The following is a 288,358-nucleotide window of genomic DNA, read 5'->3' on the forward strand; positions in this document are numbered from 1 at the left end:
CAAAGGCCTGCCAGTACCTTCTTTGCGATCTAAACAATTAAGGATCTGTGTGCTGAATTGGAGTTGGTAGATGTTTGGAGACACCTTCATCCTACTGGCAGGGACTTCATGTTCTATTTGAACCCACATAATGCCATACCAGGATTGATCTTTTTCTAATCCCCACAGCACATCTGGGCTCGGTAGCATCATGTACAGTTGGCAATATCACTATTTCCGATCATTTCCCAGTGTATTTGATGGCTAAGAGTATGGATACGGTGGCAGGCTCGAGGCACTGGCAACTGGACCCCTTCATCCTCAAGGATAACAAGTTTATTGAATTCTTTTCAACTGAATTCAAGACTCTTTTTAGATATTAACTCAGACTCGGCCAGTCGCCCATCTATCCTTTGGAAACAGATAAAGCCTATGCTAGGGGGTTGGTTATTTCCTATTCAGCCAGTGAGAAGCAATGGATGAATGTGCAGCAATGCTTGCTCGAGGCATGTCTGAAAGTAGCTGAAAAGGCATAGGTTGACAGGCCCTCACTGGATTAAGAGGATCATGGTGCTCCATTTTATACTGCTCTCCAAGCTCACATTTGTAAGCCAAGAGCTTACATTTGCAAGTCAAAGGCTGTTTGAGCCTAGGGCAAAGTACCTAGCATATCTTGCTAGGAAAAAGAGTGCCACCTATTATCTTGATCAGGGAGGACACTGGAAATTTTAACCTACGATTCTAAAAGGATTAATGCAGCATTCCAGAAATTTTACACTGAATTATACCAATCTGAAAGCTGTGAGAGTGGATGGGTTAGGATGGAGTCTTTTTTTTAAGAATTTAGACTTTCCGGGAGTGACCCCTGAAAAAGAGTCTCTCCTCAATGCTCCGTTGTCAGAGCAAGAGGTGCAGGAGGCTGTGAGGCAGCTCCAGAATGGAAAGATGCTGGGCCCTGTCGGGCTCCCCAATGAGTTCTATCAGGAATTTGTAAATATATTGTCAGGGCTGATGCTTAGTATGTTTAATGACTCACATAGTTGTGGCCTCCTCCCACCATCTCTGAGAGAGGCGAACATCTCTCTCATTCTTAAAAAGGGAAGGCCTCGGAGGACTGTGCTTCCTATAGACCCATTTCATGCCTGAATGTAGACTTCAAAATCCTATCTAAGACTCTGGCATTAAAGCTAGAAACTGTACTGCCTTCCATCATTAAGGAGGACCAGATGGGACCAAATCGACGGATAATGTCAGAGATTACTTAACATAATCCAAGTATGTCAACAGTGATCTCCTTCGATGCAGAAAAGACAATTTGACAGGGTCGAGTGGCCACATCTTTTTTCATACTCTGAAGTGATTTAGCCTGGGAGAGACCTTCATCAGGTGGGTGGAGGTTTTGTATTGTGACCCTCTTGCTGTGGTCTTCCCCAATGGTGTAGGATCAAGCAATTTTAATATTTGCAGGTGAGTTGACAGGGAAGTCCCTTGTCATTGCTTTTCACATTGGTGATCAAACTACTGGCGGAGGCAATGCATGGGGATCCCAATATAACCGGTTCAGTCACATCAATTCACATTGTATGCGGATGACGTTCTTGTCTTCTCATCAAACCCAACAGTCTCAGTGCCACACCTGATATAATGCATCAATCTAGTTGGTGGCTTCTTGGGTTATAAGATCAATTTTGTGAAGTCAGAGGCAGTGCCCATGGGTAGTCTCCCAAGAGTGCCTGATAATGAGGGTGGATTTCGATTCCCCTTGAGATGGTTGCAGGAGGGCCTTCTCTACTTAGGTATATTTATTAGTCCCATTTTTGATTGGCTATTTAAAGCCAATTTTGCCTATTTATTCGACAAAATTGAGCAGGACCTTCAGAGATGGGAGGTGCTTCCGATCTCTTGGTTAGGTAGCTAGCCTTCATTAAAATGAACATTCTGCCCTGTCTGTTGTACCTTTGCGAATGCTTCCTCTGCCTTTTAATAAGCAAACATTTAGAGGATTGAGCAACCGGTTTAGTTCTTTTTCCCGCTATCGCAAGCGGCCCCTAAATAAATTGACTAAATTGCAGTTACCTTACAGACTGGGAGGAGTGGGCCTCCCAGGTATCAAAACCTATCAGTTAAGCTCGTTGCTGTCTTACATGAATGATAGGGACCAGGGTGACATTTCACCGACTTTGTTGGATATCGAAGCATCTCAGTCAAGATGCACCTTTATTAGCTTGCTGTTCTTCGACATAATGAGAACAGTTAAGGAATATTGCCATAACCTAAAAGTCATCAACACTGTCAAGGCGTGGAGGGCAATGTGAGAGGGTGAGGGCAGTATTGCCAAAACATCATTTTTGATATCCATAGTGGTTTGCCGGGCTTTCAGCCAGAGATGGTGGACTCTGGGTTTAAACTATGGGCAGCTGGGGACATATCTTGCCTAGTTGATTTATTCGAAGGGGACATATTGATATCCTTTGACAAGTTGGTTCGGAAATATGAATTGCCCAGTAGGGATCTCTTTCGTTTCTTTCAAATTAGAAATTTCATACAAAAAGAGATCATACTTCTAACTGATTCTTAAAGGTCCAATATATAGAGAAGAGAGTGTTGAGGGCTGAGGGTACATTATCTGTTAGCAACGCTTATCATCTACTGGGCGAGGGTCCCTCGTACGTGACCAAACGGCTCTGTAAGGTATGGGAGAGGGAGCTGGACGTTGAGATCTCTTCTGAAATATGGGAGAATATCTGGGAAAATACAAGAAGGATTTTGACTTGCAACAAGACCCATGCCTTGCAACTGAAGATTCTCCACAGGGTCCATCTGGCCCCAGACCGTCTTGCTAAATTTAAAGTAGGACCATCTCCAATGTGTCCTAAATGTAACGTGAGAGTGGGCACGCTTACTCATTGTCTTTGGTCCTGCCACATCTGCGGGCATACTGGAATGGTAGGTGAAATAGAGAAGGCCCAAGGGATGGAGGTGGACATGGACCCGGTATCTCTTTTTTTTGGCTTTGTTAATTCACTCTCATTAGATGCACACAAAAAAAAACTTTTCAGGATCCTCACTTTCTGTGCCGGAAAGAACATTCTATTAGGGTGGGTGTTGGAAAATCCCCCGGGGCTGGTGGGCTGGCATAAGCTAGTCATGGAGCACGTCCCTTTGGACTTTCCTATGAGTGTGGTGCACCATAAAACTGGGAATTTCTGTAAGATGTGGTGGCCCTTTTTGGACTACCTGGGTACAGATCTGTCTGCCATTCTAATAAAAGCCTTTATATAGCCATGACAATCCTATGTAATGAATCTGGTATCCAGAGGGAAGGAGCTACGAACGTATGAAAATGTATAAACTTATGCACTCAATGATCAAGGGCTATTGCTTTATTTTGCTGAGCTGTGTTATGGTTATCATTATTATTATTGTTAAGACATATATATATTTATGTAATTAGTGGGTTTGTTTTTTAACATTAGTTTGAATTGTTTGGTTTTGCATTTATTGTAATATTCAAAAGAAAAAAAAATCCTTTTTTTAAAGAATATATTTTTAAAAAAACATTGGCCAGGAAAGATTGGGATTCTGTATAAGTTTCACAATGCACCAAGCCGCTCTCCATTTCACCTCCTCCTGCCCTGGGAATTGACCTTGGGGACAGCAGGATTGGATCAGGATTGCCTACTGATAGGTCAATCCTCATGCTGCAGAGAACCAATCAAAGCTAAGAGGGAGTTCAACCCTCTAAACTCACACAGGTACAAATCTGCAAGGAAAAAGCCCAGAGCTGTAAAGGCAAACCACGCAGTCCTATGTGAGGAGTTGACGGCCACAGCTTGAGCAGTGAGATCCGAGAAGGGATTCTTCTTGGAGAGGAGACACGTTGTGAGTGCCTGTTTGGTACGGAATCATGGGAACACTGCTGGAAACAAAGAACAGAAAACTGCGACTGGAGCAGTAAAAAATCAAACTGTAAGATTTTTTCAACATGGGGTTGTATTGTGATTGACTGATTGGTAGGGTACCACAAGGAGACTGCCCAGGAAAAGAAATTAACTCAGTAAGTCTTTCAAAGGTTAAGCTCTCTCATCACTAAATTGTCTTTGAGCTGCTCAGAGGGGTTGAGCATATTCAGAGGCCAAAACCGTTAGCCTGAGATTCAAATGCTCCTGGCCTACCACATTTCTCTTTTTCTATTTTTAACCTAATACCTCGGTGGGCAAGGGTTTTGGTTTAATTGTTTGGGCAGTTAGATTAGATTAGATTACTTACAGTGTGGGAACAGGCCCTTCAGCCCAACAAGTCCACACTGACCCGCCAAAGCACAACCCACCCAGACCCATTCCTCTACACTTACCCCGTCACCTAACACTATGGGCAATTTAGCATGGCCAATACACCGAACCTGCACATTTTTGGATTGTGGGAGGAAACCGGAGCACCCGGAGGAAACCCACGCAGACACGGGGAGAACATGCAAACTCCACACAGTCAGTCGCCTGCGGTGGGAATTGAACCCGGGTTTCTGGCGCCGTGAGGCAGCAGTTCTAACCACTGTGCCACCGTGCTGCCCTAGTTAGTTAGTGATTTTAAGAATTTGCATCATTGCTATTTCTAAAATTTTGTAAAGTACTTGTCATTAACAATAAAAAGTTATTCTAAAGTCTGGTTGAAGATTTGTAGCTTGGGTGTCCGTTGTTGTGGTTCTGTTCGCCGAGCTGGAAGTTTTTGCTGCAAACGTTTCGTTCCCTGGCTAGGGAACATCATCAGTGCTATTGGAGCCTCCTGTGAAGCGCTGCTTTGATGTTTCTTCCGGTATTTATAGTGGTTTGTTCTTGCCGCTTCCGGGTGTCAGTTTCAGCTGTAGTAGTTTGTATGTGGGGTCCAGGTCGATGTGTCTGTTGATGGATGTTCTTGCCGCTTCCGGGTGTCAGTTTCAGCTGTAGTGGTTTGTATATGGGGTCCAGGTCCATGTGTCTGTTAATGGAGTTTGTGGATGAATGCCATGCCTCTAGGAATTCCCTGGCTGTTCTCTGTCTGGCTTGTCCTATGATGGTAGTGTTTTCCCAGTCAAATTCATGTTCCTGGTTGTCTGAGTGTATGGCTACTAGGGATAGCTGGTCGTGTCGTTTTGTGGCTAGCTGATGTTCATGGATGCGGATTGTTAGCTGTCTTCCTGTTTGTCCTATATAGTGTTTTGTGCAGTCCTTGCATGGTATTTTGTAAACTACGTTAGTTTGGCTCGTGCTGGCTATTGGGTCCTTTGTTCTAGTGAGTTGTTGTCTGAGTGTGGAAGTTGGCTTGTGTGCTGTTATGAGTCCTAAGGGTCGCAGTAGTCTGGCTGTCAGTTCTGAGACGCTCTTGACGTATGATAGTGTGGCTAGTCCTTTTGGTTGTGGCATGTCCTCGTTCCGTGGTCTATCTCTTAGGCATCTGGTGATAAAGTTGCGTGGGTATCCGTTTTTGGCGAATACCTTGTATAGGTGTTCCTCTTCCTCTTTTCGCAGTTCTGGTGTACTGCAGTGTGTTGTGGCTCTTTTGAATAGTGTCCTGATGCAGCTTCGTTTGTGTGTGTTGGTGTGGTTACTTTCATAGTTTAGGACTTGGTCTGTGTGTGTTGGTTTCCTGTGTACCCTTGTGGTGAATTCTTCGTTGGGTGTTCTCTCTACTAACACGTCTAGGAATGGGAGTTGGCTATCCTTTTCCTCTTCTCTCGTGAATCGTATTCCTGTGAGTGTGGCGTTGATGATTCAGTGTGTTTTTTCTATTTCTGTGTTTTTGATGATTACAAAGGTGTCATCAACGTATCTGATCCAGAGTTTGGGTTGGATTTGTGGTAGGGCTGTATGTTCTAACCTTTGCATAACTGCCTCTGCTATGAGTCCCGAGATTGGTGATCCCATGGGTGTTCCGTTGATTTGTTCATATATCTGATTGTTGAATGTAAAGTGTGTGGTGAGGCACAGGTCTAGTAGTTTAAGTATGCCGTCCTTGTTGATAGGTTCGGCCTCCTGTGTTCTGTTATGTATGTCCAGTAGGTTGGCTATTGTTTCTGTGGCTAGGGTTTTGTCAATTGATGTGAACAGTGCCGTCACATCGAATGATACCATGGTTTCTTCTTTGTCTATGTGTGTATTCCTGATGATGTCCAAGAATTTCTGTGTTGATTGTATGGAGTGTTTGGATCCGCTGACTAGGTGTTTCAGTTTTTGTTGTAGTTCTTTGGCCAGTTTGTATGCTGGTGTCCCTGGTAGTGATACTATGGGTCTGAGTGGGATGTCTGGTTTGTGTACTTTGGATAGTCTGTAGAATCTGGGGGTGTTGTTGCTTTCAGGTTTCATTTTTTGCTGGTCCGCTTTGGTTATCTGTCCGTTTTTTTGTAGATTCCTTAGTGTGTTGATTATTCTATTGGTGAGTTGTGGTGTGGGGTCGGAATCCTTCATTTGGTAGGTGTTGGTGTCTGCGAGTAGTTGTTGTGCTTTATTGATGTAGTCTGATTTATCCCTAGTAGCCATACACTCAGACAACTAGGAACATGAATTTGACTGGGAAAACACTACCATCATAGGACAAGCCAGACAGAGAACAGCCAGGGAATTCCTAGAGGCATGGCATTCATCCACAAACTCCATTAACAGACACATGGACCTGGACCCCATATACAAACCACTACAGCTGAAACTGACACCCGGAAGCGGCAAGAACATCCATCAACAGACACATCGACCTGGACCCCACATACAAACTACTACAGCTGAAACTGACACCCGGAAGCGGCAAGAACAAACCACTATAAATACCGGAAGAAACATCAAAGCAGCGCTTCACAGGAGGCTCCAATAGCACTGATGATGTTCCCTAGCCAGGGAACGAAACGTTTGCAGCAAAAACTTCCAGCTCGGCGAACAGAACCACAACAAAAAGTTATTCTATTTTACCTAAAACAAATGGTGTCAGAAGTTGTGTAACACAATTAACTTGGGGGAGTAAATTGAAGGATGGGTCAATTGGGCAGAGTTACTGTGATAACTTGGCAAAACTTTCATCATGTTACAGACCTGCAGTTCTCCACTTTGTGCTTGTCTGTGTGATTAATTCAGTGTCTGTGTCAAAACTGAGAAGAGGTGAACAGAATTGACTGAAGAACAGAAAATGCAGGCAGAGCAATGGATCTATAGATTGGCTACACTTTGCTCAGATAGGGCTTGGAGGCTCATATCTGCCTTTCTAAGTGTTGGCAACTGAATTCACAAGTTCATAAGATATAGGAGTAGAATTAAGCCATTTGGCCCATTGAGTCTGCTCTGCCATTCGATCATGGCTGATATGCTCTTCACTCCCATTTTCCTGCCTTCTATCTATATCCCTTCAACCCATTACTAATTAAAAATATGTCTAACCACTCCTTAAGGTTAGTCACTGTCTCAGCATTCACCATACTTTAGGGTAGCAAATTCTAAAGATTCAAAACTGTTTGGGAGAAGTAGTTTCCCCTCAACTCTGTTTCAAATTTTCTACCCCTTATGCTAAGACTCTCTTCCATCTCTCGCCCTAGAATGCCCCACAAGAGGATGCATCCATTCCACATCTATTTAATCCATACCATTAATCATCTTGATTACATCAAGATTACCTCCCCTCAATCTTCTAAATTCCAGAGAGTAGAGGCCTAAACTGTTCAATCTCTCTTCATATAATAAATCCCTCATTTCTGGAATGAATCTAGTGAACCTTCTCTGAACATCTTCCAATGCCACTGCATCTTTCCTCAAATAAGAGGACCAAAACTGTGCACAATATTCCAATTGCGGCCTCACCAACGCCTTGAATAATTATAACAATACTTCCTTATTTTTATATTCTATTCCTTTAGCTATAAAAGCCAACATTCCATTCACTTTTTTCATTATCTGTTGTACCTGCATACTAGTTTTCTGTGACTCATGAATGAAGACACCCAGATCCCTTTGCGCAGGCGCATCCCGAAGTCTCTCCCCATTTAGATAATAGGTCAATATCCTAATTTTTGACCAAAATGTGTGACCTCACATCAATCCATATTAAACACAGTTTGACACATTTTGGCCCACTCTCCTAAATTATCTGTATCCATTTGTAAGGTTCTTATTTCCTCATTGCAATTTACGGTCCTGCTTATGATTCACAAATTTGGCTATGGAGCCTTCTATCCCCGTATCATGTCATGAATGTAGATTGTAAATAGCTGGTGTTCAAGGACTGAATCTTATGGCACCAACTAGTTACATCTTGCCATCCAGAAGAAGACCCATTAATCCCGACTCTGTCTTCTCTCCATCTTGGATAGAAGGCTGTCGGAGATAATTAAGTAACAACTTTACCTGGAGACAGGATGTCCCCATTGCCATGGAAAAAATGATAAGAGAAACTATTTTTGGGATCATGTTACAGGCTGACCTATAAAGTCAGGAATATTACGGTAAGAGATGGTTTCAGATTTGGCTTTGGATAAGTTGCAGATCACTGAATGTCAGAGGAACCGAGAGATAAATATTAGCTAGGCTTTAAACAGATAAAATTCAGACTTTATCATTCATCATGTTGAATGTAAGTGGGAGCTCAAACTTTGATTGGAGATGGAATTTCAGAAAGGAAAGATGCTGAAAGATGTACCTACTTTGGAGCTACAAGAAGACATTGATAGTAACCCTGAGAATGAAAGGCAGTTACCCTAAGAGTGGACTAGGTCAAAGCAGCCTGGGTCTGACAGAGTTGCAGGCTATTAGAAACACAGGGGATTTTCTTATTTTTTTAAAGCAAAGTGGCAAAGACATCTGAGCTTAAGCTGATAAGTCCACTGTTGTGAAATCTTAAAGGAATTTGAGTGTCATTTAGTTAAAGCTAATGGAAGATCCATATGAAATACTGTAACAGGGAACATGGGTGGAACCTTGAGGAGAAATTAAAGTGAAATCTAGACAGCTGTGCCATACTTAATTTGATGAGCAGAAATAGTCTTAATTTAACCATTAAGAGCTCTTAATTTATGAGGGAAACTGTGGGTAGAATTAGGAAGTATAAAGGGAACTGAATTTATACTCTAAGCCTTCACAAACTGCTGAGCTAAGTTTTTTTTAAGAATAGTAAAGTAAAATGATTGTTTCTGGTTAAAAACATGGAATCTTGTGGTGTGATTCTTCCTGTTAATTGCTGAAGGTTCAAATCTATCTTTAAAAATAAACAGTCTCTAAACAAAAGCTCTCAGTAAGAGCTCAATAAGCTTAATTGGAAACAAGTCAGATCGTAAAGCAGAAATATCACGGAAAATAGCAATTATTGCGAGATCAGTCTTCCTCATGTCCGCCTTGTTCTCTCCTCTCATCATTTACAGCCATGATCTATACATGGCAACCTTCAAGGCTGGCTGGAGAACAGATAGTTGTTTACAAATTTGTTTTGTTTTGAGGTTGTGTGATTTAATACCTAATGTGTAAAGTGCAATTTGCAGTCCCACTCTGACTAGCATTTATATAGATGTTGAAGATTTGTAATAATACTAACATAACTGTAACAACCCATTATTTTTAAAATAAATATTAAAAGGGTTTGAACTGCATCACAATCCTGAGCAGGAAAACAGGTAAGCAAAATGTCTAAATATTTACTACAATAAGTAATGCTGGCCACAACTCTCACATTAGGATTTCAAATCAAATAATTCCAATCTTGATTCCTCAAATATTAAATTAATTTGAATATTCAGTTCCTGTCCAGCCAAAACTGCTAATTCCTTCATCAGATTCAATCTCTCTTGTTAATATTTACTGTGCCATTGACTGCAAAGCCCATCAATAATTGCTTTCTGCTAATCTATCCTTTTCATAGCAATTGATTTGGCTGCATTTTCCCCTTGATTTCTTCAGTTATTCCAATCAGTATAAACATCTGGCCAGTCATCGCAAGAAGTATAAATCTAGTAGTTCATTTTGTGTAATTCACAGCAAATGGAAATTGTATTTATATATAGGACATGTATCATTACACAAGTTACATTGTACTCAATGAAAAATTAGTTTTAAATTCATTTTTGGCATGTCTGCTAGGGGAAAGTGATAACGACGTTTCGGGCATAAGCCCTTCTTCAGGATTCCTGAAGAATCAGGAAACGTCAATTCTCCTGCTCCTTGGATGCTGCTTGACCTGCTGCGCTTTTCCAGCAACACATTTTTCATGTCTGCTAGGGTCAAAATTTATTTTTCATCCCTTATTGTCCTTAAGAAGATGGTGGTAAGTGTAATATCTAGGTCAGGAAGGATAAAATAACCTTGTACTTTTTTACACCACTCCCCCCCACCCGTCCCCCCCTCCACCCACCCGACCCCCTTGTCTGAAGGAACAGGTTTATTCAACTGAGTATGTGCTGTTCAAAAGGACTAATCATGACGGGTATTCTTCGGTTTTTAACTAAGTAAATAATCAAGTTTATTGTGCTGAAGCCAACCCCAACAAAAGCATTTGACGATTAACAGTTCTGAAAAGGAATGCACACATTCAAAACCAACAGACAAAATACAGATTAAACAATGCAGATAACTTTATCCAAATACTACATTGAAAGAAATAAAAGTGCCAATTCACAGTATATGGCTGCTATCTGCCCAGTCTGTTTTTCACAGGATTTTGGCTCTCTACTGAGATGACATTTCAAAACAAAACAAAAAACTGTGGATGCAAAAACAGAAATTGCTTGTCAAGAGATATTGCATTCAATACATTAAGTTTTCTCTCCTGCTGAGTTTCTCCAGAAATTTATTTTTTTCTTTGACATTTCAAAATGAAGCTGATATATTGCCTTTTCCTTTTGGGACATTGATGCAGAAAAACAGCAGCTTTTTAGTTTGGAGAGAGAGAGTGTGGAAGATTTACCACAATCTTCTTGTCACATTCTTTGCCATCTCAAGTCCCAGTAAGATGCTTAAAATACAGTTTGTCACATGACTTCTTTGTATATGCCATCAGAGGGTTAAAATTCATTATATATTCCAAAAGATAGCTTTAGTTCATTCACATCTCAAGATGTGAATCTAACCATTAAAATATCAAACTAGTATTTGATGCAGTACATTTTCATACTGTGAGTCACCTTCCAGAACCGCTGTTGTGCATATGGTGTAAGTACACCCACAGTGCTCTGAGGAAAGGAGTTTGAGGATTTTGACTCAGTGACAGTTATGGCCAGAATGACAAATACATTGGAAGTCAGGATGATGTGTAACTTGCCAGAGAAATTTGAGTATGATATCGCTCTAATGTTGCTGTTGTCTTTGTGTTTCTAGGTAGCAGATGTCATAAGTCTGGATAAATGTTGTCAAAAGTGGCTTGGTGGCTTTCTGTTATGCATTTATGGCTATAGCATCAGTGGTGAAGGGAGTATATATTGAACTTATTAGAGTGGGTGTCAATCTAGCAGGCTGGATGGTGTCACCATACTGGCATATTAATGTGCTGTTTTGCACAGACACACAGGTAGGCTCCTTGATATTCTCATCATTTGGAATCTGTGCAGCATTTGGGTCGGGGGATGTACATATCTTAGAATCATGCAGTACAGAAGAGGCCTTTCAGTCCATCAAGTCTGTACCTCCAAAACTACACTAAATTTGCAATATGTCCACTTTTCAGCGTCTGTCCCATTGCCTTGAATTTAATGATATTTCAAGTAACCATCCAGAAACATTGTAAATGTTGTAGGGGTTGCTCTCTATACTACCCTCCCAGAAATTGTACTCCATACTCCCACACACCTCTGGTGAAAACATTTTTCTCAATTTGACTCTGAACTCTCCTGCATTTCACCCTAAAAGTGTGCCCCCTTGTTACTGGCCCTTCAAATAAAGGGGACATTTACTTTCTAACTATTTTGTCAATGTCCCTCATGATATTATAAAAATCCATTGGGTCCCCTCCTCAGCCCTTCCTGATCCAAAGAAAACAACCCAAACTTATCCAGCCCATCTTCATAGCTAAAGTGCTCCACACCAAGAAACATACTTGTAAATCTTCTTTGTAATTCCTTCAGTGCAATCACATTGTTTCTTCAGTGCAGTGAATACAACTTCACACAGTACTCCAGTTGAACCAAAGCTCAGCACAACTCCAACACGATATCCCTGTTCTTACAATCCATGCCATAACTGATAAAAATCATGTCTCTTGCCTTCTACGCTACTTTATTAGCTTGTCCTGCCACCTTCAGAGGTTTGTGGACAAGCACTTCAAAATTTATTTGTTCCCCTGAGTGTCTTGCCATTCATTGAGTACTCCCTTGTCTTGTTCCTTCTTCCAAAGTGCATCATCTCACTTTTATCAGTATTAAATTCCATCTGCCACTGATCTGCCCACTGGCCAAACCATTTATATCCTCTTGTAACCTAACACCTCCCTCCTCATTGTCAACCACACAGCTGATCTTTGTGTCATCCATAAATTTACTTAACAACTCTCCCACATTCTCATCTACATAATTTTTTAACATTGCAAACAATATTGGATCCAGCTCTGATCAGTGGGGTGCATATGTAGTTCCAGCTCTGATCCCCATGGTACATCACTGCACATTGGGCTCCACACAGTCGCACACACAGCCTTCTACCACTTCCCTTTGTCTCCTGTCACTCAGTCAATTTTGGATTTAGCTTGCCAAGTTACCTGTATCCCATGTATTTTTACCTTCTTTATCAGTGTCCCATGTAAGAACTTGTCAAAGGTCCTGCTGAAATCCATATAAACTACATCAGTTGCACTACCCTTATCTACACACTTGGTCGTATCCTCAAAAATTTCAAACAAATTTGTTAGATAGGACCTCTCTCTGACAAAGCCATGCTGACTATCCTTAATGAAAATTTGCTTCTCTAAATGGAGATTAATTCTCTCCTTCAATACTTTCTCCAATAGTTTCCCAATCACTGACATGAGACTCAGTAGTTTATCTCTAATAGTCTTCTTGCAAAATGGAACTACATTTGCTGTCCTCCAGTCATACAGTCATTGAGATGTACAGCATAGAAACAAACCCTTCTGTCCAACTTGTCCCTGCCGACCAAATATCCTAACGCCTCTGGCACCCTCCTTGTTGTCAGGCTACATGGCACAATGAGACAACAACTTCAGACCTATAGCATGTGCCAACTGCCTGTGTTACCTAATAGCAATGCTGTGAACTGGGTGGAGGCTAGTTCTGAGTTCAGTCAATGCAAGGTGGAAGAGTCTTCATACTATAACATAGAGGCACTGTGCGTACACAGTCTAGGGGATTTGGCACAGTCAGTCATACACTTGGGATGCTCATGGTCAGGTCATCTGTTTGAATACAGTTGGGGAAGATGGAAAAGGTCAGTCCTGTGGGCTAGCACCAGTGGTCAGGGAATTGTGGTATCATCAGTTAGTGTGCTGTTAAGATAATGGTCAGGGGTGTGGTCAGTCTCATTTAGATGTTGCTCGTTAAAGTCAATCAGAGATCGAGGGTAAGCACAGATTTGGGGCAGTCTATTGATCATTAAGGGAGGTGCAAGAGGAGGCCTAAATGGGAAGTTGGTGAAACACTGTCCGAAGAGGTTGAGGAGGAAGGGTTGTTGGTGGCAAAGGCATTGCATTTCTGGTGATAGGACAAGGATGATAATGATTAAAAATTCAAGGTATATTTGAAATAGGACTACAGGGCATGGTAGACTTTGGGAGGGGGTGTTGTCAGTGATCACTACTGTGGCCTCAACAAGAGGAGCAAGAGAAGTGAGATGGACATCATTAAGACATAATGTCAGGGCGATGAGAGAGGGAGGACAGTTATGTAAAGTAGGTGGGTTTCTTCAAATAGAGGGAAATGGGCTAATAGGTTACAGCAAGGTAAAAGAGGACATGGATGTCCTGGGGAGGTACCTGGTCATCAGGCACAGCCTTGTGCAGAGGGTACCAAGCTCAAGTTGCATCTTCTGCTATCACATGCCCATTCTTTGGCTATAAATACTGTCCAAAAAGGGCTAAGCCAATGCCTAAAGTGGGTGGTGTGGGTGTCAGTTTGATGGGTGAAAGCATGGGGTCCACATTAACTTGCAAATCTAATGTTATCATCTCAGTGGTGCAGAAGTTAGCAGCAATGACTTAACAGGAAACAAATACTCTCTGAAATTTAGAAGACTGAGGGGAGATCAAATTGAGGTATTTAATTGATAAAAGATGTGGATAAAATAGATGTGGAGCAGATACTTCCTCTTGTGAGGCATTCTAGAATGAGAGGTTATAGACTTAGGATAAGGGGCAGCAAATTTAAAACAGGAGAAACTACTTCTCCTGAAAGGTTGTGAATCTGGAATTTGCTACCCCACATTGCTGAGGATGCTGAGATAGTGACTAAATTTAAGGAGGAGTTGGAGTTTTAATTAGTAATAGGTTGAAGGTACATGGGGAGAAGGCAGGAAAATGGGGATGAGGAGCATATCAGCCATGATTGAATAGCAGAGCAGACTTGATGGACCATTTGCCTAATTCTGCTCCTATATCTTATGTATTATGGACTTAGGAAAATGCTGGACACATCTGCCCAAAGCTTGTGGAACTTCCAAGGGTGCTGAGGGACAAGGGTAACATAATTTCATTATATCTTATGTAGGTAAATGATGGACTGTGTTAAATTCAGTGCAAAGTGTCATGGTTAATGTGAGCCTAGGACCATGAAAAGGTCGGGGGATGGTGGTTAGAATATAGCAGGAACTCCCTTTTTGATGCAATATGTTGGTTACTCAGCTAGCATGGCACTTTCATCAAGTTGCACCATGTGCAGTGTCAGGAGCAAAGGTGGAGCAGATGATAGGACTGCTGAAGATGTGGATCTGCAGCTTATACTGGTCTGGGGGTAGGAAAGACATCCAGTATTGTCCAACAGATTATGTAATGCCATCTTGAATAATGTAATTGGAGCAGGCAATCGGCAATGTGATCAATGCTGAAGATGTGAAAGGAGAGTGGTAATCTGAGGATGATGATGAGGATGTTGAGCTAAGAGAACTCATTGCAAAAAAGCCTCCAAAAAACTAAGCACAACTTGAAGTTAGCCAGCAACAGATTCAGCCTCTAAGACTCAAAATTGAATTCAACACCTTTCGAGCCTTATACCTAGCTCACAGTCCTGAATTGCTATGTGTTGCTTTTAGCATAGTCACCCATTCACACAGACTCCTAGGCTATTTTCACACTATCTGGATTGTATTCAGTGCAACTCACCCATTTGTCCCCTACTCTCAGCACTTATTTTCACCTACTCAGCTTTTCTTCTGTTCTGAGTCAAAATGTGTGGTGGTGGAAAAGCACAGCTCTTCAGACAGCATCAGAGGAGGAGATTCAACGTTTTGAGCATAATCTCTTCATCAGGAATTTTGTGTTGGGGGGACAAGGGAGCTGAGAGATAAATGGGAAGGGGGTGGGGCAGGGGAGAAAGTAGCTCGGCATGCAATAGGTCGATGAAGGTGGAGGGTGATAGTGATAGTTGGAGTGGAGGGTGGAGCACTTAGGTGGGAAGGAAGATGGGCAGGTAGGACAGTTCAAGAGAGCAGTGCTGACTTGGAGTGTTGGTTCTGGGATAAGGTGGGGGGAGGGAGGGGAGATGAAGAAACTGGTGAAGTCGACACTGTTCCTGTGTGGTTCAAGGGTCCCAAGGCGGAAGATGAGGCATTCTTCTTCCAGGTGTCTGTGACTAGAATTTGGCAAAGGAGGAGACCCAGGACTTGCATGTCTTGGTGGAGTGGAAGGGGGAGTTGAAGTGTTTGGCCACAGTGCGTGTGTCCCAGAGATGTTCTCTGAAATGTTCTGCAAGCTGGCATCCTGTCTCCCCAATGTAGAGAGACCACATTGAGAGTAATAGACCCAGTAGATGAGGTGTTTGGAGGTGCAGGAAAATCTCTGTCGGATGTGGGAGGTTTCATTGGGGCCTTGGATGGAGGTGAAGGGGGAGGTGTGAGTGTAGGTTTTACACCTCTTGTGGCAGCAAAGGAAGGTACTGGGAGTGGAGGGTGGGTTTGTGGGGGTGGGAGTATGGACCTAATGAGGGAGTCACAGAGAGAATGGTCTCTGAGGAATGATGATGGGATGTGGAGGGAAATATATTCATAGTGATGGAGTCTGACTAGAGGTGGTGGAAATGGCAGAAGATGATACATTATATCTGGAGATTTGTGGGTGGAAGGTGAAGACCAGGGGGGTTCTATCCTTGTTGTTATTAGAGGGGTGGGGTTCAAGGGCAAAGGTGTGGAAAGTGGAGGAGATCCACTGGAGAGCATTGTTGATCATGTGGGCGGGGAAATTATGGTCCTTGAAGTAGGACGCCATCTGGAATGTTCTTGAGTGGAATTGGTCCTCCTGGGAACAGATGCAGAGGGGCTAAACAATTGGGATTAAGGGATAACGTTTTTACAGGAGGAGGGAGTGGGAGGAGGTGTAGTCCAGGTAGCTGTGGTAGTCGGTGGGTTTGAAGTAGATGTCAATGTTTAGTCGATCAACGGAAATGGAGATGGAGAGGTCCAGGAAGGGGAGGGAGGTTGTCCAAGATGGTCCAGGTGAACTTGAGGTCAGAATGGAAGGTGTTTGTGAAGTTGATGAATTGTACAACCTCCACGTGGTGGTGCTGATACAGTCATTGATGTTGCGGAGGAAAAGGGAGGGAATGGTGCCGATCAAGCTGCGGAAGATGGACTGTTCCATGTATCCGATGAAGAGTCGGGCATAGCTGAGGCCCATGCAGGTGCCCTTTGACTACCCCTTTTCTTCTGCTCTGACCTGCTATTCATAATCTCCTTGTTTATGTCCACATTCTACATCTTTCTTTCTCTGTCTCTCTGGGCTTTATCTCCACCTATTTGCTTTCCTATCCCCTTCCCACCTTCCTCAAGCATCAACTTTGACTTCAGCATAATGACCACATTTTCCAAGTTGATGTCAGTTCGGATGAATAATTACCATACTTGAAATATGAATTCTGCTTTCTTTTGACAAATGCTCCCAGGTCTGCTGAGTTTTGCAAGGAATTTTTGTTTTTGCTTCAGATCTCTGGCATCCACAGTTCTTTGTTTTAGTTTTATGTAAGATTCAGCCGAGTGAGTCTTTACATGTAGGCACACAACACCCAACAGTCATATCCCTTCAAAGCATCTGCCGTGACGGATCATCATCACACCCCTCCTCAAATGACTCGCATAATGTCTATCTTATTTCTAGAACCCATTCTTCAAAAAATAAGTGAGCCATTTAAATGGATATTGTTTTTACCATTGTGCATTCATACAGTAACGTTAGAGAGAAATAGGGAATTCTGGCTGGGAACTTGTGACAAAGTTCTGTTTGGTAAGAAAATAAAGCTAAATAGCAGTGAAACAAAAATTTGCTGCTACCGTCAATTACTTAAAACCTTAATAGGTGGTTGGATGAGATCTGGAAGATTGGAGGAACCCGTTTGGGAGAGGTCACAGCATAGAAACCGATAAGCGAATAGATTTATCGCCTTGCTGTAAATCTACAATAGTGAGGAGAGTGGGTTCTTTCTTGATTATATGTTTTGTTGAGATATGTCTCTTGATTAAACTTAAAAATATAAGCCATTGGTATTAAGTTAGCCCAGAACAGTGTTTTGTAAATGAATAAGACGGTGTGATTTTCTGGGTCCACAAATCAGAAGAAGCAAAAATGTCCCTTAGTAGAGTGATATGTTCTTCTTGTCGGATGTGGGAGTTCAGGGAGAGTTTACGTGTTACTGAAGCTTATATCTACAATAAATTGGTTATGAATCCTAACATATCGAACAGATTGGTTGGAGTGACAGCTAGAGGCAATGAGTAATTTACAAGAGCAAGGGGGGGTGATGGATGGCAGTTATTCGAAGGGAGAAAAGTCACAGTTACAGTCACATGGATGGGTTAACTCCTAGAAAGATAGGAAGGGGAGGCAGGTAGTGCAGGAGTCTTCTGGTGATATACCCATTTCAAACAAGTATGCTGTTGTGGAAAATGAAGGGAGTGGTGGATTCTCAAGGAAATGTAGTATGAACAGCCAAGTTTCTGGAATCAAGACTGGCTCTAATGCAATGAGGGAGTATGTTGGGTTCCAAGAGATTGATTGTTTTAGGGTACTCTCTAATCTGAGGCACAGACAGACTTTCTGTGGCCAGCAGTGAAAAATCAGAATGGTGTGTTGCCTCCCTGGTGCCAGGATCAAGGATGCCTGAGAGAGGGTGCAGAATGTTCTCAAGGGGGAGAGGGTCCAGCAGGATGTCATTGTATACATTGGAACCAATGATGCAGGAAGGGAAAAGGTTGAGATTATGAAGGGAGAATATAGAAAGTTAGGCAGGAACTTAAAAAAAGGAGGACCTCTAGAGTATAATATCTGGATTACTCCCAGTGCTATGAGCTAGTGAGGATAGGAATAGGAGGATAGAGCAGATGAATGGCTGGGGTGCTGGTATATGGGAGAAGAATTCACATATTTGGATCATTGGAATCTCTTCTGGGGTAGAAGTACAAGAAGGATGGATTTCACCTGAATTGGAAGGGGACTAATATACTGGCAAGAATATTTGCTAGAGCTGTTTGGGAGGATTTAAACTAGTAAGGTGGGAGTGTGGGACCCAGGGAGATAGTGAGGAAAGAGATCAATCTGAGACTGGTACAGTTGAGAAAAGAAGCGAGTCAAACAGTCAGGGGCAGGCAGGGACAAAGCAGAGAACAAGATAGGACTGATGAATTAATCTGCATTTATTTCAATGCAAAGGGCCTAACAGGGAAGGCAGATGAACTCAGGGCATGGTTAGGAACACGGCACTAGGATATCATAGCAATTACAGAAATGTGGCTCAGGGATGGACAGGACTGGAAGTTTAGTGTTCCAGGATACAAATGTTACAGGAAGGATAGAAAGGCAGGCAAGAGAGGAGGGGGAGTGGCGTTTTTGATAAGGGATAGCATTACAGCTGTGCTGAGGGAGGATATTCCCAGAAATGCACCCAGAGAAGGTATTTGGGTGGAACTGAGAAATAAGAAAGGTATGATCACCTTATTGGGATTGTATTATAGACCCCCTAATAGTCAGAGGGAAATTGAGAAACAAATTTGTAAGGAGATCTCAGTTATCTGCAAGAATAATAAGGTAGTTATGGTAGGGGATTTTAACTTTCCGAACATCGACTGGCACTGCCATAGTGTTGAAAGTTTAGATGGAAAGGAATTTGTTAAGTGTGTACAAGACAATTTCTGATTCAGTATGTGAATATACCTACTAGAGAAAGTGCAAAACTTGACTTACTCTTGGAAAATAAGGCAGGGCAGGTGACTGAGGTGTCAGTGGGGGAGCACTTTGGGGCCAGCGACCATAATTCTATTAGTTTTAAAATAGTGATGGAAAAGGATAGACCGGATCTAAAAGTTGAAATTCGAAATTGAGGAAGGCTAATTTTTACTGTATTCGGCAAGAACTTTCAAAAGCTGATTGGGGGCAGATATTCGCAGGTAAAGGGACAACTGGAAAAAGAAAGCCTTCTGAAAAAGAGATAATGTGAGTCCAGAGACAGTATATTCCTATTGGGGTGAAAGGAAAGACTGATAGGTGTAGGAAGTGCTGGATGACTAGAGAAATTGAGAGTTTGGTTAAGAAAAAGAAGGAAGCATATGTCAGGTATAGACAGGATAGATCGAGTGAATTCTTAGAAGAGTATACAGTAAAAACAGTAGAAGGGCAAAAACGACTCATGAGATACCTTTGGCAGATAGGGTTAAGGAGAATTCAAAGGGTTTTTACAATTACATAAAGGACAAAAGGTAACTAGGGAAGAACAGGGCCACTCAAAGATTAGCAAAGCTGCCTTTCTGTGGAGCCGCAGGAGATCGGGGAGATACTAAAGGAGTATTTTGCATCAGTGTTTACTGTGGAGAAAAACATAGAAGATATAGACTGTACTGAAATAGATGTCGGGAAATAGATCTTTAAAAATGTTCATATTACAGAGGAGGAAGTGCTGGATGTTTTGAATTGCATAAGAGTGGATAAATCCCCAGGACCTCATCAGGTATATCTTAGAACTCTGTAGGGAGCTAGGGAAGTGATTGCTGGGCCCTTGCTGAGATATTTGTATCATTGATGGTCACAGGTGAGGTGCTGGAAGACTGGAGGTTGGCTAACATGCTACTATTTAAGAAAGGTGGTAAGGACAAGTCAGGGAACTACAGACCAGTGAGCCTGATGTCGGTGGTGGGCAAGTTGTTGGAGGGAATCCTGAGGGACAGGATTTACATTTATTTGGAAAGGCAAGGACTGATTAAGGATAGTCAACATGGCTTTGTGCGAAGGAAATCATGTCTCACAAACTTGATTGAGTTTTTTGAAGAAGTAACAAAGTGGATTGATGAGGGCAGAGCGGTAGAACTGATCTATATGGACTTCAGTAAGGCATTTGACAAGGCTTCCCATGGGAGACCCGTTAGTGAGGTCAGATCTCATGCAATACAAAGAGAACTCACCATTTGGAGACAGAAGTGGCGCGAAATAGAAGACAGATGGTGTTGGTGGAGGGTTGTTTTTCAGACTGGAGGCCTGTGAACAGTAGAGTGCCACAAGGATCGGTGACGGTCCCCTACTTTTCATCAGTTATATAAATGATTTGGATGTGAGCATAAGAGATACAGTTAATAAGTTTGCAAATGACACCAAAATTGGAGGTGTAGTGGGCAGCGAAGGTGACCTCAGATGACAATGGGATCTTAATCAGATGGGTCAATGGGCTGAAGAGTGGCAGATGGAGCTTAAGTTAGATAAATGAGAGGTGCTGCATTTTGGGAAAGCACATTTCAGCAGGACTTATATACTTAGTGGTACACTCCTGGGGAGTGTTGCTGAACAAAGAGACCTTGGAGTGCAGGTTCATAAATTCTTGAAACTAGAGTCGCAGATAGATAGGATAGTGAAGAAGGCATTTGGTACGGTTTCCTTTATTGTTAGAGTATTGAGTATAGAAGTTGAGAGGTCATATTGCGGATGTACAGGACATCAGCTATTTGGAAAATTGTATGCAATTCTGGTGTCCTTCCTATCAGAAGGATGTTGTGAAACTTGAAAGGGTTCAGAAAAGATTTACAAGGAGGTTACCAGGATTGGAGGATTTGAGCTATAGGAAGAGTTTGAATAGGCTGGGACTGTTTTCCCTGGAGCATCAGAGGCTGAGGGGTGACTTATATAGAGGTTTGCAAAATCATGAGAGGCATGGATAGGACAAATAGATAAAGTTTTTTTTTGGGGTGAGGGAGTCCAGAACTGGAGGGCATGGGTTTAGGGTGAGAGAAGAAAGACATAAAAGAGACCTAAATGACAACTTTTTCAAGCAGTGTGTGGTGCATGTATGGAATGAGCTGCCAGAGGAAGTGGTGGAGGCTGGTACAATTTGCAACATTTCAAAGGCATCTGGATGGGTATATGAATAGGAAGGGTTTGGAGGGATATTAAATTGGGATATCTGGTCAGTATGGATGAGGTGATCTGAAGGGTCTGTTTACTCTATGACTCTATGCCAACAGAAGACCACTGATTTTTAACTTTCCTTCCTATCATCCAACATCATAGCACCCCAACTTCCCAGGCCTTTCAACGTGTCCCAGGTGGGACTTTTGAAAGTTGTTGACCTAGCTTCTGGGAAGTCAGAAATTGAGTTCCTTGACACGGATTTCCCAGAATCAGACTCGCTGTTGTAGTATTTATATGACTGGTCCAATTGTGTTTCTATGTTAACCTCCCAGTGGACTGATGGCTGAGAATTTGATGCTACTATTGCAACTCATCATCAAGGAGGAGTTGTTAGACTTATTTTTGAAGATATTACCTGACACTTGTGTGACATTAATTTTATGTAAACCTTATAAGCGCAAGACCGTACATTGGTCAAATATTCGTGCATGGCCTGAGGAATTATATGTGTGACTGAATGCAATCAACAACGAACATTCTGATTTCTGACCTTATGATGGATGCAAGGTCACTGATGAAGCAACTCATGTCCCTGAGAGATTGCTATAGTTCAGGGGTAAATGATTGCCCACATTGGAATAAAAATCATGGAAAGAAGTCAAGTGTATTTTTTGATGACCAAAGGTTTGACAATAAGATGGTTTGGGTGGTACGAGGTGTTCTGAGGTTAGGTCACAGGTAGGTTTAACTGGAACATTCGTTTTATTTTTGTATATGTCTGAGGCACAAAACAAACTATTTACAGTAATTCCGTTGATATTTAATAATTAGGTCTTTGTTTAAATTCCTCATTTATACATTAATTAGTTTGCACTTACTCACTTCAGCTAGCCTTTCACTTAATGTTTTTATGTACTCCAAAGGAACTGTAGCCACAATTATTTTTTAATGAAAATCTGTTCTCTCATGCATATAGCTTTCTGCTTTGGTTAAGTTTCTGTTTCTCTCTGTAACCACACACAGGTTAGTCTCATTGTACAGCAAGAACAGATACCAGATACATAATCAAACACTGACCAGTTTTATACTACAAATATGTCTGTAGTTTCATAGGTAAGTGTTTCAATGTTTATCTACAGTTTTTGAAGGCAAATAAGATGCTTATGATGTGAGCAGAGGAATAAAATATGAATCAGAACAGGTTCTGTATCTACCATTAAAGATCCTGCTCAGGCTACTTTGGAATGCTGTGAGTAGTTGTGATCATGTCAGCATTTATAGAATATTACCAGCCCAGAGGAGAGTGACAGTGATAAAAAAGGGAAGTGAACATGTTCTACTGTGAAGGAAGTGACTTTAAAAGTTGGTCTCATTGGATTTCTCCCTGTTTTAAAGGTAAATGCCAAAGCTGAGCCAAATAAGTAAGTCATTGAGTTAAATGAAGGCCAACACAACTTTTAAATTCTCAGCCATTTCTATTTCTTTACCAAAAATGCAAGGGTGTTTTAAGGGCTATAACTATCACAGCACAATAGTCTGTTATGTTATTCAGGTGGATATCCTCAATAGGTATGGGTTACTACCGGATTAAACTACAGTACCTCGGGCATATACCTGAGGCCGTTACCTGTCAAGTTTACCAGTGGTCCCTATTGACTGTATGGTCCTGATAGCTACAAACTCGGCTGGGTTTATCGCAGGTCTCTAGGTCCCTTCAGTTTATCCTTTCACCTAGGAGTGAGAGGGATTCACTTTAAGTCAATCCTAATGCCTTCTCAGCTAAGTTCTAGACTTAACATACCAACACAATGGTAAACATATCTTATCAAATAAAGGTTCGGCGAATACGAAGTGTGTGGTGTAAAATATAATAGAAATTTATCAATATAATAAGTTGAATACTCACAATCAGATGTTTTCAGTTAATCACAATCGTTACAGCCTTTTTGAATGTTCTTAAAAGATACCTAGGATAAAAGCAGAGCTTAATACCTGAGTGTCCCAAATGGGATCTTCATAGACTAGCGTGTATCAGCTAGTTGGTTCAGATTGTATCTTCTTCAGGCTAGAATGCAGTGCCTCAACCGAGAATCTTTTAGGCAGGCGTATTTCAGCAAGCTCTTAGCCGTCCGTATGTTTCATCCGATCGGTCCGTATTTTGCACAAATGTGTCTTTTCTGCAAGCCTGGTGGTTCAGAGGATGGTTGGGTGACTCATTGTCTGTGTTTCAAGACAAGAGTAAGTTCTGTCTGTTTTAGCTCTGCTTTTATATCCCTTACAGTCTAAGTTAAGCAATTACATCATTTGTTTAAAGAACTGGAATCTCAAACTGTGCCTCGGTCAGCATTGTTTAAAGGTCGCGTTAAACACTTAATTAGCTGAGAAAACAATAAGTAGCTGATAAGTAGCTGGTAGAGAGCAGTTGCCACATAGTCATAGTTATACTTAATTGTTGCTAGGCTAAAATACAATAAAGAGTTAATAGTATCATTGTTGCTACAATCTAATATAATCAGGTAAAATTCCACAGAAGAATTGAGTCTTTTCATGAAGAAGTAGACAGATCCCATGACACTTAACGAGTTAATAGCATCATTGCTGTTAAGCTTAATCTTATACAATATAATATAATCAGGTAAAATTCCACAGAGGAATCGAGTCTTTTCATAAAGAAGTAGACAGATCCCATGACATTTAACGAGTTAATAGCATCATTGCTGTTAAGCTTAATCTTATACAATATAATATAATCAGGTAAAATTCCACAGAGGAATCGAGTCTTTTCATAAAGAAGTAATGGATCCCGTGACATCCCCCTCTTGAAAAGCGAGATTTCCCCATGTGTCTTTAAAAAGTTCAAATGATAGCTGAACAGAGTTCTACAATGATTGTTGTACCAATAGCAGCATGTATCAGGAGTTTTTCGTTTTTCTGCGCTCCATTATTATTATCTTCACTTTATTCATCAGCGGTGTAGTTTGTTGCAGTTGACGCTCTTATTATGAGAGCTATTGTGAGTAAAGCGGAAAAGGCAACATTAAATCAACGCATACATTTCATTTAATTATGCGAAATTATTCTGAGTCAGACTTCCCATGGCGGGTTTCATGATCAGATTCAGTTGTTGGGGTTCCGACGAATTTCATCAGTGGATTTCGTTTCCAATCATGTTGGTGGTCAAAGAGCCGGACCTCTGGTTTCCATGTTGGTTTTGGTTCGGGGCCTTGACAGCCATCGTGTTTCCAACTGTACCATGAAGTTTGTTGGACCATCCGTTTTGGTCTTTCATTCAGAATCCTCATTTTGTACTCATGGTAGTCTTTGGGATCCTGTTTGCGGTCTCTTTCGCATGCCATGTAGGGGGATATTTTGTGTTTTCTCCGGAGTTCCCTCAGGAGGCAGTCATTGTATCCAGGTGGGTTCTTATATTCTCTTTCCGTCCATTTCCAATCATGGGTCGGTGATGTATAAGTTACCACCGTTTCTATGGCTTTAGGTGACCATGTCCATTTTGACCATTCGGTTATCATATCGATTTGTGGATGAGGTAACGGTCTGTTGGCTTCTCTGGTTACGTAATTAAACTCGTCTTGTTTTATGTTGGATCGGAGCATGTTTAGGTCAGTTAGGTTTTCTTCATTCCGCTTTTGTAGTTTTGCAACATAGTTCAGACAGTCCACAAAGGTATATTTTCCTTTGGAGAGTATCATTAAGTGTTCAGCCAGGTTATGGCCTCTTCTACGGTCATACTGTACCATATATTCTTTTGAAAGGGGTGTTTGTCGAATGCGTTCCCCTTTGATCAAATCTGGGTCTGGCAACATCTTTGTTGGTTTGCATACAGAAAGTAATATGTTCATATTCAATTCTTCGAATAGCATTGAGCAAAATGTGCATATTAGTCTCTGTGCCTTTTTACGTCCATTACAATTTAAACATTGTCCAATGTTGTGTTCTTTTAGAACTGTTCTTGGCTCAGTCCACCATCCGTATTCCGTGTGGTGTTGGTTTCCTTCTTTCTAGTTACCCATTCTTTAATTTTTGGATATTGATAAAGGAATATTGAGGTTGTTTTTTTTTCGCATAGATGCAGAGGGTTTGTTGAGTTCCAGTAATGTAAGTTTTTGGTTCCATTTTGGTACGCAGGTTTTCTGTGGTTTTGGTTTCTTCCAAGGTGGTAGCTGCTTGGACTTATTTTGTTTTTCTGATTTAGCGTCACCCAAAGACGGGTCGCGTCTGTGTTTCAAAGGTTTGGTTTGGTTTTTGGTTTGGACAAACGAAGGTTTATCCTGGTTTGAGGTCTGTGTTAAGACCGAATGACAGACAATTAATGTCTTTAGAATCAAGTGAATGGTAGCACAAGAAATGGCCCATTCTGGTTCGTAATTAAAAGATATGATTATGGTTGAGGAGATCAGTGTTAAAAACGATCCCCATTCTCCCTTAGTAATTTCAAATTTTCTTCGTTTAAATTCAAAGCCAATCATAATTGTGAGAATTAGTCCTATACCTAGGGTCAAATGGACCCATTTATATTCTACCAAGCCCCAAAGGAGCTGGAGTCCTTTCAGAATGTTTCCTCCTATAATGGGTAGGTGGTGGCAGTAGGCGTCCCATAGACTTACGGGCATGACTACAGGGCTAAATTGTTCTTTCATGTGGGAGAAAATATCACATTGGTTCGAGAAATTCCCGTTCCTTCACAATAGTTCAGAGACCCAAGTAAGTCTTGGTTTTGTTTTCCCAGGAAGTCTAGGACTTCTTGGTATTTGGTTGTGGTTTCATCCATGCTTGCCGGTCGAGGAAGCAGAATGTGGTTTATTTTCGTTCTGGAATCAATCCCTTGATTAATGGCTTGAGAAATGGCCAAATTACGACCACAAACACCCAGAGTAGGATAAGTCTCACTAAGAGCGGTGTATGTTGTTCTAGGCCAAGCCATGATAGAATCCAATAAATCCAATCATAGATTTGCACCCAAATGTTTGCAGTAGTTTGTAATGCTGACATAGTCCCTGCATTAATATGCAAGTTATCATACCAATTTTTTCTTGATTCTTCTACACATATTTTTATCTCTTCCTGTAGAGTTTTTTGGTCAGCCTTCCTTTCTTTTGATATTAGGTTCTGGAGGGTCTTTAGCTTCTCGTCATCCGTTGACCCGAGAAGGTTATCTCCATCCATTGCTTTTCTGAATAGATGGTTAGCATTCTTTCGAAATGTTCTAGGTCAGGTTTGGGTTTTTCTATTTTTAGATTAATTTTTTTCTGCCGGGTTCTTATAAGTTTCTCTGTTTTGTCTCATAATTTTGCCATTACATCTGACATGTCCTGTCGTAACATTAAATTCTCCTGACTGGTTTGTTAGCCAGGTACTTCCAGATGGGAAGTACTCTATCTGGCAATCTTTTTTTTTAACATATTGAACCGTGTTATTATCACAGGGTTTTAATAGGATTAAATTAGAGCATTCGATCAGTTGAGGCTGATTGTTAATTTGAATACATTTTTCCTTTTTCAGCCACCCATTTTTTTTTTAGGCTTTGCCAAATTGGTTGTTTTATTTTAATTTCGTAATTTTCGTTTGTGAGGATGGATTTGATCTCTACTAGTGAGATCTTTAGTTGTTGATCTTTGTTTTCCACGTGGGATCTGTATACCCTTGAGGTTAAATCAGCTATTGTCCTGTTTTCTGTTCTTACGGTGTTATGCAACCATCGTCTAGTTATTACATTTAATCGATTTCTAAGATCATTAAAGGCAATTTGCCAGGCTTGGTCTTTTTTGATTGTTATCACCTCTATTATTAGGTTTTTTGAGTTTTCCCATTGTATTTTCTGATTTTTGAAAAAATCCTTAATATATGCTTCTGCCTGTTGTTGTCTATTATTATTATTATTATTATTATCATTATCGTTGCTGTTACTGCTTTTTTTTGATTTGTGGTTATCACCAGCCATCTATCAGGAGAAGATTGTTCCCAAAAGGTGGCATTCTGCTTTGTTTTGTAGCAGTACATCCTGCCCCAATGGTAGCAGTACAGAGTTGTATTTTCTACTTTTATTTCAGTTCCCTATCTTTGTGGGTCTTTTAGGAAGTATTTTAATTTTTCCCAGTCTTGATATACTGATTTCCATTTAGATGTTTGATTTCCATCTGGGTTTTCTGCCTCAGTGTTATACTTTTTGGTATTATTTTCATAGTAATTATCCTAAGGAACTTCATAAGTGTATCCACATTTAAATCTACCGTGTTCTATATATACTACTTTTCCTGAGTTGGGAATTTTGCAGGACCATGGTCCATGGGTTTCATTTCTTTTTGCTCTATTATCATTTGGGCAGTTTTGGAGGAGAGCGGTATTGTATCCTGATGGGCTATAACATTGTGTGGCTTTATCGGTGCATCCAATTATATGGGTGTTATTTTTATAATAATAGGATAGGAGCAGTTATAGTGGTTTTTTGATCCTGGATCTGATAGTCTGAACGGTTATACGTTTTGTATAAACAGTAGAGCCATCTATCTCTCTCTGAGGTTTCTTCATTTGTTGTAACATTTTGTATACTATAAGATAGTAATTCGTCTATCCAATTTTGTATAAGATTATCTATTCTTTGATCTTGTTCTTGGTTTTCATTCACAAGCTCCTGTTTTAAGACTATTATGTCTAAGGTGTATGTGTGTCCTATAATTTCTTCTCCTATTATTTCTGCTGAGGGTCTTGGATCTGTCCAAGTTTCATATTTTTGAGCTTGCGCAACATTTATCGTAATTAGTCCTAACATTACTAGGGCCATGTTGGATAGGGTTAATCCTCCTATTATTAGAGGCATTCCTGCTGAATTTGTCGAGTTACTGTTGCTGTCGGGGTTATTACCTGTGTTACATTCCAGGCTGCGCTTTATTCCTGCCTGAAGTATCCATCCTATAGTTAGAAAGGCTAATACTATAAATAGTAGGGTGTGTTGAACTATATTACACTTAGAGCAGCGTTCTGCCGTGAGTTTCTTTAGTTTAATCGTCTTAGTCTCTTCTTTCTTGGTTTTTTTTTAAGTTTAGGAGGGTTTTTTACTTTTGGTATCCTTTTGCCTTTCCCTAATTGTCCTAACTCCATATTGTTCTGTTTTTGTTTTTTTTTTCTTTAAATATTTGTTTCCAATTTTTTTTCATTTCTGCTGTTTACATCTCTCTTGGAGGTTAAAAAATCCCTCCATTTGTTCCCTGTGTTTCTCTTCTTCTCCTAAATATACAGCCATTCAATCTGCCATGTTCTTAGTCTTTGTTAACTGGTCTTATATTATCTACAGATAAAGTCCTTTCTTTACCTTCCTTCCCGACTGTCACTGTCCTATTTCCTACTTGGATTATCTGTTGAGGCAAATGATAGCGGGCTTTAAAGGCTCTTCCTGATTTATTTTGTTTTTTCTCTTGTACCCAATCTCCTACTTTAGGTTGCCAAAATTTTCTGTCTTCTTGAATTTTCTGTTCCCTTTGTTGTCTTAATTCTTCTTTTTTAGTTTTTAGGAGATCTATCCATTCTTTTTTAAGTTTAGTTTGGGTTTCTATTTCAGGCTTATTTTCTGTATTCATTTGTACTCCATATCTCAAATAGTGCGGAGTTATATGGTTCTCTGCTCCTAAGAGATCTATGGGTGTGTTATTGATGGCCAGCTGCACCTCCTTCAACCATTGACTCCAACTACCACCGCGAGTGCACAATAATTTTGCCAAGGCTAGTTTGACATCTTGGTTTCTCCGTTCTACCTTTCCTGCCGATTCAGGATGGTAAGGTGTGCTAAACTCCAGCTGTATCCCATGAGCGGTACACCACATGTTAAAGTCCTGGTTTTTAAAGCCAGGTCCTTGGTCTGTATGAATTACTCTGGGAGGCCCGTTAGCGACCAGAATCAACTCACTAGCTTCTATAGCATCTTGTGTCCTACAACTCTTTGTTGGGATCAGGGTGGTGAATCCGGTACATTCATCAATACATACTAGGCAATATTTATTCGGTCTTTTAAATGGCTTTTTCCCGTGAGAGGTCGGCAATGGGCCGATAAAATCCATTATCCATTTATCCCCGGGCTCCATATTTTGTGACTGAATAATTTTCGGTTCTTTTTTAGTTCCTCCCTTGATATTATATTTTAGGCAAGTTTTGCATTCATTACAATATCTTTTAACTTCTGCATTCATCCCAGGCCACCAGTATTTCTGCTTTAGGTGTGACTGAGTGGTTTTTATTCCTGGATGCACGGCCCCTAAGCCTTCGTGGGCCGTCTTGATAAGTTCTCTTCTCCCTTTTCTAGGGGGTATTATCTTAGCCTGTTCTGTGGTTTGATCTTTAAATTTGGTTTTGACTACCCCATCAGATTCTTCCCAGTAGTCCTGATTTTTAGGGTATCCTTTTACTTCCTTGCCCTGAAGTAAGTCTTCCAATTCTTTGTCCTGATTCTCTTTTTGCATTTGCCTAGTTATTACTCTTATTTTATATTCTTTTCCCAAACTTGCGGCTTTGGCTGCTCGGTCAGCTAGATCATTTCCTTTTTTGTGTTCACCTTCTTTCTGGTGTCCTCTGACATGTATTACTTTTACATTTGGGAGGTTTTCTTTTAATCTAGCTATTTCTTCCCATATTTGTCTATATTGTATGGGGTGATTCCTACAATCATGGAATCCTTTTTCACTCCATTTATCTAGTTCCTCATTATAGCCTCTACTGGCATAAAAGCTATCTGTACAAACGAGAATTTGGAGTTCTGCAGGAAATTGGCTTGCTTCTTTTAAGGCTAATTCTAACGCCTTTACTTCTGTTTTCTGGGCTGAACCTCCCAGTGGTCCTTTTATTTCTAAGACCTTTTCTTCTTGGAACTCATTGTTTAGTTTTGTACCAATTACTATTCCTATTCCTGTTAATTTTTCTTCTTTACCTTGTTTATCCAGGCCTCTTTGGGCACTACCATCTGTATAGATGTACATATCTGGATTGAATTCAGTTTTTTCTTCAGTAGCAGCTAGTTTATATTTCGGTGTCCACCAAGTATCTGTTTTTCCTGTAAGGGGCTGTATTTCTATAGTGGGGTCAGCTAGTAGGATATCCCATTTTTCATACCTGGCCGAGTGGACCCTTTGGCTCCTTTCTATTTTTTGTTGTTTGGATTGTAATTCTGCCAATTCCGTGAGGATAATTATCTTTCCTTCCCCTTGGATTTTTCTGATGGGTTCCACTGCTCTAGTTATGGCTACCCATGTTTTTTCTATTTTTGGGTATTTCCTCTCTGTTTCTGTAAAGTTTAAAGAGATATATTGGAAGGGTTTGTTCTGTCCTTGACTGGTTACTCTTACGGTGGCACTTTCTTGCCCTATAATTACTTCTAGTGTAATGTCTTTCCCTGGTTCATGCTTTCCCATGTTTTCTGCTTTATTTAATTGGTTGATTAGTTCATTTAGGTTATTTTGATCTTCTTCAGTCCATGAGAATACTTTCTCGGTTAGTTTTTTGTACAGGGGTTTAGATATTTCTGCATATCCTGGGACAAAGTCTCTGGCATAGTTACATAGGCCTAATATTGCTTGTAATTCTTTAATTTTGGTAGGAGGTTGAATATCAGCTATTTTTTCACTGTATTCTTCAGTTAGTCCTTTTCCTTCATTGGTTAGTTCCACTCCTAAGTATTTTACATTTTCTCTGGCGATCTGGGATTTTGCTAGTCCAATTATATATCCCTTATGGTACAGGTGTTCCATTATTCTATGTAGGCAGGCAAAATGTTCTTCTAGGTCACCATGAGTGATATAAATATCATCTACATAGCATTCTATTTGTCCTGGCGGAGCTAAGTTTTGTACTGTTTTTCTGACTTCTGCAGAAAATATTACTGGGCTGTTTAGGTATCCCTGAGGGAGTCTGGTCCAAACTAATTGTCTCCCTAGGGTGTCTGTTATGGCTGTATATGGCCACTCTTCTTTTGGGATTGGATGACTCCAAAATCCATTTGATAAGTCTAGGGTAGTTTTATATTTCTCCCTTCTTAAGGTATTCAATGTAGTCTGAGCTCCTTTAAAGTATGACGAGAAGGGCACTGATCCTGAATTCAAGTCTCGGTAGTCACAGACAAGTCTGTACTTTCCTGGCTTATCAGGCTTTGGTATTCCAATTATGGGTGTATTGTATGGGGATCCTTTTTCTATTAGGACTCCCTGTTCCTCAAGTCTTTCTATGACTTTTTGGATTTCCCTAGCTATCTCTGGTTTGTTGATGCCATACTTCTTTTTGATTTTGAAGTGTCCCATTCCTGTGGGAGTGGGATCAATGTTTAGATTACCGCAATGGTATGAGTCTTTTTGCCAGATTTCCCAGTGAGTTTGCACTAGGTGTTTTATTTTTGCTCTGATTTTGGGGTTGCTTTCTTTATCTAAAATTTCTTTTAAGTCTTCTGTTCTTTTGTCTTCTGTTTGTTCTAGTAGTTTGTGTCCTTTAATGTCTTCCCATCCTAATATTACTGGTTCTCCCTGGTCTTTTAGACCTTCTATAATTAGAGCTTTAGTCTCTATTTGTTTTCCATTTTTTAGGATTAATTTGATTTTTCCTACATCTGCCCATTTTACAGGTGCTCCTATGCCCTGATAAGGTTCTGTTCCTACTTTTGGTATGTTTAGTTTTTCTGCCAAACTTTTGTCCATTAATGACATTTCTGCCCCTGTGTCTAGCATTATTGTGAGCCATTGCTGTCTGTGGGGTTTATACCCCTCTATTTTTCCTTGTTCTTGAGGGTAACATGGTTCTGCTGCTGTCTGTCTGGGTTTTCTCACCATCCCTGTCTGGTGGATTCTTTGCCCTTCTGTATTCCTTTCGTCCCCTTGTGTTTGCACTCTGGCTGATCCAGAGGTTATTGCTTGTCCCTGACTGTTTCTGGGTCTCAGGTTGTATCGTTCTTGTTGAACTTGTCCATTTGGAGGCCTAGGTCTAAAATTTTGTTGGGGTGGCCTATATTCCCGAGGTTGTTGTGGTTGCTGGGCTGGCTGTAGTGGAGGTTGGTATCCCCCTCTAGCTCTTGGGTCTTGATAATTCGGAATGGGGTTTCTCCCTAAATAGTTTGGGCTTACTCCTGGAATTGGTCTAGGAGGTAGCTGCTGTCGGGGAGGTCCCTGGTTTCTGGGTTGGACTTTTTCCACTACCTGAACCAATGGTTCATATTGGGGTCGGTATGTCCATGGTTTTCTTTGGTTTTGTTGGCGTCCTTGCGCCTTGGATTTCTGGGTTTCTGATTTAGGTTTTTCTGATTTTCTTTCCTTGGCTTCTGGTTGAGGTCCGTGGGGATTTTGTTTTCCTATTCTATCTAGGGATAGATTGAGGACTTCTCCTAAGTTGATTAATTCTTGTCTGAATACTTGCCATGGGTTTTGTCCCTGTCCTAGTGCTCTGTTTGTGGCTTCCCTGAGCCTGTTTGCATGGCCTTCATTCTGGAATTGTCTGAATAATTGCGACCTGACTTGGACATAGTTTATTTCTAGATCTTCAGCGGATTGTGCTACCTGGAGCATTGTTCTCCCTGATTCCAGGAGTGTTTTGAATATCTTGTTGGCTGCTTCTGCTCTTTGGGTTCCATATACCCGGTTGTGGGCTTCATGGAGTATGGTAACTAGATTTATGGTGGTGTGCGGTTCCTGATCTAAAGCAGGACAATCCAGGGCTTTAAATAAATCTGAATTTTCTTGGGGGGTTAGTCCTTCCAAGAAGGCTTTTAGTTTTTCGAAATGTTGAATTATATATTTTATTGCTGCTCTGTCATCTGAGGGAAAGTCTAGGAAGCAGATTTTAAAATTCTTCAGTGAGGGATCACCGTACACACGGCGGGCTGCTACCGGTTGTGGTGCTTGTCCGGCTTGTCCGGGCCTGGGATTATTGATTAGCCATCGGGCTTTTTCTACAGCATGTTGCGCCACTAGGACTTGTGCTGCTACTCTATTTAGTTGGGGTATTTGGAGCACTCTGTCTGCTGCCACTATAATTTGCTGAGCTATATCTTCTGCCCAGGCATGTTCTGACATGCCTGGTACTAGCGGTACTTCTCTTCCCCTTAGGTCTGTTTCTCTTCTAATTACTGTTACCGTATGTTGAGCTGGTAGAACGCCAGCGGTATGCTGGTGGGCTGGTTCTAGGGGGTTTCCAGTTCCATCTGCTGGTATGCATCCATCATAGTGATGGTGAGTTCCATCTACATATTCTATTCTGAACCTGTATCGGAGTCTTGCTGCTATAGGTTCTCCATTGAGTCTGTTTAGTCCTTCTAGGACTGACTCATCTGCCCTCAGTCTTACCTCCTGACCTCTTAGGTTAGGTGGGGAGACTATATTGTCGTTTCCTGCTGCGACTATTTCTGCCCAATCATTTCTAAAATAACAGGCAGGTATATTGGCCATTTTCTTTTTCTTTTTGAGGGGCTTTTATTTTTTTTTTGTACTATTCGCTATATCCCTACAGAAGGAGTTTATTTGGTGACAAAGATAATATTTACGCCGTGAGGTTCAAGATAGTGCAATCTCTCGAGCCCCACGTTGGGCGCCAATTGTTATGTTATTCAGGTGGATATCCTCAATAGGTATGGGTTACTACCGGATTAAACTACAGTACCTCGGGCATATACCTGAGGCCGTTACCTGTCAAGTTTACCAGTGGTCCCTATTGACTGTATGGTCCTGATAGCTACAAACTCGGCTGGGTTTATCGCAGGTCTCTAGGTCCCTTCAGTTTATCCTTTCACCTAGGAGTGAGAGGGATTCACTTTAAGTCAATCCTAATGCCTTCTCAGCTAAGTTCTAGACTTAACATACCAACACAATGGTAAACATATCTTATCAAATAAAGGTTCGGCGAATACGAAGTGTGTGGTGTAAAATATAATAGAAATTTATCAATATAATAAGTTGAATACTCACAATCAGATGTTTTCAGTTAATCACAATCGTTACAGCCTTTTTGAATGTTCTTAAAAGATACCTAGGATAAAAGCAGAGCTTAATACCTGAGTGTCCCAAATGGGATCTTCATAGACTAGCGTGTATCAGCTAGTTGGTTCAGATTGTATCTTCTTCAGGCTAGAATGCAGTGCCTCAACCGAGAATCTTTTAGGCAGGCGTATTTCAGCAAGCTCTTAGCCGTCCGTATGTTTCATCTGATCGGTCCGTATTTTGCACAAATGTGTCTTTTCTGCAAGCCTGGTGGTTCAGAGGATGGTTGGGTGACTCATTGTCTGTGTTTCAAGACAAGAGTGAGTTCTGTCTGTTTTAGCTCTGCTTTTATATCCCTTACAGTCTAAGTTAAGCAATTACATCATTTGTTTAAAGAACTGGAATCTCAAACTGTGCCTCGGTCAGCATTGTTTAAAGGTCGCGTTAAACACTTAATTAGCTGAGAAAACAATAAGTAGCTGATAAGTAGCTGGTAGAGAGCAGTTGCCACATAGTCATAGTTATACTTAATTGTTGCTAGGCTAAAATACAATAAAGAGTTAATAGTATCATTGTTGCTACAATCTAATATAATCAGGTAAAATTCCACAGAAGAATTGAGTCTTTTCATGAAGAAGTAGACAGATCCCATGACACTTAACGAGTTAATAGCATCATTGCTGTTAAGCTTAATCTTATACAATATAATATAATCAGGTAAAATTCCACAGAGGAATCGAGTCTTTTCATAAAGAAGTAGACAGATCCCATGACATTTAACGAGTTAATAGCATCATTGCTGTTAAGCTTAATCTTATACAATATAATATAATCAGGTAAAATTCCACAGAGGAATCGAGTCTTTTCATAAAGAAGTAATGGATCCCGTGACAAGTCTATACAGTAGACTGTCAGGTCAGTAACACACAACGTAATATATTAAAATTTAATGATTTATTGCATATTCCTGGAAGGCCAAATGCACACATTCTGCAAGAAGTTGCATTCTACTGGGCTTAGGGGAAGGTAGTTTGCACCCATCATTATCACTGTCTGTTACGTTTTTCTCTCTGAACTTTTCCTAACACTTTACAGATGCAATATTCTGTTGGTCTTACACAGGACTTTGCCAGACAGCAACTGAATCTATATCTACAGCCATTTTAGACGATAGCACTTATTTTCAAAAGCACATTGTGAAGCTAAAAGTTAACAATATCCACTGTACTTGGGTTCTGATCCGTTGTCATGACAATGAACAGTGTGAAGCTGATGCTGTCTCTGTATGCTGATTGAATGCTAAAATTAGAGTGCAACCTAGGACCTATGGCCTAGCATCTGTCATTTCTTGGTTTAATATGTGCTGCTTGATTAGTAATTACTGCAAAAGTAAAGCAGGTACTATTTATCACAAGGACAGTTAGGGTTTTACATTATCTTTATTGCTCCTGCTTCTGAATAAACTTCATCATTTCTTATTTGGGAATATCCTTTGGTTTTCTTCTGTTTGTGTTCAGTTTTTTGTCTTACTTTTTAAATCCCTTTGTCACTCATTCACTCTCTCTCTCACACACACACACACACACACACACACACACACACACACACACACACACACACACTAGCATCTGTTAAATAATGAATTGTTCATAATAAAATAGGAGCAGTGGAGAAAAAACAGGATCTAATTCATTCTTCTTGCCTTTTGAGAACAATGACTGAGCAAATAAACTGTATGCGTAGACAACCTATATGGATCAAATAGGTTAGGGAGGACTAGAATCACAATTTAAAGTCACAAAAGGTCAGGATTAGGTTAGATGTTAGAAGATGGTTCTTTCCTCAGATAACAGTCTGGTGGCTAGCACTGCTGCTTTACAGCACCAGAGACCTGGGTTCAATTCCCACCTCAGGCAGCTGTCTGTGTGGAGTTTGCACATTCACCCTGTGTCTGCGTGGGTGCTCTGGTTTCCTCCCACAGACACAAAAATGTGCAGGTTAGGTGAATTGGTCATGCTAAATTGCCTATAGTGTTAGGTGAAGGGTTAAATGTAGGGGAATGGGTCTGGGTTGGATGCTCTTCTGATGGTCAGTGTAGACTTGTTGAGCCAAAGGGCCTGTTTCCACACTAAGTAATCTAAACTGTCTGCTGCCTGGGTTGATGATGGTTGGGAACTTTCAACTGAGAGTTGCACTTGGTTCTGGCTGGGATGGAGGTCACTGCTCAGACAAGGTAAGTGTTACATGACGACAGCAGTCAAAGCAACATCCTGAACTGATTTGATTAAATTGTCTTTGGGAGGAACCTCCCAGATACTCACTTTGTCTCCAAAGTTAGCCTTTTTTAAAAGAATTTTTCTGCCTTTATCAGCTCGTGATTTTCCATTCCAGATGGAGAGTGTATTATAATTGTGTGAGACATGTCAAATGGACTGGAATGTCTTTTTGAGATCATCATTTTTTTTTGTGTGCTGGAAATTCCTTAATACCACACCTTAAGTGACTATTCATATTTGAGTTTAAAAAGGTATTATTCACAAAGTGTTTGACCATTGACGACATTAGGTCTGAGCTAGACCCTCAAAATACACTATTCGTATAGGAATGAAAGCCGGGGCAGGATTGCAAACCTGTGGGGCCAAGATCAAAGACCATTTGGAGCTATAACGTCTTGACTGGAGGCCATTTTTGTGAAGGTGTGTTGGTGGTTGGGGGTTTGAGGAGATGAGTGCCAAGGTTACCCACCTTTGTAATAATGGGTAGTAGGAGTCAAAAAAGGGTGGCTCTGGAAAAGTACAGCAGGTCAGCAGCATCCAAGGAGCAGGAAAGTAGACATTTCAGGCTTAATCCTTCATCAGGACTGGAGATGGAGAATGGGGCTGAGAAATAAATAGGGGGTCAGAGGTGGGACGAGGGGAAAGGTAGTTGGGATGGCAGATAACTGGAGGAGGAACACTTCTTCTTTTGCCTCAGTAGCCTACAACCATGCAGTCTCAACATTGAATTCACCTGTTTCCAAATCTTCCCTCCCCCCACCACATCCCAGATCGAACCCTCCGACTTGGCTCCACCCTATTGACCTGACCTATCTGTCCATCTTCCTTCCTACCTATCTGCTCCACACTTCCTACTGACCTATCACTGTCACCTCCTATCTTTAACAACCGATCGCCACCTCACTTACATTTCCCCTAGCCCCACAACCACATTTATTTCTCAGCCCTCTCCCACTTCTCCAGTGCTATGGAAGGGTTAAGCCTGAACCATCAATGCTCTTGCTCCTCAGGTGCTGCCTAAACTGCTGTCCTCTTTCCAGCACCACACTTTCTCAACTCTTGCCCAGTAGTGGCACTATGGTATACAGTTAGACAGGGAATTTGGTTAGGTGACCTCCGTGACTCTCAAACACATGAGTGGAAAGATGCTGTGAAACTTGAAAGGGTTCAGAAAAGATTTACAAGGACGTTGCCAGGGTTGGAGGATCTGAGCTAGAGAGAGAGGCTGAACAGGCCAGGGCTGTTTTCCCTGGAGGCTGAGGGGTGACCTCATAGAGGTTTATAAAATTATGAGGGGCATGGATAGGGTAAATAGACAAGGTATTTTCCCTGGGATGGGGGAATCCAGAACTAGAAGGGATATGTTTGGGATGAGAGGGAAAAGATATAAAAGAAACTTAAGGGGTAACCTTTTCACGCAGAGGGTCATACATGTATGGAATGAGCTGCCAGAGGAAGTGGTGGAGGCTGGTACAATTGCAACATTTAAGAGGCATCTAGATGGGTATGTGAGTGGGAAGGGTTTGGAGGGATATGGGCTGGGTGCTGGCAGGTGGGACTAGATTGGGGTGGGACATATGATCGACATGGACAGGTTGGTCTGAAGGATCTGTTTCCATGCTGTACATCTCTATGACTCTATGACTAATAGGTTTCATGCACAAAATGGTCAAGAAAGCTTCCTGATGATTATTCCCTTCTGCATCACCTTCATCCTAGCTGATGAATCAATATTCCTCCATGTTGAACATCACATCGAGAAATCACCAAAGATGCCCAGGGCATGAATGTATTCTGAATAGGAGACTTTAATGTCCATCATCAAGGGTGGTTTGGCAATACCACCACTGACTAAGCTGTCTGAATCATGGAAAACCTGATAAAATGGGTCTGAAACAAGTAGTGAGAGTGAACTCCAGCATTACACAGTAATGATGCCCAACCTGCTCCTTCCTTCTCCCTCTGCAGAAGCCATGGTAATGGATACTACCAATAATCTTCCTCCTGGAGGCTTTCATGCCCTCCAATGTTGTTCGATGTACTCACCCTATAAATGTTGATATTCTCCTGTCACTCTCTTTGTTCCCAGATCTGAAAATGCCTCTGCTTACCCTCAATTTCCCCACTGCAGTTCCCCTTTTGACAGTGATTGCTTTGGCTCCTTTAACCCCACCCCCCCCCACAACAAACCTCAACACTTGACAGACAGACCCAGGTTTGTGATTACCCCAGATCTTTGACTAACTTGATGAGTAGTCCCTAGATACTACTGACCAGACTCTCAAATACTATCTTTGCAGTTGCCCAACTGACAATAGACAACTCCCCTGACTGCTGGTGCCGGCCATATAGGATTGAGTAATACTCACTCCCCAGAGAGCAATCGGACAGATCCTGTCATGGTAATTGTCCAAAGATGGTAACTGACTGTGACCAAGCTCCTGGTCTGTGCCTGTGACTGACAGACCAAGGGCCAGTCTAACAGCTTCCCCAAATTGAGTGAACAGAGAACTAGCCCCCTCCCAGTTTCCAATATGATAATTTGGTTGAATAAACATGCAATGACTTGGCTGTACAGGCAACCGATACATGTTGTACTTGTGCTGTACATCCAGATATTCCCTCACAACCTCCGGACAGATCCATACTGATGAGTTACCCGTCCATGTGTCTGTATTACTGATAGTCTTTGGCTCCAGCTAAAGCACCATTATATTAACAGGCATGGCAAGAAAAGGCAAAGCATGGGTGCTGAGAGCATGCAGGTAGCCACTAAGTGAGTGAGCATTAAGGGAGCAAATGAGTTCTGAGATGAAACCTAGTCTATTCCCTGAACTGGGTGTCTGTCCCTGTGCACCAAGTGTCCCTGCTGTCATCTCTCAGTGGTAGCTACTGGTGTGCCCTCCAATGTAAATGTTGCTTCTGAAGTGACCTGGAAGTGGAGTGAAGTGGAAAGGTTCCATAATGATTGCTGAGGATTTGGCAAATGCTAGGGATCAGCTCTTGTTACTTGTTCCTCGAGATCGCAATCATAGAATTGTTGTGGTTCAATCCAACATTTTGCAAAGAAATAGTGTTCTGGGACATTAGGAAAAAGGCAAGAGATTGGCATTAGGTAATTGAACCATGATGGCCCCCAGAATGATTCTGAGAATATTCCTGTCTTCCTCTTTAATAGATGTGCTGTCATACTGCTCCTCTACACTCAATCTCAGCTCCAGTCCAACACCATGATGTGCTGTTACACACTCCGCCACACTCAATCTCAGATCCAGTCTAACACTATGTTACACACTCAAAGACAACATTCTGGAATGGATCATATCTTTCTTGAATTGTTTGTAAGATGAATGTCTGCAGTGAGTTCTTTATGGCAGCAGTCACATGCCTATATTAGATTAGACTTACAGTGTGGAAACAGGCCCTTCGGCCCAACAAGTCCACACCGACCCGCCGAAGCGAAACCCACCCATACCCCTACATTTACCCCTTACCTAACACTACGGGCAATTTAGCATGGCCAATTCACCTGACCCGCACATCTTTGGACTGTGGGAGGAAACCGGAGCACCCGGAGGAAACCCACGCAGACACGGGGAGAACGTGCAAACTCCACACAGTCAGTCGCCTGAGTCGGGAATTGAACCCGGGTCTCTGGCGCTGTGAGGCAGCAGTGCTAACCACTGTGCCACCGTGCCGCCCAAGACAAGAGTTACATTATGTGACAAGAGTTACATTAATAAAGTATGGTATTCCTACCCCTAATGGACAAGTTCAATGTAATAATATATGATTGAATTTAAAATATTTTTTCTCTCCAAAGTTCTAGAGACTCTATACAATTCCCATTAGGGGAAATTTATGCCCCCAATATGTATGGGATTCAGTTAAATGGAATGTAAATTCATTTGAAACCTCAATCCTACGCAACCAGCCTCAACCTCAAATACTTTCACATTTCAGGCTTGAGCAACTCCACTATTTTGGGAGACTGTTGGATTAGTGAGTTTTGCCTAACTGTTCCTTGCGCAGTCCTCACAAACACCTAAAGATAGATACTCAAAATATTATGATATAATGAACAAAACATGGTTTGTAAATTCTTTGTGGCACAAATTTGGCTCTACAATTAGTTGGAGGTCCTCCATTGTCACAACATTGTGTTTACACAATCTGTCAATTTAAAATGTCAGTTGTTTTCAGGCAGCCCATTAATCAGATTGTGTGTGTGTTATCATTTCTGCTGTGGTGCAAATATCAGATTGCTTTGTGTTTTTTTTCCAAATTGCACATCATACATTAACCATAAATAGCCTTTAATTATGTTTTTAAAAGATGGAAGTGTGCACATTTGTGTATATATGTTACTGGGACTATAATGTCAGCATTTACAACTTGATGTTCAATAACCAAACATGGAGATACAATGTGTTTGATAGACTGTAAGATCACAATGTGACTTTCAGGAAAATCAGTAATAAAAGCTATATGGCGGTGACTGAGAGACTGAAAGTTGCCCTCATATTAGAGTAGAGAGTGTGGTGCTGGAAAAGCACAGCCAGTCAGGCAGCATTCAAGAAGCAGGAGAATTGACATATCGGGCATGCGACCTCCTGATGAAGGGCTTATGCCCAAAACATTGATTCTCCTGTTCCTTGGATGCTGCCTGACATGCTGTGCTTTTCCAGCACCACACTCTTGACTCTGATCTCCAGCATCTGCAGTCCTCACTTTCTCCTACTTCATATTAGACTAATCAAGCAACTGGTAATATCAGAAATTACTTGGAAACATGTCATATTTGATCCAGTTAGAATTCAATAAGAGCCAAAAAGCATATTTGAAATGTCATACACTCTTAAATATTGTAGCATTGAAATCTCAGCAGAAATGCCAATCTTTGTGACCTTTCATTTGAAATACTCAGATAAGTCAGTGCAGTGCAGCCAACTGATGACAGATCTGTCAGGTTCTGAAAATCATTGCTCAAAACTCAATTGGTGAGTAATCCAAACCGAAAGGAATTTCAACTTGACATCTCTCAAATTTGCACAAGTTAATCAAAGGAAAATATTGATATTAAAGTTATTTCTCTCCGTAATTGCAAAATTGTTTAGTATTCCAGGTGAATTTCAGGGTGGCACAGCTTTGACAATGTTTTTGTTTGCATTAACATGTAATTTAGAATATAAATAAAAAGTGAATTCTGATGGCTAACAAGTGCTTAACTTTTACAGGTTCAAGCTCTATGGTTACTGTATACTTTAAATCTTCTAAATCCAGTTCTCATGGCTTTCATTAACATGCACATGATGCAAAGTGATACTTGACCAGGTCAAGATTGAGGTGTTGTAACTGAAGGAATTGAATGATTGTAACTACCCTTTTACCTGATCATGCTGCATAACAAAAAATAATACTGAAATAGCATACAGCCCAGAACACTAACTCACTGTTAAAAGGGCTGCTTGATAAGGTAGTGCTTAATGGATCTTTTTGTGGGTTGGTATGAGACAATATGTGAAGCACTGTTTGAAGGGCTACACATTGAAAGGTCTGACAGCTGGAGCTCTCCCGGTGTCTTTGTAAGTCCTGTACTTTCTCTCTGTATGATCACTCTGTTCTTGCTGTAATTTTGAGGTTGGAATGAGGCTTAGTCCCTCATTTTGAAGCATGCAACAAGCACCGCTGAATTTGATACCTACTCAGCAATGTATTGCAAAGTTCCTCCCAAATAGTCCAGCATTACTTGACCATGTGAACAGCCTGTTTGATGACGTTTCTGGTGGCAGCTTGCTATAGGTAGCTGTGCTTGCATTCCTGAGGAGAGTCTTGTGCTGAGTCATAAAGAGTTTGTCACCCAGGTTGTTCTTCTTCCAACATAACCTCCAATTTGTTATCACTTTTCCATTCATTGCTCTTCTTCAGTAATAGAAGTGCAAAATGGAGTAATAATCATTTAAGAGCTGCAGCTTTCATGATTCCCACTCAATATTCATTAAATTGAGTCCAACAATAATTGTTGATATTAATATGCAAAAGGATTTTTAAGCATCAGATGTGATCTTAATTTAGAACAGGAATACTCTCTTGCCATCCAGGAATGAGAGTAAGGGGCATATTCAATAATCTGGAGAGCTTAAGCAATGTGAAGGTTGTTACGACATGGTGGTAAACCCTTCTGCTAATTAAACCAAACACATAGAAAAACTCACCTTGCTTCGTATTCTGTTAAGGTATGAGTGACAGAGAATTCCCAAGTTTTACTATTTTAAGAAAAATATCAATGTTATACTTTAACTCTTCAAGTGAACATTAAACAACTATTTACAACACTAAACCTCCTTTCTCTTAATTGCTTGTTATCTACCTCTCACTCTATAACAATACACCGATCCAATAAAAGCCCCTATTAAAATTACATCAACTTTATTTTCAAAACCAGACAGTGGCTGTTGTCGTCGATGTTGGTCTTCTTCTGCTGCAGATCTCCCTGAGTTGTCTTATCATTCTCCCAGAGTTGTGGGACTATGAGGTTGAAGGCGGTGGATGGGAGATCCCTGTGGTGACCTCCTGCCCAAACTCCACAAACCTGACTGCCTGCTCCTGCCCCACCGAACTCATCTCTGCATACCTTGACACGGTCCTGTCCCCTTTAGTCCAAGAACTCCCACCTATGTTTGGGACACCACCCACGCCCTCCACCTTCTCCATGATTTTCGCTTCCGCGGCCCCCAACGCCTTATCTTCACCATGGACATCCAGTCCCTATACATCTCCATCCCCCATCACGAAGGCCTCAAAGCCCTCCGCTTCTTCCTTTCCCACCAAACCAACCAGTACCCTTCCACTGACACCCTCCTTGACTGACTGAACTGGTGCTCACTCTGAACAACTTCTCTTTCCAATCTTCCCACTTCCTCCAAACCAAAGGAGTAGCCATGGGCACCCACATGGGCCCCAGCTATGCCTGCCTCTTCGTTGGATATGTGGAACTGTCCATCTTCCGCAGCTACACTGGCACCACCCCCCCACTTTTTCCTCTGCTACATCGATGGCTGTATCGGCACTACCTCGTGCTCTCACGAGGAGGTTGAACAGTTCATCCACTTTACTAACACCTTCCACCCCGACCTCAAATTTACCTGGACCATCTCAGACTCCTCCCTCCCCTTCCTAGACCTCTCCATTTCTAATTTGGACGACCGACTCAACACGGACGTTTACAATAAACCGACTGACTCCCACAGCTACCTAGATTATACCTCCTCTCACCCTGCCCCCTGTAAAAATGCCATCCCACATTCCCAATTCCTTCGCCTTCGTCACATCTGCTCCCAGGAGGACCAGTTCCAATACCGTACAACCCAGATGGCCTGCTTCTTCAAAGACTGCAGTTTCCCCTCAGACATGGTTGATGATGCTCTCCATTGCATCTCCTCCACTTCCTGCTCCTCTGCCCTTGAGCCCCGCCCCTCCAATCGCCACCAGGACAGAACCCCACTGGTCCTCACCTACCACCCCACCAACCTCCAGATACATCGTATCATCCTTCGTCATTTCCGCCACCTCCAAACAGACCCCACCACCAAGTATATATTTCCCTCTCCACCCCTATCAGCGTTCTGGAAAGACCACTCCCTCCGCGACTCCCTGGTCAGATCCACTCCCCCCACCAACCCAACCTCCACTCCCGGCACCTTCCCCTGCAACCACAAGAAATGCAAAACTTGCGCCCACACCTCCCCCCTCACTTCCCTCCAAGGCCCCAAGGGTTTCTTCCATATCCATCAGAAATTCACCTGCACCTCCACACACATCATTTACTGCATCCGCTGCACCTGATGTGGCCTCCTATACATTGGGGAGACAGGCCGCTTACTTGCGGAATGTTTCAGAGAACACTTCTGGGACACTCGCACCAACCAACCCAACCGCCCCGTGGCTGAACACTTTAACTCCCCCTCCCACTCCGCCAAGGACATGCAGGTCCTTGGCCTTCTCCATCGCCAGACCACGGCAACATGACGCCTGGAGGAAGAGCGCCTCATCCTCTGCCTCGGAAACCTCCAACCACAAGGGATGACCTTAGATTTCTCCAGTTTTCTCATTTCCCTTCCCTCCCCTCCCCTCCCCCCACCTTATCTCAGTCCCAACCCTCAGACTCAGCACCGCCTTCTTGACCTGCAATCTTCTTCCCGACCTCTCCGCCCCCACCTTCTCCTCGGCCTATCACCCTCACCTTAACCTCCTTCCACCTATCGTATTCCCAACGCCCCTCCCCAATCCTTCCACCTATCATATTCCCAACACCCCTCCCCAATCCTTTTATCTTAGCCTGCTTGGCACACCCTCCTCATTCCTGAAGGGCTTATGTCCGAAATGTCGATTCTCCTATTCCTTTGATGCTGCCTGACCTGCTGCGCTTTTCCAGTAACACATTTTTAAACACAGAAAAGCTCACTTTGCCTTGTAATCTGTTCAAATATGAATGACAGAGACCTCTCAAGTTCCACTATTTAAAGGTAAATATCAATTTTATTCTTTAACTCTACAAGTGAACATTAAACAACAACTATTTACAATGTCTCTTAATTACCTGTTATCTACCTCTCACTCTATAACAATACACTGATCCAATAAAAGCCCCTATTAAAATTACATCAACTTAATTTTCAAAGCCAAATAGCAGCTGTTATCATCGATGTTAGTCTTCTTCTGCTGAAGATCTTCCTGGGGTGTCTTTGGTCTTTTGCCTGCAAAGATGTTTTGTATCATAGAGAGTGTTTTGATTGGCAGTCTCTCCAGATGGCAAGTTGTTGCTCTTTCTCTGGCTAACTCTCAAAATCCAGCTTATTTATACCCCAAACAATGGATCATCTCATTGGTTTGATGTTGTCAAAACAATAAAATTCAAATTTTATTGGATTTTAGTATCCTGCTGCATAATTTAAAATAATTGGTTAAATTCAAATGGTGGTACAAACAACTGTTTACAGCCAAATGTTACATATTTTCAATTTTACAGTATACTCTGAGACTGCTAGTCAGTCATATGACAGTTGCCTGCTAATTCTCACTGCCAAAAAAGTAGGCATTCTCTCTTAAGGATACAGTAAATGCCTTCAACTTCATAAAAGGGCAACAACTGATCACTGGAGTTCATGTGTCTCTCAGTAACATATGTAAGAAAGGCATGTAGTTCAGCAAGAAGAATTTACAAGAAAGGGAAATAGGCTTAGGAGAAGAACATAGCATGTGTTAATCTCAAGACTTTTTTCCCATCCATGTGCTGGAAAAGAATGGACCAATATCAATACTTTCCATTTGTTGAGCATTGATACCAGATGGGAGTTGTTCCATTGTTTAAACTGCACCTTAGTAGCCAGGGTGTAAATGCTTTGGCAAAGCCATGAATCAAAAGAGTAAAATTAACAATGAAAAAACTAGACCCAGTGAATCCAGAGGGAAGAAGTAAATAAGGATAATAATCAGGCAGTTAAAAAAAAAGACAAGTATAATACAGATGCAGAGGATAAACATCAATTGACAAGGTACAAACAAGGAAGAAAATGAACTGAAGATTTTGGGCTAGTTTACACTCAATCATCATGGGAAAAGGAATAGCTTTGTTTTTGCAAGAAGAAAAATAACTGAAATAATATATACTGCAATACATGGAGTAATTATTCAGAAGACTTTGACTTTGACATACCAACTTCACGTTGGTACTAACAACATAGGCAAGACTAGGGTGGAGGACCTGTTTGGGGATTACGAAGCACTAGGCAGGAAATTGAAGCACAGGTCCTCAAGGGTCATAATCTCTGGATTACTGCCCGAGCCACGTGCCAATTGGCATAGGGACAAGAAAATTAGGCAAGTAAACACATGGCTAAGGGATTGGTGTGGGAAAGTGGGATTCCACTTCATGGGGCATTGGCATCAGTTTTGGAACAGGGGGGATCTGTACTGTTGGGACAGTCTCCACCTGAACCGATCAGGTACCAATGTTCAAGCGAAGAGGATAAATAGGGTGGTCAGTAGGACTTTAAACTTCTGAGTTGGGGGGAAGGGAAAGTGAAAGCGACAGGGAGTGTGGCGTTAAATGGAAAGATAAGCAGCAGGATAGCATGTGTCCAGGCGGATTTAAAATTGAGGCAGACTGGGAATGCAGAAAAAAGCAAGGATAACTTAGGACATCATATGACTTCCAATATCTCTAATGATAAGAAAGTTAGCATTAAGGCGCTTTACCTGAATGCTCGTAGCTTTCATAACAAAGCAGATGAACTAATGGCACAGATTATAGTGAATGATTATGATGTGGTAGGCATCACAGAGACGTGGTTACAGGGGAGTCAGGGCTGGCAGTTAAACCTCCAAGGATTTTCAATTTATCGAAAAGACAGGGAGGTGGGCAGAGGGGATGGGGTTGCCTTGTTAGTTAAGAACAAAATTAAATCTATGGCACTGAATGACATAGCGTCAGATGATGTGGAGTCTGCGTGGGTGGAATTGAGGAACCACAAAGGCAAAAAAATCATAATTGGAGTTGTGTACAGACCTCCCAACAGTGGTCAGGACCAGGGACGCAACATGTACCGGGAAATAGAGAAGGCATGTCAGAAAGGCAAAGCCACAGTGATCATGGGAGACTTCAATATGCAGGTGGACTGGGTAAATAATGTTGCCAGTGGATCCAAAGAAAGGGAATTCATGGAATGCTTACAGGATGGCTTTTTGAAACAGCTTGTCATGGAGCCCACAAGGGAGCAGGCTATTCTGGACCTAGTGCTTTGCAACGAACCAGACTTTATAAAAGATCTTAAAGTAAGGGACCCCTTAAGAAGCAGCGATCATAATATGGTAGAGTTCAGTCTGCAGTTTGAAAGAGAGAAGGCATAATCGGATGTAATGGTGTTACAGTTAAATAAAGGTAATTATGAGGGCATGAGAGAGGAACTGACAAAAATAGACTGGAAGCAGAGCCTAGCGGGGAAGACAGTAGAGCAAAAATGGCAGGAGTTTGTGGGTATAATTGAGGACACTGTACAGAGGTTCATCCCCAAGAAAAGAAAGATTATCCGGGGAGGGATTAGACAACCATGGCTGACAAGGAAGTCAAGAAATGTATTAAAGAAAAAGAGAGATCCTATAAAATGGCCAAGAGCAGTGGGAAATCAGAAGATTGAGAAGGCTACAAAAACAAACAGAGGATAACAAAGAGAGTAATAAGAAAGGAGAGGATCAAATATGAAGGTAGGCTAGCCAGTAATATTAGAAATGATAGTAAAAGTTTCTTTCAATACATAAGAAACAAACGACAGGCAAAAGTAGACATTGGGCCACTTCAAACTGATGCAGGAAGCCTAGTGATGGGAGATAGGGAAATAGCAGGAGAACTTAACAAGTATTTTGCGTCAGTTTTCACAGTGGAAGACATGAGTAATATCCCAACAATTAAAGGGAGTCAGGGGGCTGAGTTGAGTATGGTTGCCATTACAAAAGAGATATTGCTAGAAAAGCAAAAATGTCTTAAAATTGATAAATCTCCTGGCCCCGATGGGATACATCCTAGAGTTCTGAGAGAGGTGGCTGAGGAAATAGCGGAGGCATTGGTTGAGATCTTTCAAGAGTCACTGGAGTCAGGGAAAGTCCCGGATGATTGGAAGATCACTGTAGTAACCCCCTTGTTCAAGAAAGGATCTAGACAAAAGATGGAAAATTATAGGCCAATTAGCCTAACCTCGGTTGTTGGTAAAATTCTAGAATCCATCATTAAGGATGAGGTTTCTAAATTCTTAGAAGAGCAGAGTCTGATTAGAACAAGTCAACATGGATTTAGTAAGGGGAGATCATGCCTGACAAACCTGTTGGAATTCTTTGAAAAGGTGACAAGTAGGTTAGACCAGGGAAACCCAGTGGATGTGGTCTATCTAGACTTCCAAAAGGCCTTCGATAAGGTGCCACACAGGAGGCTGCTGAGCAAGGTGAGGGCCCATGGTGTTCGAGGTGAGCTACTGGGATGGATTGAGGATTGGCTGTCTGACAGAAGGCAGAGAGTTGGGATAAAAGGTTCTTTTTCAGAATGTCAGCCGGTGACGAGCAGTGTCCCGCAGGGTTCAGTGTTGGGGCCACAGCTGTTCGCATTATATATTAATGATTTGGATGAAGGGACTGGGGGCATTCTAGCGAAGTTTGCAGATGATACGAAGTTAGGTGGACAGGCAGGTAGTACTGAGGAAATGGGGAGGCTACAGAAGGATCTAGACAGTTTGGGAGAGTGGTCCAGGAAATGGCTGATGGAATTCAACGTGAGAAAATGCGAGGTCTTGCACTTTGGTAAAAAAATAAAAGCATAGACTACTTTCTAAACGGTGAGAAAATTCGTAAAGTCAAAGTACAAAGGGATCTGGGAGTGCTAGTCGAGGATTCTCTAAAGGTAAACATTGTTGTGGTTCTGCTCGCCGAGCTGGATGTTTTTGCTGCAAACGTTTCGTTCCCTGGCTAGGGAACATCATCAGTGCGGTGGGAGCCTCGTGTGAAGCGCTGCTTTGATGTTTCTTCCGGTATTTATAGTGGTTTGTTCTTGCCGCTTCCGGGTGTCAGTTTCAGCTGCAGTGATTTGTATCTGGGGTCCAGGTCGATGTGTCTGTTGATGGATGTTCTTGCCGTTTCCGGGTGTCAGTTTCAGCTGTAGTGGTTTGTATATGGTGTCCAGGTCAATGTGTCTATTGATGGAGTTTGGGGATGAATGCCATGCTTCTAGGAATTCTCTGGCTGTTCTCTGTCTGGCTTGTCCTATGATAGTGGTGTTTTCCCAGTCAAATTCATGTTGCTGGTTGTCTGAGTGTATGGCTACTAGAGATAGCTGGTCGTGTCGTTTTGTGGCTAGCTGATGTTCGTGGATGCGGATTGTTAGCTGTCTTCCTGTTTGTCCTATATAGTGTTTTGTGCAGTCCTTGTATGGTATTTTGTAAACTACGTTAGTTTGGCTCATGCTGGGTATTGGGTCCTTTGTTCTAGTGAGTTGTTGTCTGAGCGTGGATGTTGGCTTGTGTGCTGTTATGAGTCCTAAGGGTCGCAGTAGTCTGGCTGTCAGTTCTGAGACACTCCTGACGTATGGTAGAGTGGCTAGTCCTTTTGGTTGTGGCATGTCCTCGTTCCGTGGTCTATCTCTTAGGCATCTGGTGATAAAGTTGCGTGGGTATCCATTTTTGGCGAATACCTTGTATAGATGTTCCTCTTCCTCTTTTCGCAGTTCTGGTGTACTGCAGTGTGTTGTGGCCCTTTTGAATAGTGTCCTGATGCAGCTTCGTTTGTGTGTGTTGGGGTGGTTACTTTCATAGTTTAAGACTTGGTCTGTGTGTGTTAGTTTCCTGTGTATCCTGTGCCACAAAACGACACGACCAGCTATCTCTAGTAGCCATACACTCAGACAACCAGCAACATGAATTTGACTGGGAAAACACCACTATCATAGGACAAGCCAGACAGAGAACAGCCAGAGAATTCCTAGAAGCATGGCATTCATCCCCAAACTCCATCAATAGACACATTGACCTGGACACCATATACAAACCACTACAGCTGAAACTGACACCCGGAAACGGCAAGAACATCCATCAACAGACACATCGACCTGGACCCCAGATACAAATCACTGCAGCTGAAACTGACACCCGGAAGCGGCAAGAACAAACCAATATAAACACCGGAAGAAACATCAAAGCAACGCTTCACACGAGGCTCCCACCGCACTGATGATGTTCCCTAGCCAGGGAACGAAACATTTGCAGCAAAAACTTCCAGCTCGGCGAGCAGAACCACAACAACGGATACCCGAGCTACAAATCTTCAATCAGATTTTAAAGGTAAACATACAGGTTGAGTCAATGATTAAGAAAGCGAATGCAATGTTGTCACTTACCTCAAGAGGGTTGGAATATAAAAACACCGTTGTGCTACTGAGACTTTATAAAGCTCTGGTTAGGCCCCATTTGGAATACTGTATCCAGTTTTGGTCCCCACACCTCAGGAAGGACATACTGGCACTGGAACATGTCCAGCGGAAATTCACATGGATGATCCCTGGAATGGTTGGTCTAACATATGAGGAACGGCTGAGGATCCTGGGATTGTATTAATTGGAGTTTAGAAGATTAAGGGGGAACTTAATAGAGACATACAAGGTAATACATGGCTTGGAAAGGGTGGACGCTAGGAAGTTGTTTCCGTTGGGCGAGGAGACTAGGACCCGTGGACACAGCCTTAAAATTAGAGGGGGTAAATTCAGAACAGAAATGTGGAGACATTTCTTCAGCCAGAGAGTGGTTGGCCTGTGAAATTCATTGCCACAGAGTGCAGTGGAGGCCGGGACGCTAAATGTCTTCAAGGCAGAGATCGATAGATTCTTGTTGTCTCGAGGAATTAAGGGCTACATGGAGAATGCGGGTAAGTGGAGTTGAAATGACCATCAGCCGTGATTGAATGGTGGAGTGGACTCGATGGGCCGAATGGCCGTACTTCCACTCCTATGTCTTATGGTCTTATGGTCTTATGGTCTTATATAACAGCATTAAAGGAAACCTAGCATTCAAATTGGGCAAGTGGAAAGTAAACTTGTGTTAATATAATATACCCAACATGTTTAATAATAATTTTGATATTAAACATGGTGGGTGTATATTGAGTGGTGGTAGGACAAGTAAAATATATCTAAGAGATGGCAAGCTTGGCACCTTCCTGCCCACTTCCAATTCAATCCCATAATACAGTATGCAATTGTAGTAATTGTGATGAGGTCAACCAGGTGGACACATAGAATATGAATTCCCTGGCTGGGGCTGTTAATCTGATTCAATTAGGGAGCCTTGGCTGACAGAAATCACAGATTTTGATGGCGTTGATTAAATTATCTAGTGAGTTTGTCAGTATACAAAAGATGCAACTTTATCATATTTAGCAAATTAACTCAAAGTAAAATTAAGTGAAAGTTCTTTTAAAGCAGTGATTTTTATGATCTGAAATGGACACTTCCTGAAATGGTGGTGGAACTAGATTAATAAATAACTTGCAAAAGAGAAGTAGACATAAACACAAATAGAAATAAAAGTTGATGGGGCTCCCTCTCGAATACAATTATTACTCCATAAGCGTGAGGGTTTCGAATTTGAAATTCACAAATGCAGAGCCTGTTAAAAATACAGGTTAAAATAGGTTTCAAGACATGTAAGTGTGGGTTTGCCCATGGAAGTTTAATTTTGTTGCTACTTACTTTTTGTTGTGGATGTGTGAATTCACGAGTCGTGAACTCACAGATAACTATGATTTACTGCATTTGAACTGAAATACTTTCATGTGCAAATACCCTTCCTGGCTTGCTTTAGTCATGTGATCTCTGCAGTGAGGCACTCAGTTCAGGCAGCCACTTGCAGCCAATTCAAAGAGATGGTATAAATGATACTGTTTTTGGTATGAGTTTGTCACATGGCATCGGAAGGGTGCTGATATTTAGTGCTGATATTTAGTGTGAAGAACTGTGCAGATGCATAGCTACTAAAAGAGGATAACAGCAATGTTCAGAGTTGTTGAGAGCCTCTAAAAGCCACATTTAGTTCTTATAACAATAATAAGATGTGGGTAACATAGTACTGAAAAATTCAAGGGACCGTTATGACTGCTCATGGTATCCACATACATTACAATCACGGGCACTCAAGTGTCTGGATTAGATCTGAGCAATTTGGAGGTAAACTGTTTCACAATTCCCTCAGTGCACCATGTTGTGTAAGAACTTAGTAAGATGGAGATGAAGACCTTTATACTATCAGATCACATGCATATGCATATACAGTGATAATATTGTGAGCACGCCCTTTAATTGTATATTGCATATTAGCTGTGAGACAATGCAAGAACAAATATTGGGAACATCACAATCTGCTAGACGCCCTCCAAGCCACAAACCACCCTGACCTGAAACAATATCATTGTTTCTTCAACATTGTTGTGTTAAAATCCTGGAACTTAACAGTAATGTAGGTGTCCCTGCTTTCCAAGGCCCAAGTGGTTCAAAAAGGCAGATCACCACCACCTTCTCCAGGGTAATTTGGCCCAGTCAGTAATGCTTACATCTCATGAATGCATAATAAAATAAAATGCATAGCTCAATGAGGATGCTGCTAGATTTGGTTACAAGTAACGAAATAGATTTGGTAAAAATATAAATGTGGGGATTACGTGGGGTACTAAATGAGCACTTTAGAAGTAATAATCCCAATGAGGATTAAGATGACCAGAAAGTAAAGTATAATAGTACAAGATCTGCAGGGCCAGATTCAATTTAGATAAATTTAAAAGGAAGAATATTCTAGCTGGGATCTGGATGAAAGTAAAATTGATCCACATGACTAGAGAATTTTAAGAAGGGTGGCACGGTGGCACAGTGGTTAGCACTGCTGCCTCACAGCGCCAGAGATCTGGGTTCAATTCCTGACTCAGGCAACTGACTGTGTGGAGTTTGCACATTCTCCCCGTGTCTGCGTGGGTTTGCTCCGGTTTCCTCCCACAGTCCGAAGATGTGCGGGTCAGGTGAATTGGCCGTGCTAAATTGCCTGTAGTGTTAGATAAGGGGTATGGGTGGGTTGCGCTTTGGCGGGTCGGTGTGGACTTGTTGGGCCGAAGGGCCTGTTTCCACACTGTAAGTAATCTAATCTAAATTAAAAGAGTTTAGGTTTAGGCTACTAAAGGCACGACTGATCTTTTCACTTTAGGCAGGATTTATTTCTCATCTGTGTCATATTGACAGAGTATCAAAGGCATGACAGGAGACTTCAGTTTAAATACGCATGTTTGTTCAGTGGCAGTAAATTCCACTTCATTGTCATTAAATAGACTGTAAATTATTTTTATTGTCATGATTGCATCATCATGATTTATGAAAATACAATCCAGACCTAAGTATAATGAATAGTTCAATGAAGTACAAATGATTTTTGTTTTCTCTTATTGGTGAGTTATGGTAATCTTCACAGATTACTAAAAGAAAAGAGTGCTGGGTACTGTGTGTGTACACCAAGTAGGATTCTTGTTAACAAATATGACATCTGAAAGCTCCTTATAGAGTCATATAGTCATGAGATCGACAGCATGGGAAAAGATTCTTCAGTAAGTCATGTCTGTGCCAGTCAAAAATATTTATCTGTCTTTCTATTCTCAGTTATACCTCAGAAAAATCGTTTGCTTCAATTACAAAATAGTGTGAGCTTTTAATGTTGCTGATATGAGTCTGCTAAGTCATAAATATGTAATCAGATGGCATAATTAAATATATATGATTTACAACAGCAGTTGACTGGTTACAAGAAATGTTGCGTCATTATCACTGTCACATGAAATATTCCGCAATATCTGATACTTAAAAAAATCCTTGTTAAATGCAACCTTCTTAAGATATATTCTAATCTAAACAACAAAATATTTAATTATCAGTTTATAATGATCTAAAGCTCCACCATAAAAATGCAAGAATATAAGTGTCCAAAGCAAATGCTTAATCCTGCAAAAGACTGAATGAACTTCGTCAGAATGACATGTGAGGACTGTTTCAATTCATTTTTTAAAAACTTAGATGCATTTAGTTTTTGGTGTTTTATGCCAGGTCCTAAGATAACAAAGTGGATTTAGTTTGGCAGAGTTCTCTGATACTAGACAGCAATATATTCTCACTATGAGAAATTCCATTAGTCTTTAAGGTGATTTCACTACTGTAAGATTCTAATTGCAAATGACTTGCTCAGCAATTTTGACACAAATTGAGTTTTGCCTTGAAGGAGGTTGAGTTTCTGAGAAAGGGTATTGAGCTTGTCAGTTTGAATTGATTACTAAGCGTGTCTTATTATGACTCTTCAGTTTCAGGCTAGAAATAATGTAGCTTTTATTTTATAGCTATGCCATTATACTATCCCACAGGAAAAGAATGCTAAAGCCAAAACAAGATAAACAAAATCCACAAAGACATAAAGAACTTGATGCCCAACATCTCAAAAACACATCAGTTATGTTGTTAGATTCTTAAACAAGAAATACAATGTGCTTCACAGATTCACAATGGAATCCAGTCTTTTGATGTTTATTTTCACTTATGTCTTTATTTTCTTGCTTATTTGTTTCCGTACCCATCAACTCTTCCAATATACCCATTTCTCACATTTTTCCCTCTTCTCACCTTCCACCTCCTGCACTTTTTATCGCCCTTCCACTTCACTTTGTTTACCTTTTCTTTCTCTGAAATCTGTGGACTTGGCAAACTCTATATGAGGTTTCTCTATCAGTGCTGTCAGTATGTCATGTAAATTTCAGTAGGATGGCTGCATTCATCCAATAAGTTCTTGGCATAATATTGCAGCCCTTCCACAAAAAAAATGTACCTTTCGATAGGGTCACCATCTGATACATATTCTGTGCTGTCTCCATGCTATGACCATTTGGTACCACATTTTTAAAACATTGAGACTGTTTGTATAACTGAAGAAAATAAATTAAATTAAAAAAGATTGTGGGGGATAATTTTTCTATGCATTTTTTAATAACTCTGGACTAGGTTAGGTAATGTTGGAAAGATGCCATAACCTATGAATTTGTTCTGCTTGATAATTTTATTAACAAGTGTTATAAAACACTGGTACTATTCACAGGTATATGTGAGGCTAAAGAAAATTCCAGCAGTGATTCTGCACGTGGGTGGATAAGAGGACAGCAATCCATCCATAGGTCATTATCACCAAGTTTGCTTCAATTATCTATAATGCAACATCTGAAAATGGATTATATTTAGGTGATCCAAAGCTACATATCAAATCTTCCATCATCAAATAAAGAAAGAGAATTAAACTAGTCAGCCTTTGAGCCTGTTCCACTATTTAGTTAGCTCATGGCTTATCTGGTCTTCAATGCCTTTAACTGTCCTTTGATTCATATATCTTGATACCCTTACCTAACAAAACTCAGGCTCATCATTTTTGGGCAACAGAGTTCCACATTTTCTATAGCCTCTGTGTGAAAAACTTCCTTAAAAATCTTGCTCTACTAAGATCGAGTCATAGACGTTTACAGCATGGAAACAAGCCCTTCACACCAACATGCCCACGCTGCCCAGTTTTCACAATTAAATTAGTCCCATTTGCCTGTGCTTGGTCCATATCCTTCCATGCCTATCCCATCTGTGTACCTGTCTAAATGTTCCTTAAATGGCAAAATTGTATTCCTTGCCATCACTACCTCTGGCACCCAGTCCAGATATTCACCACCCTCTGAAAAAATTTCCCCTTTGGACCCTTTTGTATCTCTCCCATCTCACCTTAAACTGAGTTTTAGACTCACTTACAATTGGACAAAGGCTGTTGGCTATCTACGTTATCTATGTTTCACATGATTTTATAGACCTTTATAAGGTCACTCCTCAGTCTTCTACTCCCCAGGGGAAAATGTCCCAGCTAATCCGACCTCTCTGGATAACTGAAACTATCCATTCCAGGCAGCACCCCAGTAAATCTTTTCTGCATTATATTTACTTTAATAACTTCTATTCTATAATGGGGTGACTAGAACTGCATGCAATACTGCTAATGTGGCCTCACCAACGTCTTGTGTCATGCCCTGTTGTTCACATTCCCTAGCTAGGAAGAGTTTCTCTATATCTATGTGATCTAATCATCTTAAATACAAGAATTAGATATGACACAATCTTCTGAATTCAATAAAACATAAGCACCATCTATCAACTCCATCCTCAGAATTTATTCCTGTAAACTCTGATAGTGCTTCTGGTGAATTTGTATTATACCTTTGCCAAGGAAAATGAATCTTTCCCGTGTTTTCATGGCAAAAGCTAGACACAATACTTCAGATGAGTCTGAACAAGGTTCTGTGAAGTTTAAAGCATCACTTTCTTACTTTTAAATTCTAACTCATTAGGTAAAGGTCAACATTCCATGAGTCCTTTTGATCATTTTTGTATATACACATTTGTGTCACATGGCTTGTGTAGATGTACTAGAAATATTTTTATTCTTCTACAGTTCCCAATCACTCAACATTTTAAAAACATTCTAAAAGGTCTTTTAATGATCCAATGTGCATGGCCATACATTTGGATGCATTAAATTCCAACTGCCATAACTTTATCCACTAATTTGGTATGTCTGTCTTCTTTTGTAATTTATTGATCCCATCTATACGGATTTAATAACTAGACTGCATCATTGATGATGTCATAAGAATATAAGAATTAGGATTTAGAGTAGATTATTCAGACTCTCAATGCTGATCACCATTCTATAAGATTAAGGCTGTTCTATCAAGGCCTCAATTCCTCTTTTTTTACCATCTCAGTGTACCCATCAATGCTCTGATATTTTAGAAATCTATCTATCTCCTCTTTAAATACTTTCTATGATCTAGCCTCCACAACTCTTTGGGTAGAGAATTCCAGACATTCACTACCCTCTTCGAGAAAAAATTCTTTTGCATCTCAGTTTTAACTGAGTATTTTGTTATGTAACTACATCCCCGAGTTCCAGATTTCCCGTGAGTGGAAACATCTCAACAGTTACCCTGTCAAGTCTGCTCAGAATTTTGCATATTTTAATAAAGATCACTCTTATTCTTCTAAACTCTAATGAAAAAAGACTTAACTCCTTTAGCCATACTTGATAAGTTAATCCCTTCATTTGAATCCACATCATGAATCTCTTTAGAACAGCCTCCAATGATAGTATATCATTTTTTAATAAGGGACCAATCCTGCACACAGTACTCTGGGTGTGGCCTCACTATCATCATGTGCACTTGTATCAAGACTTCTCCATGTTTATACTCCAAATTCCTAGCAGTAAAGGCCAATGTGGGATGATGTCTGGTCACATGGAACTGGGACATGAACAAAGAATGCTCTAGTGAAGTCCTGCTCAACCATAATCTACGAAATGTAAAAAGTTAACAAATGTTCATTATTTTGCACTAGTATGGCATCAAATCATCATCTGTCTAAAGCAGCCAAAACCTGGATTGATATTTGTACATTATCTTCTGAACATATTTGACTTCCGAACATAAAGGCTGATTTTTAATGTGGAAGAGCACATGGGCTTGGATTTGGTTGGGGGGGGAGTTTAAAAATGCTGAATGTGAACAGTGCATCAGGAAACTGATGCAATTGGTTGACTTCCACATTTGGTAGCGATGCATGATGAGGCTGCATGTCTGCAATTCCTTTCAGAACAATGGTGTCACGATGATGAATCAGAATCTCAAAGTATTATGAACATTTTTAACATTTAATTACAAGATTTTTTTTTAAAAAAGACATCTGCTACAGACAAAAATGATGCAGATGTGACACCCATGGAATGTTATACTTGTAAAGTGTCAGGGAAGCTTCAAACTTCAGACATGGAGAAACATAACAGCAAAGGATGATGGGACAAATGACAATCTTCCCCTTGGGCAGCAGAAAGCACGTCTTCAGCCAATTTTGGTGTTTTGCCTTTCTAGGGATATATAATAAAGGGATTAAAACCCAACTGCATTGCTCTCTATGTGTTAATAGGAGAAAGTGTGCAAGACAATTGAGGTTTGTGTGTGCTCGCCTGGATTTTAGGACAAGGGATGTTGTGAAGCTCTCAGTCAAAGAACTATCATCTAGTCACCCCTGCACAGTAGGTGAACACTAATCCACTGAGCACAGAAATTCAAATAGTCAGCAAAAGAGCCAAAAGAAAAAAGGACAGGAAAGATTATCTCATTTTGAACTCTACAAGCCAGCCAACATAAAAAGGAAACAAGGACAAAAAGATTGCAACTAACCATGATGCCAAGGATGGCAAAATCAAATGTTCTACTATTAACAATCCACTTATCTACTTTTCATGAAGAGTCTAGAGAAACTGATCCATACATCTTTTAACTTTTATCTTTGTTTAGATTCATTCCTTATTGATCTATCTATATGTGTGTGTGTGTGTGTGTGTGTGTGTGTGTGTTTATGTTTTTTCACTTTTAGTAACTAATAAGCTCAGCTTTGTTAACTCAAGTATTGTTAAACTGATCCTTTTATACTATTCGGTCTGGGAGAAAGGCATCCATAAAGGAAGGATTTTTTAAAAAATAAGCTGGTTTAACTAAACCAGAGGGACATGGATGTGGGTGCAGGCAAGAGGATGAATATACAAGGGGACCCAGTTGATCCCTCCTCACTTAGGGAGTATTGATTTGATTTTAGTCTGGCAACATAATAACTTGGAACGTCTCCCTGCATCTGGTGGTAATACAATGGTTTTCATTTTTGTTTGCATAAATGCTCAATTATCACAGAATCCCAGTAGAGGCCATTCAGCCTGTCACGATGTCATGTTCTTCTGTCCAAGAGCAACTTAGCTAGTCCCACCTCCTTACAAATTGCTTTGCAAATTTTATCTATGCAACTAATTCTCTAATTCCAATTTGAAATTCACAATTGAATCGGACCCCACCACATTCTAAGGCATTCCTAATCATCACCACATTGTCTAAGCAATATTGTTCTTTGTCACCTTTGGTTCTTTTGCCAGTCACTTTAAATTGGGGACTTTAATTCTTGTCCCATCTATTCTGCAAAAATGATTTATTGTTGGAAATTTTTGTTGCCTTGTGTTTTGATCTGCAAATATTGCCAGTACTTGTTAACAGTACTGCTGAGCTGAATAAATTTAAAGGATATGGCATTTTAGTGTGTTATATAATAGATGAATATGAACTAGAGTACATACCATCAATGGAACTAACATTTTAAGAAGGATTTTTCCTCACAAAGTGTACTGAAGATATAGGTCTCTGTAGACCCCAAAATGCAGTGTATGTTGATAACTACCCACCCAACAGTTCTTTCATCGATAAATTTATGAGATCAGTCAGACATAACCTATTTGTCACAAATTCATACTGATACTCTTTATCTGTTTAGTAATTTAATACCTGACCAGCATATTCCACTATAAGAGTAAAACTTGTAAGTTTTCAAACAAAGAATAATTAATTCCACTAAATCCATTGAAAATTCCTGAAGTCTCTTCTCATTGTACTGAAGATAAACTAATGAAGCATTTGTACCTTAACTGAATTACTGAATAATTTCAAGACAGCCATGTTCCATATGAGATTAACTTTACTTGTATAGAATATGATGTTTTTGGCTTTCATTATACTAATTTTAAGGTTGCCACCACCCACTTTAGTGCACTTTGTACCTTATTATCTTTAAGCACTGAATCATTCTTTGTTTAGTGTCAGAAGTGCTGTTCTTTGCTGCTTGTTGAATATTAAAGAGGTGGTTATATTATGTTTCCCAAGGATTTCTTTGTTAATGCATTTAAGTTCAAAATATGATTTCCAAGAGAAATGGTTCAAAAGAATTTTTTCTTTTTTTAAAGACATAGAAATGTTTTTTTCCTTCTAGTTCTGGGGGTTTCTTTGTTACATGCATTTAAATTCAAAACATGACTTCCAAGAGAAATGTTGGAGCAAGACATAGAATTTTTTTCTTGTTCTAGTTCTGGTGAATTCAAGATGAACAGCTTCAACTTCTCCTCTCCTTTCAATAATGTTTAATAATCTGGCTATTAAATTACAGCAATTAACGAGGAGAACCCAGAAGAAATCATGATACGTGTCTCCTCATAAAAGATACAGATAAACTCTAGCATCTCCTGGCTTGTTCAGAACATTACCCATGAACACATCATTTTTCAATTGCCCCTTGAGCAAATGAAAAAGAGAATATGTGATAAAGATGGAGGGGAGTATTAGTCAATTCAGAAAGCAGTAAGACTGTTTCTAAAAGAAATCTAGTAAAGTTGGGAATGTAGTATTCACCACATAATTTAAAACTCATGGTCATGTGCCATACAAATTGCATGAAATGGGTTCATTGACTTAAAGTGGTCATTAAAAAACTTTAGTTTCACATTATGATAACAGAGATATAGAATGTTAGTTAATTGATGGCTATATTTACTTAAGCATGGAGTCATAGAGATATGCAGTTTGAAAATACACATGTTGGTCCAACATCTCCATGCTGACCAGATATCCTAAATTAATCTAGTCCCATTTGCCAGTATTTAGCCTATATCCTTCTAAAACCTTCCTAATCATGTATCCATCCAGATGTCTTTTAAATATTGCAACTGTACCAGCCTCCACCACTTCCTCTTGCAGCTCCTTCCATACACGCACCCCACCCTCTGCATGATAAAAGTGCCCTGAGGTCACTTTTAAATCTTTCCTCTCTTACCTTAAACCTATGTCCTCTGGTTTTGGATTCCCCTATGCTGGAGAAAAGATCTTGAATATTCACCTTATCTATGATTTTTTATGCTTGTGTAAGATCACTCCTCAGGAACTAATGCTCCAGGGAAATTAGTTCCAGCCTATTCAACCTCTCCCTATAGCTCCAATCCTCCAACCCTGGCAACAACATTGTAAACATTTTCTGTACCCTTTCAAGTGGAACAAAATCTTTCCAGTAGCAGGGATACCAGAATTGAATGCCATATTCCAAAAGTGGCCTTACCAATGTCCTGTACAGCCACATCATAACCTCCTAATTTCTCTACTCAATGAGATCAATAAAGGCAAGCATACCAAATGCCTTCTTCACTTTCCTGTCTATCTGCGACTCCACTTTCAAGGAACTATGAACCTGCATCACAAAGGATTTTTGTTCAGCAACACTTCCCAGGACTTTAATATTAAATATATTAGTCATGCCCTAATTGTCTTACCAAAATGCAGCACCTCACATTTACCTAAATTAAATTCCATCTGCTCCTTCTTGGCCCATTGGCCCATCTGATCAAGGTCCTATTGTACTCTGAGGTAACTCTGTCCGCTAATTTTGGAGTCACCTGCACACTTACAAATCATACCTCCTATGTTCACATCTAAATAATTAATATAAATGACAAAAAGCAGTGAGGCCAGCACCGATCCTTGTGGCACACCACTGGTCACAGGCCTGCTGTCCATAAAACAATCCTCCACTACCGCCCTCTGTCTCTCACCTTCAAGTCAAGTTTGTATCTAAATGGCTAGCTGTCCGTATGTTCCATGTGATCTAACCTTGCTGACTAGTTTACCATGAGGAACCTTGTCAAGCACCTTGCTGATGTCTATAAAAGCAACGTTCACTGCTCTGCCTTCATCAATCTTCTTTGTCACTTCTTCAAAAATTTCTATCAAGTTTGTGAAACATGAATTCCCACTCACAAAGACCATCTGACTATCCCTAATCAGTTCTTGCCGTTGTAAATTCATGTAAATCCTTTCCCTCAGTATCCCCTCCAACAATATGCCCACCGCTGACATCAGCCTATCGTTCTCCTGGTTTTTCTTTACCACCTTTCTTAAATAATGGCACCACCTTAGCCAACATCCAGTCTTTTAGCACCTCACCTGTGGCTATCGATGTTAGAAATATCTCAGCAAGGGACCTGTAATCACTTTCCTAGCTTCCCAAAAAGTTCTGGGGTATATCTGATCAGGACTCGGGGATTTTTAGTCATCTTTATGCATTTTAAGACATCCTTCTCAGTAATATGGACGCTTTTCAAGATCTCACGATTTATTGCAAAATGAGTGATGCTCTCTTGAGTTAAAGAATGTGGATTTGTCTACACTCCATGAGAATTCAGCTAGTGGAGACCAGAGCTAATGATCTGAATTCAGTTGCTATTCAGAGTGATTGCTGCTAACGGATGCACCTGGGTGGCATCTTTTCATTGCATGGTTTATAATATTCTATGAAGTCTTCAGCCATCGACTAACCATCTGATTGGTTACAGCCATGTAATGAATGTTCACATTGATATCTGTGAGGTTGTTAATCGGGTGACAAATCTTTCCAACTACTTTATGTATCAATAAGACAAATTCATGAAGCATGACAAGATACACAAGTTGACCTTAGACAAGTATCTCCAACTAAGTCTTTTCTAATAATAAAGCTAGATTGAGTGAGGAATACAATATTGGTATTTAGTTTGAGAGGAGCAGAATATAAAACCAGGGATGTACTTCTGAAACTTTATAAAGCTTTAGTCATACCGCATTTAGAGTATTGTGAGCAATTTTTGGCCTAATACCTCAGGAAGGATGCATTGACCCTACAGCAGGTCCAGAGGAGGTTCACGAGAATGATCTCAAGAATGAATGGCTTAACATATGAGGAATGTTTGAGGACTCTGGGTCTATACTTGATGGAGTTTAGAAGGACTAGGGGAGAATGTAATTGAAAGTTACAGAATACTGAATGGCCTGGACAGAGTAGATGTTGGGAAGATGTTTCCATTGGTAGAAGAAGCTAGGACCCAAGGGGATAGTCTTAGAGTAAAGGGGGCACACTTTAGAACAGAGAGAAGGATAAACTTCTTCAGCCAGAGAATGGTGAATCTGTGGAATTCATTGCCACAGAAGGCTGTGGAGACCAGGCCATTGAGTATATTTAAAACATAGATAGACAGATTCTTGATTGTCAAGGGGAGCAAGGGATATGGGGAGAAAGTGGGAGAACGCAGTTGAGAAACGTATCAGCCATGATTGAATGGCGAAGAAGACTCAATGGGCTGAATAGCCTAATTTCTGCTCCTATAGTCTTATATGGTCTTCTCTGAGTCTCAAGCAGGTGCAAATTCTTTCTTTAATTTTTCTGCAAAGCAGTATATATCATTCTTGCAGCAGGTAGGAGGAAATGATCGATAGCGTAAACATCTGTCTGTTGAATCACACACTCCCTCTGATATAATTTATGTCTTATTATATAAATTTGTGCAAAAATTTCTGTTCTAATGCATGAGATATTAATTCTAAGATTATGTATATTTTACAACTCATTGGGATTTATATCTGTCTTGATAAATATTGTAAGACTAACTGAATTGAGAAACTAATTAGCACAGTTTTTATTTATAAATTAAAACATTTATAAATATGTAAAACACAAATTGGATATAATGTTGTATATTTGAAATCTGATAAGGCAATGGAATAGTTCTTTGCCTGGTTTGATTTTTTAAACATTTGATATCACAAGATCACAATGTAACAGCATGGGATGAATGAAGGGAAGCCAATCACCTCACTTTGTCTCCTCCACCTGGAGGTACTCTAACATCTCATCATTGTGACATTCAATTGCATTGTAGTTTAACTAAAGCTTAAATAAATATATAATGACCTTTGTCATCACAAAACGAAACAAGATAGAAGAGACATTTAACATCATCAACAACATCCTCACAGGCATAAAGTTCACCAAGGAGGAAGAAACCGACAACAAACTTGCATTCCTGGATGTCACAGTTGAAAGAAAGGACAATGGAGAACTACAAACCTGCATACACAGAAAACCGACAAACACTGACCAAATACTTAATTACACCAGCAACCATCCCAACACACACAAACGAAGCTGTATCAGAACACTATTCCAACGAGCCACCGAACACTGCAGCACAGACAAACTTTGGAAAACAGAGGAGAACCACCTACACAATGTATTCAAGAAGAACGGATACTCAAAAAATACAGTCCGCACATTCCTCAAGAACAAATCACGACAAGCAAACCGAACACAGCCATAACCACCTTATCATACATCAAAGAAGTTTCAGAAATGATAGCCATACTACTAAAACCCCTCGGAATCCTAGTAGCACACAAACCCAACAACACTCTCAAACAAAAACTAAAAAACTTTAAAGACCCAGTAAAACCCATGGACAAAACCAATGTTATCTACAAAATTCCATGCAAGGACTGCTACAAATACTACGTCGGACAAACAGGAAGAAAGTTAGCCACCAGGATACACGAACACCAGCTAGCCACAAAAAGACATGACCCTCTCTCCCTTGTAGCCCCACACACAGAGGAAAAAAAATCACCATTTCAACTGGGACAACACATCTATCCTGGGACAGGCTAAGCAAAGACATGCCAGAGAATACCTAGAGGCCTGGCACTCCAACCACAACTCCATAAACAAACACATAGATCTAGATACCATCTATCAACCCCTCAGAAAGCGAATAAGAAATGACATCACCACAAACCCCAGGAACCCCATCCAGGACAAACATATAAATAGAAAGCAGGAGACAACAGCTTCGCTTCACTTGGAGGTCGCCACTGATGATGTTACCTAGCCAGGTAATGAAATGTCTGGATATCAAACCTACAGCTCAGTGAGCAGATCTACACCCTAAACCTCAACCTGAGCTACAAACCTTCACAAACCTTGCAAAAGTCAATATACGCCTCATGCTGAAAATCTGAAACAAACACAGAATGCTGAAAAAACTAAGCAGGTCTGTGGAGAGAGAAAAACAACCGACATTTTGATCCTTCTTCAGAACTTTGGAATGCTATGTGTATTATTTTACATTATCTGCATCATTTTTCATTTGATTCTCTCCCTGAATGCTCAGGACTTTGAGCTCAAATTCCATGTAGAACTTTGTTAAACATCAATTGGAATTATTAGTACACTATAGGGCTTCTCATGCCCCACATAAGTTGCCAATAAAACCATGGAGTGCGATAAAACAGGAAGTGTTCATCTGAATCTGTGTTGTATGCTGTTTCTATATTACCCTGTTGTCCTGTTTTCAATCCGTTAGAATCATAAAATCTCTACAATGTCAGTTAGTCTCTGTTTGGATGGGACTCAAATATTCTTACATAAACAAGTTTTGCATTTGCTCTCAGGATAGGATCTGCATAGTTTTGAGAGCAAGGGCAAGGATGAATTGTCCAATTTTGTTGTGAGTGCCTGGTCTTTGCTGTACTCTTTGCTGTTTGAAGGAAACAATGTGACTACTAGTGATTGTTCCTCAGAAGTTTCTTCCTTTGGCATTTTTCTCCCAATCACATTTCCTGAGGAGCCCTTAAACATAAATATTGGCCTAACTCACAGATAGTGATCAAGGTAGCTTGTGAGCACCTGTTGTACCAGTGGAATACAATGTAAATAGGTTTGACTCCATATCAATGGTAAAGAAGTGATAGAATTCCATTAAAAGCCTTTCAAGTCTGTATAAAAGGGCAAAAGAAGTGTTAAACATTATTGCCTTAAATTCAAAGATACTAATCTCTAATCCCACAGTGACTCTATCACTGGTTGAAAAAGGAATTGTAACAATGGCTAAATATTAATTGCATCTGGTCTGGTCCAAATCACAACTGTCACAAGTTTACATTTCAAATAAAAGTCCGAAGATAGTTTTGAAAATGTATTATACTTTTATTAGTTTATATATAGTTGTATAAAACAATTTGGAATTAACATTTATATTAATTCTTAGTGACAATATTTGCAAATAGTTCTTGGCTCAGATACGTATAATTCCAATTATACATGAATCTTAGGAGTACAGAAAAGCAATATTAAAAGTTGTTTTAATACTAAAATCATTTCTACACTGTTCCTGAATGAAATGGTCTTTGCTTGATTTCTCTGACAGTGTAATACTCTTCACAAGTTGACTTAGCCAGGCCAACAAATATAACATATACATTCAAACAAGGCTCTCAGATAACACACCGATTTTTCATAACCAATTGATCAAGGTACACTGCCAAACTGACATTGCTGGCAGTAAAATATTTAATATTGTCATTCTATCTCCTAATAATCTACCAGGTAACTTTATCATTAATATTTATTCAGTGAATTTCAGTAAATTTCTGGGCATTGAGTGTCAGAATCAATCACTCTTACATAACTATTAATTCCACATTAACAGTATGTTTCTACTTCAATTGAGAAAAGAATCCTTTCCTGGAGTAGTGTGGTATGTTATTCATTTCCTGCGCAGTCATCCATGCAGCCTGTCTGAGTGAATCTGCCAATTTAGTCCCAGTTATTTCCAGAATAGTTGCTGATTTGTTGCTTTGAATCCAAAATGCACCAAGAGCTCTATTGCTAATGCCCAAATCTACTTCATGTGAGGCCTTTACATCTGGTAGGCAAAAGAAGCTTTCATTCTGTTGGAATATGTTGACCCAAATTCAGAGGTGAGCAGAGTTAAAATAATTATGCCAAATTTAAGTCATTTCTAAAAAAGAAACATGTTGAACTAGACAGATAAGCAGTATGCTTTCCTTGCTAACCCAGTTTCTGACCCATTTTACAAAGATGCAATGTACTAATTTTCCATTCTCTTAAACATAGCAATTTAATTGTTTTTCCACGTGGAATATATTTCACAACAAAAATATCTTTTCAAAATATATACTTCTTCCTCTAGGATCAAGAATGCTGGCAAATATGGATTATATTTGGTGGTAAAATATTTTAAAAAGTAATTCTCAGAATGCAGGCAACACATACAAGGCTGGTATTTATTGCCCTGGAGAAGTTGATGGTAGTTGAAATTCCTTCTTTTGCTAATTTTCAGGTTCAGCAAAGTAGAATTCCCAATTTTGGGCCAATGATGGCTTGTGGTAATACTATCATCAGAAATAACTACAATTCAAAGTGATGAAACACAGCCTTTGGGGAGAACACTGGAGTGATTAACCCGTATTGCTCAGAACAATGATTCATACAAAAATACGTATGACATACAGCATGCTAAAAAAGTCACAAATTATTCTTCACTTTTGAATCCTATATCAGAGCATTTGAAGCAGTTCACTGTACCTTTGAGCAAGGTCCAGTAATTCAGTGGTGTACTGACAAATCCTCTGAAATAATATAGGGTCTTTGCATTTAATACAGATTTCAATGTTATCTATATTTTACTATGCCATGCCATAATGTCGTATACACATGCTGAATCTATACTGCTTAGGAAAATTCCACATTCAGGCTATAATTTGTTGCATATCGTGGAAGTGAGATCATCAACTTCAAATTAGATACCTTTCATAAGGCCTGTAACTCTCAAATTTTCACAATTGCAATTTTGTGCAAAGTCAGTCTCTGGGACATTTTCTGAATTATTATCATAAACAACATGGTGGTAATTAAGAAACAATATGCTCAGCTTTCCGAGTATTTCAATGGATGTTGCGTAAAATTAGTCTGCTTTAAAATAAAATTAATCTGCTGTCAGTTTGGTGGGGAGTGTGTTAGGGGGTGAGGAGAGAGGACATGGTCTTTTTGCTTATAGGTCTAGTATGTCAGCACAATCTGAGCTTCAATTTTATGCTTAACATTTCCACTGAAACTATCAAGAATGTTGACTTATTTGCATCCTTGGAACTTTGTTATACAACTGAGAATATGTTTATTTAATTCCCTTCTAATCATTTGCACACATGTTCTGTAAATGTTGATTAATAGTTGGATATGGTTCCTTAGGGACCAGTTGCACTGTAGCACCTCAGCAAAGTGGTCATTTATTTGTGTGCAATTATTATCAACAAGCTGAAAGTGTTATGCCATTTAAGCAGGATTTTGCCCCTAACCAATTCCCATGGCTATATACTTTTCAATTTGGGCTACTGAATGGGAACCATGGCTAATTTCTGTTCTTCTTGAGGCATCCTGTTTATCACTTCAGCTGGGCTCAGCCACTTGAACAGAAAATATGATCTTTCTATTCCATATAGCTTGCTGCAATAACATGGAAGCTATCAATTTGGGAGTGCTTAAGTTCTCTCTTCTTAACACCAACTGAATCATTTCACTTTTTTGCAATAACTGTTCATTTGAAAGATCATCCGCTTTGATTAGATTTCCTACAGTGTGGAAACAGACCCTTCGGCCCAACAAGTCCACGCCGACCCTCCAAAAAGTAACCTATCCAGACCCATTTCCCCTCTGACTAATGCACCCAACACTATGGGCAATTTAGCATGACCAATTCACCTGACCTGCACATCTTTGGACTGTGGGAGGAAACTGAAGCAAACCCACACATAGGGAGAATGTGCAAACTCCACACAGACAGTCACCCAAGGCTGGAATCAAACCTGGGACCCTGGTGCTGTGAGGCAACAGTACTAACCACTGAGCCACCGTACCAACCCACTGAAATGTTATTTCTTTCAACTGACGCAGCCCAACCAACTGAGCTTATTCTGTTTATGTTATAGATTTTTAACATCTGCAGTATTTCAATTTTGTACTTATGTCAAGACAGTTGGTCTATTTTAGGATTTCAACACCACATTTGCTTTCTTGTTAAAGTTTGCTGACAGAACGTTTAACTTTTATTTGAGGAATTAATATGATAGGAATAGGAAATTGTCAAACTAAAAACATATAAAAGCTTTTATCAATTTCTATTTATCAGAAAATATCCTTAAACCATTCTACTCTTTCAGCACTAAATTATAGCTGTCACTCATTTTTAAAAACACAATGAGATTGAATCATTTTTGAGTTTATATACTTTGCATGTAGAGTTGTTTAATAAGACCTAGTGAGAGTAAGTTTAATATGCTGAAATAAAACAAAAAAACTGTGGATGTTAGAGATCTGAAACAAACAAAAACAGAAATTGCTGGAGAAATTTAGCTTGTCTAGCAGCTTTTGTGGAGAGAAAACAGAGTTAACATTTCGAGTTTTATGACCTTTCTTCAAAACAAACCCATCTGAAGTTGCTGCCAGGCCTGCTAAGTTTCTCCAGCAATTTCTGCTTTTGTAAATTTAGTTTGCGTTTTATCTAAATTTTATGTGAACTGAAAAAGTGTTTGCAAAGTGACGAAAGTATGCAATCAAAATGGACAAAATAAAGGACACTAGAATATGTACTACTATGTCTTCAAATAATTGGCTATTGCCAATGCAGTCGTAAGTGTGATAAAGTACAGAAATCTATAATGTGGTACTTTCTTCAGTAACTTTGAGCTCAGTGGATGAACCATTAAACAGGTAATTAGTAAATAAGGAGTGCCTGAGCAGATTTCAGCTCCAATTTATTGTGACTATTTTGGTCATTTTTAATTTCATTAATTAAATACATTGTGTGCTTCAAAGTTTATCCTTGTCAGACTTGGAAAAGGATTTACCCAAAAGCTGTATCAAAAAGTACAAAGCAGGGGATGAATAGGTGAAGGGAGTAGTATTGTACTGTATAGGGGATTCCTAATTGAAAGTTTTTCGTGCCTTTTTCCACTTCTCTCTAATTTCTAAACTTCATTTTTTCTATCCTTCAACATTTGAACTTATTTCATTTAGTTTTATTATACTCTTTTCCCTTTGATGTTGATGTTTTGTTCTTCTCTTCACATTGCTTACAGATTGTTTTCTCTGTCTTTGTTCCTTCAACAGTTGTATATGGAATGCAGGGAGCAGAATATGATTAGCTAGCCAAATAGTAGCCAAAAAAAAAATGTCAGTTGTGACAAAAACCCATCTGGTTTACTAATGATCTTTGGGGAAGGAGGTCTGCTATCCTCATTTGACCTACCTGTAACTCCAGACTCACGGCAATGTGGTTGTCTCTGAACTGACCTCTGTTATGGCCGAGCAAGCCATTCAACCTTATTAAACTAGTAGAAAGTCTTTTTAAAAAATGAATGAAACCAAGGAACAACACAGCATCAACTTAGGCACAGCAAATGAAGGGGGCAAACTCAGCCTTGTTGGCCCTTTGAAGTTCTCCTCATCAACTTTTAGGGTTGTGTGCCAAAATTGGGAGAGTTGTCCCACAGACTAGTCAAGCAATAGCTTAACATGCTTATACTCACTAAATCAGAACTTGCAGACAATGTCACAGACACCACCTTCATTATCTCTGGGTATGTCCTTTCCATTCAGAGGCAGTGTCACCTTGGGAGAAATTATGGAAGGAGTTGGCCTGGAAATGCTCAACATTGTCTCCAGATCCCATGAAGTTTTCTGGAATCAGATCAAACATGACCAAGGAAACATCCTGCTGATTACCAACTATCTGCTCACCTTGGCAGATGAATTATTACTCCCGCATGTTGAACACTACTTGGAGGAAGTACCGAGGGTGGCAGAGACACAGAATGTACTTTGGATGGAGGATTTCAGAATCTGTCATCAAAAGTGACTCAGTAGCATTATTACTGAATAAGTTGGCCAATCCTTAAGACATTGCTGTTTGACTGGGTCTGTGACAGGTTCAGAGAGAACTAAAAACAAGAAAAAAATCTATTGACTTTGTCCTCACCAATCTTTCTGTCATGGAGTGTCCAACCATGGCATTAATAGTAGGACAGATCACTGCACTGACCTTGTGGATACAACATCCTATTTTCTCTTTGAGGATACCGTCCATCATGTTGTGTGGCCCTGTCACTTGCTAAATGGGACAGATTTTGAACAAATCTAGCTACTCAAGACTGGGCATTCATGAAAAGGTGTGACCTATCAGAATCAGCAGAATTGTATTTGACCTTAAACCTCATGGCTCGGCATATCTCCCTCACATGTACAAAAGGGAAGCTAAAGCCAGAAAACAAGTTGAAAAGAAAATCTTAAAATATCAGAATAGATAATACTAAACTTAAATTATTAAATAATAATATGACCTTGCAAGATTTTGAAAAATTAAATATCTTTGGCAATGTAAAATGTAATATTAGTTTGAGCAATACAAGGTTGAATATCTGTGTGGACAATTTATGATTTAATTTCTGAAATAGCACTCATTGTAAGATTCAATGCATTAAATATTAGTTATGGCATTGTAGGGTTTAATCACATGCTAATGCAATACATAAATATTGAGTATCAATGCAGGCAATTTAAGATTTCATATAATAATAAAGAACAATTAAATTATTGTTTTCAAGTGAGTAAAATTAAGGCATAGGGATAATGGAATTGGGAAATGACAGGAGCACAGAAAAGACTGTCAGCAACAAACAAGTCGAGATGAGGGCAGATGTGAAGTAATGCTAGGGTGGCATAAAATACTAATTACATCACACTCACGTACTGAGCACCTGCATTACAGGAAGAAACTGATGGAACGAGGTATTATGGAAAGGATCAGTGAGGATGTTGCTGGGATGAAGAATTTTAGATATGAGGAAAGATTGGATAGTTTGGGATTGTTTGCTTTGGAACAGAGGAGATTGGGAAGATTTATTTGAAGTACATAAAATTATGAGGGACTTAGACACAATGGATGGGAGGAACCTATCTCCTCTGAGCAGAGGGGTATAGATGCAAAGTAACTGAAAGAATGATTAGACGGCTATTTGAGTTATTTCCTCACCAAAAGGATATTGAGAAAAGGAATTCACTGTGTCAAAGGGTGGTATAGGGAAAATAAATCTCCATTAAAAAAGTGTAGTTTGAAGAAAGGACTACGAGAATGGCAAGAGCTGGCAAGTATGATGAGGCTGCATAGTCACTTTATGCTGATGCTGACTTGATGAGATGTAAATCTTCTATGTTTCAAATTCTAAAACTATTGATTGAATGTTCCTGACATTTTTTGTGTTGTAATTGATCAGGATGACTTTTTCTTAATTCTCTTTATAAGCACTGTATTCATAAAGAATTTAATAACTTGTTATTCACCATCACAAATACTGATGAATGTTGATTTTCAACTCCAAGCTCCCCCTGGCTGGTATATCCCGAACTGAGGATAGAGTTTTAGAATAACGGACAAACCATTTGGGACTGCGGTGAAGAGAAATTTCTTCATTTAGAAGGTAATGAAATTTCTAACCTACAGGCCGTGGCAGTTTAGCTGCTGAGAATGTTCAAGGTAGAAAGTGATCAATTTCTAGATATTAAGGCATCGATGGCTATGAGGGTATTTTGGGAAAATGATGTTGACGTAGAAGATCAGCTATGGTATAACAGAATGGTGGAGCAAGTCTGAAAGGCTGAATGGCATCGTCCTTTTCCTGCTTCCTATGTTGCAGACAAGAGCAATTCGGAGCTATTTTGTTTAGATTTTTACCTGCGGGACAACCTGAGCTCTGTGGGACAGTAGAAGTTAATGTTGTTAAACTTTGAGAGGATGCAGAAGAGATTTACAAGGATGTTGTCAGGACTGGAGGGTTCGACTTACAGGGAGAAGCTGAATAGACTGGGACTTTTATCCGCTAGAGTATCAAAGAGGTTTATAAAATCATGAGGGCCATGGGTAGAGTGAATAACCTAGGTGAGGGAGTCCAAAACCAGAGGGCATAGGTTTAAGATGAGAGGGGGAAAATTTGAATGCATTGGAGAGAGTAAAGAAACAGTTTACTAGAATGATTCTAGGTATGATAAATTTCAGCAATGAGGATAGATTGAAGAAGTTCTCCTCAGATAGAAGAAGGCTCAGGGGAGGTCTGACTGACGATTTCAAAATTGTAAGCAGGCTCGACAGAATAGAGAGGGTGAATTTATTTCTGCTTGTACAAGAAACAAGAACAAATGGGTATCGAGTTAGAGTGATGTGTAAATGAAGCAAGGATGATAAGAGAAAAATCTTTTTCATACACAAATTATGGAATGCATTGCCTGGGAATGTGGAGGAGACAGGTTTGATTTAGACTTTCAAGAGGATACTGAATGGTTATTTGGATAGTAATGGTGCACCGTGATATGGGCAAAAGATGGACAATTGGCACTAGATAATAGAGCATGTGCAGGGACGATGGGCAGAGTGGCCACCTTTTGCACCATTATAATTCTGTGATTCTGAGAAGTCCACATGTTTTCTTGCATGCTCCCCCCACCCACCAGGATTGCAAGAGGGCTCACTAAATGTGTCCCTGCCTTATTGAAGCTATTAAGTTTCTCAAGGCCCATGATTACCTGTTAAATTCTCTAAGCCTTCAAATGCCAACCTTGCTCAATACAACAATAAAATTCCTGCTTCAGCAATAGGTAGTTATGTTTCCAGGATCATTTTCAAGATTAAAATATGCTTTTGTAGCTGACATTTGTGCATGCTTTTGTGTCCTTCAGTTGAATGATTGCACTGTCTGTGATGAATATAAATAATCCCTTGATACTTTTGAAGTAGAGCAGGTGCCCTTGGTGCTATAATGAATGTTTACCCTTTACCTCCAAAACTGGCAATTTATCTAATTGTGATGTTACTTAAAAGGAGGAACACCACTTCAAAATAGGTCTAACTGTTGATGGAATAGTCTAACGGTGTGATAACCACTATTTAAACTTCTTGCCTAGATTTATACGTTTCGTTCCATTTTAATTACCTTCCATTCTCCAATCCTGAATGCAATAATCCACATTGCTGTTTAATTTCTCAGGTGGTTGCTATTCTTCATAAACTCAGTGAATACTGGCGTTGACTCTTAATATTTCTGACTCTGTTGCGACTTGGAATAGGACCACAGTGAGATCAGACCTGTGAGCTGAAAATTCAGGTTTTTGGATAATGATGCAAAAGGGAAGCTAGCAATAAGAAAAGGATATTTTACTTCACTGAGTCCAATTGTCCATAAGAACACTGAAACAGTAACTCTGTAGGTCTGCAGTGTGCAATGATCACCAACGGACTCTGAAAAGGGTCTCAGATTCGAAAGAAGAATCATACGGGATTCAAAACCATATCTCTGTTTTTCTCTCAGCAGATGCTGTGCCACCAGTTGAGTTTCTCCTATTCTAAATAACTTGAATACTTTTAGATGAAGAACAAACCTGCATTCTGTGAACTAACAGAGGTTGGTCTTTGAGTCATTTGAGTGACCTTGTGGCAAAAAGTCAGCAGCCAGTTTTGAATCTCTCTCGATTTTTATTTCCATCAAATTTAAATGCTCTCATATTTGGTAAGGTCTCTAGACCCCCAATAATCTATTTACCTCTTAACTATGCTCTGAAATGACCTAAAACACCACACAGTTCAAGGGCATTGTGAGTATTAATGTTTGAGGTTTTCCTGCATGATATTAAGGTAGAGAAAACTACTGTGAAGGCTGAATATCCTCAGTCCTTTTCAGTAAACACACCCAGCACAATTTCAGAAGAAGTGGGACAGAAAATAGATCGGGGTGTTTACCCTTCAACCTAGCTGCTCCAATTTGGAACAGAGGAATTCTGACAAAATGAACAGTGACAACTGAACTGAGAACACTTCCTCCTGTTCTCTCATGACTGGCAGCTGGTAAGCTTATTGTGGAAAGAAGCTGGTCCAAAGGAAAGGTGAAGACTTTACTTGGAGGGTTCAAACTCAAGTCCACCAAACTAGAAAAATAAAATTGTTTTAAGGTTGTTTCCTTATAGCCCTTTGTAGAAAATGAGTCACAGGTATGCTGGGCTGAGAAGACTTAACCTCTCTCCAAAATTATATTTTCCCTGGATGTGGTTGGTGCTGTCAGCACTGGTTGTCCATCTCTGATTGCCCTTGAACTGTGTGGCTTTTTAGGTCATTTCAGAGCATAGTTAAGAGGTAAACAGATTATTGTGGGTCTAGAGTTGATCAGACCAGTTGAGGATGGCAGATTTTCCTTCACTGAAGGATATTAGTGAATCTGATGGATTTTTACAAAAAGTAATAGTGGCTTTCTGGTAATGACATAATATTGGTGCAGACAGGTATTGAAAGACTTGCCATTATCTAATGGCTGACCAATACCTAACCTCAGACAATTTGCCAGTATATGCACAATCCTACCATGATCACTTCATTTATTTTAAAATATAAAAGGAGAGAAAAGGACCCAAACATATCTTCCCAGGTTTAGCAAATGGTGGTAACTGGGATCGTTTTGTGGCTGGATTCTGAATTTAAAAAGGCTTCTAAATGCTTTTACACACTGTTACTTTGATCACATTCAAGTATACCGAGAACAAGTACATTGGGAAATATTTTTCCCTAGAAGAAAAACATTGATTGCTGGATACTATTTTGAGAATAAAATATGAGGGTGATAATCACATGCAGCAGTGAAAATAAAATAACTGATAATCTTTTTAACCTGTTCCAAGCTGATCTAATAATAAATGCAACTCCACAGGACAGGAACAACATCTATGTCCATACATGTCTCTTGAACTACAGTTCATTTTTTAAAAACTATTACAAGATATGTACTTTAATTTACAAACTGAAAAGAAATTAGGGAAGAATCATCTGCCCATATTGGTGGTGAATATGGTGACAGAGGCATTTAATCAGATGGGAGGGTGGCAGTTGGGGTCTCTACCACTTTCCTACTTCCATTCTGACTGTCCAATGCCCATGGTAGGCTTTCCCTGCCCTGCTACTATATATGAGGCTTCTAAGAGGGCAAATAATGATTGCTGAAAGGATTCATTCCACTACTGCTGGCATTAACCCAACAGCAAGCAAAAGGCTCACTCACACTCAAACCAGTGGTCAACCTACCCCATCTCTCTCATTGCATGCATAAGATTTAATCTTAATATGTGACTAAAAGTAAAAGGAAAGTATTTTAGATAGATGTGATATCAGACAGGCACAAAAAAAAATTAATATTAATCCAGCTTTTTGGATCAAGAAGTATATTTAGCCCTTTGAGAATGTCCCCTGTGTACATTACTACCTAATTTCTTCAGCAAGATCAGGACACTTTTCAAAAGGCACATTGCATTTACCATGAAAATTCCTAAATAGCCTAGCCTGGATGCACCATTTGGCTACCGTTGACTGTCTATCATGTTTCTGGTATAATTTCCTCAAGAGATGCTGTAAATAGCAGTAAATAAAAGTCTCTCAGGAATTTCAGGGCCTCTAACTTTTAATTGTGGAAGACTGGAAATCTGTTGGATAGGCACTATCCAAATTCTTCATTAACAGTGTTTAATAATAAAAAACAAATATGTAAACATCATGTGTGCTGCAATCGTATGGTATTGATGAGGGTAATGAATAGGATTTAATTGAAGATAGTGTAGATAAATACCAGGCTCTGTTCTCAGCTGGAATCTCACTGTACAAGAATGCTCACTTGAGGATTAGATGCATAGATCTGCAGGTGATTCTTGGTGTTCTCAATGTTCAATGAAGAGCTTGGGGAATTTTGAATTACGTTTATAAGTTATATTTTGACAAAAATAAAGTGTGTAATGAAAGTCTGAACTGATTTCATACCATGCATGTTAAATGTTTTCCACTTCTCAGCTAATAATGTGGTATATTCAATATACCATATTTGCTTGAAATGGGGAAGAGATTACTGGTGAGCTCTGGCCTACAGTAAGAAGATGAATGGCCTTTATTTTTCCACTCAATTTCAGTGGAAAAATTTGTCATAAATGCCACCTTTGGGGAGGTTTATTCAAATGTAAAATAAAGAATTACTGTAGTGGGTACTCATCTCCTTTCTGTAAACTAGTCCACACCAGTGTATGAATATGGTACTACTTTCAGTGAGAACAATTTGTCTGAAATCACTTGTGACAAATTATTAGCTTACTGCATTTGAGCACAATTCCTCTCTCTGCTCTTCTGATGGAGTTATTAGTACATTGAGGTTAAACAGTTTAAAACTACAGCTTAAAAATCGCACAGTAAGTGTTAACAAAAAGTCCAATTTGACATTCAAAAGTTACAGTTCTCAATCTTATTTCAAAGTTCATGTCTGAAAATGTATTGCTGGAAAAGCACAGCAGGTCAGGCAGCATCCAAGGTGCAGGAGAATCGATGTTTCGGGCATGAGCCCTTCTTCAGGAATGAGGAAGGTATGCCAAGCAGGCTAAGATAAAAGGTAGGGAGGAGGGACTTGGGGAGGGGCGTGGGAAATGCGATAGGTGGAAGGAGGTTAAGGAGAGGGTGATAGGCTGGAGCAGGGGTGGGGGCGGAGAGGTCAGGAAGAAGATTGCAGGTTAGGAAGGTGGTGCTAAGTTCGAGGGTTAGGACTGAGACAAGGTGGGGGGAGGGGAAATGAGGAAACTGGAGAAATCTGAGTTCATCCCTTGTGGTTGGAGGGTTCCTAGGCGGAAAATGAGGCGCTCTTCCTCTAGCTGTTGTGTTGCTATGGTCTGGCAATGGAGGAATCCAAGGACCTGCATGTTCTTGGTGGAGTGGGAGAGGGAGTTGAAGTGTTGAGCCACGGAGTGGTTGGGTTGGTTGGTCCGGGTGTTCCAGAGGTGTTCGCCGAAACATTCCGCAAGTAGGCGGCCTGTCTCCCCAATATAGAGGAGGCCACATCGGGTGCAGCGGATGCAGTAAATGATGTGTGTGGAGGTGCAGGTGAATTTGTGGCGGATATGGAAGGATCCCTTGGGGCCTTGGAGGGAAGTAAGGGGGAGGTGTGGGCGCAAGGTTTGCATTTCTTGCCGTTGCAGGGGAAGTTGCCGGGAGTGGAGGTTGGGTTGATGGGGGGGTCTAGACCTGACGAGGGAGTGGTCTTTTCGAAACGCTGATAGGGGAGGGGAGGAAATATATCCCTGGTGGTGGGGTCCATTTGGAGGTGGCGGAAATGACACGGATGATACGATGTATATGGAGGTTGGTGGGGTGGTAGGTGAGGACCAGTGGGGTTCTGACCTGGTGGCGATTGGAGGGCGGGCTCAAGGGCGGAGGAGCGGGAAGTGGAGGAGATGCAGTGGAGGGCATCGTCGATCACGTCTGGGGGCAAATTGTGATCTTTGAAGAAGGAGGACATCTGGGTTGTATGGTATTGGAAATGGTCCTCCTGGGAGCAGATGCGGTGGAGACGAAGGAATTGGGAATATGGGATGGTGTTTTTACAGGGGACAGGATGAAAGGAGGTGTAGTCTAGGTAGTTGTGGGAGTTGGTCGGTTTACAGTAAATGTCTGTGTTGATTCGGTCACCCGAGATAGAAATGGAGAGGTCTAAAAAGGGGAGGGAGGGGAGTCTGCGACAGTCTAGGTAAATGAGGTCAGGGTGGAAGGTGTTGGTAAAGTGGATGAACTGTTCAACCTCCTCGTAGGAGCACGAGACAGCGCCGATACAGTCATCGATGTAGTGGCGGAAAAGGTGGGGGGTGGTGCCAGTGTAGCTGCGGAAGATGGACTGTTCCACATATCCAAAGAAGAGGCAGGCATTGCTGGGGCCCATGCGGGTGCCCATGGCTACCTCTTTGGTTTGGAGGAAGTGGGAGGATTGGAAAGAGAAGTTGTTCAGTGTGAGGACCAGTTCAGTCAGTCAAAGGAGGGTGTCAGTGGAAGGGTACTGGTTGGTACAGTGGGAATGGAAGATGCAGAGGTTTGGCGAACCGACTTTTACACTGCTGAAGCTAAATGCCAGCTTGCGGACACCTCCTCCTACTGTCCCCTTGACCATGACCCCACCTCCCACCACCAAACCATCATCTTCCAGACCATCCATAACCTCATCCCCTCAGGGGATCTCCCATCCACCGCCTCCAATCTCATAGTCCCGCAACCCCGCACCGCCCGTTTCTACCTCCTGCCCAAAATCTACAAACCTGACTGCCCCGGCCAACCCATTGTCTCAGCCTGCTCCTGCCCCACCGAACTCATCTCTGCATACCTCAACATGGTCCTGTCCCCCTTAGTCCAAGAACACCCCACCTACATTCGGGACACCATCCACCCCTCCACCTCCTCCATGATTTTCGTTTCCCCAGTACCCAACGCCTTATCTTCAGCATGGACATCCAGTCTCTGTATACCTCCATCCCCCATCACGAAGGACTCAAAGCCCTCCGCTCCTTCCTTTCCCACCGTACCAAACAGTACCCTTCCACTGACACCCTTCCACTGAACTGGTCCTCACACTGAACAACTTCTCTTTCCAATCCTCCCACTTCCTCCAAACCAAAGAGGTAGCCATGGGCACCCGCATGGGCCCCAGTTATGCCTGCCTCTTTGTTGGATATGTGGAACAGTCCATCTTCCGCAGCTATACTGGATTCACCCCCCTCCTTTTCCTCCGCTACAATGATGACTGTATTGGCGCTGCCTCGTGCTCCCACGAGGAGGTTGAACAGTTCATCCACTTTACCAATACCTTCCACCCTGACCTCAAATTTACCTGGACCGTCTCAGACTCCTTCCTCCCTTTCCTAGACCTTTCCATTACTATCTCAGGTGACCAACTCAACACGGACATTTACTATAAACTGACCGACTCCCACAGCTACCTAGACTACACCTCCTCCCACTCTGCCGCCTGTAAAAACACCATCCCATATTCCCAATTCCTTCGTCTCCGCCGCATCTGCTCCCAGGAGGACCAGTTCCAATACTGTACAACCCAGATGTCCTCCTTCTTCAAAGACCGCAATTTCCCCCCAGATGTGATCGACAATGCTCTCCACCGCATCTCCTCCACTTCCTGCTCCTCTGCCCTTGAGCCCCGCCCTCCAATCGCCACCAGGACAGAACCCCACTGGTCCTCACCTACCACCCCACCAACCTCCACATACATTGTATCATCCGTCGTCATTTCCGCAACCTCCAAACAGACCCCACCACCAGGGATATATTTCCCTCCCCACCCTTATCAGCATTCTGAAAAAGCCACTCCCTCCGTGACTCCCTCATCAGGTCCACACCCCCCACCAACCTAACCTCCACTCTCGGCACCTTCCCCTGCAACCGCAAGAAATGCAAAACTTGCGCCCACACCTCCCCCACTTCCCTCCAAGGTCCCAAGGGATCCTTCCATATCCGCCACAAATTCACCTGCACCTCCACACACATCATTTACTGCATCCGCTGCACCCGATGTGGCCTCCTCTATAATGGGGATACTGGCCGCCTACTTGCGGAACGTTTCAGAGAACACCTCTGGGACACCCAGACCAAGCAACCCAACCACCCCATGGCTCAACACTCCAACTCCCCCTCTCACTCCACCAAGGACATGCAGGTCCTTGGACTCTTCCATCGCCAGACCATAGCAACACAATGGCTGGAGGAAGAGCGCCTCATTTTCCGCCCAGGAACCCTCCAACCACAAGGGGTGAACTCAGATTTCTCCAATTTCCTCATTTCCCCTGCCCCCACCTTGTCTCAGTCCCAACCCTCAGACTCAGCACCACCTTCCTAACCTGCAATCTTCTTCCTGACCTCTCCCGCCCCCACCCCTACTCCGGCCTATCACCCTCACCTTTACTTCCTTCCACCCATCGCATTTCCAACACCCCTCCCCCAAGTCCCTCCTCCCTACCTTTTATCTTAGCCTGCTTGGCATACCTTCCTCATTCCTGAAGAAGGGGTCATGCCCGAAACATTGATTTTCCTGCTCCTTGGATGCTGCCTGACCTGATGTACTTTTCCAGCAACACATTTTCAGCTCTGATCTCCAGCATCTGCAGTCCTCAATTTCTTCTTCAAAGTTCATGTCTCAATTAATCCATAAAGGATGAAAAGAATTAATGGGATATTATCTCCATGAAAATAAATGTGAAGAATACATTTGAAAAATGAATTTCTCATAAGCAGATGATCCACTGCAAGCCTTTTACACATCAATGATGCATCTTGTCAATTTCAATATTTACCACTTGCTCCAAAGCAATATTGTCTGTTGGGACTGCTGAAGATAAAAGAAAAACATAAACAATGAATTTACAGAGCATCTCATGGCATGGACTATAAGCCAGGAGTTATTAAATATCTCATGTACTAGCCTTGTTCCATTATGGTACTTATTATTTCCATCTAGTCTTGGCTTAATGTTGATAAATGTCACAGATGACTCAATGCCTGCACTAGGATCTCATAGAAAATTGATCTCCATGTCATTCTGATGTAACCAATGTTGCCAGGTAAAGATAAAGTCGGCCTTCTCTCTCATTAGAGACAGATGATTGGTAGGGATTAACCTGAGAATCACCACACCTCAGGCAAAGGGAGAGGTTGAGAAAGAGTCCTTCATGGTACCATCAGCTGGTGTGGGAATTGAACCTCCACTCTGTATCACAATCTAGCCGCCCAGCCACTTATACTACCCCGACTGTCAGGTATATGCATCGCCCAGATTCAGTCCCTATCACACAGGTGGGCCTGGGATGAAAAAGCAGAGGGCAATTTCCCTGGTGAATCAAGTTACAAAACAAAATGTAACAGTTTCCTGAGACTGCTCTTTGTCACAAAATAGCAGATATATCAGGAAAATGTGAAAAAAAATAGAACCAGATGAGAAAATTATAAATAATTTATGATAGTTGAAATTTAGAACTGTAATGCCAGCTTTATATGCTATTCCAGTCACATATTTTGCATTGCTAGAAGCATGGCAGACAAAATGATTCTCAATGTCAGGCACTTCATCTCTTGCAGAGGATGTTTCTACCTTTGACTCTGCCTTTAACATGAGGAATTTCCGCTTCTACAGAGTGGCATTTAAGCAGCTCAGTGGCCTTCCCTCTTGAACCATACAGCATCAAAAGATCCCCCAAAATTGAGAAGATCCTTATTCAACTCTACTATTTCAAAGTACAACTGTATGATTATGCAAGGTGCTGTTTTAAAATGAATACTTTAACCTCAATTGCTAGGTATAAATAGGAGTATTAACTCTATTAATTAAAGGAGATCTCTTCACCTTTTGGAGTTAATCTTCCTGTCAGAAATATTATGAATCAATATAACAGTTCAAACATGAATGTAATTAAAAGTGTTTTTGACTTCAATGGAACTAATGAGAATCAAACTAATTATCCATCTATAATGTGTGTTGAATTCCAAAACAAAGGAAAAATAAACCAGTGTGTGCTGTTGCCAAAACAAGAAATGTTCTATATAATCTGATATTTAGAATCTCAACTCAAGAGTTTCTTCCAAGTTGGACAGATCCATTTGAGTATCACTGACACATTTACAAAATCTTCTTGGTCAGCTTGCTGGTGCTTCCTCACCTGTTCAATCTATTAGGTGCATGGAAATTCACTGAGTGCATATCTGGAACCATGCTATTTCATAATTGAGCTCTTTCCAGGTGTTGAGTTCCTGAGCTGACCATCATGTCGGTCTACCGCACTCTTGACAAAAAGTCTTAGATTGGTAAACCAATTAATGAGAGTGGGATCTTTATGGAGTAGGGTGCTCTGATGTTTGCAGTCTTCATATAGATCTTAGCCAATACTGCATGTCTCTGGATATCATTTGCACGGGTCACCTTTGTAAGCCCTTTATGCTGAAGAAGGAATTCCTCATGCACGGCCTTAATATCCATGCAGGTCCTTTGAGGAAAGGAAACCTTGGCTATGACATGCTTTTAAGCAGAAAGAACTGGTGTTAATGGAACTCGTGTAAAGTATGGATTCATCAGGTTTAGACAATGTTCCTTTCGTCTGTTCGTTCTTGTCCCATCTGAAGAGCCGTACCGCAGTAGTCAAACTTCAATGATGTTAATTGATGGTGTGTTATTTTGGAACTAAAAACAAGGAAAAAAATTAGAATCAAACATATGTTACAAGCTCTTGTAGACAATTCTTTGTTAACTTTGATGGAAATATTTGGGAGCAAAGCACATTCTTAAGTCTTAGATATTTAGTAGAGAATTTGGGGGAGAAAACACCAGAATAAAAGCCATTACTAAGCAATGGAAACCTGTGATATGGGACTGAACTTTGACAGGGTGAATGAAATAGAATGGAAGCCAAATGCTCCACTCTCTCCTGCATCCCAACATCCTAAATTAAGTGTAAAATGGCCAATTGGCAGCTGCCAGCCTAAACAGGGTCTTTGATTGATTTGATTTGATTTATTGTTGTTACATGTACCTGAGTACAGTGACAGTGTTTGTCTTGCGAGCAGTACAGGCAGATCTTAAGATACAAGGACATACACATCATAGGGTGCTTACACAAAGTGAAGCATACAATGTTATGGCTGCACAGGAGGTGCACAAAAGCAATATCAACATTAGATTTGAAATTAGAGAAGTTTATTCAGCAGTTTAATAATGGCAGTGAAGAAGCTGTTCTTGAACCTGTTGGCACATCTGTTCAAACTTCTGATATCTTCTGCCTAATGGAAAATGTTGGAAGACAGTGTTACCAGGGTGGGAGGGGTCTTTGCTGATGTTGGCAGCTTTTCTGTGTAGGTATAGATGGGGTATATGAATGGGAGGTTGGCTTTTCTGATGGGCTGGGCTAAGTTCCAACCTTTTGCAATTTCTTATGGTCCTGGGCAGAACAGTTGCCATGCCAAGCTGTTACATACCCAGACAGAATGCTTTCAGTGGTGCATCTATAAAGGTTGGTGAGGGTCCCTGTGTACATGTCAAATTTCCTAAGCTTCTTGAGGAAGAAGAAACAGTACTGTGCCTTCTTGACCATCGCAGCTCTATGAGAAGTCCAGGGCAGATTGTTGATTATTGTAACTCTGAGGAACTTAACACTCTTGACGCTTTCCACCTCAGTTCCATTGATGTAGATAGTGTATGTGATGGCCCCATTTTTTCCTGAAATCAATGATCAGTTCTTTTGTTTTGCCAACATTGAGAGTTTGTTATCATTGCATCACAACACCAAACACTCTACCTCTTTCCTGTATACTGACTCATCGTTATTTGATATCTGACCTCCAATGTTGGTGTGGTCAGCAAACTTATAGATGGCATCCATGTGAAATTTGGCTGTTGTGAGTATACTGGGAGTACATTTGGAGGCTAAGGATGCATCCTGGTGTTGAGCATTATTGCAAAAAGAGGTACAGTTGTCTAAATTCACTGATTTGCCGTCTGTAGGCCAGGAAGTTGATGATCCAGTTGCGGAGATGGGGTTGAGACCTAGATCTCAGAGTTTTGAGATTAGTCTGGTTTGGATTATAGTGTTGAAGGTGGAGCTATAGTTGATAAATAGAAGCCTGACATAGGTATCCTCAGTTTCCAGATGTTCCAGGAATGAGTATAGGGCTAGGGAAATGGTGTCCGCTGTGGGCCTGTTTCAAAGGATCAAGGTAGGCTGTGAGGCTAGAATGGATGTGTGCCATGATTAACCTCTCGAAGCACTTCATAATTATGGAGATCAGAGCCATCTGGCGGTAGTCATTGGGACACACTGCAAGTGTTTTCTTTGGTACTGGGGCAATAGTGGTCTTTTTGAAGCAGATGGGGACATCAGATTGTAGCAAAAAGAGATTAAAGATGTCAGCAAATACTTCTGCTGATTGGTCTCACAGGATCTGAATGCATGGCTGGGAATTCTGGCTGGGCTAGTCGCTTTCCTCGGGTTTTTTCTCAAGAAGGCCGACGTGATGTCTGTGGCGATGACTGAGGGGCTGTGGGGGCAGGAGATTCTGTGCCATTGCCATTCTGCTCGAACCCAGCATAAAGAGCCATGTCCAATCTGGCACTGAGACGGGTGGGCACACAACAGAGGAGTTGTATGAATAGCCAACAAATTAAAGTCTCCGCCCCGTCAACCTTGATTTCTTTTGGCAAGCTCAAAGCAATGAATAAATGAAGCTAGAAAACAAGCAATGATACCTTATATGCCACACAATCATGGTCTTTTCTTCTACTATTGTGCCACCTCCTCATCCCTAAAATAAAGCACTCCCAAACATTTTCCAATCCAGTGATGAGAAATGGATAGAGCAATTTTAAAAAAGCACACATAATTGAGTAGCTTGATAATTAATCATTCCAAAATGGAATGGACGGTCAATTGCAGTGCCTGCTCCCTCTTGGTTACTTCAGAGATTGGTATAATGACCCAGTGAGAGTCAATAAATGGTATTGTCACAAAGCTAGTCCCTTTTTTTTCTGAAAGCTGTTCCTTGGCTCAAGGATACTCAGAGGGGTAATAAACCAGGCCGAGCTCCAATCAGACTGGTTAGGTACAGAGAGGAAAATGATTTTGAACAAATATTTAATCAAATAAGACTTCAGGCCAAAATGGTCATGTTTTAGAAGAGACCTGTATAAAGAAAGGGGAGTGGTCAGCTCTCTAGCTGAGCTGAGCAGTTTAGTTCAGTCCTGAACTGGTGAGGTGTTCAACAGTTAGCTGTGTGGAAACTCTGTCTCTCTCTTTCCACCCTTCAACTTCAATTTGAATGGGCTAAGAAGTGGCAGATGGAGTTTAATTCAGATAAATGTGAAGTGCTGCATTTTGGGAATGCAAATCTTAGTAGGATTTATACACTTAATGATAAGGTCCTAGCGAGTGTTGCTGAACAAAGAGACCTTGGAGTGCAGGTTCATAGCTCCTTGAAAGTGGAGTCACAGGTAGATAGGATAGTGAAGAAGGCGTTTTTCTGGTCTCCTTCCTATCGGAAAGATGTTGTGAAACTTGAAAGGGTTCAGAAAAGATTTACAAGAATGTTGCCAGGGTTGGAGGATTTGAGCTATAGGGAGAGGCTGAACAGGCTGGGGCTGTTTTCCCTGGAGCATTGGAGGATGAGGGGTGACCTTATAGAGGTTTACAAAATTTTGAGGGGCATGGATAGGGTAAATAGACAAAGTCTTTTCCCTGGGGTCAGGGAGTCCAGAACTAGAGGGCAGGTTTAGGGTGAGAGGGGAAAGATATAAAAGAGACCTAAGGAGCAACTTTTTCTCACAGAGGGTGGTACGTGTATGGAACGAGCTGCCAAAGGAAGTGGTGGAGGCTGGCAAAATTGCAACATTTAAGAGGCATTTGGATGTGTATATGAATAGGAAGGGTTTGGAGGGATATGGGCCGGGTGCTGGCAGATGGGACTAGATTGGGTTGGGATGTTTGATCGGCATGGACGGGTTGGACCGAAGGGTCTGTTTCCATGCTGTACATCTCTATGACTCTATATGTTCCATTTATACTGCTTTTTAAAGGGATTTTGCCTATTGGGACTGTTGCGTACATTCAGAACAGCTTAATTAAGTCTAGCTTGGATAGACTGAGTTCTGTAGGGGCTCTTTATTCTGTGCTTTGTATTTCATTGTATAATTTTGTGAATAATTTTTTGTCTGTTTTAAACTCTAGTTCTCAACCTAGCTAACTTACTCTGGGTAATTTTCACTGTACACTTACCGAAACAAATTGTAAAGTTATGTCTGGGGCTGCCTGCTTAAGAATGTTTTGAGTGGTCTGGCCTAGTCCATAACAGGATCTTTTATATGACAGAGAATGACCAGTCTAAATTGTGATTGTAAAATTGAGCCCTGGTAACAGAAAAGGTCCCAGCTTGAGTTCCCACAGGAATTGTTTCCTTACCACTATTCTTCACAATTTAGTTCTCCTAATATCCTATGCTTGTCCCCTTAGGTCATCAGTAAATCATATATCTTGACACCTAACATTGTCTTGTAAAGCCGTCTCCCATGTTGTGTTTCATCGAAGATCTTCAGAAATCAAGTTAAACTATTCCTTTTGACTTGAAGCCTGATGGGACAAAGAGCTCTTAGCAGGAGACTAGTCCCTTCATTTTCTTCATGGCTCATTATAACATTTTCAAACTCAGCAGTGAACATTTTAATAAGGATGTGCTAAGTGAAATTGTTGCCTTTTGGACCTGCATCTCAGCAGAGGTTAAGGATGATATTGTCTATGATTTAACATGTCCTTGAACCCATGTATGTCTCGCGTCTTCCAGATTGAAGGAGATAACAGCTTACAGTCTGTCATCCACTGTCCTTTAAGCAGGTGCAACAAGTATACAGCTTTACCAGGGTAGGAGGCTGCCTATGCTGCAGTGTCACTGTCTGCATATGTGTTACTTAATGGCACTGCATTTAAATTCAGAGATGTGAAAAGACCAGAAAGTCTTCTGCTCCTTCAATGTCCAAATGACAGCACATAATTTTTATCAATATCTATAGTCCTGGCAGCAGTTGTTGATGCCTGTGATCTATACCAGCGTTTACAGGGTCTCTAGTTAACTGAGTCCTTTCAGACTGTGGCCCTATTGTTTTTAAAACAGGTTTGAAGCTTGGGGCTAAAGTAACTGGGGTCTTGAGATTTGACACAAACACATCAATCCCAGTAAGTGTCTAATAGACAGAGGATTCCCCGAGGCAGAAACTAAAACCTTAAATGAGAAGAACTCACCGAAGACCAGTTCTCATTTCAGAGTAACGTGAAAAAAGGGATAATCAGCATGGCTTTGTGCGTGGGAAATCATGTCTCACGAACTTGATTGAGTTTTTTGAAGAAGTTACAAAGAGGATTCATGAGGGCAGAGTGGTAGACGTGATCTACATGGACTTTGATAAGGTGTTCGACAAGGTTCCCCAAGGAATACAGGGAGGACTATCCATTTGCATACAGAACCCGCTTGAAGGTAGAAGACAGAGCGTGGTGGTAGAGAGTTGCTTTCAGATTGGAGGTGGAGTGCCACAAAGGTGACTCTATGTGGACTACTATGAAACATAGCAAGGTCCCATTGTATAGTGCCATCTATATATACAAGATGGCAGCAATCTGACCATTTATGTCAGCCTGCTGAACATCCACATTTTTAGGTCCAAATTTTCACTGCACCCCCAGACACGGAGGCAGTTTCAGCACATGCTACAATAGCAGCTGAGGCTTTACCATGATGCAGCTTTGGGTGGCTAAAGTCCATGAATTTGGTAACAGGTTGTCTGCTACTTTCACACTGGAAATAATGAATTCTAAGCTCTGTGCAAAGTCCATGTGCAAATCCCATGTTCCTTCACAGTGATTGAAGGCTGTCTGACTTGTTTGCCAAAATAAAAACATTTTATGTGTATTCTTTCTTTTACATTTGGTCATTGAAATTTGAATCTGAGTCCTCTGTAACAGAACCCATATGTGACTTTGTCCTCCTGCTAGCTGTCACCTTTGCTAGAATTTTCCTCTATCCTAACTGCAATCTATTTGAGCCATGTGTCTCACCACATGTCAATTCTGCCTCTAGTTATCCTCTAATGAATGTTTAGAGACAATTTATGAACTGGTTCTTGGGAGTTTGAGAGCAAGGGATGGAGTTTCTTCATAATCAGTTATTCTTCTTCATTTTACTCCTGGACCACTAACCCACCAAATAGCTGTTTTTGGATATCTGAGAAAAAAATAATGCATCCAGTTAAGATTACACTGAAGGGAGGGAAAGAAATCAAGACAGACATGACTATAGTTTTTAAGGGTTGTGGGCTGTGTATAAAAGTGAGATGAAACTATGGATGTGTAGTCTTAGTCATGATTTAGAGAGTTTGTTAGAATATGGGTGGACTAGATGTGATGAATTGAACAACCTATGGGATTAATATTTTAGTTGTAAAGACATGGCATTTGAACATACATTCATTAACCTTGGCCAATTGCATGGCATCACTGATTATCTTGCATACTCTTGTAGATGTGGTGTCATCATTGCACATGCCAGCTGTATCTCCCATTGCTTTTCAATGTTTTTCTGTGGAGTCTCCTGGTCACTTGAAGCTCAAGGACTGTCCTTGTCCTCTCCACTTCCTTCAACAAGACTTCTTTTGATGTGTCAGAGAACCTTGGCGTACACACCTGTTATACTGTGAGTCTTGTTTCTTTCTCAATTTGAAGTCACGATTGGCATAACTTTTAATACGTAACCAAAATGTACCTCCCCCTTTATAGGCTGCTTTTAAGTGGTCCTTGAACTTGTGGGTTTTATGCCCATGCTTAATTATGCAAACCACTCAGTAACCTTAGTGCTGGCTTCAAATCTTTGCACAGGTCAATCATATAGTGTGATCCCTGTGTCTTCTTCTAGGCCTTTTCCAAATTCATAATTAGTTTCTAAATGTTGTAGAGGCCTGAACCGGGATGTTAAAGTCAAAATAGTCACTAACAAATCCAATAATGAATTCAGGAGCGATGTCTTTATCCAGTGCGTGGTGAGAATGTAGAATGAACAACCACATGGAGGGAGAAACGGTTAGAACATAAACGTCATTTATAGAGAATGGGAGGAAGATTGGATGGAATCTTGTGTAAATCATGGTAGCAAGTCTTGTGATCTATTTCTGTGTTGTAACTTCAAAGCATGTGTGGCAGTGTCCTTTATTTGGTTATTTCATGTTCAAGAAGGTAACTCTACAATCTCTAGTTCTATGGAAAAGAAGGCCTGACAATTTCTCTGAGAGATGTCTGATCAACTAGATCACTTTTACATCTGGAAAGGGAACTGAAAATGGGAACTGCCATTATAATGCATTCCAATTTGATTATGACCATAATTTTTATGTTTCCTAGAAAGTTATATAAAGAGGCTGGACTTCCTAATATTGTGCAGAATCTCTTTGATGATAAGGTTGACCTTCTGGTCCGACACCAGTGGAGGAAATTGGCACTGCTGGTGGCATGAATGAGTGCTTAGAATTGGAAGTTGTTGCTATTTTGTGTTACTGCATCAGATTCCAGGAACTCCATCCCTAACAACATTCTTGGTCTTGATCACAACAGTTGAGGAAGGTAGCTCACCATGTCACGGGCAACAAGGGATGAGAAATAAATGCTGGCCCAGCCAATGAATAACCACATCACATGAATTAGCTTAACAAAAACTACACTTAAGTGAACATACACAGTGCCATCGATGGCCAGGAAACACTCACTACTTTCACTTTGCAGTTCTAATTGCCGCTCTATTCTTCCTCTTGATGCTGTGTCCTCAGTGTTCTGCTTACTCACTCATCGATTGACTCTCCTGCTTACTTGACATCTACGGAACCCTGCTCATCCACTTTCCGTTCTCCCACTTCACTTGCCATCCTCAATCCCCTGCTTTCCCATTCCCGTTCTGTACTACCACCTCCTCAGCTCCCTGCTCCCACCTCTGTTTTCCCACTAACCCCATTGGTTGGCACTTGACTCTCATAACACCTCCACATTCACTGCCTCACGTCACTCTGCTTACCCCTTTCCCACTTCCTCACAGCCTCACTCCCATTTACTGCCTCGCTCACTTGTTCCTGGATACTGTCAACACAGCATGCCAACACAGCAATGAAGGATGGACAAGTATTAAAAGTAGAACAGTGAACAAATCATGAGTCCAGGATTTGAATTTATTTCAAATATTCGCAAACACTAATTTTGTTTCTCCTATTCTTTGATGCAGACACCTCACTGTAGCACCCTCCTGGCAGTGACATCACTGGCAGTGCAATTGGGTGATGAGAGTGTGCCCTGCATTTTGGTAGCAGCACACAGAGTCTGGATGATATCATCCTTTAATGTTTTTAATTTGTTTCGCTGGGTTTTAAAAGTCCCATATGTGAGTTCATATGTGCTCGTTAAAATGGAATCGAATATATCAATAAAAATAGATGGTATTCCTTGGAACATATTTTCGCTGTTTGTTTGTAGAACTTACCTTACTGCGCAGTAATCCACCAGTTGGATGCTCTGGCGTGCTGTGCTCTGATGAGGGCTTGGCCTTCTCCTTGTTATTGCTTGAGTCATTGTCTTTAATGATATCATACTGTCTGCAGAAGAGAGCGATAACAGCTGGAATACACCAAAGGAAAACATGTTCAGTGATCTGTTAAAAAAAACACATTCTTAACAGTGCATGTCTGAAGATTAAAGGTTGGCACTATCAAAAAGTACAAGGATGGACAAATTGCACAATTTCCACCAATCACACTCACGTGTCCTTGTGGGGAAAACACCTTCGTGGATAGAATACTGCATTGTAGATAATGTCGAGAAAATACAGCTACATTGTGTAAGTACGTAACCAATGCTCCTCAACTTAAATTCATGACTCCTAATACAAAGAAAATAAATATGTTTTGGGGGCTTGTATTTAACAGTGACAGTGTTAAGTAACTCCCCAGTTCCTCTGTAACTGCACACAGCCATTAAATATAAAATTTCTAAGTATAGCAGAAAGAACATGTGAACTTACAAAAAGGAGCAGAACAGACCACTTATCCCTCAAACTGGCTTCGCCACTCATTAAGATCATGGCCAATCTAATTACTTCACATTCCAGAATTTCCCCAATAACCTTTTACCCTTTGATTATCAAGGATCTATCAGTCTCTACTTTTCAAAAATACTGATAAACCTTGCTTACAGCACCTTTTGAGGAATAGAGTTCCGAAAACATTTGACCAATGTTCCTTCTAAGCTGCACAGCAACGTGGCTGCTGCGAGGTTTTGTACATGCTGAACCAGATGCTGTTTCGGAAGTTGCTGATGGCATGGAGCTCAGAGGTCTAAACAACAGAAAAACATATGTACAGGGAACATAGCAGTCCACCCTCTGTGAGAAAATAATTTTCTTAAGCTCTATCTCAAATGAGTGACATCTTATTTTTAAACAGTAACTCCTAGTTCTAGATTCTTCCACAAGAGGAGACATCGTTTTTATATGCACCCCGTCAATAATCCTTCAAAATTTTACATGCTTCAATCAAGTTGTCTCTTATTCTTCTGAACTCTAGGGGATACAAGCCTAGTCTGTCCAATCTTTCCTCAAAAGATAACCTACTCATTCATACTGAAGCATAACCTCTCTACTTTACTATTCAATTTTCTTCGTAAGTGTTAACATTCTATTTGCTTTACTAACTACCAGCTGCAGTTATACACCAATTTCGTGTCACCCATATCCATCTGCACCTCAGAGCCCTGCAATCTTTTACCAACTAGATAATATGCTTTATAATTCTTGTCAAAATAGACAATTTTACATTTTCCAATGTTATATTCCATTTATCAAATACTTGCCCTCTCACTTGACCTATTTATATTCCTTAGTACCTCTTCATTATTTTGTGTCAAAGCACCGTTAGCAATTCATACCTTTAGTTGTTTCATCAAAGTCATTAATACATACTATGGACCAGGCCAGACCCCCTCAAAACATTTCAAGAAGGTAGCCCAGACCCTAACTTTTCTAGTTGTTTTAGGCAAGTGTAAAGTGGATATTCCCGAAGTGATGCAGCTGGCCCAATCACTCAGTTTTAAGCAAAAGAAGATTTATTTACGGACTACTGAATGAAACATGAACAGAAGAGAACAGAATTTAGAATAACTTAACCTCTCTGAAAACCCCATCATCTCTATTGCAACTTAATGATACAGTTCTAAATACTTGCAACATCCCATAAACACCCCCTTGTCAAAAAAGGTAAAATGAAACACAAGTTCTTACAGGAGAGATATCAGAGACAGAGAAAGAGAGAGAGAAAGAGAGAGAGAGAGAGAGAGAGACGATCAGCAAGGAACTGCTTCTTTGGGTCCAGCAGCTGCTCTGGGTTCTCAGCTAAAACTTGACCAGCAGCTGCAAATAAAACAGTTTACTAAAACCAAACCAAACCAAACCCTGAACTGGGAGAACTGGCCACTCCCCTTTCATTGTACAAGTATTTTAAAACAACACTTAAAGGCTTTTTTAAGCAGATTTTCCAGATTTATTGGAACCTTTGCCTTTACAACCCCTCTGAAAATAAACAAGGACAGAATAACCCTGTTAAAAGAGCAGCATCGTCATGTATAAATGTTAAAAGCTGAGGCCCCAGTCTGGTTCTGTGTGTCTGCCTGTTCGTTCACCAGTCAATATTCATTAACCCTTTCTGATCTGGTCCTGTACGTTTTAAAGCTAATGGTGTTTAATATGTGTGAAACACTTCGAAACAATATTGTAGTAAAATTGTTCTGAGAATAACTCATAATATTATGTACGTTCAAAGCAATTGTCTCATCTGACATGACTGAGATTTTTAAGAGGATCTTTCTGAGATGGGGATGTAATAAGGTCTGATACACACCAATTAGAGAAAATATGAGATCTGTCAATGAAAATTTGAAGACCTGGTCTTCTTCCCCCTTGTGGATGTAGTGTTAGTAGTTGGAAAAACTTTTCTTTGAACCATTAATGTTTTTAAATTGAATTATAGTTCTGGAAATTGGGTGTAACTGTGAGTAAGCTTCCATTATTGACATATGCTTGTGATTGAGTTGGCCTGTGTCATTTTAATGCCATGGCTAGTTGTAGATTTATTGCACTGTGTGGAAGCTTACAGGTTCCTTTTGTTTGGGCTAATTGGATTAACCTTATTGAATTTCAGAACATTGAAGACAAGAAAGCAATGAAATTTATGTGAATGGTTCTAAATAATATAAACGATTAAGGAATGAGTGAGGGTATCATGGCTACTTGTTAGAAATATAATTCTGGGATACTCTGAAAAATGAGTGGGTTTTTAATCCATATACAAAAGTTTCCATGTTTAGGAATTTTTTTTTTCTGTAATGGTTGATAGTAATGATTACTAGCACATTCTGTTTCAACTGGAATGGAGTCTTCACACCTTGTTACAAAATTTTTGATATCTTTGATAACTTCAAGAATTTGATAAGACATTTATAAAGAATTTGAATCAATGAACTAAATTAAATTCATTTGGGTTGAATGTGACCTTCTGAAAACAAAAACAATCTAGACACATTTTGATGGCTTCATTGTAAATGAGAAAATGTTCATTTTGGAGAGAAATAAATGAAAGTTTTGGAGAGAACCTGTCAGCCCCCATAAGTCCACCATTTACATTTGCAATGATTTTGAGAACTAAATGGTGTAGCATAATCTAAAAAGTTATTGTTGAGGAAAAACCATCATCTAAGGAGCACAAAAGCATGGTGGCTTTGTGTTTAGCACTGCTTCCTTTCAGCACCAGGTTTGATTCCTGCCTCAGGCAACTGTCTTTCTGGAGTTTGCACATTCTCCCTGTGTCTGTGTGGGTCCCCTCCAGGTGCTTTGGTTTCCTCCCACAATCCAAAAATGTGCAGGTTAGATGAATTGGCCAAGCTAATTTGCCTATAGTGTTAGGTGCATTAGTCAGGGGTAAATGTGGGGAAATGAGTCTGGGTGCATTACTGTTCGGAGGATTGATGTGGATTTGTTGGGCTGAAGGGCCTGTTTCCATGCTGTAGGTAATCTAATCAACATCTGGCTTTCATTTTTATTGCAGTATTAATAATCTATTTGACTGCAATGCTTCTCTAGGGCTTGTGAGTGAAATCTGTAAATATATAAATATATAAAATCATGGGGGGCATGGATAAGGTGACTAACCAAGATCTTTTTGCCAGGGTAGGTGATTTCAAACCTAGAGGGCATAGGTTTAAGGTGAGAGGGGAAAGATATAAAAGGGACTGGAGGGGTAACCTTTTCAAGCAAAGGGTGGTATATGGATGGAATACACTGCCAGAGGAAGTGATAGAAGCTTGTACAATTACAACATTTAGGAGATATCTGGATGGGTATACGAATAGGAACTGTTTAGAGGGATATGGCCCAAATGCTGGCAAATGGGACCAGATGAATTTAGGATATCTGGTTGGCATCAACATGTTGGACTGAAGGATCTGGTTGTGTGTTGTACATCTCCATGACTCAAGAAGTAAATGGGTAGCATGTGTAAGTAAGATGATTGGAAAATTGAGAAGTAAAAGAAGCCACTAGAATGATACAACAGAACATGGTCTGCGTATATGACCAAATCAAAAGGTGAGTACAGAGATCAGGAATTTAGCAGTTCAGGTGTCATCCACCTCAGAAGTCCACAAACCAAATTGCAGGAATAATAATGTAAAATGTTCTTATGAAGAGGATGTGCCTTTATGAGTTCTTAACACTTGGTGGGAAACATTGAATGGGAAACATTGACTGAATATAGAAGTAAGAGCTCTGTGTGTCAACTTGGAGAATTGGAGCAGGTATATCCTACACCAACAAACTGTAAAAGGAATAATCTAGAAGTGATGAGATTCGTATCCTACTTTCCAGAAATGCCACATGAGGTAATACCAGTCTGAATGGTCTTAGCTCCAGTTGTATGTGTTGTGTTCTGTTTCTGCCAAAAGGACAATCAGATGCAGATGTCTTAATCATTTTGTTTCAGGCAAACCAGCAATTTAATATCAGGCAGTGGAGAGCAAAGAAGCCCCTTGCTGATTACCATGTACCTCACCAACCCCAGCTGATAAATCATCACTCTTCCATGTTGAACATGACTTAGAGGAAGCATTTGAGGGTGTCAAGGCTGCGAAACGTATTCTAAGTGGGTACTTCAATGTGTTTCATCAACAGTGGCTCAGCAGCACCATTACTATCAGCTATTTGGATCTTAAAAGACTTAGCTGTTAGACCGTATCTGTGGAAAGCGGTGGGGAAATGTTTTCTTGGGTTCAGAATGTGCTGTTTTAAGAAATTAGTCTCAAAAAGTTCCATAGATCTACATCTAGATCACTTTGCCTCTCTGTTTTTTGCAAATTTTATGAAGATTTAAATTCCCTACAAATATCCTTGTACCTTCTGACAAGCTCCCATTATCTCTATTGTTATGCTCTATCCTACTGTATGGTTGCACTCCCACAAGTGAGTATTAGTCTTTATCATTTCTCATCTTGATACAAACAACTTCTACATCCTGGTTTCCTGAACTTCGGTCATCCCTCTATTTTGTGCTATTACCGTAACTAATTAAGAGAATAACCCCTCCACCTTTTTCCAAGCTTCCTGTCTTTTCTAAATGACATGTACTCTTCAATATTCAGGTTCTATATGCGATTCTGCAGCAATGTTTCTATAATGGCTAGCAGGTCATATTTATGTGTTTTTGATCCTGCTATCAATTCATATGTTTTGTTTCGGATATTATGTGCATTCAAAGCCTTTAGCTTTGTCCTGTTTATATTTTTGTAACTCTAGTTTTACCTGTTCATTTGCTTTTAGATTTATATGTTGTAAAAACTTTCTATCATGGTGTATTTATAATTTTCTATATTAATACATTTCTCCCTTGCCTGATGGCTAGGCTGTGATTTACTATGTTTTACCAAATGTGGTCCCTAGTCCCCTCTATTTAATATAAAACCCATTCTTACTTTGTTTCTTAACAAAAATGTTTAAATGGCTCAAATGGTGCTGCTCTCCACATCTCTCCTATTTTTCTATATCACAATTCGTGGTAGCCAACGTCTCTTCCATTATATTTCCTTCTTTCTTTTCTGTCTAATTGCTGCTTCTCTCTCTCACTTTCTCCTCTCTTTTTAGTGTAAGATGATGAATGACAGAGTGGAGTGCTCATGAGAGGACCAACCAACAATCACAGGGTGTATTTTCCAGCGTATCCTCTGGGAAACTATGGGTTTCAGTGATTGCCTTCTCCATCACAGCTATAGTCTGCTACCAATCACTGCTTTTGCATTCCTTTTCATCTACCTATAATCCCTCCCCTCCTAACATCAGTTTAGCTCAGTTAGTACACCATTAGCAAAGCAAATATCGTAGATCTTATGAGATTTGTAATGGTTTGCAAAGTTTGCTTTTTGAGGAATAAGTTCATTACAGCTATATTGAAGAGGATTGGAAGAGGGCCAAAAGGACAATGTGAATGAGTATGTATGTAAGTTAGTTCACTGAGCTGGAAGGTTTGTTTTCAGATGTTTCGTCACTATGACTATGTAACATCACCAGTGAGAATCTCTGGTGAAGCGCTGGTGTATATCCTGCCTCTCTATTTATGGGTCTCGGTTTCTTAAGGTGAGTGATGTCATTTCTGTTTTTTTCTCAGGGAAGGTAGATGGGGTCTAAATCGATGTGTTTATTGATGGAGATCTGGTTAGAATGCCACTCCTCAAGGAATTCTTATGCATGTCTTTGTTTCGTTTGTCCTAGGATGTGTGTGTTGTCCCAGTCAAAGTGGTATCCTTCTTTGTCTGTGTGTACAGAAATTAGAGATGGTGGGTCGTGTCTTTTGGTGGCTTGTTGGTGTTCATGTATCCTGGTGGCAAGTTTCCTGTTTGTTTGTCTGATGTAGTGTTTTTTACAGTTCTTGCATGGTATTTTGTAAATGACGTTACTTTTGCTGGTGGTATCTAATGGATCCTTTGGTTGATTAGTCGCTGTTTAAGTGTGTTGGTAGGTTTGTGGGCTACCATGATGCCAAGGGGTCTGAGTAATCTGGAAGTCATTTCTAATATGTCCTTGAAGTAAGGTAATGTGGCTATAATTTTTGGTTGCATTGTGTCTGCTTGTTTGAGTTTGTTTCTGAGGAATCAGCGGATTGTGTTTATTGGGTGCCCGTTTTTCTTGAAAACATTGTATAGGTATTTTCCTTCTGCTGTTTGTAGTTCTTGCATGCTGCTGTGTGATGTAGCCTGTTGAAATAATGTATTGATGCAGCTCTGTTTGTGGGTGTTAGGATGATTGCTTATGCAATTAGGTATTTGGTCTTTTTTTGTTGTTTTTCTGTAGACACTGGTTTGAACTGGTATGGGGATCAGGACAGAATGCTTTTGGGAGTCAGCATTTTAATGTTTTTGTTATGTATTTCATATTTATCCCAAACTAGTTTCAAAGCAAAGAATACATTGCCAGATTATATCAAGATTTACTGATTGGTGGAAATTTTCGGTCATACTTCCAATTCCAAAGTTTTTTTGAGGCAGCAGTGGTGTACATGGGGGGTTGGAATTTGGAGTGATTGGCTTATGGTATTTGATTGACCTGAGGCATGGGAGGGTTAAACACAAAGCCCAAATTATTTCAATGAATCTCTGCAGTGGTAATAGTTCACTCTGAGAAGTCAAGTTCGGAATCGAGGCAAATATTTCAGTGCTCTGAAACAGCCTTTGCCTTTGATAAAATGGAGTTGGAGTGCTGAAACTTGGCTGTACTTCATAAACATTTTCAGAGACAATGACCATTCTCTTCTCTACCAGTAGCCTTGCCTAAGCCCAGAATATCAGCATGAGGTGAACAGAATTCCACCTGATGAAGGAGCAGCGCTCTGAAAGCTAGTGCTTCCAAATAAACCTGTTGGACTCCAACCTGGGTGTTGTGTGATTTGCAACTTTGTACACCTCCATCCAACACCAGTTCTTCCAAATCGAGAATCCCAGTGGTAATCCAGGAAAATGATTCCTATTTCATCTTCCAGATGGCACCATTAGAACTTAAGAAATTGGAAAAGGAATTTGTCATTGCTCCTACATTCAATGAGACCTGATCTGCTACTTAAACACTATCTTCCTGCACAATGTCCCTTTTATGTGGAAATCTGTTCATCGCAGTCTTGAAAATATTCAATGACTGATCCTTCGTAGCCATCCAAGGCAGAGAATTCCAACTATTTACCAGCTTCTGAGTGAAGAGATTCAACACTCTGAGTGAGTCAAAGCTCACTAAAAACATAGAGTAGGGATTAAAGGGTATGGAGCACAATTCCTCAATGTCCACTTCTCTCTGCTGGAACTACCAAATTCTAACATAGAATAATTCTCTTCCTCAAAGTTTTATTAATACTTTGTCCCACTCAGAGTTATATTTACTTGCTGGATACCTTGAACAAAAACATTCCTTCATTTTATTTCAGGAGAGATGAAGGGCTTATGCCCGAAACATCAATTCTACTGTTCCTCGGTTGCTGCCTGACCTGCTGTGCTTTTCCAGCACCACTCTCAACTCTGATCTCCAGGATCTGCAGTCCTCATTGTTTCCTAGTTGAATTCATTTTGTCTTGTTTTCATTTTTAAGCAAAGTACTTATCTATCCAAGAGAGAGCTGAAGGAGAAAAGACTGTTCTGCCACATTGATGAGATGCATTGTGACATATTTTAGCAGTAGTTCAGGCATTGTATCTCTCCAACAAGTCAAAGAAGAGTTTCTTATCAGTAATACGAAGCTTATCCCTTCCACTGGAATCATATTAGTCCCAGTCAAGTACAGTAAAGTGTAATTAACCTGGTCACATTTCAGTCAGAGAAATTGGCTGGCAGTTTGTCACATCAGCATTCAGTGTTAAACACTTCCAAGTCCTTCAATGAATTTGTTTAAAGCAGAGGCACATTTAACCACATAGTTCTTTGTAAGTACACAACAGATGGTGTAGATTTCACACCTTTGTGGCATCGCACTCCATACATATGTCCCACTACGACAAAGATGCACCTCCATGGTTAGACAAACACTTTGTCCCAGTAGCGTGGGTTTATTACCAGCCTGGTCTCTGCCAGGTGCTCTACCAATGGTGAGGGTGGATTGCCTGCAGCACTGGAGATGGGCGTTCTGTATATTGAGGGTCTCTCCATGCACAAACTCTGAAGGATTAAAACTCATTTAATAAATAGCTGAGTGTGTCCACAAGAGATTTTCTATCCTCCCTGTGCCAATTCCACTGAAATATTGCTGTGGCAAAGATAGAAAATTCTGGTTTTCATTCATTATTAAAGAACATAATGTAAATTCAATTCCAGCTTGTTTAAGTTCATGGTGCTTTATTCATCTGCTTAGAAAGTTTTTGTTCATGAGCTGCTTGAGAACATAAGAGAAGATTTTAAGAATTAGTAATTCTGTCATGACAAGAGTTCATGTTCTGAGCCTAAATACCATAGATTGGTGCAACTTATGGAATATTCATCCACTGATGCCGTGCACATTTTAGAAACACAGAAATATAGAAAATAAGTGCTGGAGTAGGCCATTCAGCCCTTTATTCAATATGATAATGGCTGATCATGCAATTTCAGTATCCCATTCCCGCTTTCTCTCCATATCCCTTGACCCCTTGAGCTGCAAGGGCCAGGTCCAGCTGCCTTTTTGAATATATCTAATGACCTGGCCCCAATGACTTCCTGTGGGAGAGAATCACAGGTTCATAATTCTTGGGAAAGAAATTCTTCCTCATCTCAATCCTGAATGGTTATTCCTTATTCTTCGACTGTGACCCCTAGTTCTGGACTTGCTCAACGTCGGGAGCGAGTCTGGTGAACATTCGCTGGACTCCCTCAATAGCAGCTAGGAACCTTCCACATCCATCAGAGCTTTACCTGCACTTCCATGCTTGTCACTTACTGTATCTGTTGCTCCCAATGGGGTCTCCTCTACAGTGGGGAGGCAGGATGCCTACTTGCAGGACACTGCAGAGAACATGTCCGGGAGACCCGCACCAACCAACCCCACTGCCCCATGGCGGAACACTTCAACTCTCCCTCCACTCTGCCAAGGACATACAGGTCCTGGGCCTCCTCCATTGCCACGTCCTAACCACTGATGCCTGGAGAAAGAATGCCTCATCTTCTGCCTTGTGACCCTCCAACCGCACAGCATCAATGTTGATTTCACCAGTTTCCTCATTTCCCCTTCCCATACCTTATCCCAGATCCAACCTTCCAACTCGGCACCACCCTCATGACCTGTCCTAACTGTCCATCTTCCTTCCTACCTACCTGTTCCACTCTCCCCTCTGACCTATCACTATTACCCCCATCTCCATCCACCTATCGCATTCTCAGCTACCTTCCCTCCAGAGCCATCCCCCTCCCATTTATCTCTCCACCCCCTTGGGTCACAAGCCTCATTCCTATTGAAGGACTTTTGTTTGAAACACCAATTCTCCTGCTCCTCAGATGCTGCCTTACCTGCTTTTCCAGCACCGCATTCTCGACTCCATCAATAACAACAATGTCCTTCCTCAGACCAGGAGACCAAAACGGAACACAATATTCAAGGCGTGGCCTCATTAAGGCCCTGTATAACTGCAAGGAGAAAGTGAGGACTGCAGATGCGGGAGATTAGAGCTGAAAAATGTGGAGCAGGAGAATCAACGTTTCGGGACATTCCTGAAGAAGGGCTTATGCCCGAAATGTCGATTCTCCTGCTCCTTTGTTGCTGCCTGACCTGCTGCGCTTTTCCAGCAACACATTTTTCAGCCCTGTATAAATGCAGCAAGACATCCTTACTCTGATACGCAGATCCTCTCACTGTGATGGCCAGCAATGCCAAGCCTGCTGCACCTGCATGCCAACCTTCAGCGAGCATTCTACCATGACACCCATGCACCTCACCTTTTCCTAAAGTGCCACCATTCAGATAACAATCTGCTTTCCTCTTTTTGTGACCAAAATAATCATATATTTATCTATATTATATTGCCTACTCAGCCAGGCTGTCCATGTCACCCTGCAGCCTCTTAGCAATCTCCTCACAGCACACAGTATCACCCAGCTTAGTGTCATTTGCAAACTTGGAGATATTGCATTCAATTTCTTCACCCAAACTGTTAATGTATATTGTGAACAGCTGGATTCCCAGCATTGAACCCTCTGCTACCCCAATTTTCATTGCCTGCCACTCTAAAAAGGACCAGTTTATTTCAACTCTCTGCATCTAGCCTGCCAACCAGTTCTCTATCTATATCAATACAATACCCCCGATACAATGAACTTTAATTTTCCTTATTAATCTCTTCTGTGAAACTTTGTCAAAAGCCTTTTGAAAATCCAGATACACAACATCTATTGATTCACCCTTATCTACTCCACTGTTCACACCCTCAAAAAATTCCAGAAGATTTGTCAAGCATGATTTCCCTTCTGTGAATCCATGCTGGCTAGGACCAATTCTGTCACTGCTTATTACATTCTTAATAATTGACTCCAGCATTTTCCCTACCACTGAAGTCAGGCTAATTCCATACAGTCATAAAGATGTACAGCATGGAAACAGACCCTTCAGTCCAATCCGTTCATACCGACCAGATATCCCAACCCAATCTAGTCCCACCTGCCAGCACCTGGCCCATATCCCTCCAAACCCTTCCTATTCATATACACATCCAAATGCCTTTTAAATGTTGCAATTGTACCAGCCTCCACCACTTCCTCTGGCAGCTCATTCCATACACATACCACCCACTGTGTGAAAAAGTTGCCCCTTAGGTCTCTTTTATAACTTTCCCCTCTCACCCTAAACCTATGCCCTCTAGTTCTGGACTCCAGGGAAAAGACTTTGCCTATTTACCCTATCTATGCCCCTCATAATTTTGTAAACCTCTATAAGGTCACCCCTCAGCCTCCGACGCTCCAGGGAAAACAGCCCCAGCCTGTTCAGCTTCTCCCTATAGCTCAAATCCTCCAACCCTGGCAACATCCTTGTAAATCTTTTCTGAATCCTTTTAAGTTTCACATCATCTTTCCGATAAGAAGGAGACCAGAATTGCATGCAATATTCCAACAGTGGCCTAACCAATGCCCTGTACAGGTGCAACATGACCTCCCAACTCCTGTATTCAATACTCTGACCAATAAAGGAAAGCATACCAAATGCCTTCTTCACTATCCTACTTACTTGCGACTCCACTTTCAAGGAGCTATGAACCTGCACTCCAAGATCTCTTTGTTCAGCAACACTCCCTAGGACCTTACCATTAAGTGTATAAGTCCTGCTAAGATTTGCATTCCCAAAATGTAGCACCTTGCATTTATCTGAATTAAACTCCATCTGCCACTTCTCTGCCCATTGGCCCACCTGGTCACGATCCTGTTGTAATCTGTGGTAACCCTCTTCGCTGTCCACAACACCTCCAATTTTCCCCATTTTCTCTCTGCTTCCTTTTTAAAGTCAGAAATCATGCAGGTGAAGGAGCAGCACTCCAAAAGCTTGTGATTTCAAATAAACCTTATGGACTATAATCTGGTGAAATATGACTTCTGACTTTGTCCACCCCAGTCCAAAACAGTCCACCTCCACATCATGGCTACCATCCATCTTTGAAGAGAGAAGTTCCATTAGCTACCTTCCAGTTCATTGGAACTCTTCCAGAGTCTACAAAATGCTGGAAAATGGTCATCAATGCATCCACTATTTCTAGGGTCAATTCCCTAAGTACTTTGGGATACAGAGCATCAGCCCTGGGGACGTATCAGATTTTAATGCCATCAACTTCACCAACACCAATTCCTGACTAATAAGGATTTCCTTCAGTTCCTCCTTCAAGCTTGACCCACTGGTCCCTAGTATTTAGAATCATAGAGTCATATTTGTGCCCTCCTTAGTGAAGACAGATCCAAACTATGTGTTGAACTGGTCTGCCATCTCTTTGTTGCCTATCATGGATTCACCTGGTTCTAATTGCAAGGGACCTACATTTGTCTTCACCAGTCTTTTTCTCTTCACATACCTATAGAAGCTTTTGCAGTTAGTTTTTTTTAATGTTTTCTGCAACCTTGCTTTCAGATTCTATTTTCTCATTCCGAATTAAACCTTTTGTACTCCTCTGCTGAATTTTAAATTTCTCCCAGTCCTCAGTTTTACTTTTTTTCTGGACAATTTATATGCCTTCTCTTGGCTTTAACATTATCCCTGATTTCTCTTGTTCACCATGGTTGATTCACCTTCCCTGTTTTACTCTTACACCTGACAGAGATGTACAATTGTTGTGACCATCGATGCCAGGGTCGGGTCTACAGGATTCTTAATGGGGAGGGAAAGCAGCCAGAAGTCGCAGTATCGATGATAGAGCTAGGACAATGGATTAGGACCTGGAAAGAGAATAGAGGGAGTTAGGTTGGAAGCTACAAGGCAGGACAAGCAGAGTAGTAATATCAGGATTACTACCAGTCCCACGGGCTAGTGGGGCTAGGAACAGAGCGCGAGTACAGATGAACATGTGGCTGCAGGACTGGTGTATATCGGAGGGCTTCAGATATTTGGACCATTGGGATACCTTCTGGAGAAGGTGAGACCTGTACAAGAAGGATGGTTGCATTTGAACTGGAGGGATACCAATATTCTGGGTGGGAGGTTTGGTAGAGCTCTTCAGAAGGGTTTAAACTAGTTTGGTGGGGGTGGGAACTGGAGCTATGGATTTGGGGATAGAGAAGCTGATGAACAGGCAAACACAGTATGCAGCGAATCTATGAGGAAGGATAGACAGTTGATAGGGCAAATTTGCAGTCAGTATGGTGGGCAGAAGTGTATCTATTTTAATGCAAGAAGTATCAGGAATAAGGGTGATGAACTTAAGAGCATAGCTTACTACTTGGAACTATGATATTGTGGCCATAACAGAGATTTGGATATCACAGGGGTACAAATGGTTGTTGGATATTCCATGGTTTAGATATTTTAAAAGGAAGAGCGGGGGAGGTAAAAGAACTGGGGGAGTGGCATTGCTAATCAGGGATAGTATCACTGCTGCAGAAAGGGAGGTTGTCGAGGAAGGTTTGTCCATTGAGTCAGTACGGGTGGAAGTCAGAAACAGGAAAGGAGCAGTCACTATAAGTGGGAGTTTTCTAGAGACCCCCACCTCTCCCCCCCCAACCACCCACCCACCAATAGCAAAACAGGGACATAGAGAAGCTCATTGGGAGGCAGATTTTGGAAAGGAGCAGAAGTAACAGGGTTGTTGTCATGGGTGAATTTAACTTCCCTAATATTGGTTGAAACTTCCAGAGTTCAAATGGTTTGGATGGAGCAGTTTTTGTCAGGAATATCCACGAAGGATTCCTGACTCAATATGTAGATAGGCTGACTAAAGAGGAGTCCATATTGGATTTGATGCTTGGCAACGAGATCTCTTGGTGGGAGAGCATTTTGGTGAGAGTGATCACAATTCCCTGATCTTTACTATAGTCATGGAGAGGGATAGGAGCAGACAATATGGGAAAGTACTTAATTGGGGGAGGGGGAATTACAATGCTATTAGGCAGGAACTGGAGTGCCTAAATTGGAAACAGATGTTCTCAAGGAAATGCACCATAGAAATGTGGAGGTTGTTTAGGGAGAATGTGCTGATCGTGCTAGATAGGTTTGTCTGACTGAACCAAAGAAGGGATGGGAGGATGAAGCAACCTTGGATGACAAGGGATGTGGATCATCTTGTCAAGACAAAGAAGGAAGTAAACGTAAGGTTGAAGAGGTAAGGATTTAACAGGGCTCTAGATGGCTAAAAGGTAGCCAGAAAGGAACTGAAGAATAGACTTAGGAGAGTGAGAAGGGGGCATGAGAAAGCTTTAGCTGGTAGGATTAAGGAAAGTCTTAAGGCATTCTACACTTATGTGAGGAACAAGAGGATGGTCAAAGTGAGGGTAGGGCTTATCAGGGATAGTGGAGGGAATTTGTGCCCAGAAGGAGGTATGGGAGGTCCTTAATGAATACTTTGCTTCAGTATTCCCTACCGAGAGGGACCTTGTTGTTTGTCAGGACAACACGAAACAGGCTGACGTGCTCGAACAGGTTGATGTTAAGACGGAGGATGTGTTGAAAAGATTGAAAAACATAAGGATAGATAAAGACCCGGGTCAGACGGGATACATCCTAGGGTACTACAGGAAGTAAAGGAAGAGATTGCTGCACCTTTGGCAATGATCTTCACATCCTCACTGTCCACTGGAGTAGTGCCAGATGATTGGAGGGTGGCAAATGTTATTCCATTGTTCAAGAAAGGGAATAGGGATAATACTGGGAATTACAGATCAGTCAGTTTTATGTCTGTGATGGGTAAGTTATTGGAGAGGATTCTGAGAGACAGGATTTGTGATTACTTGGAAAACCATAGTCAGTTTGGCTTTGTGAAGGTCAGGTCCTGCCTCACAAGCTGTATTGAATTATTTGAGGATGTGGCAAAGCACATTGATCAAGGTAGAGCAGTGGAATGTGGTGTACGTGGGTTTTAGCAAGGCTTTTGTTAAGGTTCCCCATGGTAGACTCATTCATAAAGTAAGGCAGCATGGGATACAAGGAAATCTGGCTGTTGGATACAGAATTGGCTGGCCCATAGAAGACAGAAGGTAGTAGATGGAAAGTATTCAGCCTGGAACTTGGTGACCAGTGGTGTTCTGCAGAGATCTGTTCTGGGACCTCTGCTCTTTGTGATTTTTATGAATAACTTGGATGAGGAAGTGGAAGGGTGGGTTAGTAAGTTTGCTGCAAATGTGTTGCTGGTCAAAGCACAGCAGGTTAGGCAGCATCTCAGGAATAGAGAATTCGACGTTTCGAGCACAAGCCCTTCATCAGGAATAAGAGAGAGAGCCAAGCAGGCTGAGATAAAAGGTAGGGAGGAGGGACTAGGGGGAGGGGCGATGGAGGTGGGATAGGTGGAAGGAGGTCAAGGTGAGGGTGATAGGCCGGAGTGGGGTGGGGGCGGAGAGGTCAGGAAGAGGATTGCAGGTTAGGAGGGCGGTGCTGAGTTGAGGGAACCGACTGAGACAAGGTGGGGGGAGGGGAAATGAGGAAGCTGGAGAAATCTGAATTCATACCTTGTGGTTGGAGGGTTCCCAGGCGGTGTAGGTACAGGTTGTCCTGATTGGGTCCAAATTTTGTTGGTTGGAATGTAGTTCGGAGTCCGTGTGGGATCAGTCGGTTCCGTAGGCAGGTGCTGAGGAAGGAGATGTGGCTGTGGTAACGAGTCTGTTTGAGAACGTGGCTGAAGAGCTTCTGTGCAGAGGAGATGACCTGGGGGGTGCAGTGAGAGAGGGACTCACTGAAATCCTTGTAGAGGGAGGAAGAGAGCTTCTTCAAGGAAGGCATCCTTGCAAGAGGATTCGCAGTAGGTTAAAATCTTCGAGTAAAAAATGAGGTCTGCAGATGCTGGAGATCACAGCTGCAAATGTGTTGCTGGTCAAAGCACAGCAGGTTAGGCAGCATCTCAGGAATAGAGAATTCGACGTTTCGAGCACAAGCCCTTCATCAGGAATAAGAGAGAGAGCCAAGCAGGCTGAGATAAAAGGTAGGGAGGAGGGACTAGGGGAGGGGTGATGGAGGTGGGATAGGTGGAAGGAGGTCAAGGTGAGGGTGATAGGCCGGAGTGGGGTGGGGGCGGAGAGGTCAGGAAGAGGATTGCAGGTTAGGAGGGCGGTGCTGAGTTGAGGGATAGTAAGTTTGTCAATGACATGAAGGTGGGGTAGTAGTGGATAGTGTGAAGGGCTGTTGTAGGTTGCAACAGGATGCAGAGCTGGGCTAAGAAGTAGCAGATGGAGTTCAACCTGGAAATTTGTGAAGTGATTCATTTTGGAAGATCGAATTTGAATACAGAATACTGGGTTAAAGCCAAGATTCTTGGCAGTGTGGAGGAACAGAAGGATCTTGTGATCCAGGTCCATACATCCCTAAGTTCCCAGCCAAGTTGATTGGGTTGTTGAGAAGGCAAATGGTGTGTTGGCTTTCATTAGCAGGGGGGTTGAGTTTAAGAGCTGTGAGGTTATGCTACAAGTCTATAAAGTCCTGGTTAGATCATACTTGGAATATTGCGTTCAGTTGGTTGCCTCATTATAGAAAGATGTGGAAGCTTTGGAAAGGGTGCAGAAGAAATTTACCAAGATGCTGCCTGGACTGGAGGACATGTCTAATGAAGAAAGGTTAAGAAAGCTAGAGCATTTCTCATTGGAGTGAAGAAGGATGAGAAGTGACTTGATAGAGTTGTACAAGACGATGAAAGGCATAGATAGAGCAGATAGTCAGAGACTTTTTCCCCAAGGCAGAAATGGCTATCACAAGTAGGCATAATTTTAAGGTGACTGGAGGAAGGTTTAGGGGATATGTAAGATGTCAGTTTTTTTACATAGTGGTGGGTGCATGGAATGTATTGCCAGTGTGGTAGTAGAGTCAGATACATTAGGGACATTGAAGTGACTCTTGGTTAGGCATATGGATGATAGTAAAATGAAGGATATGTAAGTTAGTTTGATCTTAGAGTAGGATAAAAGGTCAGCACAACATTGAGGGCCAAGGGGCCTATACTGTGCTGTCCTGTTTTATGTTCTATGTTCTTAAATATCTGACATTGCCTACCCACTGTCATTAAGTATCGTTGGGCAGCTTATCTGAGCCAATGCATGCCTCATATCATCAAAGTTAGCTTTCTTTAAGTTCAAGATCCTAGTTTCAGATTGAATTGTCACCCTCTAGCTTAATGAAGAATTCTATCATATCATGGTCACTCTTCCCCAAAGGATCTCGCTCTGCAAGGTTGCTAATTAATCCTCTCTCATCACACAATACCCAGTCTGGGATGGCTTGCTCTCTAGTTAGTTCCTCAACATACTGGTTGAGGAAACCATCCCTCATACGTTCCAGGAAATTCTTCTCCATCGTATAGTTACCAGTTTGGTTAGTCCAATCAATATGCACGTTGAAGTCATCCCTAATAACAGCTGCATACTTATTGCATGCATCTCCAATTTTCTACAATCCCCAGACTCTCAACTATTGTTTCATGGTCTGTATACAACTACCATTAACGTCTTTGTCCCTTTAGTGTTCCTCAGCTCCACCCACACACATTCCACATCATCCAGGCCCTTACTATTGATCTCCTCCTTAATCAGCAACAGTACCCACCTCCCATTGATTTCTGTCTTTCTTTCCTGAAAATTGAATAACCCTGGATGTTGAGTTCCCTGGATTTGGTCACCCTGGAGCCAGTTCTCTGTGATCCCAATTACATCTATATCCACTATAACTGTATCTGCAGTTAATTAATCCACGTTATTATAAATGCCTGTGTTCTGGATATGTGATATTTCTGTCACAAATCCAGAGTTGCTTCATCAAACTGACCTCATAACTAAGTATAGAGATCTAATGTTTTACTGAGGAAATACTTAGGTCTTGTTTGCCAGTCAGGTGGCTTAGAAGGAATATTAATGTTCCCATGTTACCTTTTGAAGAAGAGTAAAAATTTATCAAGAATGTAATAAAAGAGAAGAACTTGTCCAAAAACATAACAACCATCATTACAAAAATAAAGATTTAACAACAACATTAATTGACTAAAAATTCAACAAGTTAATCACTGAGTGTTCTACAACTTCAACCTTCTGACAATGATCATCCAGCTGAAGAACATAATTGATTTGAGGATAGGAGGTTGAGGGGTGACCTTACTGAGTTTTATAAAATCATCAGGTGAATGTCAAGGGTCGTTTCCAGAGGGTGGGGGAGTTCAAAACTGGAATGCATCTTTTTAAGGTAAGAGGAGAAAGATTGGACTGAAGAATTTGTTTCCAATCTGTTTGACTCGGTGGGGTAACCACTATTAGCTGACCCATTATGGCTGCGCTACACAATCATGGTCATACCATCATGACCAAATTATCAATCATTATGACATTTTGCCACATGTAAACGGTTGTGATGCTTGCTTACTTAAGAATAATTGCTACTTGCCAATGCACCCAGTTGTCTTTGCCCCATTTCCTAGAATACTGCTTTAGAAACTTTATCTTGCTGCTTCCTTCACTTTTTTAAAAAAAAACAATTCAAAACCTGTACTTACACTGGCAAGCCTGGTTAATTTTCCTCAATTATCTATTTGTATACAATCTTTCCTTTGTGAAGCAGCTTGGGATATTTAATTACATCATTAAAGCCACCGTACAAATATGTATGTACATTTTAGTGGCCTCTATATTTTGACTGTTGGGTGATGCTGGATAATATTCTTCAGGAACAGTTTTTAAAGGGCAAATTTTGCACATGTGTTTTTCCAGAATGCTGCATTACTCAATGGAAAAGCAGAAAGAAAACATTCAACATGGGGTTTACTACACAACAATGCAATTCAGAATTCTATGGTGAATATGTAGCAAGATTTGTGAGGTCCAAGGGATTGAGGATTTCTGGGCTATTATTGGTTGCTTGCTAATATGCATACTATTTCACAGTTGAATCAGAACTAAAACTTAAAAATGACTTGTTGCTATAGAAACAACAAATCCATCTGAATCTCCAATGTTGGTTCACATGCTAATATCTAAAAAATAGAAGCTAGAACTACAGGTTTAATTTATTTAAAATCTGGCTTGAGGGCTGCAGTGCATACAATATCCTGACTATTAACACAATATGGATTGAAATTTCTGTTAAGTGCTGATGAGGATCCCAGCTGGGAAGACCAAGTTGTAAAATTATTCCAATCATGGCTGATTTACTTCCTCAAAGGAATACATAGCTCTGCATGATGACTGCTGATGAGATGGCACATTTCTCTTTAATTTCTTTGGTTTGTATTTTTTGTGCATGCCTCAGGCTGCGATTATCCAATGCTGTACTTACCCAGCAACTGCCTATTCCAAACTGGCATATTGAGTCTCAATTGATTGAGCCAAGTCATAAGACCAACAGTACTTTACACTGAACTTAGTCATGACGTAAAGCAACTTAAAATGTTGATTTGAAATGTTCTGCAACTGTGTTAAATCCATTATCTCCTCATTAATGCAAAACCATCTGGTCACAATGGACAGCCTTAACTAGAGTGAGTCACGGGCCAAGACCCAAAGCGAGAGCAGCTCGAGCACGTGCTGAGTTCCGGAGTAGGGAGCAGAGTGAGTTGCACGCTAAATCTCGAAGCAGGGAGCATAGCGAGTCGTTGCCAGAGCCCGGATTGAGCAAGGGTCGAGTCCCAAAGCAGGGAGCAGAGCGAGTTGTGGTAGAGCCCAGAGCGGAAGCAGAGCGAGTCATAGGCCGAGTCCCGGAGCGGGCGCAGAGTAAGTCGCAGCCTGAGCCTGGAGCGGGAGCAGCGTGAGTCGTGGTCGGAGCCCAGAGTGGGATCAGAGTGAGTCACAGCTGGAGCCTGGAGTGGGAGCAGAGTGAATCTTGGATAGGGGTCAGCACAGCCTTGTGTTCTGAAGCCTAGCAGACACAGACTAATGTTGGAAAATGTCTATAACTTGAGTACTTTAAAAACACTTCTTGTTCTCATTCTGGACTTTTAAATTTCGTATTCCCTTCCTAATCTATTTTCTTACTATTTCAGTTCTGTGACAACACTTAAAATGTCTGTACCTGGCTACCCATGTACCTATGGTGGTGCCATGAGGTGACGTTCCAAACTTTTCACTGCACTCGTTTGAGTGGAGATGACAATAAAGGCTAAACAATTTTATTTAACATCATCCCATGGTAATGCAATCTATTGGCATGTATATGGTGCCATTAAAACTGAACTCAGTTTTACAAATTGCTAAGTTAATGAATTCAGACATCAGGAGAACATCTGGATTGCCATGATACATGTAAATATCTTTTTTTTTGAGAGATATGTTCAGAGGAGTCCAGGTGAGAGCTGGAGTTGAAGGAGTCAGTTGAGAAGGTGTAAGACCAGGTCAGTATTAGGCTGCAGTCTCCGCCTTCCTTTTAAGGATCAGTGGTTTGGCTGCTGTGTGCTGGAGGAAATGAACCTATTACACAAAGATGCCTGAAATAGGTATGAGGGCACTAATTTGCATAAGTAAAAAATGAGGTCTGCAGATGCTGGAGATCACAGCTGCAAATGTGTTGCTGGTCAAAGCACAGCAGGTTAGGCAGCATCTCAGGAATAGAGAATTCGACGTTTCGAGCATAAGCCCTTCATCAGGAGGGCTTATGCTCGAAACGTCGAATACTCTATTCCTGAGATGCTGCCTAACCTGCTGTGCTTTGACCAGCAACACATTTGCAGCACTAATTTGCATAAACCATAAGCCCATCAGTAATTAATTCAGCTAAAATAAAATAGGGTCACCTGATCAGGCAGTATCTGTGCAGAAAGAAAAACGTGACTCAAAGCTGGGGTTCTCTTTTGCTAAAATTACATGTGAGACAATCTATTTTACTGAATTTGCCTTTGAGCATGTGTTTATGGGATGGCACTATATTGGAATGGCTAATTAGTAGTGGTTAATTTGTATAATATTGTGATAGTTAAGTCAATTCTTTTCTTTTAGTTCTGTCTGTATTTTAACTGGATTGTAAAAATAAAGTGAGTTTTGCTTAAAGTTGAATAGTTTAACTAATCTGAAATACCTTATATTGAACTTTAAAATAAAAAAAAAACTTAGGGTCTAGGCTATCTTCTTAATATATTTTAATGGGGTTTTGTCTGGTCCATAACAATTTTTTTTCTTGTTTCCAACAAGTCATTAGAGTGCACCAACAAACACACACCCAAATCAATGCTGCAGTGGCCATTTTTCACCTGAACATCCACATGCACAGGGCTCCCCAGTTTCAGGTTACCCTCATTCTATTATACTAGCTATGTCTAACACTTACACTTCAACCCCAGGGCATCAATGTGGACTTCAACAGCTTCCTCATTTCCCCTTCCCCACCTCATCCTAGTTTCAAATTTCCAGTTCAGCACTCTCCCCATGACTTGTCTGGATTTGTCCAACCTGCCTATCTTCTTTTCCACCTATCCACTCCACCCTCTCCTCCCTGACCTATCACCTTCATCTCCTCCCCCACTCACCCATTGTACTCTATGCTACTCTCTCCCCACCCCACCCTCCTCTAGCTTATCTCTCCATGCTTCCAGCTCACTGCCTTTATTCCTGATGAAGGGCTTTTGCCCGAAACTTCGATTTCGCTGCTCGTTGGATGCTGCCTGAACTGCTGTGTTCTTCCAGCACCACTAATCCAGAATCTGGTTTCCAGCATCTGCAGTCATTGTTTTTACCTCATGTGTTAGTTGTACCTAACATTTAAGTATATGCCAGTGCAAATTGAAGAATACTGATAATAAACTCTTGTAATCCAAAACTGAAATCAAGTTCAAGTTATTTTAGAAACTGTTAACATGGAGAGTTGAAGGCTAGCAGTTTTTTTTCTCAACATCTCCCCAAACTTTGTTTCCCATGTTCCTCTCTAAGGAGAAAGTGAGGGCTGCAGATATTGGAGATCAGAGTTGAGTGTGGTGCTGGAAAAGAACAGCAGGCATACTGATGAAGCATATTCCTGAAACATCAATTTTCCTGCTCCTTGGATGCTGCCTGGCCTGCTGTGCTTTTCCGACACCACACTCTTGACTATGTTCCTCTCTTATGCCAACTCATGCACCCATCACTAACATGACCTCTCATACCATGTGCCGCCAGCATAGCCACTCACCTAGTAGTCACTACTGGTAGTTCTCAGGAGACACGTGAAGAGAAAAAGAAACTATTTAACAGTGGTCTTTCTCTTTCTCTCATAAATACTCTGTATGGAAAGAACAATACTTTCAGTTATGATTAGATTATAAACTCACTCAAGTGCTCAACCTATTAAGGTGGTGAATTTGACCTGTGTGGCAGCAAGGAGTGCTTAGCAAAACCAACATCAACAGGAATAGGGGAAAAACTCCCTGCTGGTTGTAGTCATACCTGGCAAAAAGGTTGTTGGAAGTCAATCATCTCTGCAGAAGTTCCTCAGGCTATCATCCTAGGCCCAACCATCTACAGCTGCTTCATCAATAACCTTCCCTCCTTCATAAGATCAGAGGAGGTGATATTTGTCAATGAGTGTGCAATGTTCAACACCATTCATAACTTCTCAGACACTGAAGCAGTCCATGTTCAAATGCAGCGAGACCTGGACAATATCCAGGTTGGGCAGATATGTGGCAAGTAACATTCATAACGTACAAATGCCAGAAAATGACTAAATCCAAATAAGGAGAATCTAACCACTGCCCCTTGACTTTCACAACTGAATTGCCCCCCAACACTCCATCCCAGTATCAATATCCTGGGGTTACCATTGATCAGAAATTAAACTTGGCTAGCATATCATTGCTGTGGTAACTCACCTCCTGACTCTCCACATCCTGACCACTATCTACAAAACACAAGTTAGGAGTGTGATGCAATACTGTTGAAAGTGTCATGCTGGAAAAGCACAGCAGGTCAGGCAGCATCCAAGGAGCAGGAGAATCGATGTTTCAGGCTTAAACCCTTCAATACTCTCTACTTGACTGGATGAGCGCAGTTCCAATAACACTCAGGAATCTTGATGTCATCCAGGACAAAACAGCCCACTTTACTGGCATCACCTCCACAAAACGTACTCCGTCCATCGACCCAGAATTGCAGCCGTGTGTGCCAATTATAAGATACACTCCAGAAATTTATGAAGTGCCCTTAGCCAGCACATCCTAAACCTACTACCTTGTCTAGAAGGACAAGGGCAGCAAATACTTAACAGCACCATTACTTTCATATTTCTTTCCAAGCTGGTCACTATCAATACATATCGACATAGTTGCCTCAATGGTACTGGGGAAAACATTCTGTGGATGTATCTATGCCAAATGGATTGCAGCGATTCAAAAAGGCAGAACATCACCACCATCTTGAGGGCAATGAGAGATAGCCAATAAATGCTGGCACAGCCAGCATTACCCACTTCCCATGACTGGATATTAAAAATATTTAAAATTAAACTTTAATTCATTAACATCAAATATGACATCCTCAAGTAATGTCTTTCAGTAGGGAAGCAAAATTTGAACTCATTTCAAGCTCTCTGCTGAGATAGTAGCTTCTGAAACTTAGTCAAGCATTCATAATAAATGCTCTAATTACAGTGCTTAGGAGAAGTCAACAGAAATATTTTGAAGCTGCAGAAACAGATGGTACTGTTTCTTTAGAAAGCTACACCAGATAGTCTGTCAATCAAAATAGTCCAGCAGCTTTTCTATTCGGCTCGAAGTGACACATGCAGCCTTTTTTTTTGTTTTCTCTTTCGTACTTTCAAATAACTTGTAACTGAAATACATTCAGATCATGACACTTAAACAGACCTTGACCACTCCTCAAGAATGCTAATGCTAATGTGATTCTAATGCTTCATGTTCTGTCCTAGAACTACCAAAATGAAATTAACACCAATTTTTGAGCTTGGGTTTCCATGCAATGAAATTCTCACCCCAGTTCTTTCCCCAACAACAAGAAAATGAAATCTGTTGGAAGTGAGGGTAAGACATCTGCTTCCAGGTCCTGTCTGTCTTTTTTCATACTTCTCTGGAAACAGCTTAACAATTTGAAATGCCAGCTGCAATTTCAATTACAAATGAATGGAAATCTCTATATCCCGTGTTTGATTCTAAAATTGAAGAGTGCCAATCGTTGCTTAGAGGCATTGCGAATTTTTGTGCAAGGTAGTAATTGAGATTTCATCATGGGAAAAATGTGCCTCGTGCAATAAATTAAAAGTGATTAGGAAAAAGATGAAAATCACAGCTTGCAGTTTATGATTCACAATGAAAATAATTTAGAAAAGGTGTGAGACTTGGTAACAGATATTAAAACCATCATCATATGCTGCATATTTATGTACTAACACATGACCTGTCAGACAGCTGATCTTCAACACCTCTTCTAATAGACATTGACAGAATAAATTATGCATTCCCGGAGCAATAGCTATCTCACCTAGCTGACAAGAAAAAAGGAACCAGCTCTTTGTTCTTTACATCAGTTTGAAGGAATAGATTCTAATAAAGTCAAGAAAGGCTTCTAGCAAATTGTACCCATACATGCTCATTAAATTAACTAAATAGGCATGTTTATCAATTTGCAGCATCTTGGATCAAATGACTTTGTTATAATTGCATTGTGTGCTCCTCACTGAGAAAAAAATCCACAGATTAGAAACCAAAACAGAAATCCAAAATATACTTGAAGCACAAAAAGACTGTGCCTGATCAATTTGGCAATGTCTTGCAAAAGAATTTTGCTGAGCTAAGTCATAAATCCTCTGATTCCAGCCTTATACATTTCACAATTGTTATTCTAAGTTTAAGAGAAATACATAGGAAATTCTCAACAAAAGGCACAAACTAACCATAATCAACAACAAAAAATGTGATCAATGCTTTCTATTTGATACTCAGTAGTAATTTCAAGAAATAATTACAGAAAAAGTAGATTCACAAGTAGTAACCGCCCAAGAATCTTTAGATCTGGAAAAATCTCAAAGAACTGGAAATCTGCCATTGTATCACCTTTACATAAAAAGGGAAGGAGACAAGAAAAAATTAACTTTAGGCCAGTTAGCTTAATGTTGATTATTGGGAAAATGCTACCCTATGCATTATAAAGAATGTTATATCAGAGCATTGAAAAATGGATATGATTAAGCAGAGTCAGCATGGCTTCATGAAGGAGAAATCATGCCTTGACAAATTTACTAGAATTCTTTGAAGTGGCAAGCAGAATAGACAAAGCGGAAGTAGTGGGTGGAATATATTTGGACTTTCAGAGGCATTTGATAAGGTACCAAGTATTAGGCTAATCAAGAAGAGCCCATGTGTTGCAATTAGTGTATTAGATGAATCGAGAATTGGCTAACCAATAAAAGACTGAGAGTTGGAATAAGGGAGACAATTTTGGGATGGCACTATGTCAGTAATGCAGTGCTACAGGGATCAGTTCTGGGACCAAAATTATTTACGAAATAGATTAATGACTTGATTGAGAAAAATAAATGTACTATAGTTATATTTGCAGATGACAAAAAAAAAGATGGGAAGGCAAGTGGTGAGGGTGACCCAGAGTCTGTAGAAAGATATAGACAGATTAAAGGAGTTGGGCAGATACTTGGCTTTTGGAATATAATGTGGGAAAATTTGCATATTGACAGGAATATATAGGAGCTAAATATTATTTAAACAGAGAAAGACTGCACAAGGCTACAAGATGGGTGGCATGGTGGCACAGTGGTTAGCACTGCTGCCTCAGAGCGCCAGAGACCCGGGTTCAATTCCCACCTCAGGCAACTGACTGGAGTTTGAACATTCTCCCCGTGCTCCGCTTTCCTCCCACAGTCCAAAGATGTGCAGGTTAGGTGAACTGGTCATGCTAAATTGACCGTAGTGTTAGGTGAAGGGGTAAATGTAGGGGAATGGGTCTGGGTGGATTGCGCTTCGGCAGGTCGGTGTGGACTTGTTGGGTCGAAGGGGTAATCCACACTGTAGGTCATCTAATCTAATCTAATGGAGGAATTTGAAAATCTGGGTACATAAATCGGGTAATAGGGAAGGCAAATAGAATATTGGCCTTTATTTTAAAGGGAACATGCTATAAAAATAGGGAAGTCTTCCTCAAACTACGGAAGATGCCAGTTAGAATACACTAGGAATATTGTGAACTGTTTTGATCCCTGTGAAGATATACTGATTTTGGATATGTCCAGACAAGGTTTACTAGGTTGATCTCAGGTGTGAAGGAACTGTCTAATGAGAAGGTTAGGCCTGTACTCATTTGGGTTTAGAAGAATAAGATGCAAGCTTATTGAAACATCAAAGATATTTAAGGAACTTGATTGGTCAGATGTGGAAAGGTAGTTTCCCCTAGTGGGAGAGTTTAGCATGACATGGCATAATTTCAGAATGAGGGGTCATGCCTTTAAGACAGATAAGGAAGGACCTTGCCTCTCAGGGGCTACTGAATATGAAATTCTTTACTGCAAAGTGTTGTAGAGACTGGTCATTAAGTATATTCGGGGCTGAACTAGGCAGATTTTTAATCAGTAATGGAATCGTGGCTTATAGTGAAAAGACAGGAAAGTAGCTTTAAGGATTATCATTGAATCTCTATGGAGCAGACAGAGGCCATTCCAGAGTCATGTGTAAGGTTTAGGAAGCTAAAATCGGACAAGGTCCATGTGGCATGTAAAGAAACCAGGAAAGAACTCAAGCAGGGAATTAGGAGAGCAAGATGGGGCCATGAACTGACCTTAGCAAGCAGGGTTAAATAGATTTCCAACACATTCTATACATACATTAAAAACAGCAGGATAACTAGGGAGAAGATAAGACCTCTCAAGATAAAAGGAGGCAACTTGTGCTCAGAGGCAGAGCATGTGGGTGAGATTCTAAATGAGTACTTTGCATCAGTATTCACCCAGGAGAAGGATATGGAGGATGGTGAGATTTGTGTGGAGCATACTAATATATTAGGGCATTTTGAGATCAGGAAAGAAGTGGTGTTGGGTCCCTTGAAGACCATTATGGTGGATAAGTCCCCAAGGCCTGATGGAATCTTCCCTAGATTACTGAGAGAAGCATGTGATGAGATTGTAGAGGCCTTGACCAAGATCTTTGTATCCTCTGGAAACAGCTTAACACCGCGAAATGCCAATGGAGAGGTCCTAGAGGAGTGGTGAGTAGCTAATGCTATTCCTCTATACAAGAAGGAAATTAGTGATAATCCAAATTATAGACTGACATTATTATAGTTTTGATATAGGTTGGGAAGCTATTGGAGAGAATTTTCAGCGATATGATTTACACGCATTTGGAAAAGCATGGCCTAATAAAGAGCTGAAAAATGTGTTGCTGGAAAAGCGCAGCAGGTCAGGCAGCATCAAAGGAGCAGGAGAATAGACGTTACGGGCATAAGCCCTTCTCCTGCTCTTTTGATGCTGCCTGACCTGCTGCGCTTTTCCAGCAGCACATTTTTCAGCTCTGATCTCCAGCATCTGCAGTATCTCCTAATAAAGAGCTGTCAACATGCTTTGTTCCCAGGCAGGTCACATCTTACTAACTTGATTGAATTTTTCAAGGAGGTGACAAAGGTTATCAATGCGGGTAGAGCACTGGATGCTGTCTGCATAGATTTTTGTAAGGCTTTCAACATGGTAGGCTTATCCAGAAGATTAAGATGCTTGGCCATGTGGATTCAGAATTGGCTTGCCCATAGAAGGCAATGATAGTGGCGGAAGGTTGTTTTTCAGGCTGGGGTTCAGTGACTAGTGGTGTTCCATAGGGATCTGTACTGGGACCTCTACTATTTGTGATATATACATAAATGAATTGGAAGAAAATGTGGATACGTAGGTTAGTAAGTTTGTAGATGGTACAAAGATCAGTAGAGATGTGGATAATGCATAAGGTTGTCAAAGGATACATTGGGATACAGATCAGTTGCGGGTATGAGCAGAGAAATAGCAGATGGAGTTTAATCCACACATAAAAAGTGTGAGTTGCTGTACTTTAGGAGATCAAATGTTAAGAAAAAGTATACAGTTAATAGAATCATAGAGTCATAGAGATGTACAGCGCAGAAACAGACTCTTCAGTCCAACTTGTAAATGCTGACCAGATATCCTAACCTAATCCAGTCATATTTGCCAACAGTTAGTCCATATCCCTCTAAACACTTCCTATTCATATGTCCATCCTGACACTTTTTAAATGTTCTAGGAGAAAGTGAGGACTCCTAGATGCTGGAGATCAGAGCTGAAAATGTGTTGCTGGAAAAGCACAGCAGGTCAGGCAGCATCCAAGGAGCAGGAAAATCGACGTTTTGGGCATGAGCCCTTCTTCAGGATTCCTGAAGAAGGGCTCATGCCCGAAATGTCGATTCTCCTGTTCCTTGGATGCTGCTTGACCTGCTGTGCTTTTCCAGCAACACATTTTCAACTTTTAAAATGTTGTAATTGTACCAGCCTCCACCACATCCTCTGGCAGCTCATTCCATACACGCACTACCCTCTGCTTGAAAAAGTTGCCCCTTAGGTCCCTTTTAAATTTTTCCATTCCTGAATCTAAGCCCACTAGTTCTGGACTCCCCCACCCTAGGGAAAACACCTTGTCTATTTACCTTATCTGTACCCCTCATGATTTTATAAACCTCCGACACTACAGGGAAAACAGCTTCAGCCTATTCAGCCTCTTCCTTTAGCTCAAATTCTCCAACCCTGGCAACATTCTTAATGGTAAAACCCTTAACAGCATTGATGTACAGAGGGATCTTGGGGTTCAAGTCCATTGCTCCCTGAAAGTGGCTATGCAGGTAGATAAAATGCTAAAGAAGGCGTATGGCATGCTTACCTTTATTGGTCAAGAAATTCAGTACAAGAGTCAAGATGTCATGTTGCAGCTCTTTACGGCTTTAGTTAGGCCACATTTAGAGTATTGCATTTGATTCTGGTTAGGCCACATTTAGAGTATTGCATTCAATTATGGTTGCCACATAATAGGAAGGATGTGGCGGCTTTGGAGAGGGTGTAGACGAAGTTTACCAGGATGCTGCCTGGATTAGCTGGCATGATCTATAAGGAGAGGCTAGAAAAACTTGGGCTGTTTGCTCTGGAACAATAGAGGCTGAAGGGTGACTTGATAGAAGTCTGTAACATGAGGTGCATAGATAAGGTTGACAGTCAGAATCTTTTTCCCGGAAATGCAATGTCTAAAACTAGGGGCATGCATTTAAGGTGAGAAGAAGAACATTCCAAGGACTTGTGAAGGGCACTTTTTTTACACAGAGGGCAGTAGGAGTTTGGAATGTTTTGCTAGGGGTGGTGGTGGAGGCAGATACAATAGAGCATTTAAAAGTCTTTTAGATAAGCACATGAATATGCAAGAAATGGGGGGGGATATAGCCCAAAGACAGACAGAAGGGATTAGTTTAATTTGACATCATGTTCTGCACAACATCATGGGCTGAAGGCCCCTCTTCTGTGTTGTACTGTTCTATGTTCTGTTTTCAGCCCATCAAGTCTGAGCCAGTCTTCTAGAGAGCATCCCACCCAGAACCACCAAATCCCCATACTCCGCATTTACCATGGCCAACCCACCCAGCCTGCTCACCTCTGGGCACAATGCACAGGCAATGCACCTGACATGAACATCTTTAGACTGTGAGAGGTAACCAGAGCATCCAGAGTAAACCCATGCAGAAACAGAAACTCTACACAGTCACCTGAAGCTAGAATTGAATCCAGGTCCCCGGCACTGTGAGCAGCAGTGCTAACCACTGTGTCACCGTACTGCCCATTAGATTGGCCATGATCTCACTGAATGACAGAGCATACCAGATGAGCTGAAGTGTTTTGTTCTGCTTCTGTATTTTGTAGTATTATTAGATGAAAGCAGCGAGGTCAGTACTAAACATAATTTGTACTTCAGCAATGGATCACTTTTCTCATATCTAGCAGTAAATAGCCTTTTCCATATACTTCGAGGCCTGAATTATTGCTACGTTAACAGACAAATAATTTTCAAATATGTACAATGCCAAGTGGTGTATCTGGAATTTTCCTGTGTTGTTGGAGAAAATCATTTCTCCTACAATATTTTCTGTATTCACTGTTGATTGACCAACAAGAACATTGTTAAAATGTAGAGAATTTGACTTCTGTCTTTGACTTTGTGTGTTCAAAAGAAACAGAGACAAATCCATCACTAGTTCTTTGCCGACAATTGTATTCTCACCACAAATGATCAAGACATTACAGTTATCCTGCAGCCATTTCTGGAAACAATTGTTTAATCAGCATTGTGTAAAGATGCAGAGTGAGTTTGATCGCTAATAAGCAGGTATCAATCAATTAGACAACAGTGAGCGCCAATAATAGAAAATATTTTGTAAGATATTGATTCATCGTACATTTACATCATCAAATCAGAGCCATTTAAATTTTGGATCTTTTAACTTAAGTCACCTCTAATGGGGAGCACTTTATTAGATAATCTTATGTTCAGATTGATCTTGCAGATATGCTAAATAAGTCATGAAGTGAGAACAGATGAAATCTGCCTTTGAAGTAAGGTTTTCTGTTGAGGGCTCGAAGAATGAAAATATATGCACAGTTACTTGAAGAGATGATTACAAGACTATCAGAAAAAAAATCACGTTTAATTGTGCTATATCATTGATATCCTGTACCCTGTCACCTGGTGTGATTTGAGTTGTCATTTGAAAATTTGAGAAGCACATTTTAAATGAAATGGATTTAAATACAAAGGATAGGTCAAAAGAAAAATTCGAAAGCTTAACTTGATGGTAATGCTTATTTAGTATTAAACAAACAAATAACCACTCACTCAATAAGCCTTTTGTCTGCAAATATAGGAGAAATCACAAACATGAGTACTATCATTGAATTTAATTGCTGCCTCTTTCAGGACTTGTGTGACAACTGCCAATTTGTCATCAATGCTGATTCCACTTATCCTTTGTGTAATATTCCATATCGTCCCACTCTTGTTGGTTCCTGCATGCAACCTCTTCTATAAAGAATATGAACAGAACAAGGAGTAATCCAAGAATGATATTCCTCTCTGAACAACTAAAATAGAAATCAAACAAGAATGCATATTATGAAAAAAGATTTGCTGACCTTTTCCCTTATTAAGACTAAATGTGAGGATGAGCATATTCGGTGTTGAACATATCGCTGTTTCCATCGCTGAGAAAGCTTGTCATATTGCATAACAATCATCTTCTTAAGAGTGGACTGGTGAGCTTCTCAATCTGTCACTGGCCTTGATATTGATGTCTTGGTTCTTAGAAGCTGGTGGTCAATTAGGCTTCTGGTTCTGAAGACTGCCTGTTGATGCCTACACTCAGGGGTCCATGACTGCAAAGACAGCTTGCTTTGTTATTGCTCCCTGTGGGGTGGTCAGGCAGGTTAGAATCAAGCAGAGGAGCATGGCTTTAAGAGGCCAATCCTTTTCCTCCATCTGAACTTCTGAATGCTCCCCAGCTCAGGGGAAACGAAGACCACTCAACCAGGCTACTAATCAGCTGAACTTACGTGAATTTAATTATGATATTCATATTTTGATGCATTTTTCTTCAGCCAAAAATTAAATCATTCTGGTTATGACTTTATGAACAAAAGGGTCACCTATAATTTAAAAGTAATCCTTTGCTGTGGTACATTTGCAATAATGGCCATTCAACTCTAGAGGTACAGGCACAATGTGACATAATAAAAAACATTGCTTTACATTAGAGACGTCCTATTAAAAATTGAGCAATAAAATACGCCACTGACATACTTTATGAACAGCATAGTATGTGACCAAAGCCATAACATTCTTGTAAATTATTAAGTCTGCTTCTTTAGGATAAGATGGTTCTAGCATTATTTCTGGTTGAATATCCCAATCTGTGTATGCCATTGACCCCTGCTACAAAATTCCCTTGTATCATGTAATTTATTTGAACAACTTTAACATTCATTCTTTGCAGCAGGGGCTCACAGTTTGGAAATGTGGCCCTCTGAGATGATGTAGAGAAGCTGTTCATATCTTTTAATACTAGTTTGCAGTAAAGACTCTTGGAAACATAATCTACATATATCCACATTTCCCTTTACAGCATTGCACGGCATATTATTAAATGGGAATAGGATGAATTAAACACTTTGACCTGCTGAATTCCATTCAAATCACCACAGCCTGTGTCAAAGAATCCCCAAAACCAACAACTCTTGTCAATTACTTTGTCTCTGATTTATAAAATTATTACATAAACCTATTACCAGTATAAACACTTCAATTTTTGTACTGCACATTTATATCTAGAGATGAAATGAAACTGTAGAAATAATGCACTGTACTATTAAATAACAACAAAGGATTGTTCCATGAAATGAAATAGTGCTTACAGTACACAGGTGAGAATTCTTTGCACCATTGGGGAGGGACTTTTATAATTTACTTCACAAAATTATGGGCTGGAGATATTGTTCAATAATAATGGTGCAAAGTTCCTCTATTACTATACTAAAAACAACAGGAAACTTACTAATTTTCAATATGGTAGTGACCCTGGGAGAATAACAAAAAAAGGAATATCACGTGAATGTGTTGTGTCATAGATCCTCACATCAGTGGTCGGGAAATTACTTGAGAAGGTTCTTAGGGACAGGACTTATTCACATTTGGAAAAGAATGTACCTATTAGGAAGAGTCAGCACGGGTTTATGTGGGGGAGGTCTTGTTCCACGGACTTGATTGAGTTTTTTGAGGAAGTGACAAAGATGATTGTTAAGGTAGGGCAGTGGATATTGTCTATGTAGACTTTACTAAAACATTTGACAAGGTCCCTCATGGTAAACTAGTCCAGATGATTAAGTACAGGATCCACAGCAAGTTGGCAAATTGGATACAAAATTGGCTTGGTCATAGGAGACAGGGGATAGCTGGGGAGATGTGTTTTTCTGACTGGAGGTCTTGCACAAGAATCAGTACTGGGACATCTATTGTTTGTTATATAAAACGTACATAATAATTTGGATGAAAATGTAGGTGGGGTGATTCATACGTTTGTAGACCTGATGAAAATTCAGGTAATTCTGAGGAAGGGTCAATCAACCCGAAACACTAACTCCAGTTTCTCTCTGCGGATACGGCCTGACCTTTTGGTAATTTTAGTTTTTGTTTGTGCAAATTGGGGGAGTTGTGGACAGTGAGGATGGTTATCAAGTGATACAGAAAGCTATGGATCAGTTGGAATGTTGAACATAGGAACAGCAGATGTACTTTAATCTGGACAAGTGTAAGATGATGCACTTTGGGAAGTCAAATACAAGAGGAAAGCATTCAATTAATGATAGGACCCTTATGAGCATTGATCTACAGAAAGATCTTGGTGTGCAAGTCCACAGTTCCATGAAAGTGGCAAAAATGGTAAAGGAGGCTACGGCATGTTTGCCTTTGCATTGAGTCTAATAGTTAGCAAGTTATGTTGCAGCTGTGTAAGACATTTGTGAGGCCATATTTGGTGTATTGAGTGTAGTTGTGCATGCTAAGAAGGATGTGGAGGTTTTGGAGAAGATGCAAAAGAGATTTGCCTGAATATTAGCTAAAAGGGGAGGGTGGGCAAACCTGGATTGTTTTCACTAGAGCATCAGAGGCAGAGGGATGACCTGATAGAAGTACACAAAATAATGAGATGCATAGATAGAATGGGTGGTCAAGAGCCTTTTTCCCATGTTGGAAATTTCATAAATAAGATGGCATAGGTTTAAGGTGAGAGGGGAAATAATTAAGGTAGATTTGTGAAATAATTTTTTTACACCAAGGGTAATAGGTGCCTGGTCTGACTTGCTAGAGTAGATGGTGGAAACAGATGCATCAGCAAAGTTTAACAGACGTTTAGACAGACAAATGAACAGATAGAGAATAGTGCCATATTAGTTTAGGTTGGCAACACGGTTGGCACAGATATGATCAGCTGAAAAGTCTGTTCCTTTGCTCTATGTTCTACATTATATGTTTAGGTGACCCCTTAAAGTAAACTGTGATGTGACTCTGACCTTAGTAACCAAGTGTTAGTACCATCGTAGGACATTGGAACCTGTAATGCACAGGTCAATAGTCTTACCATCAGGTACAGTCTTTCAATAAATATTGTTGAACTAACTCAGAAATCTCATCTGATCTTGTCTGGAGACCCGAATAACGCACTGGATGTTATTCCTTCTAGGTGCCAGGCCAAGCAAGGAGTAGGATTCTGCTGAAACAGTTTCTGAAACATGCAAATAACCTAAACCTAAAAATAACACATGTTCAGTCCATCTGTTCAGCTGTGCCTCCGGTGGCCAGTTACGCCACCCACATAAAAATACCCTCCTGCATTTCCTTGGCAGCATTATTCTGACCCATTTATTGGACAAGTTAAATTATCTACATGATGGTAGATTAAACCAAATTTTTTGTAATGAAAACTTAAAAGCAATGCTGGAGACTAAAAAAGTGGTATAACTAGTTCTGCCATTGTATATGTTTTAAGGATAACATCAAATACTGTTTAGGTAGTGGTATTTATTCATGTAGCAATGTTTCAAGTAGTGTGATACAGATTTAGATAGATTTCCTGAAGGTATGTATTATCACAGGTCTCTGAAGTGTTCCTCATTGATATCAGTGAAGAGGGACACATGGACCATGCAGGTATAGCCCCTTGTGGTGTTTGTCCCAGAGAACTGATGCAGTCTGCAAGGTGCCACACAAAGTGGTCCTATGCAAACACATTTTTCCTCCTTACTTACATGATTGAATACTGTGAGCTTTGCTTTAAAGTACACATCTGTCTGCAGGTATCAGGCAGTAATAACAATAAACAGTGTCAGAAGTGGAAATATATTCCTGTGCATTCACGTTTTCCTTTTCATTTTTCTGCACAACTGAAAACATCAAACATCAATCCTCAAGTATTTGCTGTTTTCAAGTAAAGTTCTGCATTTCCTTATCTCAAACAACCATTCCCAACCACATTTTCATTGTCATGAAAACTCAACATATATATTTCACTCTGCAAGGATTCTGAAAAAGAACTCAACCACTTAATATCCCTATAATTTTTCTCTGAAAGGCTTGGAGTGATTTTTGAACCAGGCTTCTCCCTGTAATGTACATTCATATGAATTCCTATAGAATCTATTGCTTAACTTTAACTTGTTTCTAATGACAACTACAAATCAGGCTTTTGATGAGTCTCCTGCAAAGGCAGACAAGGCCTACTTAACATTTAAAAACCATGCTTTGGTGATGAAGGGGAGACAGATCTGAGGCAAGAGGTGCTATGCTGTTGGTAACTGTTTGAGATCAGCTACTCATAGCTCAGGAAGAAAATGTCTTAGCAGTGTTCCTCACAAGGAAATCTTGACCTCCTCCATCTTTGATGTCCCCATTCCCTTCATTTTCAATGGTGGCCTCAATATTTTTATTTTCTACTTAACAGCAAACAAAGCACAGAGTCTTCAGCCTCTACTGACTGCTGGAATCCATCCATCCATACAGCAGCGTGTTGCTCAAATGTGCTCCTGGCCACTAACATGGCATTCAATTTGATCAACAGCTAGGTGGACGACTGCAGCAGATTAAAAGAAAATTAGGTCCTCTCATTGTCAAGCTCTCTGGATTTTTCCAAATGAACACATTCTCTCCAGTACTGCTCCTGTTCAGCTTCAATGCAAAGATTCCTCTTTTTATGACACAAATTAAGGAATTGTATGTCTTCTCATTCATTGCTCTCATCAGTAATGATGAACTTTTAATTATGACTTTTTTTCAAACCTGTTCCTTATGTTAATATGGGTGTAGCCATTCTCTTACTGTTGACAACAGATAATCATGCATTTAATCAGAATATCAAGACATTTCTTAACTAAGCCATTAAAGAATTTGTGAAAATAACTTAGTTAGGTGAACCCAAATCTCATCACGCTTCACAATGAAGTATCATGATTTCATTCTATGCAGCCTAAACTACATGTTACGGTAGTATGCTGGTGAGCTAGAACATTGTTGGGTGCACATTCTTCAAGTTGTTAAGTTCATTATTAAAATAAGGTTTTGCCAGTTAATGGTTCTACTGAGGATTTTTACTTGTGCTACCGGCCATTATATAGAATAAAGAGAAAGTGAGGACTGCAGATGCTGGAGATCAGAACTGAAAAATGTGTTGCTGGAAAAGTGCAGCAGGTCAGGCAGCATCCAAGGAGCAGGAGAATCGACGTTTCGGGCTGAAAAAGGGCTTATGCCCGAAACGTCGGTTCTCCTGCTCCTTTGACGCTGCCTGACCTGCTGCACTTTTCCAGCAACACATTATATAGAATAAACCAGGACATCAAAGAACAGATGCATAATTAGGAATTACATTTCAAGAAGGTATAAAGTCCATGGAGTTTATCCACAGTAAAGAGAGCAGTGGAAGCAGGAAAGGATTGATTTGGCATTGTGCATTTCTAAAGGCTCTGTTGGTAAATGTAGGATCATCAGAAAAGCTATTTAAAAAGAAGGTGCTAATTGTTTTGTTATATCACTACTAATATGTCCTTATCCACAATGGGCTTCTGTAGTTACCCGTTAGCTTTTTTTAAAGTAGTGTAGGTCAGAATTATCTGACTGGAGCGACTTTGATCACTTCACAACAATTCCTCCAAGTTATTTTTGAACCAATTCAGACAGTAGTTCTGAAGTTACTGCTAAACCAAAAGATGAACAAACGTATCACTCCGAATGAAAGGGCAATGCCAACTCGAGTCGGCAATCTTTAATTTTGGCTTAAACAAATCAACAAAGGCATATTCTGCATGAATAACTAACTTAGCTAGCAGAAAAGCAAATGCCAGAAATAGGAGCCACTTACCTGCCCACATGATCAGCACAGTCACAATAATGATCATCTCTCCTGTCTGCAATGGCAAGTTCATTTCCTGGACTGTGGGGTCATCTGCAGTCAAAAATAACAAAATACTTAGGTAACAAATTCTAGTGACAATTACAGTGAGCAAGGCTAATGACTAATGGATTTCAACACAGTGAATAATTGAATCATTAGTAAGAAAGAACTTCCTTAGAAAATTCAATGCCACTTTTAAACTTTGAAGTCCCAATGATACATTGCCGGTGAGTTTTCATTCATTTGCATCAATATGCAGGTCATCCAAGTATCCTTTTAGAGCTGGAAATAATTTATACACAGTATTTCACACTTTTTAGATAACCACTTCTAAAACTGCATCTTTAACTTATGATTCAATATTAGATTATATTCTCTACAGTATGGAAACAGGCTCCTTGGCCCAACAACTCCATACTGACCCTCTGAAGAGTAATCCACCCAGACCCATTCCCCTTCCCTATATTTACGCCTAAATAATGCACCGAATACTATGGGCAATTTAGCATGGCCAATTCACCTAACCTGTACATCTTTGGATTGTGGAAGGAAACTGGAGCACCCAGAAGAAGCTCTCTTCCTCCCTCCTTCCTTGAAGAAGCTCTCTTCCTCCCTCCTTCCTTGAAGAAGCTCTCTTCCTCCCTCCTTCCTTGAAGAAGCTCTCTTCCTCCCTCCTTCCTTGAAGAAGCTCTCTTCCTCCCTCCTTCCTTGAAGAATGTGCAAACACCACACAGTCAGTCGCCCGAGGCAGGAATTAAACCCGGGTCCCTAGTGCTGTAGGGCAGCAGTACTAACCACTGAGCCACTATGCCACCCTATTAAAATCAAGTTCAAAACATTTTTTTTATTCATTCGTGGGCCAAGGATGTTGCTGGCTAGGCAGCATTTAATGTCCATCCCTAATTGCCCGGAAGGCAGTTAAGAGTCAACCACATTGATATGGGTCTGGTGTCACATGTAGGTCAGACCAGGTGAGAATAGCAGTCTTTCCATAAAGGACATTTTCCCAACAATTGGCAATGGTCTCCTAGTCATCATTAGAATCTTAATTCCAGATTTTGTTTTGAATTCAAGTTCCATTGTCTGCCATGACTGGGTCCCCAGAGTATTACCTGGATCTCTGAATTAACAATCCAGCGATAATACCACTAGGCTGTCACCTCTCCACATGTAAATGAGTCTCTCTCAACTGCATTACTTCATCAAAAAAAGCTCCAATTTGAACTAGCTTGTACAACCTAAATTGGTTGGAAACAATTGGTTGTGTCTTAAACGTTTTGTTGGCCATGTCTACAAACCCACCTTTTGTATTCTAGAAACACTGCTGCTGAGAGCGTTTGTTCCGTCCCTCATCAATAATACTTTAAGTTTATCCCTTAATGATGAAGATCTGCCATAAATCCTGCTTTTCAGTGATTAATTTATCAAAAAAAACTATGTTCAAAGTTCTAATAGTTTCATTCTAGAAATCTTACATAATTAAAACAATATTTCATCATGTCTGATTTTGTCTTAGGATCTTCAGGTATTCCATTTTTAGATTAAAGGGTATTGTTGTGTTTCTAAAGTCTCTGCTGGTAATTGTAGGATTATTAACTGAGCCATCTCAGGAAAAAAGGTGCTAGTTGTTAATTATATCCCTAATACAGCCTTATCCACAATGGTCATTTCTAGTTTTTTAGTGGCTGTAGGTCAGAATTATCCTGCAGCAGCTACTTTGATAACTTCACAGTAATTAATTCATGTTAGTTTTGTACCAAGCCATGTAGTAATTCTGCAGTTCCTGCTAAACCAAAACACTTCTCTGAATTTTCACAATGGAATCATTAAATGGCTTTTAACATTCAACAGCAACATTTAAATATTATCCTCTTGAGAATGTTCTCCTTAATATAACTTGCGTCAATTTGATTTATTCATCAATTTCTTGCATTGATTGTCAAATGGTAGCTATATTCCAACACATGCCAAAGGTCAGAGAAGATTATCAAGTAACTTAAATCTGATCTGTTCAAATTTAGTATACTATGAAAACCATTAATCTGCCTACATTCCTTGTAACTTCCTGGAAGACAAAGGAAAAAGAATAAAAGAAATTAACTTACGGATGATTCAAGGAAAAATTCCTCTCAGCAAAGATCCAGAGGGCTATTTGAATCTATCACACCTAACCATGGCTAACTAGCCAATTTACTTCCCACAGCACAAACATCCTTTCTTTTCAGGAACTTTTAAAATTCTAAAATTTTAAAAATGGCTATAGTGGATCCAGAAATATTGTTTATTTGGGTATGGGTGATGACTGTCAATAAAGTTTAGCATTTTGTAGCACTGAATTAACACTTTTATTAATAATAACCCTATTTATTATGGGGCTGAATTTCTATGGTGCTCTCCATAACTATAGCAGAAGCTTGGAAATTCACTCATATGTAAGCATGCACACTGGTATTATCGACCTTATGATTGTGACCAAAGCAAGGTTCCCAAAAATAGTTGCAGTTCCAGACAGGATACTCGAAACCATCAAGCTCTGGGTGAGCTTAGATGAAGTGGCTCCCCTTTATTTGATTTAACCCCTGATTGGTCACAACAAAGTTGATTAAAAAAGTATACCTTCTCTTGTGGATACTTTACTTCCAAATTAAATGAACTTATGCTTTTAAAAAAGCCAATTTAAGATAAAAGCTTTAAAAATGCACAGGCCAGTTGCTGTGTCATTGGTGAAGAGAGTAGGCAGAGTGTGGCACTGGAAAAAGCACAGCATGTCAGGCAGCATCTGAGGATCTGGAGAGTTGGCGCTTTGGGCAGGACTCTTCATCAGGACTGGGGAGGGGGAAGGGAGCTGAGAAATAAATGGGGGAGGGAGGTGTGGCTGAGGGAAAGGTATGTGGAATAGTGATAGGTGGACTCGATGAGGAGAGGATAGTAAATGTTATAACCATTATACTGGATAAAACTGATAGTTTTGATGATGGTAGTTTTATCTGCTTTCTTTTGGCAGTGACTGACTGGTGACATTCAGAGTGAGAGAGTTTTTATTCCCTTTCTTTACTTTTGTGGGAGTGTTTAATGGTTTTTCTCAAAGTTGTGACCTTCATGGTTACGAAGTCCACGTACTAGTCATTAAGTTACTAACACACAGAGACCAGGATTTAAGTTCACTTTTAGACCCTGCTTTCTAAATTTCATTGTAAAGAGAAAAGACATGCATGTCAGCAGGAAATGATATCCTGGTGAGAGGGATGTTGGGAAGTCAGCCTCTCATTATCTCCTCCCAGTTAATCTTAATCTATTCCTAAGTGTACAGGTTCTAGAACTCCCCTCCTAGCAGCCAGTGAATTTATATCCATGATCATCTTTTTGTTATCACTCATTTTAAAAAAAAAACAAAAACATGTTGGAATTAAAAGTTCAGTGATACTATTGTTGATTCAGGATTATGATCCATGATCATGACACTATCCTTCAATAACTTATTTAACTAGAATGGATCCTCTCTGTATTTTTCATTTCTAAACTACAATCACATTCAGTCAAAAATGCATTTCTCCAAAGTAAGTAGACCTAACGTGCAGCTGGTCTCCAAGTTATGAGTATATAGAATACATATCTATTGATCTATGTGATCCTCCAACTTTGGGCCTACCCTCAAACTTGTTTTCATTTTACCTTGAGGGGTAATTTGGGATGAGGGGTAATCTAAACTTTTCACAAACTTCCAAAGTATGAACATTATAATATCTTGGAAAATAAAAGTTTTTTTGCTGTTTTATAATATGTCCATTTGCATTTTACTCTTGTTGACTTCTGTAAACTTACATTTGATGCAGCTCATGCAAATCACTGGCAGTGAATTGATGCAGCCTATTCTTTAGTTAATCAGTTCTTAGTACATGTGCTTCCTTTTGTACCAGCAGGTCGTCTTTCTTCTCCCCTAAATTCTCTCTTGTCAATTCACACTCATTGGGCGCTTAGATAATTCAATAATTAATTCAACTTTCTGCTCTGGAATTCTGGACTCCTTAGAGCTCTTAGCTAAGAATTTTACCTTGCTGTTAATACGGGATTACTTTTAATATTATTAGTTATAAATCAACCTATGAGAAAGGAATGACATCATTTTTGACCTCTTATCCATTCAAGGCAGTTTTCTCCCAAGCTTAGGCACTGTTCCTGACGTTTTGTCTGCAATACCCTTTGTAAGAGTCGCTATTTACACAAATCCTCAACAATGACAGTCAGTCGATTACTTAATTGTGTGGGTCTCCCAGCTTTACTTGATCTTGTTCACAACCAACATCCAAAAATGTACACATCCAATTAGACTGGATTGTGATTGAAAGTTGTGATGTTTGCTGATTTTCCAAACTAAAATATAGACCATGCAGGATCATCATGCACCTCACCACCCTCACTAGTTGCAAACAGTGAAGCAAAATTTGAACCTTTCTGCCTACGTGGCCACATACTTGATGGATGAATTTAGTGTTTGACTGTAAAAGATTCATTGAAAAATTATTTCTGATGATTTCACACCATAAACATGGACCTGTGGTTACATTCAGAACAGCCTATATACAGGAAATACTCCACTTGAGAAGACCATAATAAGTGCTTATAGTTATGGGAGGTTATTTGATGGAGGTAAAATCTCTTGTCAACTTCTTTTGATTTTCAAAACTATATTTTTCCATTTCATGATAACAGAAAAAGTGAAGAGTGGTTGCACTTTACATAAATTAATTTAATCACAAACAAAAGAAACTGTATCATAAGCTAAATTTCTAGACTAGAAAAATAATATTGTGCAGAATACTCATTTGGAAAACATAGAAATCTGAGCAGTGAGAAATGGAAATAAACTTAGCAAAACTGGAACTGCATAAGGGATTGGTCAGCAATAGAAAATAGATTAATGTTTGTAGCTTGGATGCAAGATTGCACCCAAACCATTAACTGAAGGGTGAAAGTTTTGAGAGTTTTCAGTTTGGGTGTGTTCCAGATGCATTTGATAATAATCAGGAGCTGGAATACCTTAGGGGAACTGACAACATTAAGTACTCCTGTTGTACCACTGACTGAAATTAGCTAATTCATTACAGATGAGACTGTTCCTTCACTTACTGAACTTCTTAGCTCAGCTAATGCTGGTGTTGAACACTTGGGATGCAAAAGTTTGCATACAGTATTCAGAAAGACATAATGTTTAAACATCCTGAGTAATGTTCTGCAATAGAGCTGATTTGCTTTTGACCAACATCTTTGCAAAATTATTTTGTTGGTCAGTTTTCAGCATAGGATAACACACACTGGTGGACATTTCTAATTAACCATATCAATGTAGACATAGACATGGTGATGTAGATATAGACAATTTCCTGTGAGGAACTGAAGAGATTTGTTTCCTGACATTCAGTCATGGCATTCAATCTTATACTCCAGGATTACCCAGTTCTATTTTCTTCTCTGCTGTAACATTAATGATTTGATAAAATTAGTTTCAGCTGGTGGTCCCTGACTTTGATTAATTGTCCCAAACTTTTACTTAAAATTGACACTTTTTCTGGACGTGAACTGTATTTGGTTGACACTAGTAGAATTGTCCAGGAAGGAAAATAAATTACACAGACCCTGAGCTAAATAAGGCTGCAGACATCTCTAAGAAGGCTATTTGAATATGTTTCAAAATGTAACTAATTGTGATTTCTTTATGAGACAAACTTCGAGAAAAACAGGTCAATACAAATTTTGCACAATATTGCATTGAAATATGCCTGACTGTCCAATATAATTATATCCATGACACATCAAACCATTGGGTGAAATGCAGTTTAAAAAGTTCTGAAATGGGATGGAAACATTAGACAAAGCAAGGAAGATTTGCTAAAAGGAAGATTTGCATGTATAAGGCTTTTCATAACCTCAAGAGGCCTCCCAAGTACTTTAGAGACAATTATCTACTTTTGAAATGTGGTCACTTTCATAATGTAAGAAATTAGATGGTTAATTAGATCATCACAAGCTCCCACACACAAAGTAATAATAACAACAAAATTAAGAATAAATATTGCCCAGGACACCAGGGATAACTCTCCTTTGAAATAGTGTTGTGGATCTACCTAATAGTGTACATGAGGCCTTGGCTTAATGTGGCATCTAAAAGTCATCACGTCTGACAGTATAGCTCTTCCACAGTGTTACAGTGGGGTGTCATCCTAGAATTTAGTGCACTCATTATTACACAGTTCCTCAGTATGACAATGGGGTGTGATGTTTGAATTTAATGCACTAATTCTGACGTGGCACTTGAATCCACAACCTTTTAACTCTGAAGCAAGAATGCCAACTAAACGAAGCCTGATATCAACAATCCACACTAAAACATTACACTTTTGAGGAGAGAAAAAAAGACTTCCCCTGCCAGCCATCTCCTGACACATTGTCACACCAATGTGTGTTTGGAAGTTTAATTTACCTTCTCAATTTTTCAACTTTTCTTTCCCAAATCTTTGTTGCTGGCCTCCTTTGCTTTTTATCATTTATTACTAGGTTGAGTCCTGGGATTCTGGATCAGTGGTGCTGGAAGAGCACAGCAGTTCAGGCAGCATCCAACGAGCTGCTCGTTGGATGCTGCCTGAACTGCTGTGTTCTTACAGCACAACTGATCCAGAATCTGGTTTCCAGCATCTGTAGTCATTGTTTTTACCTGAGACCTGGGATGAACGTTTTGATTTACAGAATGGCTAAACAGGTTAGGCCATTGTTCATTAGAGTTTAGAAGAATAATCTAATTAAAATACACATGATTTTGAGGGAGCTTGACAAGGTTAATGTTGAAAAAAATGTTTCCACTAGTGAGGGAACCTTGAACAAAGGGACATACTTACAGAATAAGGGGACAGTAATTTAAAACTGGCATGTGAAAGAATTTCTTCTCCCAGGGGTCGTGGATGTGTGGAATTCCCTCCCCTGAGAGCTGTGGAAGCATTTAAAGAGAATTTCGATAGATTTTCAAAAATCTGGCAGAGCAGGCTTGAGAGGCTGAATAATATACTCCTGTTCCTATTTCTTCTGTTATTTTCCGATCTATGTATGTAATTTTTAATAGTACTCAGCAAAATCAGTAGACAGTTCATGGTCTGAGCCATTAGACCTTCTCTCATGATTTAAACCAATACATAAGCAGAAAGAATGAGAGTATAACATAAAATGTGTAACATCCAGTGCACCATGGTCCTTACTGTGTGTGGCTTCAAGTTATTCATCTTAGAAAATTATTCACTGTGGCAGCCTGATCTGGAAGTAGTCTGTAATCAATTCAAGGCTTACCTCATGGTGTTGCTTGTTGTTTTGAATCTGTACTTGTATTGCCAATATTTATATTCCAACTGAATAGTGTAAATCCTTATATTGTCTGTGAAGTAAATGTGTAAACAGTCTTGGCACTGTTATTATGTAGCATGCAAGAAGTGTTTAGTGGTAGCTAGTATTATGTATTGCCATGTCTTAGTCTTATGTTGTGAATGATGCAGCATATCTTTGGTTCGACCACTGTCCTTGAATTTCTTTTCCACAAATGCACTGAGCAGGAGACAGAGTTCAGGAAACAATCACAGGGCAGTCATCCTAAGGTCGTATTCATGTGTTCTTTAGTAATTAGCTAAGTTTGCATTCAGTGCAACTTGAAAGCATTATAAAATTTCATTTATAGCCAGTATGCGCATCACTCATGGGTTAACAGGGTGAAAAGGTAGAAAGCGATATCCTTGAAAAATAAGTAACTAGCTAATGAAATGCAAACTTACATTTGTGTAAAAGTAAGCCATTGATATATACTTCTCAGAAAACAGAAATACAATCACGTTGGTTGACCTTCACAAAATCCTAACATGAAAAATACTTCAGATAGCAAACCTTGCTTGTATAAGCATGTAAGAACTTATACGCACCTTATCACCCTTTCTGAATTTGAAAAGCATTTAATAGTTTACAGGCAATGAAGCATTCAACAAAATGTCTCCTGGTTCTGAGACTCTCTTCCATGTTGCTGGTCCAGTGAAAGTTTATACCTTGTAACTTATCAAGCTATCAAACATGATTATCATAGTTATACAGCAGACAATGCTTGGAATAGGAAGTAGCTGCACTCATCATTGCTGGGGCAATCTAAGATTTCTGCCACTGTGCGTTAGTTCAAATGCTGCAGGCCACAAAAAGTCCTTTACAGTACACACAGTGGGAGAGAAATGATCAGCTCCTGAAAGCATATGTGTGGAATGGATAATATTTCATTGGAAATAGAAATTCACATTTGTAAATGCATTGCTATTTTACATTGGCATTTGCCTGATTGACTGTCATTGCAATTACATCTACAATAATGAAACCACACAGGCTACCCATCCTTAGTGCCACACCATCTTAGAACCCTGTCTAAGTGAGTGCTACTCATTCTGCGATGCTCAGCATAACACAGCATCTTGTCATTGCTCAAAGTGAGAAAATCATGTTAGAAAGCCTTCAATCGTTTGGAAATGTTAACTTTAATTGAACGACCAGAAAAGCAAAGTACAAACAAAGCAAAACAAGCTGCATGATGGGAATAGACAGGAGATATTTGCCTTTCAAGCAAAAATAAATGTATATTCAATGAATGATCACTTCAAACAATTCAGATCTATTGAAAGTAGATGTAAAATCAGTTTTTGTTGCAAACGTTTTGTCCCTTGGCTAGGCGACATCATGATGTCGCCTAGCCAGGGGACGAAACGTTTGCAACAAAAACTTCCAGCTCGGCGAACAGAACCACAACAACGAGCACCCGAGCTACAAATCTTCACACAAACCTTGAAGATGTAAAATCAGTTCTTTCTGGCTTGGTGCCCACAACACCGCAGCACTCTATCATAGTGAAGGCAATGCTACTCCTGCTCAACATCCATCCACATCTTTCTCTTAAGAAAACTGCTGCTCTCCCAGGCACCATCATAGCTTCTCTTTGATTGCTCCAGCTGTACAGAGCACAGCATTGTCTCCACGGCCCTGCAAAGTCTTCCCCCAGACTGCTCCAATTACCTGAACATCATCTTCAGGATGCTGGACGACTGTTCCATGATAACTCTGCCAGAAGAATGGGCTGCATTGTATATGTGCTCAGCATTAGCCAGGGTCTTGCATAATGAAGTCATTGCTCTTGGTCGCAGAGGGCAACCCACCGCTCCCAGTAATCTTTTTTGTAAGGCGTACAGCCTATGAAACGAAGCAGGAACCTGACAGTTCTCGAGGATGTAGGCACCTTAGCAGCTGCTAGGATGTTTGGCTCAGACTTCTAAGATTGGTACCGATTATCACAGGTGAACTCTGCATTTATAAAATTGAACCCTTTTGTATTAATGAAGTTTGTGTTCTGATATGGCACTCACGATATAATATGTATATGGTCTCTAGTCATATATCTACAGAAACCACACAAACTGCCCAGGCTGAAGCATAGACCTCTTCACAGAGAAACAATATAAATTGATGTGGTTTGTATGAGTTGAACCAATAATAGCTGAAAATGTGTTGCTGGAAAGGCGCAGCGGGTCAGGCAGCATCCAAGGAGCCCTTCTTCATGCCCAAAACATTGATTCTCCTGCTCCTTGGATGCTGCCTGACCTGCTGCACCTTTCCAGCAACATATTTTCAGCTCTGATCTCCAGCATCTGCAGTCCTCACTTTCTCCTTGAACCAATAATAGCCTTGGCACATTTGTGGATTGAGGCTGAAAAGATCCACATAGGTCTTCAGTTGACTTTTTTTGGAAGCAGCCACTTGCATGAAAAATTAACTCAGTTGTTACCTTAATGGCCACCTGGATAGGATGACCTGGGTGATACACATGTCATAGAATCATACAGCATGGAAACAGACCCTTCAGTTCAACTAGTCCACACTGACCATGTTCTCAAACTAAACTATCCCCCTTACCCAATTTTGGCCCATAATCCTCCAAACCTTCAGGGGAGGCAACCGCCTATTATTGCTGGGCTGTTAATAAAGTGATCCAGGTAATGTTCTGGGTTCATATCCAGCTACAGAAGATGATGGAATTTGGATTCAATTAATATTTGAAATTAAGAGTCTAATGATGACCATGATTCCATTGGTGGTTGTCAGGAAAAAAAACATCTGATTCACTAATGTCCTTTAGGGAGGAAACCTACCATCCTTACCTAGTCAGCTTACATGTGACTCCAGACCCACCACAATGTTTGAATCTTAACTGTCCTTTGGATAATTAAGGATGGGCAATAAATGTCGGCCTAGCAAAAGATGCCCACACCGGTGAATGAATTAAAAAAGAACCTTTCCTTTTCATGTACTCATCCAAATGTCTTTTAAATTTTGTAACTGTATCTGTATCCAATACTTCCTCTGGCAGTTCATTCCACACAGGAACCACACTGTGTAAAACAGTTGCCCCTCATATCCTTTTAAAAACTTCTTCCTCTCACCTAAAAATATTCTCCCTAGTTTTGAACACCCCCACTCTAGGGAAAAGACCCTTGCTATTCACTTTATCCAAGCCCCTCAAGACTTTATAAACCTCAAAAAGGACGTCCCTCAGCCTCCTACACTCCATTGAAAATAGTCCCAGACAATCCAGCCTCTCCTAATAATTCAAACCCTCTTCTCCTGGCAACATTCTGGCAAATCTTTTCTTCTCTCCAATTTAATAATTTCCTTCCTATATCAAGGTGGCCAGAAATTCACTCCAGAAGAGACCTCACCAACATCCTGGATAACCTCAACATGATGTCCCAACTCCTATACTCAAGATCTAAGCAGTGAAGGAAAGCATGCCTCTCTCTAGTTCTGCGATGATATTCTGGGACATACTCAGTATACAGCAGCATAGCACCTTGCTCAGTTGGATGAAATGGCATCCAGTGCCCTTGCACCCTGAGGGGACCTTCAACTGCAACCTCTTCATATGGAAACTGTTTGCTGGAGGTTGCTATCGGATCTGAGGCTGCTGGTGCATTTGTTACTCATCAATTTCTTTGCATATGGAGCAGCCACAGTGATGATCACCCCTGCTGTGGCTTATTTCATTGGCCACTGTTCCAATGAATCTTTATAATGTCACAAACAAAATAGCTCTTTATTAACACAGAAATGACATTTCAGCATTACCTTCACTACAGTTGACATGCAGGACACCAAAAAGGAAGGACATGGACCTTAGATATAATGAACCTCATTTTGATGCGCACACCATAAACCATGTTGCGCAAGTAAATTTAGAGATGTAATTGTGATAAAATTAATGACATTTTGTTCCCAAGTTCCACCTCACATCACCCAAAACAGCTTTACATATAACACATGCTGTCAAATACTTCTAGATCAGAGTGGCAGAACTTAGTTCTGTGTCTTTGTGCACTTTAAAAGGCCTTGATTAAAAACAAACATATGTTTAAAGGTTAAAGCTGAAAATAAAAACACTTAAATAATGGATGATCCTCTTTGAACTTCTTAGCAGAACCAACAAAGATGGGAGGAATGGTAATTACATTCAGTAGAGATGTAGATTAGTCATGTTGATCACAAAACCAAAGGATTTGCAATGAAGATAAAAGATAATTTATTTACATGTTTGATTGGAATATCCCAAAGCATGCCACATTGTCATAGCAGTGTACCGTGGAAGTTAGAGTATTATTTTAGTTAATTTATCTGGATAAAAGCACCGTTGTGCTACTGAGATTTTATAAAGCTCTGGTTAGGCCCCATTTGGAGTACTGTGTCCAGTTTTGGTCCACACCTCAGGAAGGACATACTGACACTGGAGCGTGTCCAGCGAAGATTCACACGGATAATCCCTGGAGTGGTAGGTCTAACATACGAGGAACGGCTGAGGATCCTGGAATTGTATTCATTGAAGTTTAGAAGATTAAGGGGAGATCTAATAGAAACTTACAAGATAATACATGGCTTGGAAAGGGTGGATGCTAGGAAATTGTTTCTGTTAGGCAAGGAAATTAGGACCCATGAATACAGCCTTAGAATTAGAGGGGGTAAATTCAGAGCAGAAATGTGGAGGCATTTCTTCAGCCAGAGAGTGGGGGCCTATGGAATTCATTGCCGTGGAGTGCAGTGGAGGCTGGGCTGCTAAATGCCTTCAAGGCAGAGATTGATAAATTCTTGATGTCACAAGGAATTAAGGGCTAAGGGGAGAATGCTGGTAAGTGGAGTTGAAATGCCCATCAGCCATGACTGAATGGCGGAGTGGACTCGATGGGCCGAATGGCCTTACTTCCATTCCTATGTCTTATGGTCTGACAGTCTTATGATATTTCTCCCAGAAAGCAGTTGCAGATTTGATATTTTATACTTTGCAGCTTCCCTGGAGATGAAAACGGCAAAGACACAGAAAAGTTCCTTAGCTTGAAACTAGAAGAAGAGCGTAGTAACTCTTCTGGTGAAAAGCAGATTGTCTTATGGCAGAGAGCAGTCAGCTTAAGGAGATTGCTTGGAAAGCCTGCAAATCAGATTGTCCAATAACTTTTTAAAATAGCAATTGGACATGATTTTGGAATTCTACTCAATTCTTTAGTGATTCAACCTTTGCTTCAATGGGAGAAGGCAGCAAACCTGCACCCTGCACTCCTGGAATAGTTGATTGAAATGCAGGGCTAAGCAGCTCCCTCTAGACTATCATAATTTTTTTTGTAGTCAGACCAACTTCTCAAGAAATCTTGCTCCGAGGTCACTCAACGAAGTTGTGAACCTTAAATTCTGAACCTTTCAAAATATGACTTCAAAGGCCTTACCTATGTCTATCTGCCAACACATGTCCTTACTCACCTCCCCATCAACCTTTATATCTTCTATCCTAGTCCATCCTCTGGACAAAACCTCAATGGTTCCTCATACACTCTATGGAAGCCCATGCCGGTCCTTTCATGCGCAAAGACCTCATGTCCTTCATGCCAACTCATAGCAATTCTATGCCAATTCACTCAGCATACTCTCTGCACAGATCATGGTGTGTAAGGAAAAGCTTTACAAGAGTGCCAGTTTAACTTGCAATAACTAAAATAAACAGCTGCTAATGCAGCTTTTTAAAATACAATTAATAGGTATTACTGGAATAAATTTCAAACACTTGACATCTCTTTGTCTCGTGTCAATGAAGTTTGAGCAATGGCAAAATAAATCTCAGAAAAAATAATGTCAATCAAGCAATCTTTCGTCATCTGCATCTGCTCAACAAACCAATGGAAGTCTGAACTCTCAGCCAAGCATATCTATTAAGACAAAGTTAAAGAAGAAGTCACAGAAAACCCAGGCAGGTAATTTAACCAGCTTACCTCCGCACTCAGGAACCTGTATGGCTTTCTCCAATCTGCATCCAGATATGCCCAACTCCATATAAATGGTCCCTGCACTACTCCAAGTACTTTCTCCTTAGATGGCCACATTGAACTGGGAATTTTTCAGCACTTGCTATTCATCTCTAACTTGAAAATCCAACAATAGAGCATCAAGTTAGTTGTATTGGTTTACTTGAATTTTTAAAATATATTCAATAAAGTTTATTGTTTGTTGAGCAGATTAGATTTTGTTGTGTTTTTCTAAAGTTAATTACTGATGTTCAAATTTGTCTTCATATGTGAATGATCCCTAATGAGATTGTCCTAGATGGTGAGTGGGGGTGGTAAGAATCTGTAATGTCATAATCAAGGTGGTGGAAGGCTGAGCAACAAATAAGAGATATGAAGAAATACAAACATGAAGATCTCATAAAATAGCAACATTGGTGCAGTCACTGAATGTTTCAGCATTGCTTATTTGCATTAATATTAACAGTAACTAACATATTTTTGAGTTTAGGCACTGTCATATTTTTATTGTTTGAAAAAGATCAGTTGTAATGTTTTCCATGTAAAATTCCAACTGTTTTTAAAAGCAGTAGCTTATCTCTTAAAAGCAAAAGTCTACAATAAATTACCCTTGACCCATTTAGTGGGTGAGCTATCCACTGGATGCACAAAACAGTGACTGCTCACCATGAATAATAAAAAGAAGCCTGACCTCGCATGACTCCAAGTAACAATCTTATTCACAGACAAAGTCAATTACTGACTAAGGTCGACTGGATAAATATACTAAAAGCTAAAGTGACAAATAAACAGTGGGAAACAAAAAGAATTATTCATTTTTTTAAATAAATAAAACTGAGCAGGAAAGATCAATCCAAAATTAATGAGGGAAGTTAAAACTACTATTAGATTAAGATAAATTTATTCTGTTGCAAATAATAGTAGTAAGACTGATGATTTAAAGATTTGTAGAAACCAAAGCGGGCAAACACTGAGTTAATCGAAAAAAAAGACAGAGTAGAATAGGCAGCAATATAACAATAGATTGTTAGTGATTTACAATGTATAAAAAGGAAAGTAATGTAATTTATTATTGACACCTTACTTTGTATTATTCCCTTTTTTGGCCTTTTATGCTCTTAATTCTTAGGGGTACGAGATAAGTTCATTTTGCATTGAATTAATATTTTAAGTACCTTCCTCTGATCTTTTGACATTTTATCCCATAACAAATTTAGCAAGTTTTCGATGGAAAATTTCTGACTTGCTATATTGGAGTCAGCCTTACCCAAATCTGGTATTTTCATAACTCTTGTATTTTTCCTTCCCTACCACCGCTACAGATAATTCATCTTCTATTCATCATTTGTACTCATTGGTTTCCACTACTTGCTTATTTTACCCTATCATTAATGGCGTGATTTCACCTTTAATCCCACTTTACAATCTTTCCCAGTCCTTCCTGTAGAACCAGTAACTGATCTCTTCGCCTTTCAGTTTTGACTGTCTTACAGTCACATTTTAGCAATGATTACCATGTTATAACCTCCAAATTGAATCTGTATATGCAATTTGCTCAATGTGTTTTTTATATGCCATATGTAAAGGACACTTATTGGGGTCTAATGATTTAGTCAACCATTTCTTCTTTTCCTGTATTGATTTGATTATTTTGTATCTTTTAGTTTTCCTTTTACTAGCAGTACTAAAGCACTATTTCTGAATGTTATACCACTACCTTGCTTTCAAACTGGGCAAGGGAAGGGTGGGATGGGATGCAATGAAAAGTGACATCAAGAACATGTTCAATTCCTGCGCTGGCTAAAGTCACCACAAAGGCCCTACCTTCTCAACCTCACCCCTCACCCAACTTGTGGCGACCTTCAAGTTAAACTCATCATCAGTTAGTGAGAGAGTAATGTATGATCCACTGACACACTTAGGGAACTTTCACTTCATAACTGTTCAGTGATTCAATTCTCTTCCTCCCTGTCCAATAACTTTTCATGTGACCCTTATCCTGGCAACAACTGCAAGATAATATGTGGAGCTCTGGATTCAGTTTACAAAAAAAAGTTTTGTATTCCTGCCAACTAGTAAATTTCTTACAACTACCACACAAGCCTTCCAATTTGCCATCACCATTCCTGGTCCTAAGTTCTGAGGTCTACATTTTGGCTGAGTTTTCTCTAGTCTGTATCCCTATCACTAGATAGAAAGTGCACTATACCTGTAGGAGAGAATCAGTTTCCAAAGGCCCTTAATCTTTATCTCACCTGGATTCTTTCAACTCTGCAAAATTTAAATCACTTTAAATCCATTCTTAACCTGCAATTCACTAGATGGTATGGAACAAGAAAGGATGAAATTGATCAAACATTTTGACAGTTGCATTCCCATGAGAAGTATAAAATGGTGAGTCTCCATGTAAATGGGGAACTGCAGAATTCCAACATGAAAGGTTTAAGCTAAAGAGCTTCCTGGACAGTGTACATCATTGTAAATTACGTGTCTTGTGCTTTGCAAGAATGTTTTACTCTAAAAAGTTAGAGGAGTTGGTAGCATTGTTATGGAATGTCACTTCTAGGTTGACTTAGAAGTCTGTTACAAATAAACACTGATGTTGTATACTGGTTGACATTTTCCTCATTTCTGAGGGTCAGGCTTTGACCTTCTGAGGGTCAGGATTGGTTCCCTGCTTGATGATAAAGTACTGCAGAGATTTTCCATTGCTCCTGCAAGATGGCTGACCAGAAAACTATTCTGTCCCTACCGCCTGTAATCAGAGCGACTGAAAGAATGTAGAGATAGATGGGTAATCTGTTTAGCCACATCATAAACACAGCTTCCATAGCTAACAAGCTATGGAAGTGTGGGACTCAAACCTGGAGGTTTTGGCTCAGAGGTGAGGATGCTACCACTGCACCATATGTCATCCTTTATACATATGCATATTTATATAATAGTCAAGACTGATTTGGTAGGGCAAATTATTTCTAGAGACACAGTAACTGGCTTTCTCCTCCATTATGTTAAGTGTTGGATTAAATGTGGAAGCAACTACTGGAGACAAAGGCTGGCTGTAGTAATTAGCCAGATTTGTTAATAGATAAAATGACAGTAGACATAAGAGGGTGCTCAAAAAGAAATTAACATTATACAGATAGGTTTGTTTGCCTAAAAAGAGCCATGTACAACTAACGAGATAAAGGACCGCATTAGAAAAATATACAAAATCCAGCACAGATCTTGGTGACTGGGAGACACACAAAGCAGAGAAAATTAAACAAAACAAATCATGATATTTATTTAAAAAGTGTACTAAAAATTAGATCTCAAGGATATCTAAAGAAACACAATTTTTTGAAACAATTATATTAGAATGATTAGGAACAATATTGGCTCTTTAAAATATACATCATTATTTTGGGAATGTCTCATATTTAAATGAGAAAATGTTAAGTAATTGTTATTTGCCAGTATTTACAGTAATTTAATCCTTCATGAATATCCATCTATTCAAGTTAGGAGATGAATATTTTGAAGCTACATAGCAAAATATTATTTTGGGCCAGTACATATAGAGAGAAATTATAAATTTGACTCCACTATATTATTCCCTTTTGTAAACCGGGGAAGGCTAGCATCTAGTCTTGTTCTGACCTAGATCCAAGCTTCTGCACTGCCTCTCATTATATTTCGTTCAAGGCAACTAGAACTGAAGTTGTTATGACAACGCAAGTTGTTTCTGTGTGATTTTGAAGATGGAAAACCTAAAGTAAATGTGAAAGTGTTGCATCTATAAAGAAATGCACAAAAGTTCTACACTGTAATATTAAAACAGGCCACAGGAATTAAAAGTAACAGCGTTACAGTAATTAAAATATACTGGTAGAAATTTAACATTAAGTGAAATCACAAAAATAGGATGGCAATTGGCTATTGTTAACTACTAATTTGTTTGAAAAATGCTAAACAATTACAATGATTAGAAATATGCTATCAAATTCTATGCTCGCAATCAATGAAGAAAAATGTCAGTTCTAAACAAACAGGACAACATCACAGAAATTCTCTCTATGATTCTTTTTTTCAGCATCCCTACATTGTGGAAACAGGCCATTTTAACTCACAAATCTACACCGACCCTCCACAGAGTAACCCACCCAGACACATTCCCCTACCCTATTACTTTACATTTACCCCCAAGTATTGCACCTAACCTACACATCCCTGAATACTATCGGCAATTTCTCATGGCCAATTCACCTAACCTGCATATCTTTGGGTTGTGGGAGGAAACTGGAGCACCTAGAGGAAACACACTTTCTTCTGACAAAAAGTTATACCGGACTTGAAACATGAACTCTGTTTCTGTCTCCACAAATGTTCCAGCATTTTGTGTGTTTGTTTCAGGTTTCTAGCTTCCATAATTTATCCATGTATTGCTTTTCACAAAAAATATTGACCTATTCACACTATCTGCTCATGATTTAGATGAGGGAACAAATTATAATCTCTCAAAATTTGCAGATGACACAAAGCTGGGTGGAAGGGTGAGCTGTCAGGAGGATACGGAGATGTTGCAGTGTGATTTGGACAGTGAGTGAGTGGGCAAATGCATTGCAGATGCAGTAAAATATGGATACATGTGAAAGTATGCACTTTGTTCGCTAAATGCATAGTGCAGTTTACCAACTTAATCTTTTTATGCATTTGCTGTCGTTTAATAAAAGTTGAGGTTACAACTTGACAGAAACTGTAACATTTGATGCTCCACATTCAATCTGACAAACTACCGTGCTAGTATAGAGGATGGCTATCTTTCAGGCAGGATTAGAACACTTTAGCATTAAGGTTGGCCAGTCTCTCCCTTCATTCTTATAGTTGCAACTACAATGACACTCAAATAGCTGATGTTGAAAACTGCATATGTATTTGCAAATGTGATGTGCTCAGAATTTAGCTCTCCCCATGCCATCGATACACCCTCAGAAGATTTTATTTTCCTTCTCCTCCCACTATGTCTAGGTTCAGTCCTGGAGTCTGCAGTTGAGTTGGAGTTAGTCTGCAGGCTTTGAAGTTTGTGGGGTAGATGGGTGCAATGCCGAGACTGTTTATAGGTAAGAGGCCCAGATATGCTGAATATGTCCTGCCAGATGTAGGCTCACTTTTTTCTCTCAAAGGCTTATGGATTGAGGTGGAGGACCCAGGCATCACCAAAGCGTCCTGATAGAAGAATTCCTGAAGCTCTGACTGTGCTTGCTCCTGCAGCTGGATGCCTATTGTCACTACCCTTTCTGTTTGTGGGAGGTACCTAGAGTCTCTTGTCCCACTGTCAATTGGCGATTTGTGGTGAACACCAACAGTACAGCAATGAAGTGGACGGCTGTGAGCATTTACAGTACACTTCGAGTTAGATCTGACTCTCCATTGCAGCCAGGATCCAGAGACAGGCAGGTGCATATATGCTGGAAGCAGTATAGTAAAGATGGCGTTAGTGAACTCCTCCAAATTTTAGCTGCAAATGTGTTGCTGGTCAAAGCACAGCAGGCCAGGCAGCATCTCAGGAATAGAGAATTCGACGTTTCGAGCATAAGCCCTTCATCAGGAAACGTCGAATTCTCTATTCCTGAGATGCTGCCTGGCCTGCTGTGCTTTGACCAGCAACACATTTGCAGCTGTGATCTCCAGCATCTGCAGACCTCATTTTTTACTACTCCAAATTTTAATACAGTTTCCTGAGTGCATCCAACAATACTGCCTGCTGCTCCTGTGTGCATGTGTACTTGAAAAATGTAATTAATTGCCAACACTATGGGGCATTCTCTTGCCTTGGGTTGAGTATGTGCTGGTCTCCAACTGTCCACTGAATGCCAGCAACCAGGATGTTTCTTCCTCAGCCATTTGCAAAGGGATTGGAGGCATTGATTTGGTGATGTGCTCTCCATTCCAGTCAAACTACATTAGCCACCAAGATATCAATAGGAAATATCAGAGTTAATGGAGTGTGCAGAAGAATGGCTTGCTGAGGCATCCTGTAAGGACTTTGTCTTTTTCCTCTGAGTGAAGGAGGAGATGATGAACTAAGGGGATGGTCTTTTAGTGCATAGACCACAAAGATGCTGCTGATGCTGTCAAGATACAAGAACAGGGAACCAGTTATGAAATAGTTGAAGTCTGAGGATGTTAAGAGTATATTCACTTTGGGAAAATAGTGCTGCACTTGACCAAGAAGTTGAGTTGGTTACTGGGCCATGGCACACCACTACATGAACACTCTCTATTCTCTCCTGCTACGGTAAGGATTCAGTCCATATAGGACATGGAAAGATGAATATCAGGCAATTACTACCAATCTTGGTTCCCTCTGTCCTACAGTGGGCCATTTTGTTCTGGGGAATGAGACAAAGGGAGGGACTGACTGAGATAAAAGTGGCTGGCACAACTATCTTGTGCTGCTGAAAGTAGGAGAAAGGCAGTAAAGTGTCCTGAGTGAATAAGGAGGGAGCACAGTGGTGTGCAGTGATGTAGGGTCAGTAGTGTGGGGAGTGTGGATGAGAGTATTTGAAAGAAGGTGTTCGAGCCTTGGTGGGAAGTGGCCACAGCAGCAGAGATAGAATGAGTGTGTGGTAGTAGAGAGAAGATGATGACAATTACTTTTGTGGAGCATGGACAGCCACTCACATTCTTCCTGTATTGAGTTTGGTCTGGTTTGTATTAGAGGGTGGCCAGTGGACTTGATACAGGTACATTTGAAGCTATTGGGTGAGCTCAGGATTGGACCTGGGTCTGATTCTCTTTGCAATGTGAATACCCTACTTGCTCTCATTGTTGAGAAATGAGTCATGGCAACTGAACAATGCACCGCAGTCAGCAGAGGTTGATACACCAATTCCCTCGATAAAAGAGAAGGGAATGAATTCAGGAAAAATTCAGGGGAAGAGAGAACAATTAGTATTGAAATTGGTAAGGGAAAATGAAAATAAATCTCTTTTTGCTTGCACTCAGTAGTGAAAGACAGATATGTCAGTAGCTGTAAATGTTCAGCATTAACCTGGCGGAAAATTCAGCTCAGCAACTTATTTATTTTGACCTACAACTATAACAGGGAAGAGACTGCAGGAAATTGAATTTTTGCTGTCACACATTTTGATTTCAAAGCAGTGACAGATATAAATCTCTCTGGGATTGGCAAGCTGTGACCTTTTATTTTAATATTAGGCATCAGATCAATAAGGCACAGTCACAGAAAACTTTCCATGAGTAAATATCTTGTGAATCTGTTGCTGGCAATTGCTGGGAGACAGATTGCACTAGGGTACCAATGAGGAAGTTGTAAATTTTCATGGAGCAGTATGTGTGGCAGCAAGACTAGATTGTCAAATACCATCAATCTATGATTGAACAAACAGTAAGCACAGCAGAACATCAATGAGGCAGTTTGTACTTAACCTAACAATAGTAGCACTATGTTCAGTGTGTAAATATCAGAACCTGATTCTGACCAGGAGTCAAAGCTCTCAGGTCTGACAGGTAGGAGAATCAGCTGGGGCCAAGACATTTAAGTATCAGAATCAGGAACACCAGCCCGAGAAATTTTTTAACCAGCCCACAGATTAAACTCCCACAACAGAGATGTTGGCGCCTAATTAACATACCAAATTCATAGTACATTGACATAATTGGCTCTGCAATAAAGATTTAACAACAATTGACAGAAAGCCAGACTCTGATCAGAGACAGTTCATGCTACCCGAAAGTTCATAATGCCTTCTGCCCTCATTGCAAGCCAGGAGAAACAGTAATGTTCTCTCTGCCCTCCTAGTCTCCAGCCTTTCCAATCTCTAGCCTTCCATTAAACCTTTCCCCAGGCTCCCTGAGTATAGCCCAGAGTGGATATTTCTTTCCAGTGACAGGGGCAGTTCCCACTGAACCCCGACTGTGTTCTTCTGCCACAATCATTCTTTCTTGTCTGTTGCATGGTCTATTGATGTGGCCGGCTGCCAGATTCAAGAGGTGCAACAATCTGCTAAGGACTCTTTGTCATGCTGATTGACTAAACTTCCATCAGCCTGGATATTCCTTGTGCTTCCTGCACCCTGCCTCCCTGTGAATATCTTGGCCAAAATACATACTTTTTTTCTAAATTAGACAATTCAGAAATGGTTCTAGAAAAGGAAATTCTGGAATTTTGAATTTGCTATTTTCACATGTTTTTCTTTGCTGTTGATACATCCTTAAGAATCTTCCCTCCAAGGAAGTAGCACTATGTGAATATGTTTGAACTTTGCATAAATCTATATAATAAATGTCTTATTATTTCTGACATCCGAAATTAAGGCAAAAGGTTCCATAAGGAGATAAATGTTTTATGCAGAGAGGTGAAGCAGTATCAAACTTTGTGCTGCTCTGTCCTTGGAGACATGAGATTTTGCCCTTGCCATCCAGTGTATTTTCTCTGTAACTGCCAATGGATTAAGTTATACTGAATCTTATATTAACATTCTGCACACTGTGCCAACTGTAGCAAAATGAATCATGAGGGAAAATGTTATTCATATTTATAGTTACAAACTACACAAGGGAATACCTTGTTTTTAACTCTTCAGTCTTTTTTTTAACTTGTTCATGGGATGTTGGTGTCGCTTATTACCCAAGGTCAGTTAGAGTCAGTGTCAATCATGTCTGGGATCACATGTAGGTCATGTTCAAGGATGCAGAGTTCTTAATGAACCTTAGTAAACCAGATGGGTGTTTACTATGAATGACTGTGGTTACATGGTTGCCATTAATCTAGCTTCTCATTCCAGATTTTTATCAAATTCAAATTTCACCATCTGCTATGCTCGGATATAAACCAGGTCTCCAAATCATTCCGAAGAAGTGTCATACCAGGCTGTGTATATTGTTTCTCTCTCCATAGGTGCTGCCAGACCTGCTAAAGTTCTCCAATATTTTAGATTATCACCAGATCATCATCGCACCAGTGAGATGGCCACTACACCACCATCTGCCTACAACTGATATACCATTTGATGCTTATAGACTCAAATATAGTCAGTGTTGGATAGTTAAATAATTGATACATGGCCATCATAGAAAAGATTGTTTTTTTTTGTCTCACGAGGATTCAAACATTTACAACTTATACACCACAGATAGCCAGCTTTGTGGTGATTATTCATATATCTTTCCAACTCCACATTTTAAATTTTCTCTTGATATTGCATACATAATTAGTCAGGATAATGTACTGACAATTGGGATTCCTCCCCTACTTCTGACATTTAGACTAACAGTGGAAGACAACTATGCTGGTGGCTCGCAACAAAGCTCTTGCAACAATGCTAAGCCAGAAATGCCAAGCAGATAATCCAAACTGACCTCCATCTTAAATGCCAGACTCCACTCCATATGTTATCAAGAAAGAAAATGGTTGAGTGCACTGAACACAGTAAGGACAATGGGCATGATAACATTCAGCTGCAGTATCAATAACTTGTGCTCCAGAACTATCTGTGCCACTCACCAATCTGTTCTTTTACAGGAAAAGACTGGCATCTCCCCAGCGGTGAAATATTTTCCAGCAATAACCAAGGTAAATTCAATCCAGTTAGAACTGTCTCAAATCCTCAGCAAGGTGATGTAAGGAATCATTGACAGTGCTATCAAGCAGTTTAATTTTCACCTATATACAGTTTGGAATATGCAAGGCACACTGAGTTCCAGATGTCTTTATAGCTACGGTTTAAACACATGCAAAGATCTGACTCCCAGAGGTGAGGAAGATCCAGTCAAATGCAGTGCAACAGTCAAATGCCATGCAATGGTCAATGTCAAAAAATAAAGTCCACAGGAATCAGAAGAAAGTGGCTTTTAGAGGCTAACCATTTCAGTTCCTGAGCATGACTGCAGCAATCCCTCCTGTTAGTGCCAAAAGCCCAACGATTTCCAGTTGTTTCATCAATAACTCCTCGTTCATCATAAAGTCAGACATTAGGATGTTTGTTAACAATAACATGCTTAATTCTGTCTGAAATCTGTCAATGTAACAGACAGTGTCCAAACAACAGGATTTGGCCAACATTTATGTTTGAGCTGACCAGTGTCAAATGTCAGTCTCACCACAAAATTGTCAGATAATGCCATCTTTAAAAAGAAACAGCCTTTCTTTACATTTAGTGCATCAGTATCCTTGAATCTCCCAAAAACATTCATTTAAATGCTGTGGCAACAACCGCACTCAGAGGCTGTGAATTCTGTGGTAAGTAATTTACTTAGTGACTCTCCAACTCTACAATGCGTAGGTTTGCACTATGATAGATTGTCCGCACGCTTGGGTAGCAAAGGTCCAGCAACACTCAAAACTGTAAAACATCTACAACTAGCAACACACTTGATTGCCACCCTATCCCTAACTGAAATCTTCACTCCCTCTATTCTGTCAGACAGTAACTGCTTCAGGACAACTGCCTTTTATACATCCAGCCCCAAGCATTTTCTCCCTTTGCTGAACCCACTGTACAATTGTTTAACCACACAGAATATTGGTCCTGAAAGATGTCCAGTTTATCTCAAATATACCTTGGAAGATATCTCAAAATTTGGAACAATAGATAAAGCTAGTTGTTTCATGCTACAACTATGCAGTAGCAATACCAACAGCATGCATCCAGCAAACCGGAAGATGTTCTGGCTATCATTCATATGAGTAATCTGATATTTGAACTTCAGAACCTGCGTGATACTTGAGACAGAGGTTTTACATCCTGAATGTTGGTGGAACATATGAAACGGCATATCCTTCGAGGCCTTTGCAATAAGCAAGATGCTGACCATATTCAGGTAAAAACAAGGACTGCAGATGCTGGAAACCAGATTCTAGATAAGAGTGGTGCTGGAAAAGCACAGCAGTTCAGGCAGCATCCGAGGAGCAGGAAAATCGACATTTTGGGTAAAAGCCCTTCATCAAAAGCCCTGATGAAGGGCTTTTGCCCGAAACGTCAATTTTCCTGCTCCTCAGATGCTGCCTGAACTGCTGTGCTTTTTCAGCACCACTCTTATCTAGAGCTGACCATATTCAACCAATCCATGCTTGTGAAACTCACAAGACAGTGTTCAACACTGTTTGGTAAATAATCCTGAGTGTGTGGAGAATTATCCAATTTAGGATTGTCAGCTGGGATTTGCAATGTGCTCCTCTTATGTGTACTGAAAGCTACAAATACAGAACTTAATCTTCGCACATAGAAAAACCACTGCAACTGTTCCAATTCAACACAATGTCAAGGTGAGCCTCTTGTTAGGCACTGGTGAGTTACTGACACAAAACCAGGGCGTTTGATATCGTGGTCAGCAGTCCTCAGTCAAGTGAGTCCTAGTACTCTAAGTCAAGGGTAGCCTCTGATACCTGTCTGACAGCTTAGACTTGGTCAGTTAGCCACTTAAGGTAGTCAGAGGCAGGATCCTATCCACATAAGGGATGACTGGCTGAATGATGGACAGCACACCACCAATCATGATGCTTTGTTCTGTTGTGGACTGTTTTCTCCCTGGAATGAAAAAGGCAGGTAATTAAGGGAGATGAAAGTAGGTGATAAGGCTGTGACTTTTAGTGCAAAGTTGACCCGAGTAAGTGAGGACACGGTGGAAAGATATGCAGGGATGAGGTGAAGGGAGTTGGTTCAAAGTGAGTGAGGGAAGATGTTACAAGTAAAACATAAGGAGGTAGAACATGAACCTTGCTGGAAGATGTGTTCAGTAACAGAGCGAGGGTGAGGTATTCATGAGACAATGGTGGCAAATACGCTGCAGGAATGGAGAAGGGTACTGAACTTCTTCCTACGTTGCTTGGCATTCCTTTAGATGGCTGAGACCAGTTTAACAAAGCTAGCAACTTTGGACTAGGAAGCCATGGTCTGGTATTATGGTCTCTACTGCTGATCCTGGGAGGAAGAGGGTGATCATTGGCTGCAGCCCATCCAGGAGGATATCCCCAGGACCCTGAGCACCAAGCAGGGTGCCAATTTTCCCTTCACTTCCATGTCAATGGCAAATGTCAGGAATCATGCAAAGTAACTCAGGACTGAGAGCACTTTTTAGGTGCACAACAAGTTTTAACAGTGAAGCCAACGCCAGGGGTGCAAGCCCACTCAAGAACATTGTGCCAGTGATGAACTGTTCTGCGTACGGAGAATGGTGGAATGTGGCTAGAATCAGACACCATTGGGTCAGGGTAGGTAGTTAAAGAGGCATGTCTGATGTTCGATGAGATGTGGTGAGAATGCTCACTAGCTCTTTTGAAGAGAATCCTTCTAAAATAAGATTCAACCCGAGTTGTAGACAGAAAATTTGAAACAGGAGTAAGTCACTTAGTCCCACAACCTTGTTCTGTCTTTCAATGTGATCTGTTTTGGCTTTAGTTGACAAAAATCTATCACTGTCAGTTTTAAAATTAACTTATAAATATACATTACTGAAATGAAATCAATCATAGTTAATCATTTTCAAGTTCATTCACATATTGATTTTCATTTTTCAGTTTGTACTAAATTTTATGCAGGCTCTAAACTAACTAGATTTTCGTGAGCAATCTCAGGGTCAAGAATTTCCCTTTTATAGATGGTAGTTTAAATCTAGCAGCTCTGTTTTTTTAGATTAGATTCTCAATAGTATGGAAATAGGCCCTTCGGCCCAACAAGTCGACACCGATCCTCTGAAGAGTAACCCACCCAGACCCATTCTCCTACCCTAACACTATGGGCAATTTAGCATGGCCAATTCACCTGACCTGCGCATCTTTGGATTTTGGGAAGAAACAGGAGCACCCAGAGAAAACCCATGCAGACACAGGGAGAATGTGCAAACTTCACACAAACAGTCACCCGAGACTGGAATCGAACCTAGGTCCCTGGTGCTGCGAGGCAGCAGTGCCAACCACTGAGTCACTGTGCACCTGTTCAGTGGAGTTGTTCGGATATGTATGGTACGTACTCTTTGCAAGGGATTTACTTCTCAAAATAGTTATTTAGTCACAACTACTAACCATGTATTGGCCCAGCATAAGATCTGGGCTTCCTTCCTGATGAAGGGCTTTTGCCCAAAACATCGATTCTCCTGCTCCTCGGATGTGCTTTTCCAGCACCATACTCTTGACTCTAAACTCCATCATCTGCAGTCCTCACTTTCACCTACAAGATCTTGGGTGTTGGTTTTCTTTTCAAAGTCTTTGCATCATTATTAATGTTTTGTATAATCATTGACAATAGCATCCCACATACATGGTCCAGCGTTAGCCCTTTATTCTCCAATACCAAAGCAGGGGATGCATTTGAGTAAAGTAGCAGAGGTGTCATCTAGCAATCAACTAATCAAATTGGCTTATATTGTTATATCTCAGTCAACAACATGTTGCATGGTTCTTACAGCAAAACTAACAGCATTAGGTTGGAAGTTCATGTTGATTGATAAACTGGGATTTTATGGGGCTAAGTGTGTGCCTTGGAAGCCAGGGAGGACACAAAAAAGAAGAGTGGTAAGATGGATTTGGTGTGTTCATCGCATCCTGTATGCTGATGTTCATTTCCTAATCCTGGAAGGTAAATCAAGCCTGATGTGCCATGATCTTTATATAAGCACAAAGGAGAAAGCAAACCATCCAGGTACGGAATAAAAGCCATTTCTTCCTTTTTTCCTTTCAGGGTCAGATCTGATGCTCGAAATGTGATTAAAGCTGGTATTATTGAACAAAGCTTTGAATAAATAAACACTTTTTCAGCTCTATTACTGATACGTACAATATGCAGGATTCAATAAAAATTGTTCTTTGCAGCTGTCAACAGGCTGTAGTGATGGTGCCTTTGGTAGTCATAATGTGGATTTTCTTTTGACAGAAATAGGTTCCTCAACCATTTCCAATCTAGCATTGCCTACTACAATGAACTCCAATGTTTCAACCCATCAGTTGTGACCTATTTCGTCAGTGATCCAGACAATTTTCTTGTTAATGATCATGCTTTTTGTAGTATGACAGTCATTGGCAGCTAATGATTGTATATTTTACTCTAAAGTCTACATTTCCTGTATTCTAAGAATGCAGAAGGCACTTCAGTTCAAAATGCAGAACCACTTTACAAAAGCAGACCACATATTTATACTGGTGTTATTTGGCTGTTATACAAAGCAAAGCTATCCATTCAGATTTTTTTTTACAGTTGTATTTTCAGCACTGAGAAAGAATGTGCATTAGAACATAGAACAGTACAGCACAGTACAGACGCTTGATGTTGTGCCTGCCTTTTATCCTATTCTAAGATCAGACTAACCTTTGGACCCTTCATTTTACGAACAAGAGTTGCTTAAAAGTCCCTAACATCTCTGACTCTACGACCACTGTTTCCAGTACATTCCATGCACCCACCAGTCTGTGTGAAGAATCTACCTCTGAAATCTCCCCTAAATCTTCCTCCAATTACCTTAAAATTATGCCCCCTCATGGTAGACATTTCTGCCATGAGAAAAAGTGTCTGGCTATCCACTCTATCAACTCTATCCAATCTGTGCCTCTCAACATCTTGTACACCTCTATCAAGTCACTTCTCATTCTTCTTCACTCCAGTGAGAAAAGCCTTAGGTCTCCCATTAGACTTGCCCTCCAGTCCAGGCAGCATCCTGATAAATCTCCTCTGCACCTTGTCTAAAGCTTCCACACCTTTCCTATAATGAGGTGACCAGAACTAAATGCAATATTCCAAGTGTGGTCTAACCAGGACTCTATAGAGTTGCAGCGTAACTTCATGGCTCTTAAACTCAATCCCCCTGTTAATGAAAGCCAACACACCATACACCTTCTTAACATCTCTATCAACCTGGGTGGCAGATTTGAGGGATCTGTGGACATGGACCCCAAGATCCCTCTGTTCCTCTATACTGCCAACAATCCTGCATTTAACCGTGTATTTCTGCATTCAAATTCAACCTTTCAAAGTGAATCACTTCACACTTTCCACCCCCCACTTGTCAGCCCAGCTCTATATCCTGTCAATGTCACATTGCAACCTACAACAGCCCTCACACTATCCACAACTCCATCAACCTTTGTGTCATCAGCAAACTTACTAACCCACCTTTGCACTTCTTCATCCAAGTCATTTATAAAGGTCACGAAGAACAGAGGTCCCAGAACAGATCCCTGCGGAACACTAGCTGACATCGAGCTTCAGGCTAAATATTTTCCATCTATCACTACCTTCTGTATTCTGGGGACTCATGAAACTGCCAGGACAAGTGATACACATTTAAAATGGGAGCATGAATCAGAGAATATATAGGTCTGAAGACAATAAAACCATAAGAAATAAGAATAGGATTAGGCTGTTCAGCCCATCACACCTACTCGACCATTCAACAGAGTCATAACTGACCTGACATTCCTAAATCCCACATTCCTGCCCTTTCCCTGTAACCCTTGATTTCCCGACAAATCACAAATCTATCTACCTCTGCCTTAAATAGACACAAAGGACTCTGCCCCCATAGCATTCTGTGGGAAGGAGTTTCAAAGACTCAACCCTCAGGAGAAATTCTTCCTTGTCTCAGATTTAAATTGGTAACACTTTATTCTGAGACTATGCTCTCTGCTCCTAGACTCTCCCATGAGGGAGAAACATTCTCTCAGCATTTAGCCTGTCAAGCCTTTAATATGTTTCAATGAGATCACCTCCCATTCTGCTAAACTCTAGTGAGTGGAGTCGTAACCAGTTTAGCCTTGTTCTTAGGTCCAATCCCTCCACACCAGGGATCATCCTGATGAACATACTCTGAACTGCCTCCAAATGAAATAATATATTTCTTTAAATAAAGGGTCAAAGTTACTCACTGTACTCAGATGTGGTCTCACCAGCCCTTTGTACAGTTGCAGTAAGGCTTCCCTACTCTTATACTCCAATCGCCTTGAATTCAGGGGCAACATTCCATTAACTTTAATGATTAGCTGCTACACGTGTGCTTGCTTTCTGTGTTTAGAGCACAACAATCCTCAAGTCTCTTTGTGTTGCAGCTTTCTGCAATTTTTCCTCCATTTAAATAATACTGTTATTTTGTTCGCCCTTTCAAAAAGAAGCAAGTCACATTTTCCCACATTATACTCTATTTGCTAATATTTTGCCCTCTTACTTAACCTATCAATACTTCTCTGTGAACTGTTTGTATTCTTCTCGAAACCAGTCTTTTCATCTATTTTTGAAAATTTGGCTACAGCACATTCACTTCTGTTAGGGCTAGCTACGACAGGGCAGCACATCATGACTGATGGGTGCCCGTGGCTAATGCAGCAGAACATGGCTGACAATAGTTAGATAGCTTTTGATGTAACCTTCACAAGTAAAACAATCCCAGCTCTCTAGAATCAATGTAATAGAACTGAGCTAGAATATGGAGCTGCAGTTGTTTATGTTCAAGACATATATAAGAACATTTCACACTACATTTAATTAGTGAATCTCTCTTGAAATACTTTATCAATCTGTTGCAATACAAATTGTAGATTTTAGTTGAGATCACTCAAACAATCATAGATATATATTCTGAAGTAGTTATAGATCCGCCTATATACAGAAAAATCATTAAAGCATGAGACGAAAAGATTCAAATAAGATTATGAGAGCAAACCAGACAGTAAAAACAGCTCTTATAGGCACAGAAACTACAGACTTGGAATGTGAAGTAAATGAATATATTGTAAGACACCCAAGGATAAAGATAAGAATGTCTAGTAAATACGGTAAGAAATAAACTGTTCAGCATTTGTTAGTTAAAGAATTCTAACATCAGGTGTAACCACATAACTTTGGTGGAACAGATATAAAGTTTAGTAAAAATCAATACTCTTTTTTACTTAATGGATTGAGACTAATACAGGATTTAAAGGGTCTTTAAGTGATAGGCAAGTATCCAATTAATTGGCAGTTAACATGGTGCAGGTGGCAAATGCTTGGGAAAGAAAGTACTTGAATGCAAAGTCCATTGTGAAAAGCCCCAAGAAGGGAGATAAGAGAGTGTGGGAAACATCATGAAACCATCAAGGTCCAGGACCTATCTATCTCTAGCCATTTAGTGATATGATTGGAAATATATGTAATTAATTAATTATATAACTGGTTTACAAATGTTAAAGATAGTGTAAGGGAATACATTGAAATTGCTGACATTAAATGCTGTACCAAAAATCCAATCACGGTTGGATAACTCAGCTCTGCTGACCAATAGTAAATGGTGGAGAGGGGTGTGCTATGAGTTGCATAAAATAAGCTACTTAGAAACCTTCTGCGTGCCATTTTGTTATGAAGCTCTGAAGCTGTAACTGCTGTGTGTATTGCAGTAAAAGTTGCCTGAATGTACCACTGGGCTCAGATTCACATTGAAAACTATTGGATCTTACAACTTCCTTTGCTAACCTGGAAAATAACTCTTTGTCCCCATTTGCTGTTCCTGCCTAATGGCCAATTCTCTATCCATGTCAATACACTTTCTCCAACACTATGAGCTGTTATCTTATGACTAAAGTTGTGTGTTAAATTAGAGTATCTCTTAGCTATAATGTTTAGTTAGCATCTTATACTAGCTCGCATTCACATCTTCTGAACAAGAACTGTTTTTTTGCATTGGTCCTATGCTTATTGAGAAATAGGTTATGATCATCCATGTGTATACATAAAGTGCAGCAAATACAAATCAACCACTGGATCATTCTGGCTTGTGGAGATGAAGGGACAATTTATTAACTCACTACTGTACCTCCTCCTCATAATAGCCACGATTTCATTCTTCCTACCTATAACCTACAAACAATGTTGTGAAAAACCAAAATACTTGCAGCCCTTTCAGTGCTGTTTTCTGGCAGTTGCTGTCAAATGTGTAACAGAATCTCAATACTAACTCTCCTGATGCTCTTTCTTTGCATCCAGTACCAATTTGCAATATTACAGCAGATGTCAGTGGAGGCTCTGAACTTGTGTTTCCCATTGCCAAGGCATCACTGATTGTTACATCAATATATTGCTGCTATCATTTACCATGTTTATATAAAGATGCAATTATATGACATGCATATTTGCAGATGATCTCTTCCACTCCCACCACATCCACCTTCCACGCTGAAGCCTCCACTGAAACTTTGTCTGAAAGCCCAAAGGTTGCAGATCAGGAACCAAGCCCCACCACAGTAACCCATTCCAAATCAGTTTTGTTTTCTGTTGACCCAATAAAGATTTATTTCTGGTGCTAATTCATAGCCAATGCATTATCTGTAATTTGTTAACATAGTACAGAGGGGGAACACCATTCTTCACAAAAATACTTGCAAACTTCTGCTGGTCTAGCCGTAGCCCTCTTGTCTTTACCCCTGTCCTCTGTTTTCCTGAAAACGAGCTTGACTTTGGAGACTAAAAGATCTATAACCTCGTTGTGACACACATCTAATATCAGCAGTTCACATTTGTATTTAAATGAAGCTGGATGCTAAAGTCAGTTACATACCTTAACTGGGACATTTGATTCAAGACAAATTAACTTAGGTAACAGCACCAAATGGCGATATTTCTGTTCCAAGATTTTATGGTGTTGTAGGAAAGTGCAGTGGAGAGTTATCAGATTAGCCATGATCTCATTGAATGGCAGAGTGAATTTGGTGGGTTAAATGGCCTACTTCTGCACCTATGTCTTAGGAATACCAATTATTTAAAGAATTTTTTAAACAACAGGCATTTCTATTTTACAGTTTCAGAACCTGTAAGCCATGGACCTTTACTTTTAGTTCATTCACAAGATGTGGGCATCATTGGTCAGACTATTATTTATTGCCCATCTTTAATTGCCTAGACAACAGCAAAGAGTCAACCGCATTACTGTGAGTCTGGAGCCACATGTAGGCCAGAATAGGCAAAGACAGCAGTTTCCTTCCCTAAAGGACATAACTGAATCACTTGGGATTTTCCTGACAATTGACAATTTCATGGTCATCAATAGACTCTTAATTCCAGATTTTTATTAAATTCAAATTTCACCATCTATTGCAGGATCCGAAACCAGGGCCCCACAATATTTCCTGGGCCTGAAGGGCTCTGGCCTGAAACGTCGAATTTCCTGTTCCTTGGAATGTGCGTGACCTGCTGTGCTTTAACCAGCAACACATTTTCAGCTCTGGATTAATAGTCAGGTGTGTGGTGCTGGAAAAGCACAGCTGGTCAGGAGAATCAACATTTCGAGCATAAGCCCTTCATCAGGCTGCTCCTGATTCTCCTCCCCAGATGCTGCCTGACCGGCTGCGCTTTTCCAGCACCACACTCTCGACTCTGATCTCCAGCATCTGCAATCCTCACTTTCTCCTTTGGATTAATAGTCTAGTGATAATTCCACTGGTCCATTGTCTCCACTAATCATAGGGTTTATCTTCATTTGTTCCTCTTTGGAGGTTAACTAAAATGAGTCCAATTATTAAAAACATCGTGCTTGCATTCAGGGACATAGTGAAATTTCAGTTGAAAAATCATTGTGTGGGACTGTCAGAGAATGAATATATCATGTTCCAACACTTAATCGTGCAATGAACTAATTCACTAGTCAGTGACACTTCTGTAAGTGAAACACTGAATAAAGATACCTATTTTAGTGACAAACAAAATGTGATCACATGATTGAAATCAGCTTGGAATACTTAGCACGTCATTTTCTGTTAAGCAACCGAAGATCTATGGTTTCTCTGCAACAGGATCTGAGCTCCCTGCTATTCATGCAGGAAGTGGTGAAATAACAATAACCTCAATAGGGATGAATCAAGAGATGCATAACTGTTCAAATACATCAGAAAGTCATGCTGCTTAACTCTTCTCCTCCAACTCTGCCACTTGCCCAATGCCAATTTTAGACAAATAAATAGCAGAAAGGTTCAGCCTATACAGTCTACTTAGAGAAGAAAAATAATATTTTGTATGAAGTAATGTCTGCCACAGAACACAGTAAATGTCATATTCTAACTTTGGTAATTGAAACACACAGTCACAATCACCTTCTTTGACCTATATTCTGTGCATCAGGAGTTGCAACAGACACTCTTGTCTTATCAAAAGGGCACTTCCAATTCAATGGAGAGTTGTTGTACCAGACAGAAACTGCACACTTTGAAACCTCCATTGCTGTGTACTATTTTTACCCATGAGTGAAAAAACTGGCTTACCAAATGTACTGTTGTAAAGAGTTTAATATTTGGTTTTCATGATTTTTATCTGTTTTAGCTTATTAAAAATAACAATTCAAGACAGCAGATATGAAGCATTGTTATGCTCACTTAAAATATTTTATCTTGCCAGAAAATTTATAAATTAAGAAAATAACTCATTTAATTGTCATCCATCTCCTGCACTATTGGTCCAAGATATGAGCATTCACATTACTTAAAGGTAATGAAATGGGTTTATAATTTATTATATTGCATTTGCTATTTTCTTCTTCATAGCCAGACATATCCAGTGGCTAAGCTTCACTATGTACCTTTGAATATTGTGTGCACTTATGATTTCCATAGGCATCAAAATGTTAAGATCATAAGAATCTCCCTTTGGCCCATCCCTCTGCCATTCAGTAAGATCATGCCTAGCCTGATTGACGTCTCAAACCCAAATTCCTGTTTGCATAGCCCCACTAATCTCAACATACCTTGACTCTCTTATCAATCAACAATATACCCAACTCAAATAAAATCAACAACATAACATCCTCTTGGTATCCATACAATCAAGCCCCAAGGGATCTTTTAATGTTTCACAAAGATCAACTTTCATTTTTCGAAACTCCAATAGTTATAAACTCAGTGTGTCTAATCTTTCCTCATTGGATAATCCCTCATCCCAATATCTTGAAACTGCTATTGCAATTGTATCTTTTTTTCAAATAAGCAAACAATACTTCAGATATAGTCTCACTGAGGCCATTTTCAATTTAGTAGAATTTACCTACTTTTATATTCCTTTCACCTTGCAAAAATAGCAATATTCCATTTGCCTCTCGAATCACTTGCCTCATCTGAATACTTGCATTGTGTGCTTCATATGTTAGGACAGTGATTCTCAACCTTTTTTTGGCCACAGTCCCCCACAAGCTCTTCTCAGATTCCAGGGACCCCCTTTCAAACAAGAAAATAACACGATCAGATAGACAGAAAATCATTTATTATCGAACACCAAGAAAACTTGAACATTCTGACATACTGGACAAAATTTTAAAAAGGACTGTATGAAATTAAATATCCATCACGCCTAATGTGATTCTTGAGCTTGGTGCTTTTCTGCAAGTTTCATGATGTCAGGCTACAGATTAAGTTAGGCTTGGGTATTTCACTGGTTCAGTTACTACAGCTCCCGTAAACCCTTAGGGCTCCCCTTCTCATTGTTTTCAGTCTGTAGCCTCTTTCAAATGTGCTAAGGCCCCTAAGGGAGCCATATAATCCCCATTGAGAATGGCTGTACTAGGACACTGAAACCCAGTCACCCAGTGTTTACTGGCTGTAGCCAGCCAACTCAGAGTCTGTCCCCTAAACTGAAGAGATTCTAAATCCTTTGCTTATATTTTTTTGTTTTTTTTAAAACTCCACATTACTACCTAACTGCAGTAGTGCTTATATTTTTTCCAGCACCCATGTTGTTTGTGTTCGGGTGTGAGACACAGTGAAAGGCAACAGGTATACAAATCTTCATTCAATTTCCACCACCAGGAAGAAAGGAAACACCCGAGTGGCCTGTGACAAGCAATACCCTTTTCATCAAAGGGCAATGCTGCGTGGTCAAACAGTGAAGGGGAGGGCAGAGATTAAATCAAAATAGAGTTGGAGGGGAAAATAGAACACTCCACTCCCTGCAGTGTCCACCTCTCCCTGAACAGCTCAAAGGTGTTGGTAGACACCACGTGCTCCTTCTCCAGAGATATCCGGGTTCAAACATAGTCACGGAAGAGGGATAGGCAATCGGCCATAACAACCCCCTGCCTGGACCTGTTTATGGTGGGCAGAGGCAGATCCTCTGACCTACCCTTCCCCCTCCACACTAATTGATCACCAGAGCTTTGTGATTGGCCAAGATTAGTAACCCCAATCAAGTTAACAAGATCCACCTGGTTCCAATAACTACAAACCCCTACTACACATGTACATCAGAGTTATGTAAGCTCACTCCATTTATATAGTATACTACTTTTCTACTCCTGCCAAAACAGACAATTTCACATTTTGCTGCATCATACTTGAAGATCCAAATCTTTGCACGTTCACTAGCCTATCTACACCCTTTTGCAGTAAGTTGCCTACCTCCTCTTAACAACTTACTTTTCTGCCTATCTTGTCATTAGCAAATTTAGTTATCATACATTTAACCCTTGCATCCAAGTTGTTGATATAACTAAGTGGCTGACCCTGATCCCTGTGGCTCACCAACTTGAAGATGATGCATTTATCCCTCCTCTCTGCTTTGTGTCAGCGAAGCAATCCTGTATCTATGCTAATATGTTATTCTCACCACCACGTGGGTTTATCCATGCATCAGCCTTCAATGTTGCACCATATTAAATGCAGTTTGAGAATCCAAATTCACCCATCTACTGGTTTCCCATTATTTGTTGTTACCTCCTTGAAAAGCCTCTATCATATTTTTACTGAAAAGAAAATCTGGAGCATTTCTTACACTTATCATGACATTGGCAACAACATTTTATAATGCATGAGAAGATGGAGCTAATAGGTTGACTAGAGGACTCTGATTGGTCAAGTTGTTGTGATGTGGATTGCTAGCCCTACTCCTATCCATGTTCTCCATCGCTCCCTAGATTGGAACTGACCAAACCCCAACCTACTATTCTATTCTATTAGTTGAGAAGGCTACTACCTTTCTTATCTGCTGGAACCACATTTAATTGGGGTAATGGCAAGATAAGTCATTAAGTTATTAATCAACTACTTAAAGGCCTTAAGTTGTGTCACATAAAGAAAGATGACCATTAGGCTTTCCCAGCCAGAACTTTTTCTGAATCTAATACAATCCCTAACTTGCTTGTTTTGCCATGGATATGGTCCCCTTCTCAAAGAATTGTTGTTTCTCACTGGGATAAAACTTGCTGAAAATTATTAAATATCCGCTTGAAAGTCAGCCGCTGCATCATGCCTGTTCAATCTTTTATAGAACATAGAAAAATACAGCACAGTACAGGCCCTTCAGCCCTCGATGTTGCGCTGATCCAAGCCCACCTAACTTACACTAGCTCACTATCCTCCATATGCCTATCCAATGCCCGTTTAAATGCCCATAAAGAGGGAGAGTCCACCACTGCTACTGGCAGGGCATTCCATGAACTCACGACTCACTGAGTAAAGAATCTACTCCTAACATCTGTCCTATACCTACCACCCCTTAATTTAAAGCTATGCCCCATCGTAATATCTGACTCCATACGTGGAAAAAGGTTCTCATGGTCAACCTTATCTAAACCCCTAATCCAATTATTTCCAATTTATTTTAGCTATGCTTTTCCTCACACTCTTAGAATTATCTTCCTTTATAATTATCTTCATTCAGATTTGAAATATTCATCTGAAACCGCATCTCTCCCCTTAAAACTGAATTTAAACTTCTGTCATGTTATTATTGCTATCAACTTTACCACAAAGTTTTTTTATATATCCAGAAGTGCTCTTATACACAATTGAATACTTATTTCTTCATCTCCAAATTACCATAGTATTTTTCCATCCGTTAACCACCACCAGTAAATCTTCAATGTTTTCCAATTGATTAGTTTACACGCAAGTCCTATTACCAGTAATGCAGGCCACCAGATGTGAGAGAGAAAGGCTAAATCAAAATGGAGTTGGAAAGTGAGATAAAGTTTTCTATCACCTGCAGTATCTATCTCTCTTTCTAAAGGTGACAGTATTGATTAATCCCATCTGATTACTCATTAACTGATCTTAAATAGCTTACTCTCCCATTAGTTTAAAAAGTACTGTTTTTAGAAGTTGTTCTAAATACACTTTATAAACATATTTTCTGGGCTACCATTTCAAATCTGATTCATTCAGTCTCCATGGTCGAATTGGGCTCTACCAAAGTCACCATGATCACTATAGTACTTTCTTATATGCCTTCTATTTATTTCTTCCTGCATGTTCTATCCTACAGCATATCTGCCACTTGGGGAATTATAAATTACTCCCAAACATGTCTTTTTACTGTTTGCTTTTGCTAATCTCTACTCAAAATGATTCATTATCTTTTTCGGGAGTAGCGTGGCAGATGGGTGTGTGATGGGATAGGGAGGCAAGTCAGGTAGATAGATCAGATAAGAGAGTTTGGGGGTAGTCAGGTTGCATCAAGTTGGAGAAGAATTTAGTGGATAGGTGAGTTATGTCAGTCAGGGAATAATTGGGCACATTGGGATGTGGGGAATGGAAGTGGAGAAAATAGAAAATAAGCAAAATTGTAGAATCCAATGACAGGTGCAACAATTAAAAAAGGGCTTTTGTCTGTTACCATGGAGAATTTCATATTTTCCAATAAATGCATCCTACAATGGAGGCTGCAGGTGGTTAACACATTTCTTGTAACTAGGTTTAAAATCAGTCCGTACAGAGATGAAAATCATTCTCTGCCAATTGTAGACATCTTTTGTGAAATGAGTTTCAGTTGTATCCATGACATTTACAATGCTATTGTGCACAGCACAAAACTACCCACCATTTGTGACACAATAGGGAAAACTGGGGATTTTATTCAGAAATCTGTAAAATTGTCATCAGAACAAAATGAGAAATGTTCTCAAGTGGTGAGGGCTACAGTGATAAGTCTGATATCATTGGGCAATAATCTCAGTCTCGAGCTGGGCAGGAAAGATTTGCCTGAGACTGGACACAATTATGAAGGTGATGGGAAAACTGAATTCTCTCTCCACAGGTGTTTGCAACTTGCCTCTGTGGGGTCAGGCGATGCAGGAGATGCTTTTCCAGGTTTCACATGAGAAGAGTGACTCTCCTGCCCCGAATTCCCCAGCAATGCCCCTCAGTTTCCTGCAGTGAGTACATCCTTCCTTTCCCCCAAATCCTCTTCCTCACAGTCACCTGAATGCCATGGTGTGACTAAGGATTGCCTGTTTGTCAAGAAACCAACAAGAGGCCTATGTCATACCTATTTACTATGTTCCAGGCAGAAGGTCAATTAACATCAATGTTAATGAAGCCCCCAGTGGTTAAAATTCATCAGATTCTCAACCTACTGCATCAAGTAGAAAATTAGCAGAGATTCCTATCAGTACCTGTTAAAGTTCACTTCCATTGTTTGAATTTAATGAACATTATTGTGCAACCTGTTGAATTTTCAATCCTTATACAAAACATAAGAAGTTAAAATATGCTCTATGCCACAAATCTGACAATCATGGAAGGCTGTCTGTTGTCGATGTTGCTTAAATAAAATTTCTGAGGTACTACTTCGCGTTAATTATTACTGATATATGTGGCTTCAATATAATGACTAAAACCTCAAAAGAAAGATTTCATAATTCAGAATTTGCTGGTAACACAATAGTCCGCTGACTGTTGTCATTCTAATCGAGATTGAATGAGGTCCATGGGAGCATTTCCTCTTCTCCTAGCTCAACAGGAAAGTGTGAAATATTATTAAAAAATCATGCCTCAACAGCTCTCTTCTTGCTGATGGCTGCCTGACACTGGTTGTGAATAATTATTGGTCAAAATTGTGTTGGCATCTTCATTTTGATAAAGGATCTTGACTTTTGAATTTGAACAGAATCCTTTTACTTTAAGATGGTGAGGGCCTCCTACCAAAATTCACCTGTTAAGTTGGTATGAACTGCATGTGTGTCATGAGCAAAACAAGCATCATGCTGCTCCATTTTTAACCTGCCTCCATTACCAAGTGGCAAACAGCATTCATATCAGACCTATGTTGTATTTAAATATAATGAACGCCACTTATATAAACTTATCTGCATTACTTCTGGGCAGTTTGGTAGAGTGGAGTGTGGTATGTTGATAAGCTGCTGCCATTTCCTGAAGCCCATTTGATTCCAGTATTTTAATACTGGAAAAGACGTAGTAAGAAACAAGTGAAAATATTTTGCATATTATGTTCAAATAATCTCTTTTATATTGCAAATAATGTATGATTGGAACATTCAGAAGAAGTAATGTTATCCAGTCACAGTCTACATTGCTGTTCCTGAAGTTTATTAATTGCATTATTTTTCATATATTGTCCTTCACTGTCGTTAATTGAACATTTGTGCAAACTTACAATACTGTTATTAATTAAACCTCAACTGTATCATCCAGGCAGGTACTAGCACCTATCTGAGCACATACCTGCTAGCTGGAAAGTTCTGGATACCTTCACTGGTAGGATTTGTCTCCTGACACTCATCATATTCCTCTCAGGGTTCTGTGTAAACAGACCAATTCCAAAAAGGGAAAACCTGTTCCTTTCTTATTTAGTGCAGGCTGCTTTATTTACCTGGGTTCTAACAGTGAGGCCTATGCTTCACCTTCTGGAGGCAAGTATGTCAGAATTCACCCATTGTTCTAACTTCCAAATGCATCCAAATTGAGCCAAAGAAGTAGGAAGTCTCAACCTGGGGCTTTGCCATCTTGCTATCATTTGCTTTCTGACTGATCGTCAGAGCTTTCATCATTCACACGGTAAATATGAAACTTGCAGAATTTTAGCAGAAAAATAGCAAAGCTTCAGAGGGCCCAGTAGCTTAAAACTGATTTCAAACAGTCCTGTAAATCACTTAAATAAATCTATATTTTTCAGTAATAGTAGACCTCATTTCCACAAATATTTAGCCTCTTTATCATTATTATCAGCTAATTTTTCCATGCCAGAGATTTCCAGAATTACAGATTGGTTACAGTCCAGAAAGAAGTTGTTGAGCATCTCGTGACTGCCTTCTGAAGGGGCAATTCATCAAGAGTTTAGTTTCTCCCATCTTCTCCCTGAAGCCCTGCACATCCTTCTTTTTCAGAAAATAACCCAATTCTCTCTTTAATGATTTGATTTAAGCTCTGCACTCCACAGTCTGAGACAATACATTTTAGATGCTAACCACTCACTGCATGAAAACATGTGACCGAGGACAGCCCAACAATATGCAGGTTGGGTGGACTGGCCATGCTAAATTGCCCTATGGAGTCCAAGTTGTGCAGGCCAGGTGAGTTACCCATGATAAATGCAGGATTATGTGGATTGATTTGGGGCAGGTAACTTCTGAGGGTTTGTGCAGACTCAGTGGGCTTGAATGGCCTCTATTTGCACTGTAGAGATTCTATGATTACATTTCCACATTTCATCTTTGCATGTTTTGCCAATTATGTTAAAGTTATGCCCTGTTTCTCATTATTTTCAAAGGGAATAGTTTCCCTCATATCTACTTACATCCACACCCTCATGATTTTGAAGATGTTTATCCAATCTCCCCTCAATGTTCTCTCCAAGGAAAACTATCTTAACTTCTCCCAATCTACCAATATAACTGAAGCTTCTCATTCAGGTGAATCTTTTTTGTACTCTGTCTAATGCCTTCATATCGTTCACAAAAGGTGGCATTTCAAACAGATGCAATAAACCCATTGAGGCCACATCAGCGTTTTGACATAAACTTGCTTGCTCTTGTACTTGATACCTCTACTGCTAATGCCTTGGATACTGTTCTCTCAAGCTCACTTGACATCTTCAATAATTTCGGCACATATGCACCCAGGTCTTTCTTGCACTCTCTTTAGAATGGTACTTATTATCTTATACTGAATAATTTAATTAGTGACAATTTAAGGCCTACTCCCTACTTCGCTTATCTCTGAGGCTAGCAGGAGGGGGATGTTTAGTGAGCCAAACAGTTGAGCTTATTTGTCTCTGTAGCATCAGAGGTGGTGAGATCCACTATCACCAGCCCCCTTTCAGGATCCAGGCCACTATTCTCCCAGCTCTCCCATCTCCACCCACAGGTGCTTTTTCTTTTGTGGCATAACTGTCAAGGCATCCCCACTTCCCAGGAATTCTCCTCCCATCACTGCTGCAATAGTCCCTGGGATTTACTTGCATCCTGACTCCAGGTCTGATTGTTGGGACTATTTGTCATCTCAGCAGTCGCCACTGCACTCAGTAGCACTGCTGGGCCCACAGAATGGCCAGCCAGTCTGATTACCTGGAAGCTCTTTGGAGCAGGATCTCCTCTCTCAGAAATCTCACTTCCAATCGATAACTATGCCCAGACATTAACTGGTTTAGGGACGGTAGGCCAGTATCACTGGGAATCTATTTTCTTTGGACAAAAAATCCCAATACTTGTTAAATTCTGACCTTGATATAGCCTCCTGTGGATATACTTTTAGTTTACCCTAACAGGGTGATTTGTCCACATTCTTCTATCCATGGACAATATTCCTCATTGAAAGCATCTGCTGAACCCTTAGAATCCTCCCTTGCTGAAAGTTTACATGGCCATTAGTTGTATTGTCAAGAAAAACGTAGATCCCTTTGGAGTTGGAGAGTGGGAGATAGTTAGCCCAACTGGGGCCTCAGGTAGAACAACTGTGGGCTATCTTGCAACATGGAGCAGAACAGGTGGCAATGGCAATATCTTTGTCCTTGGAATCTGTTATGAAGCAGATGTGTTCTGCATGGTGGAAAAGGCATTTGTTCTGCCAGAGCAACTCCCCACATAAATAAAAAGACATATTTCTTTTTAAAGAATGCCTTTCACACCCTCAGGATGTCCAGTGGTCTTTATGATCAATTCAGTACTTTTGAATGATAGGTGTGATGGACTACTTATTGATCAGTTTGTCTTAAGCAGTCCCTCATGGTTAAGAATGACTTGCTTCCACACTAGAAGTAAGATCTCAGGTAACTGAGGAGCCTAATGCACAACCTATAGTCTGTACCATGGTGGGGGAGAAGAGGTTTTGGAAATAGAAGGGGATATGTGAACTGCAACATGCTCCTTTCTGAATCAATGGTTAACATCAGCTTGCTATTGGCAGTGAAACTCAAAGTGTACTGCTCCTTCCAGATGCCTTCCTATCACTTCAGACAGCCTTGAGTAAGCGACTTGCAGGTATTGATGGGGATATTGAACTTTGACAAAGAGGTTTTGAGAACTTACTTGAAATTTTTCCTCTGTCCTCCTGAGGTTCGTTGCAGTGCCAAAGGTCTGAGTAAAGCACTCATTTCAGAAGTGTTGTGTCAAGCACAGAGATGAAGTGGCTAACCCTGCAGAATTGATCCAGCATGGTAAACACTTCAATGCTGGGGTAGTTAGCCTGAGCGAGAACACTGATATTGGTATGCATAGCCTGCCCATGGATTTGCAGGATCTCACAAATGCAACACTGTTGGTATTGCACCATGAGTTTGAGATGCCTGTTGTATATTGTCCATGTCTCTATGTCACATAATAGTGCATATATCATTACTGCTTTGCAGTGGCTTGATGCCAGATTTGAGATCCCAGTGTTTGAAAATTCTCTACCTCAAGTGACCAAAGCCTGCGCAGGGCCGCTGAAAATAGTGTTGAATTTCGATGCTTAGCCTGATTGTCAGTAGGTTGCTGAAGTATGCCAGCAGTCCAATGCATTATGATAACCTGGTAGGGGTGGTGCAGTGTGGTGTGCTAGTGTCTTGGCAGGTTGATAGAGGGCAAACTAACAATGATTGTTTGGAGCAAAGTCTCATGTTCTTATTAGTCTTGGAAAGGAGCTTCACAATGCCTTGGAACTTAGTCCCTGGGTACGTGCATTTGCAAGAACTGTGTGCATACTACAGTTTAAAGACTGAAGATGACCTGCACATGCTGGAGGATGAACAGTTCCTGTTTGTTCCTGCAGATCAGTTTCGCTCCGGCCGAGAGCTTGCTGAGGGGAAAGTGAATCTTTGCAACAATGAAGGTCAAGATGAGAGTTGGTGTGATAACACAACCTTCCTTGACCTTGGTCCAAAACTGAATTGGATACTTAGTAATCGAATTGCTTAAGATCTCAGATTATGAAGCTGACAGAGTATCGTGACAAACCCGGCATCATGCTACAGAGTAGTAGTGATACACGATCTCTGATGTGACTCAGAGATATGAACATTGTACAGCAGGCACCTCAAAACCCTGGTACAATACCAGTAGCACTGCATCTGAGAGATCATGCCAATCTTTGGGCAGAATCGACACACTAATATTAGTGTTCTCCCTCAGGCCAACCTCCCCAGCAGTGAAGCATTTACCATTTTGGGTCAGTTCATAACATAGAGGAAGATGTTATATAACTTCTCAAGGTTGACAGTGTCAAAGATTCAAAGGTGAGATTTAATTATTGAATATCTCAAGAAAGTCGCCAAGGGGTTTATCTAAAGCCGTCTGGCTCCATGACATTAGGAGGTACACAAGAAAACCCTCTGGTTGACATGTCATCAATCACTGACAACATCAATCACTTATATTTTAAAATATAAAATTGCATGGTTTTTGAAAGCAGGAGTCAGCAAGTGTTCATTTATCATGTTGACAAAACTGGAAAATGCTGAAGTTTTAATCCAAAACCAAGATGTTATGGAAGCAATATCTCTCACCTTTTATAGTTGAGCATAGGATTAGTGTATGCCTAGGTTCCTTTAAATGTATGTATGGTATATAATACAAATGCTTGTGGTACCAAAATCCACATTCTAAACAGATGTTAGTGTCTCATCTTCCAGGGTAAAAAGTGAGGTCTGCAGATGCTAGAGATCAGAGCTGAAAATGTGTTGCTGGTTAAAGCACAGCAGGTCAGGCAGCATCCAAGGAACAGGAAATTCGACGTTTCGGGCCAGAGCCCTTCATCAGGAATGATGAAGGGCTCTGGCCCGAAACGTCGAATTTCCTGTTCCTTGGATGCTGCCTGACCTGCTGTGCTTTAACCAGCAACACATTTTCAGCTCTCATCTTCCAGGGCCAATGACCTAGTAGTTACGATGGACATATATTGCTGAGTTTTTATTACACAAGTAATTTGTTATTCACTTCAGATTTATTTATGTTATTTTCCAGACATTAACAATCATTCTTCAATTTGATTTCAGAAGGTTTAAATGACATGTTATAAAAGCATTTTTATATCAAAATGCAGATGCATTGTCATGATCCTCAACATTACCTGACAATCCTGAGCCAGCTCTAGAGAATAAGTGAAGTATTCAGAGTAGAAACTGGAGGAACCTATTAGACCAAGAAATTGCAATACCAGAAAAGATGTCAAATATTCTTCAAAAGCAGCAATAAATAGTTATGTAGCTGGGGAAACATCAGAACTGGGCTTGAAATTAAGCTAAGCTAAGTATTTAAAAGGGTAGAAAAAGCAAATTCATTGAGCGACTCACACTCTTAATATTCTAACCTTGTCTAGGCAAGTCTATGGAGTTCAGTTCAAAGTAAATGTCCTAATATTACCAAAGTTAGCCAGTTCAGGGGTCAATTTCTCCAAAAGATCTTCCATCTTTTTGGTGCAATATTGGTAGATGAGATGTAAAAACTTTGGAAAGTTACTGTATACATTTTTAAAACTTATTTTTCAAGGTTTCTGTGTCTCTTTCTTCATGTGCATGGTGGAAAAGTGAGAGAATTGCAGGACTGGCGACAGCTGGCGAGAGAGAAAGAGAGTGAATGTATGACTCTTCTTTAGAACAAAATATCTGTGGCCAATCAAAGAACTTGCGACCTTACTGACTTTAATTTTGTTCTGATTCTGGCCTAAAAATTGGATTGTACCAGAACTGGGTGGCAAGCTGAGCATGGCACATAATGAAGGTATCTAAGAAGGCAGATGGCAGGGCCACAGTAAGTTGTTCCACCAGCCTCAATCTTATCACCAGTGAACGGTGATTACCAATACTGTCTCACGTTTTGGTAGATCCTATTGGTTGGCAACATGTAACATCAAATATTATTTTATGCCATCATATAATGAGGAAAATGTGAAAATAATAGAGACTCCTTTTAATTAGATAAGATATTGAAATTAATAAACTTTCTCCTCATGTGTGAAAACATATAGGGTGAATAAAAAGATAATTGAAGATGCTGTATGTTTGTAACTCAACTTAAATGTTGAGAAATTAAACATACCAAATACTGTATTAAAATAGCCAAGATTCTTAAGTCCGATGTCAGCAATAATGCAGTAAAATAAAATCCATCAAAAGTAATTGATTTTCCACATCTGGATTGAACACTAATCTATTCTCTCACAATAAGGTGAGGTGGTGTGAAACAGCTTGCTCTCTTCAAGTTGTTTGATTGGCCACAGATATTTTGTTCTAAAGAAGAGTCATACGTTCACTCTTTTTCTCTCTTCCCAGATGTCGTCAGTCCTCCTCAGCTTCTCCAGTGTTTCCTGTGCTTATTTCAGATTTCCAGCGTCCACAATATTTTGCTTTTGAGTGTTTAATGGATTGCAATTTCTCTTCCAGACATGTCCACCTCGAAGAAGTTCTGCTCTTCTCTCCAACATGGTTTCTGTTTTAACCTTTCAATTTATACATCCTCATTGTTTTCTTATCTTCCTCTTATCATTTGCCAAAACTCGTGTTCATAACTACATCTCCTTCCTGAGTGACTGTCTCCAGCTCCACCACACCCCATCCAGCTGCAGTTCCACCTTTCATGAATCCATCAGACAGTACAGGGCAATCTCTATTATCCAAACGAGATGGCGGGGAGTATTTTGTTCGGATAATCGAATATTCAGATAACTGACCTGATGGCTGCGGGGAGCGGGTGTGAGACCAGGTTGGAGTTCCCCCAGTGACTGGTGGTGTCGTGCATTCCCCTTGCTAAAGGTGCATTGTGGCCCTGGAACCAGCTTCTCTCGCCCAGTAAATTCTCTTATTTGAGGGTTTATTTAATATGTAGCTATTATGTTAGAATATAGGATCTTGTTTCAAATAGTGTAAGATGGAACGGGAGATTTTTACACCCTCACGTCTCAGGCTTTGTTGTTGTCATGGTTTACCTAAGCATCGGGACCTTGAGATCTTGTTTGGATAATCTGAAATTCAGATAACCGAGGTTTGGATAACCGAGGTTGCTCTGTACATGTATCTCTAAGACATACAATGCTCCTCGGACAATTGTATTGCATCCTGACATCCACACTCAATACCATGTCCTACTGTGTGCACACTCTCGACTTCTTTCACCCATCAGTATTTCCACATGCAATCTCAAAGCTGTCTTGCTCCCCAATTCATTTCATTCTAATTGCTTTAAAAAGAAAAATAAATGTTCTCAAGATGAGTCATAGTGGACTCAAAATGTTATCTTTATTTCTCTCTTCAAATGCTGCCAGACCTGCTAAGTTTCTACATTCAAAATATTTTCTGTTTTATTAAGTTTTTTGTTGTTTTTAAATTTGCAGTTGTACCTACATCAAATAAAAAAATATAGTTACCCAATATCCATTTTATCGGTGAAGAATCAATGATATGTTTTCTTGAATGATGGAATAAACTATTTTATAATCTTCTAAAGCTGAGCAAAATAATTTACATGACATACATGCACAAAGGTTCAAAAGTTAAAACGGGATAGTGTTCAGTACAAAAGAAAGATAAAAGAAATATATTGTTTCTCGATTTTAGGATATCTTTAAGATGTACCGTTTTAATCTGAGACTACAGCTGTTTAATTGATGTCTTGTATTCTCAGCAGTAGCAAATATTTCACTTGTCCTTTAAGTTCTCAGTGCCCTGATGTTTCTGTTTAATCAGTTCTGTCACCAAACACTTTCCTTCCTGAGATTTTGAGAGAACACTTTCTCCAGCTGATTCCAGCCACAAATCATTTGCTCTGCCAGAAACAATTCATTGAAATTCAAGCTTGTTTGTGTGTTTTCAATCTACAAAAGTCCTGTTTCTTTAGATTTGCTAAGTGACATTCCATCTCTAATGTCTGAAAATTCGCATAACTGTGTAAATCAAAATTAGGAGATGAGGGTTTTGTCATATTTGACTGAGTTGACTGGTTTCTGAGTTGACTGGTTTCAGTACCTTTCAGTAAAATACTAATACTAATTGCACCAACCTTGTTTACTGCAAGTTGATTTTATGATGTGATAAATCTCTGATCAGGTGATTGCTGTGGCCAAATTAAGGCAATGTCATTCTTTTTAAAAAAAATTTAGTGAAAGAAGTCCCAGATATTAAAATCAGATGATGGAAGTTGAAAATTGATAGTCTATATTTTAACACCATGACAATTTCCATGAAACAATAGGCTACTTATAATTCAGTACTGTAAATGCCATGTCTTAATCGCTGAACCTAGCCAAGCTTTTTCATTAATTTCCATTCTTTTTGCACTGCCAACATGAATGCCAGTAAAACTGTTCCTGAATCCACCACAACCTCCTCTCCACTGCTTCACCCTCCTTTCAAAGTAAACTGCCAGGAAATGCTTCTTTTAAACAACTCACCAGAAAAAAAAAGCAAAAACTGACTGATTGTGCCTTGTTTTATTTTTAATACAAACTGTGATGTGATATCATTCCATGAAGGAGCCCTGCAATTCTTTTAAAAACCCTTCACATGATGCAAGCGTTGATGGCAGGTTCAGCATTCATCACCCATGCCAACAAATTGAGTGGCTTACTGGACAGTTCTAAAAGGTAAATTCAGAGTCAATCATTTGTTATCCACCAAGAGTTACCAATAGACTTGATTGGGTAAGGTTAGGCCATTCCCTTCCTGAAATGACATTTGTGAATCTGATGGGTTTTTACAACAAACCAATAACTTCATAGTTACATCAACAGAGACTTGTATTTTATTCAAAATTTTCATAATTACCTGAATTTAAATTCCTCTAAGCTGCTGTTGTAAGATTTGCCTTTTGTGTTCTGGTCTTTAGTTGGCTCTCTTGATTACTACACCAGCAAAGAAGATCACTTCACTGCATAAAGAGAATGGCTAAAAGAAATACGTAGTGGAGACCAAACCATGCCATTGCTCATCATGTTGTATTAGCTCTGTACTGTTGTTCACTGTAAAGGCAGATTTGCTACCATCATACTCTTTCAGGATAGGGTTCCATAGACCCTGCTTAGTCTAGTGTCGTAGGGGTAAACCAGTCTACTGGGAAGAAGCTCTTGTTTTAAAGAAGAGGCAATTTGTATGATAACAACCAAGTATAATTTACTTTGATGTGATAGCCATCATTACGGTGTCTATGAGGAAAAGCCAGCTAATGGACCTTACTGCCTTGAGATCCTTAGGTGATTCCCCATTAAGTACGTTACATCATCATACCGAAGGCATTCAATATTAATGCTTTCAGACACTTACACCCTGAGGCAACATCTCCCACCCCGGTTATTTTCTATAATGAATATTTATACATTTGTGGAAATAATATCTTCCCTCAAATCTTTGACTTCACAAATTTATAAAACATAGAAAAATACAGCGCAGTACAGGCCCTTCAGCCCTCGATGTTGCGCCGACCAAAGTCTACCTAACCTACACTAGCCCAATAACCTCCATATGCTTATCCAATGCCCGCTTAAATGACCATAAAGAGGGAGAGTTCACCGCTGCTACTGGCAGGGCATTCCATGAACTCACAACCCGCTGAGTAAAGAATCTACCCCTAACATCTGTCCTCTCCCTACCACCCCTTAATTTAAAGTTGTGTCCCCTAATAATAGCTGACTCCATTAACAGAAACAGGTTCTCAGTGTCTACCCTATCTAAACCCCTAATCATCTTGTACACCTCTATCAAATCTCCCCTAAACCTTCTTTTCTCCAATGAGAACAGCCCCAAGTGCCTCAGCCTTTCCTCATACGATCTTCCTACCATGCCAGGCAACATCCTGGTAAACCTCCTCTGCACTCGTTCCAATGCCTCCACATCCTTCCTATAGTATGGCGACCAAAACTGCACACAATACTCCAGATGAGGCCGCACCAGAGTCTTATACAACTGCAACATGACCTCAGGACTCTGGAACTCAATTCCTCTACCAATAAAGCCCAGTATACCATATGCCTTCTTCACAGCTCTATTTACCTGGGTGGCAACTTTCAGAGATCTGTGTACATGGACACCAAGATCCCTCTGCTCATCCACACTACCAAGTAGCCTACCATTAGCCCAGTAATCCATCTTCTTGTTACTCCTACCAAAGTGAATGACTTCACACTTAGCTACATCGAACTCCATTTGCCACCTTTCTGCCCAGCTCTGCAACTTATCTATATCCCGCTGTAACCTGCCACATCCTTCTTCGCTGTCCACAACTCCACCGACTTTTGTGTCATCCGCACACTTGCTCACCCAGCTTTCAAGCCCCTCCTCTAGATCATTTATAAAGATGACAAACAGCAATGGTCCCAAAACAGATCCTTGTGGAACACCGCTAGTAACTGCACTCCAAGATGAACCTATTCCATCAACTACTACCCTCTGTCTCCTTCCAGCCAGCCAATTCCTAATCCAAACCTCTAATGCACCCTCAATGCCATACCTCCGTAGTTTTTGCATTAGCCTACCATGGGGTACTTTATCGAACGCCTTGCTAAAATCCATATACACCACATCTACTGCTTTACCCTCATCCACCTCCTTAGTCACCTTCTCAAAGAACTCAATAAGGTTTGTGAGGCACGACCTGCCCTTCACAAAACCATGCTGACTATCCTTGATCACATTATTCCTATCCAGATGTTCATAAATCCTATCCCTTACAATTCTCTCTAAGACTTTGCCCACAACAGAAGTGAGACTCCCTGGCCTATAGTTACTCGGGCTATCCCTACTCCCCTTCTTGAACAAGGGGACCACATTCGCTATCCTCCAGTCTTCTGGCACTATTCCCGTAGACAATGACGACATAAAAATCAAGGCCAATGGCTCTGCTATCTCCTCCCTAGCTTCCCAGAGGATCCTAGGATAAATGCCATCAGGCCCAGGGGACTTATCTATTTTCATCCTTTCCAGTATTCCCCAGACCTCTTCCCTACATACCTCAAGGCCATCCATTCTAATCACTTGTGACTCAATATTCACATCAGCAACAGTGTCCTGTTCCTGAGTGAATACTGACGAAAAGTCTCTCCAATCTCCTCCGCCTCCACGCACAACTTCCCACTACTATCCTTGACTGGACCGATACCTACCCTAGTCATCCTTTTATTTCTGACATACCTATAGAAAGCCTTTGGGTTTTCCCTAATCCTACCAACTAAGGACTTTTCATGTCCCCTTCTCGCTGCTCTTAGCTCTCTCTTTAGATCCTTCCTGGCTACCTTATAACTCTCAATCGCCCCAACTGAACCTTCACGCCTCATCCTTACATAGGCCGCCCTCTTCCCTTTCACAAGGGATTCCAATTCCTTATTAAACCACGGCTCCCTCACAAGACCCTTTACTCCCTGCCTGACTGGTATGTACTTATCAAGGACACCCAATAGCTGTTCCTTGAACAATCTCCACATATCATTTGTGTTCTTCCCTTGAAGCCTATTTTTCCAATCCACACTTCCTAAGTCATGCCTCACCGCATCATAATTTCCCTGCCCCCAGCTATAACTCTTGCCCTGCAGTGCACACTTATCCCTCTCCATCACTAAAGTAAAAGTCACCGAGTTGTGGTCACTGTCCCCGAAGTGCTCACCTACGTCCAAGTTTAACACCTGGCCTGGTTCATTACCTAGAACCAAATCCAGTATAGCCTCACCTCTTGTTGGCCTGTCTACATATTGTGTCAGGAAACCCTCCTGCACACATTGGACAAACACCGACCCATCTAACGAACTCGAGCTATAGCTTTCCCAGTCAATATCTGGGTAGTTAAAGTCCCCCATAACAACCACCCTGCTACTTTCACTCTTCTCCTGAATCATCCTCGCAATACTTTCCTCTACTTCTCTCGGACTATTGGGAGGCCTGTAGAAAACTCCTAACAGGGTGACCTCACCTATCCTATTTCTAACCTCAGCCCAAACTACCTCACATGGCAAGTCTTCCTCCATCGTCCTTTCCACCGCTGTAATACTATCCTTGACAAGCAATGCCACACCACCCCCTCTTTTACCCCCATCTCTGACCCTGCTAAAACATTTAAACCCTGGAACCTGCAACAGCCATTCCTGCCCCTGTTCTACCCACGTCTCTGTAATGGCCACAACATCGAAGTCCCAGGTACCAACCCACGCTGCAAGTTCACCTACCTTATTTCTTATACTTCTGGCATTGAAGTATACACACTTCAAGCCACCTTTCTGTTTACAGGCACCCTCCTTCGAGATCGATGCCTTGTTCCTAACCTCCCTACACTCAAGGTCCTGTACCATAAAGCTACAGTCCAGGTTCCCATGCCCCTGCAGAGTTAGTTTAAACCCTCCCAAAGAGCACTAGCAAACCTCCCCCCAAGGATACTGGTACCCCTCAGGTTCAGGTGTAGACCATCCTGTTTATAGAGGTCCCACCTTCCCCAGAAAGAACCCCAGTTGTCCAGAAACCGGAATCCCTCCCTCCTGCACCATCCCTGTAGCCAATTTAGGCAGTCTGGAAATTTCATTATTCTACCAGAATATCTTTTGTTCATACTTAGAGGATTGCTGAGATTAAAGACTTTTGACTTTGACTTTGTTCCTGGCAGTGAAAATTCTAAAAATCCCTTTTCGGATGTTCCTTATTGGATTTGCAGCTGTCTCAGTTATACAAACATACACTTACTGCTAGTATTCAATCCCTTGATCAAACCTCTCCTCTTAATGTCATATATCTACCTGTTGTCCTTGGCCCAAATGTGTGAACCATCCAGAACTGAGACAGCTATTACAGAATGTAGTATAGCCTGCTTCACCCAATAGGACTGCTCCTTCTTATACATGTCTTGATAGTCTCTCTAGTGTAAATGTAGTCTTCAGCAACTATGATAATGATAGGCCACAATGACGTAGAATGGACTGGCAATTTAGCAATGTTATATAAAGTCAGCATTTTTCTTTAAAAGTGATTTCCACACTCAGTTTTCCCATTCAGATGTGAATTGGTGACACTGTCAACTCCAAAAACTGACTATAATTGACTGACACTCCCATTACCAAACAGAGGTTTGATAACGGACATGATCACATCAGTGATATCATATATTGCAAACATTTCATGCAAATCCTTGACTTTCATATATGTAGTGGTGGTGTGCAACTTTTTCCACCTCTATGCACCATAATAATAGTCAACAGATATAAGGTTTACCGGCAAAAATACAGAGGTCTGTTCCACTGTCTGGTGGATACAACAGCTCACGCCATTTGTGATAGCACAGATTTCACATTTGGTGTGAGATCTTCAATCTCTTTAGAAATTGTAGGCTGGCACATTGGTGGCCAACCTGTAGCTCTGGACTTCATGATCCACAATTGACTTCAGTGCATCTTGTCCTGGATGTCAACTTGAAGTGAAGCTGAATTAACTAGCCTTCCAACATATATCAGTAAGTCTTTCATGATCGTGAAATGCTGCGGGTGCTCAAATTAGATTTTCATGTTTAATCCACTTGACCATTGGTTAGCTAAACTCCAAAGTAATACCAACAAAACGTAATGCACCATCAATCTCTTTCCGCTTCTGTCACATTTGTTTGAAGGCTCAGTGGCCAATGTGTCACTATGGACCAAGTTTATGACTTAATTTCATGAACAAATATCAGGTCTAGCAAAGGCTGTTGACTGTCACTGTGGACAGTGCAAGTCCTGTCACTTGCAATGCCCCCTGCACATATACCACTTCATAGGTGAACCTCATGAGGCAGGGTTAGAATCTCTACACTCATGGAGGCATCCTTGCTCACTTTTTTCTCATCAGTGCTTTGTGTTCTGTCCTCATTAACACCTTGGATCTAAGGATGTGTTCTAAAAATTCTTCTGGATTACATACCATGTGTCTGTGTCTGATAATGTGCATGATGCAGAGTATATCAGCTTTCATCACCTGCCTGGTTCATCCTGGAAGAACACTGCTGTTAAGCCTACAGCTGAAACATCAGTGATTGTTGGTGTTTGGATTGCAATGGGTCAGCCCGTACATGTACATCAGCATGTTCTTAATGTTCTGAATAGCATCCTCTTGGTAAGAGTTTCAACATCAGTGCCACGTTTTCTTCAGCAGGTGCCTCAATGTTCTTGTTGTAGCTGCCAAATGACCCAAACACTTACCCAGTCGATTAACATCTCTACATATCTTTGGAGGTCATGAACTGATTTTGATCTATGAAATTCCTTCATGGCATTTATTTTCCTTGAGTCTGCATTCTTGATTATGAAGTATGCATACGTTCTTTGCTATGGAATACTTCCCATCTTGCAGAATTGCTTGTAGCTATCCCTCCTGTACCTTATAACTGCACTGCTATTAGCTGTGGACATATCTGTTCATGGTGGTATGCTACCTAATACTCACACCTATACTGAACTTAAAATTAATGAGATTGATACAGATACCTTCATGCCAAAAAGCTAGGTCAGAATCACCCATTTCTCCTAGGATTACTTCTTGCTATTCTTCTTTATGTGCCTGTCTACCTCATAAACTTCATGTGAGTAACTATTTGCCATCTTGCTGCTTATGACTGTCTCCTACTTTGAGAAAGTGAGGACTGAAGATGCTGGAGATCAGAGTCGAGAGTGTGGTACTGGAAAAGCACAGCAGGTCAGGCAGCATCTGAGGAGCAGAAAGATTGATGTTTCAGACATAAGCCCTTCATCAGGAATCTGTTTCCTGATGAAGGGCTTTTGCCTGAAACGTTGATTCTCCTGCTCCTCAGATGCTTCCTGACCTGCTGTGCTTTTCTAGCACCATACTCTCGACTGTGTCCTACTTTGACACATTTTCTAAAGATAATCTATTGTTTTAGAGATAATCTGTTTGATTATTAGCAGGGAATGATTTATGCCTGTGGCAATGGCAATGACAATGGCTTTTTGTATTTTGTGTCTGACCTACTCTCTGGACCAACTTCTCATGTGTGTCTTTATAGATTTTGTATCTTAAGAACTGAATGGTCTCATGTGATAAAGGTTTATCTTCTCCTCTTAAAAATGGTCTGTTGCTTCCAGACATCTATTTCCCTCATCATTTCAATGACTTTCTCTAGAAATACCTCTTTGAGCACAATAAATCTGACAAAAACTCATCAGCAATTCCAACAATAATCCTCTCTTCTATTAACTTTGATCTTAAATCACCATCGTTTTGTTTCTCTATTAATCTATAGAAATCATAAATTAAATTATTTATGTATTCCCTAGATGCTGAACATTTCTATTAAATATTGTTCTTTCAAAGAATTATTCAAAGAACCCTAATGTTAAGGTAATTGGCAAACACTTTTTCTACATCAAGAGTATCTATTGTTTCTTTTATATCAAAAGCTATAATGTTAGGTCTACTCCCCGTGCATTTGAATCATGTTTTCAGCTTATAATATAGTATACAATTTGAAAGTTGTTCTGTACTTTAAGAATGATGTTCTTTAAGACAATCAACTCAGTGCTCTATCTGGTCCATCTCTGAAATTAAATCTTTCTGGCAATATTATTTTTGCTGAGGTGATGATGCTCAATGAAAGATGCAAGTACTTCTATTTATTTCTCACTTTCTCAGCTTGTAAAATTGTGCTTTAGTTTTAAAACGTTCCTTCACCAATCAGTGTCTCATGTTAATTAACTCCCTGGATGAACACTGACTCAGCTCTGGTCCTGCAGACCACTGGCACCTTGTGTTATCTGTAATTGGCCTCATAGTGGCCAAAATTCCAACCAGGGCGAGTTCCAGCAACTCTCCTACTGTAGCACATCAGCTGGTTTGAAATGCTTTTAGCATTGACCACAGATTCGATCTTGTTGAGTCTTGCAACCAGGTTCTCTTCCAGATGCTGACTATTTTCACAAGCAACCTCTTCAAATTGTGTCTGAAGAAATATTCAGATCTCCGTCACTACCAACACAGTATAAAGCAGCTAAATGGAATCCACATTGTTTGCCCACATGTTGTATAAACAATCTATACCAATGTTTGTCTTTATGTGTTGTTTGTACAGTTGCTCACAATAAAGTAGATTTGGTTGCCCCTCTTCTTTAAGAGGAGTTCAGATGTAGACCATGCCAACAGTACAGACCACCCCTCTGCCCCAATACCAGTACTAGTGGCTCACGAACCCATGACTCCTACACTAATCTTTCAACCATATCTTCATCTGTCTAATTGTATGTAGGCACTGGCCTAGTGGTAGTAGTAGATTATTAATCCGGAGATCCAGGTAATGTTCTGGGACCTGGATTTGAATCTGCCATGGCAGCGAAAATGTGGAATTAAGAGTCTAATGAATACCATGAAACTATTGTTGATTGTCATAAAACCCAACTGGTGAACTAATGTCTTTTAGAAAAGGAACTTACAATGCCTACCTGGTCTAGCCTCACTGGGTCTGGTTAACTGTTAACTGTCTTCTGGGCAATACATTTTGGCCCAGAGATTATAATTTTTGAGGTTCTGCCTTTTACTTTAGTGTTGAGCCCCTCATACTCTCTGTGCAGAAATGTTTCTTTTTCTACCTAATGTTGTTGGCAACTACAGGGAAAACACCAACCAGCACCTCCCCAGTACAAATTCCCCAACCCTAGCAATTGCCATGCAACAGCCATTTAACTCTCACTCTTTGCTGCAAAGAATGTGTCAATCCCCTTTACTATACTATCACATACTATTACATTCCTTGTTGTTCCCTGTCCTTGAATGACTTCCAGTACCATGCAGCCATGGTCAGTTTACTCACTCACACTGCAGCCCCTACTCTTAACCAAAGAGGTGCACAGAACTGCAAACCTCATGGACAATTGCAAGGGCTGACACTGTCACACTTCTGTCTTCTGTGACCTTTTACTTGTTTCATCTCAGAGTCACAGCCTTGTGGTTCTAATCCCTGACAAAATTAGTGTCGTGACTGTATCCGGGTACAAAAAAAATCAAGGTAACATTTCCTATCCAAGGTAACATTTCCTATCACAATGTCTGCAGTTTAGCCTCCAACCCAAACTGAACTAAAGCTTCTTGAACTTTAAACACTTACTCCAGATATGTTTGTCCTGGATCATAAAGATCTATAGAAACCCCATATACTGTAGACTTGACAAATCATCTTGTTCTTCTTTGGTTAATCCAAAGAGTTATGAGAGGAAAGCGATGCAATTTTACAGCTTTTGTAGAGAAATATAAATGGCTAGAATATTTATATTGTCAGTAACAAAGTCCATTAAGATGATAAATGCGCACCAGTTCACTAGAGATGGGGAAACTCTGTATGGTGAGCTTTAATCCTTAATGAGTTTTAACTAATTAATTATATTATTCACTTACTCATATTACTTTTCATATATGATTAATTATTATATTATTTTAACACTTAAGAATATTGAAGACCGTAACCACTTCCAGACTGTCAAACAGGCAACACCTTTCTCCATAGTGGACCAAAGAGCAATTCCACTCTGCTACAGTAAGTCTAACTCTGTCTCTGTTTGCCTCATCTGCTCCTTTTTGCCAAAGTGTGATTTTTCTCTTGAAGCCAAGTATGTTGTTCATCAAACCGAGGTGATGTTGCTGGATCAGGTACATTTAGAATGGAAGAATTTTGTGATGAAGTAGCCAGTTTCAGAAGACTTAGCAGGACTGTAAAACCTCAGCCTCAACGGTACTTGCAAGAATGAGGTAAAGGCATTAAAATATCAATTTTCACACCTGTGAGACACTAGCTTATTTCAGAATGAAACAGCAATATTATCTGTGCGCTAATTTACACCATGATGCTCAGTAGCTATAGTGATTTGGCACCATCACTAAAACCAATTCACAATTCACACCTAATAATGCTTTCATTTGTGCTACAGCTGCCCAGCAGGGACTTGTGTCTTCAGCCATCAGCCAAAGCTCACCATACAGAGTTTCCCCTTCTCTAGTGAACAGCTGCATATTTATCATTTTAATGGACTTCGTTACTGACAATATAAATATTCTAGCATTTTATATTTCTACACAAAAGCTACAAAATTGAATAATTTTCCTCTCATAACTCTTTGGATTAAGAGTTTGGATTAAAGAAGAACAACTGACCACTGGAACACTTCAAACTTGTAGTTTTAGGTGACGTAGACCTAGAGAACAAGGACTTATTGGACCAGAGGTGCAGAAGCATGCTGGCCTCATGGGAAGGAGTCAGTGCAGAGAGGCTATCACAGAATAGAGTAAACCTGATTACATTCATCAGGTGACATAAATTACATAGCACACTATATTACTAATGGAATGCTGTAATTGACATGTTTGTGGTTTTCAATGTCATAGCACATGTAATATATAGCATAGTTTGTTTTGCATTGAGTCAGATATCTGGAGGATTATTACCAATTAACAATATACATTAAAATGACATCTCAGACGTATGTGCACAGTTTGGGTTACATGCTTAGAATTATTATGTCATATATAGTTGACTGACTAAGATATTAAAAAGCAGTCTGACTACCACCTGAATGTCTAGACATTATTTACAAACCTTTTCTATGAGAGTGCCACATTTCATGATGCTATCTATCTGAGATCTGTACAATGATGTGACAGAGATCAATCATTAAGTGAAAATTTGACTTGGGGTTATGGCATATATGATTGAAAATGAATGGAGAGATAGAGTTACCGTATGTCATTTTTACCTAGAGTCAAAATTGCCCTGAGTGTTGTACAAGGTGATTTCCTCTGTTCACATTTGTACTGAAGTTTTCCTATTTAAATGTGACATGCTATAAATACACAAACTGACAATGTAATGACCATGTGCCCATTGAATATCTCTACTGTAACCCTTAAAAGATATAAATTATTTCAAAGGCAATTCCTTTTTCAACTATATCTGCAGTCTGATTTTTATGCTTGGCATTTTGAAGTTCAATTTATATTTTTGAAACAGATTGACAAAAACAAGAATCAGTTAAGAGATAAATCAAAATATATTCAATGTAATTTAATAACATTTCTAGAACTTCAAAGCTGAGGCCTGCATTAGGGACTAACCTTCCTCAGCTAATCCTACTGCAATCAATTGGATAATGATCTCCTATCATTTAACTTTACGTAGCCAGTTTTCCCATTGGGTAAAAGTTAGAGAATGTAAAACAAATCTGCAGTTCCTCAATTCTTCACCAAAAGCCTAATGGCACTGACAACTTAGACAGAATTTCTTTTTTTAAATTGCTGAAAGAGCATTTTGGCCCATTACCCAATGGTAATGTAACCTTTACCCACTGTCACACTTCACTGAGTAACATTTACATAATACTACTGACCACTCAGCTGCTCCTCCCTGTTAAAAGCATAGAACATAGAACAATACAGCACAGAACAGGCCCTTTGGCCCTTGATGTTGCGCCGACCTGTGAACGATTCTCAGCTCGTCCCCCTACACTATCCCAAAATCATCCATGTGCTTATCTAAGGATTGTTTAAATCTCCCTAATGTGGCTGAATTGACTATATTAGCAGGTAATGCATTCCACACCCTTACCATTCTCTGAGCAAAGAACCTGCCTCTGACATCTGTCTTAAATCTATCACCCCTCCCCTCAATTTGAAACTATGCCCCTCGTACACGTTGAAGTAATCATCCTAGGGAAAAAAAACTTTCAATGTCTACCATCAGTTGTTCATTTAGGCTTCTATTCCATGGAATGACTTCAGTTTTCAGTTCACTATTTGAATTCAGGTTGATGGGAGAATACTTTTAGGGGAAGAGTTCATTTTAAAAAATTATCACAGACTGAAATGAAGGGGATAGGAGGCTTGTGTCTGAATTTTCAGAGAGTTGGGTAATCTTTGCACACCTTCAAAAATGGCGTGTGGGACCAATTTTACTAGTAGCAGAGAAAAGGCAAGACGTAGTTTACACAGGAGGGAAACTCCAACTCAGCAGAGCCATTTGAAGTGAGTGGTTAGTAGACAGTCAAACAGACTTCATTTTGGCTGTTGCAAGGGCCTTTACCACAGTTCAAGTGCTATGAATCGGTGGAATAGACGTAAATATTTGTGAAGGGTGAATAAGGCCTGTCTAACTGTCATGTTCTCAATTTTTAAAAAAAAATTCCTACCCTTGAAACGCTAAAAAGAAAGCTTGTAGCTGCCAGTGAGAGCTTACTAATAAAAGACAGTCTGCTGGGCTGCTTTGATTGATTGGCTATCTGTCGGAGATTGGAAACAATGCACTTGGTCACGTAGCTTCACTAGAAAACTTTGCTGGCATTTCCTAAGGTTATATTATTATGAATGCTTAGCTGATTTGTAAAAGCTAAAATGATTTTAACTGAAAATCACGTTCACAGTTTGACTGAAACGGATTTTAAAGGAGTAACTGTCTTTAATATAGGGCCTGAATAGAAGCCAGTGTGTTTTGAGAAGAAGTTAACCACTTGAGGAGATTTAGAAGCTGTGCTGTTTTATCAATGAAATTTAATGAATTCGTTTATGGAATTAGATTCGATTACTTACAGTGTGGAAACAGGCCCTTCGGCCCAACAAGTCCACACCGACTCGTATACCACCCAGACCTATACTCCTACATTTACCCCTTCACCTAACACTACGGGCAATTTAGCATGGCCAATTCACCTAATTTATGCATTTTTGGATTGTGGGAGGAAACCGGAGCACGCGGAGGAAACCTACACAGACACGGGGAGAATGTGCAAACTCCACACAGAGAGTCGCCTGAGGCGGGAATTGAACCTGGGTCTCTGGCGCTGTGAGGCAGGAGTGCTAACCACTGTGCCACCCACATTTGGTGAATTGGTTGGGAGGAGGACAACGAGAATATTTAATCAGGTGGCAGTGTTACAGACAGGGAGCCCACCATCTTCCAGCCTACATCCTGATTAAATCCATATCAAGAAAATCAGCTTCCTGCCCACTGCCAGCTAAGGACCTTAACTGGCCAATTAACACTCATCAGTAAGGCCCTCATTAAACTGACACAGATAACCAGGAGATTTAGAATCTCCTCAGAAAGGGAAAAAAACTGACACTGATACTAACCTCGTGGCCATTGCACAACATAAAATTAGATTAGATTACCTACAGTGTGGAAACAGGCCCTTCAGTCCAACAGGTCCACATCGACCCTCCAAAGAGCAACTCACCCAGAGCCATTCCCCTACATCTAATACTAAAGTCAATTTAGCATGGCCAATTCATCTAATCTGCACATCTTTGGACTGTGGGAAGAAACCCACGCAGACATGGGGAGAATGCACAAACTCCACACAGAGAGTTGCCCGAGGCAGGAATTGAACCCGGGTCTCTGATGCTGTGAGGCAGCAGTGCTAACTGCTGTGCCACCATGCCACCCTAGCAAAGCCATACATAGTTGTTTGTTGGAGGATGGAATAGGGGCATTGGGGCTGTGTTCACTTCTTCAAACACACTCAGTACATGAAGGAGGAATTCAGAATTGGGAATAGGGTGCCTGCTGAGAGCCACCAATATCCTTTCTGTTGAAAGCCTTCATCCCACCTTCTTTACCCATCATTCCAACCTGAGCCTCTCCCATTTGTAGCTTGAATCCATCCACAATCCTGATTTTTGGATTGGTGTTGCGCCATCTGCAACCTTGGTCTCCTAAGGAGCATTGCCACTCAATGACTGATTAGCTGGCAGATCTTGGCAGGTAATCTTCTCTGTTCCTGGGTTCCTTGAACTCATGGAAAGCATGTGGCACTTAAGTTGAGGGGCCTTCACAAAGATTTAATGCAGGGTTCTCGATGGCTCTCCAGTCAGTGGATGACACCCCTCCTGACTATTAAATACCACCTGATGAACTGCAATTACATTCATAATTTAGAGCGTACAAGTCAGAGATGCATTAGTTTACAAAAGCTTTTCTTTCTATTCTATATGGTGTTTGAGGTCTGCCCATAGTGGATTGTGGGTAAATGGCTGTGCCAGTGTCAGAATGTGTATGAAAGGCATTGAGCTGGCATTGAGGGTGTTAGGGGTCATGTGGGTGCTACTAGAATGAATGAGAGGCCAAGAGGTGTAAAGGCCTAACAGTTTCTCAAACAACTGGCACAAATTCCCAGAGAACTGGGGTAGGCCTTTTAAATAGCCCACCTTAGCTCCCCTCTATCCCTGTGCCACCTAGTCCTTGAGATTCCAAGTCAATGGCCCTGACTCCATTCTGTACCTGACTTCCTGCTAGCGTTGCAGAGAGTTCCATGTGATTTAGGTTACTTTTTTACAGAGACAGGCTTGACAAGTCTTTTCCTCACTACCCACTTCCGTAGCCAAACTCCAACTCTTTATATATCCCTATTTTGGTTACCAAAGGTGGAATATAGAGAGAAGTCATCTCTGTATATTTTCCTGCAGAAACTATTAAGATTTCTGTGTCCTCCTCCATCTCCACCACTGTGCTTTCAACTGTATGTACATCTCCTCTGCCAGAAATCAAAACCCAATCTAAATCAGAATGTATATCTTTAAAATGCTGATTCCATTATTTCTCCATACATTGATCCAAGTAGCAGCTGCCACTGACCACACATCACCTCAGAACTATAATTGAGTTCAACCCCTCATGAATTGACATGAGTGATTGACTGGTTAAGGTTTAAGTTGTTTGACTGCAATACATTTCCAATTGATCAAATAAAGTCACAGTAAAGGTCAAACTAGATTTGCAATTATATCTTCTTTTGGCATTGCATGATTTTGTGTTAAGTCAGCTGTGATATTAAGTTTTTTAGTTATACAGGTTGTTTGGTTCAAAACTTATTAATTAAGAATGTGAAATGTATTTTATTCAATGTTTAACATGATCAGTCTGATAAGAATTAGCAGATTAGTGAACTAGTTAAAATATTCTCTTCATAGTCAGAATAATTCAGTGGTCTCAAGGGAATAAAATAACACCAGTGAAGTTAAACTATCAGTCCCTGAGACACCTTTGATAGCAGATGGCATAGATAGATCTCAGATATAGTCACCAACATTTGTATTGTTGTGTAGTCACTTTTTTTCAGAAAAGGTGCAAGTTCTTTCAAAGAACGTGCATGTATGTTTACTTTAGCGATGGAAAGGGACAGGTATATACCACAGGACAAGAGTTATAGCTGGGAGAAAGGCAATTATGAGGCAAATAGGCAAGATTTAGGATGCATAGAATGGGGAAGGAAACTGCAGGAGATAGGCACAATTGAAATGTGAAGCTTGTTCAAGGAATAGCTACTGTGTGTCTTTGATTAGCTACAGAGCTGGGTTCAGAAATAGCAAATGGAGTTTAATGTGGAAAAGTGTGAGATGATTCACTTTGGAAGGAGTAACAGGAATACAGAGTACTGGGCTAATGGTAAGATTCTTGGTAGTGTGGATGAGCAGAGAGAACTTGGTGTCCATGTGCATAGATCCCTGAAAGTTGCCATGTAGGTTGATAGAGTTGTTTAGAAGGCATACGGTGTGTTAGGCTTTATTGGTGGAGGGATTGAGTTTCGGAGTCAAGAGGTCATGTTGCAGCTGTGCAAAATGCTGGTGCGGCCACACTTGGATTATTGCGTACAGTTCTGGTGGCTGCTTATACGAAGGATGTGGAAGCATTGGAAAGCGTGCAGAAGAGATTTACCAAGATGTTGCCTGGTATGGAGGGAAGGTCTTATGAGGAAAGGCTGAGGGGTGAGGCTGTTTTTGTTAGAGAGAAGAAGGTTAAGAGGTGACTTAATAGCGACATACAAGATGATCAGAGGATTAGATAGGATGGACAGTGAGAGCCTTTTTCCTCGGATGGTGATGGCTAGCATGAGGGGCATAGCTTTAAACTGAGGGATGATAAATATAGGACAGATGTCAGAGGTAGGTTCTTTACTCAGAGAGTAGTAAGAGTGTGGAATGCCCTGCTTGCAACTGTAGTAGATTCGCCAACTTTAAGGACATGTATATGGTCACTGGATAAACATATGGATGATAATGGAATAGTGTAGGTTAGATGGGCTTCAGATTGGTTTCACAGGTCAGTGCAACATTGAAGGCTGAAGGGCCTGTAATGTTCTATGTTCTACATAATTCACTATTGATGAGCATCTCATCTGATCAGATCTGTTGAATTTGAATCCAAAAGATTCATACAATTTGTCAAAAGAAAGTTGCAGATGTAAGAGAAGAGCTGTTTCAAGTGTTAGAAAAAAATAGCAAATGCATCCTTAGTTACAGCTTGTTTTGCAAATAACCATAAGTGGCTTCATAAATAAGGCTGAAACTTTTGCTTTAAACTCTAAAAATAACCAACGTAGTGTACAAAATCCCATGCAAGGACTGCACAAAACACTACATAGGACAAACAGGAAGACAGCTAACAACCCGCATCCACGAACACCAACTAGCCACGAAACGACACGACCAGCTATCCTTAGTACCACACACACAGACGACAAACAACATGAATTTGACTGGGACAACACTACTATTATAGCGCAAGCCAAACAGAGAACAGCCAGGGAATTCCTCGAGGCATGGCACTCATCCACTGATTCCAGCAACAAACACATTGACCTAGACCCAATATATCGGCCACTGCAGCGGACAGCAACTGACAACCGGAAGCGGCAGAGACAAGCCACTATAAATGCCGAAGGAAACATGACAGAAGCGCTTCACAGGAGGCTCCCAAGCACTGAGGATGTCACCTAGAAAGGGGATGAAACGTTTGCAACAAAAACTCCCAGCTTGGCGAACAGAACCACAACAATAATAAAAGTCCAGTTGATAACAGACAACACAAAACATAGTTTATATTCTACAAAAGTAGAGAGACTCAAAGTATACATCCTGATCATTGCAGAAAACTGGTAGAATCTATTTTAAAAAGAAACAATGATACGAACTAGTATACATAGTAATTGGGAGAAATTGTCTCTGAGGGTCTTCATTAAAGCAACTTCATAATAAATCTCTGAGACAAAAGAGTTTATAACTGATATTATAACTGAGAATGACAGAATCGATTGACAACTGCAGCATTGCAATTCAAATCAGTGACTTTTGATATGTAATCTTGTACCCAAGGACATTGTTGTTAACTATATATTAGAAAATTCAAATCTATAACTCTACAACAGATTAAAGCACAGTTATATTCTAATTTTAATCATTCATACCCTATCTGCACTTTGATTTTCTATAATTTCTACCAGTCATTCTTAGTACATACTTGGTGTGCAATGAACAAACTATATTTATTTTCTATTATTGGGGTTCATCATCCAAATCTCAGTCAGTGTTGGCAACACCTGAAACAAAAGGCAACTGTAAGCAATACAATTACAAATCACAAAACCAGAATAAACAATCAATTAATGATCTCACCTTTATTTGAGCTATTTGAAGGCACCCAATCGGTTTCCTTTAGAGTTCTGAACTGAACACGCTTGCTTGCCCGACTTTCCCCATTCAGACCAACTGACTGAACTTGAATCACATATTCTGTGTCTTCCTCCAAATCCCACAGCACACAAGCTCGATTTGTTGTATTCACCTCACGGATAGATCTTTGCATCTGACCATCTTTCCTCTGCATCAAACAGTAAATTGAAAAAGGAGTTGATGCTAAGTATATGATTCTGATTAAAGTTCAGCTCAGACTTCATGAACTGCCTGTATGGTCACCTCATCAGTATATAGTTCATGAAAACAATTGCAATTCCATAGCAAGATCTGCCAAATCATGTCCTGATCATTATCTCCTCTACAAGGAAAAGGTTTGATTTTATAAACTCTTTCGAGACGTCAAACCTTAATTGAAGTCCAAGCATGAGTGTTGCATCTACTAATTAATTGCAAATCAATCTGTTTCTAATTTTCATTGTTTGAGAAATGAGAGAGGAAAGAAAGGAGGACCTACAAATTCAGGAGAATCAATTTGGAGTGCACGGAAGGCATACAGAGTACAATGGCAGTGTCTGAATGGCAAGGCTGGAAATAACACAAAATTCATCCTCAGCCCTCATTTTTACAAAGATGGAGAGCTACGGATAACTCGAGGCAAATTGCCCAGTACAGTGTGCTTAATAATTTGATACTGTTAACAACAGCCCTCAGGCAGGTGAGGAAGGACAAATGTATGTCAGGCAGAAGTGGAGTTAGATTGTTTGTGATGGAGCAACTGATAGCTGGCAAGGCTGTCTTCCATGTTCTGTTAAAATGAGTTTAAGAGCAGCACTCCTGCTGCTCTGGTTCCTCTTTCAGGCAAGTACCTTTTAGAAACTTTGCTTTGTTGTGGCTTTTTTTTATTGGTAACTGTTGCCTCACAGCAAACTGATCTTTCCAGGGAGTTTAAATAAGCATTAGGTTTGTTATTTGCAAATGCAAAGATCCTAACCTCTATTAGAAGGGGTTAAGAGATTTAAGTAAGGTGAATGCATTTTAAGCATACCACACGAGCTCACTGCCTTCTCATAGAGTTGAATGTCATGACTTCTTAGTGTCTCTTAAGGTTCTTAGGGAACCAGTTAACATATTTCAGTCAAGTTCGCTCTGTGTAATTGGCAGCCCAATTTAAAATTCATTGCAGCAGTGCATCTTTCTCAGGGTGGAGAAATCTGGCAGTGAAATACAGGAGGGAGTTGCCAGCATATGAGTACTGTGCCCAGTATTCCTGCGAGCCAAAAAGAACAGGTGTGCCCTACAAGGAAGGCTCCACTGCAGGCCCCTCTTTTTTTCTACCCTGTCTAATTTACCCTTTCTAATTTACAGCTGCTAAGGTTCTTCTTCAAAATACTCTTATAAGCATCCCATCACTGCTTTTCTGTTTAGGCTAATGATTTGGACAATGGTCAGACAAAAACACAACAAAAGAATGGTAGTAGGATGCTGAAACTTGATGCCACAAGGAATAGTTGATGCAAGTTGGGTGATGCATTTTACAGGAAGCTAGACAGACTAGAAGAAAAATATCAATAGAAGGATATGGTAATAGGGCTAGATGAAGGGCAAATGAGGCAGAGGAGACTTATGTGGGCTGTTTGAGCTGTAACAGCACATGAACTTTCTTTAAAAATCATTGTTCTTTTTTCAATAATGATGTTCCCCAAGTGCCTATGATAATTTCATCTGCTTCTCATGCCATTTGGAGGCATTCATTTTGACAGATGTGAAAACTACCTTCTGGAGGCGGTCATGACATTGGAAGAATGTTGCCTTTGTTTTGCAGCATGTGACTGATTCAGAATTATTAATGATGATGATTAAGAATGCAAGGGAAATTTTCTAGTTAGTGCAATGTCGGAGTTCCTGCTGGATGAGATTTTACTGCATCTATTTTCCAACTAAGACAACTAATAATTAGATTTCTAATCAACAGCAATGGAAAAGTGATGCCTCTGGGTTAACAGTTCAACATAAAAGAGATTCAAATAAATAAAATTATTCAAAGAATGCGAGATTGCATGAATACACAAGGTTGGCTTTTTAATTCAATAATAAGTCTTGGGTCACTAAAAATGGGATAATGTTGAGTAAGAAGTTGTATTGGTGACAAGTTCAATTTTCAAGGCTACCTACAAAGCTTAACAACTTCTGCTTTCCCTCTCTCCCAAACATCCCATTAAAGTATTTATACCAACTGTGATTACAGTAATTATAATGCCTACTGAAAAATGATAGAAAGGACAGAGCTGGTTCATCTTAACAAACAAACATCAGGTCAAATTAATACCACCTACAGATAAAATTCTCACCTCACTCTTTAAAGTGATCTATACTTGAGCTAAAAGTCTAAATTAAAGTAATAACAATTAGTGAAAAAAAATCAATAAACAATGCACATCTACAAAACCGAAACAAAATGGATAAGATTCACCATGATCATCTTGGTGCTGCATTGCAAGAGTTCATTAGAAACCAGCAACAGCAGGAAACTGAATTAGAACTGGTATGCAGCTGTGAGAGCATACTGGAGAACTGAAGTGCTGTACCGTGATGATGTACACAGCTGCTGTCACTGACAGTGTGGTGGAATGATGTTGGCTGGGGGTCAGATGATAAGGACATAGTTAAAAGGTAATTTTAAAACCCCCATGGTGACAGAGGCTTGTGCTGCTTTCATGGCCATTTAAATTTAAAGATCTAACTCCATGCACAGGAAGGCCACCCACTCTAGAGGGCAGGCAGTCTAATGTAAATTGGAGTAATTTGAAGATTCTGTACTATTAACAGGGTGATATATCTTTTCTGGTAAAAATGTGGATCCAGGTCCATACAAGTCCTAGGGTTCTCTATGAGCTGAAGAGAGCCTGTTTCTGACACTTTGGGTCTTGCCTTCTGGGCTCCGTTCCAACCTGTACCAGTTTTTTGGGACCATCTGTGCTATCTAGCAGCAGCTCAACAAACCCAACTCCAATAATCTGGGCTCCGAACCACCAGCGATGATGTCATTCCCAGTGGCTTTTGGCAGTGACGGAGTAACAAACGAGGCCCAAGAATTAAAATCTCTCTCTCACCTCATAATCAAGGGGGCTAGGCAGTTTGCTCCACTTCAATCTCCATGTTGTGTTCAAAGTTAAAAATAATTGTTAAGTTTTAAATTCACTTGCATCAATCAAATTCAATCAATCAATTCCAAACTGTAAGAATTCTAATTTGAATTCATAATGCAGAATCTGTTTTTTTTTCATTATGAATGGAGCTGGGAAGTGGGGCCATAGGAGAGAAGCAGGTCAAGGTCAAGGGAGGGGAGGGAAGTCTGGTAGTGTGGTTGAAGGAGGGGAACAAGGCCAAGAGAAGGGGAGAAGGAACTTGGAGGGGGGTGGTGTTAGGAATCCTAAGGGAAGAGGTATCCCAGGGGAGAAGACAGGGCACAGGTAAGGGGAGAGGGGCTGGAAGAAGAGACCACAATAGGGGTAGATGAAGACAACATAACTGATCTTCTGAATCCTTTCCTTTTTAGAGAAATGGTGAAATGATCTCAAAAAATTACAGTGTACCAAGACTGTTGTGTTTTGAACAGCTTTCATTGTAGGGAGAAGAAGATAGAATTTTTATATCAGTATCGGTGGTCTAAAATAAAAATTGTTGTTATACTACCTAATATGGGAGATAGAACATTGTTCTTGTCCATTAACCATTCCAAATCCTTGGGCATTTAGCAGCAAAAATTCCACAACTAGAAGTCTCCTCAACTTCTGGAACAAGACATTTATTAACTTCTGGGAGTCAATTCAATTTTTCTGATATTGATTACAATGAAAACTAGCAGTTGCTGAACAAAACTGCATCGAACAGCAGTCTGCTGAGATTTCATAAACTGCAGCTAAGAATTGAAATGATTTTGTGAAGCATTACCAATTGTGAAATGGCATAACCAATGATAATATCTCCTTCAGGTACATCCCAGGACACAGTGGCAGAGTTGGCCTTCAGGTGACTGACAGTGACATTGACAGGAGCAGGTGGTCTATCCGCTGAAAAACACAAATCAATGGTTGACATTAGAGTCATTGTCCCTTGCAATTACCAACACTCCTGATAAATATTTATCTTACTGATTAATGGTACATTGACATGTTCATCCAGTAGCAAATGTAAAATATGTGCTGCTAATTTTGTGATCCTAAAGATGATGTTTTACTGATAAAAAACTTTGATTCATTTTATTAGTTCTCTGTGAACCATTTTATACCACTGTGAAATGATGTCATTTGCAAAATGTTTCCTCCATTAAGTCTGTGTCACTATTGTTACCACTCTATTCTCTTTCAGGCAGAAAGAATGTGGTGTCTGTGTTTCCAACTTCTTAACCTTATAGATTTATGATGGGTGATATTAATAATAATAATTCACAGGGCAAATTCTTAATTGTTGAATGGTTCAAGTCTTCTTGGCATTTACTGTTTTGTTCCATCAGAATTTCCAGCTCATTTTGAAACTTTTGATTCTACACCCTGGATTGTTCTCACTCTATCAAGATAGGCACACCTAAATCTACAAACCATTGCTCTAAACACATAATTAACACATTAAACATTATAAGTTCTGCTGGGAGGTCCATTGTGTCCTAATGTAAACTACAGAATTTTGTGGACATCTTGACAATATGCCTCTGACCATCCTATGTTTGCTATTGAACCTGAAAAAAATCTAATCACTTTCCTTTCTCACGTGACTAAAGTTGGCCTCTCAACTGAAATTTCTCTGCTTACCTGTATGAAAGATATTGAGGGTTATCATGCTATATTATACCACGATTTAGTGCATTCAATCATGTGTTTCACTTGCAGATTAACTTGCTTGGAGATTGTTTAAGAGTGACAGCCTCGTGATGTTTTTATTATGGTTCACAATGTCACATTAATGATAATAGTTGAACAATCAATCACTCATCAGGTATTGATTATCACTGTGGGTTGGTTTATTTGAGACAGTAAAATGCAAGTTGTGAAATGGACATTACAGCAGAACAATTGATTTGAGAGTGTGCAGCTTGCAAGCACAAAGCAGGCAAACAACCACGCAGAGTCACACCATTGAGCAACATTTAGACTCCTTAACAGAGGACTCTCTTAAAAGTATAATACAGATATAATAGTGAAAATTAACTTCAGAGCTCCTGAACTCTTGTAAATACCTGATGAATCAGGTTAGATCCTATTGCTTCATTATTGTCCACCGCCATGTGATTGTGATATTACATCTGATTGTTTAGCACAAAGCCATTCTTTGCAAGGAGAAATATAATGCCACTCAATTGTCATGAGTTATATTCAATCCCCCATTTTCTGTCTTGACTTCAATCATGTTGTTTTGGACAGGAACAAAATGAAGGCTGGCCACTTTGTTGATCAGAAAGGAATATCAGCACTTTTTAGGACTCCATCTAGGACAACAATCTACTTTGTTAAGCTGTGCTTGGCTCAACAAGGCCTTAAAGAATTACAACAAGATTTCCTACTCTCATATGCCATCCTGCCTTTAGAAGGGCTAATATACTATTTGCTTTGCTAATTGTAAAAATCCATTTGTTTGACTAAGAGTAATAAATTACAGGAAAAAATCTTTTGTCCTTACTTGATCTGGCCTTCATGTGAATCCAAACTCTCACATCTTGTAGCTGCCCTCTCAAATGGCCTAGAAAGCTATTCAATTGTGTCTACTCACTATGAATTCAAAAGTGTGGTGCTGGAAAACCACAGCAGGTTAGGCAGCATCCAACGAGCAGGAACACATTCCTGATGAAGGGCTTGTGCCCAAATATTGACTCTCCTGCTCCTCAGATGCTGCTTGACCTGCTGTGCTTTTTCAGCGCCACACCTTTCGACTCTGATCTCCAGCACCTACAGTCCTCACTTTCTTCTACTCACTATGAACACTAATAAAAGGAATTAAACCAGACAGGCCACATGGCATTGACTCAGTCATTGAGAAACCTAGTCCTGGTCAATTTGCAACATCCTCTTTTGTAACATCTGGGGGCCTGTGCGAAAAGTAAGGAGATTTTCTACAGACCTGTTAAGCAACAGTGTGACATTGTCTGTAAGTTATGATTTTGTGAATGTATGTCACGGACACCACTGTCACTATTGCTGGCTATGTCCTGTCCCATTTGACAGACCCAGCTGAGTCGCCGAACAGTGGTATACAGTCAAAAGGACTTGCCCTGAGATTCCTTAACATTGAGTCATAGAGTCATACAGCATGGAAACAGACCTTCTGTCCAACTCATCTATGCCCTCCAAGTTTCCCAAACCAAATGAGTCCCATTTGCTTTTGTTTGGCCCATATTCCTCTAAAATCTTTCTTACTCATGTAGCTATCCAAATGTCTTTTAAAAGTTGTAACTGTACCTGCACCTATCACTTCCTCTGGCAGTTTATTCCAAACTTGAAACTCAGTCTGTGGAAAAAGTCACCCCTCAGGTCCCTTTTAATCTCCTCTCACCTTAAAAATATGCCCCTTACTCCCCTACTCTGAGGAAAGACCTTTGACATTCAAATTATCTATGCCCGTCATGAATTTATAAACCTCTCTTACGTCACCACTCAAACTCTGGACTGATTGACTCCAGACCCGTGACGTTTCATGGCACAGGGGCAAATTTAACTGAGGAAGTATCCTGCTGACCATGACCATCACAGCACACTGCCACTCTCCCTCTGCCCGCACCCCCCAAACACCTTCCAACTGATAATTACATGTTTAATTCAATGCTGAACAACAGCTGGAAGATGTACTGAGGTTAGAAGGGGCACAGAATGTACTCTAGATGGGAGGCTTCAGCATCCATCATCAAGAGTGGCACCACCTCTGACCACGTTGGTGCTGTTCTAATGAATACATTTGCTAGATTGGATGAGCAGCAGGTGATGAAGGTTTAAACAAGAGGGAAAACCCTACTTGGCTTTGTCTTCATGAACCTACCAGCTGCTGTTGTATTTTCATATTACTAACATTTTTACAGTAGTGAAGACTACCATACATGGTAAGGTTCCATGTTAACACTGGCACAAATCCCTCTTGCTTGGTACTCTACGCTGAATTCTGTCACTCCCATGGTGGAATCCTCTCCTGCCTGTTTTCCCCACTTTCACATTGATAAAGCCAGACGGGAACAGAATTCTCACTCGGAGCCAACGAATGGACTGATAATATCTTCAGAGTCTAGATTAGAGTGATGCTGGAAAAGCACAACAGGTCTGGCAGCATCCAAGGAGCAGGAAAATCGGTGTTATGGGCAAAAGCTTTTTAGTCAAAGATCGATGAGAATTTAATTGTTTGGTAAGAGACTGTGGAAATAGCAATACTTGTTAATCTCAGGTTGGAATGTTTACAGGAGTATAGGATTTCTGAACAGGTTGAATAGAAAACTTCTGGAAGGTTTATAGCAGGAGGGCTCATGCCATGCAGTGGTAGTGCCCCTACCTCTGATCCAGAAGGACTAGGTTCAAGTCCTACCTGCTGCAAAAACGTATAATAATATTTATAATGTTTACAATAAATCTGGTAACAAAAAAGTTATTAGCCCTATTCCTCCTGTTTAGTAACTAGCTATTAGAAGAAAACCAGCCTTTAATAATTCCATGGCCTTTAAAAAGTATAGAAAATACACTTGGTACAGGTATATGGTAAACTGAGGGCAAGTTGTGACATTGAATTATTTCATCCAGTAAATTGCACCAGGAACAAGTGCAAGTTACATTCAGATTCCCAAGAAGTCCCAGGATAACTTTAATGTGATGGAGACCTTAGACAAAAAGAGTGCTGCTCTGGAGATTGCTATACTCAGTAGTATAACTTTGCATGTTTTCAGGACCATTAATTAACACATTAACCTGGTGCAGTGCCTGCACTACTATAACATCTTCAAGTTGACTTAATCAAAACCAACAAAAATAATTTCTAATTACTTTGTCCTGACTTTCAAGTGAATTAGAAAGGAAGTTTCCTCTGCCCTATATGTTACTGCATCAGAGGCCATTTGTTTAATTCATATAAAATTAAATAGGATATTGTCCTTTTGGATAAGACTGAACTTTCTCAACCATCTGTTTGAGCAGAGCCATTGATTTGATAAGACAATATATGTTCCAAATTTTCCAGGTTAAACAAGCTGCATTGAATTCAACATCTATTACTTTAAAGGAGAACTTGCAACACAATCACTTATTTTGAATACAACATTTAAAACTTCATAGGCTCCATGATATTCGTTTAGCAAGCAATTCTGGTCATTGCAATTCACAGGAAAAATGGTTTTGAGGATGCGCAATAATTTATTAAGCAAAAAGCTCTATGACTGGCAAAATTTAGTTAATGAAGAAAAAGTAATGAATTTCAGTCATGGACAAATCAAAATCTAAAGGGTATTGTTTGAAGGTTAGGTAGTCTAGAATAGTAAGGGAGATTGCTTGTCAACAAGTATAAAATATTAAACAATTTTTCAGCAAGGACAAATTACCAAATATAAATCACAACAAAGGTTAATTCCTGGATGCTGTATTCAATTAGCATTAGAATAGCTCTCACTGACAGTTACCTTACAAAATGTGCTATTTCTGTCACAGATCCTTCCATTGTAAGAAACCAGCTAGGTGTCCACTCATTGCAGGATCATGTTGGTGACCAGGATATCATTTCACTTTCTACTCCCCCCCACATTGCTGCCATTGCCTCAGTTTCAAAAAGAAAAGTTTTAAGGTGCCAAAGCTACTTTGGTAGTGTTAATACCTTGAATTACTTTGGCAATGTTAACGGAGGTCAGTCAGAGTACTCCAAAGTCTCTGACTCTAACTCAAAGTTGGATACTTTTTGAGAGTAATTCCAATCACCGAGTTTCAATTTCATAGCCAACTGCTGTGTAGTCAGTGAGTCTGGATTTCCAAGAATTCCCAATGTGCACCTTTTATTGTAGGTCTAATTTCTGGTTGCTTGGGAACCAGAAGACCTGAATTTAATTGTCCATTGATCACGTTTGTACTTGTCACATCACTAATGTCATGTTTCTAATTCCTTTCTTTCAGACATAACCTCAATTTCTCACCTGTATTAAGACAACTGATGCAACAGTTAGTTTGGGTTTGAATTTAGTTGTTTGATACCTCACGATGTACCAGTGGGGTAGTTACTATTCAGCCAGATCACTGAAACCCACATTTTACTGTTCTAGCAAAAGGATCTATTTTGCCAAATGAATAAATACACCTTAAGAAAGAACATTTCTGCTCAACAATGTCCCCCTCTCCAGATCCTAACTACCTAATGGCAATAGTGATGAAATTAACATGATTGATCATCAGTTTATTTTTGTGGGAAATTATTAATTTTTTTTAGATTAGATTAGACTTACAGTGTGGAAACAGGCCCTTCGGCCCAACAAGTCCACACCGACCCGCCAAAGCGCAACCCACCCATACCCCTACGTCTACCCCTTACCTAACACTACGGGCAATTTAGCTTGGCCAATTCACCTGACCCGCACATCTTTGGACTGTGGGAGGAAACCGGAGCACCCGGAGGAAACCCACGCAGACACGGGGAGAACGTGCAAACTCCACACAGTCAGTCGCCTGAGTCGGGAATTGAACCCGGGTCTACTGGCGCTGTAATTATAATACAAGCTTATAATTATAAGCTTGTATTATACATATACAACATAGATTGCTTTTACCTCTATCTGTAGATGAAACGCTTTAAACACAAATTTTGATTCTTGAGAGAAATTGGAATAAATATTTTAAAAGTATGGAAAATAATGTCTAGTTAAAAATGCAGAAAACACAGAAGGAATATTCAAGGTCCAATTTCAGAAGAGATTTCTTTATCATTCCAAATTAGCACAAGTAGAAAAGAGCAAAACCTCTACAAATGCCATTCACTACATCAAATCTCGGCTCTTAATGAGACTCGTGCAGTATGTATATGTAGTTCACCTCATAAAAATACAAAAGCACCAAATTGTCATCCAGGAAGAACTCAGCCATAGGCAGCTTTCCAAATTCAGCACTTATCTGCACTACTTTCATGACTATTCCAAGCACACTGGGCTACTAACTGACAAAGGGCTTTGACTTTCATCCAATCCTTTCTAGTCTGCAACTCATCTTATTTGAAAATATGTTTAGCTATGTTTAAAAACGTGCGAATTTTGTGTAAATTAATACATTGTTAAATGCACAGACATAATATTAACCACAGAAGAGTTCATTGAAGTTCATGTCTTGAAGTGCCAATTTTCTTGTGACTTGACTGTTAAATTGAAATTCTCTATTTCTGACAGTCCATGAATACTCAGACCTACACGGAATGTGACTGACTCCATTCAATACAGTAATGAAGGAACATTAATATAAAAAATAAAATGCTGGCAAAACATCTGTGGAGCAAGAAACAGTGTTAATATCTTGAGGCCAATATGACTCTTCTTTGGAACCGGAACTTGAGAATGAAAGAACACTGTTGTGCAGTATGAGCAGGACAAAGATCTCTCGCTTTGCTTTGTTTCACAGTGATTCAGTGCGTTTACTTGCATGTTGTAAAGGATATGTTACCTTGCAAATGTTTAATTTAGTTCATACTTGCATGGCATGTAGACTAAGGTATAGTCACAAGTTACTAGTGATTCTTGAATGATTTTATTGTCATATGTATTTTACCGTGAGAAAAACAGGACAATGCAGTGTAAAGCTTTTCTACTGTCGCCATGATCCTGATGGATCGCTATTTTGAATAGATTAAGAATAAGAGAAAAAATTAGAAAAATATAGCTTAAAGAGTGTCTATCAGTCCTCAGCCAGCTCAGCATCAACAATGCCTATACTGCCACCCCTCTTCCACCACCTTGCTGCTGTCTACACTGGACCAAACCAATGTTGAGGTCACTCTTCAGGCAACATCTTTTGCCACGGGGCCGGTTCTCCTCCACCAACGCCGTATAGCTGTACCCACCAACACCAGAGTTGCATCTTTCACTGTTGAGTCCACTTTGATCTTGCCAAGATGCCCTTCTGCCATCACTTACACCATCTCCAGCATCAGACCCAACCCAGTAGCCGATCCTCAGGCGCCATCTTTCACCATTAGGCCTCTTGCCAACAGCGCGTCCACCAATGTCGCAGCTGCCGAAGCCAAAGCTATGTCCTGTACTTGCCTCAGAAAATTAAGTAAGGGCTCACTCTGGTCTGGGCTTACCCGCCACCACCATGAGTCCTTTTTAAAACAAAAGAGTTCATACTTCTGATAAAGCAAAGGGTGAAAATTAGTACAAATATGTTATGCATTCATATAAAAACTTTGGTGGTAGCAACTTGCTCCCTTTTGATGTTTGAAAATTGCAGTAATATTCTGCACACATGGTTCTTTTGGATGCTACATTTCCCACTGTGCATTAATTCTGATATAACTTCATTCCCATGGTCTGTGTAAAATATCAGCTCTATATCATTCTCTGGGTGTTGAGCTAAATGGGGAAATAAGCATTTGTAAATTGTTATGCAAAGAGAGTCAAGGACAACTATATATCAAAAATTCTATCTTTGCAAACACAGCAGGAAAATTCATTAAATATAGGGCACTCCAACAGCTCAGGCCCATGTTGTTCATAGTTTTCTAACCATTATCAATGCATCCAAATTTTTTGACATAGTCATAAGAACTAGGTCAGGGAATGAACTGCATTTTTATAGTACTCAACTCAATTTTAAAATGCTGAAGAGAAAATAAAGACAGAAACTTTGTAAAAAGCAAATTAAGAAATCCACATGATCTGGTAGAAGTGAATGCCATCATTTACAAAGACCTGCAAAAACACTCAGTCACCTAGGTTGTACCACGAGTGCTGACCTTAATAACTACATGGTCCTTTTAGGCTTCCGTATGGAAGAATCGATGAATACAACACTCGGTTTATACAACACTCTATATACATTTCAACAGCAGCCAATCCCTTGATATTTTCGGGAAGGTTCGCAATCTGCCAAAATCATAAAGAGCACAAATGACTATATGCCTGTCATCATTCATTCAGACATCTATCAACACTTACATCTAAACAGGATAAGAGAGATGATATTATGATCCAACTAAAATGCATCATAATTCAGACAGATTGGCTTCTGCCTGCACTGGTAAATTAGGGAGCTGAGCTGGCTAATATCATCAATCTAACTCATTCAGTTGACTTAATTAGAACTTAAACTATTTCTGTTGTTGTGTCTTATACAAGCAGGAGAGAAGTGGGTGAATCTAATCTTTATAACTGGCCTGATTTAATCTAGCAGGTCAGGCAGCATCCAAGGAGCAGGATAATCAACATTTCATGCATAAATCCTTCATCAGTTAGAGCTCCAGGGCAGAGGAGATGGCCTGGGGGGCTGCAAGAAGAGAGAGACTCATTGACTCATTGAACTTCTTGGAAGATGCTTTGCAGTAAGGTCAAAATCAACCAGGAGAAAGTGAAGACTGCAGATGCTGGAGATCAGAGTTGAGAGTGAGGTGCTGGAAAAGCACAGCAGGTCAGGCAGCATCCGAGAAGCAGGAGAATGGATGTTTTGGATATAAGCCCTCCATCAGGACTTATGCCCGAAATGTCGATTCTCCTGCTCCTTGGATGCTACCTGACCTGCTGTGCATTTTCAGCACCTCACTCTCAACTCTGATCTCCAGCATCTGCAGTCTTCACTTTCTTCTGGTTTAATCAAGCTTGTTTAAATTATTACTATATAATATTGCACATTTGCACGTCATATTGGTTCAACGGTTAGCACTACTGCTTCACATCACCAGGAAGCCGGGTTCAATTCTATCCTTCAATGAACGTCTATGCGGAATTTGCACATTCTCCCTGTGCCTGAATGGGGTTTCCTTCAGGTGATCCCATTTCTTCCTATAGACCAAAGATTAGGTGCATTGGCCATTTTAAATTGCCCATAGTGTCCAGTAATGTGCAGGCTAGGTTGATTAGCCATGGGAAATGCAGAGTTACAGGGATAGAGTATCGGGTTGCACCTGTTAAGATGGTCTTGATAGACTTGATGGGCATGCTAACATAATTATAGGGATTCTATAATAATGGTTTAAAAACTAATAGGAAAATAGGATCAGGAGATTCTTATTCAGTCACTGAACTGGTTTGGGGATTCAACTCACCTATGTGCTGTTTTTTTTCCTTTATTCCATTTACTTGCCTTTGTTCTATGTTTTGGCCCTAATGGAACTAACGTCTAACCATATTAGTGTTGAAAATCTGACTTAATGTGGAATCTACTGCATTTTGCAGAGTGTGAGAAGGGTGGAAGCATTTGTTTGGGAATGTGGGGTTCCAGATTTTCAAAATTCTTGTGTGAAAAAGACAACCTTCCTGATTCCACTTCCAAATGGCCAGTGTGCAGATGTCTTTTTTGCCTGTTCAGATGACTGTATCCTGCAGAACTGCTGTGAATATTGGCATGCACTGCCATAGGCAACTTCAATTGTCTGTCTGCATAGCTTCTACTAGTTCAGCACTTGTAAAAGGGGTAAGGGTAAAGTTAGGCATAATAAACACCAGAAGTACTGTGAATTCTGTAAATCAGAAACAATACCAGAAGTTGCTGGAAAAGCTGAGCAGGTCTGGCAGCATCTATGAAGAGAGATCAGAGTTAATGTTTCGGGTCTGGTGACCCTTCCTCTAAACGGAATGGTAGCTAAGAAAATGTCAGTTCATATGCAGAAAATGGGGAGGGGGTAAGGAGTAAGCCATAGGAAACCTATGGCTTACTCAATACCCCCTCGCCCAACTCTATCTTCTGCATATAAACCAACATTTTCCTGGCTACCATCAGTTCTGAGGAAGGATTACCAGACCTGAAATGTTAACTCTGGATTTCTCTTCACAGATACTGCCAGACCTGTTGAGCTTTTCCAGCAATTTCTGTTTTTGCAAATTTATGCAACATCTGCACTTCTGCACATCCATGAGCAAGTGAAAAGTGAAGACGAGATTGAAGATATGAAGAAATGAGTGGGAGTTGAGAAGGGAGATTTAGGTTGGAAGTTGAAGTAAAGAGTCACTGAATTCTAAAGATTAAAGCTACCAAGGGGATTTCAGGGAGGAAAATATGCAGAGGTTGGGGGGAAAGTAGGTGACAAAGATTTCAAGGTAGAAAGGCTTAGGACATGCAAGCATTCCAGCAGAATCCAAGTGTTGGTTAAGGCATAGTTACATAGGAATATACAGAAACAACAGGATAGGGTGATTGTCAAATCTGGTCCAATGAGCCATTATGTAATATGTTCAGCACCCACTCAGAGCCATCTTACCATGAGAACAAAGAAGAAATAAATTTCTAAACCATAAAGTTTCATGTACTGTGCCTGTCATTTTCTATCCACTAAAATCAGCATGCAGAAATGTCTCAGCATTGCACCAGAGACTATTCATAAGTTCCCAACTGCAAGTAAGGCCCACAGGTGGCATGTAAGCTTAGAAACCTCACCTAACATGGGGGAAGTTCAGGAAATACAAGAGATATACTCTTCAATGAAAGCAAGTAAGGTGACATCAGTAAATAGCAATAGCAGATAACTTCCCTTCTGGCTGAAAGCTTCCTTCTGGAACCAGAACTTCACAGATGGGATTGTAACTAGTTAAAAGATACAGGACTGATTTTAACTCTGCAAGTGGATGAGATTTTAACTAGTTGAAATCTCATCTACTTACAGAGTTAAAATCAGTCCACATCTTTTTTCTGCTCTTAAAGTTAAACAGGTTTCTTCTATGAAACTACGGGAGCTTATTATAAGTTTATAATTGTTATCAGCATGTTTCTGACCAAAACAATGAAATTTAGCCTTTATTTGAAGCATTAATTATGTAAATTATCTGTCCACCACTTTGGTGGATGGGAAGGTTAGGGGGTGAGTGGTTGGAAGAGAATGAGGGCAATCTCTCTTAATCCGCTCCAAATGCTGGTAAAATTAATCAGAATGGTATGTGAAGTATATGCAGAACAGAGGTGGTTATCTCATGTTGATGGGCAGCATCAAGGAGCATGTGATATATCACATGAATGTCTCCTAATTTTCAGCAATCTGAATTTGTGTGCCACACAAGCACCGTTGTAACTTATTCTGAGGGTTTTGATCTCAGTAGAATAAACTAAACGTAGAAATACGGTTGAACATGATCTATTATTTATAGTAAGCATAGAAAGTGCTGGAGAAACCCAGCAGGTCTGGCAACATGTCCTTGCATGGCACAGTGGCTCAGTGGTTAGTACTACTGCCTGACGGCACCAGGGACCTGAGTTTGATTCCGGCCTCGGGCAACTGTCTGCATGGAGTTTGCACATTCTCCTCATGTTTGCGTGAGTTTGCTCCAGCTTATTTCCGCAGTCTAAAAATGCGCAAGTTAGGTCATAGTGTTCAGCAGTGTGTAGGTTAGGAGCATTAGTCAGGGGATATATAAAGTGGTAGGGGAATGGGTCTGTGTGGGATAGTCTTCGGACGGTCGATGTGCACTTGTTGAGCCAAATGGCCTGTTTCCACACTGTAGGGATTCTATGAAACACTGCCAAACAGAACTTTGTTTTTAATTCATGATTTACTGCATTTCTCAAAGCAATTTTCTCTAAAAGGATTGCAGTTTTGAATCTTTTCTCAACTATCTTGAAGCAGAACAACATCCAGTTCCCCAGTCCTTGTAGCTAAAGTCACTTGTTCCTGGAACCATTCTAAAATTACTATAAAACTATTTCTGCATCAGCTACAAAGCTTTCATATCAATACTAAGTTGCAATGCCCAGACTAGACAATACTGAGGTAAGGCTAAGCTAGTGTTATCATGGTTCATCACTTCCTCAATTTGTCTTCCCTCTCGATTTGAGCACTTACATCTTTCTTTTATGTAGCCTTTAATAATTTTATCCATTAGATTTTATTTTTTCATTATTCATCCAACCAACTTCTGTTAGTTTCATCTGACACACTATTTCAATGACCTGTTTAAGTCCTCTTGCAATCCATTACTCCCCTTCTAACATTTTACAATACTTTTGCATTGTATGCCATTTACAACTTCTGAAAACTGGCATGAATAACATTGAAGAAGTATACTGTGAAAATTCCAAAGGTCTGGATACTGTTTCCAATGATGGAAAGAAATGGCTGAGAGATATATTAATTAGAATTGATCATTTATGCTTCATGCTGAATTGTGGCTATTTTATGTTATAAGACATAATCAAAAGACTGTAAGATCCCTACAGTCAACAGAAAGGGAATATTTTGTTACATCATTTTGCTTTGTACTTAATCCAAGCACCAAAAGTGCTTGGATAGTGTACATGTCAAATTTTAAAACAAAGTTGTAGCATTAGTACACTAATTTCATATTTATAACTTCGCAGTTTGCAAGATGCATAGCAATTTGAAAATGGATCACTGCGCCAAGAATAATTAAGCCAAGGAGCAGGAATTGGCCATTTGGCCCTTGAGTCTGTTCCGACATTTAAAAAATCAAATTTGATCTGACAGTTATCTAATGTTTGCATGCCTCCGATAATCTTTCAGCCCTTGCTTATCAAGAATCTCTCTACCCCTGCCTTAAAAATATTCAGATTTTGCTTCTGCTGTCTTCAGAAAGTGTATTCTAAAGATATGCGACCCTTTGTGAAAAAAAACTTATCATACAAAATACAGAAAACATTTGACTCAATCTTCTCTATAAAGCTACAGTCCCCTAATTACAGCATGAAACTGCTTTCTGAAAGACCCAGGAGATTTTGTTGATGAAATTAGCCCTTGCAGGTTTTAGTAAAATGGACTGCTAATAATGGTCAGTCTGTGTTTTCTTTTCCTGCAACAATGGCTAATATTTGACATGGCAGATACTTTATGCTCAACAAATCAATTGCTGCACAGTTTCTTTATGACTAGAGGTAATTTTGGCTCTTCCAATATTCTCGCTTCAGAGTTATGGCAGATGGTTGCCAGAGCAGCTTCAGATTTTCTGGTCCTCAGTGCAATGTGCTTGGGTACATGACAGCTCCAATACTTCACAGTGATATACAAAGGCAGTTATCTCTATTTCCAAAGAGCCTTTTAGTCATCAAACAAGCTGCCCTGATTGATTGGAAGGGCTAAGAGATTAAACCATGAATTCAGAATGAAGTCTGTGACCATAATACTTTTCATCTCATTGGAACAAATGGTTTTAAAAGAATGGAAGAGATAATTAAATAAAATTTAAGCGACATTTTCCTTCGTTGCTAGAAGCTAATGAATAGTTGTTATAGAGAATCATTTGAATTGTCCGGATTGGAATGTTTGCTACTGAGGTGGGTGCGCAGAATCAAGAAATTTTCTCCAATCACCCAACCCAGAAAGAAGTGTATTGAAATGTCACAGAATATAAAATAAGAAAAGGGAATTCACTACTTAATTCCTCATTAGTTTTCTATCAATAACCGGACTTGCAGCGATACATTTTATCATTCTTTTTGAGCCTTCCACTTGCCTCCTAACCAGGAATCAGTTGGTCTGTTTTGAGTGCCTCAACTGGACCTGAGTTTACAGCACAAAGTAGGCGGACATATTATGAGGCAAATTTTCACCACTGACTGGATTTGAATTTGTCAGAAAGTTATGGGCAGCAGGCCACACATTGGCAGCTGGGCTTTGCTAAATTACCCTTGTGTTAAGAGCTCCATACATAAAGTATTTATTTGTGAGATAATATAGCTGTAAATAACTTAACTTATGCTGTGAACATATAATTAAATAGGATCAAAATTAATAACATTTAGCAGGACTTCTGATTTAAAAGGACTTTCACCCAAAATACTGGAAATGTGAAACAGGCTTCCAGCAAATGCAGCTGACATAATTAATTGAAAAGAAAATAATTTAATGACTATTTGGTCGTAATTGGGACAGATGGAAACCAATATAATCATTTAGACTACAGAGCAGAATGGCTATTTGCTGCATGGGCTCAGGGGAGTTATCTGTTGGAGAGGAACCAAATAGAGCTACATCGAAAAGGAATGGGAGAGATATTCTATGTTTTTACTTGATTATGTTTGGGATTCATGGTGTACTTAAGCAGAATAAGAAAATTCATTGGAGAGAGAGGGAAAGTGAAATTCCAGTATAATTCATGGCACGATCCATTATAAACAGATTTGGTGCACTAATTGACTGTCATTCACTCCAAGTTTCTAATGTTCATGTAAGACTATCCTCGTTAGGAATTTACTCATAAAAAAGGAAACAATTTCATCAGATTGACTTGGAACTGACTCCAAATCACAGACTGTATATTCAATGCATTAAATAAAAAGATATCCAGTTTTACTTATATCGCCCTGGACTGAACTATATTAAAAAGTCTGGTAAGCGTCCATTTCTGAGAGTTTCATGGACGGTTCCTCATCATGAACTCCAGTGACTTTTGCACAATTCTCTGCTGGTCACCTCATTAAGTATGCATCACTCCATCACAGCACTGCTTGTACATGATCTTCCACTCACCAGCAATGGACTACTCACCACTGCCTTCTGGATTTCCCATCACCAGCCCCATATTTAAATCCCTAGGTCAGTTACTGTCATTCACAGATTCATCGTGGGAAAATTTGCACAGAAATGGTCAGAGGCAGGTAACTTGCTGACAAGGACCTCAAGGTCCTGGTCGACAGGGTGAATGTTTATCCTTTCTTCAGACCAGCTGGAGAACATCACAGCAGTAGAGCCTGCCAGCCTGAATTCAAAGTTACCAGCTGGATCGGTGTGGTATCCACGGTTTGGAGGAATACCTATCAGTAGAGGAAGAATGTGAATGACCGCCTGTGCCCTGCAAGAGTAAGTGTTAGCATCCTTCCTTTGCTACCTCATATTCACTCAGCTCTGCAACAGAACACACCACTCATAAAGGCTCATTGTCTACCACTCTCACTATTGAACGTAACATCTCCCCTCAATGGCTCTGACCATTTATCACTATCAACCCTCACCCCTCTCCATCCACCTCTCCAACATGCCATATTACCACCACCACAACCACACTTAAACTTAACTACTAAACTTAACTGGCCTCTGCACTGCATTCTTATCCACTCTGACATCTCTCTACTTTTTCCTCACCTACAACAACACTGATAGCTGCACCAGTCACTTGCTTCTCAATCAATCTCGGTCATGTGCCATTCCAGGAGAATGCACCACAGAAAAGGGCAGAGAGATCCAATTCTTGTCTTATTGGCAGAGGATAGTGACTGGTCATGTGGTGACACCAAGAACATGCCAAGTAAAATTCATTATGATGTAGTCCCCTACTCTCCTATTACCTCTACTATGAATATATCCTGAACCTCTACTACTGTTTTGTAACACATCCTTTTTCTCCTCCACCACTGAGGAAAATGTTACAGATCCCTCAGAGGAGTCATAAGCAAATCTCTCAGGTCACCCTCCATCAGCTTATACATTGGCACCTTCAACATTAACTAGCTGAGGTTTGGGAGTGCCTGCTGGTGAGTACATCACTGCCCCATCTCCACAGCTGGCAGAGGAAGAAATATCCTGGTCACTGGCATTCGGAGGACTGCCAGAAATCAGGCACCTGCTCAACTGCAGGCAGGAGCAAACCCCATGGTGTCAAAAATTAATAACTTCAATCAAATTGACAAACAGACACAAGAACATCAGGCAGGTTTGCAGGAGGCACTCAGGAAGCTGAATCAAAAGTTGGAAGAGTCTTCAATGCTACTGGCACCACTTTGCCTCCAGTACGAGTGTGTCCAGCTTCCTCTGTGGACGCGTTGATATCTATCAGGTAGAGCCAAGTCCAGCACACAATGTTAGACTGATGAATCTCCAGATCTGTATTCCATTGCTTCAACCCTTGGTGCTCAATTACAGCAACAGGGTGACAGGTGGCCCACTTCGAGTGCCCCCTCTTCACAAGGAGTTTCAAGTCAGAGGAGTGGGACACCGTGTCTGTCAGGACATGCCAGAGGTGACTGAGCACTCCACCTCAACACTGCCTGAAATCCCTGACCTTGTTAGAGGAGGGTGATCTGCATCTGACCAGGATACATTCAGCCTATATGGACTCTCTAGATACCTGGAGATGTCTGGACTCGCCCGTCCAAAACTCCAAGGCTAAATTGTAGACCTCAAAACTGCATCTGGATGTATTGGGAGGCTAAGGAAAACAAAAATCTCCTGGGGGAACATTCATGGCATGGGTGAAACGTCACTGTAAACGCATTGTCACATTTAAATCTATGTTCACTTTTCATCAATTGTGTGAGTAAAAGGGTAGCCAACCTTAATGCCTTGAAATTTTCTAACCCTGTTTGAACAGTATCTACCCTTTCCATAGCATTCAAACCAGTATGAAGCATTGCCGTTACCAAATAAAGATGCATCAAATGTTGTGAAGGCTTCCATCAGTTTATAACTTTAACTTCTAACCTTCAACAGGAAAAATGCAAGAAAAAATAAATAAATACGCTTCATTTGCAGTTGGGATTTCACAGAAGGTGGCTGTAAATGTTTTGATGTTGCAGATATAGTCAGTGAACAATGACTTCGTGCAACTCTGTTCCAGTGAACAAGATTTGCAAACAAGTCCTACTTGGGTTACTTTGGCAGATGATGATGTACTTTAAGATGATGAAGGAGTTGTTTCATTGGAAAACTTCTCATAGTCTTCCTCAGTGCAACCTTGTCGCTCTTGCAGATACTTATCATCCATCACATAGCTGTAGCGCATCCTCCAGTTATCTGGAGCAAAACATCCATGGATTAATCCGTGACCTCTGTCTGTATTATACTCCAACAAATGTTCAAAAATAACCTGATGTTGAGGATCTTGTAGACCTTTTTGGCTTCAGTGGAAGAAGGTTGTGAATTCTACGTACAATGGTCACCATGTCATGGTGTTCTGGCTGCCACCTCTGAACAAATTATGTTATCACTGCCACTCCCTCATCTGCATGGCATTCCATAGAAGCAGAATGACTGTGGGTTTACTATGTTTTCCCTTTAAAATTGGGGCATCTACGGCAAGATACCCCATAATAAGTGGCTTCTTCACATCCACTGGAGGTTGATGCTGGTGCTAGGCTTCTGAACACATCTTTCTCATCCACTTATGTGACCACTCAGTTTGGTGGATACAGGTGACAGCAGCTTCTGTGCCTGGATCCTTTAGGGATGCTTCCATTGAGCCAATGTGGGCTGCATCAGAAACAAAGCAGCCCCTCAATAATATACAGTTGCCGCATTCACAACAAGGATCTAAGTGATCTGGACAAGAAAGATGGATTGCATCTAAATTGGAAGGAGACTAATATATTGGCAGGGAGATTTGCTAGAGCTGCTTGGGAGGATTTAAACTAGTAAAGTGGGGGTGTGGGACCCAGGGAGACAGTGAGGAAAGAGATCAATCTGAGACTATATAGTTGAGAACAGAAGTGAGTTGAACAGTCAAGGTAGGTCTTATAAATTAAACTACATTTAGTTCAATGCAATGGGCCTAACAGGGAAGGCAGATGAACTCAGGGCATGGCTAGGAACATGGGACTGGGATATCATAGCAATTACAGAAACATGGTTCAGGGATGGACAGGACTAGCAGCTTATTGTTCCAGGATACAAATGCTATAGGAAGGAAAGAAAGGGAGGCAAGAGGGGGATTGGAATTTTTGATAAGGGATAGCATTACAGCTGTACTGAGGGAGGATATTCCCGGAAATACATCCAGAGAAGTTATTTGGGTGGAACTGAGAAATAGGAAAGGGATGATCACCTTATTGGGATTGTATTATAGACACCCCAATAGTCAGAGGGAAATGGAGAAACAAACTTGTAAGGAGATCTCAGCTATCTGTAAGAATAATAGAGTAGTTATGGTAGAGGATTTTAACTTTCCAACATAGACTGGAACTGCCATAATTTTAAGGGTTTACATGGAAAGGAATTTGTTAAGTGTGTACAAGAAAACTTTCTGATTCAGTATGTGGGATGTACCTACTACAGAAGGTGCTAAACTTGACCTACTCTTCGGAAATAAGGCAAGGCAGGTAACTGAGGTGTCAGTGGAGGAGCACTTTGGGGGCAGCAACCATAATTCTATTAGATTTAAAATAGTGATGGAAAAGGATAGACCAGGCCTAAAAGTTGAAGTTTTAAATTGGAGAAAGGCCAATTTTGATGGTATTAGGCAAGAACTTTCAAAGGTTGATTGGGGGCAGAGGTTTGCAGGTAAAGGGACGGCTGGAAAATGAGAAGCCTTCAGAAATGAAATAACGAGAATCCAGAGCAAGTATATTCCTGTCAGGGTGAAAGGAAAGGCTGGTGGGTATAGGGAATGCAAGATGACTAAAGAAATTAAGGATTTGGTTAAAAAAAAGAAGGAAGCATATGACAGGTATAGACAGGATACAGTGAGTGAATCCTTAGAAGAGTATAAAGGTAGTAGGAGTATACTTAAGAGGGAAATCAAGAAGGCAAAAAGGGGACATGAGATAACTTTGGCAAATAGAATTAAGGAGAATCCAAAGGGTTTTAACAAATACATTAAGGACAGAAGGGTAATGAGGGAGTGAATAGGGCCCCTCAAAGATCAGCAAGGCTGTCTTTGTGTGGAGCCACAGAAAATGTGGGAGATACTAAATGAATATTTTGCATCAGTATTTACTGTGGAAAAGGATATGGAAGACATAGACTGTAGGGAAATAGATGGTGACATCTTGAAAAATGTCCATATTACAGAGGAGGAAGTGCTGGATGTCTTGAAATGCATAAAAGTGAATAAATCCCCAGGACCTGATCAGGTGTACCCTAGAACTCTGTGGGAAGCTGGGAAAGTGATTTCTGGGCCTCTTGCTGAGATATTTGTATCATCGATAGTCACAAGTGAGTTGCCAGAAGACTGGAGGTTGGATGTGGTGCCACTGTTTAAGAAGGGTGGCAAGGACAAGCCAGGGAACTATAGACCAGCCTGATGTCGGTGGTGGGCAAGTTGTTGAAGGGAATCCTGATGGGCAGAATGTACATTTATTTGGAAAGGCAAGGACTGAATAGGGATAATCAACATGGCTTTGTGCATGGGAAATCATGTCTCACAAACTTGATTGAGTTTTTTGAAGAAGTAACAAAGAGGATTGATGAGGGAAGAGCAGTAAATGTGATCTATATGGACTTCAGTAAGGCGTTCAACATGTGATTCTGTTTGCCGAGCTGGGTATTTGTGTTGCAGATGTTTCGCCCCCTGTCTAGGTGACATCCTAGTGCTTGGGAGCCTCCTGTGGCTCCTCACAGGATGCTCCCAAGCACTGAGGATGTCACCTAGACAGGGGGCGAAACATCTGCAACACAAATTCCCAGCTCGGCGAACAGAACCACAACAACAAGCGCCCGAGCTACAAATCTTCTCACAAACTTTGTTCAACATGGGAGACTGTTTAGCAAGGTTAGATCTCATGGAATACAGGGAGAATGAGCCAATTGGATACAGAACTGGCTCAAAGGTAGAAGACAGAGGGTGGTGGTGGAGGGTTGTTTTTCAGACTGGAGGCCTGTGACCAGTAGAGTGCCATAAGGATCGGTGCTGGGTCCTCTATTTTTCATCATTTATATAAATTATTTGAATGTGAGCATAAGAGATATAGTTAGTAAGTTTGCAGATGACACCAAAATTGGAGGTGTAGTGGTAGCAAAGAAGGCTACCTCAGATTACAACAGGAACTTGATCAGATGGACCAATGGGTTGAGAAGTGGCAGATGGAGTTTAATTCAGATAAATGCGAGGTGCTGCATTTTGGGAAAGCAAACCTTAGCAGAATTTATACACTTAATGGTAAGGTCCTAGGGAGTGTTGCTGAACAAAGAAATCTCGGAGTGCAGATTCAGAGCTCCTTGAAAGTGGAGTCGCAGGTAGATAGGATAGTGAAGAAGGCATTTGGTATGCTTTCCTTTATCGGTCAGAGTATTGAGTACAGGAGTTGGGAGGTCATGTTGCAGCTGTACAGGTCATTGGTTAGACCACTGTTGGAATATTGCATGCAATTCTGGTCTCCTACCTATTGGAAAGATGTTGTGAAGCTTGAAAGGGTTCAGAAAAGATTTACAAGGGTATTGCACGGGTTGGAGGATTTGTGCTATAGGGAGAGGCTGTACAGGTGGGGCTGTTTTCCATGGAGCGTCGAAGGCTGAGTGGTGACCTTATAGAGGTTTACAAAATTATGAGGGGCATGGATAGGATAAATAGACAAAGTCTTTTCCCTGGTTTGGGGGAGTCCATAACTAGAGGGCATAGGTTTAGGGTGAGTGGGGAAAGATATAAAAGTGACCTAAGGGGCAACCTTTTCACATAGCAGGTAGTGCATGTATGGAATGAGCTGCCAGAAGAAATGGTGGAGGCTGGTATACTTGCAACATTCAAAAGGCATTTGGATGGGTATATGAATAGGAAGGGTTGGAGGGATATGTGCCAGGTGCTGGCAGGCGGGACTAGATTGGGTTGGGATATCTGGTCGGCATGGACAGGTTGGACCGAAGGGTCTGTTTCCACGCTGTACATCTCTTTGACTCTATGACTCTATCTAAATAATGTTCTTAAGACAATGAAAGCTGAAGCCTTTGACAAACAGGGCAATTGGATGCCTCTATATAGACCGTGCACATCATGGACCTGATTCAAATTCATGCTAATTATGCCATTTCACACACCTAGAAGTAATTGACTGCTAAAAGAGTAAGCCAAGAACTCCAAGGTGCACCCAGCTGCAGTCCAGGACTGGGTGCCTATCCCTGCACAAATAGTAGCCTGCCATTCGGATTACGATGCCTGATATTGGTGTACTCCAATGTCGAGTAATTTGGTGGATGACTATATTCCAAGCATGTTGGAAACATATAATGTTAATGTGGTGAGGTTGATGCCTGTCCAATGCTGCCCTTCATGGACATGGCTACAAATAGTCCGTGCCTATGGAGATGTTGCTGACCACTAGCAAAGATGGAAATCCAGATAAATAAATTGATGAGTTAGAACCATGTGGACTGTTGTCATCACCCAGTTTTTCTCCACTGCGCGGGAGAATACCAAACTGCATGTAAATTGAGTGAGATTAGATAATAAGATGTAAATAAATGCAAATAGGCCTCTCATTACAGAGAAGTGAGATTCTTGCCACACTGTCCAAATTTTGAATAGCCCTTTTTGTCTGATTTTTTTTTCTTGATGTTCAGAATCAGGTTTTTGAAATCTTGCCATTTAGGAGCTGAAATAATTCTACCCTCTTTCTCCTTTTATTTCGTGGGCATATTTCCTTCAATCTTTGAGCTGCTGTTTTCTTACCAGCTAAGTCCTCTAAAAAGCATTTTAAAAAGAAAGTAAGCTTGTATTTACATAGCACTATTCACAAACTCAGCTGTTCCCAATTCACATTGACCAGTAAAATATCTTAAGTGGAATTATTGTTGCAATGCAGGAAATGCAACAACCAATTTGTACACAGCAAGATCATACAAAGAGCGTGAAATAATGCCGAGGTAATCTGTTTTAAGTGATATTGGTTGAAGAATAACCCTGGAGAACTACAGGGTATTCAATATTGTATTAGTATCATATAATCTTCTACATTGGTCCTGAGAAAGCAAATGGGCCTCAGTTTAAGATCTAATTTCAAAGAATGTGCTCGTAGCAAAGTACTACACTGACATGTCAGCCTTATTACAAACTCTTGATTGGAATTTGAAAACAGACTTTTAATCCTGAAGTAGCACAGTGATGCCACTCAAACACGTTTCATACATTTATCCTACTGGTGCTACAATATCCAGTAAATCTTCGTAAAGCCTTAAGGCTGATTTTCCAAACTGACACCCCAAGGAGCCTCATATCCTTTTTGTTTTGCAATAGCTGAGGTACCACAACAGGTGTATGTATTAAATAAAGCAATTGCTTAATGTTAGGATACTTACAGTCTCTTTGGCTTTTTTATTGACATTAAAAGATACAAAAAATTTAAAATGTTCCCAAATGGTCCATCTTTTAAAAGTTCCCTGCCTTGAGATTCTAGTTGCTTGGATGAAAGCAATGTGAAATATTGAAGATACGCAAATTATGCTATATAGTTTGTGACCATATTAATCCAGAAATTTCTGATTTACTCAAACTTGGAAAATAGTTTATTTTAAATTCAAATCACACACTTTCATTTGCAGCACTCTATGATGAGTTATCACATTTGTTTCAGTTCAATCACTTTATGAAATAAATGCTTTACTTTCAAAGCTTTTACTTGTTTATGCATTGCAGTTCAAATGATCCCTGATGGATTAGTTTTTATAATTTAATGGACCCAAAATTCTTGTGAAGACTAATGGGAGAATGGGAAATTCATGCCATGAATAGTGAGAGAATGCCAACATTTGTAATTAAGATTCTGAAGAAGTTCCAGGAGTGTTTGATTTCATTGAATTGAATTGTTAACATCTAGTAATAATAGTAATCTATTAATAAAACAAGACACTGGTTAATCAGTAAAACAAAACAGTGATTTGGTGATTGGCAAAAAACATGTTGAGTTGTGTGTAAGAGCACTCCTGGATATAAAATGCAATGAAAAAGGGAAAAAAAAAAGCAACAAACAAAATAAGATGGTCCACGACATGTGTTGCAGTTATAATGCCCTAGATCTGAGCCAACAGGCCCAGGTTTAATCCCATGTGCTGCAGAAGTGCGTCACAACACTCCTGAAAAGGATGATTAGAAAATATTCCAGGGTGAAATAAATTCCAGAATGTTTACATGGATCCCAGTGCATATTCCTTATTCTAGACAAATTCACTCTCCAAGTTGTGGTGCAATATTCAGGTCCCTAGCTCTGAGTCCAGAGACCTGAGTTCAAGTCCCACATGCTTCAGAAGTGTGTAATAGCATCTCTGAACAGGTTAGAAAATATCAAAAATGCATCTGTCTTAATCTGATTATAGTTATCTGATTAAGGCTGTCAACTTGCACTTTGTAACATAATATCGGTAAACGGCATTCAATACAAAGCTATGACAACATAAGTTCCCGAGTCTCTTGAATTTGCTACAGAGTAGCACTTTGGTTATATTACTCCATCATAATATGATGTTCCAAATGATAAGTACTTGATGGAATTTAACGTCCTCTCTAGTGATGAATTTTATGGTGGGCCAGTTAATTGGCTGGCAAGTGGGGACCCTGATGCTATCCCACTTCTATCTCAATTAAATCTGTTTTAATAAGGCTGTTGGAAAGCAATGAAGACCCTCAAGTAGCTAGGTAGATTTCCCATTCTGAGAGCGTGATGAACAAATTCCAGATATACTCCCTCAAAGTCTTTGGTCTGGAAATTGCTTGCCACTATCCATTTAAGTGTTAGCTTATTCTGAAATTGATGACATGAGGCTCTCAATAGGCTGTCTCCTGGCAGGAGACCTCGACTTCATCTATCAGAAATTGCCTATTGTATTCATTGGAAAATGATACAGCAACAAAGTAGGTGAGTCAGCTTCTTTTAAAGAGATATTTAATGAGTTGCCCTCCCCCTATTGACTCCCCATAGTCCTTGAAATCTTCCCTATTCAAGCATTTATCCAACTCCCTTTCGAAATATATTTAATGCATTTTCTTTAATACTATGTGGACATCACTGGCTCGGCCAGCAGATGTTTCCTATTTATAGGGGATACAGTATGAAAATAGGGAGATAAATAGGAATACAGAATAAAAGTAAAAATTGCTGAAATGGTGCAAGGCGCAACACAGAGCAGAGTCTGAATACTGTGAACAGTTTTGGACCACTCATCTCGGGAAAAATGTACTGGCATTGGAGAAGACTGATCCCAGGATTGTCTTACAAAGATGCGTTACTTAGTTTGGGTTTGTCCCCACTGGAGATTACATGAATGAGAGGCAACGTTATTGAAATATTCTTGAGGGGCTTGACAGAATAGATGTGGACAGGTTGTTTCTGTTTGTGTGAGAGTCTAGGACCAGAGGGCAGAATCTCAGAACGACAACATAGTTCTAAACCAGGATTACATCAGAGTGATTCTTTGCAGGTGCTGGTTTCCTCCACGATACTTTCAGGTAAATAATTCCAGAGCATAAGAAACGCCCATGTAAATTCTCCCCCTGACTCCCTTTCCGTCACCTCCCTCTCCCGCCCCCCAACCCACCCCGATGTTTTGTTAGATAGTTTCGTCAATTGCTGTACCTTAAATCTAGGCTGTATGGATCCTTGTGTAACCGGAAATAGTTTTCTCCCTAGAGGAACAAGATCTTAGCTATTGTGCACAATTGAATTAAATGCTGCTGATTCAATCAGCCAGTCACTCGGCCATTTTGGTCTATATTCCTGGCATTGAACCAACTCCAAATTCATACACAATATTACTCAATTGTATGGTGGGCAGAAGTGTCTATTTCTCCTGCTGAGTGCAAGATGGAAAGCTTTGGCAACTTCTCTCTTTTCAGCAGTATTTGGATTCTGAATTTTAAAATGACTTAGTTCCAGCAGATATTTGTAAACAAACAAGAAGACTTGGCAAACATTCTTGACAGTACCTTTTAAAGACAAAATAAGATACAGACAATGAAGCGCTTTATTTTATGGATAACAGAATTGAAATGATCAAAGATGACCAATTTCCACGTCTAACGTCAACTAGTTCATATCTAGTTTGGACCACTTTTTTGTAAAATCATCATCTAGATGTTTTTCACCTCAGACTAGATTATTTCACTGCTGTCCTAACTGGGCTCCCATCTTCAGCCTTTGATAAATCTCACTTCATTCTAAATTTTGTTGACCATATACTTTCTCATTACCCATCTCATTTATAATGATGGTTCCAGGAACAAAAAACTTCAGTTACTACAATAGATTAAAGAAGTTGGGACTATTCCCCTTGGAGGGAAGGCCGAAAGACTTGAAATCTGTTTTCAAAATCATGAGTGGATTGGATCGAGTAGACAGTAAGCTGTTTCTGTACATTAAATTAAAAAAAAGGAGATTTAAAGTATGATGTGTGGAAAAAAAAAATTCCAAACAGTGAGTAGTTATGTTTTGGAATGCATTGCCTGGAAATTTGGTGGAGTCAAGAACCATTGAGGCAATCAAGATAACATTGGATGATTAATTGGACAGAAACGTTTTGCGTGGGATATAGGGACAAGGTAGTAGATTGGCACTAGGTACTAGATGAGACATGATGGACTGAATGGCACCTTCAGCACTGTAACAGTCCTCTGATGCAATGTCTCCAATAACTCAAGATTTTAATTCTCATCCTTTTTGTTTAGTTTCTCCAAGGTTATCTTGCAATTTTCCCTATTTGCAATCTCTTTCCATACCCATACAGTCCTTTCTTCTGATTCCCACTCTAACAACACTTTCTTCCCAGATGTCCAACATTAGAGGCCAGACTTTCATCTTACTTTCAGGAATCCCTTCCTGAAATTTCCTGGTTCTTTTCCTCTTAAGACTTTAACCAATGCAACTTCTTAAGATCTTTGTTCATCACGCCCCCTTTTCTTCCTCACATTATGTACATTTGACCATGGCCAAACCACCTAACCTGCATATCTTTGAACTGTGGGAGGAAACTGGAGCACCCGGAAGAAGCCTACGCAGACACGGGGAGAATGTGCAAACTCCACATTGACAGTCACCTCAGGGCGGAATCAAACCTGGGTCCCTGGTGTTGTGAAACAGCAGTGCTAACCACTGAGCAACATGCTACCCTAATTCACCATGCAGATATAACTTTTACAATTGTTATTTAACTTGTATAAATAGGAGAAAAACTCAATGTGAAGTGGATATCAATCTGGGTATGTGTGAGGTGATGTACTTTGACAGGACAAAAGTCAAGTTTGAAATCTCCTTTGGTTTCCAATCACCATTATTAAGTTAAAAATTCCAATGGTATGCATACTTCATCATAGCAGTGTATGCCACCGTGTGCTTTAATTAGTGAGCTGCACAGTTAATCCGCAGTTTCCCAACCATCTCGAAATTCAACAGTTCCACAAATCACTTGCAAGACCGGGGTCAGATGGATAGTTTTTGGAGCTGTTGAATTTCGAGGTGGTAAATTTTAAGCATCCAAAAAGAAAAGGTAGGGAACTGTAGGTTAACTGTGTAGCTCAGTAATTAAAGCACACATTGGCATACACTGCTATGATGAAGTATATATACCATTGGGATTTTGCACTTAATAATGAAGGTGATTGGAAACCAAAGGAGATTTACAGACTTGACTTGTTTGGCCTGCCTGAGTGCAATACCTCACACTTATCCAGATTGATTTCCTTTTGCCACTAATGAGCCATTCTGACCAGCCCATTCTATGTCCCCCTGTAAACTAATGTTATACTCATCACTATTTACCACTCCACCAATTTTTGTATCATCTGCAAACTTACTTATCAACCCATCTACATTCAAGCTAAATCATTCATATATGCCATGAACAGCAAGATGGCCACATCACTGATCACTGCAGAATCCCACAGGACACAGGCTTCCAGTTACAAAACCATCCTCAACCATCACCACTCAGCCAATTCTAGATCCAGTTAGCCAAATTTCCTTGAATCCCATGGCTTCTTAATTTTTCCATCAGTCTCCCTCTCAGGACCTTCTCAAAAGCCTACTGAAGTCCAAGTAGAGTACATTGAAAGTGTTTCCTTCATTTACACGCCTGGTCATCTCTTTGAAAAATTCAATCAATCGGTGTCCCCTTAAAAAAGTGTATTCTGACTGTTCTCGATTTATCTCAAGTGTGTCTCCAAATTCAAGATGGAGCACAGGGAAAAATTATGGCTGTAAGAGCTGCTCCTTTTTTGAGATATTTTCAGTGTTGGAGCTAATTCCTTGAATTCCAGGACCAGCAATTACTGTTTTATATGCAGTTGCATTTACTTGTTGGAAAATAGATGAAAAAAATGGCACTTGTAAAAGGAGAAAGAGAGAGACAAAAGCAACAACCACATTGTCAGTGAGAGACAGAAAGAAACCTACACTGCTATCTGACACAGCTGTGAATTTGCACAGTTTGTTGCCTTTGCTGTTTGAATTCAAGTATCTCTGGATATTGGAGTGTGTTTCAGAAAAATTTAACAATGAAAATTATAGTTGACCTTTGAGGAACCTGTATGGGGGGAGCTCACAGAATGAGAGCAGATAAGTGCATAGTTTTTAACTGTAACCTTGCTGTCTTTTTTGTAAATCTACAATAGTGAGTACAGTAGGTTCTCTTTGATTATATGTTTTATTGAGATCTGACTTGATTAAAATTTTATACGTAAAACATAGGTATAAAGTTAGCCTGGAGCAGTGGTTTTTAGAGCAATAAGACTGCTATTTTATGGATCTATAGATTGTTAAGGTACAAAGATGGCTTTAGTCGAGTGATGTGCTCTTCCTATCAGATGTGGGAGATTAGGGAGAGTTTCCATGTGTCACAAAGCTGGGCCTTTTATTTAAAAGCTGTTCCTTTTCTCAAGAATACTGCATCCCTTTTTTTTGTCAGAGGGGTCGTAAACAAGCTGGGCTTGTTTGGTACTAAGATAAAAGGGTATTGAGCAACCTTTTTGTTTTTACAAAAACAAGTGAGGCTTTACGCCAAAGCTTTTATGTTTTTGTAAGGAATCTGTATAATGAAAGGGGAGTGGCCAGTCCTGGAAACTGAAGTTAAGTTAGAGTCAGTTCAGCATTGAGCTATGTGGAAACCGGCTGCTAATCTCTCTCTCCTTCTGTCCCCTTAACTTTGACCTGTAAGTCTTTGTTTCATTTTTTACTGTGCTTCAGGGATTGTTTATTGGGACTGTTGTGCATATTCAGGATAGTATAATTAACTCTAGTTTGGATTGACTGAGTTCTGCAGATGGTCTTTATTCTGTTTTTTGTGTTTCATTCCGTAATTTTGTGAATAAATGTTTGGCTGTTTTAAAACCTGGTAGACAACCTAGCTAACTTACACTGGGTAATTGTAACAGTACACTTACTGAAACAAATTGCAAAGTTACAGTCTGGGCTGCCTGCTTAAGAATGTTTTAAGTAGTCTGGCCTAGTCCATAACAGATGTTACTGATGATTATGTCTGTAATAAGTGTGTTTGGTTGCAAATCCTGTCAGACCACATGGATCAGTTGGAGTGGCAGTTAGAAGCAATGAGGTATTTACAGGAATGAGGGGGTATGATGGTTGGCAGTTATAGCAAGGGAGAAAAACTGCAGGTACAGTCAGGTAGATGGGCTGCTCCAGTAAAGGTAGGAGAGGGAGGCAGGTAGTGCAGGAGTCTCCTGTGGCTATCCTTATCTCAAACAAGTTTGCTGTTTTGGAAAATATAGGGGGCAATGGACTCTTGGAAATGTAGCACAAACATTTAAGTTTCTGGTATCAAGAATGGCTCATATAACAAGAGGTTCATCAGCTTCTAAGTGATCAATTGTGATGGGGGACTCTGCAGTCAGAGGTACAGACAGATGTTTCTACGGCTGACAGACAGAAATCAGAATAATGTGTTGCCTCCCTGGTGCCAGGATGAAAGATATCTCAGAGAGGGTGCAGAATATTCTCCAAAGGCAAGTAGGACCAACAGGTCATTGTGCACATTGGAACCAATGACATAGGAAGGAAAAAGGATATGATTCTGAAGGGTGAATATAGAAAATTAGGCAGAAATTTAAAAAGGTCCTCGAGAGTAGTAATATCTGGACTACTCTCAGTGCTATGAGCTAGTGAGGGTAGGAATAGGAGGATAGAGTAGATGAATGCATGGTTGAGGAACTGGTGTATGGGAGAAGGATTCACATTTTTGGATCATTGGAATCTCTTCTGAGGTAGAAGTGGCCTGTATAAGAAGGACAGATTGCACCTGCATTGGAAGGGGACTGATTTATTGGCAGGGAGATTTGCTAGAGCTGCTCAGGAGGATTTCAACGAGTAAGGTTGGGGGGGGGTGGGGGGTGTCACGGTGGAACCCAGGGAGATAATGAGGAAAGAGATCAATCTGAGACTGGTACAGTTGAAAAAAGGAGCGAGTCAAACAGTCGGGGCAGGCAGGAACAAAGCTGAGAACAAGATAGAACTGATAAATTAAACAGCATTTACTTCAATGCAAGATGCATAACAGAGAAGCAGATGAACTTGGGACATAGTTAGAAACATGGGACTGGGATATCGTAGCAATTAAAGAGACATGATTCAGGGATGGACAAGACTGGCAGCTTAACATTCCAGGATACAAATGCTATATGAAGGATAGAAAAGAGGCCAAGAGAGGAGGGGGGGGCGGCGTGGCATTTTTTATAAAGGATAGCATTACAGCTGTATTGAGGTACTGTATTCCTGGAAAACATTCAGGTAAGTTATTTGGGTGAGAAATGAGAAAGTGATGATCACCTTATTGGGATTGTAGTATAGATCCCTCTAGTAGTTAATGGGAAATTAAGAAACAAATTTGTAAGGAGATGTCTGTTATTTGTAAGAATAATAAGGTGGTTATGATAGGGGATTTTAACTTTCCAAACATAGATTGAGACTGCCATCGTATTAAAGGTTTGGATGGAGAGGAATTTCCAAAGTGTGTACAAAAAAAATTTTCTGATTCAGTATGTAGATGTACCTACAAACTTGACCTGCTCTTGGGAAATAAGGCAGGACAGGTGACTGAGATGTCAGTGGGGGAGCAGGCTGGGGCCAGTGACCATAATTCTCTTAGTTTTAAAATAGTGTTGGAAAAAATAGACCGGATCCAAAAGTTAACGTTCCAAATTGGAGGGAGGCCAATTTTGATGGTTTAAGGCAAGAATGTTCAAAAACTGATTGGGGGCAAATGTTTGCAAGTGAAGGGATGGCTGGAAAATGGGAAACCTACAAGAATGAGGTAATAAGAGTCCAGAGACAGTATGTTTCTGTTATGGTGAAAGGCAAAGCTGCTAGGTGTAGGGAATGGTGGATGACTGGAGAAATTGAGGTTTTGGTCAAGAAAAAGAAGGAAGCATATGTCAGGTCTAGACAGGATAGATCGAGTGTATCCTTATAAGAGTATAAAGGCAGTAGGAATAAACTTGAGGGAAATCAGGCGGGCAAAAAGGGGACATGAGACAGCTTTGGCAAATAGGGTTAAGGAGAATCCAAATGGATTTTATAAATACATTAGGGATAAAACGGTAACCAGGGAGAGAATAGGGCCCCTCAAAGATCAGCAAGGCGGCCTTTGTGTGGAAGCGCAGGAGATGGAGATACTAAACGAGTATTTTGCATCAGTGTTTACTATGGAGAAGAACATGAAAAATGTAGAATGTGGGGAAATAGATAGTGACATTGAAAACGGTCCATATTACAGAGGAGGAGGTACTGGATGTCTTAAAATGCATAACAGTGGATAAATCCCTAGGACCTGCTCAGGTGTACCCTATAACTCTATGGAAAGCTAGGGAAGTGATTACTGGCCCCTTGCTGAAATATTTCTGTCATCGATAGTCACAGGTGCGGTGCTGGAAGACTGGAGGTTGGCAAACGTGGTCCCACTATTTAAGAAAGGTGATAAGGAAAAGCCAGGGAACTATAGACTGATGAGCCTGACATTAGTGGTGGGCAAGTTGCTGTAGGGAATCCTGAGGATTTACATGTATTTGGACAAGCAAAGACTGATTAGAGATAGTCAGGCTTTGTGCATGGGAAATCATGTCTCACAAACTTGATTGAGTTTTTTGAAGAAGTATGGAAGAGGATTCATGATAGCAGAGTGGTGGATGTAATCTATTTGGACTTCTGTAAGGCGTTCAACAAGGTTCCCCATGGGATACTGATTAGCAAGGTTAGATCTCATGGGATACAGGGAGAACTAGCCATTTGGATACAGAACTAGCTCGAAGGTAGAAGACAGAGGGTGGTGGTGGAGGGTTGCTTTTCAGACTGGAAGCCTGTGACCAATGGAGTGCCACATGGATCGATGCTGGGCCCACTGTTTTTCATCATTTGTACAAACGATTTGGATGTGAACATAGGAATTTTAGTTCCTAAGTGTGCAGATGACACTGAAATTGGAGGAGTAGTGGACAGGGAAGAAGGTTACCTCAGACTACAATGAGAGCTTGATCAGATGGGCCGAGGAGTGGCAGATGGAGTTTACTTTAGATAAATATGAGGTGCTGCACTTTGAAAAGACAAATCATACACTGAATGTTATGGCTGTAGGGAGTGTTTCTGAATGAAGAGACCTTAGAGTTCAGGTTCATAATTTCTTGAAATTGGAGTCGCAGCTAGATAGTACAATGAAAAGGGCGCTTGATATGCGTTCCTTTATTGGTCAGAGCACTGAGTGTACAAGTTGGGAAGTCATGTTACAGGATATTGGTTCAGTCTCTTCTGGAATATTATCAGAAGGACATTGTGAAACTGAAAGGGTTCAGAAAATGTTGCCAGGATTGTAGGGTTTGAGCTTTATGGAGAGGCTGAAGAGACTGGGGCTGTTTTCCCTGGAGGGTCGGAAGCTAAGTGCTGACCTTATAGACGTTTATAAAATCATGAGGGTATAGATAAGGTAAATAGGCAAGGTCTTTTCCCTGGGGTGGGGGAGTCCAGAACTTAAGGTTTAGGGTGAGAGGGGAAAAATTTAAAAAGGACCAAAAAGGCAACATTTTCATGCACATGGTGGTGCATGTGTGGAATGAGCTGCCAGAGGAAGTAGTGGGTGCTGGGATAACTACACCATTTAAAAGGCATTTGTATGGGTATGTGAACAGGAAGTATTTAGAGGGATATGGACCAAATGTTGGCAAATGGGATTAGATTAATTTAGGATGTCTGGTCGGCATGGACAAGTTGGACCGAAGGGTCTGTTTCTATGCTGTACATCTCTATGACTCTAGGTGCAGATTAATTCTGTCCCTCAGAATTGCTTGCAATAGTTTCCCTCCCACTGAGGTTAGACAGACTTGCCTGCAGTTTCCTGGTTCATTCCTTGCTCTCTTATTTCATAATAATATCAGATTGCCTGTCCTTCAGGCTTCTGGCACCACTTCTGTGGTCAAAGAGGAATTGAAAATTATTGCCAAAACCCCTGCTGTTTTCTCTCTTGCATCACTCAACAGCTTGTGTTACATTTCATCCAACCCTGAGATTTATCTTTTTTAAATCTGTCAGATCTGTCAGAACATCCATTTTGTTGAAAAAGTGTATCACAGTCCTTCTCCCTGATTTCTACACTCATATTGTCTTTTTCACGGGTGAACTCTGACACAAAATATTCTTTTAGAACGTTACTGATATACACAAATTACCATCGTGGTTCTTAATGGGCCTTAATCCTTCATTAGTTATCATTTTACCTTTAACGTACTTGTAAATGAATTTATAATTTCCTTTACGTCACCAACCATTATTTTTAAATTCCCTCATTTTGCTTTCCTCATTTCCTCTTGCACATTCTGTGATCCTCTGGTGCTCCTGCTTTATTGACCCCTCAGTAATTGTCATAAGCATCCTATTTTCTCTTTATCCAATGCAGTATATCCCTTAATATTCACGATTCGCAGGATTTGTTGATCCCACCCATTATCTTTCATGGACCATATTGAACTGCACTCTCCTATTTTCTTCTTGAATGCATCCCACTGCTCTGACAGAGATTTACTTAAACTTATCAGTTTCCAGTTGACTCTGGCCAAATCTTACCTAATATTAGAATTGAACTTCTTCCAGTATCGAACTTTGAGATAGATATTGCCTAGCATTTGTGTGGCAAGAATGTTATTTTCCACTTATCAACATCCAGTTCTTTCTTTGATTTCATCTGAATCTAGTTTTGTTAGGATGCCATGCTCAGTGAAAGGTTGCCCTGTTGAAGGAAGTCACTCTCACCTCCTCTCTGGAATTCAGCTCTTTTGTCTGTATTTGGACCATGGTTGCAATAATGTCAGAAGTTGAACGGTGGAACCCAAGCTGACTGTCAGTGAATAGGTTTTTGCTAAATAGGTGCTGTTTGATAGCACTGTGATGACTTCTCTTATTTTGCTGATGATCATGAGTAGACTAGAAAGAAAGCAATTTCCCAGGTTGGATTTAACCAGCTTTTTGTGCACAGCCCATGGTTACATAATTTTCCTCTTTACTGGGTAGATGCCTTTGTTGTAGTTATACTGGATCAACTTGACTAAGGGCATTGCTGGTTCTAATGTACAAGATATTAGGGAACATCACCACATGCACGTTCACCTATACGCCACTACCATTTTGATTCAGAAATATTTTGTCAGAAGTCACGCAAAACCAGGTCAGGTGAAGCTACCTGATGAAGGAGCAGCACTCCGAAAGCTTGTGATTTAAAATATACCTGTTGGACTATAGCTCAAGTCGTGTGATTTCTGACTTTGTCCATACCAATCCAACACCAGCATCTCCACATCATGGAAATATATTGTTGTTCCTTCATTGTTGCTAGGTCATAATTCTGGAATTCTCTTCCAAGTGGCATTATATCTACCAATAGCACATAGACTGCAGCTGTTCGAAAACACAGCATGTGACCAATATCTGAAGGGCAACTAGAGAGGGGCATTACAGCAGCATAGCCAGCAAACTCCACCTCCCCTGAGTGAATTTTTAAAAGTCTTCAGTACTATTGTTCTTAATGCTGATAATCTATTCAGTATACACTGTCTTCAACAGCGACTTGATATCATGTAAAACGATTTGAATTGGCTGAAGATTGGTATCTATGCTGCTGGTGACCTCTAAAGGAGGCTGAGATAGATCATCTACTTCCGACTGAATGTGATGCTAATACTTCGAACTTTTATTTTGCCTTCATATGCCAGTCTCCCCCATCACTAATGATGGGGATAGTTATGAAATCTATTTCTCGTTATTCATTTGATTGCATATCACTTTCATAACTTAGATTTGGTTTGTTAGTTGGGATTGTTTGTTTGTTTGTGGGATCATTTAACTGCACCTTTTTCATTCTGCTCCCACAGTTTGGCATTCAAGCAGACCTGTGTTGTAGCTTCAGCAGACCAACACTGCTCTTGGCATACCCACCTTCTCTCTTCTTTGAATATGCTTTAATATCCTGGTTTGATAGTCATGAGGTTAAATTGTGCTGGAGTACAATTCTGCCCAGTATTGAGCTGCTATATTTTTTCAGGGTCTGTCCCATTTACCACAATGAGAGTGCCAAACAATGCAATGGAGAGTATCCTTGAGGTAAAGACAGGACTTTGCCTCCACCATAATTAGTATGATGCACTACTATAATAGAATGCACGTTGAATTCACATCATATTGAGCATTACTCAAAAATATGTTCACAAATCCTCTGTGTTGATGCCTGATGGTTTTATATGCAACTTGATTAAATGCTTTTCCTTTATTTGACATGATGATAAAATTAACTGTCACACTGAATCCCAATAAATTAAACCTTAGTCCAAACTTGATGCGAAGAAATACTCAGTTTTTTTTATTGAGAGTTTAGGAATACAGTCTGTCTAAACTTAATTAGATCTATTCTCCAGTAACTGGCTGATTGTTGATATTATTCCACCAGTGTTAAACAGTGCTTCCTCGTAAAATGTTACTCATGTCACCCGCATTTTTTAAAATACAGGATCAGTAGACTTTAGATTCTGTTATTGATCTATATTGAGTTATTTCATCCTAACTGGAGAGGCAGTCAGAATAAAATGATAGAACCATCATTGTAGAAGGAATCTTTCAGCTCGTGTTAAGCTCCACATACCCTTTTCATTCAGGAACTATTGTCAACCTAATATTAGCTAGGTATGCATAGATGATGAAAATCTGTAGTTTTCTCTGTTTATTGCGATACCTACTTCTTCTCAGTCAGTCCCTTGTGATCATGGATGATCTGCTTCCACAATAAAAACGTGTATTGCAAGTGAATGGAAAGTCCAATGCACAGCCTACAGGTTCTGTGGAACAATTGGTGGTTAGTAGAAAGAAAAGATGGGTTACACGGTTTGACTCCAAACAGCAGAATGAGAAGCCATGGCTTTTCTCGCAGTAATATGGAGGCACTGGTGTTGGATTGGGGTGGACAAAGTCAAATATCACACAACACAGGTTTATTTGAAACTGTAAGCTTTCAGAACCCCTATTCCTTCCTCAGGCAGCTAGTGAGAGAGAATACTTTGAACACAGAATTTATAGTAAAAGATCAAAGGGTCATACATATTATGCGAATGTATTGAACAAACCTAGATGGCTTTAATCAGATAGAATGGAGGTGCAAATTTCAATTGATTAATATATAAATCGCAGAATTTTTTTGGCGCTGCAAGACCGCCACTCCACGCTGCTAGAATCCTGACAGCAAGACTTAGCTGAAGCCAGCCCAAGAACCTATCTCGTCGCCAATCCCCGGAAGGATGATGTCACAAAACCTGCCCAAATGAATCCAGGGCCACCTGATGCCAGGCCAAAACCATCTCAATGCTGAAGCTGCCACTGGCCTCCATTGATGTAGCAGTCCAAAACAGGTGTCCGTACTCACCCTCTGCCAGCTGTCTCCTCGACAATGTTTCCAGAATCCCATTCTAGGCCCACCAACCACTGCTTTCCTACTGCCCTCCGCCAAAAAAAATGATGAAAGAAGAAAGAAAAGCGAAAAAAATCGTGAAAAGAAAAGGAAAAAGATAAGTGGATGAGCCCTGGGAACAGGAAGGAATCTAGGCAAGGGAGTCCAAACGTTTACCCCTTCACCGCTGCCATCTTGAATGACTGACTGCTTGCTTGACTGTTCACTGCAGGCAGAAAGTTTGCTTAGTAGGCTGTGACTGCTTCTCAAAAACCAAGTAAAGCTAATGATCAACCTATAGCAACTGGATAGAAAAAACAGTAAATTAACATCTTTACAATTTTGTAAGATTTACATTGATGAGTTGTGATAGTTAAACCTACCTCTTGCCACCAAGACATAAAGATACTTGCATAAAAATATCACCTATTGTTAAAGGGTTTGCACTTTTTCTTCTTTATGGCACCAGATTCTTTTCAAAGCCACAATTTCACAGACACTTCTAATACCCCACCAAACTGCCCAGTCCTTTTGCATAATGCAAGAGATGCAATTCTAACAAAGCAGTTATACATAGAAGGCAAAAGAACCAAATTCATTCTCATTCCCAACTGATGTCTTCAAAAAAAATTGCACCTTATTGCAGTAGATAAAGGCTAGTGATGAGAAAGGGCAGCAAAGCTTACTGCCCCCTCTGTAAACTTGGAAAGTATGGGAACCATTAAGTATTAAGCAAGGAAGAACCACAAAGAAAGTGAGTGAGAGCAAGCAAAGCAGAGTTAAGCAAGATAAATTGAACCAGAAATAGAGAGATATCAAAATCACTGGGGGAAGTTATATACTGTAAGTGCAAAAAAATGAAACATTAAACCATGAGTGAGAACTGAGAATTTTTCCTGAGACCATTAATGTAAGCTTTAACATCAATCTAAGTGTGAGCGTATTTTGCACCCACATTTATGAAGATGTTTTACATAAAATTAGTATTTTGAAGTAAATACACAATATGATATTATGATGGTGAAAAAGCTGAAAAGTCTTAAAAGATTCCATTAATACGAAATATTTTTGCTTTCTTTGTATTACCAATTTCTTCACATTACCAATTTCCATTAAAACAAAAATTACCCTTTTAGCATCAAATAATTCAAAATGTTTGAAGTATATTTGATTAGCAATGGACCAGCCTGTTCATTATTACATGTAATTTTCTCCTTATGTGCCTGCAAATCTAATTCAATGAATTCAAAGGAGCCATCCATGCATGCTTCTCCACAATGTCGTCACAGTACTACTGTAACAATAAGACAGCCTCCTCATAAATGTTAAGAAGATCTCATCACATGTTTAAAAATGTGTTGAGAGTTCAAAGAAATGTTGTTTTCCTGGCAGGTTTTAAAATCTGACTCTTTCATCCAAAATCAGCATAATGAGAGAGATGTGACAAACGTGTCCAGGTGCAAATCACCGACCAATCAGCCAGAAATTGGAGGTCAAGCAGAGTGAGGAGCAATTGTCTTTTCACATTTTCCAGCAGTCTCTTTATCCACAATTCTACAGTGATTGTAGAAATTTACAAAATTCTCAACAATGTGCGAGCTGCAGAGAGTGCAGTGCTGGGATTTGAGCTTAGTGTGGGAGTTTAGGAAAATGGGGGAGGGAGACATTGCTGTGTCTTGTTCTGACCATTTGTGCAAGGTTGCTTTGTGGTCGGAGTGCTCCTGGGAAGCCTGAGTGTGGGCCTAGGTAAATACTAGGCTTTGTTGAGGAGGGCAAGTAGCAAAAGCTAAGGATAGGATAAGACCTTTTTTTTCCTCTTAGTTCAATAATTGATAAAGGGGCAGAGATGGCAGTCAGTGAAGTGGTATGCTCCTCCTGTTACTTGTGGCAAGTATTCCTGGCAATGATGTCTTTAGGAAGTGTGTCCAGCTACAGCTCCTCTCAGACAGCATGGATTGATTGAAGTGGCAGATGGACGCACTGAGGAGCATCCAGGAGGCAGAGAGTTTGATAGATAGTAGCTTCAGAGAGGTGGTCACACTGCAGGTTCACTCAGGTAGGTGGGTGACAGCCAGGAGAGGTAGGCAGGTAATGCAGGTGTCTTCTGTAACTAATCCTCTCTCAAACAATCAAACTGTTTTGGATACAGTTAGGAGCTGGGGGATGGAGGCAGAGCATCTCAGGGGAAAATAACAGAGGAAGCCAGCTGTTTGGCACCACAAAAAGCAAGGTATGGCAAAGTCCAAGTGAGCAACTGGGGACATTCCAGTAAGCGCACACAGAGGCATTTCTGCAGCATGAGTGAGACCCCAGGATGGTTTATTGCCTCCCTGGTGCCAGGGTCAAGGATGTCTCAGAGTGGTTGCAGTGAATTCTCAAAGGGAAGTGTGAGCAGCCAGAGGTTATTGTATACATTGGTACCAATGACATAGGTAGAAAAAAGGGATGAGATTCTGTAGAGTGAAAATAGGGAGTTAGGGAGGAGTTTAAAAAGCAGGACCTCAAGGATAGTAATCTCTGGATTACTCCCAGTGTCATATACTAGTGAGTAGAAATAGGAGGGTAGGGCAGGTGAATGATTGGCTGAGGAGCTGGTGCAGGAGCAGAGATTCAGATTTTTGAATGATTGGAAGCTCTTCCAGCGCAGAGGTGACCTGTACAAGAGGGACAGGCTACACTTGAACTGCAGGGGGACCAATATCCTAGTGGAGAGATTTGCTAAAGCTACTTCAAAGGGTTTAAACTAGTCTGGCAGTGGGGTGGAACCCTAAGCACTGTGAGACAAAAGAGAATTTTGGGGCTGGCTCAGAAGTTGGAGAGCAAGTTAAATAGACAAGGCAGGGAGGAGCATAGCAAGGAATGAGGAAAGATTGAATAATTAAACTGCATTTTCTTCAATGCAGGAATTCTGGCAGGTAAAGTAAATAAACTCAGGGTATGGATGGGAATGTAGCACTGGGAATCGCAGCTGTTATGGGAACATGGTTAAGGGAGGGACAGAACTACAAGCTCAATGTTCTGGGTTACAGATACTTAAGGAAGGGTAGAAGGGGAGGCAACAGAGGATGGGAGTGGCTTTTTTGATTGGGAAACCATCTTGCCAGTATTTCTATCGGATGTTCCTGAGGAGTCATCCAGTCCAGTGTGGTTATTTGGGTGGAACTGACAATTTAGAAGGGGGTGGTCATTTTGATGGTATAGTACTATCAGATCCCAATAGTTAACGGGAAATTAAGAAGCAAATATTTTGCGAGATCGCAAAATAAGAATAGTTGTGTTGTAATAGTAGGGGATTTTAACTTTCCATACAGAGACTGGGACTGCCAGGGTCTTCAGGGCTTGGATTGGGAGGAATTAAAGTATGTTCAGGAAAACTTTCTCAATGAATATGTAGATGACCGTAGCGGAGAAGGGGCAAATCTCAGCCTCCTCTTGGGAAATAAGGCTGGACAAGTGACTGAAGTGTTAGTGGGAGCACCTTGGGACTAGTGACCATAATTCTATTCTATTGAAAATAGTTATGGCAAAGGATAGGTCTGTTTCATGAGTCTAAATTCTAAACTAGGATAAGACTAATTTTGATAGTACAGGTAGATAACCCTTTCTCCGAAATCCCAAAATTCAAAAAGCGCCGAAATCTGAAGGTTTTATTGTAAGGCTTTCTTCTCATTAACAAGGTTGTTTGGCAGGCAAACAGTTAATCCAACTCCACACCCACTCAATGCATGTCACTCAGATGTGACGTGAGTGGGCGTGGCCCAGCACTGGCAGGCCTCAATACTGTCTCAGGGCCCATATTACTTATAGTGATTCTGCTGTTCGTTAAGATTTTTAAAAATTTCACTGCCACTTATTCAGAAATTCAAAAAACTCCAAATTCCAAAAACCAGCTGGTCCCGAGGGTTTTGGATAAAGGATCTGTGTATCTGTATTAGACAGGAACTATTGTTGAACTAACTGCAAGTTCAAACTTCCTTGAAAAGTAGACAGAGTGGTGAAGAAGGCATTTGGCATGCTTGCCTTCATCAGTCAGAACATTGCATCAGGAGTTGGGACATCATGTTATGGCTGTACAAGACATTGGTAAGGCCACATTTGGAGTATTCAGTGCAATTCTGGTCACCCTACTCTAGGGAGAATATTACTAAATTGGAAAGGGTGCAGAAAAGATTTGCAAGAATATTAGCAAGTCTGGAAGGTTTGAGTTATAAGGAGAGGCTGCATAAGATTAGAATTTTCCTTTGGAGTGTCAGAGCCTGTGGGTGACCTTATAAAAGTTTATAAAATCATGATGGGCATAGATAAGGTGAATAGGCATGGTCTTTTCCCCAGGATGGGGGGGGGGGGGGGGGGAGGTGGTGTGCAAAAACTAGAGGACTTAGATTTAAGGTAAGAGGAGAAAGATTTAAAAGTGATCTGAGAGGCAACTTTTTCACACAGATGGTGGTCTGCATCTGGCATGATCTGCCGCATGAAGTGGTCGACGCAAGTACAATTACAAACTTAAACAGACATTTAGACAGGTACATGGATAGGAAAGGTTTGGAGGGGTATGGGCCGAACACAGGCAAATGGGACTAGTTCAGTGTGGGAAACCTGGTTGACATGAATGAGTTAGATTGAAGGGTTTGTTTCCGTGCTGTATGACTCTATGGTTGCTCAGATACAAAATCCAGGTTGCCTGCCATTTGACTGCAACGTACTCCACAAAAATTGTCTCAATATTCAGACTGCAGGATTTACTTTTTTTTTGGCAAAGCCCAGACTTTTACTTTCTTCGCGAACGTTGCCTGATCTTTTTCCTGAGTGAAAACCAAAAGATGAATGTCAATCTCCAGCATTACAATTGGTCAAAATGGAAAAGTGCCAGACAATACACCAATACTACAGAAAAAAAAACCCATAGGAACACATATGAGTGGAGCTGGCAGCTAAAATGTAGTTCTTTTATGGCTATAAGAATGAACACTGAAGCAAATAAGTAAACTAACTGCAGTGGAGTCTTTTTGTTTGGCAGTTCAGAACACACTGACAATTTGTGTGCGAGAAACAAATAAGATTCTCTCCAAAAAGTACAGTTTTCTATTAGACAGCATTTGGAGAGATTCCAATGAAGAAACCAGTCTCCAAGAATAGAGCACAGGAGAGTTATTGTGTGTTAATCAATTGGAAAGGTCAGACAATTGGAGCAAGGTAGGATGGTATCAGAGAGTTGAGGTCTGTAGGAATTCTGTGTCATCAGGGCTGTCATTGTCTTCTTGAGGGAGACTTCATAGTTGTCTGCCTTTTTGGTGTGGTACATATTTTCTGCTCAACCCATTAGACATAAGTGAGACCTGAAGCGAGGTGTTCTGGCTCAAAGATAGGGACACTACCACTATGCCACAGAAACCCTTGATGTTAGACATATCCAAGAACATTCGATGAAGTGTAACTGGTGAATGCAACACAAGGGCCAAAATGATTGAGCAGGAAGTGGAAGATTCTAAATAGTGGGGGTCAAGTTGTAAAGCCAATGAATTGCAAATGGAACCATATTTGTGCAGAAAGTGATGCAAGAGTTTGGAACTATGTGAAGCATGTCTTTGTTCTAATGGCAATTTGAAATTTAGTTTATGTTTGAAATATCCTTCACCTGATTTAGTTAATTTATTACAGTAAACATTTTACAGAGTAAAATCTTGTCTGATTGTTTACTATCCAATGATTTCATGGGAATTTTTTTTTAAAGTTACTGATTTCAAGAGAAATTGAAACATCTATCTCATCAAGTTGAATTTTTTTTCAGGACAGCAAGGAATTTATATGCAAGTTGTCTATATGGACCTCAGAAAGCATCTTCTCCAACCGCTCACACAAGATTATTATGAAAGTGACAATGCAAAAAACAAGGTAACTTTGTAATGTGAATAAATGATTAGATCAGAGACACAAGACAGACAGTTGTAATAAAGTTAAAGTTTCCTGACTGGGACATGATAACTATGAATCTGCTATTGGTGTAAGTATCTCTTTTTGTGAAAACTAGACACAGGAAGCTAATCTCATCATTTGAACACTTCTGTCACTGGGTCACCATAATACACAGCAGAGATGCCTCCAGCAATTCTAAGTGGAAGGAAGAAAGAATATTCACAGATTAGTGTACCTATTCCAGTACTTTATATTTTATGTGACCAATAAAGACTCTCTTTATAAAGCTAGGGTACTACCGCTGAAAAAGTTAATGACTGCTGCATCTCACCACAGCTGTCAATTTTGTTTGCTAAATAGCCAGTAAATGTTGAAGAAATCATGTTATTAAATCATAACCTTAACATTTTGCTTTCAAAGGGGATTTTTATTTCATTTTCTCCCTACAAACCATATATAGTTGACCTTTTATTGCAACTATTGCGAAGTTACATGAAACCTAAGTTTTTTTTACAGTTTTGGGAAGATTTGTAGTTCAGGTTGAGGTTCCTGATGTAAGTTTGCTCGCTGAGCTGGAAGGTTCATTTTCAGACGTTTCGTCACCATACTAGGTAACATCATCAGTGAGCCTCCAGATGAAGCACTGGTGGTATGGCACACTTTTTAGTTACGTGCTTAGGTTTCCTTCGGTTGATGACAGCATTTCTTGTGGCGATATCATTTCCTGTTCTTTTTCTCAGAAGTCAATTTTCTCTCCAATATTGACATTTACCACCCCTTGAGAAAAATAACAGGAAATGATGTTACCAATCCAAGGAAACCTAAACACATAAATAAAAAGTGTGCCATATCACCAGAGCTTCATCTGGAGGCTCACTGATGATATTACCAGTACGGTGATGAAACATCTGAAACCAAACTCTTTTTTAACACTTCTATATAATATGATTGTGCAGCTGTGAAAATAGGTCTTTGAATTATGAGAACAATTCTTTTCCATTACCACCAACTAAAAAGAGTTTTTCCATGACACACACCTCAGGACACCACCAGTAATTAGTCACACGAATTTCTGAGATTCCTGAAACCTTACCCCTGCTGACAGGAAGCAATGGATTGAGACATAATCTCAGACAGAACAGAGTGCCAGTTTGACAAGTTAAAAATATGACAAGAGTGGAAATTAGGTTATTTGAAAATGTGTTTGTCAATATCAGGGATAAGGAAAGTGAAATTTTACAAGAATATGTATTAAGGAGATTAAAGCCAGAGAATGAAAGAATAAATTTCTATCAAAACACTAATGCATAGGAAAGAATTTTGCTTTTAATTTTATCCTTTATCAAAGACAAAAAAAAAGCAAAATAAAACTTGGAAGAATTGTAAACTTAAGGATAGTGTAGAACACAAACGCATACAAATTAGTTAGGAGAGTGGGCAGATAGGTGGCAGATGAAATTCAATGTAGAGAAGTGTGAGGTGATAATGGAGTAAAATAAAGGACATTTCTAAAGGGGGTGCAGCACCAAAAAGAACTGGATATATTTGTGCACAAATCATTAAAGGTGGCAACTGAAGTTTCTATATTTAATGGAAAATAACAATAATTTTAAAAGTTAACTCACATTAGAGACTTTACCTAAGTGCAGGTTGTTGTTTCTGCCTGTGGCTACTGCAATTCCAGTGGCATTGGATCTGTACTGCAAGATCCTCAGATTAAACTTTCATCCCTTTATGCCTTTTATATATTTTTCAATTGAAACTATAAGATAGAGATGTATATGCAATACCTACAGAAGGTTTAATATGCAATTGTTTGGTGATCTGTAACCAGATTGCCCTTGTTATTAATTATTCATCAATGTACAATACCTGAGAAGTTCAAAAATCCTTTTTAGAAAGCTTATAAACTCTGACCTGTCAAAAACATTTACACGAACATTGGTAGTATAGTAGATCGTGAAAAAGGTTGTTCAAAGTTACAGAGCTCTTAACCAAAAAGGGCCAGTGGGCTGAGGAGTGACAGGAGGAGTATAATTTGGATAAATGCGAGGTATTGCATTTTGGTAAAGCAAACAAGTGGAGGACTTATACAACCAATGATAAGGCCATGGGTAGTGTTGCAGAACTGAGAGACATAATGGTTCAGGTACATATTTCTTTGAAATATGTGTCACAAGTACACTGGGTGGTTAAGAAAGTGTTTAGCACACTTGCCTTCATTGCTCACATATTTGAGTATAGGAGTTGGAACAGCATGGTAAGGTTGTACAGGACATTGGTGAGGCCTCTTCTGCAGTACTGTGTGCCATTCTGGGTGCCTTGCTATAGGAAGATATTAAATTAGAGAGAGTTCAGAACTGATTTACTCGGATATTGCCAGGAATAGAGGTTACAATTTAAACATGGGCTGGGACTTTTTTCACTGCAATGTAGGCGGTTGAGGGGTGACCTTATCGAGCTGAAAATGTGTTGCTGGAAAAGCACAGCAGGTCAGGCATCACCCAAGGAGCAGGAGAATCGACGTTTCGGGCATGAGCCCTTCTTCAGGAATGAGGAAAGTGTGCCAAGCAGGCTAAGATAAAAAGTAGGGAGGAGAGACTTGGGGGAGGGGCGTTGGAAATGCGATAGGTGGAAGGAGGTTAAGGTGAGGGTGATAGGCCAGAGTGACCTTATCGAGGCTTATAAAATTGAGTGGCATGGATAAGGTGAATAACAAGAGTCTTTTCCCTCGGGCGGGAAAGAGATGAGAGGAGAAAGTTTTAAAAAGGACATGAAGGGCATTTTTGTTTACACAGTGGTTGTGTGTGAAATAAACTGCCAGAAGAAGTGGTGAAAGTACAGAACCAACATTTAAAAGACATTTGGATAAGTAAATGAATAGGAAAAGTTTGGAAGAATATACGTCAAATGCAGGCAAGTGAGGCTAGATTAGTTTGGGAACGTGGTTAATATGGATTAGTTGGACTGAAGAATCTGTTTTTATGTTGTATATCTATATGACTCTGTGCAATCTAGCTGTAACTGATACCACCCAAAGTAACAAGGAATTGGAAACAAACTTTTATCTTTTTTAGCACACTGTTCAAGCTAAATCAGGGCATCATGAATGCACAGTAACTATAGAAGGTTTAAAGTACACTTGTTTGGAGATCAGTAACCAAATTGCCCTTCCTATTAATTATGTGTCAATGTACAATCCCTGAAAAGTTCAAAAAACCTTTTTAGAAAGCATCTAAACTCTGGATTCAGACTCACTTGTTTGCCCCATGGATTAGGTCAGGCAGCATCCAAGGAGCAGGAGAATCGACGTTGCAGGCATGAGCCCTTCTTCAGGAGCCTTCTTCCTGAAGAAGGGCTCATGCCCGAAATGTCGATTCTCCTGCTACTTGGGTGCTGCCTGACCTACTGCACTTTTCCAGCAACACATTTTCAGCTCTGATCTCCAGCATCTGCAATCCTCACTTTCTTCTACCCCATGGATTAGACCATTACAAGATCTTTTGATCTCCTCAAAAACATTTTGCTTGAAATACCAGCATATCCAGCATACTACTTCCAGGTGAATCTACGTTTCCATGATCTCTGACACCCAAAGTAATAAATCCACCTGTTGCACAACCAGTCTAGGTCAAGGCATTGCCAATGTGGTGAATTTCCATGATGGTCTTTCCAACTGTCTGCTTTTCCTTAGATTTGTGTTGCTTTCAATGATGAAGATATGCTGGACAATTAGGAACCCCTACTCAAGAGAAGTTTATGTTAGCTTTCTCTAATCAACTTAACATTTTCAACATGTTCAGTCACTCTATCCTTAACTGTAAACTTAAGTAATTTCCTGACAACTGATGAGTTGACCTATAACTCTCTGGTTTGCCCTTCTCACTTCTCTGTACTATTTTTCAATCTGTAGATGATTCCTGAATTTGGAGATGTTTGGAAGACAAAAATAAAATAAAATTGAAATATTTCCTTAATATAAAAAGTGGAGTTTGGGGTCATGGATTTCTTGTTCTGTGTATGATATAATTTTCCAATAATAACGAATATACCAAATCAACACATTATACATGTCATGGGAAAGATTCTAGCATCATTGTTCAGATTTACCTGAATTCCACAGTAAGGTATGGTTTACAATATTTCTGACATGTCTGGCATGTCTTTCAAAAATCAATGCTACATAAGTCAACTTCATGGCCAAATGAATTCTGAAAACCTGAATTATTAGGTTAGCTCGAGAACTTCAAGATGCGAGAGTCTTTGATCAAAAGCTGAGAGATTAACAATACTCAGCGAAAGCATCTGCCTTACAGAAAATGTAGAGAGAGAGAAAGTTTCTTCATTTTGCAGTTGCCATTTCATAGAAAGAATGCACTTTAACTTTGTTCCATGGCTGCAGCACACGAAGAAGGGAAACACCACTGTAAAGTTCATTGTTTGTTTACTGATGGGCTTGTGTTAGATCCCATTGTAAAGGGAACAGTTCCCTGATTTAAGAGTAATCTTGGTTGTAGCAAACTGAGCACCATTCATGTTACCATGTCACCATGTTACCACTATTCTGCTTTTCAATAAAAGGACTGTGAGATTTCAGATAAAACACATTTCATAATGTTCTGTCTGGATGCAGCTTTCTGGGAAAATGATAGCTGTGATCTAAAAACTTGCCAAGCAAATAAGGGTTAAATATCTCAGTGCCCAACAACATCAGAAAAGTAAAATATAAAAAATACTGATATTTTTTCTTGTGTTCTCAGGAATGTATTGCTTCATTGAGGTGTATTCCAACAGATACACAGCTGAGTATCAAATCTGAAAACACAAGCAAGAATGCTACTTGAGGTTAAATAGCCTCTTAATTGGGTAAATAATTGCTGATGGACAAATGCAACCATCAAACGCATTATTTCATTGCACAGCAAACAGCAGGAGTTATACCTTAGAAATTCTCCCAGTCAGGACTGATGGAATAAGGTCAGGAGAAACTGCTGTGCATTGTGTGCAGTGGTATTGCACTGATAATCAACCTGCTATGGGAGAACATTCAAACTGGTTCAGTGTAAACTTATGCAATATCCAGGGTAAGGTGCCTGACTTAAAGCAAGTTCCAAACGAGAAATGAAATTAAGTAAAAGGTAGCCTGCCAAAAGAGGAGACTTATAAATGTATGAGGTTGAAATAAGGGATGAGTAGCGGAAATGATTGTTTTGACAGCAAAGCACATTTATCCGGAAATGATCTAGTAACCTGCTCCAGTTGTAATACAAAGTAAAGTAATTACAATCATTGAGCTTAGATATAGCAAACTACAGACAGCTGAGAAAGATACTACTGAGGAAGATCATTTATACCCAAATGAGACAATTAAAATGGATACAGTCAGTTGTGAAACATTTTGGTATACATTATATAGGCAAGGCACTTTGCAATGAATTGTCCATAAACCCATAACATTGTATTGTAAAAAGTGAATGCATTTTGTTTACCTATAGAAAAGAGGAGCATACAGCAGAAGATATTGGGGGGCCTTTGCGGGAGAATTGCTCACCTTCTTTGAAGGTAATGGATGCCCAAATAAGAAATTGCAACTGAAAATCATTTCCCACAAATAGCAATAAGCCAAACTGGTTAATTGTTGACTGTAGAATTAACTGAGAGATTTCTTGCAACAGCAGCATTTGTTGCCCATCTTAATTGGTCTTGAGAAGATGGTGCAGAGGTGAACACTATAGTCCTAGCACTTCAGGTTTTCTCATAGAGCGTCGAGAGAGAGAATTTCAAAGCCTGAAATTTCCTGCCTCACTACATCCATCTCAAAACAAAAAATGCCTCAGTAGGCTGGATTTAAGAGAGGTCTTGGGCAAGTGGTATTATCATTAGACTAATCATCCAAAAGTCCATGGAATTATCTGAGCATCAAGGTGGGAAACCCGCCATGGCAGAATGTGAAATTTGAATTCATTGGCAACTGGATTTAAATGTCTTTTGATGGCCATGAAACCTTTGTTGGAAAGATCCTGTCTACTTTACGAATGTCCTTTAGGGAAGGAAAGCTGCCAGTCTAAGCTGGTCTGACCTACATGTGACTCCAGATCCACACCACTGTGGTTGACTGTTAACTGCTCTCTGGGCAATTAGAGATGGGCAATAAATGCTGACTCATCCTCAGTCCTTTCAATTGCTGACCTAGAGCTGTGGTTCCCACCCACCTGCCATAATAGTTAAACCCTCCTCAGAGGCACGAGCAAATTTCTCTGCCAGGATATTGATGCCCCTCCAGTTTAGATGCGACCTGTCCTCCTTTTACAGCTCCCATCTGCCCTAGAAGACATCCCATTGATCCACATATTCTTCTTGTACCAACTCTTTAGCAATCTCAAGATTACAACCCGAGCGATTCTGCTTTTTAACTTACTACTTGACTCTTTCAACTCCCTTTGCAACTGCATCCCTCTTCCTGCCTGTGTCGTTAATATCAATGCGTACAATGCAAGCCTGCTTGCCCTCTCTTTTAGAACGTTCCCAACCCACGCAGAGACATCTGTGAACCTGGCACCAGGGAGCAATACTCCCCCTGGAGTCTATGTGGGACCATAGTAACGCCTATCTTTACCCCGGCTATAGAATCCCCTATTTCTATTACTCTTCTGCATTTTGACCATCCCTGCTTTACAATAGAGCCAACTAGGGTGCCACCAGTCTGGCAGTTGCTGTTGCCATCCCTTATACACAATCCCCCTCAACAGTATCCAAAACCAAATTCTCATTAGAGAGGTGAATAGCCACAAGGGACCTCTGCGTTGTCAGCCTGCCCCTTTTAGCAGTCATCCGTGTATTTGTCTGAACCTTGGATGTGACCACATCTCTAAAACTCCTGTCTATAACACTTTCCACTTCCTAAACAGGCTCCTAAATGTGTCCTAACCAATCCATGCAGTCTGATAGATGCTGCTCACTTTTACGGATTCTGTCATGCACGTGCAGCCGACAAATTTTCCGTTTTGTCAGTTCCCTCACCACCTGCCACAGATCCAATCTACCAGTTATGTCCTTTAGGACCAGCTTGATCAGTGGTGGTGTCGCCAAGCCACTTATGGTGGTGGATAGTGAAATCCTCCACCCAGAGTGCATTTCGTGCCCTTGTCACCATCAGTGTTTTCCCCAAGTGTTGTTCAGCATGGAGGAGAACCAATTTTTCATTTGAGGAAGGATGGTACACAATAACCAGCAGGAGGTTTCCTTGCCCATTTTTAATCTGATGCCTTGAGGCTTTGTGGACTCCAGAGTCAATGTTGATGATTCCTTGGTGCAACTCCCTCCTGACTGTATACCACAATGCAAGTCACATGTAGGCCAAGCCAGGTGAGGATGACAGATTTCATCCCTGAAGGGCATTAGTTAACTAAATAGGATATTGCAATAATCGACAATGGTTTCACAGTGATCAGTAGATTCTTTATTTGAGATTTTTAAATTGAACTGAAATTCTACCATCTTTTGCAGCAGCATTCAAATGTGGGTCCCCCGAACATTTGCTGAGTTTCTGGATTAAAAATCTTGTGATAATATCACTAGGCCAACGCCTCCCCATTGCAGAAAATGAAAGCTCATGGTGTAGAGGATAGCATACTGGCATGAAAAGAAGAATGGTTAGCTAACATGAAGCAGAAGATAGGTATAAATGGGTCTTCATCCTAGATAGTGAGAGATTTTCTTTCGAGGAGTGGTTGAGTACATTAGGCCCGCACTTGGAGTTTAAAAGAATGAGAGGTGATCTTATTGAAACATAAAGGATTCTTAAGGGGCTTGACTGGGTAGATGCTGTTTCCACTTGTGGGAGAGTTTAAAATCAGGGGGCATACGTCAGAGTAAGAGGTCATCCATTTAAGACAGAGAAGAGATCACTTTTATTGTCTCAGAGTGTCCCTGTGGATTTTTTTTATTGCAAAGCGCTGAACAGGCTGAATTTTTTAATATATTCAAGGCCGAGATAGACAGGTTTTTGATCAACGATTATAGGGAAAAGGCAAGAAAACAGGGATCAGTCATGCTATCATTGAATGACCTCAGACTTTAAGGACCAATGGCCTACTTCTGCTTCTATGACATGATCTGATGATCTAATTCATATGTTTATATCCTGTTACAGGCTTCACAATATAAAAACAAATTGTTCGTGAAACACATTCAATATGTGTAAATTGCCTCAAGACTTAATCTCCCATAAAAACAAGCATTTGTGTTTATAAACTCACATCAAATGCAACTAATCCTTATATAAGATCTTTGATCTGTCAATCTAACTGTGAACCAAAAATGAATCTACTGTGATAGGTTTTGAAAAGCAGCCAAGTATTCATGATTAGATTAGATTATGTACCGTGTGGAAACTGGCCCTTCAGCCCAACAAGTCCATATCAACCCTCTGAAGAGCAACCCACCCAGACCCATTCCCCTACATTTACACCTTCACCTAACACTACGGGCAATTTAGCATGGCCAATTCACCTCGCCCGCACATTTTTGGACTGTGGAAGGAAACCGGAGCACCCGGAGGAAACCCACGCAGACACGGGGAGAATGTGCAAATTCCACACAGACAATTGCCTGAGGCGTGAATTGAACCCAGGTCTCTGGCACTGTGAGGAAGATTCTATAAAGGTTGCATTTAAAGTCATGTTAACAGCTATTGAAATTGTTAGAATTGATTTTCTTCAACTCACAAAGGCATAGACAGGCAGCTTTTTTTCAATTATTAAAAGGTGAGATAACTAAATAACTTGATGGTTTTATAAATGTTATCCAGCTTTCATCGGCATTTATATTGTCTTGCAAGCCTGTGCATCAATGAAAAATGGGTCTATTCAAATTCAGTACCAGCGCTCAAATGCTTCTCTTGAGTTACATTTTCCCCATGTAGAAGTCGCCTTTGAGCCATCTCCACTCCCTCCCTCCCCCAACCCCTCCAGGGACCCAGGGCCCATCTGTGATCTTTGCTGCAAAGTGTCTACAACTGTGAAAATCCAGGCTCAGGCTTTTGAGCCAACATTTGTAAGGTAATAGCTGTAATATATTTTCAACAGTATGTGAATAGGAACAAAGCTTCCAATTAGTTTGCTACTATGTGTCTGCTGCTCTAATCCATCTAAGCAGTAGAGGTCAGAAATTGGAGGGTTGCTGTCAAAGAAATCTTTCATGATCTTATAGATAGAAGACACGATAGACATAGTGCCCTGATGGTAGAGGGAGTAAATGTTTATAGCTGTGGAGAGAGTGGATTGTGTTGAATGTCTGGAATCCTGCTGGAGTGGCATTCATCTAGCAAGTGAAAATTATTCTGTCACAATACAAAGACGTCATTTTGGAAATAGTGAGATGGGCTTCTAGGAATCATTCATCCCACAATTCCCAGCGTCTGATTACTTTTTGTTGTTGCAGTACATATCTCGTTGTTCCAATTGTGTTTCTGGCCAGTGGTAAAGTCAGGATGTTGCAGATAAATGAGTTAACGATGGTTATGATATTTAATTCAAGGGAAGATGAAATGCTCTCTTATGATCAATGGTTGGCACTTGTGTGGTGTGAATATAATTTGACATTTAACAGCTGAAACCTGCACTTTGTCCAAATGTTGTTGCATGTGGGCGATGAATTACAAATGGAATTGACTATCACAAACTTATCAGCAAATATTCTCTCTGTTGATTATACAATGGAAACAAGATCATTGATGAAATGGCTGAAGATGGTTTAGACCAGGATACAACCCTGAGGAACTTTACAGGCTCTTGAGGTCCAGTGGTAGTGTCCCTACCTCTGGGCTAGAAGGCATGGCTTCCAGTCCCACCTTTTGCAGATGTGTTCAATAACACAGGTTGACTTAGGGGAAATTGATCATATTGCATACATTCATTCAATAAATCAATCTGCATTAATTCATTCAAAGAAACATACTTCATTCATTCATTCGCTCAATGTACTAAACTTCATTCATTCTTCAATAAATTGAACTGCATTCATTTATGCAGTGAATCAAACCGCACACATTCGTTCAAAGAATCAACATTCTTTCATTCATTCAATGAATCAAACTATTCATTAATTCAATTAATCAAACTTCATTCATTTGTTCAATAAATCACACAGAAGTAATTCATTCAATGAATTGAACTGCATTCATTCATTCAATGAATTCAAACTGAATGAATTCAATGAATTAATTCATTCAAACTGAATTAATTTAAATAATGAATCTAACTGCATTCATTCATTAAATTAAACTGCATTAATTTATTCAATGAGTCAAATTACATTCAATCATTCAATGCATCAAACCTCATTCACCCATTCAACGAATCAAACGTAGTTAATCATTATGTGAATCAAGCTGCATTCATTCAGGCAATAAATCAAACTGCATTCAATCATTCAATAAATCAAACTTCATCCTTTTAGTCAGTGAATCAACCTGCATTCAATTGTTGAATGAACCAAACTGCACTCAATCATTCAATGGATCAAATTGCATTCATTCATTCAATGAATCTATAGCATTTAATCATTGCATTAAACTGCATTCATTCATTCAATGAATCAAACTCTAGTTATTCATTCAGTGAGTCAAACTGCTTTCTATCATTGGGTGAATCAGACTGCATTCAATCATACAAAGAATCAAACTTCATTCCTTCATTCAATAATTGAAACATCATTCTTTCATTTGATGGTTCATACGGCATTCATTCATTCAATGAATCAATATGAATTCAATCATTCAACGAATCTAACAGCATTTGTTCATTGCATTAAGCTGCATTCATTCATTCAATGAAATAAACTGCATTCTATCATTCAATGAATCGAGATGCCACATTTTCTTCAATGAATCAAACAGCATTCATTCGTTGAATTAAATTGCATTCATTCATTCAATGAGTAAAATTTCATTCATTCAGGGAATCAAAGTGTGTTTATTCATACAATTAACTAAACTGCGTGCATTCATTACATGAATGAAACTGCATTTATTTATTCATTAAAACGGCATTCATTCATTCAATGGGTCAAACCTTATTCATTTATTAACTAAATAAACTGCTTTCATTCATATAATGAATTAAACTGAATACGTTCATTCAACAAATCAAACTGCACTTATCCATGTAATGAATCATACTGTAATCATTCATTCAGTGAATTAAACTTGATTCATTCAAACAATCAAACTGAATTTATTGTTTCAATGAATCTAAATGCATTCAATCATTCAATGAATCTAAATGCATTCAATCATTCAATAAGTCTAACTGCATTCATTCATTGACTAAATTAAACTTTATCCTTTCATTCATTGAATCAACCTGCATTCATTCATCCAATGAAATAAACTTCATTCATTCGATCAATGAAGCAAACTGGATTCATTCATTCAATGAATCTAACAGCATTCATTCATTGCATTAAACTGCATTCATTCATTGAATCAAACTGTGTTCAATCATTCAATGAAACAAGCTTCATTTATTCATCCAATGAACCAAACTGCATTCATTCAAACAATGATTCAAACTGCATTAATTCATTCATTCAATTAATCCAACTGCATTCATTTATTGAATTAACCTGCATTCACTCATTCAATGATTCAAGTGATGTCCTGGGACTGAGTTGATTGGTTTCCAATAACCACAACCATCCTCCTTTCTTCCAGGTATGACTTCAACCCACGGACAGTTTTCCTGCTGACTCCAAATGACTTAAATTTTGCTAGGCCTGCTTGATGCGACATTGTGACAAATTATATTTTTACGTCAAGGCAGTAACTCTGCATTCAGATCTCGTTACGTTGTTTGTTCAAACATAGACAGGAGAGTTTGAGTTGAGTGATCCTGGCAAAATGGAAACTGAGTGCCAGTGAGCATAACATTGTTGATGTTCCTGATAACATTGTTGATGACCCCTTGCATCACTTTCCTCATGATTGAGAACATTCTAATATAATTAGCCAGGTTGGATTTCCCTTTTTTTATGCAGACCGGACGTAGCTTTGCAGTATTTTACTTGATTGGGTCAATGCCAGTCCTGCAACTCATTCCTGATGAAGGACTTTTGCCTGAAACCTCGATTTTTCCTGTTCCTCAGATGCTGACTGACCTGCTGTGCTTTTCCAGTACCACTCTAATCTTGACTTTAACTCCAACATCTGCAGTACCCACTTCTGCCCTGCAACTGCAATAGAATAGTTTGGCTGGAGCTATGGCATTTTCTGTAGCACAAGCCTTCACCGCTATAACTGCAAGATATTTTAAAGAGATTTAAGGAGTTTAAAGAAATTAATTATTTCACAAGAACTCCTTATAAATGTCAGATTTAACACAATTACAAGTAATCAGTAGTAGTCATTTCAGGCTGAATTCTCCAGATTGGGATATTTATCAAACCTGTGATCCAAGTATCCAAGCAGCATGCCTTCAAAATCAACTTTATGCAATAAGCAAGCTGTCTCTGAGTCATCATCCAATCAAGGACAGCAGGTTAGCAGAGAGGGAGGGAGATTCAATAAGCACACCGGTAGCCATCACAGCAGCTGGGGTGTGGCTTATGCTGAGGCAAAAGCCTCAAAGGAGGGTGACGTGACGTAGCTTTGAGAAAAGGCTAAGGAAACTCTCTGCCATATCTGTGCCCCGGTGTCAAGGCAAACTAGAGGATATAGCTTTTGCAATGACAAGTCTCACCTGCAAATGCCTTCAGACTTGCTGATTACACCAGTAAACGGTCAGATTGCATCTTATTATCATAAAGCTCTAATCTCCCACCTCCTCTGAGTAGCTCATTCTGGCACAACATGGTGCTTTGACGATATTATCAAAAGTGCACTGCCTTAGGTAATATGCTATTACTCTTCCCAGTTAACAAGGTTAATTGACTGCTACTGCCGCCACTGGATTTTGACCCACAGCCAAGATGTCTCTGGAATGGTGGCAGGAAACAGGAACATGTCAGATAGAAATGAACAACCTCCTGATCTCTTTCCTTACCTCCACTTCCAAACCTATCTCAAGGGTACAACCTCTCCCCTAATTTCTATATACAGCATTGAGTTTGCTATAATTAAAATGATAAGTATTTGTGTCTTTCATTTGTCAGATACACTAAATCGTTACTGAAGCCAAAATTTGAACTTGTATAGCACAGGGAAACATAGTGAATATCTCTGCTACACAAAGGATGCAAGACTAATCAATAAAATACTGTAGAAAGTAATTGGTGTTTGTGCTCTTCCACCCCCCCCACCACCACCACCGATGTTTGTATTTTTCACCTGGAGACTGACTGCGCCAGCCTCAACAGATGGAGTTCCAGTGTGAAGGCTGTTGATTACCATACATGCTCGTGTAAAACTCGATCTCATCTAAAAGTCGGCCCTTTATTTTTGCTCAAAAAATGTTGTATTTTCCATATATCTCATGTAAAGGTCGAACCTACTACATCACATTATAAATCTACTACAAAGGAAACTGCATGTTCCAATTAACCCATGTAAACAAAATCACATTTATTAATTCATACTGGTAAATCTAGTCATTGCTCAGTGTTTACTATATTGCATCTCTATTCATTCATTCATAATTCTCCTAAACCAACTTGGTTTACTACAACATGTTCATTCGTTCAATCAGACCAGTATTAAGTCTATTGGTACTTATTGCACTTTGTTCACGATACATCCAAACGATGATAACATTAAAATGTTAATTATTTTAATTATGCCATTGTATCTGAATAAAAGTGAGATATATTAGCTACATATATCTTTAATTCTTTGACAAATTTGTTAATGTTGCTGAGGTTCATAGCATCCGAGAGTAAGTGGGAGGAGAAGGGAAGAATTTGACAGGAAAGTTCAAGATACTTACGCATTCAGAATTTTAAAAATGTTTCATTTTAAGTGAGCTACTATACCAGGCCATGGCAATATTGAACAGAGTGATTTTGCAGGATTTCAATGAATCTTTGACATGTTAAGTTTTTGTACCAGTATGTATAAATAAAATTTACTACTAGTAATTCGTGCATGTTTCTCTTGCTTTTATCTGGTAATTACTTTTACGGTAATTCATTGTGTTTTTCTCCTTTACCTGGGATTAGTTGAGCAATCAACTCGACTTCTACCAATAATACAGTATTTCAAACTGCAGCATGAATTTCAGCCCCTCAAAACTAGTACCTGTGTATTAGTTGAACCTAAAAATTGGATCTTTAAAAATAGTCTAAAACATTCAACTTTTATATGAATATACACGGTAATATTAAAGTTGCAGTACTCCCTTTGGAGATATTCGCTTGCTGCATACACACATATGAGATCCTCATTTATTCATTACAGTACTTTGTGAAGTCTCCACAGGGATGGTTGAAAGCAGTCTTTTTTTATAAGATTTAAAAAGCTGTTGAATAGAATCTGACTAGCCTTCGTGCAAATGTGCCATCTCTGCCTGTTAAACAAGTTCAAATGTAGTAAAATTCCATTGACAATCCACTTCACATTCATTCAAATCCCAGTTATTAACAGCCAAATCAGCACTGTTCTAAGGTAACATACTGTTTATCTGCAGTAGTGATGTTTCAGGAAAGAGTTCACAAAGATCTCTTGAAGGCAATGCAATATTGTTTTTGATTGCTAATGGTTCAAAGACAATGATGCATTCCCACGACTTCAGCACTTACTGTACTACATATAGTTTGTACAACAGCTTTGGTCTATGTGGTGAGAATACAAAGCTGTATGTTTTAGATTATTTTCATGAATCTAACAGATAAATCAGACAAATAACATCTCAGAAGGAAGTCACTGACTCTTGATATCTGTGCTAATAACAGATCTTTGATTGGAGTTATTGACTTTAATTCAGTTTGTCTTGTCTGTTTATTTTTTCATTTTAAAAATACTTATCCAATTCTATTTTAGATAATATAATGAACTCAGCCTTACCATCCAGTCTTGGCAAAGTATGCATTTCTAACTTGCTTTTTGTCAACTTAATAATAACCCAGTGCCACACTCCATTATTGTAAATTACCAAAAACAATTCGCCATCCTTTCAAACCCTTTAAAATTTTGAAAACCTCAATTAGATTTCCTCTTGACTTTCTCTGCTGTTTTGGTGAAAACTATTCCCTATCTTTTCTACATTACTCTCACCCCATACTCCTGATAGCCATTTGAATGAATCAGAGAATTCATACTCACTGGATTTGGAAATCTCTACATTTGACAGGTATTGGCCTACACTGGTGCATTCCTCGGAATGTTAACACAGGGAGGTAACAGAGGCGGGACCTCAGCTTGACATCTGGTTTCCACAACCCCTCACCCCGGCTGACTTCCAAACTCACCACTGCACCAAACTGACCTGACCAAATCCCACCAGCTGAATCCTTTTCAAATCCTTTCACTAACCCCAACCCTCCAACACTCCCATTACTCTGTTCCAACTGACTTTCCAATGTCCTCCTAAACTCAACTCCTCTCCAATGAACATGACCCTATATTCCCACTCTATCAAAAAAAACCTTAGTGTTACCTACTTATAGTACTACCCACCTACCAAGCTGCACAACTACCACCCTGCTCAGTTGCCACCATGTAAACATATCGCCCTATCATCCTACCCATTTGCCACCTCACCTCTTCGCCACTTACCTCATCATCTTCCCCGACTTACTTATACACCTACACATTCACACATATACTCACATTAGCATACAAAGTCAACCCAGGGCTATTAAACTTACCATATTGCAGTTAGTTCCAAATAAAGAGGAATAGCTTCTGCACAGATTTTCCCCAGTTCTCCCCTTGAGGATTCCTGTGCTGACTGTGTTTGGAAAGATCATATATTGGACAATTTGGGCTGACAGGTGGCAATTAATGGTCACACTACACAAATGCCAAGCATTGATCATCTCCAATAAGAAACAATCTAATCATTGCCCCTTGGCATTCAATGATGTTACCATCATTCAGTCACTTACTATCAACATTCTTGCACTGACCATGACCTGAAACTCAACTGGGGTAGTCAAGTAAGCACAGCAAAGAGCAAGTCAGAGGCTAGAAATACTGCAGTACGTAACTAACCTCCTGAATCCCCAAAGCCTGACCACCAACTACAAGTGTGATGGAATACTCCCCTCTTATCTAGATGGGTGATGCTCCACTAATACTTAAAAAGCTTAACACCATTCAGGACAAAGCAGCCCACTTGACTGACACCACATTCCATAAACATTGACTCTCTCCATCACCGACACTCAATAGCAGTAGTGTGAACTAACTACAAGATGCAGAAATTCACTAAAGACCCTCAGACAGCACCCTCTAAACTCACGACCATTTTCATTAAGAAGGACAAGGGCACCATGCATGTTTCTCTCCAAGCCACTCACCATCCTGATTTGGATATATATTGTCATTTCTTCACTGTTGCTAGGTCAATATCCTGGAATTCCTACCTAATAGCATTGTGGCTCAACCAACTAGATGTGGAATGCAGCAGTTAAGAAGGCAGGTCACCATTACCTTCTCAAGGGCAATAAAATGTTAATGAGCTAGTCTACAGCCCACAAATGAATTTTTAAAAGTATACCCAATAAGTCATAGAATGGTAAATAGAGATCTACAGCATAAAAAAAGGCCCTTGGGCCCATCAGTAGACAATAGACAATAGACTATAGGTGCAGGAGTAGGCCATTCTGCCCTTCGAGCCTGCACCACCACTCAATATGATCATGGCTGATCATCCTTAATCAGTATCCTGTTTCTGCCTTATCTCCATAACCCATGATTCCACTATCCTTGAGAGCTCTATCCAACTCTTTCTTAAATGAATCCAGAGACTGGGCCTCCACTGCCCTCTGGAGCAGAATATTCCACACAGCCACCACTCTCTGGGTGAATAAGTTTCTCCTCATCTCTGTCCTGAATGATCTACCCTGTATTTTTAAGCTGTATCCTCTGGTTCGGCACTCACCCATCAGCGGAAACATGTTTCCTGCCTCCAGAGTGTCCAATCCTTTAATAATCTTATATTAATCAGATCCCAATCTCAATCAGATCCCCTCTCAGTCTTCTAAACTCAAAGGTATACAAGCCCAGTCACTCTAGTCTTTCAACGTAAGGTAGTCCCGCCATTCCAGGAATTGACCTCGTGAACCTACGCTGCACTCCCTCAATAGCCAGAATGTCTTTCCTCAAAGTTGGAGACCAGAACTGCACACAGTACTCCAGGTGTGGTCTCACCAGGGCCCTGTACAGCTGCAGAAGAACATCTTTGCTTCTATACTCAATCCCTCTTGTTATGAAGGCCAGCATGCTATTAGCCTTCTTCGCTACCTGCTGTACCTGCATGCTTACCTTCATTGACTGGTGTACAAGAACACCCAGATCTCTTCGTACTGCCCCTTTACCTAAATTGATTCCATTTAGGTAGTAGTCTGCCTTCCTGTTCTTGCCACCAAAGTGGATAGCCATACATTTATCCACATTAACCTGCATCTGCCATGCATCTGACCACTCACCTAACCTGTCCAGGTCACCCTGTAATCTCCTAACATCCTCCTCACATTTCACCCTGCCACCCATCTTAGTATCATCAGCAAATTTGCTAATGTTATTACTAATACCATCTTCTATATCATTAACATATATTGTAAAAAGCTGCAGTCCCAGCACTGATCCCTGCGGTATCCCACTGGTCACTGCCTGCCATTCCAAAATGGAGCTGTTTATCACTACTCTTTGTTTCCTATCAGCCAACCAACGTTCAATCCAAGTTAGTACTTTGCCCCCAATACCATGCACCCTAATTTTGCTCACTAATCTCCTATGTGGGACTTTATCAAAAGCTTTCTGAAAGTCCAGGTACACTACATCTACTGGATCTCCCTCATCCATCTTCAGAGTTACATCCTCAAAAAATTCCAGAAGATTAGCCAAGCATGATTTCCCCTTCATAAATCCATGCTGACTCTGGCCTATCCTGTTACTACTATCCAGATGTGTCGTAATTTCATCCTTTATAATATGCTCCAGCATCTTTCCCACCACTGAGGTCAGACTAACTGGTCTATAATTTCCTGCTTTCTCTCTCTCACCTTTCTTAAAGAGTGGTACAACATTAGCCACCCTCCAATTTGCAGGAACTGATCCCGAATCTTTCGAAGTCTGGAAAATAATCATCAACGCATCCACGATTTTTCGAGCCTTGGGATGTAGACCATCAGGTCCCGGGGACTTATCAACCTTCAGACCTAACAGTCTCTCCAACATCAATTCCTGGCAAATATAAATTCCCTTAAGTTCAGGTCCTTCAGCCACTGTTACCTCAGGAAGATTGCTTGTGTCTTCCACAGTGAACACAGATCTGAAGTACCAATTCAATTCTTCTGCCATTTCTTTGTTCCCCATAATATATTCCCCTGTTTCTGTCTTCAAGGGCCCAATTTTAGTCTTAACCATTTTTTTGCCTTTCACATACCTAAAAAAGCTTTTACTATCCTCCTTTATATTTTTGGCCAGTTTACCTTACACCTCATTTTTTCTCTGCATATTTCCTTCTTAGTAATCCTCTGTTGTTCTTTAAAAGCTTCCCAGTCCTCTGTTTTCCCATTTATCTTTGCTGTGTTATACTTTTTCTCTTTTAACTTTATATGTTTCTTAACTTCCCTCGTCAGCCACGGCCACCCATGCCTCCTCCTAGGATCTTTCTTCCTTTTTGGAATGAACAGGTCCTGCACCTTCTGCATTATACACAGAAATATCCGCCATTGTTCCTCCACTGTCATTCCTGCTAAGGTATTGCACCATTGAACTTTGGCCAGCTCCTCCCTCATAGCTCCATAGTTCCCTTTTTTCAACAGAAATATTGTCACTTCCAATTGTACCATCTCCCTCTCAAATTGCAGATTGAAGCTTATTGTATTATGGTCACTTTTCCCAATGGCTCCTTCACTTCGAGGTCCCTGATCAATTCTGGTTCGTTGCACAATACCAGATCCAGAATTGCCTTCTCCCTGGTCGGCTCCAGCACCAGCTGTTCTAAGAATCCATCTCGGAGGCATTCCACAAAGTCTCTTTCTTGAGGTCCAATGCCATCTTGATTCTCCCAGTCTACCTGCATGTTGAAATCCCCCATGACAACTGTAGTAACATCTTTGCGACAGGCCAATTTCAGCTCCTGATTCAATTTACATCCGACATCCAGACTACTGTATCTCATTGTGCAGATCAGTGAAGTCCCTGACTACAGTCACCACAGGGTCCTCTCCTGCCTGGGATGAGTACGTGTCTAGTCTCCAGCAGTCCTCAGAGTGTCATCAACCTGCGTATTTCTCCCCCGACCAGCTGCTAAAATAGCTGCAGGTGCTCCTGACTGTGATCCTGCTGACACAGTGTATCAGTATCTGAGCAGGTTTTGGTGGTGGAGGGAAAGGGGTTCAGGAGGCAGACTTGCTGTTGTTTCATTAGAGACATTTCCTCCCCAGAGCAGCAGGAGGGCATGTCTTTTGAGGTGAGCCTCTTGATGGCAGGCATTGTCAACAGCCTGCTTTCAGGAGACAAAAGAGCAAGGGATAATGATTCAGAGGTAGAACTTATGACATGTTAACATGAAATACACAATGTAGTGCTGTGTGCATACACACGCATGTTCCCTTTCACCATTCCAAGCCAATGCAAGGACAAATGTTGGAGCTATGCACACCAGCTACAACTGCCAATGATCTTTTCAGAGTGCTGCTAGTGCCAAGCCTGCCAGTATATTCCAGAATATCTTAGCATCAGTGAGTACATCCAGCGACAATAAGTAGGAGATCAGAGCAGCATTGGATGTGGGGCTTCATATGGGCCACAGTATATAGATCATGAAGGCAGGTTGGGGCAATAATACAAAAAAAAACTCACTCAGCCTCACAGAGAGAAGCCCGACATGAAACTTGATAAAATAATGCAATCAAACCATGGTAAGATTCAGCCCTATATCATCTTTGCTCCAATGTAGGAAACATAGTCGTCAATATGCACAGTAATTGTAGTGTAAAACTGACCAGCTAATCTACTGTTGTGAAGCTGTTTGAGAAATAAAGGTTAGGACACTTGGAATAAGTCAGCTAAAAACAGAAAATGCTGGAAATGCTGTAAAGACAGTTAACACTTCATGTCTAGACCCTTTCTTTAGAACAAAAGTAAAATATCTTATACTGAGCACCGACTTTGTGGCTGCTGTCTGCACATTACAAACTTTCTGTTTTGGTCAATCCCTTTAATTGCATGCCATTAGATGCAAGACCAAGCCAACCCAAATGGGCCATGATCACTGAACTCAAAGTTTAATCATGCTAGCACAGTTCAACCAGACATTCTGGAGTGTTTTTTAAAGAATGTTCTTTACGTTGTGAAAAAGAACTTGCACATTGGCATGTCTGGAAAAATGCTGAAGGTTGGTTGGTGATAAACATCAATCAATTAACATTGTCAGCATTCCTCTGCAGATCTCCATGCACTTATTCACTTTCAGTTTATGCTAGGATGATGTCAAGCAGATGGAATCTACTTTGATTTGTGCATTTTCCAAAACTGATACCATTGAATGCTGTTGGGGGGGCACCATGCTTTCTAAATAGTCTGGAGCTATATGTTTTCATAGACTTCACAAAACTCTTTGCTAATTCAAATATTATATCTTAGATGAATTTTCTATTCAACCTAAATACTTTTGAGCTGTCTCTTTGGCTTTTATGATGTATAACAAAAATGGACCACAGCTTTGTTTGACCAGATTGCATGTTGACAGCAGAACTGAATAAGATTTACACATGCAATATCTTTTATATGTGTGTCTGTGGAAGATTCTTAAGTATGAACTTGACTCCCTTAAAATGGTTAGCCTCATAAAATAATGTAAATTTCTCAGCTCCCACAAGCTTCATAGATTTGGTAGGATTTGTTTGAAAGATGAGAACTCTGAAATTCATGGTCTCTGTGAAGGTGAAAAGAAATATGTCCATATGGTGTACGAGTGGGTCTCATTCAACATCTGGAGTGCAACAAGATGTATCCAGGTATAACACTATATTATTCATTCCAAAGAAGTGCAGGTTAGGTGAATTGACCATGCTAAATTGCCCATAGTGTTCAGGGATATGTAGGCTAGGTACTGTATTCAGGGGAAATATAGAGTAATAGAGTAGGGGAATAGGTCCGGGTGGGATGCTCCTCGGAGGGTCGGTGTGCACATGTTGGGCCAAATGGCTGTAGGAATTCTGTGATTCTATGATGAGTCTATGATTTCTAGTAGTTGTATTATTTTAACTGGAGTAATGGAGGGCTGTGCGTTCATCAGACATCTAGTTATCCCCTGTCACGTCAGGGAATACGATGAGAAATTCTGCTTATTTTAGGGTCAGAAAGCTTGGCACAGCATGAGTACCACTGAAGGCTATGCGAAAATCCCAAATCCCAAATTGATCCTATCACAAATTAGTTCCTGTCTCAAGTGATCTACCAGCTCCATTGGAAGCAGAAGTCTGAGATTCAAAGATCCTCAAGAATATTTGCAACCTATTCCAGCTGTACAGGATATTGGTTAGGCTACTTTTGGAATACTGCATTCATTTCTGGTCTTCCTGCTATTGGAAAGGTGTTGTTAAACTTGAAATGGCTCAGAAAAGATTAACAAGAATGTTGCCAGGATTAGAAGATTTGAACTGTAGGGTAGGGTAAATAGCTGAAAATGTGTTGCTGGAAAAGCGCAGCAGGTCAGGCAGCACCCAAGGAACAGGAGATTCGACATTTCGGGCATAAGCCCTTCTTTGATTCCTGAAGAAGGGCTTATGCCCGAAACGTCGAATCTCCTGTTCCATGGATGCTGCCTGACCTGCTGCACTTTTCCAGCAACACATTTTCAGCTCTGATCTCCATCATCTGCAGACCTCACTTTCTCCTCGGTAGGGTAAATAGCCAAGCTCTTTTCCCCAGACTGGGGAAGTCCAAAACTCGTGGGCATAAGTTTAAGGTGAGAGGGGAAAGATTTAAAGAGGACACGAGGGGCAACCTTTTCACAGTGGATGTATGGAATGGGCTGCCAGAGGAAGTGGTGGAGACTGGTACAATTATAACATTTAAAAGAAGCTGGATAGGTAAACGGATAGAAAGAGTTTAGAAGGATAATGGACCAAGTGCTGGTAAATCGGAATTGGATACCTGGTTGGCATAGACTAATTTGACCAAAGGGTCTGTTTCCATGCTTTCTAACTCTATGACTCTTCCAACCCACGGGGAGACCTAGTACACCTTCCGTATTCAGACAGTATTAAGGCTGCCCATGGCTGAAGTAACATCAAGTGTATGAAAGTTGTTTTCTGTTGACATAAAATGGCTGTGAAAGATTTTTAACTGAAACCATAGTCTGCTATGGAAGTATACTACAATCTAGAACAAGCCTTCATGGGAAGAGTATTTCCAAGATAACAAGATTAAGATAACACACAAAGGGTCTTGTGCAATGCATAAAAGAAGAGTCCTGTTGAATAAGAAGCAAAAATGCAGCATTGTTTGTGTGGAGACAGTTTGATAATGAAAATTCTTAGCAAATGCTGATAGAAGTTTCCATAGCAGGCTGTCCATAGTCTGGTATTGGTTATGGGATAGAAGAGAAGGTTCTGACCCACATCAGTTAAGATTCCCAGGTGATCATACCCATAGGTTATGTGTCAAAAATGGAATTTTAAGTATACAGACATTAAGAAATTTAACTGCATTCCCTAGGATATTCTGTCTCAAGCAGATAGGAAAAGTCCACTTGGTATGAGCAGGGTGCACTGAATAACTGGTGCAAGAACTAAAGCCTGGAATATGGTTGAAGAAAATGTATTATGGAAGGCCAAGTATAACTGATAAGGGAGTCTGGTATATATAATAAGATCATGGGATGATCTAAAGCTGTCATGGACTGATCACATAATCACATGATTAACATGATTTGGATGTTATGAAATCAATTAATAATAATAGGCTTGTAAAAGCCGAAGTCAGGCTAAAAGCAAATGGATTGAAGTGTATATTTCCTTTTGTTCAGTGGAAAGGTCTCTGAACTGCGCGAGAGTTTCTCCACACCAATGTAAAACAATAAACCCATTGATGCTGGCAGAGGACCAGGATATCAAGTGATTCATTTAGTCATTCCACCCCAAACATTTGGTGGTCATTTTTTGGTTAAGTCTGAGGTGCACAGACTTTTTGGAAGGGTTTCTGCTGTAAGGTCTTGTAAGTTTTCTTGCTGGTTCACATCCAGTGTGAGACAAAGCCTGAGTCAGGACATAGTTCAGGGAATTTAGAGACAGCGTAGGTTTCAGAGGCGAAGAGATGCTTTTAGTTTGCTTTTTTTGGCTCAAAGTTTGTAAGGTTTTTTTTCAAAGAGGATGAGTTGAAGTTGAGGATAAGTGGCCCAACACAAAAGAAATATATGGTTTGCCTGTGCTCATTGGTTGGTGATAGCTACTTATTTGCCTTCTGATTGGAGGTCAATTGGTGGAATGTTTACAGGCTACAATCTAAAAGACCAGGATGCAATTTTAAAAATCTAATTAAGAAATCAGTAACTACCAGGCCAGGTGATCTGCTGTAAGTGCAGGATGTGGGAGCTGGTGGACCCCATTGTGGTTCATAGTGACCACATCTGTAGCAAGCGTGGCTGCTTGAGGAACTCTGGTTCAGAGTTGATGAGCTGGAGTCTGAGCTCTGAACATTGCAACATATCAGGGAGGAGAAGAGTTACCTAAATGCTGTGTTTCAGGAGGTAATCACACCCCTTAGATTAACTGCCTTGAATACCTGTATTGGGAGTTCCTCACTGATAGTGTGCAATTCCTCTGAACTAGCTCTCCAGAACTGACCTTTACCCACCTCCCAGGGGTAGATGTCTTGACTGTATGAATGTCCCAAACAGATGACTGTTTTCGGCCATGGCCCTGGATTAACTGACAGCTTTGAGACTCCCGTTAGAGACAGCCACCATCCCCACTTGCCCCTCCCCACCCTGCTCCCACCACCCCCCAACTAGATTGAGTACAAGTCCCCTATAGTTTGTGGCATGTATAAGTAAATATGCAGTGTATCTGCTGTGCAAGCAGCTGTAACGTGTGATAAGTGTTAGGTTAACATTGCAGTATGTCGAACAGCAAGATGATCATTCCTCTCACCCAAACAAATCCCTACTGACAAGCATAACAAGATGTCTGCGTGTAGCTATGCAAAATAGAAAGGTAATATGCTGTGCTGATAGTGCTTCAGTCAGAGCCAAAAGCTAATTGGCATGGCGGGGCAAACCAGACAAGGCAGACAAGACAAGACAGACAAGCTATGATGATGCATGCAGGCACTGTGTGAGTGAGTGCTTAGACAATGAGCGACCAGTCCAGAGATGCAACTTGGACCAGTCCATTAGCTGGGAGCTTTCCACGAATGCAAAATGTAGCCTTCCACACTTAGTTTCCAGTGTGCCCTGCAATACATGTCTGTGCAACTGAGTACCTTGCCAGTGTATTGGAAAGGTGTCATAATGGTTCTGAGGGTTTTGCAAATGCCAAATACCATTGTGCATGGATGAGGGGAGCATGTGGGTAGTGCATGTGGATACTACCCTGAGATGTGGTTTGGTTTGGTTCAACATAACAATGGCTTTCTGTAGAGAAAGCAGCGAACTGAATGCACCAGGTATCTGTTCTGGTTTACATGTCAGGTTTCCTCGACATCCAGGTAATTTGATGCATTTAGTATGACAGATATCTGAATATTGATGAGGCAATTTGGGCCATTAACAAGATAATAATCTCCTTAATCAGCAACTTTTACCTACCTCACAAAAAACTCACCTTGTCACTGTTCAAAAGCCTGAAAGGTGGAGTGAAATGCTCCCAACATTAAGATAGACTTTGCAAAAATTCTCAGCTGATTCTATCATAAATCTTACCATATTCCACATCGTTCAGATTCCTGTAAGTTTCCAGCGTTTGTCTTTAGGGTGGCACTGACCAGGATTCGACTCTGCCACAGTTGCAAAGTTCGGAAAGATTTCAGGTATTTCAGAATTCCAGGACACCAAAATTCTATTGGTGATATTGCGTGCGTCCAAAGTTCCTGGCACTGCTGTCTTAGTAGAGTTGTTAATCTCGACATGCCTATTATGTTAAAGCCTATGCAGCAAATAGAATAGAGAGGAATTGCAGACAAATGCACTGCAAATCCATATGTTGGCATCCCATGTCAGAATTACAGGGCAAGTCAGAATTCAATCACAATTTTTTTTCACAATGTCCCCTGTAACATAGATTTATTTATTTCTAACAATTTTGTTTTGTCTGAATCTTTGTTAATGTAGCTATGACATGTATTAAATTATAAATAAAAATCTTAACTAAATTTTGTGCTTGACTAATTACATGGTCAGGTGAATACAGTAGGATGAGATTTAATAATATCGGATTTAATTGGCTCATCATTGTTTGATATTCAGTAAATGTAGTTGACTTCTAAATGTTAATTAAAACAAGTAAGTGCTTAACCTTTGAATTGACATGGTATTTTTGTCATAGGAATCCTCCATTTCCAATACTGCTCACAACTACTTTTCTTACTGCTGAGAATTTACTCAATGTGCACTGAACAAGACAACATGAAACCTGGGTGTTTTCAGACATTTTACACAATCTTTGAGGGGAATAAGAACTTACTTTTTTATGTAGTGGAGTACAGTTTGGGGTAATAAAGCATTAGTCGAAGACAGTGGTACACCAACATGATAATGAACTATTAAAATGTATTCTTCATGGTTAATCTGGATTAGTTGCAGTCTCAGAATCTGAGCAGTTCGCAGAAAGCATTGACATTCCTGTGTTTTACAAAGACAGTCATCAAAAACAGAATAAAATAGAACAGGGTTCTGCTTTGCTTGGGGCTATCATGCAAAAGAATGAAGGTGGGTACAAAATAATCCAGCAAATAGAAGAATGTGACAAGTGTAAGGATTACAACCACGGTTGGTCAGGCCATTAGAACTGTTCTAGTCCCACTCCTTCAATGGTTATAAAAATATATTTATTGAACCAGGTTGATGATATGGTCAACTATGTAGGTTGCAGGTATATCTCATTTTGGATTCATAACAACTCAGCCAGCTTTCTTCCATCAACAAAAATAACAAACATATTACTAGTAAAAGTTTTGAAAAACATGCAAAAATTATTGCGAATGAAAGTTTAGAATGTGCAAAGACAGATCTGACCTATAATCTGACATCATATAAGATAAATATGAATTACGGACAATCTATGGTTAAAAACTCCAAAGAATATTTTAAACAGCATATCTTAAATAGAATATTCAAAATGCAATCAACTCCACTGATTTCTCAGCAACCTTTCCATTCCATATACCCCACCCCAAGATGTTAATGATTCTGTGGTTCACTAAACCTCATTAAACCTTCACAAGAGTTTCCAATATTTCACTTTTGATGGCCTGGTTCTGAAACTCCCTTAAGACCTAGTCCACCAAGGATTGCCACAGCAATTGCTCACGTTCTGATGTCCCACCTTCCTCTCCTAGGCCTATGCTTGCACAAAACTACATACCAGCACTTATACTCTGGAACACTTCCAGATTTTTCATAAAGAGCTTCACCAAACCAGCATTGCTCTGGAGTTTTTTTCTCCTGAGCTCTCATCTTGCTGAACTGCACCAAGGAAATGCTTTTGTGGGTTTCCTTCATCTTTACTCAAAGCTGCACTGAACTATTAATACCATCCCGCCAAACTCCACAGACCCAGAGCTTTATCTGAGCCTTAATGCCAACACACTATACCTACTAACTAGTACCTATACCTACCACACTATACCTACCTTTTGACTAGTAGAAAGTTTTGTCGAGTTCTGACTGCACATAGCCAAGCGTTAAGTCACCTCCTCTGCAACATAGCTTAACAGCGGGTTTCTGCATGGGAGACTACTTCTGAGTTTATCAGTCTTCTTCTCCAATTGACTGTGATCTATTCTTCAGTCAACCTTGAACTATCTTGAGTAAGCTATTTAAAACTTTGCAACAAGCCGAGAGTTTCTGCCCTTGACATTTGACCAAGTGTGGCAGGAAGGAGGGATAACAAAAGTAGAATAATTGGGACTCAGGGGAAAACTCGCTGCTAGTTTGAGTCATATCCAGCACAAAAGATGGCTGTAGTTGTTCAAGATTAGCCATCTCAGCCTCAGAATGTCACTATAGATTTTCTTCAAAGTAATGTCTGAGCACAATTATATTCAGCTGCTTCATTACAAAGTCCAAGTTCTTCAGAGTAATGTTCTAGGCTCAATCATCTTCAGCTGCTTCATTACAGGGTTCAAAAAATACTTACAAGGATATTGCCATGGTTGGAGGGTTTGAGCTATAGGGAAAGGCTGAACAGACTGGAGCTATTTTCCCTGGAGCATCGGAGGCTGAGGGGTGACCTTAGAGAAGTTTATAAAATTATGAGAGACATAGATAAGGTGAATAGTAAAGGTCTTTTACCCAGGGTAGGGAAGCCCAAAACTCGAGAGCATAGTTTTAAGGTGAGAGGGGAAAGATTTAAAATGAACTAAGAGGCAACCTTTTCCTGCAGAGAGTTTTGCATGTATGGATTGAGCTACCAAAGTCGTGGTAGAGGCTGGTACAATTACAATATTTAAAAGACATCTGGATGGGTGCATGAGTAGGAAGCATTTGGAGGGAGAAGGACCAAATGCTGGCAAATCGAACTAGATTAATTTTTAGGATATCTGGTTGGTATGGAGGAGTTGGACTGAAGGGCCTGTTTCCATGCTGCTCTATGATTGTGACTCTAAGCCCGATACGTAACTTGGCAAAATTGAAATTACCAACTCAATAGTCAAATGCAGCAAACCTTGGAACTGTCTGCTCTCGAAATTTTACAATGTACACTCCAACACAAATTGAACACACCATAAAGAAATTACTGGCCTCCTTAATGATTGCTACATGTTCAAAATGATGGCCAAGAAGTGAAGTCCATGGATTAAGAAAATAGGATAGAAGAATAGAAAATAAAAAGTGAAGTGTGAGTTTCAATAGTGGATCTGAGCGGGACTCTTGCATTAGGAAATTATCACATACAAAGTGGCTAGTTCTCAGAGTTGTAAAGACTGACTTAACAAGATTAACATTAAAATGGACTTTCACCCAACAGGAAAAGTAATCCTGAACGTCTTTTTATCTCTTTTTGCTAAATATTCGTGGGGCTTTAGATCAAGGATTCTGGGTAATTCAGGATGGAGAACAAGAGAAAATTGTGGCTATAAGAGCTGCTCTTTATTTGAAGTATTTAAAGTGTTGGAAATGATTTCCTCGAATTCCAGGAGCAGGAATTACTGTTTTATGTGCTGTTGCATTGTTTGGAACTTTGGGGGAAAAAGATCGAAGCAATGGCACTTTAAAAAGGAGGAAGACAAAGGCAGCGACCATGTGGTCAGAGAAAGAAACCTACACTGCTGTCTGTCACAGCAGTGAATCTGATCAGTAACTGCCTTTGCTGTTTGAGTTCAAGTATCTCTGGACATCGGAGTGCATCTAGGAAAAATTAACAGACGTCAAAATTTACAGCTGACCTTGAAAGAACTTGTGTGGGAGAGTTCACAGCATAGGAGCAGATAAGTGCATAGTTTTTAAGTGTAACCTTGAAAAATTTAAATGGGACCTAAGGGACAACGTTTTCACACAGAGGGGTGGTGCGTGTATGGAATGAGCTGCCCGAGAATGTGCAATTACAACATTTAAAGGCATCTGGATGGGTACATGAATAGGAACGTTTTAGAGAGATATGGGCCAAGTGCTGGCAAATGGGACTAGATTAGGTTATTACATCTGGTTGGCATGGATGAGTTGGACTGAAGGTTCTGTTTCTTTGTTGTACATCTCTATGACTCTAATTGACATAAAACTCACATTACTACAAAGTGAAATGTTTTCAGACAGAAATATTTTAGAGATACTCTTAAAAGCAAGCATTACAAGAGGTCAACTACGGAAAATGATTAGAATCTAACCATGCCATAATGTTTTATTTGTATAAAGAAGGGAAGCTTGCAGGCACCTTCATGACCTGTGTTGATCTTTTACAGGGATAGTACCATGAAAGTTGAGAAATATGCTATAAATAAGTGTAAAGTGGAATTTAGTATTGGAAGTCAAGCCTCTGGAGTTTTTAAATATATTAGTTTAGACATTAAGCAGAATAAGCCTGGAGTTACTTGCATCAACAATGTTATTTATAAAATAGTACTCCCACCCAATTATTTGTTCAAAGTCATCAGAAAAAGATGACATTACATCCAAAGAAGAATCCAAGCATTTGCAAGGTTAATTGGTTTGTTTAAGTGGCTGTGCACTCAGACATGACCAGATGCTAGTTTTGAAGTATTAGAGGTAAGTAATACAATGAAATACACAAATATCAAGAATTTTCTAAAGAAATAAAAAAAGTTTAAAAATTAAATTTGAAGAAATGTATACTTAAGCTTCTATAATTGGATGATACAAAGATGACAAAGGTACTTCATTTTAGTGATGCTTTGCATACCAATCTTCCTGATGTGTATTCAAGGGCAGTAGGTTTCATAATAGTTCTTGTGGGTGAAAGTGGAAAATATTGCTAGTTAGGTTGGGAAAATAGAAAATAAAAAGCATTCTCAGAAGTACTTTAGCTTCAGAAGTATTGGCTCCTTTGGAAGCAGGGAATATGGGATTCTATTGTCAAATATTTCAGGGGCAGGTATAAACAAAAGACTTTGTCCATTGAATATTACATAGAGAATCATTTCGTGTGAGATAATATCTTTTTAACAAAAAGCATAAAGAAAAAGAAACGAGCATCCTTATTTGTATAAAACAAATGTTAAATAAAAGTAATTATCTGAGATCAAATGGTTTGATATAAGTCATCAATTATCTGACTGTTTCATTAAAAGGAGCGATTGTCCCAAAATATTCTTGGGGCAGGGGTCTTAGAAGAAGGACATCTTGCAATGAAATGCTTTATAGAGAAAATTGAAAGTCATGTTTTTTGAAATAATATTCATGAGTAAAATTTAGTTTTACAAAGGGTAGGAAAGGAAATCTTTTAATTGTATAATGTAAGATTGACTGTCTAAAGGTGTGTATACACTCATTGGAAATGACACGCACATGTAAAGAGATGTGGTGCCTTTGGGCCAGAAAGTCTAGGTTTAGGTCCCATTTGCCCTAGAGATGTATTATAGTATGTCCAAACAGGTTGATTAAAAAAAAATACAAAGTAACACTTTTTGCCACTGGTGATGGTTTGTTGAATGAGGAGTTATACATTTGTAATGTCTCATTTTGTGAATAAATCTAAAAGGATTGATTTATGATCTCCTCCTTCACTCGCTAATGAATACAAATTTTGTTTTGCCCTCAGATATAAATACCTGATGTTACGCTTCAAATGGAAAAAGTCCTGATCTGAGAAAGCAACCAGCAAAGCTCATCTCAAACCTTAATATACTTATATGCAGTGTGTTATGATCCCAGCTGACATTATTACTTGACAAATCAGATCCCAAACTGAAATTTATAAATATTTGCTCTTTTTTGGTTTTAACTAAATATTGTAAGGAAACTTTAATGAACTGAGTGAATCTTAATGAAACAAGCATGCAATGTTGCAGATTTTTGGTTTTAACAATAAGTTTATTACACAAAAGCAATTAGGATTAAATGGAATAATCAAAACTATTTGCATATAACATATCTTTAAAATTTTTATACACGTTAAAAATGTAATCCTAAAAGCACCCCTTATTGTACTCACACTAACTAATATTCCCTTCTCTATCACCCCGAGAGGTCTTAATTTATCTGTGGTCCCAGGATTGAGAACCTGAAAGCCTCAACATACAACTGAGCTGAAACTTTCTTATCTTCAAGTACTTTCAGCTTTAATCTAAGATCCCTGCTTTGAAACTGGCAGATATTCTCATGGACATCTTTAACATCTCACTGAGCTGTGCCAGAGTTCCAACATGCTTCAAGGCCACTACAATCATCCCTATACCGAAGAAGTCTCCAGCATCCTGTCTCAATGACTACCGTCCCATTGCGCTAACACCTATCATCATGAAATGTTTCGAGAAGCTCGTGATACGGCACATTAAGACCCTGCTGTCCCCCTCACTGGACACCCTGCAGTTCACGTATCGTCCAAACCACTCAACAGATGATGCCATTTCCACCACCTTCCATCTGGCCCTTACCCACCTGGAGAAGAAGGACACCTGTGTCAAATTACTATTCATTGACTTCAGTTCTGCATCTAACACTACCGTTCCTCAGCAACTGATTGGAAAGCTGAGTCTGCTGGGCCTAAATACCTCCCACTGTAACTGGGAGACCTCAGTCAGTCTCCAAGACCATCACACTGAGCATGGAGGCCCTCGAGGTTGTGTGTTCAGTCCACTGCTGTTCATCCTGCTGACAGGTTGAAACACATCATCAAGCTCGCTCTTGACACAACGGTAGCGGGTCTCATTAGCAGGAACAATGAGTCAGCATACAGACAGGAGATGCAGCAGCTAACAGACTGGTGCAAAGCTAACAAGCTGTCTCTGAACATGGACAAAATGAAAGAGATGGTTGTTGACTTCAGGAACACATGGAGAGACCATTCTTCGCTGAACATCGATGGCTCCCCTGTGGAGATTGTGAAGAGCACCAAACTTCTTGGCATACACTTGGTGAGAATTTCACCTGGCTCCTCAACACCAGCTCCATAGCCAAGAAAGCCCAGCAGCATCTCTACTTTCTGCACGGGCTGAGAAAAGCCCACCTCCCAGCACCCATCCTCACTAAGTTCTACAGAGGGTTCATTGAGAGTACCCTGAGCTGTTGCACCACTGCCTGGTTTGGGAATTGCACCATCTCGGATCATAAGTCCATACAACGGATAGTGATGACAGCTGAGAAGATCATTGGGGTCTCTCTTCTCTCTATTACAGACATTTACCATGCACACTGCATCTGAAAGGCTAGGAGCATTGTGGAAGACCTCACACACCCCTCATTCAAACTCTTCTCCTTCTTGCCATCTGGCAGAAGCTACCAGAACATTCAGTGTCTCACAGGCAGATTGTGCAACAGTTTCTTCCCCCAAGCTATCAGGCTCCTTAACACAGTGTGATCAGACTCTATTCCATCTGAAACTCTTTGCCTGACTTTGAATTGCTGGTAGAACAATGTCGTATTAATTATCATTTTTTATTGCACTGTAATTTGTACACCACTGCGCCTGGTGTCTTGATGAGTCAGGAACTACTGTGCTATCTTGTTGTTTTGCACTTCTTATGCACTTTATGCCACCCTGTGTATGATTGTGTAGTTTGTGCTGTCTACGTAGCACCTTAGTCCTGGAGGAAAGCCATCTCATTTTTAATGTATCAGTGGTATATGGTAGAAATGATAAATAAAGCTACTTTTGACTCTTGAATAAAGCTACTCTTGACAAAACTTGATAGTATTTTCACCATTCTAACTTTTCTTCTTTGTTTCTCAGGAGCAACTGCTTTACACAACCAACTTCAACTGAGAAACCTGCAAAGCTCCCCAACTGAAACCCAAAGGCATTTTTTTCAAGTTATAGTTGTTTCCTCTAATCAAAAGAAAAACACAAGCAATCCTTGATTTCCCAAACTGAAGCCAAATGTACAGCTGTTTACATTGTTCACTGAGAACCTCCTCCCAACTAAACAAAACCCCATTACTGCCAGGAAGTCTTTTTCTCATGAACAAAAACACATGTTGCTGGAGAAACTCAACTGGTATGGTGGCATCGGTGGAGAGAAAACAACATTAACTTTTTGATTCCAGTGACACTTCTTCAGCCACTAGTCAAATTCAAAAATCCAAACTCGAAAACAAACTATAATAATATAAATATATAAAGCACACACTTTCCATCACAAAGGATCTTCCCTCAAATTACTGTCCAGAGCAGAGACTAGAGGAGTGTGGGCAAAAACACTTCATTCCTGAAGAAGAGCTTATGCCCGAAACGTCGAATCTCCTGTTCCTTGGATGCTGCCTGACCTGCTGCGCTTTTCCAGCAACACATTTTCAGCTCTGATCTCCAGCATCTGCAGACCTCACTTTCTCCCCAGAAACACTTCCCGCCCAATCCAGCACTTCTACGGTTGATGAGATTCTGCTGTGCTCTTACTATCAGCAGGGTCTTTTATCCAAGCTACTGCAAACAAATGATCAGGATATGGATTATTTCCATCTTGACTCAGTGCTGCTGCTAATGAGGTGATAGCAGTGGCCATGGTGGTAAGATGCAGGAGGAATGATTTCATGTTTAAATGGCTGGAACTTTAACCATCTTTCATTACTCGGCTCATCGAGTCAAATTAAGACTTTAACCTCCAGTTTGGGGACTTCTACTCCACTTAGCCCACATCCCTTGATACCCTACAGCATAGTCATCACTGTATCTCCCACTATCTACAATCTAGGTTTGCCTTTGGCCATAAACTGAACTGGACCATCCGAATAAATACTCCAGAATGCTACAGAAGCAAATCAAAAACTAGGAATTCTGTGGTGAGTAACTCACTTCATGTCTCCCAAATACCTGTCCATTAGTCAGAAGTGTGATAGAATATTCTCCATTTGCTGAGATGAGTGCACTCAAGACTTTTGGTACGATACAGGACAAAGCAACACATTTGATTAGTACTCCATCAAAGCCAACCTTCCATATTCAGTCTCTACTTGTTTGGGTTTGTTGCTGTGAAAACGGTGGATCATGTTCATTGGGTAACCGTTCTTTTTGAATACACTGTGTTGATGATTTTCCTCTGTTCTTCATACTTCCTCTGTGCTACAGTGTGTGATGGCTCAATGAAATAACGTTCTGATGCAGCTTCTAATGCAGGTTGATGATAGTTTAGTAAGATCTGATCTATAGACATAGTGACATCTGGGTAGACTAACTCATGTAAATGAAAGTGATTAACACACACATGTCCTGTGATACTTGGTACTTTAAGGCATTCCTCAGATCAAGTTTTACTTCACAGCTTCACAGGAAGGGTTTTTTTTATTCCTTCACAGAATGTGAGGATTGTTGCTTAGACCAACATTTATCGTCCATCTTTGACAGTCTTTGTTCTGCCCTCAATTTAAGCAATGTCAGCCAGCACCACCTAGAGACCTACTCAATACTCTGAATCATGTGATCTTTATTCTCACTCACCAATGTTAACACAGAGACAAACAGTTTCACTTTTTTAAATCGATAGACATAAACCAGGAAATTGCAGAGCAGTGGTAGGAAAACTATTGGAGAAAATTCTGAAGGAGTGAATTAATGTCCAGTTAGAAAGGTCTGGGTTAATTAGTGACAGTTAGCATGGCTTTATCAGAGGGAGGTCATGTCTAACAAATTTATTAGAATTTTTTGAAAAAGTGATCAAGTGTGTGGATGAAGGAAGTTCAGTTGATGTAGTGTATATGGATTTTAGCAAAGCTTTTGACAAGGTCCCACAAAGGAGAATGTTTGAGGAGATTAAAGCAATGGAATTGAGGAAGATTGATCAGGAACTGGCTTAGTAATAGGACAAAAAGGGTAGTGGTAGAGGGCTGTTCAGGTGACTGGATCCTGGTAGTGTACCACAAGGATCAATATTGTGACTCTTATTGTTTGTTATATACATAAATATGTAGATGAAAATGTGGGGACAAGGGATGGCGTGAATTTGGAATGCATTGCCTGCAAAGGTTGCGGAGGATAGAAACCTTACAATTTTTACAAAGTACTTAGATGAACCCTTGAAATGTCATAACGTACAAGGATATGGGACAAGTGCAGGAAATTTGAATTAGTACACATTTAGTAGTAGTTATATTGGTGCAGAATGGGCCAAAGTGCCTTTTCTGTGCTGTATGAATCTATGACTGAGTCATTTCTCCTTTCAAATTCAAATGATAAGGTGAATTTTCTAAAATATTATACTGATGGAAAGCCTTGCCAACCAACAAATGGATATATATTTTTGAGGAGGAATGAGGATTAGTAATACAAATGAAATGGTATGTTTAAGGGAGTGTCTTTGGAATGTATGTGAATAAATCTATGAAGGTCCTAGGATAAAGTGCAAAGGCTATTATAAACCTAAATGGGATCCTTGACCTTTTATTCCATGCATAGAGTAACAAAAGTAAGCAAGATTCAAAAGACTCTGGGCAGACCTTAGCATTCTGGTGTGACGTTTTAAATTTTGGAAAGATAATAGAAGAGATTTACTAGATTTGCCAAGGATGGAGGGATTTAGTTACACAGGAAGGCTGAAGATGACCAAAGAAAAATTATGGCAAGATTTAATAATGGTGTTCAAATGGTGAAGGATTCTACCAGAGTAAATTAGGAGAAAATGGGTACAATAGCAAAAGACTTGGTATGAAGAGGTCAGAGATTAAAGTAATTGCAGAAGGACTAACATAAAGAAACTTAATTTTTTTTTAAAGTGATATGGAATTTATTGCACATATAATAGTATCTTTCTAAAAAGAATTTGATAAATACTTCAAAGAAAATAAATTCCACGGTTCTTGGGAATGGTACCACTTTGGCAACAGCTACACCAATGGCTGGCACAGACCCGATGGTCAAATATCTTCCTTTGGAGCTGTATGATTCCATGTCAAAGATTCTAGTGGATACTGGGAAACCACCAGTCCAATTCTACTTGATGGCAAACTCTTGAGTTCATAATTCAGGTAGTCTAATCAATGCAGAAAAAAAATACCCTGTCGTCTTCCTCTTGTATTTCAGCTGCACTATGCTCCTGGAAATACATCTCATTCATTATCTGAAATGTGAATCTGAGTGGTTCAAAACTGTGATTTTTTCTAATCAAATTCTGGGATTTTTAAAATTAATAGCATTCGTCGCAAAACTTTGTGAAATTCTTCAGTTGGGCTCGCCAACCAAATGCTGTTCAATGGCTGGCAATACAGTACATTAGCCAATGTTCTCATTCTCTGTTTGTTTCACGCGTCATATTGACGTATGACTGTTGCTACCGAAATCATTCAGACAACCCTTCAGCAGAGAAACATTTCCTTCACTGGGTCAACACCATATGCTTTCTTCTGAGACAAACCGAACATAGAAATGCAAACTATTATTTATTTATAACTTGTGACAATGCACTAGTTTACATCAGTATATCTCTTCTTTGTGTGTTCCTGTATGAGTTCTTAGTGAGAGGCATGGCATTAGACTTTTGGGATGAATACATAATCCAGCAATTTAAATACACAAAGTTTTCTACCAGCTATTCAAATTGACCACATTACTGAAAGGTAAAGAAAAATGGTCTCCCTGCTATAAGAAGGATGTTGTGAAACTTGAACGGGTTCAGAAAAGATTTACAGGACTGTTGCCAGGTTTGGAGGGAGAGGGAGAGGGAGAGGCTGAATAAATTGGGGCTATTTTCCCTAAAGCATCAAAGGCTGAGGGGTGACCTTATAGAGGTTCATAAAATCATGAGGGGTATGGATAGGATAAATAGACAAGATATTTTCTCCAGGGTGGGGGAGTCCAAAACTAGACAGCATAGGTTGAAAGTGAGAGGGGAAAAATTTAAAAGGGATCAAAGGGGCAACTTTTTCACGCATAGGGTGGTGTGTGTATGGAATGAGAGGAAGTGGTGGAGGCTGGTACAATTACAACATTTCAAAGGCATCTGGATGGGTATTTGAATAGGAAGGGTTTAGAGGGATATGGGCCAAGTGCTGATAAATGGGACTAGATTAACTTAGGAGACCTGGTCAACATGGGTGAATTGGACTGAAGAAGCTGTTTCCACGCTGTATATACCTATGACTTGTTTTGAAGATGTGGGCATACTGTACCTTTAAGAGAGTTAAAAGCTGGTAGAGTTAACTTACAGCGCCAAGTGTTCTCAATAAGGTAACAATGTAACACTTGCTCGAAAGCTAAATTAGCTGGTTGCCTGGAAATGACAAAACAGATTCGAATTAGGCCAATCAGTTTAAATTATATCCCAAAAAACACCAAATTCCAATCAAGTTTGAATTGAGTATATTGACAATCTTCAAAGCTAATGACACAATCGATGCTGGGAGTATAAGACCGGGGAAACTTAACAGTTGGAAGGAGAACTGCCAAGCCACTGGCATGTAAAAAGTCTGCCCAAAAAATAGCTCTCTTAAAAGGTATCTTTATCGATCAGGAAACTATGAAGCAGACTCCCGAAGAGGAAGAAAAGAAGACAGGAATTCAGAGAAAGCTGAAAGCTGTCTGGCTTTGAGATAAGAAGTGTTGTTTGTAAATCTTAATTTGGAGTTTTATCAGGCTAGTATTATAGAAGGAAAGGTAAAAAATGGGTTAGAGGAAGGAATTGTAAATAGTTGTTAGTTAATTATTCTCTGTTATACTTTAAGAAAGAAACTTGTTAATTTTTACTTTAACTATTTCTTGGCCTATCAAATCAAAAATTGCACGGAATAAATCTTTTTTGTGTTGCTGGGTTAAGTTAAGCAGGAGGGTTTACCCCGTATCATAACAGACTCTTTGCACCTCTCTTTCCAAAAAACATCGATTCTGAGAAGAGAATGCCACTGTCTAACAATGTAACACAGTTAAAAGCAAAATAAGAATAAGATAGAAATGCGATAATATAACAATAAAATGATATATTAATAATGCTTGTAACACATATTAACAGTTGTTACTTACAGTGTGTTCTCAACTGTCTACAACTCTACAAAACTGAACGAAATCCATAAATAGTGAAAACATTCACCTCTTGGCAACTTCAAAATAATTAGCAGTAACTCACATTTAAAAGAGTTTTACTTGTTACAGAGGTTTCAGAATGAAATGAAGAGCACGATTAGGGATATCAAGAAAATCTGCAGAGCTGGAATATGACTCCACATTTTAAACTGTTCAAAGTATACATGTGCAAGTGAGAGGATGAAACACTTTGCATAATTGAAGCCAACTGAACTAGAAGAATAGTCTCGACTTCATTCATGTTATGGAGAGCTCACTGGAGATGCAGTGGGTTAATATATTAACTTTTCATCATGGTAACTTAGATACCAATTGAACATGGACTGATGGACTGAAAATCTCTTTTACCAACTGATGGTAGGACCTTAAATATACCTGTAAGAGTTTAAATAAGCCTTACTCCAGTTCTAGAGAGTTACACCCATTACTCACATCCCCCTCAAGGTAATACTTTCCACATCTTGCTCAAATCGGATATACGAAATGATCACTTACCAACTTCAGGCTCAACATTCAGTTTCCAGACAACAGAAACTGCTAATTATTTGCCAAGAGCTGAATGTTTTCACTATATATGAATTTTGTTCAGTTTTGTAGAGTTGTTGACAGCTGAGAACTTAATGTGTTGGCAATTGATGATACTCACATGAGGTGACAGTGCCGAAAGGAGTTTCTATGTTCAAATATTGAGGTTAAAAGCGAATATTTTACCTTTATTCATTGGAAGTTCAGATTCTGCAATTCACTATCCTCTGACTTGGCCCATTACTATCCCCTTTTGCCTGACACCACCATGCCTTCTGCATTGCATCTTGCACCATCTGCCTCTCCATTTCTTTGAAATCTGAAGCCTTTCTAATCTATTCCACCCTCTCACGTATTTCTGCCTCTGTGGAAAAAGTGATAGTATAAAAATGCTGCACTGACGTAATAATGAGTGCCCCACTAAGGTTAGGAATGAGGTACTTTTAGGGATGTGAAGAACGGGGGGGTGCAGTTGGAGCAGAGATAGCTTTACCTAAGAGAGGGATACTTGATGGAGGATATGAAAAGCTATCTAATGCTAAGGACATTCTTCCACTTAGTGAAAACAGCAATGTTCCCGAACGTATTGAAATAGCATTTCAGCCTAATTGACATTGGTGGCAGAACAGGCTTGGCGTGATGTTGTTACATTAAAAAAAACCTGATATTTCTATGACCCCATTCGCAAGATAGTAAAGTATCTTGATTCTCCCCAGTCACAAAATGCGTCTTAACACAATGTTACGATTCAGAACACAGTGGAGACGTGACATTTCCTCCTTTTCGTGGTGAGTGGATGGTACATACCGATCGGTACAGCATGCAGACTGCAGCATATTCATTTCCAACTCACTGCTGACAAGCCCAGAGCTTATACCGCCCAGAATACACGGCATTTACGGGAACTGATCCCAGAAGCACTGGTCCCGAATGCGAACAGGGCACACAACAGAATCCCATTCGAATGGCCAAGCTTTGGCAAAACTGAACAGTGCAAAATTGAAAACCTTTGGCACATGTATCTGTATTCCAAGAAGCAGAAACAATAAATCTAGACGCTATGTGAACAACAAGCAGCGACGCGGCTCTCCACACAAGCGAAATGAAAGGAAAATGTATTTTAAAAGTCTCCCGTCACTACGGTTTTCAGAACTGATTTGGAGATGCCGGTTCATGTTTCATGTTTTACAAGCTGTGAGAGTGCGCACTAACACTGCTCACGGTGGTGTCACTGGGGTAGCATTTTCATGGAAAATTGCAAATTTATGCATTCTAAAATGCATTCGAATAACACTTGGGCGGTACAGAAATGCTCAAAGTCCACTGGGGCAAGCATTTATTTTAGCGACACGGGGATAAGGAGGACGCAGGGTCGGAGCGGAGTCTAAAAGCCTTGTGTCCGTGTGTGGGAACTCGCATTTCATTTTGACTGTGCGATTCATATTGAGAGGTCGTCCATTAACAAACATCAATTCATTCTTGGCTTCTATCGATTTGATTTGGCACAGGATCAATTTCTGAGAACTGCAGGACTACATATTGTGTACTGTCCGAGAGCTCAGTAATTGCCTGGCAATGAAAAAGGAATCCCAGATATGCCAACTGCTACCTGGCACTACAATCTAACAAGAAATGACAAGCACTAATACCTGAATGAAATAAAGGCAGTTGATGAGGCTGTCCTTGGTCCAAGAGCGATTAATCCTTTCGAAATTCACTACTGGGGCTCCTTTTGTGGATTATTGCGGAACCTTGAAATAGCAAGACACCAAGTCCCACAAATTCAATTTGTGGCTGCTGGTTCGCAGTTAAAACTGAAAGAAAGTTCGCTATTATAGAATTTCCAATCATGGATTTGATTTCACCGTGTCGTTTTCTCGATGTATGATGAGAATTGTACGTTTTTATGGGTTAGATCCTGATAAAGCTTATACAATGCTGATGGTGGCGGTGTTTTCATTATCTAATTTGACAGCATTCTAACTTTTGTAAAGCGTTATTTTTAAATATAGCATTAGTAACCCTACAGTTGGCTTACTTGCCCTGTGTCAATGAAAGGGTCAAAATAGCTTCTGTTACCTTGACTGACAGAGGGTCTGAAGAAAATGGCAGCTTCTAAAACAAAGCCAACAGGTACGATTTTGAATCAAGCCTGTTTGCCTTTCGGTTTTCTGCTCTGTGGATGAGCAGCATTCTCTGTAATAAGTTCCTGTTCCAATTTCAAGTACAAGTAAAGAAGTACACTTGCATTTCTAAATCCCTGCACATGCAGCAGGTACTGAGGAAGTCATGTGTATACTGACACACCAAATATCCGGACCAAACTTCAGTGTGAAGCTAGGATCAGATTCACTGGGTTTTTTTTCAGTAAAACTAGGTACAGTGCGATAGAACAGTATGTCCATTATACTAAAACATTTTGAAAGTACTTCACACTTAGTTTAATTGCGGATGACATTTATCAATTGAGACAACTAATCACATTCATAGTGTCCGCTGGAGAGTGAGTACTCTTTCTGCAATGTTTTGACCCAATACCACCCATGGGAACGGCTTCATGTTTTGTTTGGATTTGTATTATTTGCATAGCTCACCAGTAACTACATGTTCCAACCCTGACTAAAGATGCTGTCAAACAGCAGATTACAGGTAAGCATATTTTCCCCGAAACTCCGAGTGACACTTCCATTTATTTAGGAAAGATTGGGTGGACGACGCATCAGTAGCTGCTTTTGATACAAATGGTTGAAAGGTGAAAGGACATGTAGGATGTTATCGCAAGGGTAATGAGGTTAAGTTGCTAAGTGCTGCCTCTCTGAACTCTACTTCTGTTCAGTGACACTTCGAATATAAGTCTGCAACATTTTCATGTGCATGAAGATGTTTGAAAGTAATGTGTGAACAATTGAATCGCATATATTGTTACACACCGATACAAGTTGCTGCATTGCGTGTTTTCAACAACTGCAAATCATTTTTGCTACCTACCAAGAAATGACCGAAATGATTAAGTCAGGAACTCTTTATATTTGATAATTGTCAAAATTTGTTGAAACTTGATTAACTGGTGCGCTTTAAAACGGTGTTTGCATTCTCATCCCTTTCCTATTTTATGTTTCTAATTCCTAATTGAGGTCTGTCCGCACCATGTTCCTGGAGAAAGGGTGGACTGATGCTCTCTCATCACCTTGGAATGAATCTGCTACCCGGTCCTTACCAACGTGTTGCCTCAGCTTCTCTCTTCTGAGTGAATGCCCTCCTCGCATTCCTCTGCTTCTGAGGCCTATGACTAATGGGAACTCGCCGCGTGGGGAAACATGTGGATGAAACATTGCTTTACTTCTCTCAAGTATTTAAACTGATAATTTTTTACACAAACAACATTCATAACCGCTGTCACAACACAAGGACGTCACAGTGAACAACGTTCCCTCGGGTGTGCTGCTCGCTACTTTGGCTGAAACATCAATCACTCTAATCCGCATTGTCAGGTCAAATTGTAACATTCCTCCACACACTTTCAGTCATAAACTCTGTTTTGCATGCGTTATCACCAATCGAAAAACACGTACTTCACTGGTTGCTACGTGGATGTCAAATCGATCATTTCGGGCAGTTGCCAACATGAGCAGGTCAGAGTCCTGTGCTACAGGTTTTAATTCTGTTTACAAATAGCGACTACCCGAAACTGGTGATGGCAACACATGACTAAACCGGGAACTCCGAAGCCTAAAACATTCTTCGCCAAATATTTATTTCATTGTGTCTTTTCTCACTTGTTTCAGACCCCAAACAGCAGGCATGAGATTTACACAGGTGTTTATTCCACTACTGGACACATCTCTCTCTCTCTTCCTTGCCAGTGTTCCTCGCTGGTATTCTCCTTCGTTCTCATCCCTGTATTTTTTTTGCTGTTTTGCTTTCAGATTAATTGCAGATACTTTTTCAAGCTGTCCCCTCGCGTTGTTTCTTCTTTGTTAGAAATTCATGCTCAAGTTGTCACTCGCCATATATCATCTCACCACTGTTTTAACCCGCTCGCCCCATGTCCCTCGGCCATGTTCCTGTTTTGTGCAATGCTTGTTTTACTAGTGTTTCTGTTGCACACATGTAATGTGCCCTTTAAAGAGTCTCCAGGCCCGGTCCATTTCTCCAGTGCAATCCTGCCGGTTTCCCACCTAACTGTAATATTTCACTTGTTTCGCCCTGTCCCCTTTTTATATATCTGCTTGCTTTACTCAGGTTACTGGGGCTCTTTCACACAGATTTCTCGCTCATAATTGTGTTCATCGCCGATCCCTGTACCTTTTCTGCCTTGGTTTCTTGTGACTATACATTAGTACTTTGTGAGAATTTTGTGTTTCTTTCAAACACATTCCCTTTGTAGATTTGCTTTTGTCCCTACCTACCCCTCCTCCCCTACTTCCGTGAAGCTTAAAATATAGCGACTGTGCCCAGGAGCTCCGACCGAGATCCAAACTAACCGAGCGGGCAGCCGGCACACCGCTCAATACAATTCATGGCATTGCCCTGTTCTTGGCTCAGTTCTGCAGGGTCTTTCATTAACACCATCAGGCGAGGACAGAAACCTGAGGTCACCCTCAGACACCTAGAGAAGGCTGACAAGGATTTGTCCTTTTAAAGTTAAAATCGGCATCTGTGCAATGTTTAGAAAAAGACGTGATTTAAAAAACACACTTACTTGCTGTCACCAGGCGGAAATCACAAGTAATTAACACCAATATTGCGGAGTTCAAACACAAGGGGAATCGTGCCATGCCGTCCGCTCCAGATAACATACACACGGTCTGTAAATGCAGCTGTAAATGACACATGAAAACAATCCCGGTGCCTTTTCTACACAGATACTTCGAAAGAGATAAGACCGTAAATGCTAATTTGCCCGATTCCCATCGGACCGAGTGAGAGTGTCTTAGTCTCAGGTCATTGGCTCCAGGGCGAGGGCTGGAGCTGCTGCTGAAAGTTGGCTGCAATGGAAAGCGTTCCACGGGAAAATAAAAATGATAATAAGTCCCCGGGGATCAAGTCTCAGCTTTCCCAGATAGATCCCTTCGCTGCTGGCGTGCCGGATTTAGAACACGTCCCTAAACTGTGGAATCGTTTAGAAGAAGGCGGATCATGAAAGGTGGAAACTCTGTGAGAATCTCTTTCCTGAATGATGAGGCAAAATGATCATTTCACTCTCAGGGACAGAGGGTAGGTGAGATAATAAAGGAGGGGATTAAAAACGGCTCCTGACAGCACTGAAAGTTCCCTGTGATGTGGGGGAGAGAGAAGACGGAGGGGAAAGCCCGCCTGTCGGTGGCAGGGATTGGTTTGTGGAAAAGGGAGTCATTGGCAGGTCGGCCAGTGAACAGGCACTGACAGTGTCGGCTTGGCTTGCCGCCACTGCAGCTTGCGCGAAGCTCCAATGAGCCGTTCACCAGAGGAAGGGGTGGGAAAGCTCACACAGAGCACAACAGGGCAACAGTTCATGTGCCAAGTTTCCTTGCGAGGACAGGCGTTCAGTCGCGACTAAACACATTTAAACATACCGCCACAAAATGAATTTCCCACTGATATCACTCATTGTCAGGTTTGCCAACATGTCCGGTTGCTATGCAGAACTTGTTTTGTATTTATATTAAAAAAACACAATGTACCCTCACTCCCAGGAGCATCGTTGTTTAGCAATGAGGCCAGCGTGTGAAAAAGAAAGGAAGAGTGACAGGTCATTTAAATGATTAAGTGGTGCAATTATGTAACTGCATCATCAGTCACATTGACAATAACATTACTGAAATAAATGTGAGACAAATAACCTTAACATATGTTTTAAGTATCTTCGAAGGCAATGTAATATCTGTGGACTGAATTGTTCCCTTGGATAAATTTATAGCATAATGATGAGAACTATGGAGCAAGAGTTCATGAAATTATTTCTTGAGGATGTCAAACACCGAGAAAACCGGAAGTCAACTCAAGTGCGAATGTAAACCTAGCTCCCCAATTTTCTAGAAATCCAATTCAGCTATAGCTGGCAGAAACTAACGAAGTCATTTTCGATGTAATCCAATCAAATTATAAATACTGGTAGCAAATAACTCATTGCCATCATCATACTACAGAAGTACATTGTTTATTGAAGCAAAACTCTAGGGCTGGTACCAGTAGTTACTACTGGTTGTGAATAAGTTAACATTTGATGCACAGTATAAAGAATTCAAACAAAAACAAAGTACTATGGATGCTGGAAATCTGAAATACAAACAGAAACTACACGAGAAACTCTGCAGGTCTGACAGCATCGTTGGACAAACGAACAATTAAATTGCAAGTTCAACAGACACTTCTTCAATATAACAAGAAACCAAAATATGACCCCACCCTTTATTATTTCATGATTTTCTTTCAGAAGAAGTGGAACAAAACAGGGGTTCAGTACATCCTTTTTTTTTCTATTGTTACCTGCTCATCGTTTAATGGCCCCAACTAACCTTAATTTCTGGTTTGCAGTTTACCTCTTTAGGGGACGCTGCTATTTCCAAATATTCTTTGATAAATTGACTTCATTTCTCCTTCCAAATGGGTATTTTGTAAATTTGCCTCTAAGTTGTTCACATTTCTCTTTGTCATTCTTTCCTAAAACATCTCATATCTAATTTTCTTTTTGTCTCTTTTGGTCTTTATTCATCAACGGTGAACTAGAATTAAGTTGTTTGCTTGTTCTTTTGAAATATATTTATTACCTTTTGAAAGGTTTCTCAAACTTTTAGCTTGTCACTATTTTCTACTAATTTGTCTTCTTTAGTTCCAATCTCAAGTCCTAGCAATTTGCACATTTTTATTACTTTAGACTTTGACCTGGGTATGTCACTCTCAATCTTTAACACTTATAATGTTGTGATCAATACTATTGAGATGTTCTCCTATTCTTACTTCCCCCATCTCTTCTGATTCATTATTTATTATAAAATCCATCCGTGATTCTTTAATTGTTCAACTTCTTACATCAAGTGAGACTGCTGTTCTGTATACATAGAAAAGTACAGCACAGACCAGGCCCACGATGTTGTGCTGAAATTTAATCCTCATGTAAAATATACCCCTTAACTCACTGCCATCCATCTGCATGTCCAGCAGTAGCTTAAATGTCCCCCATGACTCTGCTTCCACCACCTACGTAAAGAACCTACTGCTGACATCTCCTTTATACCTTCCTCCTAATATCTTCAAACTATGACTTCTCATCCCAGTCAATCCTGCCCTGGGGAAAAGTCTCTGGCTATTGACTCTGTCTATTCCTCTCATTATTTTGTATACCTCGATGAGGTCTCCTCTCTTCCTCCTTCCCTCCAGAGAGAAAAGTGAAAGCTTATTCAACCTTTCATCACAAGGCAAGCCCTCCAGTCCAGGCAGCATCCTGGTAAACCTTCTTTGCATCCTCACCAAAGCCTCTGTATCTTTCCTATAGTAGGGTGACCAGAACTATACACAATATTCCAAGTGTAGTCTCATTAGGGACTTGTAGAGCTGCAGCAAAACCTCACAGCTCTTAAACTCAATCCCCCTGTTAATGAAAGCCAAAACACTACATGCTTTCTGACCAACCATATCCACTTGGGTGGCAACTTTGAGGAATCTATGTACTTGCACACCCAGATCCCTCTGTTCCTCCACACTGCCAAGAATCCCGTCTATAATCCTATATTCAGCATAAGAGTTCGACCTTCCAAAATTCATCACTTTGCATTTATCCAGGTTGAACTCCATCTGCCATTTCTCAGCCCAGTTCTACATCATGTCTATGTCACGGTGCAGCTTGCAGTAGTCCTCTATACTATTGACCACAGCTCCAAACTTTGTGTCATTTGCAAATTTACTAACCCACCTGTCAACCTCCTCATCCAAGTAATTTATAAAAACTACAAAGAGCAAAGGCCCAAGTTCAGAGCCCTGCAAGACCCCACTCAACACTGACCACCGGCAGAATACTTTCCATCTACAACCACTTTCTGCCTCTTGTCAGCCAGCCAATTCTGAATCCAGATAGCCAAATCTCCCTGTATCCCACACTTCCTGACTTTATGAATGAGCCTACCATGGGGAACCTTATCAAATGCCTTGCTGAAGTCCATATACACCACATCCATTGCTCGACCATCGCCGACCTGTCTTGACACCCCCTCAAAAAACACTATAAGATTTGTGAGGCATGACCTGCCCCTCACAAAGCCATGCTGACTGCCTTGAATCACGCTATGCTTTGCCAAATAGTCATAAATCCTATCCCTCAGAATTCTTTCCAAAACTTTGCTGACCACAGATGTGCAATATAGTATGTATAGACTTTCCTGTTTTCATAGTTGAATGAGTAAGATAGATGAGTTCTTTTTTGTGCTTTCATCAAACCTGAGTGTTGTTTATTGTAATAAATAGAAGAGGGGAGAGTAGCAAATATGCTAATTACTTTGATCCATCAACAGCAAATAAATGTGGATGTTTGTAAATGCACTTTAAAATGCAGTTAAGAATTACAAATGTAATAAAGGTCAGTTCAGTCAATCATGTCAAAAGACATAAAAAAGGCAAATGCTGTGTTAGTCAGGTACAAAGAGGAAAAGGACCATTGAAATTTGAATGGAGGAGTCTTGCAGGAAAACTGAGGGCATACTGAAGGATTAAAACATTGAAAAAGTGTTCAAACCAGCATGCTGACTAATATCTGTAGTAAAGGTTGTATTGAGATTGGTTCAAGAATTATGGAAGACAGTGTCGGGAAAGCCAGATGGTTATTGATCAGAGGTAGTCAACAGCTGTATCTCATGACTGAATTCAATTTTGTAAATTGTCATAGTGGACTTTTCACTCTAGCCACTTGATAGCCTGTCCTGTATCTATACCAACAACTAATATTATTAGATTGCAATTATAGTTAAAAACTGAAATTTCATACTGTATAATCTTTGCCTCAATATGCACTGTATTATAAAAATAAAGAATGTACACTGTTACAGACTGCAATCATAACAAACTAAACAGAAGTGCATATAAAGATACCTGCAATTAGTCATTCAATATTTTAACAATCAAATGCTTCTTGCATTTATATAATTCTCCAGTCACTGTGCAACAATTATAATCAAAATTATATTTTTTTTATATGTATGGCTTAATCTTTCCACAGTTTAACTCTACAAAGAAAAATATTTTAGCTTTGATCATTAAGTGCCATAATATGAGTTCTAAAGTCTTTAGATCATATCAAAATTCTATTCTAATTCTGATATTGCTGAGGAAAGTTTCAGAGATGCTGCTTTCCAAAAATTCAGATGTGAATTTCATTTTATTACAGCAGTCATACCATATTTGGAAAGGCATTGTGACTTTGTGAAAAATCTGAGTAATATCATGGTTATCACTATTGATCTATTCTTCTGAAACAATATTTTAACAGATGTAGATCCTTTCCCTTTCTCGGACACTTTCTTAAACTTACTCTATTCCATAAGAAAAAGACAATGCTTGAGAAGTATAAAATCACTTTCCTATATTTATATACTTCTTTCCTTGCAAGGTGCCGCATTTTCTGTTCCTGCGTGCAAATAAGTCATTTGTGACAGCTGCACTGTACAATTTATTCGCACATTAAATGAAACAATCACAAAATAATACTTGCTGGCACAACAATAACATGACAGACTGTATTGAATTAGTGAGCATGGAATGAATTAAACGGCCTTCAATTTTAATATGCAGTTTCCGATAAATCAGTGGTTCATTAGGTATGCTGCCCAAAGACCAGTAAATTCACATTTGGGCAAAATTTAAAGTTAATATCCAGCAGTGATACTCAAAATAAATAGATGACTGGGATGAAAATGAACAAGCAAGGTGAATTTCCTTTGATTACCTTTAGTGACCTTTACTGATAATGTTGTTCAGAACCAGATTTTGTGATGCATTTATGAAAGATCTTAGATTTGAAAATGACCTTCTAAGTAACACAACACAGTAGTCCATCAGAAGCCACTTTCATATGCTGCAAATTGTCTTTTCTATTGATAGCAACAGAAAAAGAAATCAACAATGTTCAAAATGGGCTGTAAATTAGTTTTTGACCTTATGCTTCAGCCTAGGGTTAATTTAAAAGTAATCTTTCCCATATCTCTTTTGTTCCTGTTCGCTATCAAGATTCACCTTAAAATGAAAATAGGGAATATGTCAGTTAAAAATCACACTGCACCAGGTTATAGTCCTACAGGTTTATTTGGAAGTACTCGCTTTAAGGATGCTACTCCTTCATCAGGTGATTGTGGAGAATAAGATTGTAAGACATAGAATTTATAGCAAAAGTTTGCGGTGTGATGTAACTGAAATTATACATTGAAAAAGACCTGGATTGTTTATTAAGTCTCTCATCTTTTAGAATGACCATGTTGGTTTCAATTCTTTCATAAGTAAATGGCAAAACTTTTTTTTAAAAGTTACGTTCTCAAGTGAACTTTAACAATTGGTGTCATGTCAGCCCAGATAAGGTATTGAAAGTGTTAGCTCCCTGTGAGGCTGTCTGTGCCACAATGGTCAGACTGATTCTAATCTAAAAAACTGATTTACAGAATCTTACATGGATTTATGCAGTTTTTGAGGAAAGTAAAATGTAAGTCAGCAAGTACGAATTCATTTTGAATTTCTGGGCTGACGTGACACCAATTTTTTAAAGTTTACTTGAGAATATAACTTTAAAAAAAAAGTTTTGCAATTTACATATGAAAAACTGAAAGCAATATGGTCATTCTTAAAGATGAGATACTTAACAAACTATTCAGATCTTTTTCAATATATAATTTCAGTTACCTCATACTGTAAACTTTTGCCATAAATTCTGTGTCTTACAATCTTATTCTCCACAATTACCTAATGAAGCAGCAGCACTCCGAAAGTTAATGCTTCCAAATAACCTGTTGGACTATAACCTGGTGTTGTGTGATTTTTAACTTTGTACACCCCAGTCCAATACTGACGTCTCCAAATCGGGAATATGTTAGAAATCCTAGACATGGGAGGCTTTACAGGCCTGTAGTAACTCTGTGTGATTTATAGCAAACTGTTTTCTGAATAATGTTTCTGGACGCTTCACACACTGTCTGACCCCCAGGAATGACAATACATTATACTTATCCATACATAGCAGATATGTTGATAGAGAGATTCATCCGTGAGAACATTGTAGAAAGCCATTTTTAGGGCAATTAAAAAATGCTAGACACCAGTGAAAATATTCATGATGTTCTCCTGTTTTAAAACAATTGTCCTGATTTAAAGTTCTACTCTCAAGTTGAATTCACACAACTCATTAGGCACACAATTTAAATTAGGCTAGGTTTAATACTAATAAGTATAATACTGACCATGACAGTGTTCCACAATTAATTTTCTTTTGGGTGGATAAATAGTT

The 288,358-nt window shown here is 40.1% G+C and overlaps 1 protein-coding gene across 1 annotated transcript; it reads right to left on the bottom strand.

Moving 5' to 3' along the window:
* Positions 1 to 82,549: 82,549 nt before the first annotated feature.
* Positions 82,550 to 202,343, bottom strand: fndc4a (fibronectin type III domain containing 4a; the record flags this gene model as incomplete). The annotated part of the gene is made up of 6 exons (XM_060821264.1): positions 82,550 to 82,951; positions 90,817 to 90,950; positions 127,875 to 127,958; positions 192,814 to 193,018; positions 196,786 to 196,916; positions 202,334 to 202,343. Coding segments are annotated over 6 exons (606 nt in total), but the record flags the coding sequence as incomplete, so codon positions are not given.
* Between the last annotated feature and the right edge of the window lie 86,015 nt (positions 202,344 to 288,358).

The sequence above is a fragment of the Hemiscyllium ocellatum genome, chromosome 3 (assembly GCF_020745735.1).
Source record: "Hemiscyllium ocellatum isolate sHemOce1 chromosome 3, sHemOce1.pat.X.cur, whole genome shotgun sequence".
In the NCBI taxonomy this organism is placed as follows: Eukaryota; Metazoa; Chordata; class Chondrichthyes; order Orectolobiformes; family Hemiscylliidae; genus Hemiscyllium; species Hemiscyllium ocellatum.